This window comes from Carcharhinus amblyrhynchos, chromosome 4 (assembly GCF_965287045.1).
Source record: "Carcharhinus amblyrhynchos chromosome 4, sCarAmb.v2.hapA, whole genome shotgun sequence".
NCBI lineage: Eukaryota > Metazoa > Chordata > Chondrichthyes > Carcharhiniformes > Carcharhinidae > Carcharhinus > Carcharhinus amblyrhynchos.
This window is the reverse complement of record NC_137327.1, coordinates 92339522-92627879: the sequence shown is the minus strand read 5'-3', so window position 1 is coordinate 92627879 and position 288358 is coordinate 92339522. Positions and strand designations below refer to the sequence as shown.

Genomic DNA, 288358 nt, shown 5'->3' with positions numbered 1-288358 from the left:
GTGGTGGAAGCAGATCCAATTGAAACACTCAAACAGAACTAGATTGTTTTCTGAAAAGGAAGAATGTGCAGGGTTACCGGGAGAAGGCGGAAGAACAGAAGTAGGTGAATTACTCATTCTGCAAGCCAATGCAGATACAGTAGGCCAATTAACTCTGTGCCGTACCAATTCTGTGACTTAGAAGGGGAGTGAGAAGAGTGGGCTGATGATGGGACGCTTATCACCAGACTAGCCACTTAACCTGCTGCCGGGATCCCATGGAAGCACTAAAATCACAAAGATTCACTACATAAATATAAGGAAGGAGAACCTGCAGCTTGCCCTGTACCTGCAGGAATACTGCCTCTTTAGGCCCCACAATTAAAATTAATTGGCCTGAATTGGCTGGCTGCCTGCCACTTCTCAGCAGGCAGCCGATCTGTGCCCCAGCTGCCCTCATTGAAAATGGCTCAGGCCAAGATCAAGCTGGCAAAACAGCATGGAGGCTGGCAGTAGGTCTGATCCATTTAGAATTCCCAGCCCAGGACCTGCGCACAAAAATCAAAGCTGACAGGACTAAGGGAATGCTGCACTGTTCGAGGTGCCATCAATCGGATAAGACTTTCTTCCTCTGAGTGTTATGGGACCCTTGTTATCCACCTGTTTAGAAGATGGGTGGGGTAGTTTCCTGGTCAAAGTTTACCCCTCAATCAACATCACGAAAACACGTTATCTGATCATGCTCAGACTGTTGTTTATGGGAGATGCTGTGCTTTTTACAATATCATAGTGACTAAAATTCTAAAGTAATTTACTGGCTGTGAAGTGCTGTGGGCCGTCCTGTGGGTCATGAAGCGTGCTATAATTTTTTTTATTTTTTCTATGTATTTTTTCTTTTTGATTTCATTGTATTAGGTGCATTGATCTGAACAGGCGCGAGCTGTAGCGACTATGGGAATTTCACAGTAATTTTATTGCAGTATTAATGTAATCCTTACTTGTGACTAATAAATAAACTTTAATAACTTCTTTACTTGTACCATTAAAACTAGGACACACAATAACCAAGGGATCCAACAAAGAATTTTAAAGCGAGGATAGAATTTTAACTCAGCAATGTGAGGGACCAAGAGCTAATGTAGGTCACTAAGATCAGGGGTGATGCATGAGCAACGCTCGTTACGAGATAGAATACAAGCAGGGGGGTTTGAATGAGCTGAAGCTTAGAGAGGGTACAGTTTGGGAGGTTGGCCAGAGCAACATGAAGTCTGGAGATGATAAATATTTGACTCAGAGTTGTAGCAATGGACGAAGGTAAAGAGTCTCCAACAGCCAATGTCTAATACCAGACATTGGCAAAACTGAAGCCTGCAGGATGAAAGGAACAATGCTAGCATGGATGCAAAATTGGCTAAAGGAAAGTAGTACATAGTGGTGAACTGTATGTTTTTCAGACTGGAGGGATCTGATGTCTCCAAGAGATCGGTAATAGGCCACTTTTAGATAAGTGTTAATCACATGGGCTTGATATACACAGCATAATTCCAAAGCTATCAGAAATACAAAAAATTGGAAATAAAGTAAACATCGAGTAGGATAGTAACAGATTTCAAAAGGAAGTAAATAAACAGTGAAATAGGGAGATACGTGACAGATGAAATTTAACACATAGGAGTTTAGGAAAGAGAAGAGAGGTAATATAAACTAAGTGGCACAATTATAGAACAGGCATGAACAGACTGGACTGTATGCACACAAATCTTTGAAGGTGGCAGGATGAATTGAAAAGACTGTTAACAAACATATGGGTACTTGGATTTATGAGTAAAAGCTTGGGAAGAGTGGGGTTATTACTTCCTGACATGGTGGAAATGGTGAGCAGAGGGTGTTGGTAATGCATGATTAATACCTAAGTCCGAGTACTCCACTGTATGGGACCATTGGAATAGACAGGTTCCCTGCCTGAAACTCAGCCTGAGTGATAAGTTTAGTTTCCAATTGGGTGAGCAGCAATCTGAAAGAAACCACAGGACCAGGTAGGTTCAATCCATGGAAGGTCCAGTCTTTAAAGGGGTCCCAAACCCTGCCCCTGAAGGAGTTCGATCCCAGGAGGGGATCTGATTCCAAAGGTAGGGTCTGATCCCTGAATCCAGGGGGATCCCAATCACAGGGAGGTGGAGGGCAGGTTTATGTGAGTGGGTCTGACAGCAAGGTATTTATGGAGGGCCAGAAGGAGGTCTTTTTGCACTTCTTGCCCATGAGTAATGCTGCAAAGGCACTTACCTTCTCTCTGGGACTGTCCTCACTTCTCAGTAGCTGTTTGGTTTCCCAAGTCCTATGGAATCCAAGTAGCCACAGTTAAACCTGCAAGGCAGGTGAAATCTGAAACTTCCAGTCTCTTTAACATATTTAAAATGCCAATTCATCTCCCAGGAACGAGTTAGCTGCCCTCCCCTCAACATGCCTCTATAAAATCCAATAGTTGCCAGGTTGCAGACAGCTTCCCAACCCGTTTGGATTTTTGTTTCCATTTAACTCACTCCATCTGCATCCAATCCCACTCACTCACTCTTGTTAAAAATCCCAACCCACCATCTATCCCTACCATAAAATACAAAACCAAGGAAGTTCTGCACAACCTTAGAAATCATTGGTTAGGCCCCAGCTAGAATATTTTGTCTAATTCTGGGTGGCACTCTAAGATGGTTAGCATGGCTTCAGAGAGGATGTAGAGGAGATTTACTCGAATGGTGCCAGGGACTTCAGTTACCTTGGTAGACTCGAGAGGATGCTCTCTTTAGTGTAGAGCAAACTAAGGAAAGATTTAATCAAAGTGCTCAAAATGATGAATGGTGTTGATAGAGCAAATATTGGAGAAGCTTTTTCCAGTGCCAAATGGTTTGGCAGCCAGAGGACACAGATTTAGAGTAATTGAAAAAATACCAAAGGAAAATGAGGAGAAATGTTTTTAAAGAGTGATCTGCCATGATCTGGAATGCATTGTTGGATATAATGGAAGTAGCAGATTTCAGTAGTAACTTTCAAAAGGGAATTTTGTATGCAGAAAAATATTTCTGGAATCGACTGTGATATTGCAATGTGTGTGTGTGTGTGTGTGTGTGTGCTGTGAATTAAGCTGGCACTGATTGTCTACAAAGGTGTGAAAAGGCAGGCATTTGAAGAGAATAGGACCAGGTCGGATGTTCTACATGTAAATTAGACATGAGTAGCTATTTGCACTAGGCAAAAAGTGAGGATTTGGGTTTTTAGCCGTTGAGTTTCAGAGGGAAGTAAAAGGGAGTTTACAACTGGGAAAAGGTCAATAATCAATAAGCTGAAGTTATTAAATTTTATTTTACATGAAAGTTGTGGCTATAAGGAAAACAGAATTATATCTGGGAAAAGGTAAATTTTGAAGAAGGATAAAGACAATCAGAAGAGATGAAAGAGAAAGAACATATTCAAAGTGGGGTTGGAAGCTGTGCTAGGCATGGCTATATAAGATCTCCTGAAGAAAGTGTTCTGTCCTGAAACAGAATTGTGAAGAAATGAAGTGAGCAGCCTTCTCCCGCCCCAAAGAAGCATTTTGTGGTTCCAGAAAGTAGGGTTTTTGTTTAATTTCTTGAATTTCTACAACCTAGGGAGCAATTCTCCCATCCCAACACATTAATTTTTTACCACAGTGGGCCAGGAGAATCACAAGGGGGCCGATACGTGGAATTTGCGTGCGCATTCCTGATGCACATGCCTCTCCGATTGCCAGATATTCAGTGCAATCGAGACACGCTGGAAACCAGCAGAAACAACAGGTAAGTGATTTTAATCTATCTTAAATTTTATTTTAATGTCATTAGTGGGCCGGGGTTGCCCTGCTAGCATCTCCCACTCCAGCGGTATCAGGCTAGCTCCCCAGTTTCAGGGAACGAGTGGGAGATCCCGCTGGAGTGAGGCAGGGTGCAGTCAGAGGCACCCAGGGGGTTGGACAGTGTGGGGTGGTGCCCCTAGGCATGGGTACCCTGACAGTGCCAGTCTGTGCCCTGGCACTGCCCAAATGAAAAGTGCCCATGCCCAAGGGGCACTTTGGCACTGCGCACCAGGCATCAGGTAGTGCCAAAGGTGTGTGTCCTAATGGGGTACGACCTATTGGAGGCAGGACCTGAGGGTGGGGCTTGGGGGCAATCAGTGATTGGTGGGGTCCCGCTGCCACTCTGCATTAGGATCGATTGAGGTTGGATGGAGGCCAGCGATTGGGGCGGACTGGTGGAGCTGTCATCTGCCAGGGGGGTTGGGTCTACCACCCGTAGGGGGAGTGCTGCCAGGGGGGGAAACTGGAGGTCAGGGTGCTCCGCGAGGTGATGGGGGTCTGGGCTGGCAGTGAGAGCTGCAATCGGGCTGTGGGGTTTGGGGGATGATGAGAGTCCCAGGCTGGCCAACGATCATGATGGCCAGCAAAGCGCAAGCTTACAGCTTGGGGCCACTTCATGTGTGCAGAGTTCCGGAACTGTCAGCCTCCGGTGAGAATAGGCCCTGGCCCCCCCAAGCTTTTAATGATATTCACAGTTGTAATCATTACATTACACAGAACATAGGAAATTCTAGTCCCACTGAAAAAATAATCATGATTGACACCAGTTTTCCTACATATTCAGCACTTAGAACTTTTTTGGGAGAATTGCCTCCCCTTGTGTGTGCGTGAGAGAGAGAGAGCAAGAGGGAGAGAGACAGAAAGAGTCTGGGAAATATTCCCCTTACGACAACAGTGAGCTGTCCCTCATAACATTACTGGGATTGTCACTGGAATTCTACTGTCCCACCCACCACAGAATCAGAGAATGGATGAGGGCTAGAAAATAGAAATATCCATTGACCTCGAGCAGGAATTTCCAGTCTCGTGTGAGTGAGGCCATAAAATTCTGCCCTATATGTTGTTTGTCTATTTTAACTGTGTAAATGTAATCTTCTATGTTTAAATTTGTTTTTCTTCTGTTAATAAATGTTTTAGTTTTATTTATTTTAAATCTCAAAAGTGTTACTGGAACTTGTGGCTCCTGATGTAGCTACACATATTTTGTCATGGTATTTACATGTGGAAAACAGTTACGATCACTTGTCAAGCTTCCCTTTTTGGGGAATAGGTTTCTCCTATCATTTTCACTTGGTGTATCATATTTTTATACACCTCAGTTAAATCTCCTGCGAACAACCTCTTTTGCAGAGAAAACAGCCCCAACCTATTCAATCTTCCCTTGTAACTAAAATTCTTCATTTGTGGCATGGTTGGGGTTAGTAGTGATTGGGATTAGTGGTTGAAGTTATTCGCGATTGGTTGGGATTGCTTCATATTAGTAATAGGACCTGGAGCTACTAACTGGAGTTTTGTTAGTGATTGGGCTTGAGATTATTGGTGAGGGTTACTTGGTGAATATTAGGATTAGTAATTGAGGTTACCAGTTAATAATCAAAGTTGTAGTTAGTGGTGGAATTGGGATTAGTAGTTGGAGATAGTTGATAGATGTTAGGTTTGGAATTATTGATTAGGATTAGAAATCACTATTGATTTGACTTTGGTAGGAATAATGGTAGGAAGGATTATTACTTACGTGGCGAAAAACTGCAGCAGGCGACGGTGCAGAGGGACCTCGGGGTCCTTGTGCATGAGTCGCAAAAACCCAGCTTGCAGGTGCAGCAGGTGGTCAGGAAGGCGAATGGGACACTGGCCTTCATAGCGAGGGAGATGGAATATAAAAGTAGGGAGGTCTTGCTGCGGCTGTACAGGGCATTGGTGAGGCCGCAGCTGGAGTACTGTGTGCAGTTTTGGGCGCCGTACTTACGCAAGGATATTTTGGCCTTGGAGGGAGTGCAGAGGAGGTTTACTAGGCTGATGCCGGAGTTGAGGGGGTTGAGCTATGAGGAGAGGCTGAATAAACTAGGCTTGTACTCGTTAGAGTTCAGAAGAATGAGGGGAGATCTCATTGAGACGTATAAGATGATGAATGGGATGGATAGGATAGAGGTGGAGAGGCTCTTCCCGCTCAGAAAGGACAGTAGGACTAGGGGGCACAGCCTCAAGATAAAGGGGGGACGGTTTAGAACGGAGTTGAGGAAGAATTTCTTCACTCAAAGGGTGGTGAATCTCTGGAATTCTCTGCCCGTTGAAGTGGTGGAGGCTGCCTCGCTAAATATCTTTAAGAAGCGGGTTGATGGGTTTTTGATAAGAGAGGGGATTAAGGGTTATGGGGAGAGGGCGGGAATGTGGAACTGAGCCACGACAGATCAGCCATGATCTTATTGAATGGCGGGGCAGGCTCGAAGGGCTAGATGGCCTACTCCTGCTCCTATTTCTTATGTTCTTACCAGTGTCATTGGGAACATCCTTTTCCTCTGAAGTATCTTCCAGATTTCCTCTGTATCTATTCTAGTGCAATTATTACATCCTTCTTATCAGAAATTTATCAGAAACTCCCCAGGTTCAACTAGAGAGTACAGAATAAACTGAAGAGGGTGAGTAATCTGGAGCCTGAAATTTATTTAAAAGTGCTCCTTACCTAAAAGGTGGCTTGCTCATGGGGTTTGTTCTGAGAGTATGCTTTCACTTGGAGGTGATTTCTATGACTGAAAGTCATTTCTGTTACCTTGGAATTTTCTGACTTTGATTTGCCCTTCCCAGCTCTCCTGTCGGCCTTCACACTAACATGGGAGCAGCTTCTGCAGCTCCACCTTGGACCTTTGATGAGAAACAATAGAAGCAGCAACAGCATGTGCAGGGGGAGCGACATCAACAGGAGCTCTCCTCACTCATCTGCAACTCCAAATGTCAGGGGGATTTGCTGTGGAGTTCCAGCCCTGAGAGATTGTATCATCAGCATGGGGTATAGAGGGACCCACATCATGTCAGTTTTGTGGACATGATGTGAGTGCCATTGCATCAGGAAGCCCAGATTTTCACAACATATCATTGGTGTCATCTCCTGCTATGTGAGATAGATGGACAAGGCATTTGCAGTGGACTCCAAGGTCAGCAAAGCCTTGAATTTATATGTCTCAGGCTCTAATCCTAGAAAGATCTAGGATTGAGCTGTGATGTCTGCAGTGTTCAGGTGGATCTCACAGGTGGCTAGTGTCAACTTTGCCAGCATTGTCATTTACCTCCACTCAACCTTCAGTATTTCGCAATCAAAACAAATTCCACTCCAGTGTTTACCTCTGATATTATTGGAAGATCATTATGCACGTCTGTGCAAGCGAGCCAGGAACAGTTATTCACCAGCTGTTGGCACCATTGAGACAAGCGCTAACTTCTAAACATTGACAATAAAAATGACAATCTGGCACATTTTTTAAACACCCAAGTGATTTCCCTTCTGGAAATACAAAGCCTTTTCTTATTTTGACGTTATGTAATCCCTGCGGCTTCAGAAAAGCTAGAAACAGACTGCTCATTCCCTTGCTCTGCCTGCTCACATACTTGTGATTGAAGTCTTGTTTTTGGAGCCGGTGAGGGCTCTGCAAGTTGCCTGAAGATTTTGTCTTTTAAAAAGCATTTAGACGGTTACATGGGTAAGATGGGTATAGAGGGATATGAGCCAAATGCAGGCAATTGGGACTAGCTTAATGGTCAGCACTGGGCAATATGGGCAAGTTGGGCTGAAGGGTCTGTTTTCATGCTGTAAACTTCTATGACTCTACTCTTGTAATGCAGTGACTACAATTGTATGCACTACTCTAACTGATGCCCAATTAGTGTTTTGTACAGCTCTAGCATAATCTCTTTGCCCTTATACCTATTGACACAGCTAATAAGGATAAGTATCCTTATCTGCTGAATCCTGCTACCTTCAGGGATCAATGAACATGTACCAACATCCTTTTGTTCCTCCCAAATGCTCCCTCATCAATCTTCCTTGATACCTCCTCAAAAATTAAGCTAGATTAGTCAAACGCAATTTTCCAGTAACAAATTCATGCTGACCAGTCTTGATTAAACAGTATTTTGCTAAATTACAACCTACACTGTTGCTTAGGATTTTTCCCAATAATTTGTCCACTACTGAGGTTAGGCTGACTGTCAAGTAATTATTCAGTCTAACCCATGCGCCCTATTTAGATAACTCTACGCTAACTGTCCTTCACTCCCCTGGCTTCACACCTTAGCCAGAAAAGATTGGAAATTGATGGTCAAAGCTTTTGTTATTTTCTTCCCTGCTTGTTCTAACAGCCTCAGAGGCACTTCATCCAGTCTTTGTGATTGATCCACATGCAAAATGTCCTCTCACATTACATTTATACCATCCAATAATGTCTGCATTGGCCCCATCTGTTGTGAGGACAGATGCAAAGAATTCATTAAGAACCATACCCACATCTTCCATCTGCTTTGAACTTTCCTTAACTTTACATGGCAATTGATTTTCATACTCTCTTTGTTTACCCTCATTTTCTTTTTCATTTCACTGTTACGTTTCATCTCTCCAAGGAGTAGTGTCGGGGGCATTGCTAGGCCACTGCCTAGCCAAGTCCCTTTCCCCCAGGGCTATACTCACCTTTACACCCCAGTGAGAGGCTCATGACAGATTTACGTCTAGGTGAACCTGTTGTAAGTGGCATCTATTATATTTCAAGTCAGAAACTCCAAATATTTAATGAAGCCTGCCTGGATCATAAGTTTTGCACTTTAAATTTGGGGAGGAGAAGCATGATATGTTTCACTTCAGGTATGATTCAACTGATCCACTAGGGAGCTTTTATCTAACAAAGTTTATTCAAGAATATAATTAACATGTAAAGAAAAAAGTTAACAATAACTTGTGTCAATTACAGATAAAAACAACACAACCAAAATAATCTACAGCCCTTAAAAAATATCTACGATGTTTCAATTAAAAAAAACTTCATATAGACAAAAGCCCTTAACACAACAAAGATTAATGCACACGTGATACTGGAACTGAGTCCTTTGGATGAATGTTACAGTCCTCTTGAGGCGCACACACACACACACACACACACACACACACATATACAGGCTTGGAGTCAGATCAGCTTCCCAGAATAGCAGGAAGAGACTCTGGTCAAGCCACCAACAGCACGTTCTCTACTCCAGGAAGGTAAGAAGTCTTGCTTTCAACTAATCAGCAGAATTTTCAAAACCAGGGGGAGAAAGAGAAGCATTTTGTTTCAGCTTGAAATCCCTTCTAACTGCAGCCAGCCAAACAGAAAAATGAAACCTTAAATTCAGTAGGAAGGAAAAGAAACTCCAAAACACACAACCTTCCTCCTAACAATTCAGGGTCATAAAAGATCCAAAATAAAAGTAAACAAACTCAATTTAAACCACTGAAGGAGCAACAAAAGGACTTCTAGCAGCCAACTTGGCAACACTGAGCTGCAGAGAACAAGATTTTTTTTTAAATCTCTTAAAGCTACACTAGTGTCACACATTGATGTGATGTCAAGCTGGCGCCCGCTCTATATAAGAACATAAGAACTAGGAGCAGGAGTAGGCCATCTGGCCCCTCAAGCCTGTTCCGCCATTCAATAAGATCATGGCTGATCATTCCATGGATTCAGCACCACTTGCCCGCCCGCTCGCCAAAACCCTAATTCCTTTACTGTTCAAAAATCTATCTATCTATATACAGTGAAGGAAAGAAGAGCTGGAAAGAGTGCCTGCTAATGACATGCTAATATATTAAAATGAGCTGCCTGGAAGGTTGGAACTCGGAATGTCGCTGGCACGAATCACACTTTCCAAGTCTCTGGATTCTGAACACGTACCAGCATTCCTGCGGATGGAGAGCCTCCGTAGGATCTGAATATGTACCACATTAAAAAGCTAGATTCTTCATGTAGGCCTCCAGGGCCCTAACTCACATGTTATCAATCCATAATTTCTCTCCAGCCTCATCCATCCAACTATGGCCATGTTCATGTGCAAAATCTCCTACAGGGAGCTTGATGTTCAGCATCATTTTACATCTGAAAATTGTCAAAGGCTTTAATTTTGTTCCACCAATCATGCAGGCTAGGACCTCCATGGATCATGTTTTCTCATTTCCTGTTGTTTTGACAAGAACTGTTTTTGAATCTTTCTCCTTCAGTTTGGCTGCTGGACATATCGAAATTCATGGTTATTTCACCCATGTGGATGATGTGACTTAATGGTGTCATGCTCAGTACAGGCCTGTCATGTTCATAACTTTTGAACTGAAATCAGTGTAGAATCTTCTGAAACTGAGTTTTCTTATAAAATGAATGTTAAACATTACAAACAGTGGCTGTCTACAGCCATCTTGCTTGATCTGTAGTTTCAAACTGCACATTGACTCAGAAGGTCAGAAGGACGCACTTGAAGCTCAGGATGAGTCATTACCCATTTCCTGAGACCCTCGAGAAGAAATTTCTTGATGCAAATGGTTTTCTTCAGAAACAATGGCAAGAATTGTTTCAAATTCCCAGGGTGCATATCTGTAAACAATAACCCAGGGTTCAAGCTAATCCATAGAAACAATTCAGTGCCAGTATCATCATGAGAGATCAGAAACTGGATGATAACCCATTTTTCTGCTTCCCTCGTGATGTTCCGGCTTGCCACACCGATCAACTGGCATTACGAGCTGGGAATATCATCCCCTAGGAGTTGGGAATTCAAAGTTTGGGGGGGGAGATGCGGATGGGAGGGAGAACATTTTTATTTGGAGAGTGAAAATGGTCTGGAATTCACTGCCCAGGAGGGTGATAGAAGCAGAGGCAATGGATGATTTTGAAAGGAAATTGTGTCCACACTTGAGAGAAATATGCTTGCAGGTACACAGGGGTAGAATGGAAAATGAACCTGTTTAGATTTTTCTATAGAGAGCCAGCATAGACTTGAAGGGCTGAGTGATCTCCTTCTGTGCTGTAATGATTCTGATGCAATGATGGTATAATCCAATGGGTCTATGCCCATCTACAGAAATGAGTTCTCAGTATTTGATCTAAGCTTCCTTTTTTTGACTTATCTTACCCTGCCTGCTTTTTCAGATCCAGAGGTGAGGGGCCCATGTGTAAATTTGGGAGCTCCATCCAGTTTTCTACATCAGAATATATTTGTTCTGAACTTCACTGTTACATCCTTGAATGCCTTCCACTGTTCTGGCTTTAACTTACCTTCAATGAATTACAGTCCACATTTCCCAAATCACACTTCAGTTTGAAGTTGGAAAATCTGTTGGACCATGGGGAAAGATCAAGGGAATGAGACTAATTGATTAGCTCTTTCAAACAGCCGGCACATGCAAGATGGGCTGAGTGGCCACCTCCTGAGGGGTTTCTTTCTAATGTAATTTGTGGTAAAGGTCAGTGACCTGCCTGACTTCAAAAGGATTAAATTCAGATTCACTGCAGCAACAATTCAAAGAAATCAATGAGCAATTATTACAAGCAAAATTGAGAGAATGAGTTCAACAGAGGGCGCAAAGTTTCTGGACAGAATATAATAATATACTGATTAAAAATCTTTATGGCATCCCCTATAATAGAACGCATTGTTTTTTTTTCCACGCACTGTTTTTTCCCTTGATCATAGAACTCATTGCCTAAAAACTATTTTATAATAAATGGAACTCATAATTTAGAAAGCATTATTCAAAATGAAGTGTACATGAAAACATCCACAAATAAGATTTGAATGTTCTGTGATACTTGCCCTGGAGCTATATGTCATATATCCACCACAGCCATCTTAACCAATACATCATCTACAGCACAGATCTCTTCTTTTTCTCATGAACCCTGTGACACACACTGGGAAATGTCATCATCAGAAACAAAGTTCCAAAGCTCGTTATATAGTTACTGTTTATTTTCACACTCCAGAAATGTGGGGAATTTGGTCTACTTGGTTGCAATTCATACTCAATGATGGACACATCCATTCCATTAGATCTGGAGAGAAATCCGAACTTGTTCCTCTGAAGAGAAACATGCCAGTTTCTGAAAACAACACTGTTTTTGGTAAATTCCCTCTGAAGTTTTGTGACAAATGCAACTGCTTTAGTAGGATTTACACTTATCCCTTTTGTTCCTGAATAATTATAAAGTTTCTGAACTGCTGCTCTCTAGTGGTCCTGGCTCCTCGTTTCATTTGCTTCTTCCTCAGACCTCATGTTAAAATTATACACAGCCATCCATCAGTCTCAGGCAGGTGCTCTTGTCACCTGTACGGAGGAGTAGATTAAGATGGAAGACATTAGGCATTGTGCAAAACATAGATTAGATTGTCTCCAGGGCAACTGTAACCTAGTTTCCACTGGGCAGGCAAAGTCAAAATTACCCAAAATATTTTTGTGATAATTTAACTCTGACTCCGAGCCACTTATCAAATGACCCTATGTCACCCATTTCATTTTAACGTGGGAATTGGCTGTACGGCTGTTGACAAATGTCCTTGTTAGCTTCCCACCCAAATCCAGTGAAAAAGTTAACTGAGCTGGTGGGCAGAAACACAATATTGGGGCAGGAGGCCTTCCCCAGGGAACCAAGGAACAAGCCCAACATTCAAGTAAGCAAAGGAAATGGGATTCTGGCAGAGTGCTATGATTAGGGGAGAGAGTCCAAAGTAAGAGGGCCACAAAGGCCACGGGAAATCGTCAAGATCTACACGTGGGCTTTGTGGAATATAAGCTACCTTACTGAGTGAGTGGCAGCTCATCAAATGGGAAGCAGCCTGCAGTGGTCTTTTAAACCTGTAACTTTCCCTGGACTGGCCTTGTAGGTTCTGAGGTGAAAACTACCTGACTGTAAGGTGCTGGAATGGCCTTTTCCTTTGGTCCACAGTAAAGGGTGTTGGTGACACAAACAGGCATGTGGCTGAATTACTACACCTTCCATGTGACATTCAGTTTAAAAAACATAACTTCTGGCTGCAGCTCCTCTTCCTGCTGGAAAGCCACGAAACACTTCCCTGCTCAGGCTTCAAGTTTAAAACTAAAACACTTCGGAGTCCACATTTCGCACTGTGAGTACAAGTATCCAGTTGCCTGCAGCTGTTCTTCTTGCATATTTAAAAGAATAAAAATGGCATCATGCAAGAATAAAGTAAGACGTCGGTGGGTGAGTTCCCAGGTGCTCTAACTACCCCCTCCTCCACACACGCACTCCCACTCCACCCTAGCCCAGTTTCCTCTAGGGTGGATAATTTCAAAATTGCCCTTCATCATAATTCACCCAAGCAAAATTTTATTTACGTTTATTCAGTAACCCGTATAAGGCGGCCAGGTCCAAGTTAAAATGTTACAAAAGAAAAGAACAGATAAATCAAAAAATAGCAATTTAGTTAGTCACGTTTCACTTTTAAAAATGTGAAGCATGTGGTTGGAAGGCAAAAGTGAGAAACAAATTGAGGAAAACGATGATATGTTAAAGGATTCTAAAGTTCCTCAAAGCTGAGAAGACAAGGTGTTCCAGTTTTGACAATCTTGATTAGGCAGGAAATAGCAAAACTCATATTACTGAAGCCAGTGAGGGATTCAAATCTCTAAGTCTCTGTAGCTGAGCTGCCCTTTGTGGGAAAGTTTCACAGTATTTCCTGTTAGCTTTTATACAAAGATTTGAAACAGTAAAGTATGCAACTGATGGCACTTCAATTTTTAAGTTGACCCAAGTAAAAGTAGGGCATTAATTTCCTTAAATAAATTTCAATCTCAGAGCTAAGCATGTGTTAAATGTGAGCAGCTGCAAATTGAACTTCTGCAGATTAATGATGAGAAATATCAATACAATTTTAGACACTTATCCCTTTCCATAAAATGTCAGCACATAACCTTCAAGAGTCTGTTCCCCTTTAGGTCTAGGCACTGAGACTCCCCTTCATGCTCAGTGATTCCTGCTGGGAAATGATTTGATCTTTATTCAGTGAAGCTGACAACTGTCAGCAAGCGTGGTACTGGGTCTTATGATGGATATACCACTCCTACATCACTGTTTGGAGTATGTTCTGATAGATACGTATCAGTCTTATTATTGTTACAGTTTATTCTAGTTGCATATTTATGACGATATGAATTACTTCCCTATAGTTCTCACATCCTTTATATTATGCTTTTGACTCAGATTGTCCAATATGTACGCACAACAACATAACCAATGCACCATATAACCTGCCTGCTACAAACTTACACAAGCCCTCGTGCACTTGTCCAATCGTTCAACCAATAAAGGTGTAGGCAAAGGAAGGGTGTGGCTGACTGCGACAATAAAGGAAATGTTCTTATAGTAGCAGAGGATATGGGTGAAATATCAAATCAGTACTCAGTATCTGTCTTCACGCGATAGGAGGTTGCCGCCAATGTAGCAGTAAAGTAGGAGGAAGTATGAAGCAGAGCTATTGGAAATGACTAAACTAACTAATGAGGTATTACTTAAACGGCTGGTAAAAGCATGAAATGCTGGAAAAACTCACCAGGTCTGACAACAGCTTTGGAGAAAGAAAGACAGGCTGGGATTATCCAACCTATTTTTTTGCCAGTAGGATGGGAGATCAATGGGAGATCCCAAACATTCCCGACCTCTGCCAATGAGTTAATGGGGTTCCCACCATGAAAGTTCAAGAATCCCATTATCATATATTTACATCTCAATAGCAGACTTTCCTGGTGCATTATTCCCCCCCATGTTAGAAATTCTACCGACCCACCCCCGCCGACATGACTTCATATTGGTGGGGTTTACAACAGGTCTGGACCATTGGGTGTCTGATGAACAGTCACGCCGGGGGCACATACATAAGTATAATCACTGGGGGAAGAGGGTCCTTCCTGGACAGTACCCTGACATGCCTTGGAACTGCTCCCTGGCACTACCCTAGTGTTAGGAGCAGTGCTGGGAGGGCTTCTGTTGGGGAGGTTTGATGTTCCCTGATGAGGATCCCATGTCTGTGGTGAGGGTGCCAGGGGGAGGGGCAGTGTCATGCCCATGAGAGGCCGTGCACCGATGGGATGAGGAAATCCCATGCTTGTGAGGGGCCCTGTGACTATGAGAAAAGATGTATCCATAGATTTGGGGCTGGGGTGATTTTGTCTTTTGATTTGATTAGAGGGTGCCCTGATCTCTCAACAACTGAGGTTGCTGGTGGCAGGGTTAATTCAGAGCCCACAACACCAGGGGTGGCATTGTGCGACCCACCCCTTTTTTTTGCCTAAGTGTTTGAAAACACAGCAGTAAAACCTGGCAAGGCAGGTGGTGGGATACCTTCTGCTTTTCAATGAGAAAACAAAAAAAATTCTGCGCCAAGTTAATGTTTCAAATCCGTAGGACTTTTCTTCAGTCATATTGGAGTTGAAAGATTAACTCTCTTTCTCTCCCAACAGATATTGCCCAACTTGCTGAGTCTTCCCAGCATTTCCTGTTTGTATTTCAGATGACCATTTGCTGCAGTATTTTGCTTTTAAAAAAGGCATCCAGTTTGAATGGGACGCAGTCTAGGTTCCTGAGGTGAGGATATGCGATACTCCCAATCCTCATTAGACACTGAGATGGTGATGGATTTTGAGAATTGCAAATGTTACATTATTGTTTAAAGTGATAGATCTGTGCTAAACCCAGTCTATTAGCTAAGGAAAGGTGAATCACCAAGTGATTGAGCTGTTGTTTTCAGGGGACAACATGACCATTGTATTTCCTGTGGAAAAAATGTATCAGCTCGATAGAACATTTTGCTGATGTCAACTGTTATGACTAGTTGAGAAAGCATGAACAGACTCCCTTCTCTTCAATCTCCTAGGTTCGTCACAAGAGCTCATGTTTATTTTTTGCGAGGAACTGCCTTTTCTAAATCCAAATATACTTAACAATTTATGCAGTGAACAATAAGGAGCCAACCAAACAAGATTTTTCAGAGTTAAAGGGTGAGCAAATTTATTAAGCACTAAACCCAAGAACAAAAGAAATACAACATCACGTAGACAAGTATCAAGTTCGGGTAAGTTCGAGTCCACGAAATATAAATTTAAAGTGTGGTATAAGGATCTTGGCATTGCAGAGTTAATGTAGGACTGAGTACAATACCACCCATGCAGTGAGCTAAGGGAATTCATAACCCACACCCCGAGGACAGTATTGTATTAGACAGAGCAGCAAGCAGACTCAAGTATTGAAACAGCTCCTAGATTGTACCCTTTACTACATATCTGTAAATAGTTCCAGTAGTATTATGCCTAATAAAACCTTCCAAGATGCAATCAATACCCTACAACAAAAAGAATATACAGTTAAGTGATCTTTCTTTGCCCTTGAGGTGCAGATTGCTTGATGTTGCGGCAAATTTAGATTAGCTAGTTTTTTGGGTTGCAGTCAGATGTAGAAGATGTTGTAATTATTATGAGATCTTGGTTCACTGGGAGGTTTTTGACTTCTTGAACTGCTTAATATGTTTGTTCCAAAAGCGAGAGGGAGGGAGAGAACACAGCTTTTGAAAACATTCTTGACACTCCCCATGTCACTTCACAATCTCTCTACAGTGGCTGCAGTCTGGCCTGTTATACTTCATCCCCCATTGCATATTTTCAAGGTGTTTTGCTTGGTTCTGTCTGAGGCAGCTGTAGTTTCAATAACCAGCATGCGTTTTGATGGGTCTGAAAGTTTGTTTGTTATTTTCACCTTTACCTTGGAGTGTGGTCTTGTATTTTAACGCAGTTTGCTCTGTCTCAGTTCAAATTACAAGCTTCACAATGGGACATTCCAGAAGCTGGTTGATTTGCAATACCAGGTGACTCGTGGTAGCCATACTTAGTCAATGTAGTTTCTTGTCTTTAAGATACCCTTTTTAAAGAATGTACTATATGTTTGATCAGCTAGTGAAATTACAGATTTTCATTCATGCACAAGTCACATAATTGTGACACAGCATTCTCAGGAGCATACAGCTTGACAGATAATACCAATGTACTTTGCAAACCAGACAGCCTGACTGAAACCTCTTGACAGGTACAGCACACTCCAAAGTGCCAAGCAAAACAACTCACCTGGCGCACAAATTAAAACAAAAAGTGTTGGAAAAACTCAACAGATCTGGCAGCATCTATGGGAAAAGAAACAAAGTTAACATTTCAAATCCGATATGTCGCTTTCTGAAGAAGAGCCACATTGGCCTGAAAAGGTTAACTCAGTTTCATTCCCTATAAATGCTGCCAGACATGCAGAATTTTCCCAGCACTTTCTGCTTTAATTTCATATCTCCAGCATCTGTAGTATTTTGCTTTTGTCTCATGTAGCTCAACTCTTGCAGCAGCTCATCCGGCCCTCAGACCCAGAAGCACTTCCCCACCCCTCTACAGAGGTGGTTTTATAAATTCAAATTCGGGTTTCTGTCACTTTATTTTTGCCAGCAATTCTCTTTTCCCTCTGACCCAATCTTAACAATTGCTGACAAATACTGAACATGTACACACCTCTTCACAAAAGGGCAGAAGGAAACACCCAGAAACCACAGGCCATTCAGTCTAATGTCAGTGTTGTTGGACCTTTGAGTCAATGAACAGACAGGAGAATAAATTACCAAAAACTCCTGATGGGTGACAAAACAAATAAGATCCCACTCTCTCCCTGCTTTCCAGTCATTTGTAGGCAGGTAAAATAAACCAATGGAATGATGAAATCTAGGGTGGTATACTTCAGTCGCATCTGTGTCAACCCTGCAGCCAATGAGAATGGAGAATTTGGTGCTCAGCCAAAACTTCATTCATTGCAGCAGCAGCAGACAAAGTGGGGAGTGTTCAGCGCTGTTACCTAAATATGTAGTGTGCAATTAATTTGGCCTTTAAATCAGCATTCTGATTTAACACCCAGCACAAGGATTTCCTAAAGCATGTGGAATTCACCAGGATTTACAAGGTGAAAGCACAGTAATGAGTCTTAGGAGTCATTGCTCAATAAGCTGGCAGACTTGAGAGGGTTTAAAGAGTGAAACTGCATAGCAACTGAATCACAGAATCCCTACAATCCATTCAGCCCATCAATTCTGCACCAACAACAATCCCACCCAGACCCTATGCTCATAACCCCACATATTTACCCTGCTAATACCCCTGACACTAGGGTCAATTTAGCATGGCCAATCAACCTAACCCACACATCTTTGGACTGTGAGAGGAAACTGGAGCACCCAAAGGAAACCCACGAGACATGGGAAGAACGTGCAAACTCCACACAGGCAATGACCTGATGCCAGTATTGAACCTGGGTCCCTAGCACTGTGAGGCAGCAGTGCTAACCATTGTGCCACCCACAGCTGCCCTGCCTAGGTGAAAGGCTTGTATTCCCAGGACTTGTTCTAAGACCGTGCTATAACTGCTTTACAGGTTTTGCAAAGTTTTGGTTTTGACAATCTTTCAAAGTATTCGTCCTTTTAAGTTAACTGATTTGATTTGATTTATTATTGTATTAACATATAGGGAAAAGTATCGGTTCTTGCATGCTATACAAAGAAAACCAGTCATAGAGAAGGAAACAAGAGAGTACAGGATGTAGTGTTACAGTCATAGCCAGGGTGTAGAGAAAGATCAACTTAATGTAAGATAGATCCATTCAAAAGTCTGATGGCAACAGGGAAAAAGCTGTCCTTGAGTCGGTTGGTACGTGAGCACAGACTTTTGTATCTTTTTCCAGACAGAAGAAAGTGGGAGAGAGAATGTTCAGGGTGTGTGGGTTCCTTAATTATCGGGGTGTGTGGGTTCCTGCTTTTCCAAAGCAGTGAGTCAATGGATGGGAGGCTGGTTTGTGTGATGGTTTCGGCTACATTCATGACCTTTTGTAGTTTTTTGTGGTCTTGGGCAGAGTAGGAGCCATATCAAGCTGTGATACAACCAGAAAGAATGCTTTCTATGGTGCATCTGTAAAAGTTGGTGAGATTCATAGTTGATGTGCCAAATTTCCTTTGTCTCCTGAGAAAGTACGGGCATTGGTGGGCTTTCTTAACTATAGTGTCGTCATGGAAGGACCAGGACAGCTTGGTGATCTGAACTCTGATTTTGACTTTGTGTTGTCTCTCAGCTATATGCAGATGTATATAACAATAAAGATTCAACCCCCATTTGGAACATATTACAAATTAAACAAATCATTCAAAAATTCATTTGTCTTACATTCTACATATGATCTACATATGATGTGCTGATACACAATGGAAAAGTATTCCATTTCTTAACACTGGCATCCCTCTCCTGAGAAGTTCAAATGTCACCAAAGAAAATAATTATAATTTTTACCTTCTAATCTGTTCTCACATTGCAGAATGCAATACATAATAACATCCATTAAAGGGAAGATGAGACAGGGGAAGCATCTTTATCCTCAGTTGACTTGAACAGTTGATCAGCAACTATATAGAAATTGACATCAAATTTTCATTAAAGAGAGGTCAACAAAACTTCCTCTATGTTGCATTTTCCTTGTTCTTCAAATGCAAAAATAACTTGAAAGAAAACAATACTACTGTTCCGGCTATCTGTGTGGAGTTTGCATGTTTTCCCCATTCTGTGTATGTTTCCTCCGGGTGCTCTTTCACAGTCCAAAGGTGTGCAGGTTAGGTGGATTGGCCATGCTAAATTGCCCCTTAGTATCAGGGGGACTAGCAGGGTAAATTTGTGGATTTACAGGGATAGGGCATAGGTAGGTTTGTTCTCAGGGCAGGAGCAGTGGCACAGTGATTAGCACTGCTGCTCCACAACACCAGGGTCCCAGAATTAATTCTGGCCTTGGGTGACTTTGTGTGAAGTTTGCATGTTCTTCCCATGTCCGTGTGGGTTTCTTCTGAGTGCTCTGATTTCTTCTCTCAGTCCGAAAATGAATGGATTAGATGGATTGGCCATGCTGAATTGCCCTGCAGTTTCAGGGGTATTAGCAGGGTAAATATGTGAGGTTATGGGGATGCAGCGTGCATGGAATAAAAAGGAGGGTCCGTGCAGACTCAATGGGCTGAGTGGCCTCCTCCTGCATTGTAGGGATTCTGTAAAAGAATGGCCTCCTTCTGCACTGTAGGGATTCTATGATATTCAGAAAGAATAAAGTGATCGCGCAAATATCATTTATTGACAACCTGACATTAATTATTTTAGTTGGCCCTTTAGCCACCCTCCTCAGCCAGCCACTTCCCCCTTCTTCATATTCACATTACCAGTCAGCAGAACAGGCTAGTGACACTTCTGCGTGTTTACTGACCTCAAACAATGTGGCCAAAAGAATTCAGAAACAGACAACGAGCTGGAGATTAAACTAGAAAGTGAACTATATATGTGTGCAATAAATGATTCAATCGTAATTAAATTTCGGGATTGAGATCCAGAAACTCAATCGCTATAGTTATACTCTTGTAATTCGATACATTCAAAGCATTTGACTGAAGTGTGATTGCCTTGAAGGTGTCAATTCCCCATGATGTGATTACAGTCATGAGAGTTGTGCTAGCAGCTGTTTTCCAAATCATAAGTAAAGTATGTAGCTACACCACATCCAAAACTGAAAAGCTCCTCAAGCATTCCCAGCTCAACTCTGCTTTGTATGTTATTCCAAATTAAGGAAAGATTTGTATAACATTAGTACAATTGCAGACACCGAAAATGTTTTTTTATAAGCTTTATTTAGGGAAAGGGAAAGCAAGGAAGTGTTGTGAACTGCAGTGAGACAAGGTTGATATGTTGGTTGGGAAAGGTGTGCTTATAATGCCACCCAGAAGAGAATCTTACTCAACTATCAATTTGATCACAGGATCCTTAAGATCCACATGACTAGTAAATGAGACTTCAAGGTGTCATCCTGTCCCAACTGTCAGCGTAGATTATGTGCTCAATCTGGAACACATTAAAGAATTAGAAGAATAGGATCGGCCTTTCAACCTGTCAAATCCATTCTGCCATTCAGTCAGATCATGACTGATCTACTTTAATTCTAGTACTATATCTTTTGATAATCTTACCCCATAAAAAGATAAATCTCGCTGGAGCCTGGAGCAAAGGTAACTCACTCAAGACCAACTCGTCAAGATCAGATGGAGAGACTCTACCCTGAGTGCTAGGATAGGGTTAGTTTTAAGGGCAGACAGGGGTCCCTATTGTCACCAACTTTCACTGTATTGGGTCTGGGCCTCCCAGTTAAGGAGGAACTTCCCCCTGCCTCTCCCCATCATGTTGTAGACATATCAGTTAGTTACACCTATTCTGTTGCCCTCATGGCATTGCCCTTGCTCGCCATTGTTTGAATGCCAGCAGTGGTCGGAGGAGGTCTTCAATGCCTTTTAATTGTCCACAATACTTTAACAAAAAGTGAATAATTTTCTTACCTTGACCAATTCTGGCCTCCTTGCTGCCTCCCAGGAAATTTCACTGGCAGGTTTGTTATCATGTGGACCCCCAACCTACTATGGAAGACACTGTTGGAATATGACTGTCCTTTATTAATTCATCCCCCACATCCCTATGCTGAAGTCCATGCTGTCGAAATCCCAGCAGCTAAAATTGCAGTGACAAGGGAACCCAATCTCCTGCTGTGGGGGGACTGAATGTCAGAATATTTGACTGGATGTGACCTCAGAACAAAGTTCAATCTGGTTTTCACCTGATATCTATTCAACCAATGGATAATCATTGATGATCCATCTTTTCCATAAACAAACTAGTAGGCCCATTGTTATTTGTCCTTTATTGTAATGATTTGGAAGAAAATTTAGGAGGCATGGTTAGTAAGTTTGCAGAGGGCCTGATTTTACCATCAAGCTGCATTCGTTTTCAGGCGTGAAAACTTGATGAAGTCAGGCGTGAGGTGAGTAGCCCGATCCGTACCCGCCTCTACGCAGGTTCCTCCTTTACGAAGGCCCAAAAATGGCCACAATCGGGACCATGCCCGAAACAGGCACGACGACCATTTAAATAGATTTGAATGCACTTAAATTGAATTAATGGGCTGCATGCCCAACTTTACTACCACTTCCCCTTTTATCACCAATAAGGAATGGGTGCGAAAGAGACATGTTCCATAAAAGTCCAGTTTGGACACTCCATCAGTAAGAGTTAGTGAAGAGGTAAGTGTGTAGCGTCTGACGGCTCTCTGCTGCTCTGCTAGTGTGTGGGGGATGGGGCACATTGCTCAGCAGGGTGTTTGATGTCCGACTTGGAGCACAGACCTGGGTCTCAGCACTGAACTTGGGTTTTGCAATGCTGCTGGGTCCTAGTGCACTCAGCTCACTTCCAGCTGAAGGATGTGCACCTTGCAAATTGCACTGCTGCAGCCCCTCAACTTTGCGAGGAGCTGTGATTGTGGGGAGCATGTGGTGGGGGAACTGGGGGGCTGTGATTGTGGGGAGTATGTGGCTGGGGGAATTGGGGGGGCTGTGATTGTGGGGAGTATGTGGCTGGGGGAATTGGGGGGGTGTGATTGTGGGGAGTATGTGGCTGGGGGAATTGGGGGGGCTGTGATTGTGGGGAGTATGTGGCTGGGGGAATTGGGGGGGCTGTGATTGTGGGGAGCGTGTGGCTGGGGGAATTGGGGGGGCTGTGATTGTGGGGAGTATGTGGCTGGGGGAATTGGGGGGGCTGTGATTGTGGGGAGTATGTGGCTGGGGGAATTGGGGGGGCTGTGATTGTGGGGAGTATGTGGCTGGGGGAATTGGGGGGGCTGTGATTGTGGGGAGCATGTGGCTGGGGGAATTGGGGGAGCTGTGATTGTGGGGAGCATGTGGCTGTGGGAATTGGGGGGGCTGTGATTGTGGGGAGTATGTGGCTGGGGGAATTGGGGAGCTGTGATTGTGGGGAGTATGTGGCTGGGGGAATTGGGGGGCTGTGATTGTGGGGAGTGTGTGGCTGGGGGAATTGGGGGGCTGTGATTGTGGGGAGTATGTGGCTGGGGGAATTGGGGGGTGTGATTGTGGGGAGTGTGTGGCTGGGGGAATTGGGGGGCTGTGATTGTGGGGAGTGTGTGGCTGGGGGAATTGGGGGGCTGTGATTGTGGGGAGTATGTGGCTGGGGGAATTGGGGGGCTGTGATTGTGGGGAGTGTGTGGCTGGGGGAATTGGGGGGCTGTGATTGTGGGGGGCTGTGATTGTGGGGAGCATGTGGCTGGGGGAATTGGGGGGGCTGTGATTGTGGGGAACATGTGGCTGGGGGAATTGGGGGGGCTGTGATTGTGGGGAACATGTGGCTGGGGGAATTGGGGGGCTGTGATTGTGGGGAACATGTGGCTGGGGGAATTGGGGGGGGCAGTGATTGTGGGGAGCGTGTGGCTGGGGGAATTGGGGGGGCTGTGATTGTGGGGAGTGTGTGGCTGGGGGAATTGGGGGGCTGTGATTGTGGGGAGTATGTGGCTGGGGGAATTGGGGGGGCTGTGATTGTGGGGAGCGTGTGGCTGGGGGAATTGGGGGGGCTGTGATTGTGGGGAGTATGTGGCTGGGGGAATTGGGGGGGCTGTGATTGTGGGGAGTATGTGGCTGGGGGAATTGGGGGGGCTGTGATTGTGGGGAGTATGTGGCTGGGGGAATTGGGGGGGCTGTGATTGTGGGGAGCGTGTGGCTGGGGGAATTGGGGGGGCTGTGATTGTGGGGAGCATGTGGCGGGGGAATTGGGGGGGCTGTGATTGTGGGGAGCATGTGGCGGGGGATGGGGGGACTGTGATTGTGGGGAGTGTGTGGCTGGGGGAATTGGGGGGGCTGTGATTGTGGGGAGCATGTGGCGGGGGATGGGGGGACTGTGATTGTGGGGAGTGTGTGGCTGGGGGAATTGGGGGGGCTGTGATTGTGGGGAGCATGTGGCGGGGGATGGGGGGACTGTGATTGTGGGGAGTGTGTGGCTGGGGAATTGGGGGGGCTGTGATTGTGGGGAGCATGTGGCGGGGGATGGGGGGACTGTGATTGTGGGGAGTGTGTGGCGGGGGATGGGGGGGCTGTGATTGTGGGGAGTATGTGGCTGGGGGAATGGGGGGGCTGTGATTGTGGGGAGTATGTGGCTGGGGAATTGGGGGGGCTGTGATTGTGGGGAGTATGTGGCTGGGGGAATTGGGGGGGCTGTGATTGTGGGGAGCATGTGGCTGGGGGAATTGGGGGGCTGTGATTGTGGGGAGTATGTGGCTGGGGGAATGGGGGGGCTGTGATTGTGGGGAGTGTGTGGCTGGGGGAATTGGGGGGCTGTGATTGTGGGGAGTGTGTGGCTGGGGGAATTGGGGGGGGCTGTGATTGTGGGGAGCGTGTGGCTGGGGGAATTGGGGAGATGGGGGGACACCCACTCTCGGTGGCTGTCAAATTAACAGCTGCTCTGAACTTTTATGTGACTGGCTCCTTCCAGACCCCTGGCAGAGATGTATGTGGCATCTCCCAGTCAGCTGACCACACCTGTCAAGCAGGTCCCAGAAGGCCTGTATGCCCAGGCTGGGCAGCACATCAAATTTAACCTGGACCAGGCCCATCAAGAAGCCCAGGCTGCTGGGTTCTCAGCCATTGAGGGGATGCCTAACATACAGGAGGCCATCAACTGCACACACATCACCCTCAAGGCCCCCTACCGAATCCGCCGAGACTCAACAACAGAAAAGGGTTCCACCATGCATGTCGGCGTAACACACCCAGGCAGCATGCATGACAATTTCGTTGCCAAGTGCTCGGACAACCCAGAGGCATTTGGGGAGGAGCCCAGATTGTGGGGGTGGACCATGGGTTTTACGGGTTACCCACTTTGGACATGGCTGATGACACCTGTGCAGAGGCCTGAACTGAGGTGGAGATCTGCTATAATGAGACTCGGGTAGCCAACAGTGCGATAGTGGAGAGGTTCATTGGGCTCCTCAAAATGTGATTCCGGTGCCTGGACTGATCTGACGGGGCCCTTCAATACAACCCCAGTGATTCCCTTCCCGCATTGTGGTCGTGTGCTGTGCCTTGCATAATGTGACAGTACAGAGAGGCGACCTATTGGAGGAGGAGGACATGGAGGCTGACCAGCCGGGTGTCACTGGGGAGGATGACCAAGAGAAGGAGGAGGAAGATGAGGAAGAGTACTCCGAAGAACACCAACCAAGTGCTGAAGAGCTGGCAGCCCAAATGAGACATGCAAAGGCGGCAAGGGAGGCCCTGGTCACCAGGTGATTCAGTTGCTAGGGGTTTGTGTCTGTGGATTCCATCCCCAGCAACCCCCCTCCCCCACCACCCCAGAAATTCCTTCTATCTCCTGCATCATTGTCACACCAGAGTGATGGGCCTGGGTACTCTGTGTCAATGAGTTTCTTTGGCAGGCAGGAGGGTGATGACAGCTCACTAAGCATCATTATGATGATGCCCTGGTGCAAACTAGTCTGACTCCTGAGCTCCACATGCACACTGGCATGTGTAGTGGGTAAGGGATCTGAGACCCCCATACAGGGCTCTGGGGCAAGTGGGGTGACAGACGGGAGGGAATCGCTAGTGAGGTCTGGGGAACCAATGGCTTCCACAGCATTGAGGGGCCTCCCCAACTGACATCAACATGAAGCATCCCTCCGACCATCATCAATGGAAAAGGATTCCTATTCGAGACAAATCTGAGACAAATTAGTCACGGATGTGTGGTGAAAAAGCATTTAATTGCCATAAAGGTGTTTAAATAAGATGTTGTACCATTAAAAACTTGCGAACAGAAAATGTTAGGGTGCTTAAATATCTTCCTAATTAATGTAGCCCTTCGCCTGTGCCATCTCAGTGTAGCTACAACTTCCCAAACTTACATGGCCTACCACTACATCTCAGTGACTCCCCAGAATGTGCAACGGAGATGAAGGGGGCCAGCCTTCTGCCATTTGTGATGCGTGTGGTGGGCATCCTCTGACCTTAAGGCCCTGGCCTGCTTCCAGGTGTCTAGCATGTTTCCATAACACCCTCTTCATCCCGCTGTCCCTGAGATGCCCCAATCCTGGGTGGAAGGCCCCAGCATGGGCTGAAGCCCTTCCTCCTCTCTTGTGGTTCCTGTGGGCCCCTGCATCACTCTATAGGATGGCAGTGCTTCTGCAGTGAGCAACAGAAGCTCCAGCGTCACCTGGCACTGCTACTCCTGGAGGACCATCTGCATCCTACCCATGATGGTTGAGCCATCTGCGATGGCCACTTGAGTCAGGGGTCACCTCTCGATGGCCGCAGCAATGTCCTCTGAGACTGGGCTATGTTCTCAAGGGCTGCTGCCATAGCCCAGTATGTCTCAGCACTGTCCCGCTGGGTGTCCTGCAAGCTCTCAAGCCTCTCAGCCATGGATCACAGAATCTCAAGAAGCCTGTTCAGTCCATCAGCTGTGACTCAGCCATCGCTTGGAACCTGCCACTCATGGTGAGGATCATAAGATGCTCATTTCTCGATGACAGCCCAACCACGCTGTCGCTGACAGCCTACATCTCTCCTTCCCTTGACAGCTCCAGCGCCCGCTCCTCAAAGTGGGTGAGGACCCGGGGGTCTGGCTCATCACCCTGTCTTCATTCTCTCACAGGTGTTATGGTTGGCCTTCTCCTCTGGAGATAGAAGGAGCCATGAAAGAAATGATGGCATGATTCCTGCAGATTATCAGGTGGTGGCCCTCAAAAGGCAAACACAGCGGTGCTCTTGGGGGGTGAGGAGCTGAAAGCATGCAGGGTGCTGGGGTGGGAGGATCTGGGGGAAGATGCAAGATAGGGTCATTATCTTTTTTCTGGCACTGCTTCACGGGTCGGGGGGCCAGTGCAACTTCCTCCCAGGTCATATTTCCATCAGCACCGGGTCTGTATCCTTCTGGGGGAAGAGGGTGTCCTGCCTCACCTCTGCTGTATTTAGTAGCCTCCTAAACTACTTTAGACTAAACAGGTCTAAAAGTTGGATCAGAAACACTCCCAGATTCAAGTCCGCCCAGCACTTACAATCGAAATGGTAAAATAGGGCCCCAAGATTGGTGGCATAGTGGACAGTGAAGATTATCTAAGATTGCAATGGGATCTTGATCAATTGGGCTACTGGGTTGATGAATGGCAGATAGAGTTTAATTTAAATAAATGCAAGGTGATGCATTTTGGTAGAAACAGGGCAGGAATTATTCAATTAATGGTAGGGCATTGGGGAGAGTTATAGAACACAGAAATCTAGGGGTACATGTTCATAGCTCCTTGAAAGTGGAGACACAGGTGGACAGAGTGGTGAAGAAGGCATTCCGCATGCTTAGTTTCATCGGTCAGAACATGGAATACAGGAGTTGCAATGTTTTGTTGAAGTTGCACAAGACATTGGTAAGGTCACACTTGGAATACTGTGTGCAATTCTGGTCACCCTATTATAGAAAGGATATTATGAAACTAGGAAGAGTGCGGAAAAGATTTACTAGGATATTACCTGGACTTGAAGGTTTGAGTTATAAGGAGAGGCTGGGTAGACAGGGATTTTTTTCTCTGGAGCATAGGAGGCTGAGGGGTGATCTTATAGAGGACTATAAAATAATGAGGGGCATAGATCAGCTAGATAATTAACATCTTTTTCCATAGGTAGGGAAGTCTAAAACTAGAGGGCATAGGATTAAGATGAGAGGGGAGAGATACAAAAGGGTCCAGAGGAGCAATTTTTTTCACACAGGTGATGATGAGTGTCTGGATTGAGCTGCCAGTGGTAGTAGTAGAGGTGGGTACAATTTTGTCTTTTAAAAAGCATTTTGACAGTTCCATGGTAAGATGGGTATAGAGGGATATGGGCCAAATGTGCACAATTACTTTTTTAATTTATTCGTGGGACGTGGACATCATGGCCGGCCAGCATTTATTGCCCATCCCTGGTTGCCCCATGGCAGTTGAGAGTCAACCACATTGGGACTAGTTTAATGGTAAAAGCTGGGTGGCTTGGACAATTTGGGTCAAAGGACCTGTTTCCATGCTGTAAACCTCTATGACTCTAAGGCACAGAATGGGGATCTAAGCAGGAACGTTCCACACTTATACTTTTTAGTAGCACTCAGACAATGCACTGGGAAGTTAGGAGAGTATTCTAAGGTTATTGCTATTGTAGTAATTAGGAATAGGGGGAATCAGGAGAATCACATTGTGTAATTATATTGCGCATCATCCCTCATAAAGGTCTTTCTGGAACAGGCAATTCTTGAACCTTCTGACTTAGCAGAATAGGATAATTAGCAATTTCAGGGAATGCAGATATCCAATGGAATGGTAGTTGAGATGCCAACAGTGTTTCTTTAAGATACATTCTCCAATCAGATGTCCTGAAGATAATTATTTCTCTGTTCAAAACAATTTATTAAAAAGTTACGTCATGTCGTTTGCTAACCCTATTTTTGGAAATGCATCAAGTCATTTAATTCTTACAATTCCAAATGCATCCATTAGATGAAATTGATTTTTTGACAGTTAAAAATGCTCACAGTTTCATTTAAAATTTAGAGAATAATTGGAAACGAAGCATTTTATTCTAAAGCCTCTCCAGTACTTTAAATGTTTTACTAATGGACTCAGACCTATTGCACCAAGTGGTGTTCAGCAGAAAAGCCAGGATAAGCTTTCCGTGGATACTGCTTTTAAACAGGGAAGGAATAACTTTGTGTGTGCCCACTCAAACATGACCTGATTGTTGATGACATCTTTAATCCTAGGCAGGTGTTAGTACAAGGGAAAGAGCTGACTATGAATCAGAGTTGATGGGTGCTTAAGGAGGCAGATCGTGGCCTCGAAATTCAGAGGTGCACTGACGGGACATAGGATTCATTTCCTGTGCCAGACTAGTGAGGCCTAAAGAATCTCCATTATTAGGCTTCAGTTGAATGAAGAAGTGGATGTGATCAGAGAGGGGAGAAACATGTGACTGGCGTGATAGTTTTTAACACAGCTGCTCCACATTTAAGTACATATATTTTTAAAAACTTACTTTATTTGATGCAGTCTAACAAGCAGTCCCCCAGGGCAAACCAATCTTTCAGTGGGGACCTGAAATAGACAATAAGTTCTTTGACCTTAACCAATATGATGGGTGGCACATTTTCAGTTCATAATGAGCAAATGCTTTCTTTGAAAACTTATGAGACTGTTCAACTACTTTTTCTACTGTCACTGCCACAGAAGCACAGTCAATGAAAACTGACATCTGTTATAAAAGCAATCTGTAAAATTTGTTTTTTTTTGGGACCAATATTCTTATTTCTCCGTTTTACTGGTGTTCCATTTTAAAGCATATGAGGCCAGTTCAAACCAATATTCTTATTTCCCCATTTTACTGTTTTTTCCTTCTGGGAGAGCCATTGTGAATTCCGAATGAACTCTACTATCCCAACTTAAAAAATAAATTTGTAACAAATTCATTGAAACAATTCATATATTCTTGGTGGGATAAACTTAGCCATGAATGTATCAAAGCTAAAATTACAAAGTTATATTTATTTGTGTCACAAGGAGGCTTACATTAACACTGCAATGAAGTTACTGTGAAAATCTCCTAGCCACCACACTCCAATGCCTGTTCGGGTGCACTGAGGGAGAATTTAGTACAGCCAATGCACCTCGCCAGCACATTTTTTGGACTGTGGGAGGAAACCGGAGCACCCAGAGAAAAACCCACACAGACACGGGGTGAACATGCAGATTCCACAAGAAAGTGACCAAACCAGGAATCAAACCCGTGTCCCTCGCACTGTGAGATAGCAGTGCTAATCGCTGTGCCACACTGCCGACCCGTCATTGCATGGCAGAAATGTTTGCAGCAACTTTTGTTTCCATAAGTCAGTCCTTCTTATTGAGGCTTGAGCTTTGCTTCATTTCTAGAAAATTTATCATTTGCCTGAAACTTCTCTGCTGCTTGTATCAGAAGTAGGACTAGTACTTTTTTGGGCCATTTCTGTATATTTAGGATGTTCTTCAGTGTCACACTATGGATGCATAGCCCCAGATCTCCTCCGTTCTCTCTGCATCTGATGTTGCTAATGTAATGTCCAATTGTTCTGTGCTTTAGACTATGTGGGTCTAGAACATAGAACATAGAACATAGAACACTACAGCACAAACAGGCCCTTCGGCCCACAAGTTGCGCCGACCACATCACCTACCAACCTACAGACCTATCTATAACCCTCAATCTCATTAAACCCCATATACTCATCCAGAAGTCTTTTAAAAGACCCCAGCGAGTTCGCCTCCACCACCACTGACGGCAGCCGATTCCATTCACTCACCACCCTCTGAGTGAAAAACTTACCCCTAACATCACTTCTGAACCTCCCTCCCCGCACCTTAAATCTGTGTCCTCTCGTAGCGACCATTTCAAACCGGGGAAATAGCCTCTGAGAGTCCACCCTATCTATTCCTCTCAACATTTTGTAAACTTCTATCAGGTCGCCTCTCAACCTTCGTCTCTCCAGGGAAAAGAGTCCCAGCTCCCTCAACCTAACTTCATAAGGCATGCCTCCCAGTCCAGGCAACATCCTTGTAAATCTCCTCTGCACCCTTTCAATAGCTTCTACATCTTTCCTATAGTGAGGCGACCAGAACTGCGCACAATACTCCAAATGAGGCCTGACAAGGGTCTTATAAAGTTCCAGCATTACCTCCCGACTCCTAAACTCAATCCCTCGATTAATGAAGGCCAGTACACCATACGCCTTCTTGACCACCTCCTCCACCTGCGAGGCCGATTTAAGAGTCCTGTGGACCCGGACCCCAAGATCCTTCTGCTCCTCAACACTACTCAGACTTCTGCCCTTAATAGTGTACTCGTTCATCCCGTTGGTTCTGCCAAAATGGACGACAACACATTTATCCGCGTTGAAGTCCATCTGCCACTTCTCCGCCCAGTCCTGCATCCTATCTATGTCCTGCTGCAACTTTTGCCATCCTTCCAGATCATCCACAACACCACCGACCTTCGTGTCATCAGCGAACTTACTTACCCATCCCTCCACTTCCTCATCCAGGTCATTTATGAAAATGACAAACAACAAGGGTCCCAGAACAGATCCTTGAGGCACTCCGCTGGTGACTGACCTCCATTCAGAAAAAGCCCCATCCACAACCACTCTCTGCCTTCTGCAGGCAAGCCAGTTCTGGATCCACAAGGCCAAAGGCCCTTGGATCCCATGCCCTCTCACCTTCTCAAGAAGTCTTGCATGGGGGACCTTATCAAACGCCTTGCTGAAGTCCATGTACACTACGTCCACGGCACTTCCTTCGTCAATGTGTTCAGTCACATTATCGAAGAACTCAACTAGGCTTGTAAGGCACGACCTGCCCTTGACAAATCCATGCTGACTATTCCTGATCATGTCAAACCTCTCCAAATGTTCGTAAATCTTGTCCCTCAGAAGCCTCTCCATCAGCTTACCAACCACTGAGGTCAGACTCACCGGTCGGTAATTTCCCGGGCTATCTCTGTTCCCTTTCTTAAAAATAGGAACTACATCCGCAATCCTCCAATCCTCTGGAACCTCTCCCGTCTCCATTGACGACGCAAAGATCATCGCCAGGGGCTCTGCAATCTCTTCCCTCGCCTCCCACAGTATCCTGGGGTACATCCCATCTGGTCCCGGCGACTTATCTACCTTGATAGAATTCAAAAGTTCCAACACATCCTCCTCCTTAATATTCACGTACTCAATCCTTTCCATCTGCTGCAAATCCATAACAAAATCTCCCAGATCGGCTTCCACCGTGAATACTGAGGCGAAGTACTCGTTAAGCACCTCCGCCATTTCTTCTGGTTCCACACAAACCTTTCCCCCCTCACCTTTTATCGGTCCTATCCCTTCTCTTCTTATCCTTTTACCTTTCACATATTTATAGAAGGCCTTGGGATTCTCCTTAATCTTACTCGCCAAGGTCTTCTCATGACCCCTTCTGGCTCTCCTAATTTCCCTTTTAAGTTCCCTCCTACAGTCCTTATACTCCTCAAGATCTTTAACATCTCCTAATTCCCTGAACCTCTTGTACACCTTCCTTTTCTTCCTGACTAGGTTCAACACATCCTTTGTGCACCACGGTTCCCTCGACCCACCAAACCCCCCTCGTCTCATCGGAACGTTGTCATTCAGAGCTCTAGACACACATTCCTTGAATATCCGCCACCTTCCTTCGGTACTTTTTCCTAAGAACGCCTCCTTCCAGTTTATTTGTCCAAGTAACTTCCTGACTTCTTCGTATCTCCCCTTACCCCAGACAAACACCTTCCTAGCCTGCCTGATCCTATCTCGTTCCAACGCAATTGTGAAGGAGATAGAATTATGGTCACCATATCCAAGATGCTCTCCTACCGAAAGATCCATCACCTGCCCTGGTTCATTCGCCAGTACCAGGTCAAGTACAGCCTCTCCCCTCGTAGGCTTGTCCACATACTGCGTCAGGAAACCCTCCTGAACACACCTAACAAACTCCTCCCCATCTATACCCCTTACCCTAGGGATATTCCAGTCGATGTTTGGGAAATTGAAGTCTCCCATCACGACAACTCTGTTATTAAAACATCTCTCCAGAATCTGTTTCCCTATTTGCACTTCAACTTCCCTGTCACTATTGGGCGGCCTATAGATTACACCCAGCAAAGTCTTTGACCCTTTGCTGTTCCTAACTTCCACCCACAGAGATTCTGTAGACAATCCCTCCACGACATCCTCTTTCTCTGTAGCCATGACACTATCCCTGATCAACAGTGCCACGCCACCACCCCTTCTGCCACCCTCCCTGTCCTTCCTGAAGCACCTGAAGCCTGGCACCTGAAGTACCCAGTCCTGTCCCTGAGACATCCAAGTCTCCGTAATGGCCACCACATCACAATCCCAAACAGCTATCCACGCCCTAAGCTCATCTACCTTATTCACTATACTCCTTGCATTAAAATATATACACTTCAGCCCCTCAGTCTGGGCATTTCCCATCTCCACCACCTGTCTAACCTCCCTCGCATACTGCCTGCGGTCCTCCCCTACCTGGGAGCGAACCTCCTCCGTCCCAGTTTCCCCAACACAGTTCCCTCCCCCCATCCTTTCTAGTTTAAAGTCCCCCCGGTAGCCTTAGCCAGTCTTCTCGCCAAGATACTAGTCCCCCTGGTATTTAAGTGCCACCCGTCCCTACTATAGAGGTCCCACCTACCCCTAAAGAGGTCCCAGTGATCTAGGAACCGAAATCCCTGCCCTCTACACCAGTCCCTCAGCCACGCATTCACCCTCCACCTCATTTCATTTCTTCCCTCATTCTCCCTTGGCACAGGCAGCAATCCTGAGATTACTACCTTCGCTTTTCTCTTCCTCAGCTGCCTACCCAGTTCCCTATAGTCCTTTTTCACAAGTGCCTCCCTCTTCTTACCTACATCAGTAGTACCTATATGTACTACTACCTCCGGTTCCTCACCCTCCCCTTTCAGGATGTCTGGGACCCGCCCAGAGACATCCTGGATCCCAGCCCCAGGGAGACAAACCACCATCCGCGACTCCCTTCTACGTCCACAAAAACGCCTGTCTGCGCCCCTCACTGTGGAGTCCCCTATTAATACTACCTTTCTGCTTCCCTTTTTGATTTTTTGGCTCACTGGCTCAGCTCCAGAGAGCTGGCCATCGCTTCCTCCCTCAGATGAGCTGTCCCCCCCAGTAGTACTCAGGCCGGAGTACTTATTTTGAAGGGGGACATCCACCGGAGTGCTCCCCATCACCCGTGTTTTCCCCTTCCTAATGGTAACCCAAGTGCCCTCATCCCGTTGCCCTGGTGTGACTACCTGCTGGTAGCTCCTTTCTATAACGTCCTCACTCTCCCTAACTAGCCGAAGGTCCTCGAGCTGCATTTGCAGCTCCTTAACCTGGTTTCGTAGGGCCTGCAACTCCACACACCGAGCACAGGTGTGGATGTCTGGCAGGCCAGGAGCCTCCAAGACCTCCCACATGTTGCATTGGCAACAACATACAGGTCTCACACTCATATTTACCCCTTATAGCAACCCAAAGGAAAAAAGGAAAAAAAAACTTACAACTTACCTTATCTCTGTTCACAATTTGATGTTCACTGTGCTTCATTAGTTGAGCCTGGGTGTGGACTCAGTGGAACATAAAGCTGTGGAAAGAGTCGGAAGCTCTGCAGATTTCCAAGATATAAAATAAACAATAAATTGTTAGCGAGGATGATGACACAAGGTTTAAATCTGCCAACTCCTACACCTTTCCTTTCTTCGCCAGGAGATCCATCCATGCTGTGAAATTTGAGACCTATTTGCTCACTATGAAGACGGACAGTCCAGATATGGCAGTGATCCTCAAGAAGGTGATGCTTGTACTCGGAACAGAAGGCCAGCGAATAAGCAAGCTGCACACAGAAGGCCATTTACATTTAAGATGGCAGTAAGTGCTCTCAGAAAATACTTTTGGCTACAGAAAGTGTAATGCTCAAATTATATATATTCCATCAGAGATGACAAGCAAATGGTGAGCGCATTAAACAATATGTTGGAACATTGTGGGATTTGGCTTCTACATGCATTAACTAATGAACTAATTTGTGATTAATTAATTGAAAAGGCTTGATTCCCACAAATTAATAAATGGCCCTTTGTGGAGCATGATGATTTGGAAAAAACCATGACCTTGGCATTCAAAATCAAATCTGTCATGTTTTATTTGAGGAGGTTCCACAAACATGCATCCTCAGTCTTATGGATGCACACACAGTTCGCTGAACCAGCTCAAATGCAAAGGTTAAGGACATAGAGACCTCAGACGTCACATCAAATTATGCCCCCATCACAATCAGACACGTTCAAACTATGCTTACATGGTGGAAGTGTTCATCGATTCAAAATGCCACATCCAACTCAGGGGATTCGAGTGCAACTTGTGGTTAAAGTGGAATTATTTTGCAAAGATTTGTAGGTTATCAAAGAAAAGGAATTCATTACTTCAGTACATGGAGGAGTTTCCTACTGAAAGTGAAATGCAATGTGAGTACCATCATGAATGATAAAGCAATAGGCTGTTTTAAAGATTGCAGACACCCCAAGGCCACTTCTCATCGATGTTGGTGAGAAAGTATCTATTTTGAGTAGCATACTCTACTATTGGGTTTCTTCTTAGAGCTTTCTCTTACTCCTGCAACAAGCATTCTCCAAGCTTACAATGGTGAATCATCATACTATCACACATTATTATAAACGGGCTCATGTTCATTGAAACATGAAGGCATAAGCTTTATGGGGGTAAACCTTTTTGGTATGCTTGGATTCAGACCGAAAACTCCACCAGAGTATACATTAATGTGATCAATGATGTAGACCATACACACCAGCATTCTTCATTGTTTACCTTGTTTGGGGAGATCAAGGGATGCTCCTCATGTTGACATGTTAAGTGTCAATGTTATTAGGCAAAAGTTGTGATGGTTGTTTGCCATCCATGCCAAATATCACAGAAGCTGAAATAATTAGAAGCAGGCAGTGTCGGTGTGCAAATTCACACATTACCTTGGATATCAAATAGCACAATGCAACAATGGAGAACTTAGACTATTCATCAACCTTAGGTTGGTCAACGAAGCTAAAATTTCAAACAAATATCCACCAACTACAGTACAACAAATATCAGCATGATTCAGCAGTCTTCAAAAAGCTTGGCATGCATCAGAGCTATTTTCAAATACCATTAGTGAAGCAAAGTCAATATCTTTTGGCTTTTTTACTCACAAAGGTGTATTTCAATACCCCAGAATGTCCTGTGGGCTAAGTTCAGTGCCTAGCACATTCCAGAAGATTGTTTCTTCAGTCTTGTCAGATGTTGAGGGGATGCTCAACCTACCTGACAATCATGGAAGGAACAAAGCAGAACAAAATTAGCGATGCTCATTTTACTCTGACAACACAATTTAACAATCAACAAGGACAAATGACACCCAAGATTGACTTTCTAGGGTACAGAGTGACAGCAGCTTAAGTAATGTCTACACAAAATAACATCAAATTAATTTGTGTGCTTCTTGACCCCATCTAACGTGAAACAGTTGGCATCGTTCCCCAGAGCTACTCATTTTTAACGCAGATTTATTCTTCAGTACACAGAGAAGGTACTGCACAAAGATGCACAATGTGAAAGGAAAATCACACAGTGAGCAGCATTTTGATACATTAAAGATGAGGATAGCATCTCTGCCAGTCCTCATGCATTTCAACCCATATTCAGAAACATATGTCAGAACTAATGTGTCAAGAAATACAAAAAGGAGCTGTATTCACAGTGTATCAAGGAATGGGAATGACCAGTTGCTAACACAAGAGGTGCTTTGTTGGAAATTGAACGTAAATATCTACTGGAGAGTGTAGGCAAGAGCCTACACCTACACTTTTGAACATTGGCACATGTCTTTAGAGTAGAAAGTTCTCTTCAACCACCAAGCACTGACAATACCTAACATGCTTAGCCATACTAGTATCACAGACAATACTAGCAACAGTGAAGCAACTTGCAACATCAAAGACTGCAATTGCAGTGATTTTCTACATGAACCCAAATCTTGTTATGAGAGGAGCTGAAAGCAAAATTGCTGGCAGTGCCCTGCAGCAAGTAGGTCAGTACGTAAATATTGTGTGATCTCATGAAATAGAGGAAAAATTGGTCCTGTACTATAGAATACAGAATGTATTTGCATTGCCTGGTGACAGCTGTATTGCACGCAGAATTCAAACAGTTACACCAGAAATACCACAGCAACATGCATTGCACCTTGCCCATGAAGGACATTGAATGTTATTAAGATGAAACAATAAAAGAGTCCAGTGGCCAGCAATAGAAACTGCACAGCTTGAGTGAAACATCGGTTCAACCATAACCAACAAAACTATAGCAACAATTCCAAGTTGATATTTTTGGAGATGTGCAAGAATTTGCTGTGAATCAATGTTTTTTGCTAGTTATTCATGACCTATTTAGCAAATGGCCAGAAATTGCTGTAACATATTCCATACTCACCACTTCAGTCATTAACATTCTGGACAAGTTGTTGGCAAAGTGGGGTTTGCTGGAGCCTATCACCATAGATGAAGGAACACAGTCTGTTGCTAATCAGTTCATTGAGTTCATAGAAAACTACAAATTCATCACCATCTGACTTCACAATAAAACCCACAAATGGTGGAATTGAATATTCAACAAGATGATAAAGGAAAATCTGAGAGCTAGTGGGTAGAATTTTCCTGTCCGTCCCGCCCGCCATGAGAATTATAATGGGCGAGACACGGACCATACAAAGGTCCATTGACCTTGTGCCGGATTTTCCAGCTTTGGGGCGAGCATGGCTGGAAAATCCCACCCAGTATGCTGGACAGGAAAGAGTTTGAACAATCCATTCATATCCTATTTCACACAGATTTATCCCACTGCACACTCTCCGATCAGAAAGACACCAGCCAAACATCTGTGTCACAACTTCCACATGCCACTGATCATTCCTAAGCCATCGCAGTCATCCAATGCGAATGCCAGAGCAAAAGCAGAAGGAATCACAAAGCAACAAGGTAAGGTAAATGTGTACTTTAACAAGCAAACAGGCACAAAGCAACCAGGATTTGAAGGTGGAAATTGGGTACACGTCGAATGGCCAAATCGTGACAACAAACTCACATCAGCTCAATCAAGACCAGAGCCGATCTAGTTGTTACTCAGTACGAACACTTATCTGTTGAATGATAACACTAAGTGGAACATGTGATGCTTGATAGTGAGAAGACCAGGATATTTCAAGGATAGTGATTATGAGGATACATTTCCATTTCCATTGAGATATTGATCATCTGTTTTATTAAGTTGATATCACACAAGCATAACCTCATTTGTACCTCAAAGCAGTGTCATGACAGACCTTTGTATCTCAAAACTATTTTAGGATGGTATATTTTTTAAAAATGGGCACGATACTTCTCCTCAACATGTTTTGCGGTAGTGCGCCACTCGCTTGTGGTGCGATCTTACAGTCCTGCTGCTATCAATGGATTTTTCCGTTGAACACATATCACCACCAGGAAACCCGTGGTTGGGGTGCACTGTTGGCAGGACCATCAGATCCCTCCAGCATGAACGACAGTGAGCTTTTAGCAAAAATCTTTAGTTTTGTGTTCTTTGTGTTTGATTATGTGAATCGGTTTACAATTGATGCTCACTGTGCTTAATTAGTTAAGCCTAGGTAAGAAAACAAGGAAGTCAAAGGAGCTGGGAGCTGGAACATGAAGTAAACATTTTCAAGCGGTGTGCCTCAAGGATCTGTTTTGGGGCCACTGCTGTTTGTAATTTTTATTAATGATCTGGATGAGGGTGTAGTTGGGTGGATTAGTAAGTTTGCTGATGACACCAAAGTCGGTGGTGTGGTAGATTGTGAGGAAGGGTGTCATAGTTTGCAGGGTGACTTAGACAGGTTGCAGAGCTGGGCCGAGAGGTGGCGGATGGAGTTTAATGCGGAGAAGTGTGAGGTAATTCATTTCGGTAGGAGTAACAGATGTGTTCAGTATAGGGCTAATGGGAGGACTTTGAATAGTGTGGAGGAGCAGAGGGATCTAGGTGTATGTGTACATAGATCCCTGAAAGTTTGGAATCAAGTAGATAAGGTAGTTAAGAAGGCATACGGTGTCTTGGCGTTTATTGGTAGGGGGATTGAATTTAGGAGTCGCAGCGTCATGTTGCAACTGTACACAACTCTGGTGCGGCCGCACTTGGAGTACTGTGTGCAGTTCTGGTCCCCACATTACAGGAAGGACGTGGAGGCTTTGGAGAGGGTGCAGAGGAGGTTTACCAGGATGTTGCCTGGTATGGAGGGGAGGTCATATGGGGAGAGACTGAGGGATTTGGGGTTGTTTTCGCTGGAAAGAAGGAGGCTAAGAGGGGATCTTATTGAAACATATAAGATGATTAGAGGTTTAGATAGGGTGGATAGTGATAGCCTTTTTCCTCGGATGGAGAATGCTAGCACGAGGGGGCATGGCTTTAAATTAAGGGGTGGTAGTTATAGGACGGATGTCAGGGGTAGGTTCTTTACCCAGAGGGTGGTGAGGGATTGGAATGCCCTGCCTGCTGAGGTTGTAAATGCGCCTAGTTTGGGGGCGTTTAAGAGATCTGTGGATAGGTTTATGGACGAAAAGGGATTGGTTTAGATTAGTGGGTCAGTGTTTTTTAAAAAAAAACTGGTCGGCGCAACATCGTGGGCCGAAGGGTCTGTTCTGCGCTGTAATGTTCTATGTTCTATGTTCTATGAACAAATTCCAGTTACACTCACAAAAATCTGTGTCGTCTCTGCATATTCCTGAGACGTAAAATTTACAGCAGCTAGCTTTCAATAATGCATTCCACTTATAGCTCCTTTTTTCACACTTTGAACATGACCCACAAGTCCAGAGATGAGACACGTTGTAAGACAACCAGCCACACTCAGATTGATGTCCCAAAGGCATAGAATGGGAACGCTGTCAATCAAACAGAAAAGGAGAGATATGCAGAAGTCAAGTCAATAGCCGGTACTCGAACCAGGGCAAAATCCCACAATAGCAAAGATAAAGACAAAGACTATAGGATATCAAGGAAAGGGGAAGCATGAGGACTTGGGAAGGGAAGGGTAGTGACGGATAAGGTTAAAGAAATATTTCAAAAATGGTGAAAGGAAAAATTAGCAACATTTTTATTAAAAAGGAACTGCATAGACAATGGCATGTCATGATAATCTATCTTCCACATGACCTCACTGAGTATCCAAAAATGCATGCATAGACAAATTTGCATGATAGATAGGTGGCATAAAGTTGTGGCAAAGGGCTTGTGGGGATTCAACTCAAAAAAGTTCTATTTGAATTTAAGAGGAGGATTTGGGTGTAATTATTGTCATCAAATAAAAAACAAATGATCAAGAAAATTTTGAACAGACTTAGTGATGCTTGAGTATGATGTAGACGTAACCACTGATTTCAATACTTGAGATCCATTTTCTACTAGCTTGCTATTTTGTCCTGTTAAAATAAGTCTTTTTTTTAACTGTCCAAAGGCATCTACAAATCATCTTGTAAAACTGGACCATATAATTTATTTTTTCAAAACTTCGAGAGGTCAGGATCTTTGTACTAGCCAGTAATTGTTGTATCTCTTCTGTCGATTCATAGCGGTAATGTAATATTTAGAAAACCATTATCTCAAATGCTTGGAGCTATTGAAACTGACTTTGTCGCGGTGAAGCAGTTCCCATAACCATCTGTGCATGCTGTGTGAAAGCTTTATTACAGGAAGTGCATTTTAGATGTAATCATAAATAACGGGAGCCAAACCTGTTGAAGAGTATATTATCAAATAAATAGGTTGGACTAAAACCTGGTGTTGTCAGACTTTTTACTGTGAAGCACATTGCAGCAGGGGAAGGACACAGGACTCTGGGCAGATTTTCTGTTAATAAATAATATCAAAACTCTATGACTCATGACAAAGAGTGTTGTACATAATAGGCATACGCAATCAGTAAGGATAAGCAACGACATCTCCTCCTCAATTATCCTCAACACTGGTGAGCTGTGTCCTCAGCCACTTACTACGCTCCTTATACTTCAATGACTGTGTGGCCAAATTCCACCCCAACTCTATTTTCAAGATTGCTGATACACCACTACTATGGGTCAGATCTCAAACAATGATGAGACAGCGTACATGAAAGAGATAGAGAATCTGGTCCATTTATGCAATGACAATAATCTCTCCATCAATGTCAGTAAAACACAGGCAGTAGTTTCAGGAAGCATAGTGGAGGACATGCCCCTGTCTACATCAACAGGGATGAAGTGGTAATTGTCAAGAACTTCAAGTTTCTAGGTGCTTAGATAACCAACAATCCATCCTGTTTCCTCCATACTGACTCTATAGTTGAGAAAGCTCACCAACAACTTTACTTTCTCAGGAGGCCAAAGATATTTGGCATGTCCACTACGACTCCCACCAATTTTTACAGCCGCACAGTAGAAAGCATTCTTTCCAGACGTATCCCATCTTGCAATGGCTTCTGCTCTGACCAAGACCGCAAGGAACTATAAAAGATTATAGCCTAGTCCAGCTTCCCATCCATTGATACTGTCTACACTTCCTGCTGCCTCAGAAAAGCAGCCAGCATAATCAAGGACCCCACACACCCTGGACATACTCTCTTCCTCCACCTTCCATCAGGAAAATGAAACAAAAGTCTGAGATCACTCATCAACTTCTTCCCTGCTGCCACCAAACTTTTGAATGGACCTACCTAATATTAAGTTGATCTTTCTCTACACCCTAGCTAGAACTGCATTTAGCACAATCTCCTTTCCTTTTCCCTTATGTACTCTATGAATGATATGCTTTGTCTACATAGCATACAAGAAACAATACTTTTCACCACATCCTAATACATGTGACAATAATAAATCAAGTCACATCATTTTACTTTTTTCAATAAACACAAGGCCTTGAATAAATATTGAACTTTAATTTCAAAAGATCTGAAAATTGGATTATTAGAAATCCACAGTCTCAATTTAAAATGAACTAGTACACAAATAGGAACATTACCAGATGTAAAGTGAGACTACCAGGGAATCGGATGTGAAGCTATCGTGAGTCCACCATGGATTGAATGCAAGTCATAACTAGATATTCAGATATTTAACAATGATTAAACAACCTCGGAGCTATCCATTGAACTAACATATTTAAACAGAAAAGGTAGTTGTACATATGACTCTATCAATAATCTTTAGTAGGCTGTTCAGGAAATTTGCAGTTTGCATGTATGCTGCCATCCTTTTAAGGGATATTGTGTATTCGCAATCTTCAGCTTAATTTTTCACCTCCCACCCGTCAGGAAACATTAAGGCAATTTCCCTTTGTATTCATGTAGAAATAGATACTAAATCTTGTAATTTGTTCTTGGTTTTACTGTTGGTCTTATAATAGCTATGTTCCTTGGTATTTTCACAAAGTTTTTTTGTTAAAAAGCCTCCAGTCTCCATGCTAATCAAGTACGTCCAACTATTTTTAATGAAGCATTTAATTTTGTTGGGAGCCTGTTTATTATTCTGTAGCATTATCCCTATGTTTAAAATTTGTGTACACAGTCCAAGCTAAATCCTATTTACATCTACACTATTGATTTGCTGCTATTTATCTGTTGGAGAGACATAAGTCAGGTTTGATGTAGGAAAAGCAACCATGCTATAAATCAGAGTCCTTGTAGTGAGGCTCCTGTTGAAGATCATATTAATTGGATGGTGCTTTGTTCATTTGTTTTGTGGTTTGATGAGGAAGGAACTGGCAGTTTATTGGTTGTAAAGCACTTATGAATGGGCAATGTAAGTCCTTCTAGAAAGGGAATATGAAAAACTAGGGAGTGAAAGAAACAACTAACCTGCTCCATAATTACTTTCATAAATGGGCTCCTTGAGAGTGAATGAAGGAAAAGTGGGGTTGAGGTGGCTGGGAATCTCACTCCCTCACAAATTGACCAAAGATTCAACCATGACAACATAGGTAAAGATGGGGTGCAGAAAACAAACTGAACTTAAAAAATTAGGAAGCTGGATAATGTCTTGGAGACCATTTACCCATTGATTTGTAGAATACAAACAGTTATGGATCCCTTCCAAATATGAATTTCAACATGATTTAACCAGTTATTTGTTAACATTTTGACTGAATTTAAGCTGGTTAAACAGGTTCACAAATGAAATGAGAAATGGTATTCAGAAATTTATGATAGTGAAGTTACTAGACATTCATTCAGCTAAAATTTGTACCTATCATTGGAAAATAAGACAAGATGATTTTTATTTGAAGAACAAAACTCAGTGATACATTTTGGACTTACAACAGCACTCTGACTGGTATGTAGAACATTCTACTGACTTTGGACCATAAAAGCAGTTATTGTAGGTAACTGGGTGCCTCAGTGGATTGCACTGAGATCAGATCAAGCCCTAGAATATTTAATGCATGTAAAAGTCAATGTGAAGTATGAACAAAAAGCAAAAGTTTGGAGCAAATGTTTTTCACCCAGCGCCACTTCTAATGTAGCAGCCCCATGCAGACTTACTCCAATTTCCTGGGGGCGCTCAGTGCCTGGGGCCACTCTCTGTGTGGCCACCTTGCATTCTTCAGTGATATCAATGTAACAATGCTGCACAATCAAATTTCTCCCTCTAAAGTGAAGAATGGAAAATGCTGGAAAAACTCAATAGGGTCAAGCAGCTGTGGAGACAACTGGAATTGATATTTTAGGTGCAAGTCCAGAAATGAAGAATATTACTGAAGTGTACTCAATGTCATGAAGCAGATCATGTTGTCATAGTCAAATTGCTGTTTTTGGGAGCTTGCTGTATGACATTTGGCTGCCATATTTCCTACATTACACAAGGTGTGATTTTGAATCTGCACTCTCCATCTGTAGGAATGGTAGCGCGCACACAAAATCCAGAGACTGTGATTCACATCGAGTTTCCAAATTCGGAGCTTACCAGCTCCTTGCTGGTGGAGCATTGTGAAACATGCACGGGATCGCAGGAAGCTCATTTTAATATATTAGCATGTCATTAGTGAGCATTAGTAGCTAAGAGTAGTGGGCGAGAAGAGGATTGGGAGAGGTTTAAATGTCAACAAAGAATGACAAAGAAATCGATAAAGAAGGGTAGGATAAACTATGAAGCTGGGCTAGCGCTTAATATAAAAAAGGATAGCAAGAGTTTTTATAAATATATAAAAAGGAAGAGGCTGGCTAGGGTGAACGTTGGACCCTTAGAGGATGAGAGGGGGGACTTAGTGGTAGGGGATGGAGAAATGGCTGAGGCCCTGAATAACTTTTTTGTTTCGGTCTTCACGGAGGAGGACGTGAATAATTTGCTGGGTGTTAGCGATGGAAAGATGGTAGGAGTGGAGGGCCTGAATGACATTATTGTTACTAGAGAGGCGGTGCTCGACAGACTGGAGGGACTGATTGTGGACAAGTCCCCAGGACCGGATGGAATGCATCCAAGGGTTCTGACGGAAATGGCGGAGGTGATAGTGGATGCCTTGGTGATTATTTTCCAAACATCGCTGGATTCCGGGGAAGTGCTGGAAGATTGGAAAACGGCTAATGTTACGCCGTTGTTTAAGAAGGGTGGCAGGCAAAAGGCGGGGAATTATAGGCCGGTTAGTTTAACGTCTGTTGTAGGAAAAATGTTAGAATCCGTGATCAAGGAGAAAATAACGAGGCATCTTGAGGAGAATTGTTTGGTAGAGCAGACGCAGCATGGATTCGTTAAGGGGAAGTCGTGTCTGACGAATTTATTGGAGTTCTATGAGGATGTGTCTAGGGCGGTGGATAGAGGAGAGCCGGTGGATGTGGTCTTTCTTGACTTTCAGAAGGCGTTTGACAAGGTGCCTCACAGGAGGTTATTGCAGAAGGTCAGGGGGCATGGAGTTGGGGGTAGGGTGTTAGCGTGGATAGAGGATTGGCTGTCAAATAGGAGGCAGAGAGTGGGGGTCAGTGGGTGCTATTCGGATTGGCAGTTGGTGACTAGTGGAGTGCCCCAGGGGTCGGTGCTGGGGCCTCAGCTATTCACCATTTATATAGATGATCTGGAGGAAGGAACCGAGTGTATGGTGTCGAAATTTGCTGATGACACCAAGATTGGTGGAACGGCAAATTGTGCGGAGGGTGTGGAGAGTCTGCAGAAGGATCTAGATAGGCTGGGCGAATGGGCCAGGAATTGGCAAATGGAATTTAATGTTGGCAAATGTGAGGTTGTCCACTTTGGTAGGAATAATGGTAGGAAGGACTATTACTTACGGGGCGAAAAACTGCAGCATGTGACGGTGCAGAGGGACCTCGGGGTCCTTGTGCATGAGTCGCAAAAACCCAGCCTGCAGGTGCAGCAGGTGGTCAGGAAGGTGAATGGGATGCTGGCCTTCATAGCGAGGGGGATTGAATATAAAAGTAGGGAGGTCTTGCTGCGGCTGTATAGAGCACTGGTGAGGCCGCAGCTGGAGTACTGTGTGCAGTTTTGGTCGCCGCACTTACGCAAGGATATTTTGGCCTTGGAGGGAGTGCAGAAGAGGTTTACTAGGCTGATGCCGGAGTTGAGGGGGTTGAGCTGTGAGGAGAGGCTGAATAAACTAGGCTTGTACTCGTTAGAGTTTAGAAGAATGAGGGGAGATCTCATTGAGACATATAAGATGTTGAATGGGATGGATAGGATGGAGGTGGAGAGACTCTTCCCGCTCAGAAAGGACAGTAGGACTAGAGGGCACAGCCTCAAGATAAAGGGGGGGGTGGTTTAGAACGGAGTTGAGGAGGAACTTCTTCACTCAAAGGGTGGTGAATCTCTGGAATTCTCTGCCCGTTGAAGTGGTGGAGGCTGCCTCGCTAAATATATTTAAGACGCGGGTTAATGGGTTTTTGATAAGCGAGGGGATTAAGGGTTATGGGGAGAAGGCGGGAATGTGGAACTGAGCCACGACAGATCAGCCATGATCTTATTGAATGGCAGGGCAGGTCGAGGGGCTAGATGGCCTACTCCTGCTCCTATTTCTTATTATGTTCTTCTTCTTTCCAGGACATCCCCTCACACACCCCTCACTGCATGTTCAGTGGGCACCAGCGCTATTTACAATAGGTTCACCAAGACATGAACTAATCATGGGGGTCTCCCCAAGGTCGTAAATGTAAACGTAGTCCCAAGGGAAGAGGGACCTGTCCTGCAACCCCCTTGGTGCTACCCCTTGGCAGAGGTTGGCACTGCCAGATTGGCAGATCCTCAATCTGGGAGTGTCAACCTCAGCCATAGGATGATCTGCAGTGGGACCTCATAATGATGTGTGTGTGGGGGAGAGCGGGATTAATTTAGATGCAGTGATGGCCAGGAGCTGATGAAGTAGCAGGGGATGTCTACAGTGGCTGCTGGGGGTGGAGGTGAGTGTCGGCTCAGACTGTGGGAAGGGCAGGTGGGGAAGGTGGGAAGGTGCTGATAATCGGTAGGGGGTGGTGAGAGGGGGCCAATGTTCTGGGGGAGGAGAGAAGGGGCCAATGAGGTAGAGAAGTGCCAACCCTGATTGGAGGTGAGGTGAGGACCCTTGAGACTTCCATGATGGTCTGGGGGAGGTTTGCTTGGCTTCTGATTGGGGCGCCCTTTAAAGATGATGCCTTGATTGCTTAGCAGCCAGGTTTTGCTGGCATGCTTAGGCCCCACTCCCCATATAATGATGTGAACCACATCCCCTTGATTTTCTATGGCAGAGTGTCATAAGGTCTGGAGAGAAAACCGATCAGTTTCTCTGTAGAGGAACACACTGGTTTTCTACAACACTCTGCCATGTTTTGGTAAGATTTCGCCCGCAGTGACAAAACATCTGAAGTTCTTATTGGCTGGAAGGCACATGAGGATGATCTGAGGTTGTGAAAGGCACCATCATATAAATGTAAACTTTTCTTTCTTTCTAGAAAGAGAAATATGAAAAATTAGGAAAGTCAAAAAAACAACTAATCTGTTCCACAATCACTTCCATAATTACTACCAAATGACTCCAGTGCAATAACATTGGATTACGATGTGCTAAGCTCTATTTGACACCAAGAGTTCTATGATGCATTTAAGAAATGCCAGTTGAATAAGGCAGGTGAGAGATTATTTCAGACCGTTAGGTAGGTATTTGTAAAATAACTAATCCAGTGATAAATTGTAGTCAAAAAGCACAAGAGCACTTAAATGGCATAAATCAACAGAAATGATGATTAATTGCAGAGCATGCCAAGGTAGTTTAAATATAGCATTGATTTTTCCCCCATGATATACTAGTTTGTCAAGAATGGATGGCATAACAGATTGAGTAGCTAAGAGTGAATGATTATCTACTGTATTTTTCCGAATCCTAATCTTAGAAGCAGAACGCTTCCCTTGGGTTATTATCACAGTACCAGATTCCACCCCTTGTTATCAAAAATCCTCAACCTGGACATCATCTTGCTTTCCAAAGCTCAGTACAATTTAAAAAGGGAAATGCCTTCATGAGCAAACGTATTTGGCAAGCATTTGCTTACAAACACAATCACGTTGAAATGGGTCATTGCCAATCATTTGTATATGATGTTGTACAACTATTCTGGTTCTTACTGCCAAAACAAAAAGAAACTGGAAATCATTGTTGCCAAATATTAAGTCGTTCGTCTGGCAGTCTTCTGCCTGAGGCTTTAAATCCATTGTAAAGAAACAAAAAGAGAACTGTCCAACAAATGTGTTAAACATTTATCTGCCAATTCTTTCTAACCTAAAACAACTTCCCGTGAATTTGTTGCTACTTTAAATAGCTTTCAGGTTTCATGGGCTCTCGAGTACTAATACACGCCTCCAACTAAATGATTCATGGTTATCATTATGGTAAATATTTATTTCTGTAAAGGAAAAGCTTATGAATCTACGGTCAAAGATTTTATTTGTCAGTGGTGATGGCACTGGAAGTGAATTGGCTTCAAATTTCCAACATGGCCTCCCACTTCAGGACACTTTTCATGGTGGCAGGGTCAGGTGAAGGCTACCCATTCACAAGTGGCCAAATAAGCCAATAAAAAGACCTATTACATTCTGAACACGCCAAACAACTGACATTTTTCCATCAACATGTCAGTTTCGTATTGAGGAATGGCAGCAGCCTCCAAGCAGCAAACTGGGGTGGGGATTTGGGGGTATAACTCTCCATCCAGCTCTAAATCCTGCGAGGAGCCTCACGCAATATGCTGACAGTCTGGCAGGTGTGGCTTCTTTGATTTTAAAGACTTGTAAACATTTTTCAAAGGTACCTCCACCTTCAAGCACGCTTCTCCTTATCCTATCCATATCAGCAATTCTTAATTTTCACAGTGGACTTCCTGATCTGTCAGTGTTGGAAGGTCTCCTTTTCATTGTCAGAACTCATAGGTGGCAAGCTGCACTGTAAGCCAAAAAACCTGCAAAGTCAGTCATGAGTTGGGTGTGCATTTTGCAAGTTGGGCGAGAGCCTGAATCACACTTTGTGTATCCAAGACAAAAATTCAGCCCCATGATTCCTATGTTGCTAGGCCAACAAGAATGTCACCCATGAAATACAGCCTGCCCCTGTTGACTAATGGAGATTATATTGTTAGATTTGTTGAAAGTCATAGAAATTTACAGCATAGAAACAGGCCCTTCGGCCCAACTAGATTTGGGTCATGTGATCATTTATATCACACAGTGGGCGGTACTGCACCCAGTCCCACATTAACCATTTCTATACGAGACCCTTTTACTACATCTCCCCTAATTCTTTATCTAAATGTACTTACAATGCAAATATGTTTACCCAATATATTTACATTTACGTTCTTCCACCGACTCTATGTTTGCAGGTTCAAGTGATCTAGGAGGTTTATAGTTCTTCTCAATCTTGTTAGAAACATAGTAACATAAAAAATAGGAGCAGGAGTAGGCCACTTGGCCCCTCAAGCCTGGCTGCCCTTCAACATGATCATGGCTGATAGGCTATCTCAATTCCATATTCTTACGCTCTTCCGACAGCCTTGATACCTTAAATTCAGAGTCTAGAAATCTATTTCCTTTTCAAATACGTTCAGTGATTTGACCTCCATTGTGGTAGAGAATTCCAGAGGTTCGTCATCTTCTGAGTAAAGAATTTTCTTCTCATCTCCATTCTAAATGGTCCACCCCATATCCAAAGACTGTGACTCCTTGCTCTAAACTCCCAGCCAAAGGAGACAATATCCCTGCACCAAATCTATTTAGTCCTGCCAGAATTTTATGTGTCAATTATCCCCTCTCATTCTTTGAAAATCCAGTGAATACAAGCTCAGTTGACTCAATTTCTCTTCATATGACAACGCTGCCATCTCTGGAATCAGTTTGATGAACTTTCACTGCATTCTTTTCATGGCAAGTATGTCCTGTCTTTGATGCAGAGAGCAAAACTACACACAATACTCCAAGTGTGGTCTCACCAAAGCCTTGCACAACTACAGTAAGATATCCTTGCTTCTGTACTCAAGTTTCTTTGTAATGAAGGCCGACATACGATTTGCCTTCCTAATTGCTTGCTGTACCTGCATGCTGGCTTTCAATGATTGATGCACAAGGACACTCAAATCCCTTCATACATCAGCATTTCTCATGAACCCTGGCATTTCCAGCCTGGGGTACATGCGCAATAGTGGCAGTAGCAGTCTGCAGCCGGCTTCCCAGCATGAACAATGTGATCACACTGGAAGGGATGCAGAGGAGAGTCACTAGGATGTTACCTAGGATGGAACATTTAAGTTATAAAGAGAGGTTGGATAAGCTTGGGTTGTTTTCTCTGGAGCAGAGAAGACTAAGGGGTGACCTGATTGAGGTCTTCAAGATTAAGAGGAACATGGACAGGGTAGATAGGGAGCAGCTGTTCCCTGTAGTTGAAGGGTCAGTTACAAGGGGACAGAAATTAAAAACGAAGGGTGGGTGGTTTGGTGGGGATTTGAAGAAAAGCTTTCTTACCCAGAGGGTGGTGACAGTCTGGAATGCACTGCCTGGGAGGGTGGTGGAGGCAGGTTGACTCATAGCATTTAAAAAGTACCTGGATGATACTTGGCGTGCCATAACATTCAAGGCTATGGGGAAAAGTCCTGGCAAGTGGAATTAGATGGATAAGTCAGGATCTTTCGTACATCAATACAGACTCGATGGGCTGAAGAGCCTCTTCACTGTGGTATTTTGTGATTCTGATTCTGCGAATAGGCTCCATCCACTCTCCTTATTGCCGAGAATCACATTTGGGTACTTTATTTTTCTAAGTGCCATAAGATACCATGTGGTATCTCTTCCAAAAATTAAGTGTGATTCTCTCCCACTCATTCAGCACTTTGAACTTGTTTGGTAAAATCACCCCCTAATCTTTAAAGACTAAGGACATTCTGGAAGAATTTGTGTTTTTTTTTAAGATTAATGATTAATATTTTCCAAAGGAAGTTTCTGAGCAATCCATATTTTTCATATGGAATGCATACTCACTCCCCAAATCAATGGATCTGTTAAGTGGAGAAATATCTAGGATCTTCCAAATTCTCACAAGATCACAGCTGGAATTTAAGCAGCTAAAAGCCAATAGCTTACAAATAAAGATCAGGATTCCATTGACACAAAAGGCCAGAAAATCCCATCCAAAGTGTCGTTAAATTTTGCTCTGTCCAGCAAGTATCAAGAGCTGAATGGAATGCATTTTAACCCCGGTAAACAATTTACCCTTTCAATTTTCATTAATAAGCCAGGCTCAATTATCAACTACACCAGAGGGTACTGCAAATCTGCTTGGGTTAGGTCTTAAATCAGAGTCAATCACAGACATTGGGGCTGATTCTAGTGGAGGCTGTTTTATGGGCTCCCAGTTGGACGCTGCAGCCTCACTGTATCTCCGGCAGCCAGATTTCCGACACCATCACTCCGTGCTGGAAATCCTGTGCCGCTCAGCACTATGCTACCAGCCTCTCCAGCGGAAATAGGCTCTGCTCCCTAATTTTCAGAGTGCCCCCTGAAGCACTCTGGAGTGCACAGAGTGTGGGAGATTCATTTTGAAACTCTTGCTGAAAAATCTAGTGTGATTTACTCCAGTTTTTATTTGAATTTGACATTTAGAATTTTTTTGGGAGAATCACCCCATTGATCTTATTCCAAGCTTCCATTGTGAAGCATGTAACCTTGGAGTCACCTTGATCCTAAAAAGACTACCCTTTCTCCAAACAGGGTATTGTTACCATTTGGTATTTGACAGCTCTGACAGGTGCAAATATTAAATGCCTCTTTTTGCTTTCTGCATGGCAATTAATTCCCTATAGAAAGTCAAGCCATCAAACAAAAACATGTTTTAATAAGTACTTTAATTAAATGAACTAGCCAGAAATTATGTTTTTGACCTCTTCAGTTAACAGATGGTTGCAACAACAGTATAATGGTTTACAAAAAGCCTATTTCACAAAGTAGATAAAAAAGCAAATGATGGATTTGGTGGAATTCAGCATTTAGAAGAGAATATGGAAGAGCAGTAGTTATGTTATTGAAATAACAATCCACAGAATGTGATTTCAAACCTACCATTGGCAGTTTGAGAGTTTGAATTCAGTTAAATAAAATAGTAAAATAAAAGTCAGTGTCAGTAAATAAAGAACTTGGCTGTGAAGCCATCAAACTATTGTTCATTAATTTTCTTTATGGAACAAGACATAAAAAACCTATCTGTTCTGGTCGATATGTAGAATTCTAGTCTCACACCAATGTATCAGACTCTTAAACTGCACTCTGAAAAGGCCTAGAAGTAAATTTGGTTAGGTAAAGCCAATACAAAAGAATAACAATAAAACAATACAGCGCCTTCGGCACGCAGACTATAGTGGGGAAGAAGGTAGTCCACCAACATCTTTTTGGGACGAATAGCAGAAATATCATTCCTGCCAATGATGTTCACATCCTGAGAATGATTTTTCTAAACAATTGAAAAATCAGTGTTCAGTTTTGCCATTAGTTCACCAGAATCTAAACGTTATAGACTGACTAGAGAAGAATAGCTGAGAAACTGAACCTGGCTAGCATCTTACTGACAGTAGCCAATTCAGTGGCCTCTGCCAGGGCCACCATCCAATCGAGGATGATGCCTGCTCTCCAAAAGCTGCAGGTTCAATCAGAGGGCCAACAGCTCAGCAGCCTCGGCTATCCCTAATCACCCTTGAGAAGGTGCTGGTGGTTTGAACTGCTGCCATCCATGTGGTGTGGGTACACCTACAGTGCTGTTTTGGGGGGAATTCCAGTATTTGACCCATTCACAAGGAAGGAACAGTGATAAATTTCCAAATCAGGATGGCATGTGACATGGATGGGAACTTGGAGATGGCGATGTTCTCAAGTGTCTACTGTCCTTGTCTTCCAGGATGATAGAGGTTGCAGGTTTAGAAGGGGCTGCAAAAGGAGCCTTGGTGTGTTGCTGTAGTGCATCACATCTAGTCAATGGTATACACTGCTGCCACTGTGCAATGATGGTGGAGAGCATGTATTTGAAGGCAGTGGGTCAAGTGCCATTCGAGCAGGTTGTTTTGTCCTGGGTGGTGTTAAGTTTCTTGAGTGTTGTGGGAGCTGCACTTATCCAGGCAAGTTGAGAGTATTCCATACGCTCTTGACATGTGCCTTAAAGATGATAGACAGGCTCTGAGAAGTCAGGTGACTTATTCTCCACAGAATTCCCAGTCTCTGACCTGCTCTTTAGCTACAGCATTTGTATGGACAGTTAATCAATAGAAACCCCGAGAGTGTTGATACTGAAGCTGCAGCTGCAGGATGAAGGCACATCGATGGTGATGTGCAGTCAGAAAGCATGTGAGGACCAGGCAAGTGGGCCCTGGTAATTGGGAAAGAGGGTTGTAATGCACCAGCAGTGCTATTGCCAGAGACAGTCATTGACCCCAGAGGGCACCTATGAAGAAGGAGCTCCCCTCCCCAGAACTGAGATGCTGCCAAGGTTTACCTGGTGGTTACCCAACTCTGCCAAGTTGCCCTTGGAAATACACCATGGCAGCGAGATGATGTCAGGTTTCACTCCCAACACCTTTCCCTCCATATTGCCCGTCCCCTACCTCCAGGTTTCCTGAATGGGCTGGGAAAATTCAATCCAATGTTTCAATTTGATAACCTTTGATCAGAAACCACTTGAAACTCTATGGAGAGACCGTTGCCTTGGCAGCAGAGAAAGACTAACTGCATAAGCCCTTGCCAGCCATGATCATTCACTTGGGAGGATGGAGATTGCTAGCTACCAGCCATGCCCCTTGGAGGCATCCATCTTTCACCTTTCATCCCTGTCTCTGACTGCAGCAGAGGGCAAATGGCACAGAATGAATGGCAACTCCAGGTCTTGCTGGGATCATAATGTTATGAGACCCATGAGTCAGTAACAAACCTGTTGTCTTGTAGGCTTCACCATAGAGAATTGAACACAACTAAGCATGGTTCCCATCCAGAAACAGAAAATGCTGGGAAATCTCTACAGGCCTAACAATATCTGTGGAGAGAGAACTTAGCTACCTTTTCAAGTCTGGATGACTTTGTCAGAGTCATCATTGTTTCAGATGCCAGTATCTGCAGTAATTTGCTTTTATTTATGGCTGCCTCAGGGTTATTGGGGTGACCCTTTAGTTGAGTAACTGTGCCAACATGAACTCCACTTACCCAAAAAGATCCTCCTTACTTCAAAGTACTGCAGCTTTTCGATCAATTTTGTTTAATGAACATGAATGACATGCTAACACATGCTTCCTGACATTATTCATCAACAAGATTGACCCGCCTTTAATGCAGTTTTCAAATCCTGAGAACTTAATTACTAAACTTTGTCCCACTGTTGGAAAATTAATTTTTGGCTTCCTGCAAAATCAATTTGTTCCACCTGCCAAGCATCCTGCTGCTGATGATTCCAGAAGATTCTGCCCAGTAACTCTGTGCACAGATGTTGTTTGACCTGCTGAGTATTTCCAGTATTTTCACTTACTATTGTGAAAAGGGGTCTCTGGATTTCACTCCTGAATAGGCCAGCTCAAATTTTAGTATTGTGCCCCTTTGTTCTGGATCCCCTTTCATAGGAAACAATTTCTCTTTATCTGATTAAATTGTTAGTCATTTTAGACACTGGATTAGATCACCCACCTTTTACAATGTAAGGCAGCCCAAGTGTATTCAACCTGTTCTCATTACTTCAATTTTTGTCCTCCTAACTTCAATCTTCAAGCACCTGAACAAGACAGTAGATTGTGCTTAAGCAAAGTGCATGATCAGTAACTAACTGTAATCACTATATTGTACTTTGTTCCTGCCTTGTAATCTGTGAAAGATAATTATCTTTAAGTGTTGTTTTAAGATATTTCCAAAGTGAACTTAAATTTGTGCAAAACTCTGGAAGAAAGTATCTTAATAAAACGTAAGTTTTGAACTTCATCACAGAATGTCAGCTAAATGAATGAGAAGTATCCTAATTATCACCATACAATTGTCCACCATCTTATGCTAAACAGCTACAACATCATTTATCATTTTGGTTACATTGCGAGGTTTCAGAAGTGTATATAAATCTGTTTTCAACTCGGTTATCTTCAGTCTGTAAAAGAAGATATATTGGACGGGAGGCATAAACAGAAAAAAAAAGGCGTTTTGGACAGTTTATGCTAAATTCAGAATAGATGAAATGACCTTTGCAATTTATCACAGCAGTCTGTGACAACATGAGCTGACAGTTGGTATGTAGACATTTGTTCAGAGTGATTAGATAGTTCAGGCATAGATTTGTTTCTTTGTGGGAGGAATGAGCTGCCTGGAAGAAATGGACAAAAGTTAAGCATGCATGGAGATGGAGAAATTCCAATTTATTTTGGTTTTGAAATAATTAAAGTGACAGCTGGAGAAAATGGACAAGATAATTTTGAAGAAAGGATATAACTGTAACTAAATAGTAGTGAGAAGTAAAATGACATATTAGGGAACCAATAGTAAAATAAGCAAACAAGTAAACAAATTAATTGTACAAATTATGGTAATAATTAAGGAAATAATTATTTCTGTTATAAGAATTAGAGTCATGTTACTGGAATAGAAAATTATATGTTTGTAAATGAATTGGACATGCAATTAAAGTCTTAGGATGGCCACAAGTGTCAGGAAATTGTCAGGGTGGCACAGTGGTTAGCGCTGCTGCCTCACAGTGCCAAGGACCTGGATTCAATTCCCCCTTGGATCACTGTCAGTGCAAAGTTTGCACATTTTCCCCACATCTGCATGAGTTTCCTCCAGGTGCTCCAGTTTCCTCCCAAGTCGAAAAGATGAGCTGGTTAGGTGTAATAGCCAAGCTAAATTCTTCCTCTGCGTACCCAAACAGGCATCGCAGTGTGATGACTAGGGGGTTTTCACAGTAGCTTCATTACAGTGTTAATGTAAGCCTATTTGTGACACTAATAAATAAATAAACTTAAAATATTCAGACAAGATTTAATATCAATTACACTGTTAATAAGTAAGGATCTGGGAGTAATTCAAATAAATCATTTATACCAAGTGATATGAGATAAATCTGTACGGAGCTCTGAAAGCCAGATTTTAAAAAATGGGAGAATGATAGAAAATTGTTTAAAAAAAGGAAATGTGCTACCAAAGTAAAGGACAGAGTATGTTGGAGAATGATTACAATTGTAATGGCATGTTTAGAGTTAAAAATTAATATGTATTTTGATGATGTGATTTTTTTCAAACTCCTATAATATCACAGCCTAAAGCAACATACTGTGAATGCTGATAACTGAAATACAAATAAAAATACTCAGCAGATCTATAGAAAGAGCAACAATTAGGGCTTCAGTTCAGTGACCTTTCAACAGAACAGGTCCTTTCCATTAATTATTTTAAACTATCTGAGAATGAAAACATTTATGCTTTTTCGGGGTGTGGGGAAGCAGAGGATAGAAAAGTTAATCATATTTTGTGATTTCTTCATTTCATCACTGGTCAGTTTTCAGTCGAATATGAGTTATGGTGTGCATTATTTCATCTTATTGTGTGTATTTTGTTCTGTGTCCATTGTTTGGTCATTCATTTTTCTGCTTTTTCTTTCTCTCGCTTGCTACATAAACACAAGGATGTGTAATGCAGAGTGCATAGCAGGAGACAAATGCACTACCAGCCATTTTGTCCATTCATTCTTTCTGATTACCAAGATTACCAACAATATCCCACCACACACCACTGGATTTAATCACAAATATTAATTAGCAATGCAATTGGAGCATTTCTTTCATTCAAATCCTGAATTTGTCCCCAAGTCATTCCCTGTACCAAGCTGTATTCTATACGAGGTGACTCAATCTCCAACTCAGGTCCGCTTGATCCCTCTGAACTGAAATCAATTCCCTCTTTTCTAAACATTTCACTCCTAATAAACCTTCAAGCTACATCCTAACTGTAACACATTCTCCAGCACCTTCATTACCATAGTTTTAATCACTGACCAGGCTATCTTCAACCATTCCCTTGCATCCTTCAACATCCTCACTCTCTCTTAAAAAGACTGCATCTCTGCTAGAATAACTGCCTGTGACAGTACTTTTAGATTATATTCTTTAGCTTTTGGCCCAAAATATCAACTTTGATTACACTCATCAATTGGTCATCCGTAGACCTCACAGATTAACAGTTCCAAAGATTCACAACTTTCTGAGTGAAGAGACACCATTTCAGCCTAAAATATAGATCTCTTATCCTGAGGTTATGATCCCAAGTTCTAGATTCTCCATCCAAGGGTAAGAGCTTCTCAGTATCTAACCTGTCAAGTCCTCTCAGGATGTTATGTGTTTCAATGAGATCTCCTCTCATTCTTCTCAACTTCAGAAAACATTGGCTCAATCTACTTCATCTCTCCTTATAGGACACCTTCTCAACTCAAGAATTAATCTAATGAATCTTTGTTGCACCCTATCTAAGGTAAAGTATTTTTCCCCCGGTGAGGAGACCAAAACTTACACAATCTCAAGGTGTGGTCTCACCAAAACTCTATATAATTGCAGCAACACTCCCTCTTTCCTGTACTCACTTTGCATTAAAGGTCTACATATAATTTCCGTTTCCAATCGCTTGCTGTGGGAGTGGAATTTGTGCTCCTGTTTTTAGGGGTGAGTGTTATCAGCATTGAGAATAGGAAATCCCACAGGAATCCCGAAACACGGTTTATGTCGGTAAGATTTCCTGTTAAGTCTGTCCCTGCCCTCGCTAATGACATAATGGGAATCGCGACGTTGAACACTGGGATCCCATTTGAATATGTTTAAATATCATTATAAGGCCTTTATGCCTACTAAAATTAAAAATAGAATCCCCACCGCCTACACCCATCCTCACTGAACAGCACCCCACTCAAACCCCTACCCTTATAGAAGCTCCAGCCACAAAACATCCCATCAGCCACACCAATATCCCCACCCAGCATTGCTCTGACAGTGACCGGAGAAAGTGTCAGGGATTGTTCCATGGGGGAGTGGGTGTTGTTCGCGTGGGTGTTCCTGGGGTGGAATTCTGTGGGGAGGAGGTTGAGTAGAGCTTGTCCAAGGGGGTTGGGTGTTCTGCTTTTAATGTTTTGTATCAAGCCAGTAGCCCATCGCTTCTGGGATTGTTTTAAATTTTCAAAGAAATGGCAGTAGAGCAAGAAAGTAAGAAATGTAGCCAATGCTAATTAATGGCCTCATAAATTCCTTAATGAGCTTGTTAAGAAGCCTGTCCTTTTGGCACTGCAACTTTGAATTTTTTTTGTAGGCAAGTCTGAACAGCCTTGTTACATTCATACACAGCTGTTGAGTTTCCTGCAGTGCCCAAGTTTCTCTGCAGTTGATATTTATTTGAAATGTATAGGCTCAACTAGTATCAGCATGATGCTGCTCTGAACCTTGTCTCCCAGGTATGCTTTCCACCACATTTCAATACCCTGTCCATCTGATGAGCTGCCTGCTCTAATCATTAAGGCTGGGCAGCCTGAAATGTGTCAGCACCCAGTGGCACTAATTAGATGCCAAGCTCATCTCCTAGCACTTAATTTACACTTAAAAGACATTATAACAACAGCAAAGCAGCTCAGGTGCAGGGTTGGGACCCTAATCCTTCATGCACAGTATAAACTGAAGAGTGAAATGAAGAGTGATGAAACATCTTGGTTTAGTAAATATCTTTTTTCTTGATATTCTTCATCATAGAAGGGCAACATGGACAATATGGTGTCTTTTGTATGATCATTTTGAGTTAAGTGGGTGGGAACATGCATGAAAATCTTTCACTAAACAGTTGCTGTCTGAGGACTCTGGCAACGAGTAGCACTTTGGAGCATCAGCTTCATGATGATCTTCCTTTTTTTCCCTTTTTACACATAAGAGCATAAGAAATAGGAGCAGGAGTAGGCCATCTAGCCCTTCGAGCCTGCCCCGCCATTCAATAAGATCATGGCTGATCTGAAGTGGCTCAGTTCCACTTTCCCGCTTTCTCCCCATAACCCTTAATCCCCTTGCCTACCAAAAACCTATCTACCCGCATCTTAAATATACTTAGCGAGGTAGCCTCCACCACTTCAACGGGCAGAGAATTCCAGAGATTCACCACCCTTTGAGTGAAGAAGTTCCTCCTCAACTCCGTTCTAAACTGCCCCCTCCCCCCTTATCTTGAGGCTGTGCCCTCTAGTCCTGCTGTCCTTTCTGAGCGGGAAGAACCTCTCCACCTCTACCCTATCCATCCCTTTCATCATCTTATACGTCTCAATAAGATCCCCCCTCATCCTTTTAAACTCTAACGAGTACAAGCCCAGTCTATTCAGCCTCTCATAGCTGAACCCCCTCACAAAACACCTTTTGTAGCTCCAGCATTTGCTTCCTTTGCAAGGCAATGTCCGACAACATGCAGCACGTAGCAACATACCTTGACACTTGCTTCACTATCCCAAGGCAACTTGACAAGGTAGATGCCAAGAGGATCTCTCTCTAGACTGGAAAGTCTGGAAGTGGTGATTGTAGTCTCGGAATAACAGGTTGTCATTTAAGCCAAATAGAGGAGTTTCTTCACTTAAGAGATTGCAAGAGGTTTGGGATTCTCTATCCCAGAAGCTATTGCAAACTGTCACAGGACAAAGGCAGCATATCTACTGCCAGGACATCAGGTACAGATCGGCACAATTTGATGAATATGATTGCAGACATTGCATATTTATGAATGGAATCACTTCCCATTGTAATGCAAGGCTTGATCTTGTACAGAGCACACAGGGCCATGTGATTGCAATTGATGACCCACTGTGCCTAAAGAAATCAAGCAACTCTTCTAACCTGCTTGACAAGCTCCATTGGGAAGGTGATAAATTCATGACAGCTAGAAAATGCTATTTTTGTGACCTTGTTCATTTATTGTGTGCAGCAAACAGAGATGTTACTTGTGTCACTGCTGAATATTGAAAGGAGGTTGATATTTAAAAGGGCCACAGTGACATTGATAACCACAAGCTGCAGTGGTTACCCCTGTGGTGCTTAACTGAAATTATTGGTTGAGCAGGTGACAGAGCTCGTTGCTGCCTGATTACTTCTATACTGACTAAAATCTGATGTTTTGTCGATAAGAACCACAACTACCTTTGGAATACCAAAGATAAATATGTGTCAAATAGAATCCTATTCACTATACTCAGAAGACTAACTCCAATGTGGGTTGATAGTTCTCCAAAGCCATACCATTAACCCACCTCTTTTCCATTTGGAAACACCTCTAAAAATTCAACATGAATATGATCCTGAGTAGTGTTATCAAAGTGGTGAAATACTTTAAATCCTCCCATCAAACTGTTTCATTAAGACCTTTAATCTCATTTGTTTGTCTCACTGGAATGACAGAGATTGAGAGGCGACCTGATAGAAATCTACAATATTGTGAGGGGCATGGACGGAGTGGATCGTCAGCAGCTTTTTCCCAGGGTGGAAGAGTCAATTACTAGGGGGCATAGGTTTAATGTGTGAGGGGCAAGGTTTAAAGGAGATGTAGGAGGCAAGTTTTTTACACAGACGGTGGTGGGTGCCTGGAAATCCCTGCCAGTGGAGGTAATAGATGCAGATATGATTTTTAAGGGGCATCTGGACAAATGCATGAATAGGATGGGAATGAAGGGTTATGGTCATCGGAAAGGCAGGGAGTTTTAGTTTAGTCGAGCAGCATGGTTGGTGCAGGCTTGGAGGGCCTGACACTGTGCTATAATTTTCTTTGTTCTTGAGAAAACATTCCACCAACTTTACCAATCTCCATGCAATCAAGTCGTGAATAAACCTGTTGAGTCAGAAGACAAATGTTTTCAGATCTCAAGAATGCACGCAAGGAAATGTTGAAGGCCACTGGATTTATCCATCATTGCCAATGGACTCCAGAAACAATTTGCCTGAATGGCAACAGATTTTAGCAAATGGGAAAAAAACATCCAGAATAACTTTTATCTAATTGCACAACCGTAAAAAACCTGTCAATCTCAGTTCATTTTCCTGATAACCTACCAAGCCTCACAATATGATGCATCATGTCCAATTTTGCATCAGTTCTTTTTGCTATGAACTGATTCCAAATACCATCTTCAAGGTATTCTGCTTTTACCTAACAGCTCTCCTTCAATTGTTGTCATCTCCGCAGGATGAGAAGCCAGTAGACTCTGGTTCCAGCTTTCTTTTGCTTCTGAGCAAAAGAAAACTGATAATTTTTGTCCAGCTCTAGTCTTATCCTCACAATACTATGTTCTGTACACAGATTTGATATTGATTCTTCCAACAATCATATCATTACATTTAAAAAGAAAATTCAAGATGGTGCTGGAGATGGTGACTACTTGTGAGCTGTCTCCAGCTTCCCGCTAATTTTATTTTTTACTCTTGTTCTATGCCCTTAAAACCATATTCGAAGGGCCCAATTTTACCATTTTGATTCTAAGTGCCGATTCTGGGCATAGTACAGATCCGACTCAGAAATCCTCTTTCAGGTGCCTCCATACACTCTCAGCCATCTCCAGTCCGATTCGCACTGTGGGCGGGGCTTAGTGCTGCTGGAACGATCGGAGCTCTGAATTGCGTATATGCAATTAGAAAAAAATTGGAAAAAGCGCGCCCATGTCAGATCGCTCCCAAGGTGCAGAAAGCGGCCCAGGGGCAAAAAGCAGAAGCAAGGGCGTATCTTGGGGGGGGGGGGGGGGGGGTTGGTGAGGAAGGAGGCAGGTAAGATGTATCTCGGGGGCGGGGCTGATGGATCTCTGGGAGGGGCAGGTGGATCTCTGGTGGGGGTGGATAAGGGGGGCAGTGATGAGGATAGGGACACACACGGCCTCATTTATCCACACCCCCACTACCCAGACTGATTGCCACCCCTGTCCCCCTCCCCCTGCCACCGATTGCCCACAGAGTAGCAGTGGACCCCCTGCCTCCCACCAGAGATCCATCTGCCCCCCTCCGCCAGAGATCCATCTGACCTCATTCCCCTCTTCCCCTCCCAACTGGACAGCAATCTGGCTTCACTCCCCTCCTCCCCCACCCCCAATCAGAGAATGATCTGACCTGCCTCCACCACTGATCTGAGTCAGAGGACAGTTGGAAACAATGAAGGCCCTCTTCAGAGGCTGAAGCACCCAACTCAGACTTTTATTTAGCAGGTCTGTAATGGCGCAGTTCCGGATCAGCAATCACGGCGATAAAGGGGGAAATGCTGATAGAGTTGGGTGGGCAGTTCGTTAATTCAATTTAAATGCATTCAAATTCATTTAAATCATCGTTGCACCCGATTTGGATGTGGAACAGATTTGCACCATTCGCAGGTCTCGGTAAAGTTGCGATTTGCGCGGACCCAGGTGCAGATCACGATAAAGGCCTCAAACCCGATTTTACTGTGATTTTGCACCCGAAAATGGGCACAAGTTGTTGGTAAAATCAGGCCCTAAGTCTTTTAACTCACCATATGCTGCACCCTCCCCTTTCCTTCTCCCCTGTGTGCTCTATGAACGGTATGTTTTGACCATATAGTGCACAAGACACAACACTTTTCACTTTCCAATACATGTGACAATAATAAATCAAGTCAAACTTGATTATATTAACTGGTATCTGCCAGACAATAGCCTATTTCCCCCATTGTTCCTTGATCTGGCTATTATGCATTTTTCTCTTCTAAGTTCCTAAATAATATCTACACAAATAATTGTATCATCTTCCAACTTGCATACAGTTCCCCATTGCCTTTATCCAGATAATTGTTAAACAGTTTGAACAGCAATATTCCTAACACTAATTATCAAAGGACTCCACTACACAAAATCATGTCTATCAATCTCAACCTTCTGTCTATGAGAATGTTACCAATTCTTCATTCAACACAAGATCTGCCTACTAATTTCGCACAGCTCTGTTTAGTAATTTAGTAATTGGAGTAATTCAGTCATACCTGGTTGAAAGATTTTTGAAAATTTGAGTCAGCCTATAACAGTTTTTCAAAACTTCAACCTGGACGATGAGACTTGACATTCTTTCCCAGAAACCATGTGAGATTCTGCAATAACCGCTTTTTATCAGATCTTTCATGAACTTTTGTTTGCTAACAGAAGTCAAGCCAACGTTCCTATGATTTCTTCTAATCACTGTCTTTTCAAATACTGGCACCACATGAGGAACTGTCCAATATGTGAGAACCATCCCAGATTACATTTACCTGCCAAATACATGGGAAGGGGAAATGAGACCACAGCCTCGTTTCTTTGAGAATTGTTAGCTGATGCCAGTAGAAACAGCAGCTCAATTCTTCTTGAGACCCTTTATTCCATCCAGTGTCATATCTGCATCTATTGCAACACTGACATATTAGTAACTCAGCATTATCTTCCGCAATGAAGACTGACAACACCAACAGTCTCTGCCTTTTCCTGGATCTAAACTGAAGATTATTCAATAATTAAATACTGTCCTTGATGACATTCTGACTCCAAAAGTGGCTGAAAAATAACTTGTTATTGCAACCACAGTTATCCACTATCTTCATAGATGAATAGAATCCCTGCAGGGCAGAAAGAGGCCATTCAGCCCATCGAGCCTGACTGACAACAATCCCACCCAGGCCCTATCCTCACAACCCCATGTATTTACACAGCTAATCCTCCTGACGATAAGGGACAATTTACCGTGGCCAATCAACTTAACCTGTACATTTTGGACAGTGGGAGGAAACCAGAGCAGGCACAGGGAGAACATGCAAACTCCACACAGACAGTCACCAAGGGGCAGAATTGAACCCAGGTCCCTGCACTGTGAGGCAGCCACCCATTCTCCATCTTTTCTTTGGTTGTTCTTAAGCAGCTTTTGGAACCTTTAGTTGAGAGCAATAACTATTCCTGTTCACCTGAGAAATATGTTCTTTAAGTCTGTAAAAATATTTCTGCTTATATCCGATTTTTGCTTCAACATGGCATTACTACGTCGGCTTTGTTGTATTCTGTGTCCTTCTGTTAACATCATTGGCCTATATGTGACATGCAATATCTATTTTTTGTGTAGGCACAAATGGCATGTGTACTATGACCATGCAAACAATGAGATGAATGAGTGGTGGCGTGGGCTAATGGCAGAACGTTGGCCAGAACATAGAATTCCCTGCTTTTCTTTAATTCATTTCATGGAATGTTTAACATGCATCTGAACCATTGAACCATACAGATAAAGCAGTTTTTCACTACAAGGATATCTAACAGTGTAGTGCTGCCACTGTATTGTACTGGAGTACTATGTGAGATTATGAGCTCTAATTGTGAACAGGAGTGGAGTTTAAACCCACAACCCGTATCTGCAGCAAGACTGCTACAACTGAGCCAATCTGACATCATAAAATGTAAACTATACAGAAAAATGACAGCAATGAGTGAAAATTTTCAATTTACTGATAAATGAAAGAAACATACTTTAAATTTAGAATAATCCCTGAACTCGATTTCTTGCTACATTTATTGGGCTTCATTCTCTCCCAACCTTATAATTTAGTGATATAAAAAGGCCTGCACAACATATTTAATGCAGTTGCTTATCAACTTCTTCTTGCAATCTTGAGGTTCAAGCAGGAGTTTAAAGCAAAGGTAAAAATAATTATAGTTTTTTAATCCTCTTTGAGAACATTTATGACAATTAATTTAAAAAATTGTTACAAACCAGCTAATCAGGAAACAGAAAATGACAATGAAAGGTATTGCATAATGAGTTTGGTGCCTGCATGATTCATGATTACTACATTATCTTAACACAATAACGTAGAAACTCATATATCCAGGTGGCAGAAAGCAACTTGGTGACCAGACCGAATCATTTGAACTTTAGCCTTTCATGAAAAGGATTTAAAATTACCCCTCCTGCAAGTCTCAGAGGGACAGATGGGTAGTTTAATTTTATATCAAGCTTTGTTAATGAAGATGCATGGGTTGCAAAGAGGGTGCATGTAAGCAGATCTAAATGAGGTGTGAATATTGTTGTGCTGTCAAATTGACATTTTTGTTAATATGACATACAGTGTGGTATTTGACAAGATGTATGTTAAAAGTAATTGTCCAGGACAGGTGATGTTGAATGTTGTTATACAACTGAAAGAACTGTCTCTTCTAGTTTCTGTTGCACTCCAGCATATCTGTTCCATAGTGTAAGATTGAAAGCTTATGTACCAGTCTTCATTATGCAGTCTAAGCCATAAGCTGCTTTGTGGAATACGTGGCTCTCTGCCGTTCCTGTTCCTCTCTGCATTGATGTCGGTGTGAGAGAAGCTTGCAACGATTGTAGCGTGATAATGTATGGCATTGTAAAAGGTCAGTGAAGCTTTGAATGTGACTATTTGTTCAATATGATGTGATAAATCATTTTGAGATACAGAATGTGGAACATCAAGACTGTGGAACTAGTCCATTGATGAGCGTGGAGGTACCTTGGACTGAGGCAGGGAATCTTCAATGAAGGTCACAAAACCTGATGTTTGTGAGGTTAGTTATGGCATCGTAACGGCTTACATAGTGTTGAGTATAAATACAGTGTTGTGAAATTCTTCAGTCATCATTTTATGTCATTATTTTATGCAAAGCATTTCATCATTGAAAAATTGTGCAATAATAGAAGTTTGAATGAGTGACAGCATCTTTCAATGTTATTTTACAGCATGTTTGTCACCACCTTGTTTATAGCTAATCCGGCAATATACTGGTGACAGTGCTACTACTAGCTGCTCTGTACTTTTCTGTAAATTAACCTCTTATGGAACTTCCCTTTGCTCAGCATTGAATATTTTTCTCTACATTATTATTGCTGAGCTTGCTCCAACATAATAAGCCAATAGTTTCACCTTACCAGTATTTGAAACTTGTCACCCCATTAATGGTCAGGAGTCATGTGATATTTTATTCACTAACTGAGCAACAACTGGAAATATTACGAACCCAGAATTGATGACGATTTCCACTGATAGCAGTTACCCAGGATATCAGCATCCAGCATTTGGCAACACTTACACCAGCGAAAGTGAAATGAGCCCTGTCAGTCCTCTACCTCTTGATGTCTCTGGTATTGTTTGGAGAAATGTCTTTGTGAATGGTCGCCTGCTGTGTCCTGCAGCTTGCCATAGTCATGTGCTCTCTGATTTCATGTGAGAAAAGGATTGAGGCAGAAGCCATTTTACCCACCACGTGGAACGTGTTGCCAGGAGTGTGCAGCTGAAACCGAGTGGATTTTGATATTTGGAAGAGAGTCAGCCACTGCACAAACAGTGGAGAATAATTGAAGCTGCAGTCTGTGATTGTAGTAAAAAGTCTGACAACACCAGGTTTAAGTCCAACCGATTTATTTGATAGTACAGTGAGTTTACTATCAAATAAATCGGTTGGACTTAAACCTGGTGTTGTCAGACTTTTTACTGTGTTTACCCCAGTCCAACGCCGGCATATCCACATCGTGTCTGTAATTGTATACAGGATGTTGACAGCTGGGTGAGTCAGTATGGCATTGACTATTCCAATACGGGCTCCCATGAAGAATCATAGAATCCCTACAGTGCATAAGAAGGCCATTCAGCCCATCAAGCCTGCACTAACAACAATCTCACCCACGCCCTATCCCCGTAACCCCATATATTTGTCTGACTAATACCTTGACATTAAGGGACAATTCACCATAGCCAATCAACCTAACCTGCAAAACTTTGGAGTGTGGGAGGAAACTGAAGCACCCCGGAAGAAACCCATGCAGCCATGGGGAGAATGTGCAGCTTCCACACAGACAGTAACCCAAGCCAGGAATTGAACCTGGGTCTGTGGTGCTGTGAGAAAGCAGTGCTAATACTGTACCACCATGCCACTGCAAAAAACTCTTGCCATCTAGTTTGCCACTTGTTTTTCTGATATTTACTGTGGGGCTGCACTTATTTAGGGATCTTTGCCTATTTACATCAAGTCACACAATTCCCACTTAAATCATCTCATCAGTTTTAAAGGTTTTTTTTAAAGTTTATTTATTAGTGTCATGAGTAGGCTTACATAACACTGCAATGAAGTTGCTGTGAAAATCCCCTAATTACTACACTCCAAGAGGAAGACAGAATTGAGAATGGATTTGAAATTACATCTGAACATACGTACGAAAGGACATATGAATTAGGAGCAGGGATAGGCTATTAAGCCCTTTGAGCATGCTCTGACATTCATTATGCTCATAGCTGATCTGACTGCAACCTCCTGCATACCCCCACAATCTTTCACCCACTTATTTATCAAGAATCTATCTCTATCTTGAAAACATTCAAAGGCTCTGCTTCCACAGCCTTTTGAGGAAGGCAGTACCAAAATCTCACCACGCTCTGAGAGAAAAATGTTCTTGTCATCTCTGTCTTAAACAGGCAACACCTTATTTTTAACCCAAGTTCTAGATTCTTCCAATCTCAAATGGCAGAACTATGGAATTTCCAAAGAGTTAAACAAGAAATCTGAACAAATAAAAGTAGCAGCTGTTATCAGTGCTGGGGAAAGGTTGCGACAAGTTGTATTGTACCCTGTACCTCAATAGGGAACAGAAAAATCAGTTTTGTGAAATTTTGGAGGCCCAGAAGACCCACCCTGAACTTTCTATGATTGTTATTTGTGAACATTACATGTTCAACATCAGAGCTCAGGAAGAGAAGGCGAATATCGATCAGAATGTGACTGCACCGAGACATTTAGCTGAATCTGATGAGTTTGAATATTTGAAGGATCGTCTGATCAGAGATTGGATTGTCTTAAAAACAAGAACCACTACCATGAAAGCACATCCACTGAGAGAAGAGAAACTTTCTCTCAAGAAAGCTATTGACGTGCAAAAGCTCTGAAGCCTGCCCACCATCTACAAGAAACAGGTCAGGGATGTAACAAAATACTGTCCACTTGGCTGGATGAATACAGTTCCAACAACATTCAACAAGCTCAATAGCATCCAAAACAAAGCAGCCAATTTGTTTGGAAACCCATCTACCACCTTCAACATTCACTTACACTCTGTTGTCACTATGAATTGGTTATGGAGTATCATCTATAAAATGCACTGCAGCAACTCACCAGAGTTCCTTCAACTGCACCTTCCAGACCTCCCCTGCATAGCTCCCGCTGCACAGCCACCCTTATGCGCAGTTCCCCTGCGTAGCCCCCCTGCACAACTCGCTGTCATATTCTCCCCCCAATCATATCCCCCACATAGCCCCCATCCATCATACTCCTATTATAACCCCTGTCCCATGGTGACCCCAGCTCAAGCCTTTCACAGCCCCATCCTTTTGACACTACCACATGATACACTGGCAGTGCCCAACTGGCATTGCCGGGGTGCCAGATGGACACTGCCTGGCCATGTCCCCGACCACCTGAAGCTTCAATGGCCTCCGAGCACACCCCTGCACCCCCCGACCGCCCCCCCCCCACACACACACACACACACACACACACACACACACACACACACACACACACACACACACACACACACACACACACACACACACACACACACACCAGGCAAGATATTCATGCCTGGTGTAGACTGATGGAGACCAGTAGTGATTTATCCTATATAATGTCCCATCAGAGAGATGGGAACATTCCAGGAGAGGGGAACAATCATGTGCCGAACGTGCGAATGAGATTGGAATCCAATCAATCTCTTGTTAATCGGCTTCATGCCCTTTCTGTGCGCAGTCCAATTTGCGCCAGTAGAAAGGAGCCAGGACGATTACAACCATTTGGCACTAGGTGTGGAACTGATTTTTAGGCCTGCATGCTATTTCCCAGGATCAGCGCGATCTGTGGGGGAGGAAATGTCCCCTAAATCTTTACCAATAGCATAAACAAACTTCCCCATGATAATACTGATTCTGGTCCAGTTTGGATGCAGCCTGCCTGGCTCATACAGGCCCCATATTCCCCAGGAACAGCCCCTCAGGAATTGAATACCCTTTAGTACTTTGGCAAATGGCCATTCTTCATGCATAAATATAGTGTCCACGTGTTATTGAACCATGAGAACTACCACAGCCAGGTTTGATGCTGCCTTCTCCACATCTTCACATTTTTCAGCAGCATTCATGGAATAACAAATAGAAACTTCTGTAGATTATTTTCTTTGCAAGTTCATGATATTGATGTAAATTCCAATTTTTCTATTACTGTCACTTCAGGAGATAGGCTAATTCAGCACAAACAGCAGATCAGACTTTGGGTTCTTCGTACCTGGTCTATTTCCATTCATTACATGTTCCCACTGAGCAATAGCTCTGACTTTTAACATCCTTGTACTGGGCGAAGGAAACAGTAACACAGTGTTTAGCTACTGCCAGTGGTAATCAAAGGTAAATAATTATCAAGTTCAAGAACTTGCCATGAAGGGCAACATTGAATCTCTGCTGGGTACTTGCCAGTATAATTTTACAATTGAGTGCAAGTCCAACCAGCAGTGGAAAGGTGTGAAAATCACACTGACTCAATTATTGTTCATTGAGCCTGAACACATTTCTACAGAGGGTATAATCTGAATAATGTTAGTAAGTCCCTGATACGCTAATTCAATTGTGATTGGGAAATCTAAGAGTATGTGGTAAATTACATGCTGCGGTGAGATTTGAAGACCTACAGCAGTTTCAAGGAGGATGCTTCAGGGTTTATCAATAATATCAAGAAAAATCTAATGTGAAAGAAGGCCAACAAGGCAGAGTGCTCATTTTCACTTAAGAGCAAAGGAAACAAATGAATGAAAAATCAGATCAGAAATTTGCTCATAAGAATTTACCAACAGTCAAAATTTAAAAATAAAACTAAGGTGATGGACCAAAACCTTTAGTTCTAGACAGTAAAGTAGAAGTGAGGCAAATAAGAAGACGATCTTTAAGTCACATCGAACTTTGGTTTTGTATGCCTGAAAATGATGGGTCAAAAGGATGGAAGGACGTAGAGAGTTCTACAGTGCTGTTGGGAAAGAATTGATTATGAGAGGAAGACCATATCATCAATGTACAGACCATATAAAATGTAAATGATTTACATTGATTATATGGTCTTCCTCTCTCAATTAATTAGAAGCAATTCATACAAAATCTCGATGACTGTGAATTCAAGTGAATTCTAAATGAAGACATGCAAAAACAAGGACCAGGCGTAATGTTTGCAATGTTAGTGTGGGAATTTATCACTTTAGTGACATTCTTCAATTCCCTACTCTAGCGAGGACAATAATCCATATGTTTTGGTTGGACTGGTATCTCAAAATAACAGGCCAGGGAACATTATTTATTAATTAATTAAAAAATATGGAATAATCAACATACTCGTTGGAGTTTAGAAGGATGAGGAGGGATCTTAATGAAACTTACAGGATTCTGTGAGGCCTGAATAGAGTGGACATGGAGAGGATGTTTCCACTAGTAGGGAAAACTAGAACCAGAAGACACAACCTCAGGCTAAAGGGATCATCCTTTAAAACAGAGATGAAGAGGAAATTCTTCAGCCAGAGAGTGTTGAATTTGTGAAACTCTGCTGCAGAAGGCTGTGGAAGCCAGTTCATTGAGTGTCTTTAAGACAGAGATAGATAGATTCTTGATTAATAAGGGGATCAAGGTTTATAAGGAAAATGGGAATCAGAAAAATATCAGCCATGATTGAATCCGGAGCAGACTTGATGGGCCGAGTAGCCTAATTCTACTCCAGTGTCTTAGGGACTTATGGTAATGGAATCACAAACAGTAGCCTCATTATTAAGGAGTTAGTTTTAGTCCTGGGTAGAAATGTGGCCGAAAGGACAATGAGCTGCTCTTGGAATGATTCAGCCAGTTTTAACAGCAAGACCTCATGAGCATATCATTTGCTATCTATAAAAAATGGGAAGTTAGTGGGTGCAACTGCCTTGCTGTTAAAATAGGAGATCAGGAGACTGTCACCAGGGATCAGTCAGAACAGTTCCCAAATGATCCAGAGTGAGTTTCAAAAAAGATTGCCTTTGGGGGAAAGCAAGTGAAGCCAAGACGGTAGAGAACTGAGGTTAATACTGCAGTCAATCCCCAGTTATACCATCCAAACCCGTTACGCGCACTTAAGAAACATCCCGCTGACTTCAGGAAGTTAAGGGGTTGGGGTGAGTATCCTTGATGTCTGATATTTAAAATTGTTGTAGGCTAGGTCAAAGTGGAAAAACTTTGGATAAGCCTGTCAGTTCATTTTTAACTGACCCTTTATATCTGCACATTCAATGCGGTCCCACCTTTTGGATAAAGTAAACACAGAAAATATCAAGTTAACTTTTTCAAATGTATGAAGGGCACTGACAAAATTAATCCTGACTAATTATTCATAATGATGCTGGTTTCAAATATTAGGATAGAGAAATTAAAAATGAGGAAAATAGAGTTAAGAATAACAATAGCGAGTTGCATTTATGTGCCACCATAACATAGTAATATGTTCAAAGAATCTTTCAAGGGGCATTATCAAACAAAATCTGACTGTGAGCCACGCAAGGAGATATCAAGGTGGATGACCAAAAGCTTGGTCAAACAGATAAGTTTGGAGTAGTATGGTAAAGGAGAGAAGGTTTAGATTTAGCAAGGGAATTCCAGAGCTTAAGGCCTCAGCACCTGAAGTTGACAATTAAAATTGGAAATGTGTGGGACCGGAATTGGAAGAACATAGAGAGTCATTGGGCTGGGAGTGATTGTAGAGTTATGTAGAGGCAACGCTATGGAGGAATTTGAAAAGAAACATTATACATTTCAAATTGAGATCTTGTCAAAACAAGAACCAATGTAGCCAGTGAGCGCATGGGTCAATACAATTTATTTATATAGGGTGGAAGATGGAAGGTGGCCAGGAGAGCATCGAATAAATCAAGTCAGGCCGGGAGGACTACTTTAACCTAAAGGGCACAGGGCCCATATTATGTTTTTATCCAAGTGAGGGGATTAGTTAAAATCTTGTCCATGGAAACAATTGAAGATGATCAAGAATTGGAATCAGTTGTCAGGAATAATGGCCATGGACACGATATGGGACGCATGTAAGAATGTATCTGTAAAAAGATTGGTGTGGAGGTCTTAAGGCACAACTTCTGAGTTAGAAGCTCTGGGTTCAAATCCTACTCTGGAACTTGATGACCGTGGATGTATTTTCATAATATGTTTTAAGTTTATTTATTAGTGTCATACGTAGGCTTACGTTAACACTGCAATCAAGTTGCTGTGAAAATCCCCTAATTGCCACACTCCAATGCTTGTTCGGGTACATTGAGGGAGAATTTAGTATGGCCAATGCACCTAACCAGCACATTTCTCGGGCTGTGGGAGAAAACTTGTGCACCCAGAGGAAACACACGCAGACATGGGTAGAATGTGCAAACTCCAAGTGCACACAGTGAACCAAGCCAGGAATGGAACCCAGGTCCCTGGTGTTGTGAGGCAGCAGTGCTTATCACTGTGCCACCATGCCATCCAGCATGGCTAAACAAATCGATTAGTAACCAAAAACATTTCCCAATATGTCCTTTGGTAGATGAGTGGGAGAGTCTCCTGGTCACCAAGAACATGCAAAATGTTACAATCTCAACAGATCTTATTTGCTGAGCAAGCCAAATCCCAGAGGGAAACTTGTCTCACTGATCATGACTCTTTTTTATTGTTTTGAAAACCTGTAGAAACAACGATTGTTCTCAGAAGCATGAAACTCCAGCAACGCTTTTAGGATTTTCAAAATTAAAAGATTTATCAATGAGCTGAAAACAAAAACTTAAGCACACAAGATTAAAATTACACAAATAAACAATCTTACAAAATATCCTCTAAAAACATTCACTTGGTCAGAACATATAAATAAACTATTTGGCAACAATTCCCTTATAGATATTTTAACTGTAAAAATTCTAGTAATAGTATCCAAGGCAAAAACTGCCTTGACTTTATTGAAAGTAGATTACACAACTGCTCAAGCACTTCCACGCTGCTGTGGAAAGTTCAGAAACAAAACTGTTCCTGAAACAACGACTTTCCTCATCTGATCTGGCTGTTTCAGATTTCGCACCTTCTCTCAGCATGGAGCTGCTCTCAGAATATCTCCCCCACATAGCCACGCAATTCAGATCAGTGTCTTTCTTGAAATATCCTTCTTCACTTTCATCTTCGATTCCATTGTCCTCAGCACCTCTTTGAACTCAACATTTCCAAATTATAAAAATCTTTCATCTTTTCCTATCGCCTCCACTTTTGGGTCAAGTAAAATTTAATAACTTTCCCTTGTTGACTTATGAAAGTGTTTCTAAGTTGTAAAAATCCCTAAACTATCCTTTGAAATTTAACAGCGGAAAAGCCAAGTCCCTATCTATTTCCTAATGAAAACTTTTAAAACCTAAATTATTGTGAATCCACTTCACCATAGCTTCTGATTACAAATGCATGCATGTAGCACCTTTACTCTTTTATATCTCAACAATCACAGACAAGTTGTCACTATTAAATATCCTGGGTTAACTAAATCATTTATGTACAAACGCAAACAAAGTGTTCTACATAGAACACCACCATGTTCCCAACATATTTTTAAAAATCCATCTTCACAAGAATGCAATGGCAAATCATTGCAGTACCTTACCAAGCTTAACCATGGATCCACACATGGAAGTCCATGGTCACCAATACTCTCCTAGGACAGGGTACCTGAAGAGCAAGAGTGAGAGAGAGTAGAATTGGTATTCTGGGAGGATGAGGACAAATAGGCCAAGAGGACTAGTTCATCCACACCTTTCTTGGCTTGGCTTGTGTCATGTTGTGGACTTAAAAAGGATGTTAGCAAATAATGACATTCAAGTTCAAGTGAAAATGGTCGTGGAATTTGCCATATTTTTTATAATTTCAAATAGAACCATAGAATCTTACAGTGTAGAAGAAGGCCATTTGACCCATCAAGTCTACATGAAACACAATCCCACCCAGGCTCGTTCCCCGTAACACCATGCATTTACCCTAGCTAGTTCCCCTGATACTAAGAGGCAATTTTAGAATGGCCAATCCACCTAAACCATACATCTTTGGACTGTGGGAGGAAACTGAAGGATACCCGTGCAGACACAGAGAGAATGTATAAACTTCACAGACAGACAGTAACCCACTTGAAGTGGGAATTGAATCCTGGGTTCCTTACGATGTGAGACAGCTGGGCTAACCACTGTGCCACTGTGCTGCCCCATGATCTCTAAATAATTAGAGAAATTCTTGAATTTATGGTTAATGCAATAACTATGCTTGAAATTCTGTTTTCATGCAATCGTGTGCAAAGAGGTGAGAATTCTGGGATAGAGTCCTTATATTGTGCCAATCCTGTAGATATTCTGCCCAGAGTTTTTTCCATCCTGGAGAACCAGGGATTTATGCTGCTAAATGGCATGAACTTCACCATAGGACTGAAAATTATGTGAATGGGTGTCAAGGCAACCTGCTCTGTATTTTCAACTTTTCCACTTTTCTACTGGAAACAGTCATTGTCACAAGTGTTGTTGTTTTTAATCTTAGACATGACTTTAGGTTGAGCATCATCAAACACTCCCATCAATTGATCTGACATCTCCTTGATTCAGGCTGCAGCTTTTCTCCATCCTACATGTGATTAAATGATAGATAAATTTAAACGTTCAGGTCCAGAAATTCAGGTGTGCACAGTTTTCAGTGTAGCTCGCACTAATTCCAACTGAATGGCAAAATCTGATATTTGCTGTGCCTTGGGCTGCATTTAAATAGAGTTAGCAAAACAAGAGCAGCCTTTTGGTGGAGATAGTATAACTTGGGACAGTCTGATGCCAGATAAAAGGATCTGAAGTTCAGATCCAGTTATTTTGTCCAAGGATTATGAGGTTCTGTATGGGCATTGCAGGAACTGGGGGAAACAAATAGGGAATTTGAAGCAAGGGAGGCAAGGATCAGAGCTAAGTGCAACAGTGATAAGATTCTTTAGTGTGAGGTTGGATGGAACACTACTGTTCTTCCCACTTTGACATTCAGCTAAGCTATTTACCTTCATAGTTGGACCAAGCAAACTATCCTTCAGGCTGGTTTCTCTTTCTTGGAAAGGGGGCTAATGCTTCAAACAAAAAAGAAAGCAAAGGGCCAAATACTTATTACAGGTGTGGGTAAAGGATGCGTTCAGGCAGTTTACGTCCAGATAGAAATGTGCACACTAATTGTTTTTATTTCAAAACCATCCAGTATAACAAAAACGATAGATAGCAAACAAGGGGGACTCTGATGCTGATCTTCAGACAGCCAGTTAGTGAAGAATAGTGCTGGAACCAATATTTACTGAGTTCTACATTTATTTATCAAATTAAACATTACAAGTTTAGACCTTCGAACTGTTCGATAGCTGTCTCTTTATATATACTCAAGTGAATCCTCAGTAAATGCCTACCACCTGCATAATATTAATAGACAATAAATATACAACTTAACACTTGCTGTGTAATTGCCAACAATGTGCTTTCATAAAGCTTCACTTATTTCACCTCTTCCCATGGGTACCAAACCAAACTCCTCCCAGGATGATAGTTTTGCTTTTAATTACGATGAAGAAAGTTGTGAAATCAAACACAATTAAAACTAAACTTGAGAAAATGCCAACACTTGCACCTCTAGTTTGCCGATACTTATTTAAAAATTTAAGGAAACCGGCAAATTGTTTGGATTTATTTATAGCTCTGAGTGTAATGCTTTTCAGTGTGGAACTATTATTGGCACAGCCCATCTTGCCACCGCTGCTAGGAGAGTTTTATTTTTAACCATCTTATTGTAAGATACAGCTACTGTGTTTCTTTATTCAGTGCATTTTAGCTGTAACCAAAGCCAGTTCCCGGCGATTATTATTTTCATCTTGTCATTCTGAAGAGGACATTCCTTGTTCCAACAGGATAGTTTGTCCCTGCCCTGGGCTACCACCCCTCCCTTTCACAACCATGATGTTCTCTCAATTTCACCATCTGTGACGTAGCCGAGTAGTGGGAAATCAGCAGTTCACATCAACGGTGTCCTGCCACAACTGACATCAAGCAGATCATTACAGTTTTCTGCCAGTTTCAGACAACCAACTAGCCAGAGAGGTTGCAGATGAAGCCTAGGAGTTAAAATCACTTGTGGCTCATGTTGATGAGGTTAAGAATATTTGTCACTCACCTGGATCCCCACTTGCTCAAGTACTGCCCAAGTTAAAATCAGCAAAATGTCTCTCATTTATCAGTGTTGGTCCTCTGAACTAAATGGAGGGGAAGCTCGAGTTCTGACAACTGAGATGCACAGAGTAATGTCATAATGAAATGTTTACTCTGAACATTCCAGTTGTCATTTTGTTCCTTTATGCACATAATCTGTTCTCTACCAGAGGACTTTAAGGACTGAATTGGATAAATACTAAACATCAAAGAGCTATTGAAAGAGAGAACCACAGACATGAAGAAATCAAAAGAAAACAAGAAACATTTTGTGATGAAAATTATTCTGTGAATGAGAACCAAAATTAGATAGAAACAAATTTTTGTTGTGAAGCTGTCTCATTATTTGCCAAAAATATAAAATTACAAGGAAAGTACTAATAGAAGAGCAGGGGAGTTCTCTCTGTTGCCCTGTCCAATATTTGTCCTTCAACTGACTTCACTAGAAAACTTATCATCCAAATGTTATCATATTCCATTTTGAGAAGCCTGCTGTGTGAACATTCACGATCACATTTCATGCGTTACAATAGTAACCATACATCAAAATACTTCATTGGCTTAAAGCTTTGGGGCTTCCTGAGATCATGAAAGGTATCACATAATTGCAATTCTTTCTGTTAGATCTATATCCGTTTGAAATTGGAAATTTAAGGGGTGATCCAATTGAGTTGATTCAGTAGATTCAAGGTTTTGACTTGGTAGATAGCTTGAAGGTATTTCTTCTGACAGAAGAATCTGGAAGAATAAAGAAAAGTACAGCATACGGACAGGCCATTCAGCCTTCAAACCAGTGCCAATCATGGTGCCCTAACTGAACTACAAAAAAAGCCTTCTGCCCTGAATCAATGCTGTGCCTTAAGCTTCGAGCAATGCTGCTCACGGACGATGTCAGACAGGTAATGGAAATCTAAAACTTTGCCCCTCAAAGGCTATGGAAGTCAATTGAAAATTTCAAATTGGGTTTGATACATTTTTGTTAAGTAATGGTGTTAAAGGTTATGGAACCAAAGCAGGTTGATATAGTTAAGTTATAGATAAGCTATGCTGGAACAGCATCAAAGACTGAATGGCCCACTCCCTGTTTCTAAACGCCTGCTCCTATGTATCTTAGTGTATTTAATAAAAAGAGGTATACTGGAAAATACTTACATCTGAGAAGTTTGGTCCAGATCTGTTATGCAAAATTGCTTCATAGAACTCTCCAAGTGGGTGGTTTTCATTCTAAAAATTGCCAGTTCCAGACGGTAGGATAATTAGAGATGCTTCAGGGCTGTAGCATATCCGACAGTTCCAATTTGCGTAAGTTGAATGTGGTGTGACAAAACCTCACTGAAGCATCCCAAATTTAACTGAAAATAAATACAGTATGAACATTGACTAGCTAGGCATTTCTGTTCTGGCAACGTGCTTTGTATTTACTGACTGTAAGTACATTAGTGAAACATGGAGGGATTTGAAGAAGAAATATGTATATACAGGCTATCATTATTAACTCCACCCCACATTTTTTTCTCTAGGTGACGTTTTTTACAAGTAATCTGATGGAAAGTGTGTCATGTAATGTTATAAAAGTTACTGATGGTGCAAAATTATACGAATAGGTAACATACATGATCAAAGTCTAGTTCAGTTAAAATTGGAGGCACATTTAGCAGAACTTGAACCATCTGGAATCCAAACAATACAATCTTAAGACCAAAATCAGACTCCACAACAGTAGTGCAAGCCAATCCTGCTGTATGGATCTGAATGATAGAGCATAGTAAAGACAGTCATGGGCAAGGTCAACACCTTCTATAACAGTTGCCTACATAAGATCTGTAATATCTAATAGCCAAGTAAAGTTTCCAATGAGGACACAGGGCAGCTTGAGACCATTTAGGGGGGCAATGGCAAGGCCACTGGAGTAATTGTACAGGCCCTCTCTCTATAAACCCACCAGTGAGGGAATTTTCCTCTAACTGTGGCCAGCCACACTCTGAAATACACTCAAAACCTAGAAAGAAATTCAGCCCCCAGTGCAGTAATCAGGGTACAAAGACATGGGATAAATGAAATAAGATAGGACACTGACTGCAGTGCAACAAATGAACCATGATAAAATCAACTAAAATTAGGCACGTGCCTCTTCAGGTTGCAAATCACCTATGCAAATTATAATTCCCCTTGTTAATGTGCAGGAACAGCCCTTTAAATCTGGTGCTGTGTCAGGTATCCCATGACAGCCATGTTCTACTCAATTCAGACAAGGAATGCAGCCTTTATTTAATGATCTAGTACTGAATCCACCCGATACCATATCCTTATGAAAGGTGCTTGCTTGTCAGCAGTCCTGCTGACAAGCAATTGCCCAAAAGCCCCTGCCCCCAAAAAAGCCTCACAATTTTAGCCGCTGAGTGGCAAGGCTGATGGACACAATGCCTTTCTTCCTGAAGAACATTGGGAATTAACAGCTTTCATCTGGTCATCTTACTTCGCAATCTTTAGATCGTCATTTAAGGTGCCAAAATTGCCTTTTGCACCAATCTATTGAGTTTCAGCACTTCTCAGCCATCATTAGAAATAGTAGAAATCATAGAAACTCTACAGAAGCCCAGAAGGAGGCCATTCGGCCCATCGAGTCTGCACCAACCACAATCCCACCAAGGCCTAATCCCTGTTACCCCACATATTTACCTCACTAATCTTTCTAGCCTACGCATCCTGGGACACAAAGGGGCAATTTAGCATGGCAATTGCACCTAACCCGCACATCTTTGGAATGTGGGCGGAAACCAGAGCACCCGAAGGAAACCCACATAGTCAGGGGGAGAGCATGCAAACTCCACACAGACCCGAGCTGGGAATCGAACCCAGGTCCTGGAGTTGTGAGGCAGCAGTGCTAACCACTATGCTACCATGCCACCAAAGAGAGAGTAACATCGGAGAGCAGTCTCACAGTGTTATATAAGGCTCCAGGGCAATGCCCAAAGGGAATTGATTGACTGGGGGGGGCATCATGCCATTCCAATATCACAATATCATTTATTCATGAAGTGTTTGAGTAATAAATTCCACAAAAATCTTTTGTACAACATGGACACGAGGCAAATCATCATTGTTTGAAATACAACACATAAAAATACTGAAGTCCAATCTATTTACATATATATGCATTATCCAAATAAAATTGAAATTGCAAATGTGGCACAGTGGTTAGCCTCACAGTGCCAGGGACCTGGGTTTGAATCCTGGCTTGGGTCACTGTCTGTGTGGAGTTTGCACGTTCTCCCTGTGTCTGCGTGAGTTTCCTCCAGGTGCTCCGGTTTCCACCCACATTTGTTAGACGAGCTGGTTAGGTGCATTGACCCAAATAGATGCCGGATTGTGGTGACTAGGGGAATTTCACAGCCTTTCTTGTGACAAACAAATAAACTTTTACTTTTCTTGACTGCATGTTATTCAGGTTTACAGTCAAAGTGATACTTCTTTTAATTCAGCCTCAGGACTATGTCTGCCTGCTGTGAGGATCTATCAAGAATTCCAGAGGACATTTAAAACTTCCCATACTGGTGATGGCACGAGATCAAGATGGAGACAAAAAACAAGACAGGTAGGATCAAAGAGTGTTCACGGATCAGGAAACATTAACTGAAAAGGGAATATTAACTGATTAAAGAATGTTCATTGATAGGGGAGGACTATCTGATAAAGGAGTATTAACTAAGGATTACTAACAGCCAAAAGATCAGAATGATTGTTAGAGTATAACAGATAGCATGAACTAAGTGACAAAGAGTTCTAATTAATAAAATAAGATTAAGTGATAAAGGAAATCTATGCGATGCAGGGGGTGACAAGAGCATGTAAAAACATAAAGGAGTATATCAAAAGTACATCACATGATAATGACATATTAACTGATAAAACAATCTCACTGATAAAAAAAAAATCCAATGGATTTGTAATAATTACTAACACATCAGATAACGTAATGGATGGGAAAAGATCCTTTAGCTCATATAGCCTGCCCTGCACAATTTTGATACCTTGAGTATTACAATAAATTCACTCCTCACCTAATCATGGGCTGGATTTTATCTTACCCAATCAGCAGGTTCAAAGGTGGGGTGATTCATAAAGTGCCTCAAGGAGGTCCTCTGTGTCCACCGGATGCACATCCTCCAAGATTACATTTCCCCTTTATCCTTCTACCAACCCTTTCAAACCCATCCTCCTCATCCAGTCTGCCAGCCTGATCCTGTACAGGGCACTGTACAGGGCACTGGTGAGGCTGCAGCTGGAGTACTGTGTGCAGTTTTGGTCGCCGCACTTGCACAAGGGTATTTTGGCCTTGGAAGGAGCGCAGAGGAGGTTCACTAGGCTGATACCGGAGATGAGGGGGTTGGACTATGAAGAGAGACTGAATAGACTGGGTTTGTACTCGTTGGAATTTAGAAGGATGAGGGGGGATTTTATAGAGACGTATAAGATAATGAAGGGGATGGATAGGGTAGAGGTAGAGAGATGCTACCCGCTCAGAAAGGACAGCAGGACTTGAGGGCACAGCCTCAAGATAAGGGGGAGGCAGTTTAGTCTTCACTCAAAGGGTGGTAAATCTCTGGAATTCTCTGCCCGTTGATGTGGTAGAGGCTACCTCGCTAAATATATTTAAGACACGGGTGGATAGGTTTTTGGTAGGCAAGGGAATTAAGGGTTATGGGGAGAAAGCAGGAAAGTGGAACTGAGCCACTTCTGATCAGCCATGATCTTATTGAATGGCGGGGCAGGCTCGAAGGGCTAGATGGCCTACTCCTGCTTCTATTTCTTATGTTCTTATGGTGAAATCTCCTCCACTTAACTTGGTATTTGACTGTAGTGACAATCACTATTGGAGACTGCCTGTAATCCCAGCAGTGGTCACAGTTTTCCTGGCACTGAGACTACAGAACTGCCAGTCATGTGATTGGTCAGCTACTCTCTGAGGCTGGATTTCCTGTCTGTGAGGGACAGAAATTGACCATCAGATTACATCAGGGCAGCCATTCTTCTCTCAGATGGGCTCCCCACTGATTTTCTAGGGTGGGTGGTTGCTGTGTGGCGTTTCTGGCATAGCAAGAGATAATGTGGATCTAGGAAACAGTACCAGCATCAGTATCGTATATCTAACCTCACTACTTGAGATTGGAATCAGTTGTAGATTGTACAGTGACCTGTGTAAAAGCAAGTACGGAATTTGTATATAGCCTGGCCTTTAACCTGTATGTATGTACATAGTTATAAGTTATCAATAAACACTTAAGTTCAAACATATAAGACTCAGAACCTCTTCATGCGACCTACTGAACATACAACATGATGGCAGCTAATAGAAAAGGTCAGAATCTCCAAAAAACTGGAGCAAACATCCAAAAGCTGGAAAATTAAGGGAGCAGCATTCTGACCTGACTGAAATCACCTCAAGTGAAGACACAGAAGGAGATCTCCAAAGAGAAGCTCCATTGCAGAATTGGAAACAAAGCAGAGACAAAATCTCTGCTCTGCTGACATTCTATACAGGATCTGGTGGAGGTCCACAGTGAATGCCCACAGAGTGCAGAGTCAAAGGAACGAGCTGGGTGGGCAGAAAATTCAGTTCAAAATCAGGACTAGTTTGAAAAGTTTCAGTGCTGTTAACAAAAATGTGTCAGCATTGGTGTAATACCCCAAGGCCAACTTCATTGTAAGGAAAAGATTTTCCTTAGTTTAGCTTAGTTAGCGGAAGGTTTAAAAATCTCAGCCAAAGCTGGGAGTCAATAGTAAAACAAATGAAAATCCTTCAATATCACAGGGAAGACCCCCCCCCCAATTGTTGATTTAACAAATTGCAACAAAGAGGTCCCATCACCGTGGAAACTTAACAAAATGCAGCAAGTGTGGGAAGACTCTTTGAAATATTGATGACTGTGGTGTCATCTTTAAAACCTGCACAATATTTAAATGTATTCACCTAAACTTTAAAACAACCATCAATAAAGCAACTTTACCAAACTAATTTGGACTGATTTAAGGGACTTTGGTGGAAAACATTCTTAACATACCTGATAGCTTCAGGATTAGGTTAAAGGACAGAAGTCGAATAAGATTACTTTATTCATTTGGTCTGATCACCAATGATATTGTTGTGAGACGTGAATCCTAAGAAAAATTTGTTGAAGTTCTATAAGCCTTCAATACATACTATAATCTTAGAAGTAATAAACTTTTAGGGTGAAATTTTGGCGTCCTGCCCACCAAGGACGTTGTGGCAGAGGGGACACAGACCATGCAAATGTCCATTGATTTTGGGTGGGATTTTCTAGCCTTTGGGTGAGTGTGCCAGAAAATCCCACCTTTAGAGAGAGTGAAATTCAACGAACACATCCAACAGTCTGGAGATTTGGTTGACTCTTTTATACATGAATTATATAGATAGGCTAAAGGCTGGGTCTATGATGACCTTACATCAGGACTCATAAGGAACAGAATTGTTGTTGTCGGAATGACTGATGATTCCTTTTCGAATATAGTATAGGCCAAGGAGAATCTGATTCTAGAAAAGGCCATTCAAATTGTTAGGCAGTCTGAACTCTGCCAACAGCACCAATCCATTTCGAGTGACAAAAGCAAGTCATGGTACAGAGCAAACCAAACTGTCCAGCTGGTAAACAGAGGGGCAGCAGAACCCCAGGCTAAGGATGGCAATACCGAACCGACTAAAAGAGGATGGGTGACAATGTCGGTGCTGTGGAGCCAAATGACTTCATATTGCAGTGTTTCAACCGTAACTGCCTGAAACACTTTTGTAAGCTATGCAATGTGAGACATCCAGATGGATGGAGGATCTCAAGACAATCCATGAAATTGGAGTGACATACCAGCAAGAGACCCAGTGGTGCTTCTTGGGTGAGGACAAGAATCCTGGTTTCTCTTTTTGGAATGTGAACATCTCAGTAAACATTCACCTCACTGACTTCAAATCGGACACAGTAGCCAGTGTTATGCTCTTCTCAAATAAGCAACTGTGGCTAAGAGACCTCTGGCCATGAGTGGCATGCCATTCTATGGATTTGGAGAAATCAGACTTCTATTCATAGGCATGATCCTAGAACACTAAGACATTCCGATGAGCAGATGTTCAAAGTCATGTATGCCAGCCAAAACAAATCCTTTTCTCTCTTGAGCAGAGATGTGCATTGCCCTTAACTTTCTTAGAACAGCAGAAGACATCAAGACAACCTCTGATATCAACTATATGGAATTGCAAGTTCCCAAGAAGCCCACCAATAAAGAGACTCTCAACTCGGACTTCAGCTCTGAATTGTCTTCACTCTTCAGAGAACCAGTTTGTTCAATTTCTTTGCGGGCAGCAGAAGCTTTGGTCATGCCAATCAAACTTCAGGCAACCACCACTGTACTTCGAGTGGAAGATGCACAAGAAAATGACCGCAACAAAGAATGAGCCCCAACCCCAAGCTCCAACATTTGCTGTTAAACTGCCTGTAAACATCACAGGGCATACATTGCAACCTCCAACCAACATGCAAAGCTGCAAACCAAGCTGGAGGAAGGAAGAAGCAACCATCAACTTACCAACACACACCTCAGTGAAGCATAGAGAGGCACAAAAGAACATAGTGTCGTGATAAAAGCCAAACTGCAGGATGCTCCCAATGATGAGAAACATCCAACTGATAGGGAGGTACATCTTCAATTTCATCAAAGACCACATTGGACAAGGAAAAGGGAAAGCCGTGAATGAATCAGGGTGAACACCCTTTGGAAAGGATAAGACAAACTGAAGGTCACTGTGAAGAGTAGGGATGGGGAGCTGACAAGCTGGTGTTGAACTCCAAGGAACAGAAAAGATGAATCAGAAGAAGTAACAGAGTGCTAAAAACACAGACTACAACTCAAACTCCGGATCACGAAATTTGCCCAAATCCACAGAGCCGATCACTCCTCCAGAAGTGACCAGAAAAATATCTGCAAAAATCAACAGATCTCCATGCAGTCAGAATTTATATAGTCAAAGACTTGACAGGGGAGAGAAGGGGAAGCACGATTGTAATGCAAATATAGTGTTTAAAGATTTGTGGGAGACACATAGTATAAGGGTATCAAACATAACAAGGGTTAATGTGGGACAGGGAGAGAGAAACACTCATGATGTGATGTACAGAGACACATGACCTGTGATTAGACTGAATTGTGGATAGGACAGAGATCTGTGTAGAAGCAAGCACAAGAGTTAGCTCATAGCTTGGGCTCTAACCTGTAGATATGTACATAGTTCTATGTTATTAATCAGCACTAAATGTTCAACCATATAAAACTCAGAACCTCTTTGTGAGACCTACTAAGCATTCAACATACAAAATATGAATCATAGCACTCCATAAAATCCAGCCCCAGTTGAGCTCCTAGGAGAGGCAAGGGAACAGATTAAAAAAAACAGGGCATGTCGGATGGAAATAATCAGGAAAATTCCCCCCCACTCCCCACCTCCCACCCTCATCCTCCAGGGTGAAGGAAACAAATCCAGAAGATCATTCTGATTTTGATGATTCCTTTCAGTACCAAAGATTTAGAAGAGATGCAGAGGAATCTGAGTGTCCTAGTGCATGGATTGCTAAAGACTTGTATGCAGGTACAGCAAGTAATTAGGAAAGCTAATAGCATGTTACCATTTCTTGTGAGAGGAATTGAATACAAAAGTACGGAGGTTATGCTTAAGTTATACTGGGCACTGGTGCGTCCACTTCTGGAGTACTTATTTAAGGAAGGATGTAAATGCATTGGGAGAAGTTCAAAGAAGGTTGACCAGACTAATACTTGGAATGGCCTTATAAGAAAAGGTTGGACACGCTAGGATTGTATCCACTAAAATTTAGAGGAATAAGAGCCCACTTGATTCAAACATATAAGATCCTGGGGGGTCTTGCAGGATGGATTGGAGAGGATGCTTGCTCTTCTGGGAGAATCTAGAACTAGGGATCACTATTTAAAGATAAGGTTACTTAAGAAGGAAATTATGAGAACTTTCTCTCAGAGGATCCTGAGTATTTTGAGCTTTCTTCCTCAAAAGGCAATGGAAGCAAAGTCTTTGAATACTTTTGAGGCAGAGGGAGATAAATTCTTGATAAACAAGGGGTGATAAGTTATCAGGGATAAGTGAGAATGTGGAGTTGAGGTTACAATCAGATTAGTCGTGATCTTATTGAATAATGGAGTAGGTTTGAAGGGCTGAATGGCCTACTCCTGCTCCCAATTTGTATGTTTGCATGTTTATATGTAGGTGACTTCCACAGCAGCCAGAAACAGATCTAGCTCTTAACTGATGAAATTCAGCGAATTGCTGTGAACTGCGTGAGCCAGTAGCCAGAGGTTCACCATTCTCCAGGTGAAGGATCACCTTCTGACATCTAACACAAGTCATAAAAATTCAAATGGCTTTCCCTGAGCTATTTAATTGAAATAAGCTGTCAACTCAAAGACAATCACTTCATGATCTCATAAACCGCAATCAGGTCACCTCTAAGATTACGCTTCTTGACAATATACTAACCTGACCTCAAAGAAAATGGCTTAAACTCAGAGTTAGTCCAATGACCCTCCTCAGCACAATATTCAAACTCAAAAATAGAATACTGTGGCTGCTGGAAATCTGAAAGAAAAATAAAACGTCCTAGAAACATTCAGCATCTGCAGAGGGGAAAACAACATTAATGTCTCAGGCCAAAGACATTTCAAGCATTTTCTGTTTTCATTACAGTATTTTAACTGAGGCCTGACCTTGGTAGCATTAACTGATGTAGGAGTGCTGATTGTTGTAGCAGTGCTGTTACAGGACACTGGATCAATTATTGCTAACCAATTGTTAGAAATTTGAATGTCTGATGGATACTTTTATAGGGGTTGGCACACTATGTTGTATATAATATGCTTGTAAGACAGTGTCATGTGGATAGTGTTGACAGTAGTGCCCAGTGGTGGCCTAAACTGAATATTAATGCATTTCACAAATATACTTCTTCAGTTTCTCTGGAGGCAGCTTTGACAAACAAAATCAATCCTAACTCTACCTCATAGTCCTGACAAAAGCTCTTGCAACTTTCTGTTTAAAAATATGACTGTACATTCCTTTTATCTTGTTCCTGAAATGTGGGTGTCAGTCACAAGGCCAGCATATATTGCCCTTATCCAATTGCCCTTGAGAATGTGCTAGTGAGCTGTCTTCTTGAATCATAGATGTCCATGTGGTGTCAGTGCACCCATACTTGTCAGGTATGGAAAGTCACATCTTTAATTGAGATGAGCCTGTATTCAAATATCAGAGATATCAAAGTACAAAAGGAAGAGATGAACTTCTCCATCTTGAGCATGAAGGTGCACACAGTCTCTGGAAATTCTAACAGATACCCACACATTTCTCTTTGCCGCTCCACAAGGACCCACTTTGTACATAACTCCCAAGTTCAGCATTTGTGTCCAGCCGAGTTAAGTAGAGATACCTTCTGTCCTCCAGTGGAAACTGCTTACAGCTGTCCCTGCCCCCAGTATCTAATTCTACTCACAGGTGAAAAGATCCTGACCTTACACCATCTTTTATACCTGTGACTGAGGGCCCCATTGATATGAATGCATGCATCTTCATTGGTGGAGGGTATTCATGAGTATGTGAAAGTGCTGTTCCTCCTCTGTGGACTCAGCCACCTCTTCATTCCACTCCTTTTGAACCAACAGCAATAGCCCTTTGGCGGTTTTAAGACACCAGTTATTACTGCATGTGTGGAGCTTTGCATTCATACCATCACATCTTGATGACCATACAAGTATCTTTTAACAGTGCCAAATGGACAACTGGAGGTACAGCTTTGCGCCACTTGGATGATTAATTCAATCACCCAATCTTGACTCTACCTCTATCGCTCCTTCGACTACCACCTGATTTGTAGGGCTTCCACCTCCATTGGCATTAGGATTACCCAGGCTGGCACTCATCCCTGCTTTCCTTCCACTTCTCTGGATTTGTGCTTTCTCTGCCTGCAATGATTAAAGGAAGGGTGTTTGTAGTATGAAGGGTCACACCTGTGGTCCAGTAGGCAAATCTACATTTGAGAGACATCACCGTGGGATTGGGAACACTCCATCAGAATGGATGGGTAAGTGAATGTGCTTTCTGCTTGATGCTGTTTTGCATTGCAGCCTTGGAATACCTTCATCTGTGTGATGGTAAATATAATGGTTCGGAGGATACATGTGCAGCAGAATGCTGAAATGCTAAAGAGATGCAAATTTGATGGCTACAAGCTGGGACATGTATGGCATTCACAAGTGGCCCCTTAAATTCAGCATGTGAAACCATATTTCCAATGCATATTCCTGCCTGTTGTCCTTAACTGCAAAGCAGTTTGGAGGCAGACTCTCAATTGCTCTCCCACTGGAAATATGAGGCAGAATTCTTACCATGTTTTCAGTTAGGTTTCTGCCCAACTCAGCAGCTGAAATTAGAGCAGTAAGATTCCATCCCACATCATTCTTCCAGGGCTGTGGATTATTAGTTTAATAGCATTACCCCTATCCTAGTGTATCTTCTTGCTGCTTTGTCAGCAACCTGTTGCCCAGTCTTTATTTGAGAATACTTTGTTCATAGCTAAGAAATGGGTCAAAAATTTTCAATGGCTGAAGGTGTGTGTTACTTTCAAATCATTGCAGCACCCTTCCGTCTCTACAAGCTCCAGGGAGTGGGATGAACTTAAAATTCTTCAAGTGGCTTCCCATTGCATTCTCACCCACTCCTTTACAAAGGAATAGTCAAGATCCAGAGCAGCCTGCCATTGCCTCAGTTGAGGCCTGTAAGGGGGAATAAATTACAACTAAGGCCCAATTCCTGCCTGGCCTGAATTTTGAGGTAGACAGAAGGAGTTCAAGAGAAAGAAGTCTGGAAAATTAGCCTGCACAGGGTTCAATTGGAAAGGGAGGAAGTAGCCTCCATCAACAGCCTCTTTTCAATATCAAGTGCCTTCCTCTCACTCCCACCCCCGCCCCCTTCCCTTGGCCCACACCCCTCAAAACCCTCCATCAAAACCCCCACTCCCCACTCTGCCCACATCCCTTTGCCTCACCTCCCCTCCCTGACCTGGAGCCTCCTGCATTTACCTGGTCCTGGATTCCAGGACATCCACTTTAGTGATTGTTGATGACAGCCACTCCTACTTCTAGTGCTACTGAGACTACAAAGGTCCGGCCAATCAGATTGGCTAGCAGGTCTCTTCGGGAGGGGAGGGTCTCCCTTCAGATGAAGGTTGAAAGCTCTGCCTCCGGTCAGTTAAGGTTCTTGAGGGGATTTAATAGCTGTGAGGCAGCCAGCATTGGCAGAAACGTGTTTCCTGCTGACTCTTTGTGTGGCAGGTGGAAAATCCTGGTCCAAAGGCTTCCATCCATTGATCCTCAGAGTTGTAAAACAATAAAGATCTTTCAACTAATGTTTAAAGATACAGTACTTTAGAATGACCTTTTTCTTAATTATAGGTTTAGCCAAATTCAACATTTGAAATGGTACAAAAACAGATAAATGGCAAATACAGCAGAGGAATACATAACTGGCTATCACAATTAAAATGCTTTCCCATATGATGCTGACAAATTGATCTGAATTATAATTATGGGGTGACATAGCCTTCAAAACTTTAAAAGCATTTTGAATACTGATCTTCACACACGTGGGTGAGACAAATCATCACCTATTTCTCACCTCAGAATTATAAGACAAATCACCAAGAGCCGGTAAATAAAACAATAAAATGTAGCAGTGATATGTGTCAGAACTGTTGAGGTCGGATTGTATTAAATTGCTTCAAAAATGCTTTATAAGCAAGTTGGTTTCCTCATCTATTTAGATCTTTGGGCCATTTATTAGCTCATAAACTTTGTCATTTGCAGGCAACTCACTTAGACCTTTTTTTTGCAAGTCTTGCTCCATTAATCAAAGCAAAAGCAATACATTAGTGTTAGAGAGACTGAATGTCAAAAATGTGCATTGTTGAAGCGACCGTATTCCAAGAGGGTAAGAATCGTTGACTTGAATAAAACAGGCTGAAGCCTTAACAGTGTGTAACCATTCTGCATTGATTGTAATAAATTACCAAAATAAAATGGAGTGATGTACTTGGCTTTTAATCAGTTAGAATCTGCCAGGAGATGCATTATGATGGCTGCAGTATTTCACTAGGAAAATGAAATTTGATTGAGAATTCCCAGAGGTGATTTAGCATTGTTGTGCTTACTTCTGCTGATTAAGTTTTTCTAGTCCTACGAGAGCTCTGTAGCTTTCAAGTCATTGTTGACACCGAGAGAAAAAAATAGATTGGTCTTTTCTAACTCAAGGCCAGAGAGGTTACATTTCTCATCGTTTTGACATCTTGCCTGTTTATTTCGTACATGATCAAGAGAAAATTAATCGTCAAGCGCTTACATTTAGGAGATTGTGCTTGCCAGTTTCTTGGTGTGATGAAGAATGCAATCTCACATTATGGCTCAGATTTTGCTGCCACAGTAACAGCAGGTTTAATGGAGCTAGCCATTATTAATGTGAAACCACCCTGAACTGCACTATCTTTCGTTAGCTTCACAAAAATGCCAGTTCACTCTTAACGTCCCTGTGAGTTTCATGAAGTTGCTACTTTTGCATATTAATTTCCAGGGCTGTTACTTAATAGCATAAGTATCTTTTTAGGATGAAGGTTTCTGTCCCTGCAATCCCAATCAACCTAACCAGCCAAAGGAACAATTTAAACTGTGAAGTTTTGTTCCTAAAGGTTATGAATTGTTGTTAGCAATTTTTTAAATGTAAAATGTAGAAAGCATTTCATACTTTTTCTTTGTTTTTTTTTCTCTCAATCCTATATTTTCTCTTTATTTCTCTTTCTGTGCCTGATTTGACTCCAATTTGCCTTCATTCTTTATGGTTCCTCCATTCCTTTTCAAATCTCTGAATCTCTTTGCTTAAGGAGGCCCATCTTCAGTCCCATCATTCACTAAGTTCCTATACACCTCATAGTTCTGTATCATTATCAGCTCATGTTTATAGGACTAAAACACTTTGAGCTGTGGTGCGATGAGAAAATATCCAAGTAACAAAGCACACTATGAGATACCCTGCCCCAGAAAGTTCGAAGCCACTAAGTACAAAACGTTGCTATTTATGTTAAGCTGGAACTCCAATAACTGTACCAGAGCTCACAACGTGAAAGGAAGAGTCGTTCCTGATGATCACAGCTTGCACAATTTTCCAAAAAATATTCCCATGTAACACTCCCGCGGTAGCCACAAAGAGAGATAAATATATCAGGCTCTTTGAACGTTATTGTCCCCTTTTATGCTGCCACCAACATCTGCCAAGAGAACTCAACCATATGTATCAGTAACTTACCCCAACAAACAACATACTTTATTAATCTAGTAATGAATGCAGTCTTTTTAAGACAAAAGTCCAATCGGTTCTTTATTTTTTTCCTTAGAAGTAATCTTCCACTTTTCTACCATGAGCTATTCTACGGGATGATGTAAGTTGCTGAGCAAAACCAGAAAGACCCTAGGATCCGCCTTGCATTGGAAAGGATCAGTGATACCAGAGAATCCATAACATTCAAGGTTTTTAATTTATTTTTTCTTGACTTTTGAAGTTTTGTATGTTCCTTTTGTCAAAATTTTAACTTATTGATAACAGTTTAATTTGAAATTTCCCTTTAACTTTATTGAAACAAGTAGCAAACGGATCATTCATTGTTTAGCTTTGTCAAACGGTTTCATCCTACTTAAAAGTAGATCAATGCTATTTTATCAGTGCAGTGATTAATGGCCATTTTACTTATAAATTAACAAAGGCACACAGACCTCATTGACTAATAGATTTTAAAGTCTGAACTCAGTAAATCTAATGCCTAAAATGGACCCAGACATATTGAAGGCATTCATGCCACTCTTCATTAACTACAGTGTGTCTAGTTCTGTTGCAAAGTTTAGTTTGTAAAGATGCAAAGAATATAAAAATGCTGGAGGGAAAGAAATATTGTGTGGTCCCTTTTAAAAGTGGTTTTGGTTTCAGTGCTTGGAGGTTTAAAATAAAAAGTACACACTGAATCCAATCTGAAACATTTGTATCCAAGGCCAGACAACACGGTTGCCTTGGTAACAGGCTTCAGGCATTTGAATCTTTGGATTTTGCCCAATCAATTTAAAGCAAGCATTCAGCTACCAAGAACCTATAAGATTTGAATTTGATGTTGAAAAATATCAGACTAGTTCTGTTGTATGAAAATTGATAGGCCATCAGAGGTATAAAAGAGAGTGCAAGAGAGAAAAGAAGAAGTTAGCAACTGCTATCTCTCAAGACTTGAAAGGGAGAGAGTGGCTCTCCACCCTGCCAGCTTTATAAATCTCTTAAGAGAATCTAACCAGAAAAAGATACCAAATCAAAAAGAACTCACAGAGAAATCAACTGAGAAACTCCAGAAGGTTCCAAAAGACAAAACTTGGTTGTACATTTTTTGAGTGTCTAAATTCTACTTTTTAGTTAATGAATGGGCATTGTATTTATTTGAACAGCATTCCATGAGAATCTTACTTTATTTGGTTTTTTTTATTTGTCTAGTTAAAAAGAGAAAAGATACATGCATGAGGTCTAGGCAATTAAAAACCGATGAAGCATTTGAAGAATACAGGGATTTAAAAAAAAGAGCTCAAACAGAGAGTTAGGAGGACACGAAAGGATCAGGAAACATTCTTGGCAGACAGGATTAAGGAGAATCCAAAGTTATTTTATACATGTATTAGGAACAAGAAGGTGGCTAGACAAAGAGTTGGTCCACTTAAGAACAAAGGCAGGAAATTATGTGTAAAACCAAAGGAAGTGGGTGAGATCCTTAATGAGTACTTTGCATCGGTATTCACAAAGGAGAGGGACGCGTCGATTGATGGTGTCTTGGAGGGGGATGTAAGCCCTTTAGAATAAGTCATCATTACGAGGGAGGTAAAGTTTATTTATTAGTCACAAGTAGGCTTACATTCACGAAGTAATGAAGTTACTGTGAAAATCCCCGAGTCGCCACACTCTGGCGCCTGTTCGGGTACACTGAGGGAGAATTCAACGTGGCCAATGCACCTAACCTGCACATCTTTGGATTGTAGGAGGAAACGGGAGCAGGCAGGGGAAACCCATGCAGACACAGGGAGAATATGCAAACTCCACACAGACCCAAGCCGGGAAGCAAACCCAAGTCCCTGGTGCTTTGAGGCAGCAATTCTAGCCACTGTGCCACCATACCACCCTTTGTTAGGTGAATTAGGAAGCATTGAGGTAGACAAATCCCAGGGCCAGATGGCATTGATCCAAATTACTGAGGGAGACAAGAGGTGAAATTGTTGGCCCTCTACAGAAATCTTTGGTTCTTCGTTGGCCACTGGTGAGGTACCAGACAACTGGAAGATAGCCAATGTTGTCCCATTATTTAAGAAGCGTTATAAGGTTAACCTGAGTAATTACAGGCCAGTGAGCTTGACATCAATGATAGTGAGACTGTTGAAGAAGATTCTTAGGAATAGGATCTATACACATTTGAAACGGAATGGTTTTGTTAGCAACAGACAGCTTGGGAGGCCATGTCGCACTAATTTAATTGAGTTTTTTGACAAGGTGACAAAAATGATTGATGAGGGAAGGGCTGTGGATGTTGTCTACATGGACTTTAGTAAGGCATTTCACAAGGTCCCTTCTGGCCAGCTGGTGCAAATGATTAAATCTTACAGGCTTAGCGGTGAACCAGCTAGATGGATTCAGAACTGACTTGGCCATAGAAGACAGAGGGTAGCGATGGAAGGACGTTTTTCTGAACAGAGGTCTATAATTTGTGGTGTTCCGCAGGGATCAGTGCTGAGACATCTGCTGTTTGTAATGTATATAAATGACTTGGAGTAAAATGTAGCTGGTTTGATTAGCAAGTTTGCAGATGATATAAGATTGGCAGAGTTGCAGATAGTGATGAAGATTGTCAGAGCAGGATATAAATAGACTGGAAAACTGGGCAGAGACATGGCAGATGGAATTTAATCCAGACAAATGTGAGGTGATACATTTTGGTAGATCCAATTCAGGAAGGTGCTACAAAATACAAAACCATCAGGAGCATAGACACACGGAGAGATCTGGGATTACAGGTTCAGAGATCCTTAAAAGTGGCAGCACAGATGGAAAAGGTGGTGACGGAAGCAGATGGCAGGCCTACCTTCAATGGATGGGGCATCGAGTTTAAAAGTTTCCAATTATGTTACAGTTGTATAAAACGTTGGTTGGGTGACATTTGGAATATTGTGTCTAATTCTGGTCACCACACTACCAGAAGGGTGTGGAGGCTTTGGAGAGAGTACGGAAAAAGTTTTATAAGGCTGTTGACTGGTATGGAGGACATTAGCTGTAAGGAGAATTGAATAACAGGGATTGCCCCCCATGGAAAGACGGAGGCTGAGGGGCGACCTGACAAAAGTTTATAAAATTATGAGAGGTATAGATTGGGTGAATGGTTGGAAGTTTTTTTTCCCAGGCAGAAATGACAAATACAAGGAGGCACAAGTTCAAGATAAGGAGGAAAGGTTCAATGGAGATGTGCGGGGGAAGTTTTTTTACACAGCGGACCTGGAATGCACTACCATGTGAGGTGGTTGAGGCAGTTATATTAGCCACATTCAAAACTTATCTTGATATGAACAGATGGGGAAAAGAGGGATATGAACGGTAGAAAAGTAAACATGATTGGTGCAGGCTTGGAGGGCGAAGGGCCTGTTCCTGTACTGTACTGCTTTGTTCTTTGTATGTTAATTGTTCAGTTAAATTTCACTGTTAGTTAAATAAATCAATTGTTAAGTGTTTATTTTAAATTAAGTGTCGGGTATTCCTGTTAGTTAACCAACAAACATTACTGAAGGACAGTTCACACCTTCCCATACACTTGTAACAGATTATGAGGTGAGGTATTCCTCTTTGAGGAATTCAGCATTACATCTCAAAAGGGAAACAACCTCCACATCGTAACAATACAGACGGACCAAAAGCATTCAAATTTATTCATGATTTTTGTCACGATATGGAGGAAGTCGGAAGTTGGGGAGCAGAGTGGGAGTTGGAGGTTGGGGGAGCAGAGTGGGAGTTGGAGGTTGGGGGAGCAGAGTGGGAGTTGGAGGTTGGGGGAGCAGAGTGGGAGTTGGAGGTTGGGGGAGCAGAGTGGGAGTTGGAGGTTGGGGGAGCAGAGTGGGAGTTGGAGGTTGGGGGAGCAGAGTGGGAGTTGGAGGTTGGGGGAGCAGAGTGGGAGTTGGAGGTTGGGGGAGCAGAGTGGGAGTTGGAGGTTGGGGGAGCAGAGTAGATGTAATGTGTGGGTGGTTGAGGGAGGGGGGGTGCATTGGGATTTGTTGGAAGTCGATCCAAAAATGAAAGCTTTAACTATTAGCTTATAGAGAGTTGTTACTCGTCCACACCTTGACATTGACGAAGTCATGTGACAACATAGGGTCATGGGATTGGCTGCAGAGATACAGCAGAATGTCTTCATCATACATGTGGAATTCAGTTCTGTGGCTACAAGTACAATGCTTCTAAGCTTTGTATCATCTGCAAATTTTGAACACCAAAATTTAAGTTATTAATATATAAACATGAGGATAACATGCATAAGAGTTAAAGAAGGAAGCCAAGGAGAGATGCTGCAGTTGATAGTGCAGGGGCAGGATGAGAAAACATTGCAGCAGATGTACTGCCTCTGTTCAGATAGGAATAACCAAAGAAGGATCATCCAATAAAGCTGAACTACTGAAGAGCTGTGGAAGATAACATGGTGAAGCACGTCATAACATATGGAATATGGCCACAGCAATCAAGGATGTCACTTGTGACTTTAGCCAGGATTATTGATTTGTGAGAACTTCCTACGGCACCTTCCCATGCACTGACAGGAGGTGCAATACCTGCCCTTTTACCTCCCTTCTCCTAACTTTCCAAAACCCTAGCACTCTTTCCTGATAAAGCAGTGAGTTACTTCTCCTTCTTTCAATTTAGTACATTGCATTCACTGCTCACAGTATGGTCTCCTTTAACCAGGACAGACTAAATGCAGATTGGATGATCACTTTGTGGAACGCCTCCACTCAGTCCCCAAGCATGATCCTGAGCTATTCAGTCACTTGCCATTTTAATTCACTACATTCATGCTCACGTTTCTGTCCTCAGCCTGTTGCAGTGTCCAGTGAAACTTAAAGAACAGCACCTCTTCTCCAATTAGGCATTTAACAGCCTTCTGGACTCAACATTGTGTTCAACAATTTCAAATCATGAACAGTGTCCACCATTTTCAATCATGTTTCCATCATGTACTGGTTTGAATATTGTTTATCATACCTTTGCTTTTGGATGGAACTGTTCATTATTTTGGCATTTTCACACACTCTGAGCAAATATTTTGTCTCTTTACTACAACGTTAACATTCCTTTTGCTCTGTGACATTTTAATTGTCATTTAGTCTCTCCCACCTTCTCCCCTCTTCCAGACCTTTCCTTTTGCTCCTCCCTGACTGGGTGCTTAAGTTTACTTATTAGTGTCACAAGTAGGCTTACATTAACACTGCAGTGAAGTTACTGTGAAAATCCCCTAGTGGCCACACTCCGACACCTGTTCAGATACACTGAGGGAGAATTTAATATGACCAATGCACCTCACTGGCACATCTTTCAGACTGTGGGGGGAAACCGGAGCATCCCCGCACAGATATGGAGAGAACGTGCAAACTCTGCACAAATAGTGACCCAAGTCAGGAATTGAACCCTGGTCCCTGGTGCTGTGAGGCAGCAGTGCTGACCATTATGCCACCACACCGCTTCTGCTCCTACATTCCAATCCAACCTGACCACTCAGTCAGGCTGAAGCTGGCTATCCATGATCTTGCCATATTGTTCAATCAAGAGCTGAGGTTAGACTCCATTTTTTATCTACCACCAAGATTGCTTACTTCTACTTCCATAACATCTTCAACCCTCTCAGCCCACTCAACAACTTTGGAAATCCTCGATCATAATGTTGCTTTGTTCAAAAAAAGTTTGTAAGGATAAGCCCAGCAGTTATTAGTTTTGGTAGTGGGGAAACTTCTAGAAGCAATTATGTAAGATAAAATTATTGTTCATGTGGAAAAATGTGAGTTGATTAGGAAGAGCCAGCATGGATTTTATTAGATAAAATTGTGTTTAATTGATCTGCTGGCGGTTTTTGAAGAGGTAGCAGAGAGGGTTGATGAGGGCAATACTCATTGATGTGGTGTACATGGACTTCCAAAAGGCATTTGATACAATGCTGCAAAACAGATTTGTGAGAAAAGTAGTAGACCATGGAATAAAAGGTATGGTAGAAATATGGATACAAAACTGGTTGAGTATAGGAAACAATGAGTAATGGTTAATGTTATTTTTCAGGCTGGAATTTGTAGTGGAATTCCCCAGGCATCAGTGTTAGGATCCTTGCTTTTCCTGTTAATATATTAATCTAGATTTTGGTGTTCAAATTTTGTGGATGATACAAAGCTTGGAAGCATTGTAAATTTTGAGGAGGACAGTGTAGAACTTTAAAAGAACATAGACAAGTGGTGGAATGGGCAGATAGATGGCAGATGAAGTTTAAAACAGAGATGTGTGAAGTGATGCATTTTGGTTTGAAGAATATGGAGAGACAGTACGAAATAAGAAGCACAACTCTAAAGTGTGTGCAGGGGCAGAGGGATGCAGGGTATATGTATATAAGTCACTAAAGGTGGCAGGTGGAGAGCGCTATTTAAACATACAATATCATAGGCTTTATTAATAATGGCGTAGAGTACAAGAGCAAGAAGATTATGCTGAACTCATACAAGATACTAGTTGGACCTCTGCTGGAATATTATGTGCACTTCTGGACACCACACTTTGGAAAGGATGTGAGAGCATTGGAGAGAGTGCAGAAGTAGTTTACAAGAATGACTCCAGAGGTGAGAAATTTCATTTGTGAGAATGGATTGGAGAAGATAGGACTGTTTCCCTTGGAGAGGAGAAGGCTAAAAGGAGATTTGATAGAGGTGTTCAAAATCATGAGGCTGCTAGATAGGGAGAAATTATTCCCGCTCATAAAAAGATCAAGAACAAGAAGGTATAGAATTAAATTATACTTTTAAAAGAAGCAGACATAATGTGTGAGAAAGCTTTTTCACACAGTGAATCATTCAGGTCTGGAATGCATTATCTGGAAGTGAGGTGGAGGCAGGTTCAATTATAGCATTCAAGAGGGCATTTGATGATTATCTGAATAGAAACAATGTGCAGGGGTAGAAAGAAAAGGCAGAAGAGTGATACATAGTGCTCATTTGGAGAGCTGTGTAACCATAATGGGCTGAATGGCCTTTTCCTAAACCATAACAGTTCTGAGATTCTGTCTACTCAATAATTCCAATAATGTCTCTTTCCAGTCTCCCACTCTCCATTAGTTCCAATTATTCTAAAACCTTGTACATTCATGTCTGGCCAGATGATGGAATGTTCACGTGTTACTCTAGATTTTGTTTTATAAATGTTTATGCATGTATTTTAATGTGAAATATTGGCATAAAATGTGACTCAAAATCATGACCAGAAAGCAAAGCATACTGACGGGATATGTATGCCATAATGTGTTGGTTACTCTCCTTCACCATTGCACTAGAGGATCAGATTTGCATGGAGTCAGGAAGATTCCATAGAGCTTTAAAAATGGTAGGCCAGACTTGGCTGCAGTATTCATGCCCATTTCCAACAGATCTATTTTTTTCCTGTTGGGGGAAGGAGGAGAGGATGATTCACACAGGAGGGAAGCCCAAACTCAGCAGGACCATTTAACTCAATGTTAGGTTCAAACAGATCCTTTCAGCTATTGCAAGGGCCATAACACATAGTGTGTGAGTCAAAAGTTTAAAGAGTAAATGTAAATGCTCTTGAAGGACAGATAAGGCCTGTGTGATTGTCATGGCCTGATATTTTTTAAGTCCCCTGCTCTTTAAGCTTTTAAAACTGAAACAGAAGACAACACTGAGAGTTAAAAAAAAAGCCTCTGTTAGACTGTTTTGATTGATAAAACATCTGGTATTGGTTAGGAAAAAAGTAGCATCTGGTCAGACTATTTCATCAGAGTTATTTGTTAACATTGCATCAAGAGGTATTATTATATCAATACGTGGCTGGATTTCAAAAGTTACAGTTATCGCAGCAGAGTACTGAGTTTACAGTATGATTGACAGCTTAAGGGTACAGTTAGAGAATTAGCCGTTTTGATGTGAGGTCTGAATAGAAGTTTGTTTTTATAACAGATTAACCACTTGAGGATATTTAAAAGCTTTGAATGAGATTTATGAATGGGAGATTTTTTTCACTTCCAAGTGTGTAGAAATTGGAGCTGCATTGGATTGTTAGAAGTTTGTTTTTCTCATCTCCACATGCCTCCATTGAGGACATTGGATGAGTGACTACTGAGTTGGCATAGGGTTTATGAGGGACATAAATTGACATTGAGTTTGCATGAAGTGTGAGGGATCATGGGAGATGATGGTGGAGTGGTAAAGGCCAGAAGGCCTAACAACTTCTAAAACAACTGGAATAAATTTCCAGAGATTTGAGGTGGATCTTTGAACCAGCCCACCTCAACTGTTGCCTAGCCCTTGTGACCACCTATATTCTTGTTTCTGAGGTCACATCCCACAGCCACACCCTTCATTGAAAAAAACTGTCAATTCTGGGTACTTCTCATCAAGGCAGGACTGGAAAGTTGCCAAGTTTCCCAACTTGATCTAGTCACTATGGTAATATGACTCAGAACATCAAGGCACAGCAAAGTCTTTTAGGGAAGCCAAGGGCAGGGGATAGCTTGGCCAATCCATTGAGAGATTAATTCACCCCTGTTTGAAAGTCATACATTCAGTCCTTTTATTTAGTATTTTGATATTATGTTATTATTTTAGTTTAAACAACAATATTTGGGGCAGTTTTTTTAAAGCAGGGAATTCAAATTGCTTGGAACATTGTAATTATTCTTCAGAATAGATTGACCATGGAAATACAAAATTGAGACATTTCAGCACTACGACACAAGGGAGATTGCTATTGTAGTGTGGCTTGGTTGCATAGGCAGTATCCTCTTTATAGTGGATAGACAAAATTCTAATGGAGAAAGGCTGACAATGGGAAAGAAGGCTTTATGAGCAGGGAGTGCACATGGATCAGAAATTTTAACATGTCAGGAAAAGATACATTGCAGCCTTTACAAGGTCGACCTGTATAATGCCACTGCCTAATAAAGCCATGTGGATGTCACAATGGATGTTGAGGTAAAAGGCAGTGTTTGTAATTAAATGGCATGGCACATCAAATCTGTTCAGTCACTGATGAAGTCAAGATGATGCATACTGAGCTGATAATAAAGGATGTGGCTCTGCTTGCCTGCCATTCCAATACTCCCTGTCTGCAGAACAGTTTTATCATCCCTTAAAGGAAGTGAAAGAAGAGCATTTAAGCATAAAGCTGACTGTTGTGCCAGTGATAGCACCAGTTGCTGCAATTCATGCAATAAATGGTACAGCTATTTAACTGAGCCGAAGATTATATATCCAGTTATATATCCAATTATATATCCATATAATCATTGGCAATTGGATATGCCTTTGCCTTTAAATGTAGTTGGAGGATATTAGCACTTTGTCCATGCTACAACCTGGTCTGCTTAGCATTCCTCTGTCCATTCTCCTCCTCTCCCTTCAAATAGCACTAGTGAAGGAGGAATTCCCATTCAAAAAGATATTTAATGCATATATATGTATAGGGTGGCATGGTTGCTGAACAATAAATTTAATAAAGCATGGTGGACATTCAAAGGGATATTATCAAACTGTGCACAAAAGTCCCCAGTTGAATTGGGATGTAGCTGACCAGCATGTGTGATTAAAAATGCAGGTACAGTAATGTCAGTTTTACAGTTGGGACAACAAGTTCACATCCAGGATCCCACGTAGAGTACATGGCAACCAACTGACATGACAATGACTTGTTCAGAACAAAGGCCCTATGAAGTCATTACATACAAAGGTGCAAAGGTGAGTTATAACCGAGGACAAATAAGATCTATTTTGGCTCCTGAGCCACCGTGCAGTCCTACTGCATCTTGGACAAAATCCCAGATGTAACCAGTACAACAAGAATGAAAATCTCAGAGATCATTATGAACCATTAAAGAAATCTCCAAACAAAGTTACCTTTGCAAGATCTGAGCATGCCAACAGATACCCCCTACACTTCAGAGACTCTTAGGTTCATCAGTTTTATACATTTACATAGTGATAGCCAAACATGAAAATACATTGTAAATAGTTATATATCCTTGGAAGGAGGGAAAGTATCTTTAAAAAGCAAGAGGTTAATGTAATATGTCTTTCAGGAACAGGAGCATGCCATCACTCATGGGGAAGTGTGTCATGTGACCTAGCCTTAGTGTCACTTTGGCTTGTGAGCAGAACACAGCAGATATAAATCAAAACATCGCCACCTGCAAGTTCCCCTCCAAGCCACTCACCATCCTGACTTGGAAATATATTGCCATTCCTTTGCAATCACTGGGTCAAAATCCTGGAATTCCCTCCCTAAAGATATTAAGGGTCAACCCACAGCACATGGACTGCAGTGATTCAAGAAAGCAGTGGTAGTGAGAGACGATATAGGCCCTAACGAGCAAAATGTGGAATTAATGTGGGTGGAGATAGGAATAGTAAGGGGAAAAAGTCACTGGTGGGCGTAGTCTATAGGCCCCCAAATAATAACTTCAAGGTGGGGCGGGCTATAAACAAACAAATAACAGATGCATGTAAAAATGGAACAGCAGTAATCATGGGGGATTTTAACTTTCATATTGATTGGTCAACTCACCGTGGACGCAGTGGACTTGAGGAAAAGTTCCTAGAATGCAGTCGAGATAGTTTCCTCGAACAGTATGTTATAGAATCTACAAGGGAGCAAGCTATCTTGGATCTGGTCCTGTGTAATGAGACAGGTAAAATTAATGATCTCCTTGTGAGGGATCCTCTTGGAATGAGTGATCACAATATGATTGAATTTCTATTACAGATGGAGGGTGAGAAAGTAGGGTCCCAAGCCAGTGTCCTCTGCTTGAACAAGAGGGATTACAATAGGATAAGGGCAGAGTTGGCTATTGTAGACTGGGAACACAGACTAATTGGTGGGACAGTTGAGGAACAGTGGAGGATTTTTAAGGAGGTTTTTCTCAATACTCAGCAAAAACATATTTCAGTGAAAAAGAAGGAATGTAAGAAAAGGCTTAACCAGCCATGGATAACTAAGGAAATAAAGGAGAGTATCAAGTTAAAAACCAATGCATGCAGAGTGGTCAAAATTAGTGGGGAACATGAAGATTGGGAAAGCTTTAAAAAACAACAAAGAACTATTAAGAAAGCAATAAAGAAAGGAAAGATAGATTATGAAAGTAAACTAGCGCAAAATATAAAAACTGATAGTAAAAGTTTTTACAAATATATAAAATGGAAAAGAGTGACTAATGTAAATGTTGGTCCCTTAAAAGATGAGAAGGGGGATTTAATAATAGGAAACAAGGAAATGGCCAAGGCCTTAAACAAGTTTTTTGTGTCGGTCTTCACAGTGGAAGACACAAATAGCATACCAATAATTGACGGTTATGGGACTGTAGGGGGTGAGGACCTTAAAACGATCACTATTACTAAAGAGGTAGTGCTGGGTAGGCTAATGGGACTAAAGGTAGACAAGTCCCCAGGTCCCGATGGAATGCATTCCAGGATATTAAAAGAAACGGCAGAGCAATAGCAAATGCATTAATTGTAATTTATCAAAATTCCCTGGACCCTGGGGAGGTACCAGCTGATTGAAAAACAGCTAATGTAACGCCACTGTTTAAAAAAGGAGGTCGACAAAAGGCAGGTAACTACAGGCCAGTTAGCTTAACATCTGTAGTTGGGAAAATGCTGGAATCTATCATTAAGGAAGAAATAGCAGGACACCTGGAAAAGAATGGTTCAATCAAGCAGATGCAGCATGGAGTCATGAAGGGAAAGTCATGTTTGAATAATTTACTGGAATTTTGTGAGGATATAACGAGTGCAGTTGACAGAGGGGAACTGGTGAATGTGGTGTATTTAGATTTCCAGAGGGCATTCGATAAGGTGCCTTACAAAAGGTTGCTGCATAAGATAAAGGTACACAGAGTTGGGGGCAAAGTGTTAGCATGCATTGAGAATTGGCTATCTAACAGAAAGCAGAGAGTCAGAATAAATGGGTGCTTTTCCAGTTGGCAATCAGTGACTAGGGGTGTGCTGCAGGGATCGGTGCTGGGGCCTCAACGATTTACCATATACATAAACGATCTGGAGGAGGGGACCAAGTGTAGGGTAACAAAGCTTGCGGATGACGCAAAGATGAGTGGGAAAGCAAATTGAGTGGAGGACACAAAGTCTGCAGAGAGATTTGGATAGGCTAAGTGAGTGGGCAAGGATCTGGCAGATGGAGTATATCTTTGGCAAGTGTGAGCTTATCCACTTTGGAAGGAATAATAGTAAAATGGACTATTATTTAAACAGTGAAAAATTACAACATCCTACTGTGCAGAGGGACCTGGGGTCCCTTGTGCATCAATCACAAAAACTCAGTTTGCAGGTGCAGCAGGTAATCAAGAAGGCAAATGGAATGTTGGCTTTTATCGCGAGAGGGATGGAGTGTAAATGCAGGGAGGTCGTGCTGCAACTGTACAAGGTACTGGTGAGGCCGCACCTAGAGTACTATGTACAATTTTGGTCCCCTTATTTGCGAAAGGATATATTAGTTTTGGAGGGAGTACAGAGAAGGTTCACCAGGTTGATTCCGGAGATGAGGGGGTTAGCTTATGAGGAGAGATTGAGTGGACTGGACCTGTACTCACAGGAGTTTAGAAGGTTGAGGGAAGATCTTATAGAGACATATAAGATAATGAAGAGGCTAGACAGGGTAGAAGCAGCGAGGTTATTTCCACTTACAATGAAAACAAGAACTAGGGGGCATAGCCTTAAAATACAGGGGAGTCAATTTAGAACAGAATTGAGAAGGAACTTCTTCTCCCAGAGGGCAGTTAATCTTTGGAATTCCCTGCCCAATGAACAGTAGAGGCTACCTTGTTAGATGTGTTTAAGTCACAGATAGATTTTTAACCAATAAGGGAATTAAGGGTTGTAGGGAGCAGGGCAGGTAAGTGGAACTGAACACACTATCAGATCAGTCATGACCTTGTTGAATGGTGGAGCAGGCTGAGAGGCTAGATGGCCTCCTCCTGCTCCTATTTCTTATGTTAAGGCAGCTCACTACCACCTTCTCAAGGGCAACTAAGGATGGGTAATAAATGCTGGCCAGCCAACAATGCCCGTGTCCCACAAATGAGTTTTAAAAAACACACAACTCTGCTGATGATATGTCCAAGCTTTGTACTTTTGTATGAATTCTTTAATGTGCCCCATCTAAATAAATAACCCAACATGTTCACTCAATCCATATGAGTTGATTAACATCTATTCAAGTGTTACAAATTGAACAAATCTACTCTAAACAATCAAAATGGAGCAAAATTTAGAAAACATGAAACACAAGTACCTCACCCCTCTTTCTTATGCCATTCACCTTAAATCTATGCATCCTGGTTACCAAACCTTATACCACTTGAAGCAATTTCTCCTTAGTTACACTGTAAATGCCTTCCATGAATCCAATATTGCAATTCAATAAAACTAAATATTTGCCTCTTAATGGTCTAGTTAAATACTTGTCTTAGGTTCAGGGTATATAAGTCTATATGCTTTCTGAATATAAATATATCACCTTTAAAGGGACCAAAAGCAAAAGTAGAAGATAATGTCTAAAATAAATAATTCTTAAGCTGCATAAACATTATTGATCATTCATTTCTTCATTTTCAGTCATGTGATGCATGCAGTATCCCTCAATGACATGGAATGTGACCACCTATCTGCCTTAGCCACTCGACAAGTGAAAATTAAACGGGACCCTGTCTATGGTTTTGGATTTGTGGCTGGTAGCGAGAAGCCTGTGATAGTACGAGCTGTGTCACCAGGTAAGATATGAAAAGTTGTTGGGAATTTGTTTTTTATGCTCAAATGTTTCAACAATCTTTGTCTAGGTTACATGCTTAGCTAACAAGACGATTTACTTGTTCCTCTCCTTATTTAGTCAAACCTTGTCAAAAGACCCAGCAACTTTTCTTACTAAGTGTCCCCAAATTCTTTCACTGGTTTACGGTATGGTGCGATTATATTAGCAATGACTATCCTCAAATATGTCTCTCAAGTGACAATTGTTTATGAGTGAACAAAGTGAATGTTAGTGAAGAAGCTCTAACCTAACCTATCCGTAATCAAGGTTGGGAAACTTGACTTTTTTCACACTTCCTTTAATATTTCATTAATGGATTTAATTTTGAGATACTTTGCAGAACATAACGGAACTTCATTAAATTCCAAACTAAGTTTTACTTGATGAACCAACTGTCGTATTCCTGCTGTTCTTTCAAAATCAAAGCTTTTTACATGTTGAAAGATGGTTTACATGTGAAATTTAGTAATGGAGCACAAAAACTGAGTCTTCGTTATATTGAACAGTCATGTTCTATTTTTAGCAACTTCCATCATTTTTTTCCAATATTGCTGATGTGTGGTATTAAATCCTTGCTGAAGTGCTGTTGCACAGTTGTTTTATTGCAATACCAACATACACAGCCTTGGCAACTGAAAGAGGAGTCACTGGGAGGTATACTAGTATATTGAGTGTGTTATTAGATGCATCAATTAATAATCTGGTGCCATGAATTCAAATCCTTCAATGGTGTTTGGGATTTTAAATTCAACGTATTAAATAAAATCTGGGAGAAGAAAGGTGACCATGAAACTACTGGATTGTTGTATACGCCCAGTTGGTTTATTAGCAGAAGGGAATCAGCCATCCTTACCTGGTTTGGCCTATATCTAACTCCAGACCAACAGCAATGTAGCTGACACTTGCCTGGGTTAATAAGCCTCCATTGTATTCACTGCCACCATTTCAAGTCAATTAAGAATGGGTAATAAACATTGGCCACAGTGATGCCTATATTATGAGAATAAATAAAAACAATGGAATCAAGAGCTGGAATCCTGATCATTTTACTCCTTTCTAACCCAAGTGCACATACACCAATTATAACACCCTTATTGCTCCCAAGGTTGCAGTCAACTAAATTGAGCCTTAGATCACCATGATTCAATTAAGCACTGGAAAAAATTGCGGAGCACATTGGAAAAGCTGTGGGTGGCCATGTTCAAGCAGCTTTGGAAAAGTAAAACACTTGAGTACAAAAATTAACTATGTTGTCTTTCAAAGTGCTGACCACTACTCCACTACTAATTATCCCATTTAATTTGCCATTTAGGCAAGGATAGCTCCAAAATTTGATCCACTATCTGTCCTGCAAAGGGTAATCTCAACCAAGAAAGCAATTAGCCCACATAATTAGCTTCAGTGTCCGTGAAGTAGGTAGGGGGCGGTATCAGCCAATGGTGCCTTAATAGATGGCTATCCAATATCTTCTGACTGGAGAATTTGTGCTTAAGTTTAAGATCTGGCTCAGCTTTGATGACCCCATGGTAAATTAGTCTGATGACAGTCTTTGTGTATTAAAAATGGCTGCTTTGGAGAGGTACTAGGTAAACACCAGAGCATTTAGGACCGTAGTCCAAGATCCTGAAACAAGGAGGGAGAAACAATGGAGGAATTAAACTAGAGTGGCTGATATATATTTTAATTCATGTTGTTTGAAACATTTTGCTGTGGTTGTGCTTGTAATGCTCATAGCTCTGAATGACATGTTGACCAATTGTGTGCAGGAAATTAATAGTCCTCGTACAAATAGAGCCAGCATGTTCCTCTTATAAATGTGCTGCCTGTGTAACCACTAGCTCCATCACATTATTCCGAATAACAAGTGGAAATAATGCCTCCCCTACTGCCAGACCTAGAAATACAAGAACATCATTCATCATAACTTTCTCATATGATAGAAAGTGGCTGTGGTAGTTGTAAAATACCTGCCATTTTATTTACCACATGATTTTTTTTGAAGTTGTATTAACTATATCAAATTGGTATTCCCTAATGTAACGTCTCAGCTTCCAATTAGATACAGTGCAGCCCCATTATAACGTGATGGTTGGGTCCATAAAATTTTATCGTGAAAAAAGCAGGGTCGTGCTAAATCGGGGTTCAAGAACATCAGTGTTCAACCTGACCTAACATCCTAAAACACCCCTATTATCGCCCTATTTGACCCGTTTTTTGCATGTTTACCATCTGGCAAGTAAATTACCTTTTAATTAAAGAATTCCACGAATAAATTGTTGTTGTTACAGTAGAAATTAAAACACAAATTAATTTTTAGTAAAGCTTTTTAAATAAACAAAACAACAACACGAAATTAACTCACCGAAAACTTTTCAGCTCCCTGGAAACAGCAAAAAAAGGGTCCAATGATTTAACACGTTACATCAGAATTCGCGCTAAATCAGGACGTGTAAAATTGGAGTTTCACTGTATCTGGAATTTGTGCGCTTAATAACTGGTATGTTGTGGGAAGGCTAAATAGTAAATACTGCACAACACTACCAATACCATGAGATATTACAAAAGTGTAATCTAATCTTGAAGTTCAGATGAAGTTGGTCTTGTGGTTTATGATATTGCTCCCCAAGAAATATGGTTCCTTGAAATCACTCCTCAATGTATTTTATTCCCTCATACAATGTAAAACAAAACAAATGAAAGAATCAGTTTAACTCTAGTAATCCTGTTGTTACAACCAGTTTCATATTACATTTTTCAAAGCAACAGAAGTGTTTTCAGGCAAAAAGAAAGATACAAATGTTGCTCATCAGTAGCTCTGTTAGTAAATGCATTCCCTGCGATGTTAATGAATTATTCAGACCTAAATGGTCATAGTCTCAGTTCCCTGCCTGTGGGGAGTTAGCTGTGCTCAGCTGTGGCAGCGGTTACAGTGCAATCTTTAATTTCAGTCTTCTTGTGTTCGGAAGGAGAAAGCTAAGGCAGAATTCCTGCTCTTGAATATAGGCTAATGATTCTTGGTGGAAACTGCGTATGTAACTGTTGGTTACTACTGCTGCCTCACCGTGGTTTGACTATAAGTTTGGGTCGCTGTCTGTGTGGAGTCTGCACGTTCTCCCCAGGTGCACATTGCATCGGCAGCCAGTTCTAGCACAGCAGATGCAGCAGGTTGAGAAGAGGACCCATGCGGTTATCTCTGGATACACCAGACACAGCTGAAACTTTGCTATTCTAATGTCACACAGCCTGTTGATTTGATGCCCCTTGCCTAAATTTGGACCATACAGGCCCATTATAGAAATGTGTTAAATTATCAAGGAACAGACATTTACCTGTAAAAAAATCCAACTATAATGATGCACTTTCAGAGATTTCATTGATGAACAACAGAGCATTTATTTACAAAGAACAGCACAGCACATGAACAGGCCCTTCGCCCACCAAGGCAGACACATGATACTTTTCCAAACCAAAGACCAGTTGCTTCTCACAGTCCATACCCCTCTATTCTCTGCCTATTCACGTATCTGTCAAGATACCTCTTAAATGTTGCTGTTTGTGAGTTGTGTCAGCACCTCTGGCAGCACATTCCAAGCACTTACCACCCTCTGTATAAAAAACTTGCCATTCACATCTCCCTTAAATTTTCCCTTTTTATCTTTAACCCATGTTCCTTAGTAATTGACATTTCTACCCGAGGAAAAAGACTCAAATTATCCATTCTGTCCATGCTTCTCACAATCTTATAAACTCAGGTCATCCCTCATTCAAGTAAAAGTAATCTAAGTTTGTCTAATCTCTCCTCATAGCTACTACCCTCCAAACCAGGCACTTCCCAAGGAACTTCAAGAGCCTTAGCTAGTTCTAGATTGCCTCTGCCTAAAAGAACTCTTCCCTCGGGTGATTCCCCACTCTGAGTCCTAATTGGTCACCTGGGTCAGGTGACCCTTATTCTGTGGTGTCTGCCTTAAAGGGACAATAGTAGCATAAGCTCGAGGAAGAAGCACCCAAATTGCAGCGAAGGTATATTTGAAGAAATTCTGCCATTGCCAAGTGTCGGGAAGGATTCTGGATTTTGGAGGTGCTGTGGTGAGGTCTTAGATTTGGTAGAGAGTGTTGCTGCCTCCTCACAGGAGGGCAGATGATGAGGTGACCTGTTTACAGAGGAGCAGCAACAGGTATAATACAGCAGCATGACAGAGAGATGGAGCAGAGGCTGCGGAGAGGGAAAATTCTGTATAGTGCCCTCTGCCATGTTGGATCTGAACTCCATACTCGCTGACAGGATGCTGCCAGGCAGACCAACAAAGATACATAGTATCTTGGTGTGTATTCCCATTCAGCAGGCCCCTGTAGAATCGAGACCTTCACCTGAGCACCTTGGAGAAGTATTGGTCCGTGACCAGACCATTTGATGGACTTGGGCATGCATACCCAATAACTCAGCATGTGCTGGTCTTAACTCTGATCAATGGAGATGATGATCTGGTCTAGCCTGCGCTGATCCTAACTCTAAACTAACCTGCAAGACACGTACAGTGCTAGTACCTGATCTGTGGCTGAAAGTGTCAGATTACAAGAAATGCATCTGAAGATTTCATTAAAGGTATGCTGCCCCTCTCTTCCCTCCTGGATAGTTGTGACTAGGTAGCTGGGAGTTCATGGTGTCTGAAAACAGAATATTAGAAGGAGAAGGTTGGCATGAGGAATTGGGTGGGAACCAAGAGGTCCATGCTCTTGCCCACAACAGCTTGCTCATCATGTTAGATAGAAGGATAAAGGTGAGCTGGGAGTTGAGAAAGACAAAAGGTTAGACCAGATCGTCATCCTCAATGTTCTTAGTGATATCGGATGATACAGGTTTTGTTACAGACAGCCCCAGTTTTTGGAGAACCATCTCTATAGGAGTCAGGACATCCAGACATCCTTGTTTCCCCAGTGGATCTGCTCCTTCTATTGTGTGCATCTTGCCCACCGAAGGATAGGGCAGAATATCAGTGATCCTGTTGCACTGTTTTTGGGTTTTGAGCCTCCAAAAGCTGAATAGCTGAAGGTATGTGGTGGCAGCAAGGGGTGGGTATGAAGAAGACATTATTGGCAGGTGTGTGAGGGTGAAGTATTTGGATGTTAGACAAAAATCTTGAATGCCAGAGGCTGCTGCTGGGTATGTGTGATATGGGTGTCATGCATTAAACAGAGTGATGGATGGGTGGATTTGAAGATGCATTCATTGTTTGGGGCTTCCTGCAAAAGGATTAGGCAATGCTGCCGAGTCCTTGGTTCCAGATGCTGGGAATTGACCTCCCTGACCAGGGTGTCCTTGAAGACCCTCTGACCCCCTGTGGAACTATGGCATTTCTCCTCTTTTCCATCTTCACCACTAATGCTTCCGGCACTGTATCTGTGAATCCCTCCTTGCCCCTGTGTTCCATTTTCCTTGTCCGGAATTGCAACTATAGTATTCAACAGTAACCTCCTCACATTTGGTGTCGAGCTTTGTTTTAGGAGAACTGGCTGGCTCCACCATGTGATCCAAAAGAAGCCAACAGCAGGTTAGCCACCAGCCCCTATGTTACAATCATATAGATGAGGTGGCAGAAACAAATTTGTGTGCTGTTCACTTCCAAGACTGCTGCAGACAGGTCAGGAGTCACAAATCTTGCATATGATTATTGGTGTTATTTTACTTCTTTATAGCCCTGATGGTCTACATCCATATGGAGACTGATCAATTTCTCAAATCCCCAAAGGCTGGTGAGAACTGTACCTCAACAAGAATCAGCATCTTTTACAGAGGGCATGGCAGAGAATTGAAAGAAGAGAGCTGCTAAATTGAAAACTGCAGATTATAATCAAATAAAAAGAGTTGTCAAAAGATTAGAAGGCTGATATTTTACTGTAATCTGTTGTTGCATTGCAGGCAGGTAGTAAATTGTGACTTTTATTGCATTTAAGACAAGCATGTTTTACATGGAAGCAATGTGATCTGGCAGTTTGGACAATGTTTCCAGACCTCTTGCCAGTTATATAATCATAGCCATCATTTATTCTCTGAAACAAGCTGCAACATATTTCTTCATAATGCTGTTATTAAATTTTGAATTATATATGAGAAAATTTAATATATCTTTACTTCAGTCCAAAATTGCTGTGCCATTTTTCAAAGGATTAAAGTCACTTGGGTAGATTGTCAACTTGCCACTTCAAGTATAAAACTAACTTTGCCAATGACCATCCACTATAAAAAGCAAAATATTCAGATTCCCTATTGGAAATAAATGTTGAAAATCTTTTTGATAGAAATATAGATAACGTTGTTTCTAAAATGCTGATCTGTAAAGTTAGTTTCATACTCATGCAGCAAGTTGAAAATCTACTCCAGTGTTTCTGTGCAAAAGTGATTAGTTAGACTTGAACAATAAGTGTGCAGCTTGTTTGCTTAATAGTTGGCTTGTTTGGTCACAAAGTAGAATACAGTGCAATAGTGTGATGTTTCATTTCAGGATCTGTGGGAGAAAAGTGGCTTTTACCTAGCTTTCCCACTTAGTATTCCCACCAATAAATAACTGCAAGTTATCTAGAATGATGGATAACACTGGGGAGCCCCTGTCCCTACACTATCCACAGGATCCATGAATCACTTGTCGGCACATAGGAATAAGATTTAAGAGCAAGAATAGGTCATTTGTCCCTTTGAACCTGCTTAACTATTCAATAAGATCATGGTTGATCTGATTGTTGTCTTACCTCCACGTCCCTGTCTGCCCTCCATAAGCATTGACACACAAGAAATAGGAGCAGGAGTGGATTATATGGCCCATTGAGCCCGCTCGGCCATTCAATACGAATTCAATTTCCTGCCCACTTCCATGTCTGTTAATTCCCTAAGGTACCAAATATCTGCTTATCCCAGCCTAAAATATATTCAACCACAGAACACCATAATCTCCAAAGATAATTCCAAAGATTCACAACCATTTGAGTAAAATAATTGCTGCCTATCTCAGTTCTAAATGATCAACCTCTTATCCTAAGACTATGCCGTCATGTTTTGGTCTCCCAAAGTAGCAGAAACAATCTCTCAACATCTACCTATCAAGCTCCTTCAGAATTTTGCAGTTACCAATTAGATCACTTCTCATTCTTCTAAACTACAGAGAATGAGCCCAATTTATTTATCATAGGAACACCTATTCATCCCAAGGAGTAATTTAGTGAACCTTCGCTGTCCTACCTCCTTTCCTTTCTTAAATGTGGAGACCAAAACTTCATATAATATTCAAGATGTGGTTTCACCAAACCCTGTACAATTATAAAAGATTTATTGTGCTCCAATCCCCTTACAATAAAGGGCAATATAACAGTTGCCTTTTTAATTGCTTGCTGCAAGCTAGCTTTCTTTATTAATTTTATGAGCACATCCTTAAACATCAACACTCTTTGAACATCAACGTGCAGTTCACATCGTTTAAAAAGTACAATAATTTTCTGTGCTTTACCAAAGTGAATAACTTCACATTTCCCTACATTATGCTCCATTTGCCATCTTTTTAGCCACTCACTTAACCTGTCTATATCTCTTTGCAACCTCAGTGTGTCCTCTCCACAGCTTCCCTTCCTATTTGGCATCATCAGCAATGTTTAATACATTAATCCCTGTCTCTTCATCTAAGTCATTAATATAGGTTGTAAATAGCTGAGGACCCTGCACAGATTCTTGTGGCACCTCACTGCCTGCCAACTTCAAAAAACCCTCTTTGTTTTTATCCATTAACCTCTAGCCATGCTAAAACATTACTCCCAATTCCATAAGCTTTACCTTGCCATTTAACCTTTTGTACAACATCTCATCAAATGTATTTAGGAAATGAAGTTGTACTACATCTACTGGTTTCCCTTTATCAACCCTGAGGGAAAAAACCTCATCTGCATCTTTAAAACAAGACCTATTTTTAAACTGTGTCCCCTAGTTCTCAACAAAAGAAAACATCCTCCCAGTATCCACCTATCAACTCCCTCAAGATCTTATGTCTCAATAAGATCATCTCTCATATTCTAAAATCCAATGGATATAATGCCAACCTGTTTCTTCACAAGATAAGCCCTTCATCCCATGAATGAGTCGAGTGAACCTTCTCTGATTTGCTTCTAACACAATTATATGCCTTTTCAAATAAAGAGACCAAAAAAATACAGAGTACTCCAGATGAAGTCTCACCAAGGCCTGAACCTCTATACTTTATATCCTCTTCTTCCTATAAACACACCATTCCATTTGCATTCCTAATCACTTGCTGTACCTGCATGCTAATTGTTGGCTTTGCTTGCTTATATCATGATTTTCTAAATGTCTTGCTACTACTTCCTTAATAATGGATTCTAGCATATTTCCAATGACAGATATTAGGCTGCTAACTGGCCTGTAATTTCTGTCTCCCTTTTTTCCTAAATGGAGGTATTACATTTGTGGTTTTCAGATCTGCTGGCACCTTTTCAGAATCTAGGGAATTTTTGAAGATGGTTAATGGATGTTTTTTGGACTGGAGGAAGGATGGCAGTGGAGTTAGGAGGATGTCATATCCTACCTATGTTAGGGGTGCTCTGATGGAAGGTTATCCAGACTCAAAACATTAGCTCTATTCTCTGCCCATGGATGTTGTCAGACTTGCTAAGACTTTCCAACGACTATTTTTGTTGTGTGAGAAAAATATGTGATTTGCATACATAGGGCCAGATTTTACCAATTGGAGGCTAAGGGCCGGATCCAGACATAGAACGGATCCGAGTCTGGAATCCTCGTTCCAGCACGCCCATACGCTTTATGCCAGCTCCAGTCCGGTCCGCACTGTGCGGGGCTTAGTGCTGCCAGAACGATCAGTGCTCTGAACTGCACATGCGCAGTTCGAAAAAAATCTGAAACAGCACACCCAGGCGCGAAAGACAAAACCAGAGAGGGGTGGGGGGGGTGATGAGCTGCAATTGGACCCCCCTGGGAGGCAAGCCACCACCCCCCCCAACCTGGCAGACGCCCCCCCCCGCCGATCAGTCCCTCCCAGGAGGCAGCCCCCCTCAATAAGAACCCCCCCCCCCCGGGAGGCAGCCCCCCGATCAGAACCCCCCCTGGGAGGCAGTCCCCCCCACCACCCCCCCCCCAATCAAACCCCCCCATGGGAGGCAACCCCTCCCCCCCCCCCCCCCGCCCACTCCGGGAGGCAGGCTCCTCCAGCAGACCGGAGGATGGACTTGGGAGAATCTCCACCACCACGCCTCCCCCCCCCCCCCCCCACCCCAAGTCAGAGATCCATCTGAGCCCGCCCCCCTCCTCTGGCAGATGCCAGAAGGAGGCCAGGAAGGTGCTGCAGGCTGTCCAACGAGTGCAGTAAGAAGTCTCACAACAGGAATTTAACCTGATGTTGTGAGACTTCTTACTGTGTTGACCCCAGTCCAACACCGGCATCTCCACATCAATGAGTGCAGGTCAGAAGGATGGTGGAGGGAGAGCAGCAATCCAGGTCGGGGGTATGCTCTGCCGAGGGCGGGAGGGGAGTTCTGATCGCGGGCGATGCTGCCTCCCAGGTGGGTGGATCGCAGGGGGGTGTGCTCTACTGATGGGGGCCTGCCTCCCAGGGAAGAGTCTGATCGGGGGGGGGTCTGCTGGGGTTGGGGGGGGAGGTGGGGGTTTGGATCGTGCAGGTGGGTCTGCCGGGGTGGTTTGCGGGGGATCTGTGAAGGGTGTTTGAGGAGGACGGGCTTTGGAGGTTCCCCTGGAAAATAGGAATCAGCTTTGGATTTTTATTCTGCAGGTGGATAGCAGCGCAGATCTGAAAAGGATCCGAAGACGGTAAAGTGGGATTTGGCGGTAGTGTTGGGCGCGCTCAACAGACTGGATCCATGCCCAAATTGGGTGTCGGTAAAGGGGCAATAAGCTCGGTTTCGGGTGCAGATCGAGTTACAGGCCCGACACCCAAATTTACCGCAAATTCGCACCCGTTTTGGTAAAATCGGGCCCATAGATTCAAAAGAACGACAATAGGGTTATTGTAGGAGCTATTTCCTGTGCCAAACAGAAAATGAAACAAAGGCATGAACCTGTGAAACACCCCAATGACATCATCACCAAACCAGGTGACCGGCACTTCAAGCAATCACGCAACGACTAAATATATAAAATTCTTCCCCCTTTGCTTCTATGATCATGACAACAAATTACTACAATGTTATATATAAGATCAATAATTCTCTAGACATAGGACTGCATTAATCATTATACACAGTCAATAACAAAGCCGATCAGGAGGATATCTACTCCTCTTTGATTGTATACGATGTTCTGGAATTTAGCTGTCCTTGATGTTAGAAGTATGATTTGGAACTTCAGTAGACACTTCTTCTCTTGGAACTAACTCTGCATCATTCTCACGTGATATAATAACTTAGACACAATCATCAGGCAACTCAGATTCAAGTAAGTCTTCTGTAGTAGTTTTCACAACACTAGAGACTAAAGAAGTCGGTTCTCCTGGAGATAATTCAGAGAAATCATTTCAAGATGACAACAATTGGTTACAATGGCATCATCAAACTAGTTAAACTTTGGTTTGAACCATGTAAGAAATTGGACCCATTTTTGCTAACATAGTGGCGGGTAACAACTTCTTACTTATGACATAACTACACCTTAACACTAAATCTCCTTTTTGAAGTGAGTGTTTTTTTGCCCTCACTTGAGCAACTTGAGATTGTTGTTAAAGCTCTGCTATCTCTGAATCAAGCATAGTTCTCATTTCTGTTTAAGAGTAGCAATGCAAATGAGCGTGAGTAATGTTTCTATAAGCTGCCATAAAGCTATTCACACAACATGATAATGAAACTTGCTCTTTTGAAGCTTTTAAAGAATGTTTCAAGGATTGTCGAATTTTTTCAGCTAATCCATTGGTTGATGGATGATAAGATGTGGATTTTGAATGCTGAGTATCATTTACTTTGAGATAATCCACAAACTGTTGTGAAGTAAACTGTGAACCATTATCACTAACAATCTGTTCTGGTTTAACAAATCTTACAAAAATTTTGTCAAGTCTTTCAATGGTTTGTTCAGTTGTAGATCTCATGGTAACAACTTCTGGCCACATAGTGTGCGCATCAATTATGATCAAGAACAATCTGAGCATCCAGACCCAGCCACCAAAAATAACATATTTACAAATTTTTTCATCCAGGCTATGTCAGGATGTCTTACATGTAGTTGTTCAAGAACTCTTCCACGTTTACTGGGAGGTATGATCACCTAGATCCCTCCTTGAACATCAACTCAAGCTTTCTTGACACATGTTTCAAATCAGGATGTATATGATGCATTTCAGCTATCGTTCCTTTCAGGACAACATCTATCACCTTTTCTATCATGGGATCATTTCTGGTGAGCATTTGACCTTGAGAAGCTGTCACAGGTAAAATGACTATCAGTGCAAATAGAAGAATATTAACAAAACTGGTGGCATTTGCTCAGCAGGTAAACAGAGGAAGAAAGAAATTTAAACATGCAATAAACATTCAGATGAGTAAAAAAAATTTAAATGTGATCAGTTGATGGGCGGAATAAGCCAGTAAAATCACATGAGCAGGAAAAAAAATCCAGTTCATGCCTGGTTTCTCACCTCTTAACTCTAACAAGTCCAGGTTTCCGACGAGATCAGCCTCATGTCCAGGAAGGGTGCAAGGCTCATTATATTACTTAAATCTATTCAAATTGTGATTTAAATATTATTAGTGAGCCCGGAATGCAATTGTCTGGAATCACTTGCCTTAGTGGCCTAGCTGGTGAAGGGCCACAATAGCGAGGATCATGTATGGCCCCCATCAATGAGGACTTGATGTGGTGGCCTCACTGATAGGACCAGAGCACACTGAGACCCCCCCACATAGTCAGGGGCAGAAAAGACAGTGCCAACCTAGTGGTGCCAGCCTGGCACCCTGGCACTGCCCAAGGGGCAGGGCCTGAGGGGTCAGGACTTGAGGGGGATTGGTGCCATGATGGGGTGAAGCACAAAGGGAGGGGGGGGTTGCAGGTGGGAGGGTACATACTCTGCAACTGGCAATTGCCCAGGGTGGCGATTGATTGGGCCAGGCTGGGTGGGTGGCAATCGACCAGGCCAGACAGGAGGTAGTGGGTTGCAATCAGCTGAATGGGGGGAGGTGGGAGGAGGGGAGATAGTGTGTGATCAGCTGGAAGTGGGTTGGGGGGACAATATCCAGGAAAGTGAGAGGCCAATCAGCCTGGAAGGCCAGTGATCACAGGGGATGGGAAGCAGACAGGTGATGTCCAGGGGTATGGGGAGAGATGACTGATGGTTTTCTCTGCTCTGTGCAACAGACAGACGTGTGCAGTTGCGATTGTGCCCTCTACTGTGAGAAGCTGAATTTCAAGTGAAGTTAGGCCCCGCCCTGCCCCCTGTCTCTACTGGGAGGACATGATGTGGAGATGCCGGTGTTGGACTGGGGTAAACACAGTAAGTTGTCAGACTTCTTACTGTGTCTACTGGGAGGAACCAGAGTGCGATAAGCGACATAAGATTTCATTTGTGGTCTCGCCAAAAAATCTGAAACTCTCCCGTTTTCATGTTTGTTCGGTACATTTTTGGTAAGATCACTCCCTGAATTTAAAAGGTCTTTAACTGCAGAAAAGCAAAATCCACTAAAATTAATACTTTTACTAAAAATACATTTGTGAAGGTTAACTCAATGTAACTTGAAGCTTAGCGATCTGAGTGAATCTGTTATGAATTCCATTTTATTTGTTTGCGCACTTTTTAAAAATTAAATTTAAAAATGACTTACAATTGACTTTAGATTAATCATAGTGCGAGCTCAAGTGTAACCGAAAAACAGAATTCCCATTCATTCTCAATGTACCAAACCATTCTTCACCCAATAGACCAAACTATTTCCCATTCATTCCCATTGTTTAATATTCCAATTTTTTACATGTTTTCCAGTTTGCTTGCAATAAACAAAAAGGCAAATTCTGTGATTGAGAGCTCCCACTGAGGAAATGTATTTACAGGGAATGGTCCATGCATTGAATTCCTAACCTGTACTCCATGAAACATCACTCCTCACTGGGAGCCCTCAAATGTCATCTCATTGACTTGCATTTTAAAACATCCAGTGGTTCTAAAATCAGAGAATCCCACAGTGGAGAAAGAGGCCATTCGGCCCATCGAGTCTGCATCAACCACAATCCCATCAGGCCCTATCCCCATATCCCTACATATTTACCCACTAATCCCTCTAACCTTTGCATCCCAGGACATTAAGGGGCAATTTAGAATGGCCAATCAACCTAGCCCACACATCTTTGGACTGTGGGAGGAAACCAGAGTACCCAGAGGAAACCCACGCAGACACAGGGAGAATGCGCAAACTCCACACAGGCAGCGACCCGAGCCAGGATTCAAACCCAGGTCCCTGGAGCTGTGAAGCAGCAGTGCTAACCTGTGTGCTTCCGTGCTGAGAGAATGTTTCCTACTCTCTCCCTTTGTCAAAGTTACCAACAGGATAACATTTAAAGTAAGTTGAATAATGTTTGTTACTTAAGGTTTCAACCTTGGCTCAGTGGTTGCGCATTTGCCTCTGAGTCAGATGATTGAGAACTTAAGCTCTACACTCTAGACTTGATTGAGCACATGATCTAGATTGACAGTACAGTGTTGAATTATTGGAAGTGTTGACTTTCAAAATAAACTTTAAGCCAGGCACTATTTGCCTTCTTAGATAGATATACAGGATCTCATGGCACATTCAGATGAACTGGCAAATATTTATCCCTCAATCAACATTATTGAAACTGATTAGTTGGTCCTTATGTCATTGCTGTTTTGTGTTATTTAGCTGTGCACATATTGGTGGCCATATTTCTCTTCATTCCACCATTGACTATACATCAGAATAAAAGCCTTGAGAATGTGATCAGTGCTGTTATCTTCATCCTTGATATTTAATAGTACTCTTTACACAAGGATATCATCTTCCACAATTTTATTCATTTCAGAATTTAAAAGTTCAAAATCACTTCCTGCTATTATACACTTTCCATTATTGTAACTTTCTGATCAAGTGAATCACATCCCAAACACAAAATTAATTCCTATTAAGGAAGAAGATGCTCCAGTTTCCTTCCACACTCCAAAGATGTGCAGGTTAGGTTGACTAGCAATGCTAAATTGCCGCTTAGTGTTAGGGGATTAGCAGAGTAAATACGTGGAGTTGTGGGGATAGAGCCTTCTTGGGATTGTTGTCAGCGCAAGCTCAGTAGGCTGAATGGCCTCGCTCTGACTGTAGGGATTCTATGATTATCCATGTGATGTCATCTCCCAAATCTATGTCCATCATTTCTGTAAGTCTAAATGATCCTTTCCATTCAGGTTTTCAAAGCACAAATCAGCTATAATTAAAGTCACAACTGGGGTCCTCTAATTGTAATGGACAATCACTACTCATCTTCCTTCACCCTCTAAAGCCTCTCAGACAGCCAACCACACCTAGTTAGTAATTGCCCTTGACATCAAGGCACTATGTGGCTGGGCACAGCGTCAATTAGCCCTGTTAATCTGAAGTCAACTGGAATAAAGTACATGGTACGTTGTAGCAGATTATTTCTCTTAAAGAGTCTCCTCTATCAGAATGTAAAATTATATCATTAAGAATTCAAGAAGAGTTAGGGTTCATGAGGTTTACAGATTGAAACTGCAACTTGTCTTGGTTACTATATAGTATTTTGTTATAAGCTTAAATCTTCAGATTACATGATGCTTTGAATACCAGAAAGTGTAAATGCAAGATAAGCAAATTCACTAAATTCAAGCAATTGACAAAAAAAATGACAAGCCACTTGATAATAAATTAGCTAAGATATCCAAACACATAGCAAACTAGTTTTAAATTCACAACCAAAGTATAAAGCATAGTTTTTGCTGTTTTATCTCAGCTATGAAGGAACCTATCTTAAACCAAATTATGCTCCTGAGGTTTCTGACTGACTTGCTTACTTAAGTTTGTAATATAAAGAAAATCTGTTACACCTGAATAGCATGATTATTGTCTGTTTTAATGTTAGACCTCTTTCTTTTGAACAAATCTTTAGAATCAAAACAATGGCCAGAGGAATCCTCCAGTCCCGCTGGCAGCTCACCCCCAGTCACGGGTTTCCTGCTGGCGAAGGATGAGCTTAGTGGGAATTCCCATTGGCAGCAGGAGGACTGGAAAATCCTGCCATTAGCAAACAATGCACCACCTTCCACCAGTGGGAAACACTTGGTGAGGAGACCGGAGAATCTCGCATAACATGTTTTTTAAAATACAAGTGCAAATGTTATCAATTTAACCATGGTTCCCTATCTGCAAAGGCCTGTTCTTGGGGTGGCATGGTGGCACAGTGGTTAGCACTGCTGCCTCACAGCGCCAGAGACCTGGGTTTGATTCCCAGCCTGGGTCACTTGTATGTTCTCCCCATATCTGCATGTGTTTCCTCCGGATGCTCCAGTTTCCTCCCATAGTCCAAAAGACATGCTTGTTAGGTGTATTGGCCAGGTTAAATTCTCCCTCAGTATCACTGAACAAGCTTTCGGAGCACTGCTCCTTCATCAGTTGATAGCCAAGTTCTGTATGCATGAGGACGGCCTCAATCAGGATCTTGGGTTCATGTCACACAACATGTAATCCTCACCATATTGTCTGGGTTTGCAAAATCCTACTAACTGTCCTGGCTTAAGTCACTTCACATCTCTTTAACCTGTGATTATCCTTCTCTCCACTTGCACTGTCTGTACCTATAAAGACTACATTACCTGTAAAGAGTCACATTCCAACCATTCTTCAAATTCCAATCTGTAATTATCATGCAATTGTGTCTTTGCCTACATAAACCATGTTTGTGAGCAGCAGCGCTCTGAAAGCACGTGATTCCAAATAAACCTTTAACCTGGTGTTGTGAGACTTCTTACTGTGCCCACCCCAGTCCAATGCCAGCATCTCCACATCAATTCAATCAATCCAAAACTAGGGTCTAAAATCAAAACAAAGGAAACTACAACAATATGAAGGGCAAATTGGCTGTGATAGATTGGAAAATTACGTTAAAAGGAATGATGGAGAAAGGCACTGGTTAGCATTTAAATATTTGTATTATTAAAAATTTATATTATTTTGAGGCACAAAAACCTGGCAAGAGAAGTTAAAGATTCCATTAGATCAAAAGAAAGGGCTTATAAAATTGCCAAACAAATATGGGAGAATTTTGGAATTCAGCAAAGAAGAACTAAGAAACTGATAAAGGAAGATAAATAGAATATGGTGAAAGTAAATTATATCAGGAAACATAAAAAAGGACCATAAAACTTGTATATGTACGTAAAAAAGATCAGCAAAGGCAAATGTGACCACTACAATCAAAGACAGGAGAATGTATAAGGTGCGATGAGGAAATGGCAAAGAAAGTAAACAAATATTTTGTGTCTGTCTTCATGGAATACTAGAGAAATAAAGGACAATTGAGAATGGGGACCTGAAAGAAGTTAGTATTAATAAAACAATAATACTGGAGGAATTAACAAAATTGAAAGTTGAAAATCTGCTAGTCTTCAATTAAGACTGTTGAACGAGGGAGCTTTTTAAATTGATTCTCTTGTGAGATATGGATGTTGTTGACAAGGCCAAATCAGAGTCAACTGCATTATTGCAGATCTGAAGTCGTATGTAGGCCAGACTAGGGAAAAATTGCAAATTTTCTTCCCTGAATTGTATGAGTGAACCAGATTGATTTTTTAATGATAATTGATGATAGCTTCTTGGTCAATAACATTGATGCTTGTTTGTAATTGCAAACTTTATCAATTGGATTTAAATTTTACCAGCTACTATGGGAGGAAATGAACCCATGCACCCAAATCATTGGTTAGCCCTCTGGGTTACTTGTCCAGTGACACTACCACTATGCCATCATCTCCCACCTGTGAGGATGGAAGAGAGAAAACGGGGAACTACAGATCTGTTAGTTTGGCATCCTTGTAAAAAAAAATCTACTATAAAATATGTCCTAACTTGATACTTTAAAAAATGGTAGAATTTGGCAGAATCAACACTGGACTTCTGAAAAGAAAATCATGACAAATCATTTGACAAAATGTTTTGGAAATTTTTGAGGTTGTAATTGGCAGAATATATAAGGGGACTCATTAGGTGTGATGTATTTGGATTTTCAGAAGGCTTTCAATAATGTTCCACTCAGATTAGCAAAGAAAATTAAACCACATGGAATTGGGTGTCATATACTGCCATGGATTTAGACTTGGTAAATCGTCAGAAAATAGAGAGTTGGAATAAGCAGGTCATTCTCAGGTTGGCACACTATGGCTGCTTGGGCCCCAGCTATTCACAATCTATTTCAATTTGTTTGTGGGGAACCAAATGTAATATTCCCAAGTTTGTTGATAACACAAAACTAGACGGAAATATGCATTGTGAGGAGGAGGCAAAGAGACTTCAAGGGGGTTTACACAAGCTAAATAAGTGTACATGATCATGGTAGTTGGAATATAATGTGGAAAATATGAAGTTATCCAATTTGGTAGGAGAAATAAAATTGTAGAGTATTTTTTTTAATGGTGAGAGACTGGGAAGTGTTGATGTCCAAGTGTTGATAACCTGGGTATCCTTGTTCATAGGTCACTGAAGCAAAAATGCTGGTGCAGCAAGCAATTGGGAAATCAAATGGTATGTTAGCCTTTATTGCAAGAGGATTTGAGTACAGGAGTAAATATGTCTTGACTCAATTGTACAAAGTCTTGGTGAGACTGCACCTGGAGTATTGTGTACAGATTTGGTCTCCTTACCTTAAGGAAGACATGCTTGTCATAGGAGGGATACAAGGAATGTCTGCCAAATTGGAATTTGCGAAGGCAGGATTGCCCAATGAGGAGACATTGAGGAGGCTGGTCCTTTATTTAGAAAAGTGAGAGGTCACTTCATTTAGGCAAAAAAAATTCCAGGGTTTGACAGGTGAGATGCAGAAAGAATTTTCCCCATGACCGGGGATCCCGAACCTTCTCAGAAGTGTAATACCTTTTCCACCATTAACATTAAGCCACTAGGATATCTAGATTAGTTCTATCCCCTTCTCGAAGAAACTGTTCTTCAGTCCTCTGCAATCATTCCTTTCTCAACTGAGCTATGTCTTGTATTTATTTGAGTATCTATTAATGCAATATTTCTGTATCTGGGATTTCATGATCTATAATCAGCCAGTTTGTCCAGGCTCTCCTCTCTTATTATCTTAACAGTTATAATCTCCCTTTTGACTTTCAATGCCTTTCATTTGTTCTCGTTCCAAGGAGTGGCATGTTAAGAACAATCTTCTTCATTGATTTCTATTCTCTGTTGCCCTCACAGCCTATTCTATAGAGACGTTGCCTCAATTTTTACTAACAAAGAGGAAATTATGACAGCAGTCGAGCCGAAGTTCTTGACTACTACCATTATAACTTCCTCTTTGTTAGTGAAAATTGAGGCAAAGTATTGATTTAGTATCCCTGTTATTTTACCAGCAGCTCCTGTAAGTTTAGTCTGTTTATTCCTTAGTGGCCCTATTCACATGTTAATACTCCTCTTATTACTGATGTGCCTTTTGAATACTTGGCTGTTTCTTTTTATATTCTCTGATAACTATAATTTCATGTTTGCTCTTTGCCTTCCTAATTATCGTCAATGGAAATGAGAATTGGGAGAAATGAAAAATGCACTGCGATTCGCCTTCATCCATTTGACAGTTTTGCAGAAAGTCAGAACAACCCTAGTTAAATGTTATGCTAATATTGCATAACGTAATTTCAAAACCTATATCATTTACTTATAATATTTCACAGTGAGTGTCCTTGCTGGGTTGAGCGATTAAAACAGGAACCTGCAGATATCTTTGGCTAGAAAGCACTTTTGCTTATTTAATTATTTCATCAGGGATCAACCCAATTTCTGTTTGAAGTAAATATCTGTATTTCTCTGTTAGGCGGTCCATCGGAGGGCAGACTCATACCAGGCGATCAGATTCTAGCCATAAATGACGAGGGCGTCACCAGTGCCCCAAGGGAAAGAGTCATAGACCTTGTAAGGTAATCATTTGTTTGTTCAGCCAATTAACAACAATAAGTTATACAAATATAAATGATTATTTACCTGCCATAATCGGGTCTCTGGGAACAGGCACTAAGATATCTAATCTTTCAAAAAGTTCCATTAAATATTGTAAGACATTAATGATTTTAAACTAGACTGTTAAATAGATTTTCATTAGCAGCAAGAAAACGAATTTTCCACAAAGTGGCAATCAGTGTCAGATTGCCACATGGCTCCTACATTTCTGCGGCTCAATACTGTTCTGCATTTCTGACTGAAGGCCGGCTTCTTCAGTAATTCGGAGCATTCCTTCAATCGAAGAGTTTCATCCTTGGGCTAGGAAGCAGGGGGAAGACAAGCACACCACCATGTAATGGCACTAGCCAGTCCAGTCAGAATGGTAGATGGTAGGGTGGGTAAGTGAGGAAGTGGAAGTGGGTAGAATGGCAGATGGGTAGGATGATAGAGTGTCAGGTGAAGAGGGTAGTAGATTGATGGGAGAGTCGGCTGGTAGGGTGGTACGCGGGAGGATGGTAACGTGATTCAGATGATAGGTGGAAAGGTATTAAGTGGGTAGAGTGGCAGGTGATTAGAGTAGCAGGTTGGTGAGGTGGTGGGTCGGAAGCTAGTCAGATTGGATCAAAAGAGGTAAGCTAGTGATGGGAGGATAGTCAAGTGGAGCCAGGTTGAAGGAGGAATCAGGGGCGTAGTTGGAGGTTTGACAGGGGAGTTGGGGTCATCAGTTGTACAGTTACCCAAAAGTTTCTGTCTAACATTACCTTGATAACTTTCCAGGTATGTATGTTAGAACTGGCTGAATTAGCCCATTCTAAATCAGAGTTGGAGACTTTTCGAGAGGGTCCCAGGGAACAGAGGACTTGCCTATCTGAAGTCCAAACTTCCTGGGAAATTCCCATGGAGATCAGCACATTAGAGTTCCGTGGGGACCCCCAACGTGCAGTTTGGATTCTACGTCTAGTTTCTGATAATCCAGAGACCGGAAGATCTGAGCTAACGTTTTCAGTAAAACCACGAAGCAAATTGATATTTTTTCCACTGGGTGTTAAAGCTGGCAATAATGGAATTGAAAGAAACAGAAAAGCTGGTAATGTGTACCAGTGGAGTTTAATAGTGGTATTAAAGCTATCTTGAATCTGCTGGCAATTTTTAAATACTGTGTATAACTGTTAACAATAATTTAAATATTTGCAAATTAAAGCCTTGTTTATTGCACCACACAAAAGGTTTACATTTCTCTGCTTGTTGAAATGGTAATAACTAGGTAGCAATTAGGTTTCACTCAGTTTAAGTTAATTTACCTCTGGGCCTGTAGCAGTCACAGGTATCAGTAGTGGGATGATTTTGAAAAAATGTCAGGGCTACCTCAGTGTGCTGCCAACTTGAGATAGAATTTGTGGTCTCTGGGGTTAGCTTGATACGAAGTCTGCACTGCCCCAGGGTGCATGGCAGAAGCTACTACCTCACAGAGAAGCAGTGTGTGGTGAGGCTCACATGCACAAGGATTGATTCACAAGGTGTGCCAGCTGGTCCACCCAAGATATTTATGAGGACACTCAGCCATTAGCACTATGCCTGTGTTACAGTAAAAGCCACTGTTTCCTTCAGTTTTCCTGCTGTTGTCATCTATCAAGTATTGTACAAAGTATCTGCTATCCACTCACTGAGGCATTTAGAATGTAATTGACAGAAAATCTCCCCATGCATAAACGCCTGCCAATTTCAGCAATGACCAGTAATCTTTTTTTTTTAAATTGCTGTCTCTTTCATGACAGCTATTATTTCACTTACTGGAGATCCTATAAAATAAGGAAAGGAAGACTTGTATTTTTCTAGTGTTTTCACAACCTCAGGATATTCCAAAGCACCTTATTGCCAATGAACTATCATAATGTAGGAAATGCAGCAACCGATTGGATACAGAGAGTTGCCACGATCAATAATATAGTAAAAATCAGGTAATCTGTTTTTGTGATGGTGATTGGATATTGGCCAAGATTAATAATTGTAATCCCCCTTAGCCCAGCCCCAAAATCCCAAAAATTTTAGCCACCCTTTGCTCAGCTTGCAAAACCCATCCTTCTTGCCTCGTCCCCAAAATGCTGACCTCTACTCTCGCTCGGGTAGCTAAACACCCGCCCTCCTAAAAATGGCTGAGTTTTCTGTCTTCAGCACCCACGACACTTCTTCTTGCAGGACCTGCAGTGTCCACTACTCTTATCTGGTGCTGCTTGGACTACAAGAGATGTCAGCCAGTCAGATTGACCAATGGCTCTTGAGGGTGGGACTTCCTTTCACTGAGAAGCAGAATTCCAGCTGTCAATTCGTTAAGGCCACCACAGTCTATTACCACTGCATGCCAGCCTTTTCTGATCAACTCTTCCTCCTGGGGATTTTTCAATGAAACAAAAAGCTTGGTCAGCCATTTCCTGGTTCATTGGTCAAGGACATCAGATTCAACCTGTCTTATTTGAACTTAAACAAAAGCTTGGCTGTTATCCATTCTCTGGTACATTCTGGCACAGTGGTTAGCCCAGAAACATGGGTTCAATTCCCGGCTTGGGTCACTGTCTGTGGAGAGTTTGCATGTTTGCCCCGTGAGTGCGTGGGTTTCCTCCGGGTGCTCCGGTCTCCTCCCACAGTCCAATGGTGTGCAGGTTTGGTGGATTGGCCATGCCAAATTGTCCCTTAGTGTCAGGGGGACTAGCCGGGTAAATGCAAGGGGTTAAGGGGATTGTGGTTGGTGCAGACTCGAAGGGCTGAACAACCTCCTTCTGCACTGTAGGGGTTCTATGATTCTCCATGTCTCTACCAATCAGAAACCACTTGCCAACCAATCAGCACTTATTTCTCATGCAGTATAAATTGTTTCTCCCTTTACAATTGGTATGCTTACTATCTGTCCTGATGAGGGTGAGACAAAAAGCTTCAACGACATATTTCTTTTTTCAGCAATAATACTTTATATTCAACCATCCCAAGCAAACATATGTACATCATTTTTTTAGAGTTAAGCTTTTCAGTTTTCTCCAAGTACAAAAATAGTCTTGAGATAAAAAGGTCTCAGATGTCTGCATTCGGAGCTACAAACTTGAGACTGTGTATTGATGTGATGAGGCACATTATCATATCACAATCATTCATCGGAAAACAAAATGCGTCCTCAGAATCCGTGCGTTTGAAATATCCTGGTCTGCTCGCTATCAGGCACCTGATATTCCATTCTGTGTTATCAACTATAGATACCTAGCAACCCCTTGACCTGCTTTGGAGCTGATAGAAATGATGTATGACTATGGTTGTGATTTGGCTGTTTGATGTATTTCCAATCTCCAACTTCAAATCATGATTCTATGTGCTTGTTTGCTTGTGTTTGCTTTATCCAGTTACTTTATGATTTATTTGCTTTTGATCTGGAATTTTCATTGGGGTGTGGTAATAATTTCAGAATCATCAATGGCATGCAAAAGCTATGATCTACCATAAGTTCAAATGAGCGCAGTTTTTAAAGTTATTTTGGTTTATTTATTAGTATCACAAGCAGGCTTACATTAACATTGCAATGAAGTTACTGTGAAAATCCCCTAGTCATTCCCAGAACACAGTTCTGCTGCACTGAGGGAGAATTTAACATGGCCAATGCACCTAATCAGCTCATCTTTTGGATTGTGGGAGGAAACTGGAGCACCTGGAGGAAACCTGCATTGATATAACAAGGAGAATGTGCAGACTCCGCACAGACACTAGCCCAAGCTGGGAATCAAACCCAGGTCCCTCGTACTGTGAGGCAGCAATGCTAACCACTGTGCGAACTTGCCACCGTGTATACCAGAGAGTTTGCTGTGTGGTGGAGTCCATGGAGGAGGGAAAGGAGGTGATTCTTTCCATGTGCTTTTTCTACCTTGTCCGCCCTGTAGGAATTGGTTCTTGCTCTATGACGGAATGAAGCTAGAGGTTTGGTAAGTGTCTACTGAGTAATAGAGGTGTATTCCAGTCCTAAAGTTTAAAATAGCACAGAAGTGGTGGTAAGATGAATAAGTTATGGAAAAAACAATCATCTGAATAATATGATTAAAATAAATTAAGGAAGACAGGACAGCTGATGTTTTGATTTGAGCTGATTTGATTTATTATTGTCACATGTATTAACATGCAGTGAAAAGTATTGTTTCTTGCATACTATGCAGACAAAGCATACCATTCACAGAGAAGGAAACGAGAGAGTACACAATGTAGTGTTACAGTCATAGCTAGGCTGTAGAGAAAGATCAACCCAATGCAAGGTAAGTTCATTCAAAAGTCTGACAGTAGCAGGGAAGAAGTTGTTCTTGAGTCGGTTGGTACGTGACCTCAGATCTTTTTTCCAAAGGAAGAAGGTGAAAGAGAGAATGTCCTGGGTGCGTGGGGTCCTGAATTATGCTGGCTGTTTTGCTGAGGCAGCGGGAAGTGTAGACAGAGTCAATGGATGGGAGGCTGGTTTGCCTGATGGATTGGGCTATATTTGTGACCTTTTGTAGTTCCTTGCAGTCTTGGGCACAGCAAGAGCCATACCAAGCTGTGGTACAACCAGAAAGAATGATTTCAATGGTGCACCTGTAAAAGTTGGCGAGAGTCGTAGCTAATATGCCAAATTTCCTTAGTCTTCTGGAAAAGTAGAGGCATTGGTGGGCTTTCTTAACTATAGTGATGGCATGGGAAGACCAGGACAAGCTATCGGTGATGTGCCTTGGCTGCAGCATGTGGGAGCTCCTGGATGCCAGTTTGATCCAGGGTAAACAATTCTGCCGTGTTTGTGGCTCGAGGCATTTTGACTCAGTGTCTTAATCTGGAGGCTGAGCTGCAGACACTGTGACTCATCAGGGAGGGGGAAAGTTACCTGGATGCTTTGTACCAGGAGTCAGTCACACGCCTGAGGATAGGAACTTTTGATTTGTTCTGTGGTAAGAGATAGATGATTGTGAAGCAGGTTCGGGGATCCATAAGGCAGGAGTGCAGGAGCCTCAGTCTTTGCAACTTTCTGATTTAAGGTTCTTGTTTGGATGACAGGAAGGGCTGCAGAATGGAAGAGCTAACTGACCATGGTACAGGAAGCTATTCAAGTGGGAGAGCAAAGCAGAATGGACTGGCAGTAGAGGGTATAATAATGAGGAAGATTGGCACTGTTCTCTGCAACAAAGAGCAGGAGTCCAGACATCTGTGCATCTGCTGGGTGCTAGGGTTCAGCACATTTGCCTGGATATATTAGAGGGGGAGAATCCAGTCATCATGGTCCACATAGATGCCTATAACTTTGGTAGAACTAGGAAGGAGAATCTGCATGGAGAGTATGAGGAGTAAGGCACTAAATTAAAAAGCAGAACATTAAAGGTCATAATCTCTAGGTTATTACCTGAGCGACATGCAAATGAACATCGGTCAATAAAATTAGAGAGGTGAATACATGGATGAATGCTAGAGAAATGAAGAGGGTATTAAACTAAATAAATAGTGAATTAGATGGGTTTCATGGTCATCCTTAGATTTTAATTCAGATGTTATACTGAATTTAAATTCTACTATACGTCATGATGGGATTCAGACCCCGGTCCCCAGACCATTACTCTGGGTCTCTGGATTTTACTAGTCTGGTGGTGCTTTTGCCTTCCTCACTGGGTAGGAAGTTCAGGATCCAGTCGCAGAGGGAGAAGCCAACCCCAGCCACAGAGTTTGGAGATAAGCTTCCTAGGAATAATGATGTTGAAGACTGAGCTGTTGTCTTCAGACCAGCCATGATCTTGTTGAATGGCAGGGCAGGCTGGAAGGGCTAGATGGACTACTCCTGCTCCTATTTCTTATGTTCTTATGTTGTGCACCTGTTGCACAGCAGTCAAACTGTTGTGGATCCAGATAATCTGGGAAGTCAGAATTGATTTGTACCATGACTAACCTTTCGAAGCACTTTATAATGATGGATGTCAGAGCCACCGGCTGATAGTCATTAAGATACGCTGCTTGGCTTTTCTTTGGTACGGGGATAATGGTCAGTACTGGGATGATGGTCATCTTCTTGAAGCAGATGGGGACCTCAGATTGCTCTAAAGAGAGGTTGAAAATGTTTGCAAATACCCCAGCCAGCTGGTCCACGCAGGATCTGAGTCTCATCCGGGTAACCTATCTGGGCCAATCGCTTTCTATGGATTGACCTTCGAGAAGGCTGCTCTTACATCTGCAAAGGTAACCTTGGATATGGGTTCTTCCGGGGTGGGGGCATGCTCTCACTGGCCTCTTGCTCAAAATGGGCATAGATCCATTGAGCTCATCAGGGAGGGAGGCATTGGTGCCAGCGATTTTACATGCCTTCATCTTGTAACCTATTATGCACAGACTTTGCCATAGTCAGAGGTCTGTGTGACTAGCCTGGGATTCTAGCTTGGTCCGGTGTCTTTTGGTATCTTTGATGGATCTCCTTAGATCATATCTGCCTTACTTGTATAGGTCAGGGTTGCTTGACTTGAACGCCTCAGACCTAGACTTCAGCAGGCAGTGGATATTCCTGTTTATCCATGGTTTCCGGTTGGGAAACACACACGTTTGCTCCTCAATATAGATTGGAAAAATCAGATCGACAAAGACAGCCTGGGTGAGAAACTCATTGACAGTTTTTGGGATAGTTTCTCAGAACAGCATGTTCTAGAGCCAACCAGTGAACAGGTTGTACTAGATCAGGTATTGTAATTGATGCCCTCAGAGTGAACGCAGCAATCATAAGATGTTTTAATTTTACATTGAGGTTATGGAAGAGAAGATTGAAACCAGGACTAGTATTATAAACTTAAATCAGGATAATTATGCGGGCATGAAGGCAGAGCTAGCTAAAGTGAACCAGCAAATTAGGTTAAGGAATAGGCCTGTGTGTCAGATATTTAAAGGGATATTTCAGAACACACACAATAGATACATTCCAATAAGAAAGAAAAATTCCAAATGGAGGACCCACCATCTGTAGTTAACTAAAAATATTAAAGATAGTATCAAACTTAAAGAAAAAGCATATGATAGTACAAAGAGAGCAGGCTGTGTACAGTTCTGGTCACCTTATCATAGAAAAAATATTATTAAACTAGATAGAGTGCAGAAAAGATTTACTAGGATGCTACTGGAACTTGATGGTTTGCGTTATAAGGAGAGGCTAGGCAGACTGCGACTTTTTTCTCTGGACCACAGGAGGCTGAGGGGTGATTTTGTAGCGATCTATAAAATAATGAGGGGCATAGATCAGTTAGATAGTCAATATCTTTTCCCAAAGGCATGGGAGTCTAAAACTAGAGGGCATAGGTTTAAGGTGAGAGGGGAGAGATACAAAAGTGTCCAGAGCGGCAATTTTTTCACACAGAGGATGATATGTGTCTGGAACAAGCTGCCAGAGGTAATAATAGAGGCGGGTACAATTTTGTCTTTTAAAAAGCGTTTAGACAGTTACATGGGTAAGATGGGTATAAAGGGATATGGGCCAAATACAGGCAACTGGGACTAGTTTAGGCATTTAAAATAAGAGCGGCATGGACAAGTTGGACCGAAGGGCCTAATTCCATGCAATAAACCTATATTACTTTATGACCACTATGAGAGCAAAGAGGGAGCATGAAAAATTTTGTGAGTAAAATAAAGGAAACTCCAGATGTGTTTTATAAGTATGTTAATGGGAGGAGGACGACCAGAGTGAGAATAGGGCCCATTAGGGACCATTGTGGCAATTTATGTGTGGAACCAGAAGATGTAGCTGAGATTCTAAATCGGTATTTTCCATCTATGTTCACTATTGAGAAGGATGCTGTAAGTATAGAAATCAGGAAGGGACATTGTGATTTATCTGAACAACTTAAAATTGAGAGGGAGGAGGTATTAATGGTTTTAACAGGCATAAAAGTGGATAAATACCCAGGCTCAGATGAGATATATCCCAGGCAGCTACGGGAGGCAAGGGAGGAGATTGCAGTGGCTCTGACAATTTTCAAATCTGCTCTGGCTACATGAAAGGTGCCAAAAGACTGGAGGACAGCTAATGTAGTATCATTATTCAAGAAGGTAAGTAGGGAAAGAATAGGTAGTTACACATCAATGAGTCTATATCAGTGTTGGGAAACTATTGGAAAAAATTCTGAGGAACAAAATTATTCTCCATTTGGGGAGGCAAGGGTTAATCAAGGATAGTCAGCATGGTTTTGTCAACTCACTCATCTGAGGAAGGAACAGTGCTCTGAAAGCTCGTGATTCCAAATAAACCTGTTGGACTTCAACTGCTGTGGTGACACTTCCCAGTGTGGTTTTGCCAAAGGGAAATCATATCTTACAGATTTGATTGAATTTTTCAGGAAGGTGAACAAGTGTGTAGATGAGGATAGTGTAGTTGGTGTACTCCACATGGACTTCAGTAAGACTTTTGACAAAGTCTGACATGGGAGGCTGATGAAGATGGAAAACAGCATCAAAAATTGGCTTAGTGCGGGAGGTAGAGTGCGACAGTTGAAGTTCGTTTTTGTGGCTGGAAGCCTATGACCCATGGTGTTCTACAGATATTGGTGCTAGGTCCCTTGTTGTTTGTAGTGTACATTAATGAACTGAATTTGAATGTAGGAGATATGATAAGTAAGTTCACAGATGACACAAAAATTGGTGATGTGGTAAGTACTGAGGAGCAAAGCCCTTGATTATAGGACAATATAGATGGGTTGGTTAGATGGGCAGAACAGTAGCAAATGGAATTTAGTTCTGGAAATTATGGGGTAATACATTTTGAGAGGACAAACACGACAAGGGATTATAATGAATGGTTGGACTAGAAAGTACAGAAGATCAGAGGGACTTTGGTATGCATATCTATAGGTCTCTGAAGACAGCAGGCAGGTACACTTAAATTTGCTTATTAGTCACAAGTAGACTTACATTGACACGGCAGTGAAGTTACTATGAAAATCCCCAAGTCACCACAATCTGCCACCTACTCAGGTACACTTACAGAAGCTTAACTTCTGTAGTGGGGAATTTTTTTTTACTTTATTCCAATCCAATCAAGTCAAATTAAAGCCAATTCAGAGTCCCAACAAGTTGGGACATTCCCGATCCAAGCTGACAAGACAGAGCTCTCACCTCCTGTCTTGGGCTTGATCTACGTGATCCAAGCTGATTGGAGTAGGTATAGCTCCTCCTCCAAGGCTTGATCTCATTTGCATCTTAGCCAAAAGGCCGAGATGCCACTTTAAAAAATTGCTTCAAAAGAAGCTGAAATGTAACCTAATGACTTCAACCAAGTGCAGCATGTCGATATTACACTTGATCTCAGCCAAAAGGCCGTGATGATCCGAGTGGGGAAATGCTTGAATCTATCATCAAGAAAGAAATAATAATTGTCCCATTCAGAAAGCACAGCATGGATTCATGAAAGGCAAGTCATGTTTAACTAATTTGGTGGAACTCTTTGAGGACATTATGAGTGTGATGGACAACGGGTTACCTGTGGATATGGTGTATCTGGATTTCCAGAAGGCATTCAACAAGGTGCCGCACAAAAAGCTGCTGCATAGGATAAACGTGCACAGCATTATGGGTAATATATTTGCATGGATAGAGGATTGGTTAATTAACAGAAAACAAAGAGTGGAGATAAATGGGTGTTTTTCTGGTTGATGATCAGTGACTAGTGATGTGCCTCAGGGATCAGTGTTGGGACCGCAATTGTTTACAATTTACACAGGTGATTTGGAGTTGGGGACCAAGTGTAGTGTGTCAAAGTTTGCAGATGACACTGAGATGAGTGGTAGAGCAAAGTGTGCAGAGGCTCTGAATATCTGCAAAGGGATATAGATAGTTTGAGTGGATAAAGGTCTGGCAGATGGAGTATAATATTGGTAAATGTGATATCATTCATTTTGGTATGAATAACAGCAAAATGGGCTATTATTTAAATGGTAAAATATTGCAGCCTACTGCTGTGCTGAGGGATGTGGGTGTCCTTGTGCTTGAATCACAAAAAGTTGGTTTGCAGGTGCAGCAGGTAATTAAGAAGGCAAATAGAATTTTATCCTTCATTGCTAGAGGGATGGAGTTTAACAACAGGGACGTGATGTTGCAGCTGTATAAGGTGCTGGTGAGGTGTGGAGTACTGTTTTGGTCTCCTCACTTGAGAAAGGATATATTGGCACTGGAGGGGGTGCAGAGGAGATTCACTAGGTTGATTCTGGAGTTGAGAGGATTGGCTTACAAGGAGAGACAGAGTAGGCTGGTACTATACTCATTAGAATTTAGAAGAATGAGGGAGGATCTTTTGGAAGCAGGTAAAATTACGAAGGGAATAGATGAGGTGGAGGCAGGGAAGTTGTTTCCATTGGCAGGTGAAACCAGAACTAGGGGGCATAGCCTCAAAATAAGGGGGAGCAGATTTAGGATTGAGTTGAGGAGGAACTTCTTCACACAAAGGGTTGTGAATCAGTGGAATTCTCTGCCCAGTGAAGCAGTTGAGGCTACTTCGTTGAATGTTTTTAAGGAAAAGATAGATAAATTTTTGAACAGTAAAGGAATTAAGTGTTATGGTGAATGGTCGGGATCAGCCGAGATCTTATTGAATGGGCGGATTAAGCTCAAGGGGCCAAATGGCCTACTCCTGCTCCTAGTTCTTATATTCTTATGGTTAATAGACAAGATGGTTAAGAAAGTATATGGGATACTTGCCTTTATTAACCAAGGCATTGAATATAAGAGCAAAGAAGCTATATAAAACGTTGGTTAAGCCACAGCTATAGTACTAGGTGCATTTCTGGTTGCCGCGCTATAAGAAGGAAGTGATTTGTTATACAGCTTTAATTTAAACAGCTTCCAAGCATTCCAGTTTAATGACACTAACAAGGACAGTAATTCAATTATTTCTTTATTTAACATTTTTAGTATCAACTTAAACAAAACAGTTGCAACTCATTGACTCTTTACTAAACTTGCACTGGAGAAGGTACAGAAGAGATTCACCAGGATGTTGCCTGGGCTGGAACGTTTCAGCTATCAAGAGAGACTGCATTGTTTTCCTTGGAGCAGAGAACCCTGAGGGGGGTCTGATTGAGGTGTGTGTTTGAGGGGCATAGATAGAGTGGTTAAAAAGGAACTTTTCCCTATAGTAGAGGTTAATAACCAGTGGGCATAGATTTAAGTCAAGGGGCAGAAGGTATATCGGATATGTGAGGAAAACCTTTTTCATCCAGACTGTGATGGGAATCTGGAACTCACTGCCTGAAAGGATAGTAGAGGCTGGAAACCTCAGAACATTTAAGAAGTATTTAGATGAGCACTTGAAATGCCATAGCATTCAAGGCTACAGGCTAATTGCTGGAAATGGGATCAAAGTAGACAGGTACTTGATAGCTGATGTAGGCACAAATGGGCCAAAGAGTCTCTCTTCTTGCGGTAAAATGATATGATTCAATGACTATGACTCACCGATGGATGGATAGTCACAAGACTGGACAGAGTATTAAGGACAGCAAAGAATGACAACAATTGATAAGGAAGGAAAAATTTGAGTACGAGAGTAAAAATCTAGAAATATAAAGACAGATAGTAAGAATTTCTACAGTTTTCAAAAAGAAAAGTTAACAAAGTGAGCAGTAGTCCTATAGAAATGATTGGGGTCGGACAGAAAGAGGACATATCCCCTTTCCTTTGTACTATGCCACTTTTATTTCAGCTCACGCCCAATGCTTGTTGCTCCCTGTGATGCCCTGCCCTTATCTTGTGGATTGTTGTCTTCTTGCCTCCTGGGCCTTTTCCTTCTTATATATTATCTATTATTACCTGTGTTGTTTTTTTCTTGTGTGGGGTGGTGAGTGAGGGGTACCCCGTGCGGCGGAAGAGAAGGAGTAGGTGGGGGGAGGGGGAAGGAAGAACAAAGGAAAACATGATGATGGTGTGCTTTTGTCATATTTTAGGTGGTTGGGGGAGGGTGGTTGTTGAGGCGGTGTGTGTTAGGGGTAGGGGGTTGCTAAGTCAGGGGTTTACATGTTCCCAGGGGCTGGGATGGATGTCCAAGTGGTGTGTGTATTGGGGAGTTGTATTTTGGTGGTTTCATGGCTGGGGAGGTTTTGTGGCCATTGCTGAGTCAGATTCTGTTTTATCGGAGGTGTGGGGGAGAAAGGTTTTGTTTGCAAGTGGGCTACTGAGGGGGTAGTAAGTGGGCAACAGGGGGTGGAGGTCAGGCAGTGGGATAAAAAAAGTCCTGTGGGTTTTCTGATAGGGATGTTGGTGGATAGGTTGTTGGTTGTAGGGGGTTTGTTGTCCTCCCCTGTCTTGGTGCTTTCGCCCCCGTGTGTGCCTGTTAGGGTGGGTGGGGTGAGGGGTTCCCAGAACTGGTGGGATGGGGTAACTTTTTATTTTTTGTGGGCGTTTTATGTTGTGGTGCGCAGGATGTTGTGATGTGGATTTGGATAGTACGTATTGCATTGGGGGACACTAGTTGGCAGAGTAAGTTGGTGTAGGGACATTCCCATTTATTCGGATGGTTTATGTGTTTGGTATGAGGATGGGTCTTTTGTTGGCAGTGCAAAAATACTTTATCGACAATTTGTTTGTTTACTTCTTTATTAATTAATTAATTAGTGTCCCCAGTAGGCTTACATTAGCAATGTAATGAAGTTACACCAAGGGGAAATTTAGTATGGCCAATTCAGTTAACTAGCACGTCTTTTGAGTGTGGGAGGAAACGGGAACGGCAGGAGGAAATCCACACAAGCATGGGGAGAGTATGCAAATTCCACACAGGTAGAGATCTAAGCCAGTTCCCCTGCCGGCGTCCCTGGCCCTGCACGGCAATAGTGCTAACCACTATGCAATTGTGCTGCCCACATATGAATGGCTTACATGTTTGTCTTCTCACATGCTGGCTTTCCTCTGTCTGTCCCTTATTTGTTTGCCTTCTGTCCTTGGAGTTGACCTCCTGTGCCCCCTCCTCGTTCCATACCTTCTCCCCCTTGTGGTTCCATTGTTTCCTCCTTCTCCTGCTCTGTCATTGGCATTTGTTCGGGAGAAAGTCTGGGGTGGGGGGGGGGGGAGATTTGTTTTGGGGATGGTTGAATCATCTTTGTTTCTGTTTGGGGTTTTTTGTCTGGCCTTCATCAGTGTTTGTGTTCAGAGAACCTAGCAATTAGTTTCTTCTCGGCATGTGACTTGTGTTTGTTATGGTTTCCCAGTTATGTTACGTTTCCCTGTTCCTTCCAGTGGTGTATATGTGGGTGTGTTATTAGTTTCTGTTCATTATTTGTTGTTCAAGTGCTCTGAATGGTAGCCCTGTTAGGTCCTTATCTATCCCTGTTCTTATGAAGTTTGAATGTTTCCATGTCTTAGGTTTAGGCCATTAAGGAATAGGGTTTTCATTCCATAGATCCACCAGTTCTCTGCTCATGTTCTTTCTGCTGTGGTCCAGTGAACATTTATGTCTAGTCCCACAATAGTTAGGGCTTCCATACCACGTTGCATGAAATGTCTGGCATGGCTTATGGCATTATTCTCCTTCTCTGTCCTAATCCCACTGAGGTGTCTAGAGAGTCTTTCCCTTAGTGTGTTGCCTGTTCTCCTCTGTCTTTTATATAGCATGTTTTATATTGAATGGCATACACTACATTGTGTTGCTCGCATTTGATTTTTGACTTCAGTGCTCACTGGTATTGGTGTGATGGTTTTTTATTTCCTCTGGTGTTACCAGTGTTCACAGTCCTGCAGTCTGTGCTTCTACATTTCCTCTCCTTGGGTTATTTAATCCAGCTTCTGACTAGCATGTCTTCAGCTTTTTGTATCATTTGTAGGTTGATATAACAATGTAGTTCTCTAAAGTTCTGTTGTTCTTTTTTAACTTTTCAAAGTTGTTTTTCACTATTCTATTTATTTCTCTACGCTGTGGGTGTATGTGATGATTAGTGATATGATGGATTTCTCTACCTTTTTCAGTGCTGCCTCTCCTTTTGATCTTAGGAAGTTTGATTTGAGGTGTCTCAGGAACCTCTTGGTGTACCCTCTCCATTTAAATGCTTGGAAAAGGGTTGTTGTTGCCTTTTCAAAGTCTGTTTGTTTGCTGCATATGCGGTAGAAGCAGGATAGTTGTACTTTTACTAAGCCCCTAAATGTACGTCGTGGGTGATGGCTGTGTGTATGTAGGGATGCATGTGTGTCTGTAGGCTTGAAGAATACCTGAGTGGCCAATTTATAGGTGTTTGCATTGTCCTGTGGTGATTTAAATACTGTCATGTCTAGGAAGTCTATTTGTCCTTACGCATTGTCGTTTTGATTTTAATTGATGAGTGGTGGTTGTTTAGTGTGTTGGTGAAGTCCTCCATTTCTGCCTCGGTGTATGGCCATACTCCCCAGATATCGTCCGGGTATCTGTAAGGGTGTTTTGGAGCATTTCTTAAATGCACTGTTCTCCCATTCTGCCATGTAGATGTTTGCATATGCTGGTGCAAACTTTTTACCCATGGCTGTCCCCTTGACCTGTAGGTAGTGCTTGTTATTGAATTCAAAATCATTCCTAGTCAGTACCAGGTGCAGTAATTGAATTATTGCCTCATTGGGTCTGTCTCCCTAATAATTGACCTAGATGTTCCCAATGATTTGCTTGGTTTCTGCATAGATAGGCCTGTCTAGTTGTGCAGTGTTCCCTGTTGTGGAGTTGCCTAGTGCTTTCAGTAGATATTGCTGTGTGTCAGTGATGACGATGTTGCAATCTTTGCTGGTTTTATTATTATGTACCGTTCCCCCGAGTTCCTTTGTGGTCTGTTTTAATGAGATTTGGTTTATTTTTCAGTCATGGAATCCTTGCTGTTTTTACCCTTGTTGCTGCAATGAATTCTAGTGTCTCCATGCTGATCTTGTCCTTGGGGAGTTTGCGTTTGGATTTTGGTACGAATGGGAGTCTGTCCAACTCTCCCCTTCAAAGTAGCCTACTAGTTTTATTTTTCTGTAGAAGTCTTTGAGATCTCTCTCCATTTGGCTGGGTTTCAGGTTTGCTGTGGGTACAAAGGAAAGACCCTTGTCTAACGTTCTTCTCCATGTTTCTATCAGCTGGAAAATAGTGCTCAGGCTTATGACTAAGGGGATGTGTTATCCCTAGTTGCATGTTCCTCTGCTTGGGCTTCTGTGCACTTTAGTTTAAAGCCTTCAACCATTTTGAGATCATGTGTTGGGCTGTGCCTTCTGTCCAGTGTATGTTATCCCATCCCACTCGAAAGAATTTATTGCTGAGTGTTGGTATGTAGTCCTGCATATTTATGAATTTATTTATCTCTAGTATGGTTGCTTCCTCATCTTTAAGAAGGTCCCTACTGTGGTTCAAGACTACCGTAAAATACAGGCATTGGGATATTTTATGGATATTGGGCTGTTCTTAGGAGTGTTTGTAGCTGTTTTGTTGCTGTTGAGCCCATTTGGTTCCTGTTGTTGAAGGTTATTGATATGATGAGTGTTTTCACATGTAGTTTCTCCAGGATTGACTGGGCATGTGTGTATTTTGTTCCTGGGAAGCTGTCTATTTGTGTTGCCCCACTGAGGCAATGGCCAATCCTGCTCAGGTTTGAGTCTTCCATGACTATTTTGGGTTTTATTGGTGTGAGGATCCAGTCTTTGGTTTTTTTTGGTGTGTGTTTGGATGTCTTGTTATTACAGCGTTGCACGTTCTGAGCATTCTTGTTTGATCGTGTGTTGGTGTTCCCGCTATGTCCTATTCCTGTGGGGTGGGGGATCCGATGTGTTTTCCCTCTATCACTGTATTGTTTGTTCCCTTTTTGTCCTTCCCCATTGGGGTGGGCTGGTGTGGTTATCGTCTGTTGTTTCCTCCCCCTCCCGGTTCCTCCCCTGAGAGTCCTCCTTGGACGTGTTGAGCTGCTGCCTGCCCTGAGGGTGTGCTATTCTATTTTTCTATGTGCCTAGTAGCCTCCCTGCCCATTTGTCGATTTGGAGTTGTGGGTGCTGTGTTTTGCATTACACTCCTGCCCCTCCTAGATTTTGTTCTCCATTGTGTTTTGTGTCTGGTCTCAGTGCTCCTGTTGGTGGTGTTGCATGTGTCCCTGTTTTCTCTCCTGGGGGTCAGTGTGTTGCTCTTTGTTTCTGTCCGGTTGGATTGATTTCCAGTGTGTTGTGTAACTTGGTGGGGATACCCCTGATTCCCTGTTTTGGCTCCGGGATGTTAGATTGCCATCTATCTATTCCTTTCCCTCTTCCCTGTTCCTCCTTTGTCCAGTCATTTATTTCCCTCACCTCTGCCCTTTTTTTGCTTCAAATTTGTCAGTCATGTTTTTTATCATTTTAAATAGTTCATCCCTGGTGAGATTTGGGGCTTCGTTTTCTCATTGTGTCCCCTCTCTTTCTCCTTGTGGTGTTTGTGGTTTCTTTGATGTCTGTTGTTTCCCTTGTGGGTTCTTATAATTTTGGCCTCTTAGTTGGTTGCGTTCCTGTCTGTTTTCTGTTCTATCCTGGGTCTTTTTTCAGGGGGTTGGGGGTTGTGGCTGTCTCTGGGGTTAGGTGGGATGGGTTCTGTGTTTTCCCAGTCCTGTGTTGTTGTCCTCTGTTTATTTTTGCACAATAGGCTGTTGGGGTGCTCTAGGTTTGGTGGGATGGTCAGTGATGCCATATTTTCATCCCCGGTATCTTTATTATCCGTAAAAAGGTAAATTTTATTTATTAGTCATAAGTAAGGCTTTCATTAACACTGCAATGAAGTTACTGTGAAATTCCCAGGTCCTTATACCTGTTGTGCCATGTTGTTCGTGCTTCCCTGGTTGTTGTGTGCTGTTTTGTCGGTGTTACCCTGTATTGCTTACCGTGTTAACTGTGATTTGTGTGTCCTTGCTGCATTCCGTTCTACTGTTGTCAACGGCCATCTCTCTGTTGCTTATTGTTTTGCTTCCTGTGTCCTCCCCCATGTGCCTGCTTGTGTAGTACTGCCCCAATTTTTATTTTTTTACCTGTAATCTGTTGGATGCGTTCGCTGATTTTCTGTAGTGTTCTGCGTGTGACCCTGTTCCCCATGTTTCTTGTATTCACCTAAATGCTGTGTCAAAGATCTCCTCAGTGCAGCCTGTCCTTACTCTTCCTTCCCATTCTTTGCTCCATCTTTCTAGATTATTTTCATAGTAGGATTTTAAGATCTCCATGATGTGTCTTGTCCAATTTCCTGCATTTAATTTCAACTGTTTCTCTGTGTCCGTTGTGTCTGCTAGCTTAGTTACTGTCATTAGGTATTTTGTTATTTTTCTGATTCCCCTGGGACTCTCTGGTTCTGATTCAAGGTATACTTAATAATGTGCTGCCTGGATCATTTTGTACACCATCTTAACTGCTGTTACAAACTCATCTTTGCTCTGTTTCATTTCTTGTGTTCCTGTCCATAGCCCGTGCTGGTTTGGCTTCTATAGGGGTTTGTGCATGTTCATGTGCGGGTCTCGCCCTGTGTTGAGCTGTACAGATTCCGTAATCTATCTATTATGTTTTCCTGAGGTCTGCATCTTGCCCCCTTGTTCCTGTGGAACTTGTGTTCATCTTTCCCTAAAGCCCCGGGCTGTCTAATTGGGCATCCTGTGTCTCTTTGTTTGTCTCCCAACTTTTCAGTGTTTTCCTGTCCATTTCCTGGCTTTCCTTGTTTGTGTTCCCCAAAATTCAATATTATCGAGTAAGCCCCATCCCCCTCACTTTCCTCCCCTGTGTCTCCCATGTTTCAGTATTCCTTTGTCCCCATGTGGTTGGGTTGTTGGCTGCCTCCTCCTTCTATGATACTCCTAGAATCCACTGTATTCTTCCTGGTGATGCTATCCTCAGTGTACGGGTTCGGATCCCCGTTTCCTGCCCTATTGTCCATGTATTTCCCCCTTTCTGTTCCTCCATTGGTCCACCAATGTTCTATCCTGTCATCCCTGTTTTCCTTGTCCTGATTCCACCCATTGGTCTCCCATATCCATTTTGGGGAATAGTTTGGTGTACTGGGCTCTTGTTCCACCCGTCTCTATCCTGATCCCACCCCCTGTGACCCCTCCCAGGTTTGTTTTTGCCAATGGTTTGATGAAGTGGGATGGTACCGTATTTGTTGTGTCCCATACATGTTGATGTTTCATGTTGTGAGGGGGAGGGGGGCAGGGTTGCAAATTAGGGCTGTTTATGAGGGGGTGTTCAAATCCAATGTTAAGTGTTTTGGAATTCATTTTGAGGGAAGGAAAAAGAAAGGATGGTTAGACATTTATATTTTGTTTGACCGGATTCTGTTTGCTAGTTATGATGAGTTCCACTTTTGATAAGAGTCTCTTATATTCTTTAAAATAATCACCTTTCTTGGGTGTGTTCCTTTTATCTAAATTAATGATGAGTATCTTGTGTCCATGATTCTTTCCATTACTCAAGGTGATTCAGGGAGTCATTTTTTAGGCAGCCCCTTTTGTTGGTTGGAATGGGTCAATCTGTATCCAGGTTTGTTCCATTATTCCTGATGGTCAAATATTTAAAGATTTGCATTTTCTCCAGACCTGCCTGTGGATTCTGCCCAGTTACCATGTGGTTGGAGTATCATCCATGCAGAGTTATACATTTATATTTTTGTTTTTAGGTGTTTGTACTCTGCATGGATTAGTTCACCCCTTCTAATACAGTCCTATCCCTTATCCCTTTTAATTAAGATGAAACTACAGTGATTTCCTGAGCCATGTCTAAGACAATGTCTGAGGATCTTTTATGTGTGTTTTATTTGAAAAACTCACTCGCTCTGAAGCTGCTGAATGAATAATGAAAAGTAAGGAGATGGCAGACAAACTGAACAGATAGTTTGCATCAGTCTTCACTGTAGACTCTATCGTAAAGAGGTTATAATTTTCATCCCAGAAAAAGCTGTAAATCAGGAAGTGAAAGGGAGGGAGGAATTCAAGAGAATTACAATCACCAGGAAAATGATACCTTGTAAACTATTAGAGCTGCCGGCAGACAAGTCCTCGGGTCCTGATGGACTTCATCTGAGGGTCCGAAAAGATATGTCTGAGGATATAATTGATGCATTGGTTTTAATTTTTCAGAATTCCCTAGATTCGGGGAAGGTTCTATTAGATTGGAAAGTAGTGAGTGTAACATCTTTGTTTGAAAAGGGAGGAAGACAGAAACGAGGAAATTGCAGACCAGTTAGCTTAACATGGGAAAATGTTAGAAGCTATTATAAAAATGTTACAGCAGGGCCCTTGGAAAAAAATCAGGGTTTGTACTTTTTTGAAAGCAAAATCATGTCTAAGGGGATAAGTGGTGAACCTTTGAAGACTGAGGTGAGGAGAAATTTCTGCACTTAGAGAGTGGTGAATGTGTGGAATTCACCAAAACAAAAAGTAATTGAGGCCAAAATGTTGTGTGATTTCAAGAAGAAATTAGATATAGCACTTGGGACCAAAGGTATCAAGGCATATGGGGGAAGGCGGACCAGAATATTGCTTTTGTTGATGAGCCATGATCAAATGAGCCATATTTCCAAAGATCACACTGTGCTTGCTGCTATCCTTCTTTGCAGTAAAAAGTCTGACAACACCAGGTTTTAGTCCAACCGATTTATTTGATAATACTCACAAGCTTTCGAGGGGACTGCCTCTTCGTCAGGTGAATGGAGAGTTCTGGCCTCAGACAGAGAATATAAAGCACAGACAGTTTAGAGATTACTGATTAGAATGCGAATCCTTACACCTAACCTGCTGTTCAAGACCTGAAGTGGCTGACAATGTGAGTGGAAGGAGCGCTGATCACAGGTTACAGAGATGTGTATTGAGGCAGTCCCCTCGAAAGCTTGTATTATCAAATAAATCGGTTGGACTAAAACCTGGTGTTGTCAGACTTTTTACTGTGTTTACGCCAGTCCAACGCTGGCATCCCCACATCATCCTTCTTTGCATCAGTTCTTGTCCATCTAGTCTGTTTAACTACAAATGGCCTACTCCTGCTGCTATATTCAATGTTTCTTTGTCTTTATTATGTGGGACAGTATGTAATTGACCATTTTATTCAGGCAAAATAAAAAAGCGTATTTCTAATTGGTAAGAGATTGCTTTAGCTCTGAGATGCAGAAGGATCCGGGTGTCCGAGTGCATGAACCACAGAAGACTAGAATGCAGATTTAGCAAGTAATTAGGAAAGCTATTGGGATTTACCATTTATTGCAAGAGAAATTGAATACAAAAGTAAGGAGGTTATGTTTCAGTTATACAGGGCACTGATGAGACCACGTTTGGAGTACTGTGTACAGTACCGGGCTCCTCGTTTAAGAAAGGTGCAAATGCATTGGAAGCTGTTCAGAGAACCTTTACAAGACTGATACCTGGAATGGGCAAGACATATTATGAGGAAATGTTAGGCAGGCTAGGCTTGTATCCACTGGGATTTAGAAATTTAAGATGTGCCTTGATTGAAATATTTATCGATTCTGAGGGTGGATTTGGAAAGGACGCTTCCTCTTGTGGGAGAATCTGAACTAGGGTTACTAATTGAAAATAAGGGATCGTCCATTTAATACAGATGGTGGGATTTTCCAGCCTCACCTGCCGTTGGATGATCCAGTTCTGTTGAAAATCAATAGACTTTGGGCTCACCACCAAATCACCCATGCAAGTTACATTACGACGGGACCATAAAATCCTGGCCAGATAAGGAGTGGTTTTTTCTCCCAGAGGATCATGAGTCTTTGGCACTTCCTTCCTCAAAAACCATTGGAAACAGAGTCTTTGAATTTTTTTTTAAAGCAGAGATAGGTAGATTCTTGATGAGCAAGGGGATAAAAGATTATGGCGTTCGGGGGGGTGGGGGGGAGGGAGCGGGGGAGTTGGTGGGAATGTGGAGTTAAGTTTACAGTCAGATCAGCCATGATTAGGCTTGTAGGGCCAAGTGGCTCCCTCCTGTTCCAAATTCATACATTGATATATATGCATGTTCATATGTAGGTTCAGCAGTGTGCTTCCAGTTAGGGATTGTCGGATGGATTGATTTGTGCAAAGCAGCATATTCATGGAGTGTTCAAACATTTTTTCCTCTAACATACAAGCTGTCAGTGTTCTTTATCAAACTGTTTAATTGTTCAATGCCACCACTCGACTGTAAGCAGTTCCCAACCATTTGCTAAGCAGATAATGGGCAACAAGCAAAAACATTGATTCCTAGGGGCTGCCTGCAGTTCCCCACAAAATATCTGCTTTGAGTTGTCGTCATGGTTGTGTTTAATGTGCTCACCATTTCCCTGGCAGAATGTGTATCATCCGATCATCACACTTTTCTTTGGTTCCGATTTTTTTTTAAGAGAACTTAACTGCATATCAAAAGAAGATGTATCTTGCTCAGATATTCACTACCCTCCTTCTCCAAGATAATAGTCGGAATTTTACCGGCATGCCAGCCCCGATTCCGGGGACGCCATTGGCTCGGAGAACGGCATTCTTCGTCGGCCTCGGGCAAAACTTGGGTAGACGTGCCGGTAAATTTCCACCCAGTGTGAACAATAATTGCCTACTTGTGGATCACTGCTATAACTGGACTGTCCATCCCTGGAGTGAGCAAATAGGTCTTGAACACTGAATGCCATTGATCCCATGGCTTGGGTGGATTGCTGACAGAGAAAGGAAAGGTGCAGGAGTCTGTAAATTTAAACTTTGCTCCATCATTTTCATTGCTATTTTGTTGTATTTTTTAGCTATTGTTTTTCTCAAAGCGATGAGAGATGACATTAGTTTCTAAATTTGCTGGAACTTTATCTACACAATGCTTTAAAATGTCTACACCATGCTTTAGCCCTTAGCTTCTAATAATTTCTGTGTGTTTTTACTTTGCTCTGAGTCACCACTCAGGCTTAACTACTTAAGCACAGTGATCATAGATCAATTACCAGACTGTCATAATCAAACTCAGAAAAATTGCACATCACAAACGGCACTTCTGACATTTCAGCATTCCTTCAGTGCTGCACTGAGGCATCAGTCTAGATTTTTGCACTCAAATCTCTAGGATGGAAATTGAACTGACAGCAAGGTTTCTATTGAATCAATGTGTAAACAATGTGTGATGACCAGCAAAAAGTTCTGCTTACCATTGATGCTTCCAAAAGAATGTTTATGATTCTTACAATTGAAGGCAATCCAATGTGGACCAAGTGCTGGTAAACGGGATTAGGTAGGCGTTCAGGGGTTCCTTGCTTGTTGGTGCAGACTCCATGGGCCAAAGGGCCATTTCTGCATTGTATTATTCTATGAATATCACTGAACACTTCAAAACATAAGGCTGCTTAGCAATATTAGGAAATTTATGGCAAATTGCAAACAATCCAAATACCTGAAACAATTCCTCGGTGAGCATCGTTGTTTATCTAAAATTATTGCATTTGGTTAAGGAAATAAGAATTATACTCTTGGTTTGGGACATGCTTGCCTATGTGATGTGCCCCAATGCAAATGCAATGATGCAAGTATGTGAACTGCGAAATTTGGAATGCACTAAGGGACAATTTAGCATGGCCAATCCATGGAAGACCAAGAAAATGAAAGTGCAAAACAGATGGAAGTGAGAGGCCATATGAGCGAACAAGTTACTAGAGTTAATTTGCAGTTCCTTACAGGGGATTCCACATTGAGATGAATGACTATATGAAACAGAAACACAGTAAAATGATAGTGAGAAAAAAGACTTGATTTATAACCCTTTCATGATCCCAGAACATCCCAAAGCACATTTCATCCAATGAAATGGGTGGCATGGTAGCACAGTTGTTGGCACTGCTGCCTCACGGCGCCAGGGATTCAGGCATGATTCCTGGCATGGGTCATTGTCTGTGTGGAGTTTGCACATTCTTTCCGTGTCTGCATGGGTTTCCTCCAGATGCTCCGGTTTCCTACCACAGTCCAAAGATGTGTGGGTTAGGTGCATTGGCCATGCTAAGTTGTCCCTTAGTGTCAGGGGCTCTAGCTAGGGTAAATGCACGTGGTTATGGCAATAGAGCCTTGGTGGGATTGTGGTCAGTGCAGACTCAATGGGCTGAATAGCCTCCTTCTCCACTGTGGGATTCTATGATTCCAAGTGCTTTTGAAGTGTAGTCACTATTGAAATGTCGCAAATACATCAGCTAATTTGTGCATCACAAATTCCCGGTAGTTTGTTCCAGACACTCACTACTCTCTGTGAGAAAAAATTGTCCCTTTAGACATTTTTGTATCTCTCCCCTCTCATCTTAAATCTATGCCCTCTAGTTTTAGACTCCCCTACCCTTGGGAAAAGGTATTGACTATCTAGCTGATCTATGCCCCTCATTATTTTATAGACCTCTACAAGATCACCTTTCAGATGCTCCAGAGAAAAAAGTCCCAGTCAATCCAGCCTCTCCTTATAATTCAAACCATCAAGTCCTGGTAGCATCCTAATAAACTTCTTCTGCACTTTTTCTAGTTTAATAATATCCTTTCTATAATCAAGTGACCAGAACTGTACACAGTATTGTGAGTGTGGTCTTGTACACTTTCAATAAGACGTCCCAACTCCTGTATTCAATGTTCTGACCAATGAAACCAAGCATGCTGAATGACTTCTTCACCACTCTGTCAACCTGTGACTCCACTTTCAAGGAGCTATGAACATGTACCTCTCAATCTCTTTGTTCTGGGACACTCCCCAATACCCTACCATTAATGGAATAAGTCCTGCCCTGGTTCAATCTACCAAAATGCATCACCTTGCAGTTATCTAAATTAAACTCCATCTGCCATTCGTCAGCCCACTGGCCCAATTGATCAAGATCCCATTGCAATCAGAGATAACTTTCTTCACTGTCCACTATGCCACCAGTCTTGGTGTCGTTTGCAAACTTACTAACCATGTCTCCTATTTTCTCATCCAAATCATTAATATAAATGACAAATAACAGTGGACCCAGCACCGATCCTTGAGGCACACCGCTGGTCACAGGTCTCCAGTATAAAAAGCAACCCTCTACAACCATCCTCTGGCTTCTGTCATCAAGTCAATTTTGTATCCATTTAGCTACCTCACCCTGGATCCCATGAGATTTAACCTTATGCAACAGCCTACCATGGGGTATCTTGTCAAAGGCCTTGCTAAAGCCCATGTAGACAACATCAACTGCACTGCCCTCATCTACCTTCTTGGTTACCCCTTCAAAAAACTCAATCAAGTTTGTGAGACATGATTTTCACTCACAAAGCCATGCTGACTGTCCCTAATCAGTCCTGGCATCTCTAAATGCCTGTAGATCCTGTCTGTCAAAATATCTTCCAACAACTTGCCCACCACAGGTGTGAGGCTTATCGGTCTGAAATTCCCAAGCTTTTCCCTGCAACTCTTCTTAAACAAAGACACAACATTTGCCACTCTCCAGTCTTCAGGCACCTCACCTATGACTATTGATAGTTCAAATATCTCTGCTAGGAAACCCGCAATTTCCTCCCTAACCTTCCACAATGTCCTGGGGTACACTTCATCAGGTCCCAGGGATTTATCTTGATGTGCTTTAAGACTTCCAGCACCTCCTTCTCTGTACTATGCACACTCCTAGAGCGGGAACCTCCTGGATGAAGGAGATAGAGAGCAGGATTTTTGACTTTAGTCTGGGAATTAAGAACTGCGATATCACAATCCCATTCCTTTCACCATCACTATTTAAGTGACCCATCACTGTTCACAGAGACATTGACCCCAATCTGGAAATGAGTATAAAGTGCCCCCTCAGCCCACATTGCCCTCACACCCTTTCATCCCCTCATCAGCAAACTTAATTCCCCAGAATGCACCATAACTAGAACTCATCAGCCCTACATGAGCAATTGGAAATCTTTGAAAAACTCACAAATCTGCTCGGTGTCCTCTCTCCCTTGGAGTACCTGGTGGTCAATGACAACCTGTGCACTCACCTCTGAACTCCACCTTGGAAGTGAGCTCACCAAGTTCCCATTTTTCAAAAGCTGTTGTAAACCATGACGACGTGCCGACACAACCTCGGTGGCTTATTGCACATGAGGGGAGATTACTGCAGGACTGCCCGCTAATGACATTGTAATGAATTCAATCAAAGTTCCTGACCTTTCTGGACGGGAACCGTATTATATCACCAGCAGGGGAATGCAGGAAATCTCGCTGTTGGAAATTCTTGGCTTCTGCAATTTTTTGCACCCCTGCGCCATTTCCACCAGCGGTACACAGGGGTGCAAAATTCCAGCCTTCTCCCATTATTATCATGACACATCAGTTAATCTGATGTGTGTGTGAAGAAATTTGCAAACGAAAAGATAAAGGAAAACTGCTTATTGAAGTCATATTAAGACCATGAAAGTCTCTTCAAAAGCCCATGTTAAATAACATACAATTTTGCACAGAGGGAAGTAAAAGACCCTGCACTTCCATTTAGACCAGAGACTAGATATACGAAGGAAGGACAAGGTCAGCATAGATAACAGTTATTGTTGAAAAGGAATCATTGGAGGAATATAATGGTGCAGAGATTGCTGATTCATCATCCATTCTAACTTGCACTCCCAATCCATCTGGCCCAGCTCCTTTCAATCTTCCTCACACAAAATCACTTTTGAAGTCAGCCGTACCCTTCCAACTCAGTACTTGACGTCAATTGTTTTCACTGAACCAAACTTTCCATGGCAGCACTTCTCATCAGATGTAGTTAACAACATCATTCCTCCTCTCTCAAGCTGACCCTTAATATCAGTTTGCCCACTTAAAAGAATTAGCCTATGGCTCACAAGTGCATACTTCGTGTACCAATGTTTTTCAAATTAGATTGTTCAAATTCTCTTCAATCTCAATAACTGAATTTAGCAAAAGCATTACACTTATAGCTTCATTTCTCTGTATGTCAGGCCACCTCATGTTGGGGGTAGCACAGTTTCCATTTTATGCTGATTAAATGAATGTGTGATCTTGCCATAAGGAGTTAGGTTCAGCTCAGAAGCTTGGCATCACTGTCAAAGGAGGACTGATATCAGGAATTGGATCAAACAAGAAGAGGTATCAAAAAAAAAATTTTGTTGCCTATTTTGATGAAGTTTCACCCATTCAAGAATTGTACAAAAGCCTTTGCTTCAGTTTTGCATATTCGGTGTTAATTTAGTAAGAAGAATGTGAAAACAGCATTAAAAGTGAGCCACGCTTTCTAGCATTGTACAAGTATTTATCCTGCAATTAAAGTTTATTTATTATTGCCAGAAGTAGGCTTACAGTAACGCTGCAATTAAGTTATTATGAAACTCCCCTAGTTGCCACACTCTGGCACCTACTTAGGTACACTGAAGGCAAATTTAGCATGGCCAATGCACCTAACCAGCTCATTTTTTGGACTGTGGATGGAAACCAGAGCACCCAGAGGAAACCCATGCAGACACAGGGCGAACATGGAAATTCTGCACAGACAGTGACCCAAGCTGGGAATCAGACATATGGCACTATGAGGCAGCAGTGCTAACCACTGTGCCAATAACAAATTCAGCAAAAGTTAAATGATTAATTGCTGTCACTTCTAACCAGCAGATACTAAAATATTGTAATAATCACTAAGAACCTCAAAAGAGAGGAAAATATACCTCCGAGTTCTGCTGAATTAAATGTGTTTTTTTGTGTGTGCATTTGAAAATGTGCAGGATCATTGTATGGATTTGACCTTTGTTTACTATTCTGTTTCTCTTCTGATTTGAAATGTGAGAAGATTCTAATGTCTTCTCTGGCTCTTTGCTAAAGAGTGCTTGGAATTTTAAAACCGCTGTTTTGCAAGCAACGCATCTAGCAGGGGAATTTTAAACAAAAAAATGGATTTCAGATAAAAAGCACCAAACTCACTGCGAAAGACAGAATCCAACACACAAACTAATGAGAAGCTGTGGTTATCATACAAGAGTAGATGACCTATTACTCAATGCTGACACTTGTTAGATATAAGAGACAGTTTTTGGATTAATGTGTGATGGCTACAAATGACCTTCTAAAGTGAATGGATTGGAGACATTGATGGCAAGCAGTGTATTTTGTAAACAAATTTAAGGGGGCAGTCACCAATAATCATTGCAGTATTGTAGCCACTGATATTATATACCTGACCAGTAATCTCATCGTGGCAATTTAAGAATTTGAATTTAGTTTTCAAAAAAATAGTAAAAGTGAATATGAATTGTTCGATTATTGTAAAGACCCAGTTTATTCATCAATGGCCTTTGAGGATAAAAATCTACTATTGTTTCTTGATCTGTGACTCCTGCTGCACATAAATGTGGTCAACTGCTCTTTCAAGTGACTATCAAGTTACTTGGCTAGTAAGACCTTCTTCGGCAGTTCCACTTGATTGAAGATGACTTGTTTCCATTCCAGTTTGATTGGGTCTGAAGTGACTAATATGTCCAGTGCACCATCTGTAGACTCTGCCACCAACAGGGTAGGTGATGCTTGAAGCATCGGGCCAGTGAGTCGTTTGATGTTTGTGTAGTCTCTCCAACCACAGCTCTGCTTGTTCCCAATGAGGACTCTCGATGTGTTTGGCACTTTTTCCAATGAACCTTCTCCATTTTGATTGGTCACAAGCCAGGGACTCCCAGGAATCGGGAGAAATATTTGATGTCTTCAGGGATGCTTTGTGGCTATCTTTAGTGCATTTTTGCTGTCCTACTGGAATTTCCTTGATGTGATGGAGATCGAGTAGAACAGATGCTTCTGGGCCTTGTGGTCAGGCATATAAGCAATATGTTCCACCTAGCTGAGCTGGTTTTGCTTGATTAGCACCTTGATGCTGAGCATGATGGCTTGAGAGAGGATGTTGCTATTGAAAAGATAAGACACTAGTAAAAATAATGTTGGATTGCACGACCACAAGGAACTGTAGTAGGTCAAGAATGCCCAACGCTATGTCCTCAGGAGACTCAGAATGGGTGGTAAATGCTATCCTAGACAGTTTTTAAGAAATATGTCTGGGATTTTGTTTTTAATTAATTCTTCCTGTACCATTTTTAACAAACAAATTCCCATAAAGTTCTGTTGCTAGGGAAAGATGGTTCCTTTAAATCATACGAAGTATCAAATTCCATCAAGTTCTGAGCTGTATTATTAGATTAAAGATTAGGTTTCTACAAATGGTCTTGGTGTCCCTGTGCTAAGAACACAAAATTCAGCCAAGGTTTCTGCTTCTTCTTTCTATGTAGTGAACACTACTGAAAATGATGCATTTGTAACTACCACCTGACTCAAACAGGCTAAGCTTTGATGCCCCATTACAGTTCAGTTTTCCACCAAAGCTTAACTTCCAGGCTGTTTATGGCATCATTCCCCCAATATTTATTTTAAACAGATTGCACCTCCAACATTGCAGTGTTCCCTCAGGACTACACTGTTATGTCAGCTTTGATTTTGTGATCAAGCCTTGGAGTGGGACTTGAATCAGGAACTTTATGATTGGGTAGTGAGTGTGTTACCAACTGAGACATGGCTGACTGCATCTGGTAATAAAAGACAATTGACAATTTGATGACATTGGTGTTAGATGTTGCTACTAAATGTTTTGATCTTGGTTTCAATTAAAAACAAGGTATTGCATTTTTTATTAATTCCTGGAATATGCCCATCACTGGCTTGGCCAGCATTTATTCCCTATCCCTAATTGTCCAGTTAATTCCAGATGGTTGAGTTGCACCTTGAATGTATAAATGAAGGCTCCCTCTATAAGCATCTAGAACAGAAAAAGATAGCAGAAAATGGTTCAGTCTTGTGCTATTATCTGATTGTGATACAAATTGTAGGATTAGGTTCTGTAGTGTGTTATGCACAGAATTACTGACCAAGTACAATCCTTTAGACAGAGGATTATGTACTGGCTAACGAGCTCACAAAATGAGGTGTTCCCTGTAACATAATATTAATGTTGTATATATTAATTGAATCCTTTTATTTTTCTATCAGTCATTTTGTAGAATTGGACATTGATCTCTGCATTTTCTTCTTATGCCAGAGTATACCAGAGTAACTGGGAAGGACCTGGGTTAAATTCTTTCCCCACAATAGCCTGTTCAATTCCTCATAAAGATTGCATTAAAGACCACAGATTCTTTTCGATAAAAAGCATGCAAATAAATCAGACCAAAATGCCTAACAGCCAACTTTAGGTGCAGTACAAGGAAATTTATTGCTTGTTAAGGACATGCACTTGGTGGGCCCAGATGTGGGTGTGAAACACACTCCTGACCATGATCAGCCTCAGTGAAATTTCACACTAGCCAATCAGCCACCATGAAACAGGAACTATGAAAGGCTGAGCGTTACCATGGGGGGGGGTGGGTGGCGAGAAGAGGGTTGGCAGCCAGAGAAGGAGGGTGCAAGTTGACATTTCCAACATATTCCTTCAAGGGAACAAGCAGCTGCGGAGCTGTCTAAGGGAGCTACTGATCCATGAAAAATAATTATCAATGGAAAAACTATGCCACCCACATCTGGGCAGCACAAATACCTACAGCACTATGTTCCCAGACACATTTGTTAATTTTATTTGAGCCCAGGTCTTTTATCCCACCCTGGATTGAGGTTACAGCTTAAACATAAGGACCACCTTGCCAATTTCCCCACTGTAAAGACAGACAGACGATGTAAAATCCTAGTCAATTGGTGTTTAATTCAGTTAAGTTAGCTTCTTGACTGTCAATGGGTGTGCTTACAATGTCCTCACGAGCAATTTCACATACCTCAGGGTGGGGCAAACACCCGAACCTTGTACCTAACATTCTAGCCCATAGATCCTTAAAGATCTGAATCATGGCAACAAATTAATGCAAGAAAATTAATTCCAGTGTTGAAATAGGAAGACTTAATCCTATAAAAACTATTAGAATTATGTTCCACAACTAAAATAATTCCCCATGCTCACAGTGCCATTAAGGTTTCCATTGAATTGCAATAATAAATCACTTGGACACGTTGACCAACATTAGTTCATTGAAAGATTGGTAGATGAGGATAGTAATCTCTTCCATTTATTTATTGTAGCTGTATTTAGATTCAGAAAGGGCAGTACTTATCAATGATGCTTCACTTAACGGTGCCTGTTGCTGCTCCGTTGCTAGGTGACTTCAGTTTTCATTTGAGGGGCATTGCAAGCAGGCTTGAGGGCAGCTTCTCCTGACTACTAATGGAAGTAGGTCTGTTACATAAGGATCACCAAGAGGAAGCAACACAGACAAACAAGAGACTAAGAGAGAGAGACAGGGAAACAGGCACACATACAAATATGAAAAAAGAAATTGAGCATTTCAACTGAAACAGGTAAAAGAAGAAATTTTCAGTTCTTATTTTTCAAATAGCCCTAATTGTATTAACTCAAATATGACTTATGTTTGTAACAATCCTTCATCATTGCAAACAACTCACACATTATGTTGACTGCTTGTTGCTTGTGAGACTAAAAAGTTATGCATGATCTTTTTACTACAAATGAATCCAGTAACTATTATAAGTAACAATATTATGAATGAAGTCAAAGAACAGGATGTAATCAGGATAAGTAATTTCTGAGATGTGAAAATCCCAGTGATGCTTTTAATTAAGCTGCCTCCCCTTTGATGTTATGTTTCTCCATAGCATTGCTACATTTAGTAAGGCAGCAATTTCTTCTTCTCATTCACTAACAGTCTGTGTTTTTTTTGTACCAAAATGCTATTCTACTTTTAGAAAGTGAAACCATGCAGTGGAGCCCATTTAGGAGCAATTCTGATAAGTTTCTAAGGATGCATTATCCTGATTTTAGCAGCTAATTTGTACATTCCTTGATGCCATTTAAATAAAAAAATTGCTGTTATCCCACAATGCCAAATCAATGTGGTTGGTACCAGTTTTGCTAGCATGAATGTGGCTTGGCTGGTGCTAGCCACCAAAATTGTAAGGAAAAGTATTTGGTGAGGTTTGATGTGAAGCCAAGAAAAACAGAAATGCTCTTCCCTCCTTCACGGCATTTCAGCAATCAATTTCTTCAAAATTACACCTCGTTTTGATCTTTTACCCAGCACCATCAAAATCTATAACCCAAAAACTCAAACTCATATCAGTTGTCACAGCATAAGAAAACAATCCCTCATGGGCAATATCACAAGTAACAACCAACTGCAGCGAATAAGTATTATTTGTTTGTTATTAGCCCCACTATATCCAAAACTAGACATTTGTGGTGTTCTGCTTCCTAACTTTGAGCTTCCTTATGTCAATATCAATTTGAGGATAATGTCCCTTTAGAGTACAAGTTTGGACTCTGTGGGACTGAACAGGCTGATTCTTGACCCAGAGATCTTGGGCATATGGGGCAGGCTGTCCCACAAGATAGTGGGATCCTGAGTGCAGGATTTTTTTCCCTTACCCACATTTTCTGTTTTGACACTGTTTTATCATTAAGACATTGTGACTCAAGGTGTGACAGTTTGATTGACAAATTGTTGTCATTTTGAATGATTGGTAGCAAGTTTCTCCCTGTTATTAAAGTCATTGCTGCTGTGCTTCAAGGAGAGTTTCAGCATGGATTTGAAGTGTTTTCTTTGTCCTTCCCTGCAATACTGGGAGTTGCAAAAACAGGATCTGGCACGTTTCAGCTATGATGTGGAGATGCCAGCGTTGGGCAGACCTGATGGACTTTAACCTGGTGTTGTGAGACTTCTTACCATGTTTCAGTTATCCAGACACAGTGTCCAATTCATTGAAGTTTGTTTTGCAGTTTTGCCTGAATGCTTGGGGAGCATTTTTTCAAGAAGGACAGTATTCATTCAGCAGTCTTCCCGTTGAATTCAGAGGGTGTATTGCTGATAGAGTTTCTCTAGCACTCTTACGTGTCGCCGTTACACAGTCCTTGTTTCAGTGCAGTTTAGGAGTGAGTGTAGTGACAACAATTGCTCTATACACTTTGTTGACTTGCGGAGGTCTTTGTTGTCAAACATTTGCTGCCATAGCTTGTTGAAGGCTGAGCTGATGCAGCTGATCCAGTGTTGGATTTCCTCAGCAACAGTGACCTTTTGAAAGCAGTAACTGCCGAGGTATGGGAAGTGTTGAGTACGTTCAAGAGTCTTTCCTTCGTCGTATATGGGAGGTGGAATATTTAGCTGACCAGGCGTTGGTTGATATCTTGAACTGAAGGGATGACGAGTGATGCAGATAGAAAACAGTTCTGCAGTCATCTGCAAACCATAGATCATGTACGTCTGTGGTGGTCAGTTTAGTTTTGGCACTTGGGGCAACCGAAGTTAAAGAGTTTACCATCTGGGCAGTACTTAACACTCAGACTAGAGGGCAGTTGAGCTTTAATGACATGAATAGCCACGGTCAAGGAGATCATTAATAATATGAGGGCTATCACAGTTAGTCCCTCGACACTAAGGGCCCAATTTTACTATCGCGCTGCATCCATTTTCGGGCGCAAAAACTTGGTAAAGTCAGGCATGAGGCGAGTAACACTCGACTGCCTCCGCACCAGTTCCCCCTTTACCAAGGCCCGAAAAAGGCCACAATTTGGACCGTGCCCGTAACAGACGCAATGGCAATTCAAGTGCATTTGCATACATTTAAATTGATTTAATGAGCTGTATGCCCAACCTTACTGGCACTTTCCCCTTTACCACTGCGTTTGCCCACCCAGAATTGGTACAAAACAGACATGCTGTACAGAAATACAATTCAGGCCCTCCAGCTAGTGAAGAGGTAAGTGCCGAATATCCGATGGCTCTCTGCTTGAGATTGGTGGCGGGTGAAGGGGGGCTGCTGCCACTCTGCCTGTTATCTGTGAGGGGGGTGGGGGTTGTCTGCTGCCACCCTGCCTGTGATCAGTGAGAAAAAAGGAGGTGTCTGCAGCCACTCTGCCTGAGATCAGTGGGGGGACTGGGCCATGATCAGTCTGGGTAGTGGGGGCGTGGGGGATAAGGGGGTCAGTAATGTTGTGGGGGTGGGGCAATGCTTGTGGGGCCTGGGGGAGGCATTACCTGGCCTGGGAGTGATGTGGCAGGGGAGCCGCATTCCATCTTTTTTTTACTGCGCGTGTGCAATTGGAAGCACCAATCAGGGCTGCAGGATTTTGAGCATGTTAAGCCCCACTCAGGCTTCTGTAGTGCAATTTGGAATCACTGATATTTTTTCAGGCAGAGGGCGTATGGGGGCACCTGAGAATGGGTTTAAAAGTCAGATCTGAAACACTCCCAGTTTCAAGTCCACCCAGCACTTAGAAACAAAATGGTAAAATAGGGCCCCAGGAGGCAATTTTCCATGGCTAATCAACCTAACCTGCACATCTTTGAACTGTGCAAGGAAACTGGAGCACCCTGAGGAAACCCAGGCAGACACAAAGAGAACATGCAAACTCTGACACAGTGACCCAAGCTGGGTATCGAACCTGAGTCCCTGACACTGTGAGGCAGCAGTGCTAACCACTGTGCCACCATGCTGCCCTTGAATGGTGCTGTTTCACATCCTCCATTTAAGAGAATTGCAGCCCATATCATCAAGGAGCAGTTGCAGGATTGTGATGAGGTTTCTTGGATATCCAAATATCTGAAACACAATGCACAGAGCCTCATGAGTGAAATGCTTTATTCAGGTCGATGAATGCAATGAAGTACTCCTGTTGATGCTCCTGGCATTTTTCTTGGATTTTTCTGGCAACAAAGATCGTGGGTGCGATACGGAGGCCCACTAACCATGAGCACAAATCCTATCATAGCCACAAAATATAGTGAGGCCAAAAACAGAACATGCACTGGAGAGATTTCTGATTATGATCATTCTGGGGCCTCCCAGATAAGGTTCATGACCAGGAAGGCTGAGAACCCTGATTTGCATCAATTTGAATGCATTGTAATATACCTGGTGAGCTTAAAGCTGAATCTTCAAACCTCACTGAATATTTCCACCCACCAGCATGATGTCACACTGGCGTGAATTGCTAATGGTTTATAAAAATGGGAACCAGCTGCCATGATCTCTGAGAGGGAGCAAGGTGGTGAGCAGCCCTCTCTACTGAGAACCAGAGTGTCCTGTGTCCAAGAGGACAGTTCCTGGTGGCCAGCTCCAGGGGCAGGGATTGGTTGGGAAGGGGGTCTGGTGGATGCCGATTCAAGGGTGTTGGGGATGGTTCGGAGGTGAGGAGGCCGGGAGAGTTTGTGGGCTTCCTCTGGGATGGGACCATAGCTGGTGTGTGTTGTCCTGAAGCCTACAGCTGTGTTAACAGTAAATTAAAATGAGTGCTGAGTTATTCAGCCATTATTTGCATGGGGGTATGGGTGTCTGGGGTGACAGAGTCCCCTCCTCTTTCTCAACTATCACCTCTCCATTTGCCTGCTCACCTGTTTGAAATGGTACTTTCATTATTATCCCTTGAACTTTCTGTCAAAATCCCTCCTGGGTGAACGCCTTGAAGTGATGTTCAGTCATCTAAGAGGGTGTGACTGGGAATGGATTACCTCCTCTTGAAGGCATGCAGGAAAGATTATAGTTAATAGCATGAAGATAATTTTTGAGCAATTTAGTTAATCATTTTAATAGTAGTTGTTGTTCATGAACAATAGCTCTGAAAACAAAATCAGGGATTTCATTACAACAGCTTTGAAAACAAAATCAGAGCTTTCATTATTTGGTTTTCTATTGGTTATTCATGAACATTTAGATGTTCAAGTATCTGATCATTTGACAGCTGCAAGATTATTTGAGCCAATTGCAATTTTTTGCACCACAATTTTGGGAGAATAACACACTTGAACTTACTTTTGCAGTAGTATTATCTTTGAAATTTGTTACATGATGGTGATACACTGAAGATATTTGAAAAGATGTTCATAACAATGGAGTAAGTTTTTTAATCAGTTTGTTACAGACAAAAGGGCGGTTGATTTAAATAGCATTATCTTCTCCCTTCACCACTTATCTGTAAACAAAAAGGTGATTTGTCTTGCTTCTGCCTTTATAAGTGGTGACATATTTCCCAGCCCCTCTGTTTTAGTGTCATTTAATTTTCGATTAATAACCCACAGCGAACCCAAGACAGGATGAACTCAAAGAGTTAGTTTATTTTCACACTCTCAAACTGCAGGAGGGTCACCATGTTGCTTCTCGTGCACACACGCAGTAAAAGAGAGACAGAGAAAGTAAAGATTTACAGGGCAAAAACTACAGAGAAAATAATTATTGTTTCACATGGATTTGAGAGCCCAGCACCAAAGTCCAATGAGGTATTTTTTCACAGAGGTTGTCAAGCTGAAACCTATGCCATATTAGTCACTCTTCCAGCAGCGTTGACTTCACAGAATGAGTCTTGTAGGTGATGGTACAAAGTTCCCGTTAGTAGCAGTAGATGGGGGCCAGGTATTCAGCTGAGGCAGGTCCCCTTTTTCATGCTGCTACTAGTTAGGTGGTAAAATGGCAGACTGAGTTTGCAGTACAACAAGACATGATAACTTGTTCCTCCAGCTAAAGGTCCATGCCACATGACCCAAATTCTTCACATTGCCTTTGAGAAGGTTCTGTATTGCTTGCCTCAGTCCCTGAGATGGTTAATTGTCTCAACCATTAAGAACTGAAAGGCAAATTATCGAGTCCTTTATCCCAGGAGCCAAATAAGAGTCCAGCCAGCCAGCCTGGCAGGTGGCCTTTGTATAGTTCTCCTCGAATGTGGTCTCTGCAGCCCACAGGGGCATCATTGGTGTCTCTTCAGAGATAAGAAGATGCAAGTTTCTGCAATACTACCAACTTAACTCCTTTTGTTCAAGGGTCACAGACAGACATAATTTCATCCAATTTAAAGGTCTTTGACCAGTTTTTAAAAGTTTAGAAACAGCCATGAGGATATCAATGTGTGTGTTATAAAATTATATAGTGTAAGGGTCCCTCACAGTTGCTGGAAAATAAATATGGAGTAGAGTTTCTGCTTGGTCACACCAGTGCAATCCAGGTGAATCAGCCAAATCAATGCAAAAAAAAAGAAAAATAGTAAACACAAATAAGATGCATTTAAACCATTTAAGTTATTGTTGTCTTGCCATTATTTATTTTGGTTCAGGTTTTAATTTGCTTGGATCAGGACCCACTCGTAAAGTGGCCACATCGCCCAATCTGAATTACAAGTTTCTAAATGATTGTGGGTTTTGAGAAGACTCTTCAAATTGTGTCCATTTTCCCAGTTGCACTGGCATTCGTAGGCATGTTTTAGAAGTTTTTCATATCAAAGAATAATGAATTTGCTCAAAAAATGAGTAGTGTGCACCAATAAAACTAATAAATGATACAGTAGAGTTTATAAGCACGTTCAGTGATTTTAAATCAAGTTTCTCACAGGTGGAGGACTGAACACCATTATTAAAAATGTTTTTCTCTGTCACTTTTAACTGTATTAATAAAATTACACCAGGTTACTGTGCTTAAATACATCAAGCATAACTTTTATTGGAAAGAATAAAAGATACAATTGCATTCTATTATGCTGCCCAGTTGTGCAGGTCTCTTGAAGATTTTATGTTTGTGATGAAGAAATGAATATAATTGGAAATTGAATTTCCAATGCAATTTGACTGCAATTTCCCAACTGTGCCCAAAACAGAAACTGCATCTCTCAGTGTTTTTGTTACTTCATGCAAGCGAGTCAACAAATACACTTTTCTCCTCGTGTACCATTACACAAATGATTCTCTGCATGTAACACAAAAAAACAGATCTTTATCTTAGTGTCCCTCCGTCCAGGATGTGGGTTTTTTTAAATGAAAACCAAGTAATATATAAAACTTAAGAAAGTATTGAACTAATTTACAACATTCCTTCTTGTACCAATACTTCTAATTTAAATTTACTTGTTTAAATTCATGACTTTTTCAGATCTTCTCCCTAACTTTGAATAATAGTAGAATTCCTTCATAATTTGCTGCTTATATTAACTTTTGATTTTGCGTTTTCTTTGTAACACACAAATACATGTAGATACTCCAATCAAATGGTGGCACAGTGATTAGCACTGCTGCCTCAGAGCACCAGGGATCGGACTCAATTCCCTGCTTGGGCCTGGGCTGTGGAGTTTGCACATTCTCCCCATGTCTGCATTGGTTTCCTCCCACAGGCCAAAGATGTGCTGGTTAGGTGAATTGGCCATGCTAAATTCCCCCTCTGTGTATGCCATCAGGTGCCAGAGTGTGACAACTAGGGGATTTTCACAGTAACTTCAATTCAGTGTGAATGTAAGCCCACTTGTGACCAGTAAATAAACCACTTTTAATCATTTAGAACATGCCCTGGATTTTACCAGTGAATGGATTTCTGGCAGGATGAGACACAATCAATTTAAATGGCTCAGCCCTATTTTAACCCTAATGACTGTCTTACACTCATTTGTTATATGTCAGAAGTGGCAGAGACCTCCCAGAGGCCAAATGGCAACAGGAAGTGGATCAGCTGGCAGGCTCAGGGTCCCAGAATCAGGAATGAGAGGCCTTTGCTTTTTTTATGAGGTTTAGAGCAGCATGACTGCTCTTGAATGATATAATCATAGAATCCCTATGGTGCAGAAGGAGGCCATTCGGCCCATCGAGTCTACACTGACCACAATCCCACCCAGGCCTTATTCCTGTAATCCCACATAGTTACCCTTTCAATCCCCTGACAGTATGGTCAATTTAGCATGGCCAATCAACCTAACCCGCGTATCTTTGGAGTGCTATAGGGAAATTAAAAACTCACCCTTTGGGACTTATTGCACCTGGAGAGCAGATGAAAATCCATTCTGACCATTCCCAGTGGTACTGGAGCAGATGGGTAACTTGGGAGATTTTAAGTGTAGGCTTTTATTTGTTAAATATGTAGCCCAGTATAAGTATATTGCATAGTATTTATAGTTCTGAATTTGTAACCCAGGGGTCTGGACTAATAACGCAGAGACAGGAGTTCAACTCTCACCACAGCAGCTAGGCAAATTAATTTCACTTAAAAATCTGGAACAGAAATCAGCAAAAATTAGGGACTGTGTGGACAGCAGTAAGATGGAGATCAAGCCTCATCAAGTTGCATACCTAACCCAGGAGGCTGTGGGCCAGCTGGCAGACCTGGCCCTTTTGGTGAAGGAAGACATGGCTGCAAAATTAGGAGATCTATTTAGTAATGGTAATAATGGTATTAGTAAGGCAAAACAATAACCGACCTGTTTGCTATAACATCCATCTGCATCACTAAGTAGGGAGGAAATATGCCATCCTTATCCAGTCAAATTCAAGACACAGCAGTATGGTTCACTCTGCCCTCTGAAATGGCCTAGCAAGTCAATCAGTTATGCAAAAAACAATTGGATAAAACAGAATGCATCAACTGAAGCATGAGTCACAACAAAGGCACATAAAGCCCAGTCAACACTGCAAAGTTCTCCTCTCTAACATCTGGCGATTTTTGCCAAAAGTGAGAGAGCTGAGAGACACTGTGACATAGTCATAATCACAAGATCATATCGTTCAGCCACACACCTAGACAGCACCGTCCCTAGATATGTCCTGTCCCATCTGCAGACACAGCAGAGCCGGGAGAAACATCTACTGTTGGAAGGAAGTGCCCCTGGTGGTGTTTAACATTAACTTTGGACTCAAGAGGTCTCATCACATCCACTCAAATATAGACAAGGAAACAACCTGCTGCTTTCCATCTGCTGCCCTTTCTCACCTGGTGAATAAATGCTCCTCCATGTTGAAAGCACTAAGGATAGCAAACTCACAGTATATACTCTCAATGAGGGACATCAATGTCTATCACTAAGAGTGGCTTAGTATTATCATTCCTGACCTAACTGAGCAAATGCCATAGGGCATAGATACCAGACTGGGTATGTAGCAAGTGATGAGGGAACTAATATAAGGGAAAAATCTACTTGATCTGATTCTCACCAATCTATCTGTTGCAGATGCATTTATCCATGACAATGTTGGCCATAGTGACCACCCCACAGTCCTTGTGGAGACAAAGTCCCATCTTCATATTGAGGACACCCTTCATTGCATAATGTGGCAGTTCCATTAAGCTAAAATGGATAGATTCAAACTAATCTGTTTCTATTCTTTCAAGGGATGCCAGTGTCACTGGTTAAGCCAGCATTTATTATCCATTTCTAATTGTCGTTGAGAAAATGGGGGTGTGCTGCCTTCTTGAACCGCTGTAAACCACACAAAAGTGGACATCAGTGAGACATTGTGGGCCATCTGTAGCAACGGAATTTTATTTCACCACAACCTATAACTCATTATCAGGCATATCCCTAATTTAACCATTACTATCAAGCCAAGGGACCAACCCTGACCCAATGAGGAGTATAGAAGAATGCTAGAATTAGCATTTACCCTGTCAAACCCTTTAAAAATCCTATAAGTTTCAATGAAATCATCTTTCATTCTTCTAAATTCTAATGAGTAGAGTCCCTACATGTTTAACCTTTCCTCACTTATACAATCCCACCATATTGGGGATCATCCTCAGGGGGATGATTGATCTTTGGAGGCCAATCATCTCATTACCAGGACATTTCTGCATAAGTTCCTCAGAGGCCCAAGCATCTTAGCTACTTCATCTTTGACTTTCATTCCACCCTGAGATTGTAAGTGGGGATGTTTAATGATGATTGCGTACTGTTTAGTACCATTCACCATTCATCAGCTAGTAAAGCAATTTATGCCTCCATGTAGCAAGGCCTAAACAACATTCAAACATGGGTTGATAAGTGACAAGTAACATTTGTGTCGCCCAAGTGTCAGGCAGTGACCATTTACAACTAAACGACTTCTCCTTGACATCAATGACAATAAATGCTGGTCTAGCCAGGGATGGGCAATAAATGTTGGTCAAGCCAGCAATGCACATGTCCCATGAATGAATATTAAAAAAATGAAATTAGCATTACCGCTTTCCCTGTTATCAATATTCTGGAGTTTACCATTGACCAAATTCTTAACTGGACCAATCATATAATTGCTGTGTGTGCAAGAGCAGGTCAGAAGCCATTGTGTTGCAGCAAGTAACTCACCTCTTGATTTCCCAAAGCCTGCCTATAGGGCCCAAATCAAAGATTTGGGGGGAGATGGTGGCATAGTGATAATATCATTAGCTGAGTAATCCAGAGGCCCAGCCTAATACTCTGAGGACATGGATTCAAATCCCACCATTGGCAGCTGGTGAAATTTAAATTCAATTAATAGATGTGGAATGTAGAATTACTCTCAGAAACAGTACCATGAATCTATCATCAATTGTAATAAAATTCCATCAGGCTCACTAATGAAGAAAATATGCCATCCTTACCTAATCTGGTCTATATGTGACTCCAGACCCGCAAAAATATTGTTGACTCTTATCTGCACTCTGAATTGGCCTAAGAAGCAATTGATTCAACGGCAGTCAGGGACGGGAAACAAGTTCCAAGAAAGAGTAAAGAGAAAATATCAGAAGTATGATGGAATATTTTTCATGTGCCTGGATGAGTACAAAGACAAAGTAGCCTGCTTGATTGGCACCTCATCCACCATTTTAAATATCCACTTCTTCCACCACAAGTGCCCCATGGTTGTAATGCACCATCACCAAGCTGCACTACAATAACTTGTCAAGGCACATCAGTAGCAGTTCTCATGCACTTGATCTCTATTGCCTACAAGGTCAAGGACAATAGTCGCAGGGGAACACCACTGCCTGCAACTTTCCTCCAATGTCACAACATTGTAAATATATTGATGTTCCTTAATCATCGACAAGTCAAATTCCTGGAATTTGCTCCCTAACAGCATCATTGTATCCCTGCACTATGTGGACTGCAGTGACTCAAGAAGGCAGCTCACTACCACCTTCTCAAGGACAATTTGTGGGCAATAAATTCTTGGCCTTGCCAGCAACACCCACATCCCATGAATTGAAAGTTTGAAAATAGACTGCAGTTAATTAAATCAACAGAAAAGTTTAAAAAAATCTGGCTGTACTTTGTTCTAAATTTTTATGCAAGATCAAATTCCTGTTACTTTCACTGCTCCCAAAAGTGATTTCACAACTGATTGATCTTGTCACTTGGTGAGTGAGTGTGGACTACACGAAGCAAATCCTGCCATACTCTGCAAATTAACAGCAGTGTGCATAGGAACAGGAACAGGCCATTAACCCTCCCCCACTCCCCCAAGCCTGTTCTGTATTGAATAAGATCATGACTGAACTGTTAACTCCATATACCTGCCTATTCCAGCATCCCTTAATACCTTTGGTGAATAAAAATTTATCAATTTTAGTTTTATAATAAACAATATATCTTGCTATTTGATATTTCTGTAGCTGTTCATTGCATCTTAATTGTCTATGTATTTTGAGCGCCTTCTGTTTCTAGATTTTTACAATACAAAAAAAACCTTTCATCTTTTTAGGTTCAAAGTGGATAAGCTCGCTTTTGCTTACATAGAAATCCATTTCTGACAGTTCTGCACATTGACTTAATCTATCAATATTTCTTTATAATTTTATATTTCAACCTACATTGCTTGCAACACCACCAAGCCTTGTGCCATTGGCAAATTTGTATGTATTAATTTCTATCTTATCACTTAAATCATTAATAAATATGTTGAATATTTGTGACCTCAACACATTCCTTGCAGGATACCATGCTGTCAACTGGAGTATCTGCACATTAACTCTGCTCTTTGTCTCTTGCCACTCAGGCAGTTTCCTAACCAGTTTTCAATGGTTTGTCTTTTTTGAATTGTTTATTGTTGATTATTTGTTTCCATATGCAGCAAGTAGAACAAATAAAATACATGCTAGAATTTTAATGTAGCCATCTTCCGTGATATTGGTGACAGTGATTTGAAGAACATAATTTCTTCAACATAAAATACATAGCAGGATGGCAGGCAAAATGTAGCTGGTTCAAGAGTTTGTTTTAAGACTTTGAAAGAAGTGTGAGCACTGACGGAAGGATCAACGATTTAACAGGAGGAAAGGGAGAATTGTGTGATAACAGCATTACACAATTAGTCCGAAGGTGGCACGTGGGTGATAGTTATGTGATTTGGTACCTTTGGCATTTTGAATAATCCAGGGTATTAATGGAGTTTTGCAGCATCTTAAAAGGTGATTTTGGACTTTAGCCAAACTGAGGGGTAGAGAGTGGGGATACCAGCCTAAGTCTGAAATTTTCTAACAAGCCTCCTATGAAATATCTCATCAAATAATTGATCATTCATATACAGTACATCTTCTCCATTCATTTTTTTCTGTCTACTGTGAATCATGGCATATAAGTCAATCTTAAGGAGCCTCCTAAGCATCTTCTAAAAACAGGGTTCAGTTTATATGCCAAGTATAAAACCTGAATTGCCAGTGTCGCTTGTTGTCATTCTGAAATGTGGTAAGGGAACTAATGCTGATAATTCATATTAAATTAACATAATGTTGTTTATTGACTGAACTAATCATAGAAAAATACTTTTAACCATAATCAAAGCATTTTTAAACTGTCAAATTCTTTGTCTTCAGCATTCAGTGCAAAATGTTCATCAAATTCATTCTGAGTCATTTTGGCTATATCCATCATCATAAGGATCCCACTCTGGATCATATTTTTAGCATTTAGGGGTTTTAAAAAAAAAGGGTGGCAGGGACAAGTTGGGCCAAAGGGCCTGTTTCCGAGTTGTAAACCTCTATGAATCTATGACTTTTGCTTTCAGAATCACTCCTCCACAACAAACCATTTTCATCTCCATCCATTGAATTAGATACTCTGTTTATTTGAATGATCTGATGACATTTGGTGCACTTAAAAGCATTCCATAATTTAGTGATGAAACCACACAAAATACCATGCAGGGAAACATACATTTTTCCACTCCTTGTGAAAATGTTTCCTCTGTTTACCATCTACTTATTCCGTTCAGTGTAACATGAACCTTGAGTAGTTTATTGAGACACGCATCCAAAGCCTGATATACAGATATTGGATCCCTGGTTTAACTACAATGTGGAAACTCACCAAGGCTCCTTAGGCAGCATCTTCCTACTCACGACCGCTATTGTCTAGAAGGACAACAGAAGCAGATACTTGGGAACATCATCACCTGGAGGCTCCCCTCCAAATCACTCACCATCCTGACTTAGAAATATATTGCCATTCCTTCACTTTCACTGGGTTAAAATCCTGGAAAATCCTAACACCACTGTGGGTGTGCTTACACCTCAGGGACTGCAGTAGTTCAGGAAGATAGTTCACCACCACCTTCTTGAAGGCAATTAGAAATGGGCAATAAATACCAGCGTAGCCAGCAAAGCTCACATCCTTTATCTGAATAAAAAACATTCTTGATGGGCATCTCTTGATCTCATTGGTTATATGGGATCTATAAATAAGCTACATTCTTTAAATAGCGACTGGGATGTCTATTTCACACATTATCGAACTTCAATCCATCCCCACTCATCCAACTATCATCATAGACTTGCACAAATACTCCTGCTGGGAATTTGATGTTGGTTTTACACTGAAAAATGACCAAAGGCTTTTGTTTTATTTCATTGGCTAGTACCACTGCAAATCTTATCTTCTAATGTGAGATTCAAAATGCATTTGATTGAACGTTACTTGAATTTGTTTCACATTCTAAATATACAGTGTTCAGGTCCGGGTTGGGGGGGTGCAGCAGAGTGCCTCAGTGGTTAGCACTGCTGCCTCACAGCGCCAGAGACCCAGATTCAATTCCCAGCTTGGGTCATTGTCTGTGCAGACTGTGCACATTCTCTCCGTGTCTGCATGGGTTTCCTCCGGGTGCTCCAGTTTCCTCCCAGAGTCCAAAGATGTGCGGGTATGTGGATTGGCCATGCTAAATTGCCCTTAGTGTCTTGGGGTTTAGAAGGGTAAATACGTGGGGTTTGGTGGGATTGTTGTTGGTGCTGGCTCGATGGACCGATTGGCCTCCTGCAGTAGGGATTCTATTCTATCTATAAGAATTTTTATAACATTCTCATTTTGTAATTTTTGGATGTTTTCAAATGCTGCTAGTGGTTTAATTGCCAAACTATGAAATCTGTACCAAATAATAACTGACTGTTTATCTTTTGCTAATAGGAATGGCAAGGATTCCATTATTCTGACTGTGCTTCAACCTCACCAAGTGAGTGTGCTCCTTAATTCTGTTGTGTTCTATCTTTATCTGGACTAACAAAAGATAGTTTAAATCCCAGGAGCATTAATTGGTAGCTCCTTCTCACAGAAAACAGAAATATTCGAGAATTGATTGCTAATCTAAACAGACTGGGCTCTATTTTACCATTGTGATTCGAAGTACTGGACAGATTTGAAATTGGGAGTGCTTCAGATCCGACTTTTAGACCCGTTCTGAGGCACCGCCGTATGTGCTCTGCCTGAAAAACATATCAGCAAGTCCGAATCGTGCTGCACAAGCCTGTGGGTGTGGCTTAACATGAGAAAAATCCTGCATCTCCGATCGTAGTCTACAACTGCACATACGCGAAAAAAAATGCTGCTCCACTGCCACACCTCTCCTGGGCCGGATATTGCCCCGCTTCCTCCCTCCCTCCCTCCCCCCCCCCACCCCGCCCACCCCCCCCCCCACCCCGCCCACCCCCCCCCCCCCCCCACCCCCCCCCCCGACAACAATACAGTCCTCCCACTCCTGCCGCCCAGACTGATCGTGGCCCCTCCCCACATCCCCCCACTGATCTCAGGCAGAATTGCAGCGCACCCCCTCCCCCCTCCACCTCACTGATCTCAGGCAGAATTGCAGCAGACCCTCTTCCCCCCCCACTGATCTCAGGCAGAGCAGCAGTTGACCACCCTCCCCCAACCCCCCTCACTGATCTCAAGCAAGGAGCTATCGGATACTAGACACTTAACTCCTCACCAACAGAAGCATCTGAATCAGACTTTTGTGGAGCATGCCTGTTTCGCGCCAATCCTGGATGGGCAAACGCAGTGGTAAAGGGGGAAGTGCCAGTAAGGTTGGGTGTGCAGCCCATTAAGTCAATTTTAATGCATGCAAATACATTTAACTGGCCATCATGCCCGTTTCGGGTGAGGTCCCGATCGCAGCTATTTTCGACCCTTTGTAAAGGGTTACGCTACTCACCTCACACCTGACTTTACCAAGTTTTCGTGCCCAAAAATGGGCGCAATGTGATGGTAAAATCAGGCCCAATGTGTCAATCACAGCATTGCAACAGTTGGGTGCTTCAGTTGAATTACCACCTGCTTAGATTTTTATCCTTTGTTATCAGGAAGTTTTTGTTGGTAAGTGCTTGTACCTGGGATGGAAACAGGATTGATCTGTGCTTAAGTGTGCACTATATCCCAAAATATGCTGCCACCTTCATAAAAGGACAAGTATGGAAACAATTGAGGAGAAATTAGGAAACAAGGAAGAGAAAAAATGACCTTGGTTTAAGACTTAAAATATTTTGTTAATTTTCTGTTCTGCAGGATTTAAATATCTTCTGTTAATTTCCCAAAATGTTTTCATAAATTTTCCCTTTAGACACAAGAAATAGGCGTCCAGTCTGCTGCTTCTTCATCAGAAAATCATCTCCAATGGGAAAGTTCCTATCACTCTAATACTAATGGGGCAGGTTTCAGATACTGGAGGCAGCCAATGCTGGGGGCTGCAAGGTGTCCTGAGGGTAACAGTTTTGTGCCAAAACCAGCCAGTACACCACAGGGACCCAAGATGGCACAAGGAGTCAAAGGACTGGTACAGCTGAGGGAGAGGAATGAGTCCTCTTCGGAGACGGTGGCAGGAGGAAGACATTTTGTCTTGCAGCAGGTGTACCTTTCTGTTCAGCATCATCCCCATTTGTCGATTTCAACTCCTCTTCCTCCCTTCCCTATTGCTCTTTCCATAATGAACTGTCCCTTTTCTGAGCCTCATTGTCCTCAATGTCCATACATCTCTTGGGGACCATGTTTGGAGAATACAGCAGACTGAAACCTTTGCAGGAGCATATTTAATACAGCGCACCACCTGACTGCGCCAGACTCTAAACTCAGTGCCTTGCAAGCTCACGATTCCCCATTAAATTGTGATCCTGAGATGTTGCCCATCAGTAAAGAAGACATCTGTCATTTGGATGGTGCACTGGTGTGAAGCTGCCTGTGATATGCTGCGGAGTTCACACTGTCAATGGCATAGACATCGATGCCCATCTGCCTAGAGAGTCACAGTCTGCTTGAGCACTGACATCAAGTCATCTACAGATCTCTTCGTCTCAACCTGTACATCCTGAGCTCAGATAGTATCTCCTTCTCCTTCATACCACATGTCCCTCTTCTCTGACTTCCTGATGCCTATTGCTTTGACCTTCCTGTGCAGACAACGACTCCTATTCTCCAGTGGCCTCAGTTTCCGGGGATGCGGTAGCTATTTCCAGCTGCACTTTTCCCGGTACATGTGGGAGTCCAAATTGCCGTGGTCTGATGTGCACTTGATGCAAGCAGGGTGCTGACTGCCTGAACTGGCAATGTCCTTAATGTCATCATGACTTGGAACTATATCACTGTTCCTTCACCATTGCTGGGAAAAAGTCCAGGAATTCCCTTCCTAACAGTATAGAACATAAGAACATAAGAAATAGGAGCAGGAGTAGGCCATCTAGCCCCTTGAGCCTGTCCCACCATTCAATAAGATCATGGCTGATCTGATAGTGGGTTCAGTTCCACTTACCCACCTGCTCCCCATAACCCTTAATTCCCTTATTGGTCAAAAATCTATCTATCTGTGACTTAAACACATTTAACAAGATAGCCTCCATTGCTTTAATGGGCAGAGAATTCCAAAGATTCACTACTCTCTGGGAGAATAAGTTCCTCCTCAACTCTGTTCTAAATTGACTCCCCCTTATCTTGAGGCTATGCCCTCTAATTCTTGTTTCCATTCTAAGTGGAAATAATCTCTCTGTTTCTACCCTGCCTAGCCCTTCATGATCTTATATGTCTCTATAAGATCTCCCCTCAGCCTTCTAAACTCCAATGAGTACAGGTCTAGTCTACTCAATCTGTCTTCATAAGCTAACCCCCTCATCTCCGGAATCAACGTGGCAAACCTTCCCTGCACTCCCTCCAAAGCTAATGTATCCTCTCGCAAATAAGGGGACCTAAATTGCACACAGTACTCTAGGTGCAGCCTCACCAGTGCCTTGTACAGTTGCAGCTAGACCTCCCTGCTTTTATATTCTATCCCCCTCGCGATAAAGGCCAACATTCCATTTGCCTTCTTGATCACCTGCTGCACCTGCAAACTGAGTTTTTGTGATTCATGCACAAGGACCCCCAGGTCCCTCTGCATAATAGCATGTTGTAACTTTACACCATTTAAATAAAAGTTCATTTTCCTATTATTCCTTCCAAAGTGGATAACATAAGAACATAACATAAGCACGTAAGAAATAGGAGCAGAAGTAGGCCATCTAGCCCTTCGAGCCTGCCCCGTCATTCAGTAAGATCATGGCTGATCTGAAGTGAATCAGTTCCATTTTCCCATTTTCTCCCCATAACTCTTAATTCCCCTGTGTGTCAAAAACCTATCTACCCATGACTTAAACATATTTAGCGAGGTAGCCTCCACCACTTCAATGGGCAGAGAATTCCAGAGATTCACCACCCTTTGAGTGAAGAAGTTCCTCCTCAACCCCCTTATCTTGAGGCTGTGCCCTCTAGTCCTGCTATCCTTTCTAAGAGGGAAGAATCTCTCTACCTCTACCCTATCCATCCTTTTCATTATCTTATACGTCTCTATAAGATCCCCCCCTCATCCATCTAAACTCCAACAAGTACAGACCCAGTCTATTTAGTCTCTCTTCATAGTCCAACCCCCTCACACTTGCCAACGTTATACTCCATCTGCCAGATCCTTGCCCACTCACTTAGCCTATCCAAATCTCTCTGCAGACTTTCCACGTCCTCCATGCAATTTGCTTTTCCACTCATCTTTGTGCCACCTGCAAACTTTGTTACCCTACACTCGGTCCCCTCCTCCAAATCGTCTATGTATATGGCAAACAGTTGAGGCCCCAGCACTGATCCCTGCAGCACGCCACTTGTCACCAACTGCCAACCGGAAAAGCACCCATTTATTCCAACTCTCTGCTTTCTGTTAGATAGCCATCTAACACTGTAGCCATCTAACAGATAGCCATCTATGGTGATTGCACCTACAGCAGATGACTGCAGTCGATCAAGAAGATGGTTCACTACCATATTCTCAAGCACAATAAATACTGGCTTTGATAGGAATGCTCACATCCCATGAATGAATATTAAAAAATGCATGAATAAAAGAGTCTTATTTAATTTCATGTCCTCCCCTGACCCATATTGGGCTGCTGCAACTTTAACTTCATGGAGTTAAGCCCCTCAAACATTAAAAAGAATTAGTACTTGTTAAACTCTTCCAGCCTCCATGTCTTGCACCAGACATGGTCCTCACTACTGAATTTAGACACGCAGCTGCCAGACTTTGGATCACTCTGGGAAAATTCCAACAGTTGTGGGAGATGGACTTTTAATAAGCCCACAACTTTGTAGATTGGTGAGAGCAAGTTCCAAAACCCACACTTTCCCTCATCCTTGAGAAATCAGGAGGATGTAGATAAAGATGAGGCATCTGGCTGAGTATAATTGTGGCAATAGATTCTGACCCTATTCGGACGGGGAAAACTGGTCCCTAATTTTCAATATTGTGTGCGTTTTGTTTAGTAATGTTCCAGAATGGTTACATGAAGGTTTGATTTTTCTATTGTCACCCAGGATTCAATCAATCCTGTAAATGTTCAACAAACCAAAAACTACATTAGCGGCCAGATAAAACTCTATTATTCATCTGGTTTTTTTAAAGTATTAATTCATGGCTTGTGATTGTCTTTGAGAAGGTGGTGGTGAGCAGGTATATGGTGAAGGTGCAACCGCCATGCTGTTAGGAGGAGAATTCAAGGATTATGTCCGGGCAATGGTGAAAGAGCAGTGATATAGTTCCAACTCAAGATGCTGTGTGACATTGAAGAGAAATTTGCTATTAGTGGTGTTCCAATGCTTCTGCCTTCTTGTTCTGTAAAGATAATCGTTTTAGAAAGTGCTGTTAAGACCACAAAATCATAAAATATACATAGAACATAGAACATTACAGCGCAGAACAGGCCCTTCGGCCCACAATGTTGCGCCGACCAGTTACAAAAACAATGACCCACTAGCCTATACCAATCCCTTTTCGTCCATAAACCTATCCACAGATCTCTTAAACGCCCCCAAACTAGGCGCATTTACAACTGCAGCAGGCAGGGCATTCCAATCCCTCACCACCCGCTGGGTAAAGAACCTACCCCTGACATCCGTCCTGTAGCTACCCCCCCTTAATTTAAAGCCATGCCCCCTCGTGCTAGCTTTCTCCATCCGAGGAAAAAGGCTATCACTATCCACCCTATCTAAACCTCTAATCATCTTATATGTTTCAATAAGATCCCCTCTTAGCCGCCTTCTTTCCAACGAAAACAACCCTAAATCCCTCAGTCTCTCCTCATAGGACCTCCCCACCATACCAGGCAACATCCTAGTAAACCTCCTCTGCACCCTCTCCAAAGCCTCCACATCCTTCTTGTAATGTGGGGACCAGAACTGCACACAGTACTCCAAGTGCGGCCGCACCAGAGTAGTGTACAGTTGCAACATGACGCTGCGACTCCTAAATTCAATCCCCCTACCAATAAACGCCAAGACACCGTACGCCTTCTTAACAACCTCATCTACTTGATTCCCAACTTTCAGGGATCTATGTACACATACACCTAGATCCCTCTGTTCATCCACACTATTCAAAGTCCTCCCGTTAACCCTATACTCGACACATCTGTTGCTCCTACCAAAGTGAATTACCTCACACTTCTCTGCATTAAATTCCATCCGCCACCTCTCGGCCCAGCTCTGCAACCTATCTAAGTCTCCCTGCAGACTATGACACCCTTCCTCACAATCTACCACACCTCCGACTTTGCTGTCATCAGCAAATTTACTAATCCACCCAACTATACCCTCATCCAGATCATTAATAAAGATTACAAACAACAGTGGCCCCAAAACAGATCCCTGAGGCACACCACTCGTAACCGAACTCCATGAAGAATATTTACCATCAACCACCACCCTCTGTCTCCTATCTGATAGCCAATTCCTGATCCAACTTCTTAGATTACCCACAATCCCATACATCTGCATTTTCTGCAGAAGCCTACCATGGTGAACCTTATCGAACGCCTTACTAAAATCCATATATACCACGTCAACTGCCTTGCCCCCATCCACCTCTTTGGTCACCTTCTCAAAAAACTCAATAAGGTTAGTAAGGCACGACCTACCCGCTACAAAACCATGCTGACTATTTCTAATCAATTCATTACACTCCAAATAACTATAAATCCTATCCCTAATAATTTTTTCTAAAACCTTGCCCACAACAGAAGTAAGACTCACCGGTCTATAATTCCCGGCAAAGTCTCTGTTCCCCTTCTTAAACAATGGGACAACATTCGCTATCCTCCAATCCTCCGGGACTACACCAGAGACCAATGACGACCTGAAGATCAGAGCCAGAGGCTCTGCAATCACCTCTCTAGCCTCCCAGAGAATCCTAGGGTAGATCCCATCCGGACCAGGGGACTTATCTATTTTCAGCCCCTCAAGAATATCCAGCACATCCCCCTTATCAACCGTAATACTGTCTATTTTACACCCCTGCAACCCAGTGTCCTCCTCAGCTATATTCGTGTCCCCCTGCGTGAACACCGAAGAGAAATATTGGTTCAATGCTTCTCCAATCTCCTCCGGTTCCACACACAACTTCCCTCTGCTGTCTGTAACTGGCCCTAATCTTGCCCTGACCAACCTTCTGTTCCTGACATACCTATAGAATGCCTTAGGATTCTCCTTAATCCTATCAGCCAAGATCTTCTCATGTCCTCTTTTAGCCCTTCTTAACTCCCTCTTCAACTCCCTCCTAGCCAATCTAAAGCTTTCTAGTGCAAATATAGGAGCAGAATTAGGCCATTTGGCCCATCAAGCCTGCTCTGCCAATCAATCATGGTTGATAAGTTTCTCAACCCCGTTTTCCTGCCTTTTCCCCATAACCTTTGATCCCTTTACCAAGAGCCCTCTGTCTTAAATGCATTCAATGACCTGGCCCCCACAGCCTTCGGTGGCAATGAATTCCATGGATTTACTCCCCTCTGGCGGAAAAAAAAACCCTCATCTCAGTTCCAAAGTGTTGTCCTTTTTATTCTGAGGCTGTTCTCCAACTAATGGAAACATTGTTGAAGGAGCCCTGGAAAGTTGCTACAGTACATCTTGTAGATGATACACATTGCTGCCACTGCGTACTGGTAGTGGAGAAAATGAGTGTTTAAGCTGGTGGATGGGGTGCTAATCAAGCAGACAGCTTTGTTCTGGAAGATGTCAAGCTTCTTAAGTGTTATTGAAGCTGCGCTCATTCAGGAAGGTAGAGAACATGCCACCACACTCCTGACATGTGCCTTGTAAATGGCAGACAAGTTTTGGGGAAGCAGGGCATAAGATACTAGTCATAGAATCACCAGCCTCTGACCTGCTCTTGTAGTCATTATAAATATATGATTGGTTAAGTAAATTTCTGCTCAATGATAGCCCTAAGGATTTTAAAAGTAGAGGATTCATCAATGGTAATACCATTAAATGTCAAAGAGTTGTATACCCACTTGCCTAACATTTGTGTAGCGCAGATGTTGCTTTCCACTCATCAATCCAAGCCTGCATGTTTATGCACGAAGGGTCTGACACAACATACGCACAGGTCTACTCTCTTTTCCTCCTTGGTTCCAACTGAGGTCCTCCCAGTCCGAGGACTCATGCCCTCATTCCTGATTGACCCGGCTTCCCACGCCATCACTCCATAGGGCCCAGCCCAATCACATGGCCCACATAGGATTATCCCTTAAAGGAAGTTGGCTGGAAGCTAGCAGAAAGAACTTTTTATAGTTCCATGGTGATCCCACAAACAATAAATCAACCTGACTTCTTCCAAAGGTCAAGGAAAGGAGTACTTTTTTTTGATTGATGGATGTTTTGTTGTACAAAATGTGGTAGACCTTCAAAAGTGGACGACAGCCCTTCTTTAGTTGCTGACAGTTGATAATTGCCCCCAATCCACATGGTGTTCCACATGCATCACATATTTGGACTGGCATCAAATGATGTAAGTAAACAGAGCTCACATTGTGACATGAGGACAGCTCATTTGGGTGAAAGTGTGGCCAGAACCTCAGGAGCAGCAGTCCTGATTTCAAATTTCAGGGACCACATTATCATCATCAACATGTAATCTCGTTTTTGCATTACAAAGCGTTCACGGGTTCAAATGTAAGAATAACTTCAAATTAATTTTTAATGAAACATATTGATCTAAGCTAACTATGTAGGGTAGAAATTTTAGTGCTCGCATCCTGAGAGCCAGTGCGTAACACACCCTCACCTCAACTCTTGGAAACCCACTGCTATTTAATGTTCAATTAAGCATTGGTTGGCACTTGGTGGACTTCCAGCGATCGTAGCATTGAGGGTGGGCTGGGTGCAAGGGAAGGCCAGAGCTCCCATGTCCTGGATGGGAGGGTGCCACAAATATGAAGACTGGGACACACACCCCTCCTATCTACCCCCCCCCCCACCGCCCCCCCCCCCCCACCCACTTTCAATTGAGAAAAGCTGGAAAACTTTGCCCATCTGTCAGTTCTGCCCATGCACCAACCTAAAAATTATACAGGTAATGTAATATTCTGAGCAATTGGGCAGATAATCCCTTCAATTGGCTCCATAACTGCCGACAGGAACAACTGCCAATCTGCACCTGTGCCCACTAACCAAAATATCGCACAAAATATCGCTGAATGGGTACCCAATGTCATCACACGCTACTTTACTTGCATCCGGGTCGGCACACCTAGCTGGGACTTTTAAAATTCTGCCCATAGGTTAGTTCATCCATTCTTTCTTTTATTCATCTATTCTCACCATCTGAGGTTTGGTCCTTTCCCTCTTACTCTTCAATATGTTTTCTCATTTTCTCTAAATTTTGCCTTAAATTTTCTATCCATGGGTCTCTTGAATGGGCTAAAGATCACAGAATGCAGAAGCAAAAATCCCTGACTAATATCTCCTAATTAAGTAGAATAATTAATAATTAAAGGTTGTAAGATACATGTTTAATTTTAAAGTTTATTTATTTGTCACAAGTAGGCTTACATTAACACTGCAATGAAGTTACTGTGAAATTCCCCTAGTGTCTAAAAATATGTGCCTAAAATCTATAATTAGCAACTGGCAGGCACTGTTTGGTAAATAAATGTAAATAAGTCTGCATCTCTGGGATGTTTTACTGTTATGACTTGCATCTAACTTATCGAGTTCCATGGGGTGGCATGGGGCAAAGCGATTCGCACTGCTGCCTCACAGCATCAGGGGCCTGGGTTTGATTCCAGCCTGCGGGACTCTCAAAATCTGTGGATTTTGCATATTCTCCCCATGTCTGCGTGTGTTTCGTCTGGGTGCTCAGGTTTGATCCCACAGTCCTAAGATGTGCAGGTTATGTGGATTGGCCATGCTAAATTGCCCCTTAGTGTCCCAAGATGTGTAGGTTAAGGGGATTAGTGGGGTAAATGCATGGGATTATGGAGGTGAGGTTTTGGTGGGCCTGGGTAAGATGCTGTTTTGGAGAGTAAGTGCAGACTCAATGAGCCAAATGGCCTCCTCCTGCACTGTAAGGATTCTATGATTTCGGACAAGCTAAGAATAAAAACATTTTTGTTTTAACAATTGTGTCTCCTGTTAATCTTCTAACCATTTTTAAAAATGGGCTGCAATTTGGAAAATGAAAAATTCTCTTTCTAATTTATAAATAAATTGTAAATCCATTGACAAATTCTCTTTCTAATTTATAAATAAATTGTAAATCCATTGACAAATTCTCTTTCTAATTTATAAATAAATTGTAAATCCATTGACAAAGAACAAATTTAAGACTTTTTATGAAAGCAAAGAAGTTTTCTCACTCCCAAATCAAGACAACCTTGCATTAGAGTGTAAAGTCATAAAGTAATAGGATGGAGAGACAAGCTAGCACATCTATTGAAAGAACAAGCATACATTTTTTGTTATTCACTATTACTATGTCACATAGAAATTTCAAGGAAGGACTTCAGGGAAAATCACCTCCATGGTTTTTTAGGAACTGATTATGCTTTTGCTAGAGGAGGTTAACAACTAATTTCTTTGAGGTTAAAATAAAGAGCCAAGGTCAACTGAGGAGATGTTGCCTTACAGCAATATAGACCAAATTTTTCAGGAGATTTTTAGGATTTAATTTATCTTTTGTCAATAGTGTAACAGTTGTAATCCTCAACAAAACAACCACATTGCACAGGCGGCTGATGAGAAATGCTCAGTTTTTTTCACAGACTCATCATAACATCACAATGTTTTCTATTAAAATTCCAATCACACTGGAGTTCAGAACTGAATGGGCATTTTCTTGTCAAATCTGCAGAAAGCTTTAGGTTGTTCTTTAGAACTGAGATTAATAGTTACTCATTCCATTTGTTTGGCTAAAGAGTGAAGGTTAAAAGATAAATAGCAGCATTGGGTTCCCAACATCCCATAAGAATGTGAGAATTTATGGGCCTTTCAGACTGGACAGCCACGAAAGGCATAAACTTATTGCTGCTGGCAGAGATCAATGTAATGAACATTGTAGCACAAGCATAAAATATTACCTCTTAATAGTTGAAGCTCATTTTTGCACAAGTATGCCTAGAAAGATTGGTCAATCCAGTGATATTCTAACTTCATGCAATTAATTCACGGGGGAGCTTAAAATATTAATCTCAAGTTAATATTTTAAGTTGATTTTTTTTATCCAGCACCAAAGATAAATCATTCTAGACAAGTACATGTTAATGTTCATTTGGTTAGGAATACAAAGTGAGCAAAATGCAAAATAGAGCATGTCATATTGAACATAAATTATATGGTGTTAAAATCTTTCATCCCTTCACACATACATGCTCCCATCACTAAATAAAAAGTGAAATACCACCATTGATGGACATTAAATGTTTGGATCAGCAGTCATATGGGGTTGCTTCATAAGCAACTTACAAAGCAATCCAGCCAGGAACATTATATTCCCCATTTACCTTGAAATATTGCAGCCAACAACAGCCCCAATAACCTTTGTGGAGTGCATCTGACAACATCACGAACTGTAGCGGTGCAGCTATCCGGAGGTAGCTTTGCAAAGTGAGCACTCATCCTCCTTCCTCTGGAGTCAGCAGAGTCAGTGCTGCAACATCAATTATTTGCTGGCCGAGAGTCAGCCAAGTGTTTGCCTTGACTTTATAGACCAGCAGTGAAGTTTCTTTATTAATCATCTATATGGATCTTCTTCATCCATTGGCAAAGGCTCCGTACCAAAGATGCATGTGCAAAATAATTCTGCCAGAGCTGTACAATTATCTCTGGAGGAGTCACTCACCCAAATCAGTTGTAGAGCAATGTTATCAAAAATTTCCACTAACATTGAAACTAGAGTCTATCAAAGGGGATAGAGACAAAAATTTCACCAAGAACAAAATAATAATTTGGCTGGGCAGATTAATAAAGATAAAACAAGGTTGAGAAAATTAATTGTTGCTTTAAAAGAATCTGAAGAAAACAAATGAGACTCAAATTACAGACGGTTCACTATTGTTACCTTCTCAAAATTATAACATGTTGCTGTTTCAAAAAGATTCTAAAATCTTGTTTGTCACTCTAATTGACAAGGTTTCAATTAGGATATTGCTTCATCATTGATGTAACCGAGGTGATCTCTTCTCTTTCAGTCTCCCAAATCTGCCTTTATCAGTGCAGCAAAGAAAGCACAGCTTAGGACGAATCCAGTCAAAGTACGGTTTTCTGAAGAGGTCACGATCAACGGAAACACTTCTGTAAGTCCTTTTAACTTATATGTCAGACACAAAGGGATGAATTTTAACCCTCCCACGCAACACACCTAGACAGAACTGTGCAGATGGGAAGATAGTGGAAAAACTACATTCTACCCTCTCCATATTAGCTGGAAGCTAGCAGCGACTGGGAGGATCAGCAAAAGGAAGATAAAAGCAAAATATTGTGGATGCTGGAATCTGAAACAAAAACAGAAAATGCTGATAATCCCAGCAGATCTGACAGCATCTGTAGGGAAAAAACAGAGCTAACATTTTCAGTCTGGGTGACCCTTTGTCAGAACTGAACACAATAGAAAATGGGATGAGATTTATAGTGATAAGGTGAGGGGACAGTCAGGGGGAATTGATAAAGGTGTCATTGACAAAAAGACAAAGGGAATACAATTGGTGGTGATCATTGCTGAAGTTGGCCGCAACTTGGAAGGCCAGTGAGAAGGAAGGTAGATAGCAACTGGGTAAATTGGCAAGAGGGAAGAATGGGAACCTGGAGGGTCAGTGAGAGGCAAGTTGGGGAGTAGGACGGTCATCAGCAACCAGAAACTTTGACTGAAGGAGGTTTGGTGAGAGAGCAGATCAGCAGCAAGCAGAAGTGTCAGAGAACAGGTAGAGACGGCTCCAAACTGGCGCAGATCAGACATGGTGCAAAACAATGTTAAAAGAAAACTCCCAACACAAAATGCAAATATGGGCCCTATGAACTGAGCATTAAAGTAGAATGAACTAAAACATTGCAACCTAAAATGGAGAAATACTATACATCCTTTAGAACTCAGTCAGCTTGGCCAGTGATTTTGAGTACTAATTCATTAGCTGAGGAAGGACAGTATCAATCGCTATGATGTATCTTTGGCAATGCTTGACCAGATACCATGGGAGTTTTTGATGTCCAGAGTCAGTGTTGGGGACTCCCAGGGTTATTTGCTGCTAACCGGGGTCCATTACGCTGCCACCTCTGGTTGTTCTGTCCTGCCTGCAGGACAGGACATATCCAGCAATGATGATAAAGGAGTCTGGGACACTGGCTGTAAGGTTTGACTCAGTGAGTACTTTTATGCTAAGTTGTTGCCTGACTAGTTTGTGGGACAGCTCTCCCCATTTTGGCAGATATTCATGGTTGCTTACTATTAATGATGGATGTCATTTTCCAGGATCACCTGGACAGGGTGTGCTTTTGTCATTTCCTTTGCCTCAGTCAAAGCCTGATGGTCCATCTAATTTTATTCTTATTTGGCCTTTCTGTGGCAGGATGAAATGGGTGCAGGTGAGTGGCTTGCTAGTCCATTTTAGACGGTAGTTAGTCAATCACATTACTGTGGAACTGGAGTCAGATGTAGACCTGAACAGGTAAGGGCGGCATGTTTCATCCCCTGAAGAACATTGAACCAGATGGAGCTTTATAACAATCTGGAAGCTTCGTGATCATTATTAATGAAATTATCATTTTATTTCAGCTTTAATAACTACATTTAAATTTCACAGCTGCATGATGAAAACTGACCTAACGTCTTTGGAGCATTAGTCTGGATCTCTGGGTTAGTAGTCCAACAATGTTACTACTGTTCCACGGTCTCCTATAACTCTCCCTAAATCTTTTGCCGCTCTGCTGCTTCGCCACTGAACTCCCTCAAGATCGGTCTCCTCTGCTGTCAGGCTCCATCATTCTTCTTCAGACTGATCTTCGAAAGCCGGTTGCTCACCAATCTACTTCAGCTTGGTCTCTAACCTTCCACTCTTGCTGACTGTCTGCTATCAGTTTTACTTGTTGGTCTTTTACGTTGTTTTGCCTCAAGCTGACTCTGCAGGGCCTCAATTTAAGAATTCAGCCAAAAGATGTCATCTCCAATAATTTTCCCTAGGTATACTTATTTCATCCTGGATTACGTGCTGCTATCTTGGAGCGAAGCTTAAAACCACAACCTTCTGACACATGCCAACATAAACAATTGGGACAGCAACAGAGTCATAAGTATGTGAAGTGAACCCTGGGAATGATTTTTTTTTCCATTTGTTGGGTCAAGGATATTACAGAAGGATATTGGAATAAATCCAATTGCTTTTTATCTCTTTTAGGACTCTATGAAAGAGGAAACTCTAATGTTGATCTCAAACGTGCTGAATGTGTACCTGGAAAACGGTCAGATGAAATCGTTCACCTTTGACAGCAGGACGACCGTGAGGGTAAGAGCATTTCAGAAGGACAGAGGAAACTTCATCATCATTTTTAACTAAATTTTTTTTGTTTGCTATATCATCCCCATTCTACCTTCATTCAAACCAGAAATGGGGCAACTTCAAGATGGATTGGTTTCAAGTTTTTATTTCCCATCCTACATATTTTTGGGAGTCAAAAATTAATTCCTGAGATCCTTCCAAAGTAAGCACCAAGTAACATGTCAAATTAAATATTTTCTACGCAGAACCACCCCCCTCCATTTCCACCCACACACCTATTTTCAATTCTCACGTTCAGAAATTTCAAAATTATAATTCTAATTTAGACACTAAACTACCAGGTAATTTCATTCTGTATGTTACTTAATGTTAGGTACACGTGCACAAAAATCCTCCCATACTGCCATATAAATTGTTTTATATCATATTTCAGGATGCTTTGATTATTTTGCACAGAAACATTTGAAAGAGTTGTCAATAAATATTGCATTTTAAAGCATAGCACACATGCACATACTTCTGTGCCAATAAGTAATTAAGATGCTAAAGACCGCACTTTGATGTGTTTTCGTGCATATAAATAATAAGCAATTTATTAGCTCTTGGGAATTGAATAGCAACTCCGACTATGATTTTGGAAATCATTGACGCTTTCAAGCTAAAACAAAGGGATAAACTTTGACTTCTGTGATAACATAAATCAGCGATAGTAAGCTGATTATCATCTCTCAATGGAAATAAAAATTTGGAAGAGACATAAAACAAACTGCCAACTCACCCATTCAACACCATTTCACAAAATCAAGATGTGCTCTGAAGGCAGAGACATAGGTCCAGATTTTTGCCACAGTGAGAACCTTCCCAATGTGGTGAAAATGGCAGAAGTTCCCAAAACATGGTAATTTCCATTTTCATAGGAGTGGGAATGAGGGCAGGGTGCATTTCACACATACATATTTTACTGAGGCAGCTGTCCATTTGAATCATCAGCTGCCTCCAGTCAGTTGGAATTTTGTAGCCTTGAAGGATGAAAACCAAAGTTTGCAAATTAGACATGATCAGAGCAGGTCTGAACTTTGTGGATTCTTTTGGGTAGTCAAGGTATCCATTTGGAGAGATAAGATACCCCTTTTGATTGGGTCCCAGGACATCTTTGGTGGAGGTAAGGTGTACTTTGGGGTTTTAAGGTGTACCTTGGAATTGTTAAAATTAGGCATAAATGTGAACGAAAAGTATATCAACTATCAATTACCAATGAGATTGATATTACTATCAATCTCATTGGAAATGTTAGCAGACCAGTCAAAATCAACTGTAAAGACAGACAAAGGGACCTGTCAAAATGCCAAGTAGTCCTGTCAAAGGGAGCCGTCAAGGCATTTAAAAGTCCTGCCGTTTGAATCTTTGAAAGATATGTCTAGAATGTTTAAAACAATAATTGCTTGCTTCAGTTTGTCTGTTGACATTACTGGGTCAGAGCTGCAAGGCTTATTTCCCAACCATCCGTTATCACAATGGGATGTCTGCTATTTCACAGTTTGATTGACAGCTACAAGTGGCTGGAGATACTATGACATGGGAATTCCAAGGCATGTTGCCATAAGGAATTCAGTACTTGACTGAAATGTTTGTTGTCATAAGGCTTTACTTAGTTGAAGGAGTGTAAATGTAGCAAACATCTTTTCATGAATGAGGGCTTTTTTTTCAATGAAGCGATGACTACAATAGGCACTAAGAACTTTATGTTAGAAAGTTCCAGATTTTCCAGTTGCATTGCGCCAGACACAAATCGTGCTAATCCTGCAAAATTGCATCCAGGCCCAAAGTCAGGTTTTGTGCCTGATACCAAACGGTTTGGTCTCTTATAGCTGCTGTGGATTGGATCTCAAGCAGAAAGGGAGTGAAGTTGATTAGTCTGAGATTCACTTGATTTCAATCTTGTTAGCAATTTTGGCGCATGATCATCCCCCTCACAGAATGTTCTCACCCTCCTCAGCAGGAAGTCACATGGGTGCTAATTACTATTGGTCCCTTGAAGTGTGGCCCAGGTGCCATGGATTGTGAGGGCAAGTGAGCATTTAGCACTAACCACCAGGGTACAAAAAAGCAAGTCAGCTGCTGCCATGGTTCAGGGTGGGGGGGGGCCTTCCAGAGTGCAGAGACTTGGGGGTGGGGGGGGTAGATTGGCTGGCTGGAGCAGGACCAGAGAATCCCACTGCCAGTGAACAGACCAACACCACCTCCTGCCACTGAGAATCACATAGTTGGGAGGCCAGAAAACTCCCCTCTGATGTTTGGGCAGCCATTTTCAAAGTCGCAGAGCTATGAGTTCTCCCAACTGGCAAACCAAAATCTGGGCAATAGGAAGCCATTCAGATGGTTAAAAAGAAAGCTATGTGGCCCTTCAATGGGATTCACAAAGTTGAAAGCATTGCTGTACAATTAGAAGCCATTTATTTAAGTTAAGTAACACAGCCCACCGATGTGAAGAAATGGGCGTATTCTGGGTATTTTATATCATTATGTAAAGACAAGTTGTCTCAATTGAATTAAATTTAACATGCCTTGTAGATTCACCTAGGAGGGCGTGAATAATTTGCCGGGTGTTAGAGATGGAAAGGTGGTAGGACTGGAGGGTCTTAATGACATTACTGTTACTAGAGAGGCAGTGCTCGACATACTGGAGGGGCTGATTGTGGACAAGTCCCCAGGACCGGATGGAATGCATCCGAGGGTTCTGAAAGAAATGGCGGAGGTGATAGTGGATGCCTTGGTGGTTATTTTCCAGACGTCGCTGGATTCCGGGGAAGTGCCGGAAGATTGGAAAAAGGCTAATGTTACGCCGTTGTTTAAGAAGGGTGGCAGGCAAAAGGCAGGGAATTATAGGCCAGTTAGTTTAACGTCTGTTGTAGGTAAAATGTTAGAATCCGTCATCAAGGAGGAAATAGTGAGGCATCTTGAGAGGAATTGCTTGATAGAGCAGACGCAGCACGGTTTCGTTAAAGGGAAGTCGTGTCTGACAAATTTACTGGAGTTCTATGAGGATGTGTCTAGGGCGGTGGATAGAGGAGAGCTGGTGGATGTGGTCTTTCTTGATTTTCAGAAGGCGTTTGACAAGGTACCTCACAAGAGGTTATTGCAGAAGGTCAGGGGACATGGAGTTGGGGGTAGGGTGTTAGCGTGGATAGAGGATTGGTTGTCAAATAGGAGGCAGAGAGTGGGGGTCAATGGGTGCTTTTCGGATTGGCGGATGGTGACTAGTGGAGTGCCCCAGGGGTCGGTGCTGGGGCCTCAGCTATTTACCATTTATATAGATAATCTGGAGGAGGGAACCGAGTGTAGGGTGTCGAAATTTGCTGATGACACCAAGATTGGTGGAACGGCAAATTGTGCGGAGGGTGTGGAGAGTCTACAGAAGGATCTAGATAGGCTGGGCGAATGGGCCAGGAACTGGCAAATGGAATTTAATGTTGGTATGTGTGAGGTGGTCCACTTTGGTAGGAATAATGGTAGGAAGGATTATTACTTACGTGGCGAAAAACTGCAGCAGGCGACGGTGCAGAGGGACCTCAGGGTCCTTGTGCATGAGTCGCAAAAACCCAGCTTGCAGGTGCAGCAGGTGGTCAGGAAGGCGAATGGGATGCTGGCCTTCATAGCGAGGGGGATTGAATATAAAAGTAGGGAGGTCTTGCTGCGGCTATATAGGGCATTGGTGAGGCCGCAGCTGGAGTACTGTGTGCAGTTTTGGGTGCCGTACTTATGCAAGGATATTTTGGCCTTGGAGGGAGTGCAGAGGAGGTTTACTAGGTTGATGCCGGAGTTGAGGGGGTTGAGCTATGAGGAGAGGCTGAATAAATTAGGCTTGTACTCGTTAGAGTTTAGAAGAATGAGGGGAGATCTCATTGAGACGTATAAGATGATGAATGGGATGGATAGGATAGAGGTGGAGAGACTCTTCCCACTCAGAAAGGATAGTAGGACTAGGGGGCACAGCCTCAAGATAAAGTGGGGGCGGTTAAGAACGGAGTTGAGGAGGAACTTCTTCACTCAAAGGGTGGTGAATCTCTGGAATTCTCTGCCCGTTGAAGTGGTGGAGGCTACCTCGCTAAATATTTTTAAGACGCAGGTTGATGGGTTTTTGATAAGAGAGGGGATTAAGGGTTATGGGGAGGGGGCGGGAATGTGGAACTGAGCCACGACAGATCAGCCATGATCTTATTGAATGGCGGGGCAGGCTCGAAGGGCTAGATGGCCTACTCCTGCTCATATTTCTTATGTTCTTATGTTTGTTTATTGATTTACATCTGACCTTGTCTCACCAATTGCTTGGGTGTCCCTTTGGAGGAATTGAAGAAGCATGTACAGAGGGCATGAATATCACCATTTTCACCATTTCACTACAAGGCCAGTGTCAGCCCATTCCCACAGAAATAATGCTTGGTCCATATATGGGACCAATGGATGCTGCCGAACCCAAGGGGATTTCTATGATGGGCCCAATTTTGTAACATCAGTTCTTTTTAAAACTTACTAGATTCCTAGATTTGTGTACCTGAAATTAAGAGTGAGATTAAATCAGCTTAATTACATGTTTTTCTTCAGTTTCACTGTCTCGTTGTGGAATCTAGTCCCTTAAACTAAATTATTTCAATGGCTGAAGATTTCTTTTGGATTTTCCATTGTTGTGTTCAAGTGAGGAAATAAATGTAACATGGAGTATAAAACTTAAGATCACAGATTCATAGATCCAATGTTAACACTACTGCCTGTGATGAGAGTGAACATTTGTTCTGTTCAGTAGTATAAAAGGTTTCAGCACTCACACTCTTGTGAAACAAAGATTTTCTACTATACTCATACCATTCCATTTCTAATTCATAGGTATTTGTTTACGTCAGTAATAGCACAGATAAAGGGAGTTAAGTAAGTTATGATGCAAACTTAATTTTGAGTGGAGGTCCATGCCTGGCATTGCACAAAGGTGGCAATTTGAATAATTCCCACAGCTCTTCAAAATTCCAACAATAATAGAATGAATTATGGAAAGTTAAGTCAATGGAATTAATATGGTGAGGTTTTCCAAACTTTCCATTACTTTTTTTTAATCATTTATGGGACATGGTTTCGCTGGCTGGTGAGCACATCGCCCTAGTTACCCTTGTACTGAGTAGATTGCTAAGCCATTCCAGGCAGTTGAGAGTTAACCACATTGCTGCAGCTCTGGAGTCGCATGTAGTCCAGATTAGGTAAGGACAGCAGATTTTCTTCCCTAAAGGACATCGGAGAACCAGATGGGTTTTCCGACAATGGTTTCACAGTCACCAGCAGATTCTTAATTCAGATTTTTTTTATTGAATTCAAATTCCACGTCTGCTGTGGCGGGATTCAAAGCTGAGTCCCCAGAACATTAGCTGAGTTTCTGAATTAATAGTCTAGCGATAATACAACCAAACTCGCCTCCCACAACTCCTCAACTCAGGTTATAGTAGATAAACTAAAACACATCACTGGAAATTCTACCCTGTGGGCCTGATTTTTACCAACGTGGCGCAAAAACTTGGTAAAGTCAGGTGTGAGGCCATTAACGCAATCCGCGCCCACTTTCGCACAGATGCCCACTTTACCGAGGCCCAAGAATGGCCACGATCTGATTCACACCTGCAATGGGCACAACAGCGATTTAAATGTATTTGCATGCATTTGGGGACCATCACTCCTGGGCCACTTTATCTGCTTTTTGCAGCTGGGGAGCAATGTGACAACAGTGCTTTTTTCAAATTTTTTTCTAACTGCGCATTTACAGTTCAGAGCTCTGATCGTATCAGTTGCGCTAAGCCCCACCCACAGTGCGATTCAGACCCGTGACTTTTTTTTCAAGCTGAGTGTATATGGGGGGCACCTGAGAACAGGTTTCCAAGTTGGACCTGAATTGTGCCCAGATTCAGCACTTAGAATGAAAATGGTAAAATCGAGCCTATATCTTTTTACCACATTGTAACACTCATATTTTGGTGTTGAATAAAATTGCTTTGTGAGCTCTGCAATAGAAATTTTCAGCTTCTGACTTGTACAGTGTTGTGTATTTGTAGGACGTGATTCTGACGCTGCAAGATAAGTTGTGTCTGAGGTGCATAGAACACTTTGCTCTGGTACTGGAGGTGGGCAATGAAGGGCCAGAGAAAAAACTCCTTCTGCTTCATGAGGCAGAAACTCTGATACAGGTAGGTACAGGTAACTGATAAAACTGTTCTGGCATTCTTGCCTCAGCAATTGTTTCTTTTTATTTTTCTTTTTATCGTATTTCCTTCTGATTTTCCTTCAAAACCTTTTCTCCACACACTAGTAAGACATCTTAGGACATGATTCACTGGGTGCGAGCAGCCACCTGAGACTCGTAGACATGAGTATTATTGTGTATTAGCTTGGGCGTAAATATTGAGTACAGGAAGGGCTGGTACAAACCATTTTCACATCTGATGTCTTCCTCACCTAAGATAACACTTGCACCCTTCAGGCAGGAATGTTAGATAATGATTAGGAACCAAAATCCTGAATCTTTTGTCCTTCCCTGTTATTCAGAGATTGGTGGTTGGGGCGGGGGGAATGTCAGGAGGATGGGTGAGTTTTTACAGGCAACGGAAAAGGATTTAGATATGCTCAAAGGTTAAATCCCTATTAGTGATATCTGGTTGGAAGCCAACATCATTCTATCATTTCAAGATTTCACCTCAACGGGTTTACATGTAGGGAAACCTTCTGCAGCTATTGAGTAAAGTGTTTAAATATATTCTGAGATGCAATGAAGTAAGGTTTTAAGCAGGGATTCAAGCTATAATAGTTGGCTGATCTATTTTCCAAGTTGCCAGCAACCACCAGGATCACCAAGGCGTGTGCAAAATAAAAAGAATTTCTTCAGCAAAACTGGCAGGCTGGGAAGTCTTTAATCAGTGAAACTGATCAGTTGTTCAAAGCACTTATTTCTCAGAGTGTACTATCACTGCTTGGCAGGTGATTGCCAACTTCTTGCCAGTCACTTCATCTGTATAGGACTTCATTCACTATCAACTGCACTTTTCTGTATCCACCTTCACCAGAGTATGGGAGCAACTTATAACTCTAATGGAGGACACGAGGAACAGCACCTCAAAGCTGAAAGCAAGGCTCTCACAGCCTGACAAAAATGCCAGTTACAATACGTCAACTTTGTTTATCTTTTTTAAGCACTTTAATTTGGCCAAATCTGTCCTCCTCACCTGGTCATACCAATCAGAATTTTAACCTGCTCTTTCGAACTGACAGGAGGCACCCTGGAAAGGAGCAGGATCCTTCAATGCACATGCAGATCTTATCCAGGCTCGATTGTAATTGTAAGCAGAGGCCTCTGCGGGAAATCCATTGTGCCACCTTCACCATACCTGTCCTGACACTGCAGAGAGGCTTGATTGTTTGCTGTCTGCCTCAGCTCCCACCTGAAAGACACTCGCTAAGAGTTAAAATCAGCCATCATATCACTTTCTGAATAAAGAATTTGCTTCCATCCTCTTTTTTCAACATACTTTAATATGAAGTTTATGTTCTTATAATTCACTGGGTCGATTTACCCTGCAATGTTTTGGGACACATTCATCTAGATTATTTAATGCCTGTTGATTTCCCATAACAATGCATGCTGATGTTAGAAGCAGAAGATAATCATAGCAAGACCAAGTGCAAACTTTAATGGTGAAGATCAGAAGAGGTTGGTGAAAAAAGATGGAGGGAAAATATAGGTAATGGGGAAAGTAAAGAGTGATTAGAGGCAAGGGAGATAAAGGAGCACCTCCCATTATCTTTACCACTTAGAAGAACAAGGGCAGTAGATATCCTACTGGCAAGTTTCCTTCCAAGTCAAGCTGCATCCTGTCTTGGAAATACATCACAGTTCTTTAGCTGTCACTGGGTCAAAATCATGGGATTATCTCCCTTCCAACATCACATGGATTACAGCAGTTCAAGAAAGCAGCTCAGTATGGCCTGCCCAAGAGTAATCAGGGAAGGGCAATAACTGGCCTGCAGTGATCCTCACATAACCTGAACAAATGAAAAGAAGTTCTAGAGGTCAGTAAATGAAATGGAAATGTTGCAGCTGAGTTATGGGGTAGTGGGTGATGGATAAAGCAAGCTGGGGCTTGGACAGGGAAAGAATAATATTTCATGATTTGAGTGCACAGTAAGAAAAGTTAAGTTAGATCAGGGTCAGAAGCTGGACTGAGGGGAAAGAGAAGAGGAACATAGAAGATATTGCAAATAAATATGAACAATGTTATGATGCACTTACCCATTACACAGTTTTCAAAACAGCACAGTGCACACACAAAATGTCAGATTTAATAAATAATAGATGTTTTTGTGGTTTACTTCAATTTTTCTTTGTAGTTCATTCCTCTCACACAGTGATCATTCTTATTGTTCATTTTTGTATCATCACCAATGCAATAATATTCTTTTAGGAATCTTGCTATATTTGGCTCAATTTTATATTATGTGGTGTTATGTAAAGAAATATCACATTTTCCCAATATCACTGTGAAATACAGTGAACACGGTCATGTAGGGGTGTGTGTGCGTGTGCATGTTCATGTATATGCATTTGCATGTGTATGTGTTCTACCCAATTATAGAAGCCATGCAATCAGTGTGTGACTTCCAAAGAAATTGATCAACAACGGTTTAAAGAGGGAAAAGGATATTTAAGGACAGATTGAAAGCTGTGACCATCCAGAAGAAGGCTGTGTATAGAATACTGTGTCTGTGAAAGAAACAAAATGACCTTGAGCCACCCTCAGAAACATGGTTGTCTGTTCCAATAAGCAAGATGCAGCCAGACCACCTGAGATTTTCCAGCATTTTCTCTTTTGATTTCAAATTCCAACATCCACAGTAATTTGCTTTTATCCAAAAATCAAGGTGTTGTTACAAGCCTTGGTATCATTTATCCTCAAAGTGCCAGAGAACCGGGTTCAATTCCAGCCTTGGGTGACTGTCTCTGTGAAGTTCGCACGTTCTCCCCATTTTTGCATGGGTTTCCTTCCACAGTCCAAGGATTTGTGGGTTAGGTGGATTGCCATGCTAAATTGATCCATAGTGTCAGGGGGGATTAGCAGGGAAAAATGCATGAGGTAATGGAGATAGACTTGGGTGGGCTGAATGGCCTCTTCTGCACTGTAGGGATTCTATGTTTATCAAGTGAAAGAGGGAGGAGCCTTGTGAGCTACCTCTCCCAGAGCAACAATCGTTGTCTTTTGGTAACATTGCTGGAATTTTTATAGATTAAGACCAGAATGTTAGGGCCGTTCATGCCGCTGGGATTTTCCCATCCCACTGCAGTGAACAGAGATTTGATTGGGTGACAAATTCTCTGACCTCACTGCAGCAGGTTCATGGTGTGAATAACCAGTAAGATCACACCCTGAGAATCTGTAAGAACTGTTGTCTGAAAAGGGGTATTTAGTTGTGAGTTTAAGCAGAAATCTTTTGAGAAATATTCGTAGGAATACTTTCAATGTTTTAATTTAATACACAAAATCCGCACAAGTCGCATTGGGATTCTTGCTCCTGACTTCAGTGCATATATCTTCTTGCAATAAAATATAAATTGAAAATTGTTATGATAGTTTGATCAAGTTTCTCTTTGGAATTTGATCAGCCTGGCAATTACCATCTACAATATCATTACAGTACTTTATCCACTGATGCACCAGGGCCTATTTTTGAAAGGCTGTATAGAGACTTTTTTTGTATGGAAGCAAATGTTACTTTTTTTTAATTTCTTTTCCTTTTGTTTTGTTCTTCTCCTTAGTCATCTCAGGCCGACCACCCAGCAGCACTTTCTGGGAAGAATTTTCTGCTCTTGTTAGTGGTATACCCAAACCCTGTCTCCCGTTTCTAATGTCCATATAAAGCATTCCCAGTTAAGGAGTAATATGGGTTAGATACAGAGTAAAACATCCCATATACCGTCCGTCAGACATGCCTAGGTCATAGGCAGGTATAGAATTAAGCCAATGATGTGCCTTGCCCCCATCGGAAAAGTATCCCCATTTTGCACCACATAACATTTCCCCTTCTTACTCCAATCACCTTTGTAGCCTTTGTGTGCACAACTGTGAAATTAGTACTAATTTAATGCTCATTTGCATTGAATAATGAGCATTTTTCTGATCCTGGTCGGTTGAAACTAGTTGTAGTGGTAGGGACTAATGTGGGACTGAGCACAGAACTGCCTACACAATGATGTAAGAAGGCATGTGATGCAGAGCCAGGATTAATGTTGAGATGGATATAAATCTAGGATGGAGTCAGCTCCATACCTGTATTCTCACAGTGGTATACAGTGGATAGAGAGTTACCCTGAGAATTCTCAACATCAACTGTGGACCCCATAAACTCTCATGGCATCACATCAAACACAGGCAAGGAAACCTATTGATTACCATGAAAAGAGAAATTTAAGTCATCAGGCAGGGACTGCATGTGACAGCGGTGAAAGAGCAATATGTCGTCAAATAAATTGCTGAATATCCTGCATATGTTTAGTTTAATTTTATAGCCTAAATTTAATATGTATGTCATTACACATCTGCAGAGCATAGGCCAAACTGATGTTGACCTGTGTAAAATATGCTTTTAAAGTTTGATATATTCATAAATAATTGTTTTCGGTTGGAATTTTATGAATTGGCTAACTTCCATTTGTCATAGAGTGTGAGCTGCTTACTTTAATATTTTTACTGACTCTCCAATGTACCTATTCAATTTCTATTGTGAATCTCCTTTAGGTTGTGCAGCGTAGTCACTTTAACACTATGAAATGCATCCTCAGAATCACCTTCTTTCCAAAGGACCCTGTGGACCTTCTGAGGAGAGATCCCGTAGCATTTGACTACCTGTATGCTCAGGTGAGCTAAGTAGAGGAGTGGAAGTTCGAAGGTTTTGGGGAGGGTTAAGCTAAATTACAGACCGCAGACATACATTGAGGGCATAATAACGTAAGAAAGCATGGGTGAGAAAAGCCCCTAGGGCTCATTAGGACTAGTCCTCTATCTTTCACATCTATTATGCAATATATCTGACCCATTTACTCTGCTGAGGAAAGGCTTCCACTGTTTCCACCTGTTCCCCAAACATAAATCAGACAAAATTCCAGAAAATTTAACTGAATACTATTTCACATGTGCAGGAAGGAACAAAAAACAAGTCATAAAAAAAAACAAGAGTGATAAAGCAGAAGGAAATGGATGATGTAGGAAAATTAGTAAAAAGTTCTATCATAGCTCCAGAAGATAAGGATGTTTCAGAGTGGTGCGCTAAGACAGAAACCAAATGCATTATATTTAGGAATCGATAGGGAAATAATACAATTCTTGTAGGTGCCTAATAGTTAACCAAACAGGGAGATGAGATAAAGGGGAATATTCATAAAGAATGTGGAAAGTTGTAAGAACAACAGGACTACAATAATGGGTTATTTTACCTAGTGAAAGACAATTATCAGCAATGGTAATGAGCCACGGTTTTCTGTCAAAGCTAATGGCACATAATGTTAGAAATGCACAAATGGCAAAAAAAACGTTGGGCAAGGGTCAATGTGTGGTTAAATGCAGAACTGCAAGATCTGTTGCCTGAGATGTGCCATGCCAGCATGAACTTGAAATGAAAGCTAGGCGGTGGGCTGACAGAGAGGCTGGCAAAATGATGCAGAAAGGCAACTGAGACTTGGGAACTCACCATTATGGGCACACCAGTGCCCACAATGGCGTCCCTCATGGCATTAGCACTGACAGTGTTTAATGCCTACCTCATCTCACCCTCTCCCCCACCAGCATTCCCCAGCCCTGCTAACCTTTCATCAAGAAAGCCTAGCTATTGAAGCATTCTCTTCTTTGAGTTGCAGTCTCAGCAATGGCCACTGCTGAGGCGGCTAGGCTGCTGGTTGTCCGATTTGGATGATGGCCCAAATGGCAGCTCCCTGGGTTCTGTCATCAGTTGAAGTAATATTATTCCTGCTTTCAGTTCCAATAGATTTCTTTCTACCTCCATAAAATTTAGCTCAGCATCTTGCTATGTGATTTACTATTAAAATGCATTGGATAGCATGGAGTTGCTGTATTTATGCAGTAGGTACAAACCAAGCTTGGCACAAAGAATTAGGACTAGTCTGAAATGCTGGGAGTCTTGGAGTCATTTAATGTCCTTGAATATTTAATTAAGCTTAGATTAGCTGTCAGAGATTCTTTCAATAATGTTCTAAGTGTTCATTGAACACTGCCAAAGAACCCCTCCAGCACTGAAAATTATACATTACAAATGTGGTGTTTCAGTCCTTTAAATTTTAATTATTGTTGGAGATTTTAAAAATTTAAAATATGTCAAGCTTCTTTCCTGTCTCCATTTTCTCTCTTCTACTTCAATTTTTCTTTGCCTTCCTTTATTTCTCTAACCGTACCTAAGCTGACATTAACATTCCGTCTCAGTCACTATGCTGTCAATTTACAAACCTTTAATCTGATTGTTTAAGCAGGTACACAATTACTTGCCCCATTCTCTCAGATCCCAAATACTTAGTTTCCTTTGGTGTGACGTTATGAGCTTGCACTTTTGGAACTTCTGCTGCAAAATCACATCAGGATTAGATGGGTAAATAAAGGCCATCCTTTGCCCTGCCACTACAAATTATGGCCTAATATATTTAGTCAATGTGGGAAACACTCAATGAAATGATCTTGGTACCTTTCCTGGATCATTATCCTTGATTTTACCCCTGCATGCCCAGCTGGAAACAGGAAATGGTTGAAGAGGAGTTGAAATGGCAATCCTGCCCCAAACCCACTGCATTCCTCCCCACCAAATTATTAACAGAAGCAAGAACTGAGGGCCAATGGATCTCTCACTGAGGAGAAACTAAAGGGTTTTCAATATGTACAAATTAGGATCCTATAATGCAATGAGGCCTGATTTTATTTCAATATAGGGAGCACAGAAGTCGAAAACATTATCACGGGAGCCCCCGTAAGATTGGATCAGCTACAGGCCATAATGGGGGAAACTGAGAATCCTGTTTCTACAGTTGCCATTCACTGCATCACAGCCTGTGACTTTGCAGTCAGTGTTGTTTTTTTCTGGAATTTGATGACTTCCAAAAACCTTGGCAAAGGTCAGCAGTCCCCAACAGCTGTGTGAGAAAACAATATGCATCATATCCAGGCCACCATATACACCACATTGGATGAGTGGCTGGGAAAACTGGGGAGATAATCTCTTGAATGAATATTTACAATTCAGATGAGGAGCTCCATCTTTGCATGGTTGGTGTGCCTGACCAACCCTATTGGCCAGAAAGGGAATGGCGCCAACATGGCATCTACATTTTAATGTTGTGACTCAAAGGCCAACAACATGGGGAAAGAACCCAGACTGCCCTGGAGCTACATCTAATGCAAGTAACTAATTGCCCAGGCCAGGATAATCTTCAGAATAAATTGCGATGAATGCTGAGGCATTCATATGTCCATATGGATGCAGACAGACCACTGGCAGTCATAAATAGATGCTCATAAGAAGTTGCCTTAATAGGGGACAAAAGCGTCTCATATTGAAATACACACCGGAAACCTGAGTTCCATATCAAAAATGTGCATGTTAATTTGTCAGATTGTCTCTTCAAAGGTCCTACTTGGAACTCAGTGATCCGCTATCGTTCAGCCCATTAGCACAACTGAGCGTGTACCAGCATTGTAAGGAATAGCGATGGATACCATTGCCTTTTGTGGCGGTGACAATGCTACAAGCAACATGGTTATTTTGTTTGGAACACAAGAGGCTGAGGAATGATTTAATTGAGATGTATCAAATTTTACACTACCAGAAAGATGTGGAAGCTTTGGAGAGAACGTGAAGAAGGTTCACCAGGATGTTGTCTTGTCTCGAGGGTGTTGACCATATGCGAGGTTGAATAAACTAGGATTGTTTTCACTGGAAAGACACAGATTGAGGTCAGACCTGATAGAGGTCTACAAAATTATAAGAGTCATCAATAGGGTGGATAGTCAGAGGCCTTTCCCCAGGATGAAAGTGCCAATAGCAAGGGGAAATAGGTTCAAAGTGAGAGGGGGGGAAGTTTAAGAGATATGTGCAGGGGACGTTATGCACACGGAGAGTGGTGGGTGCCTGAAACACACTGCCAGTGGAGGTGGTGGAAGCAGGCACTTTAGCAACATTTAAGAGGCATCTGGATAGGATATGAATAAAGAGGGAATAGAGGGATACGGACCAAGTAAGGACAGAAGTTTTTTTTAGTTTAGTTAGGGTACTGTGATCAGCACAGGTTCGGAGAACTAAAGGGCCAGTTCCTGTGCTGTACTTTTCTTTGCTCTTTGTTCTTTGTATAAGGGACTTTACAATAGATTAGAACAGATGGGATAGGAAGGACCCAATGACATTATCAGAGTTTTAAAATAATTGGTAGAAGGTTTAAAGGAACATTGAGAGGAAATGTTTTCATCTAGAGGTGAGCCCGGAACTCTCTGCCTAAAGGGGTGAGAGATAAACCCTGATTATATTTCAAAAGTGCTGGATATGTAATTGAAGCGCCGTAACCTATAGGGCTGTGAGCCAAAAGCTAGAAAATAGTTAGAACAAAAGAAAGTGGAAAAACGCAACAGGTCAGGTAGCATCCATGAAGAGAAACAAAGAGAATGGGTGGAATTCTCCCATTCTGGGACTAAGTGTGGTGGCAGGTTGGGAACATGGACCGTCTTCTATGAAGAGGCTAGCAGGAAACATGCCATATTCTCCAGTCTTGACCTTATTAATTATGCAACTGGGTGTATTCCATGGCGGGACAGGCTTAATGGCGCATAGTTTGTAGTCATATCCAAGCGCCACGTTAAAAATGCGTCCAATATCACTGGCACACCGCACCATTGAAGAAAGAAGGTGGACCACCTGAAAATGAAGTTAGATTTCCTGGAGCACTGAGACAGGAAGATGGACTTCTTTAGAAAGAAGATGGATTTCCAGGAACATTCTAAGGCTGGAAGATGGATCTGCTCCAGGACATTGAATCTGGAAGGTCCACCCGTATGGGTCTAGGATTGCTAGCGGCCTCCATCCTGAACTTGGGAGGCAGCCCAGGCATTATTAAGGTGGGTCCTGACATCTGCACTCTGCCTTATTATTAACATGTTTCACACTGGTGTGTTTAAAGGCTGGCATTGCAGATGATTCTGGACAGACCTTCATAAACATTCTATTATCAGGCTCCATTGGGCTTTCCTACTACCATGGTGGGCACCAACAGAAGCTCTGCTTGGAATTTCATGGCAGCTTGAAGTTGATTTCTTGGCTTCCCGCCATATTCAACCCTCATGCTTGCCATTGGGCTTGGGAGAATTCTACCCAGTGTTCAAGTTGACGATCTTTTATCAGGACTGAACAAAGCAGAAAGATAACAGAATTTAAACCAGTGGAAGGGAAGAGGATGCAGGAGGAACAAAGGCAAAGGTCAGTGCTCAGGTGGTGCACACCAGAGAAGATTTGATTTCAAGACACAGAATCAAAAAAGAGCAATGGACATAGTAAAGAAACAAAGGTTGTGTCCAAGTGCTGCATGAAAATGTTTTGGATACAACATGAAGTGATAAAGAAAGAAACAAGATTAGATTAATTACATAACTCCTCCTTTGTTCCTCCTGCCCTCTCCACTCTTTCTCTCGTTTAGCTTCTCTTACATTTCTGTCTTCTTCACTTCTGATGAAAGGTCATAGCCTTGGAACATTTAAATAGAAACAAAGAATAAAGGAGAAGCCCATGCAGTGACTGCTCCGCCATTCAATATGATCATGGCTGATCCTCATACTATCCCATTCTCCCCATATCTCTTTAGTGCCTAGGAATCTATTCATTTCCTTCTTAAATATATTCCATGACATGACCTCCACAACCTTCCGTGATAGAGAATTCCACAGGTTTCCCCACCCTTTGAGTGAAAAGGTTTCTCCTCATCTCAGTCCTAAATGGTGTACCGCATATCCTGAGTCTGGTTTCACTGAAATGTTCACCAACTTGGTCTTCAACAGCTCCATTGACACAGTTCGACTTGCAAATCTCGCAACCTCTTGAAACTGAGTCAGCAGCACTGCACTTGTTGTAAGAGATTGGATCACACATGTTAGGCACAGGGAATACTCAAAACTCATTCTATCCTCATTGCCAATGTAATGATGCATGCTCACAGACAGGAACACAACAAGTATTTATTAACAAAGAAAAATTGTACAGAGGCCGACAACCCTTTGGCTGCGCTAGAACAACCTACCAGCTGCCCCAGTCCCAACATGTTTTCTATATGTCTTTTGCTCAATATTGGACTCCATCCCCTGGGGTGATTACCCACTGTCAGTCCCAGTTGATCCCTTAAGCTAACTAACCCTCTTCAGCTGTGATCTTTTAAAGGGACAATTACCACAGGGATGGTGAGTGTAAACCTAAGAAAATGTTGAGGGGATTGAGCTGCCCTCTCCTATTTCAGTTAAATACATCTGGGCACATTTTTATCCAACAGATCAGCAGGATTATTAGAGAGAGCTGATATGGGTTATATTTGGGGTAAACTTTTGGTGGAGGGCCTCTCTGCCCAATATTACCTGCAATGCCACCTCTAGACTACTAGAAAGCGAATGTTGGAGGGGGGGGATGTTTAAAGGAAAATCCAGGCTAAAAGTCAACAGATCTTTTATAAAAACAGAAAACATTAGCAAGTTTCATACAGAGAAGTAAAGCCATTTTCGTTGCTATTCCTTAACTCAGTGTGTTATGCATGACCTAGAACATCCTTACATGCTAATGCTGTGATTGAATATTTTATGAATACTGCTCCCCTCCCACTCTTTCTCCCCCTCCTCCATCAATGTTGCTACAGCATTGAGTGATGTCAGCCATTTCATATTGCGGGTAGAAATTCCTGTTCTGGCAAGAATGCCATCCACAGTATGTAATGATTCACAGCAGGATGTACGAAGAGAGAGGTCCTGACTTGTAATTAGTTTTGGTAGCACATTCTGACACAAAGACTAAGCCGCTAAAGCAATGACAGTCAGCATGAAACCAGGGTAGTTGACTTGTATGACGTTCTGGTCTGTACGGTCATAGCTTGAACATTGGTTAGGTGGAGGTGTTTACTCTCTTTTGTTGAGGTGATAGCTTGACTATGTGTGATAGGTACTGTAGAGATAGCTTTACCAAGAAAAGAAATGTTTTCACTTAATGTATCACACTTCAGTAGTTATAGGCAGATCGTCACAACAAGGCTGTATGAGAGCTGCATTCACAATTATGTGTTTGTGCTTCATTGAACTGGGCTCCTACATTCAGAATACTTAATATCTCGGTAGAGCACTTTGAATTTGTGTGTGTTGAATGCATTTGCTGCCACACTGAGTGCCTACACTGAATTAATAGATGGAGCATTATCCATCCTGTCTCCAAACTCCTGATAGTAAAGCATTGCGTGTGCATTGATAGGTTCACTTATTTTCACCAAATCAGTACCATTCTCTAATATGACAACTTTTCCCTAAAAGTCTTAGAAAGCACATATCCAAAATAATCAATTATAGAGCGATACACAACGAGGCACAATCACTAAATGTTCTGTCTTGTATTACAGTCGTGACTATTACATTAATATAATGATGTATCTTTTCCAGATTTCTATCTTGTGCAGTAAAAAGTATTTTCAGGGACTCACTCAAGGCAGGCTCATTGCCCGCTGGTACTTCACCCTGAACCATTCCCTGGCAGGGGCAGGTTGTTTTTGTTCGTGGTGATTTGCCATTGCCTTCCACTCGCTGGAAAGGCCGGCACCTCAGATGGAGCAGAAATTGAACCCTCACTATTGGCCTTAATCCGAACCATAAGCTAGATTCGAGCTAACTGGCACCACATTTACAGCATATATTTATTATTTTTGAAATTGCCATCACTTAATTGATATCTTTGAGTGATGTAGCACATGTTTCTGATGAAAATGAAAATCACTATCCTTTTTGGCACACCTCACTTGAAAAGCTGTCGAAATTAATGCAGTAATGACATTAGCACAACTAATATGTTGATATTCAGTGATGTACAACTAAATGACTAAAATTTCTTTAAATATTGTTTTAAGGATAATGTTTGTGTCTGTAGTTGAGTGTAAATAGCCGTTCACTGTCCCATCATTAATGCTAAAACTTCCAATTTCCCAATTTACTGTGTAGACAACACACAGTAATTGCTCGTTTCTGATCTAAAATGGTTAAAAGGGTGGTATAATAGCACAGTGGTTAGCACTGCTGCCTCTCAGCGTCAGGGGCCCGGGTTTGATTCCGGCCTTGGGTGACTGTGGAGTTTGCACGTTCTCTCCATGTCTGCATGAATTTCCTCCTGGGGCTCCAGTAGATGGATTGGCCATATAAATGCATGGGATTATGAGGTAGGGCAGGGTTGGGCCTGGATAAGATGCTCTTCCAGAGAGTCGGTGCAATCTTGATGGGCTGAACAGCTTCCTTCTGCACTGTGAAGATTCTATGATTTTCCAACCCTAAATCCCTCATTCATGACCTACACTGTATTAAAAATTATATTCCCCCTACCTCAACTTTTCACTCCTTAAGGTAGTTGTTCATGCCGAGATAACTGTTCCAAAGGTAATAACACCCAATTGACATTCCAACAAGTGGTAGTGTTCATTTGTGACCCTAGAAATTTAAGACAGATCAAAAACAGACACATGGGTGACTCCTTTGCCTGCACAGATAGGTCCAAGATGGATGTAATTTGGGCATTGAGCTTTGTTATTATTGAACTGGCAAACTGTGAATAACATATGACCATTTCCGGAGGGGTTGCCAGAGAAAAGGACTCAAAGAGGACTCACATTATCAATCGCAGATGACCATTAAAGTGACCCAGGAGAGAGTGCCTTGCAAGAAAATGGCAGCATTAGTGATTGGGAGAGGGTCACTGTAACCATGCAGCATATAGTATATACCTGGTGTCAATAGCACCAAATAAACTCACACAGAAGAACATCAGTGTGGCCTAACAATAGAGACAATATCAGACGATTGGTATAAAAGACTCATTGTAATTTTTCTTCAGTAGTTGGGAAAATGCACTGTCCAATGTGGCAATAGGACATATAGGTCAGGCAAGTGCCCAGGGCTCAAACTGTGTACTGTGCTAAGTTAGATTACTTCAGTTGCAGGGTCAGTGACCTAGTTTGTTACGGTTTATCTCAATGCCTTCTGGTTGGCATTCAGAAAATTAGCTCAGTCTCCTGCTCCCATTTACTGTTCTTTAACTGTTGCTTGGAAACTGTTGTTTAACTGTTGTTGCATGTGTATGCTCAGTAAGTTGAGGTGCTCTTCCTCCCTCACCACAAAAGCCCCATCTGTACCCATCATCCTCGACTGCCTTTAGTCTGATAATGTGACACAACTCATTGTCTGGGTTTACATACAAGAAACATTTATTTGAGAAAGGTACCAGAAGGTGACCATATTCAGAAAGAATCAACATTTTCATGAGAGAAACAAAGAAAATTAGAAGCATGAAAAATATCCATAGATCCATGCAATTATTCTCTGTTTTACTATTGACTGGATAACCTCAAGAGTCATTGTTTCCTTCTGTAGAGTTGCAGCGATGTGATGAAAGAACGTTTCAGTGGTGATCTTGCAGACGATGTCATGCTCCAACTGACTGCGCTGCACATCTATATCACAGTCTCCAGTGCAAGGATCAATCAGAAAATCACCCTTAGAAATGTTGAGTAAGTGATCTACTTGACAATAAGGTACAGTTAGAGGAAACTATCTTCCTGAGCATGGAATAATTAAAGATTCTGATGAGTAGCTGTAGGCTAAGTTCACTCTGTAAACCTTTTATTTAATTGTCTTTTATCATGGCAAAAATGTCCAACCTTTTTCTAATAAAATATTCTAGAATTCCCAGAAAACATAACATTCACTAGCAATAAAGACACATCAGGTTAATTGATATGTTCATACCCTTCGCAAAGCTGAGAGACTGAAACTAGAAGATGTAGTATTGTAGTAATCTGCTTTTCCAAAAAAAGCTAAGCGCAGGGGCCCAATAATCAAACTATATCTGAATGAAGGAATCCCCAGAACCTAAGAGAAGTCAGATTAGGAAGAGCAGAGTCTGATGATACCTAATTAAATGTGTTACTACTACCTGAAGGGAGTCAGCTATGAAGTTGGAATCAGGATAAAAATGCAGTGTGCAAAGTACAATGGACAAGGTAACGTGTGACCCAAAAGAAAACATAGGAGGCGGTCAGCAGTTCCTGTGTTGGAAAAATCTAGGAGAAAAACAAACTTGTTCATTGAAGGGGGTGGTACAATGGCACATTGGTTAGCACTGCTGCCTCATAGTGCCAGGGGCCTGGGTTCGATTCCCAGCTTGAGACACTGTCTGTGTGGCGTTTGCACGTTCTCCCCGTGTCTGCATGCATTTTGTCTGGGTGCTCCAGTTTCCTCCCACAGTCTGAAACACATGCCAGTTTGGTGCATTTACCCGAACAGGTGGTGAATGTGGCGTTGAAGGAAATTTCGAGTAACTTCATTTCAGTGTTAATGTAAGCCTTACTTGTGACTGATAAATAAATAAACTTTTAAGTGAAAGTTTTGGTCAAGGAAAGCTGTCTTAATCAATAATGGGCAAAGAAATGCAAAGTTTACCTGAGATCTTCTATCTATAACCGTAACTCTGACATATAGGAATGCTGAGCAAGAGGGTGTGGGGTGGGCCACAAGTATCATTTTCTGGAAGTTATTCACTTGTCAGCGTTCAGAAGCAAAAATCATCCCTACTCGCAGGAACCCCTCTACTTCACGGTTAACTCCTCCTCTCAGAGTCATTTTCAGCCCTATCTTTCAACATCCTTCCCAAGTCCTACCTGCTGCTGATCTAAGTAATTGAACACTGGCACAAAATGGGCAGAATTTCTAACATAGTTTTACGAAATTAAGAATTTCTACTCATGCCATTAAATTTCTCAAAATAGCATTAGGTTGAAGCTAGGAGTTGACACTAAAGCACAAGAGAAGGAGAAAATAGCTTGATCCAAGAGGACACAGAAAGAAACATAGCAACATGAAATGCAAAAGGGGGTTAAATAAACATGATTCCAGCATGAGCTGAGGGTAAAGGGAAATCAGTGCAGGTTTCAGTGCCTGGGGAACGTAAGAACATAAGAAATAGGTGCAGGAGTAGGCCATCTAGCCCCTCAAGCCGGCCCCGCCATTCAATAAGATCATGGCTGATCTGTTGTGGCTCAGTTCCACATTCCCGCCCTCTCCCCATAACCCTTAATCCCCTTGCCTATCAAAAACCTGTCAACCCATGTCTTAAAAATGTTTAGCGAGGCAGCCTCCACCACTTCAACGGGCAGAGAATTCCAGAGATTCACCACCCTTTGAGTGAAGAAGTTCCTCCTCAACTCCATTCTAAACCGCACCCCCTTTATCTTGAGGCTGTGCCCTCTAGTCCTACTGTCCTTTCTGAGCGGGAAGAGCCTCTCCACCTCTATCCTATCCATCCCATTCATCATCTTATATGTCTCAATGAGATCTGCCCTCGTTCTTCTAAACTCTAACGAGTACAAGCCTAGTTTATTCAGCCTCTCCTCATAGCTCAATCCCCTCAACTCCGGCATCAGCCTAGTAAATCTCCTCTGCACTCCCTCCAAGGCCAAAATATCCTTGCGTAAGTGCGGCGACCAAAACTGCACACAGTACTCCAGCTGCGGCCTCACCAGTGCCCTGTACAGCTGCAGCAAGACCTCCCTACTTTTATATTCAATCCCCCTCGCTATGAAGGCCAGCATCCCATTCGCTTTCCTGACCACCTGCTGCACCTGTAGACTGGGTTTTTGCGACTTATGCACAAGGACCCCGAGGTCCCTCTGCACCGTCGCATGCTGCAGTTTTTCGCCACGTAAGTAATAGTCCTTCCTACCATTATTCCTACCAAAGTGGACAACCTCACATTTGCCAACATTAAATTGAATTTGCCAGTTCCTGGCCCATTCGCCCAGCCTATCTAGATCCTTCTGCAGACTCTCCACACCCTCCGCGCAATTTGCCGTTCCACCAATCTTGGTGTCATCAGCATGTATTGAGAGAGGAAAACTAAAGTACATACCAACCATTTAAGCCTCACAGACAGTGTTCCCTTGAGTAAAAGCAGAAACATACCTGCTTCCACCCGCAGAAATAATTGTAACTCCCCTTCTCTACCGACCCACTTGTACCTTCCCAGAGTCAGGTGAAGATCAGTGTGAATGTGGAGTAGACAGAGTCATAGAGGTTTACAGCATGAAAACAGGCCCTTCAGCCCAACTTATCCATGCCACTGTTTTTTTAAACTCCTAAGCTAATCCCAATTGCCTGCATTTGACCCATTTCCTTCTATACCCATCGTACCCATATGACTGTCTGAATGCTTTTTAAAAGACAAAATTGTACCCACCTGTACTACTACCTCTGGCAGCTTGTTCCAGACACTCACCACCCTCTGTGTGAAAAAATCGTCTCAGTGGACACTTTTGTATCTCTCCCCTCTCACCTTAAACCTATGCCCTCCAGTTTTAGACTACCCTACCTTTGGGAAAAGATATTGACTATCTAGCTGATCTGTGCCCCTCATTATTTTATAGACTTCTATAAGATCACCCCTCACCCTTCTACGCTCCAAAGAAAAAAGTCCAAGCCTATCCAGCCTCTTACAACTCAAACCATCAAGTCCCGGTAGCATCCTAGCAAATATTTTCTGCACTCTTTCTAGTTTAATAATATCCTTTCTATAATAGGGTGACCAGAACTGTACATAGCATTCCAAGTATGGCCTTACCAATGTCTTGTATAAGTTCAACAAGATGTCCCCAGTCCTGTATTCAGTGTTCTGACCAATGAAACCAAGCATGCTGAATGTCTTCTTCACCACTCTGTCAACCTGTGACTTCACTTTCAAGGAGCTATGAACATGTATCCCTAGATCTTTTCGTCCTGAAACTCTCCCCAACGCCCTATCATTAACCGAATAAGTCCTGCCCTGGTTCAATCAACCAAAATGCATCACCTCGCATTTCTCTAAATTAAACTCCATCTGCCATTCACCAGCCCACTGGCCAAATTGATCAAGATCCCATTGCAATCGGAGCTAAGTTTCTTCACTGTCCACTATGCCACCAATCTTGATATCATCTGCAAATTTATTAACCGTGCCTTTTGTCTGGATTTTCACTAATGAAGCAGATAGCTTGAGTCAGGGTAAGGGTGTAGGGTAGATTTGGGCCTATTATCCCTGAAACAGAGTAGCTAGACAGACTGGTTCAAAAGTCCACCTTGGAACTCTGGAATTTTGTTCCAGTTGTATAATATAGGCTGTTTGGCCCTCTAGCCCTTATACCTCACACTCCCCCACTCCCCCTACTCCTCCTGTCATCTTCATGACAACATGCCCCGCATCCACCCCCATGGTCTCTTATAGTCCCACGCCAACTCATGTTCCACCCATTGCCTATGATCATACTCTCCATGGCATCTTATGCCCATATAGGCAACATATAATACCTACAAAAACAATGGACCATATGTAACATTGGCATATGTGAAAGAACTAAAACAAAATGCTGTTTCTACTATCTTATAAAAGAGTTGGATAGACCCACTAAAGTATCAATAACAAAAGCTTCAAACACTCTCAATTTTGTGCAAATAAACATTAGAGTTTAGAAGAATGAGGGGAGATCTCATTGAGACATATAAGATGATGAATGGGATGGATAGGATAGAGGTGGAGAGACTCTTCCCGCTCAGAAAGGACAGTAGGACTAGGGGGCACAGCCTCAAGATAAAGGGGGGGCGGTTTAGAACGGAGTTGAGGAGGAACTTCTTCACTCAAAGGGTGGTGAATCTCTGGAATTCTCTGCCCGTTGAAGTGGTGGAGGCTGCCTCGCTAAATATTTTTAAGACGCGGGTTGATGGGTTTTTGATAAGCGAGGGGATTAAGGGTTATGGGGAGAGGGCGGGAATGTGGAACTGAGCCACGACAGATCAGCCATGATCTTATTGAATGGCGGGGCAGGCTCGAAGGGCTGGATGGCCTACTCCTGCTCCTATTTCTTATGTTCTTATGTTAACTTGCACAATATCAAGAGGTGTGGAGTCCTTGAAACCGCTGTTGGTGATACTTTAATGATCAGTCTGATTCACTGAGACAGAGGCATAAAAACAGCAGTCTTTTTTCAAAAGATGATTTAAGAATAGATGCTTTTTTTTTCTGGGCAGTGCCACAAATACCATTGGTTTTGTACATAGTGTTTACTGGTTGAATGGGTGTGGAAAGGACCATGAATTGGCATGATGGTTCGTGGGGGCATGAGTTGGAATGAAGCAGGCACAGAAGTCATGAAAGGAGCATAGGCAAGACATTTTGAACTTATCAAAAACTTCCCAAATTCAGTCTTTGGTTCATGACTCCACTGAGGGACCACGAACCGTGAAGTCATCCAGAAATTGGCCCTGCTTCGCAAAAATTGTAGGGGATTAGGAGATGCCTAGTCTCAAAATCGAGCCTGAGAGGTTGGAAATGTGATTCATGACCTATACCTTTATTCCATGCCAACAAAAATTGGGGGCACTGCGAATAAGGGTAAGAATACGCTAATCAGATCCCACCTGCCTTTTTTTTAAATGACACTGGAACCAATCCAACTCCATAAAACTCTGAGTTTCTGTGTCAATACAGCAATTGTTTAAGCAAATTTAAAAACAATTTCATAATTGTATTGCGTATCACTTATCCCATGCCATTGCCCCTTGCCTTGCATCATCAATCCTCTTCATCTTCAATTTTTCCCGCTTTCCACACTATCATGGACTAGTATGCTTTTCTCTCCTTCCCCTTTCCCTTTCTCTCAACTTGCTTCAGATTTGTTAAATTTCTAACATTTTCCAGTTCTGATGAAAGATCTTTGTTTCTATTGGTGCCACTAGGGCACTCAAGTACGTGTAGACAGCAGGGAAGAATTGGAAGTCTTCAATGTTTACCCTGCATTTCCATTGACCTATCCCTTAACCTAATTTACCAATTCACTTTAGCAAGTTCTACTTTCATGCCCTTATAATGACCCTCATTTAAGTTTAAAAACATAGGGCTGATTTCTCAATTTGTGAGACTGAGTGCAGTGGCAGACAGCTCTGGCAGTACTTTTCCCACTAGCCAGAATAGTGTGACCCTGTACCAGATTCTGCATTTGAAACCTCATTGATTATGCAAAGGTGCATTCCCCTCCAAATCTCCTGGCAAGCTGACAGCTGATTCATCCACCCATTGCCATATTTAAACAACAGTCCGGCATCCTCATATCACATGAAGGCTCAGAGCCATAGTGTACCAAAACTTGGTCTTTGGTCACCCACTCCTCTGATAAACTTGTCAGAATATAATTGTTTACACAGCTTCTCAGGTCACATTTCTTTCGTGCTTCCCCTCTGAAGAATGTAATACTTCAGTTTGTTTATTTGTTGAATTGTCTAGGAAGGAATGGGGCCTAGAGATGTTCTTGCCATCATCTCTTCTACTGTTCATGAAGGAAAAGCACAAACGGAAAATTCTTTCACATCATCTCAAAGCAACTCAAGCCCCAGGTCCTTTGGGTAAAAAGGTAAAACAAAGAAATGCAGGGCACTCAGAACAAAATATTATTTAAGTTTTGCTTTATTGGATATTTGCATTCACTGTTTAGAAAGGGTATATTCAGGAGTCCTATGCAGCATTCACTCTCTGATTGAGGGACTCAAGATCAGAAAGGGGGGGCGGCGGCTGAGAGCCACCTTTGTTGTTGACCCTCTACTCCACCCCTCGATTCCCCCACCCTGTGAATGCCCCCACTCTTTCACATTACTTACCTATGGCATGGGACAGTCTATGATCCTGGGACTTTGATGCCTGCCCTACCTATAGCATCCACCACCTCACCAGTGGCCCTGCTGGGCATAAGAGCTTTTGGCCTCTGTTTAGCTGGCAGGTGAGGTTCCACCCCCAGGGTCTTGATTCCAGGGGAAGGCACACCACTGTCTTCACTGGCCTGCCCAATAAGAGACAGTAAGGATCTCTCGCCTGTTCTCCAGCCCTAGGCAAGAAACCAATGCCTCAACAAGCTTCCACCCTAAGTAACTACGTGGTCAAATCCCTTTAAATATTTTGATTAGATCAACCTTATAAACTTAAGAAAATGAAATACATTTCCTAAAGCAAAGCTCTACGGCCCTGTATAAATCTGGTGAACCTGTGCTGTACCCTTCATAAGGTCATTATTTTCCATCCCAAGAATTGGTGGCCACAATTGAATACATCACTGCTGATGGGATCAGCTTCAAGTTAGGTACTGTAAGTTGATGGGGCACATATAGAGTGGTGCATATATATGTCAGGAAATGGTTTTGCATCATGATTATTTGTGGGACTAGTGACTTTACTGTTTTGTTTGCCTACAATACAACAGTACATCAAAAGTACTTTGTTGCCTCTAAAGTGTTTTGGGATATCCTGAGGTCATAAAATATATGTAAGTTTTAACTGGACATAGAGGTGTCTTAGCATCTTGCAGACATGAAACATCAAGATACAACTTTCAGGTAGAAAGGTGATAACACACCCCTATCTTTAACTTTGCAGCAAAACTTCCAATGTGGAAGCTTCCTGTGCTGTTTTTGTTTCCTGGAAATTCACTGAGCAAAGTGGACAGAGATTTGATGCAATAGATCTTCAAATTGAGCATCAGAAAAGCTATAATTAAAACTGAAACTACAGAGCCCCACTTAGACAATTGCTCTGTTACACTAAGTTTGTTGTGCACTTGTCAGAAAGATGCTGTCGTAAACTCTGATATATCTGCTATCTAATTTTATTTAAATGCAATGTTGCATGATGAAGAATGTCATATAAACATTTTCCCAGAATACTTTTGTCAACTAAGTTATAAAATATTTCATATTTGTTTTATATCCATTTGCACAATAATTGATATAAAGTTTAGAGCTTTTTGACATCATAGTTTGCTGAAGTTCCTACAAATGGCTTATTTGTTTAGCAAGGATTTATTTAGACTTTGTTCATTGTAGGTAATAATTTGCTGAAAGCCTCAGTGACCTGTTATATATTTCATACAGATCTCTGCAATACAAGCCAAACTGCAGTACCTGCGGATCCTGAACGAACTCCCATTGTATCCAGGGGGACTTTTTAACTCTGTTGTGCTGGTAATGTTACCAATAAACCATCTATTCATCTGTTAAACTCCTAACAGCAAGTAACACAAACTCAAAACATACTCCAATCCAGTTCTCTTGATGGCTAAATTTAGTTGAACCAGTTTAGTCGCACCTTAGCTGCACAGACCAAGAAAGTCACCTGGCTTGAGCAGATCTTATGCTATGTTATCGAGTTCTGAGTTGGAGCTATTATAGAGATTACAATGGTCTCAGTTCTTCTTGGTTCTGGAGATCAAAATCCTGCTTGCATTGGCAGCACAGAGGCCCCTGCTAGACATAAGCATCTAAGGGTGAAATAGGAACAAGTTCATTGGTGATGTCCCATTGTAGTGTCAATACTCTCTGCCTAGACCTACACAGGAAAAAAAGGTGAAATTATACCACCGAGAGATAAACCTGGTAACTGCAGGCCAGTCAGCCACTGCTATGATGGGGAAACTTGTAGAAACCATGAAACATTTTGGAAAAATACGGGTCGTATAATGATAGCTGAACAGGAATTTGTTAAAGGCAAACCATATCTGACAAGTTTGATTTGGTTCTTAGGTGACATAATGGAGAGGGGTGATGAAGGTAATTGATATATCTATGCAGTTTCAGAGGCATTTGATAAAGTATCCCATAATCGGCTTACTAGCAAATTGAAGCGCATGGGATTAAATGGGCAGTGATAGCATGGATACTAAATCGGATAAGAGGTAGAAAGCAGAGTGAAGAGTAATTTTTCAAATGAAGGATCCCACCCCCCCCCCACACCTCCTCCCCCCAGTTGCAGCCCCAAATCAATAGTGAGTACCTCCACCAACCTAGCAGCAGTCAGGGATCACATGCTGCTTTGAAATCACTTCTGTACTTTGACCAGAGTACACCACATACATTTCTGACAATAACTGGCTGTATCAGCATCCATCCTGGGCTAGTAACACTGCTGCCTTGACAGAAGTGCTTTTCCAATGCTTGATTCGCCCAACTGATTAAGAACTCCTTTCAACACTTGAAGCTTAAGACTGTTGGGAAGATTGAGTTGCTTCACCTCTCTCTCATTGTGATGGACCAGTTGACAGAACACCATCCTCCCTGATCCTTTTGCAGCATCCCAACCATTGACATATATGTTTGGACCCCTTCATTATGTAAGGTCAGATCGGAAGATGTTCAGTTTTCATGTAAACGTGAAGTCCACTGATGCCGTCATCAACAAGCTGAAGCTGAGGTCCTCCTTTGAGATAGATGGCAAAGAGGAGACTGTGCTTGTCTCTTCTCAATCTGGTTTGGATTTCATTCATAAGCATTTCAGGTGGCACTTCAACAAATCCTTGATCAGACTGCATGGCAGAGCTGTGTTCCCTTCCATCTTCTAGCTGACAGAATCAGCATTTCCATTACTCTTGCCAGATCTGTATCTTATCGAATGAAGGAGGGGGAATGCAGTTGCACTTGATGGGATTTCTGTTCCTACTGCTTGAAGGATCTATGGTTGCAGAAGGTGGTCTCGTTTAAAATGCCCAACATCATTGAAATTCTAGTAGTACCTTGAAGTATCTCTTGAACATGATTGAACTTGAGGTTTGTTTTGGACGTAAGACAGTAAAGATTAGATCTGAGTTTGCACTGTAGCAATTTCCTTCGTGTCTCTTCGGCCTGATGCTTATATCTCCATCGACACCAGCAGTTACATCTCTTGACAGTGGCCTCATTCCTGGTCTTCATAATCTTGTATTTTCTGTGGCAGACTATTGCTATCACCGTAACACCCTTGTCAGGATTTAAAAGATCAGTTGTGGGTTCTTTTGGGTATCAACACCTTTCCTTACTATTTCTCGAGGGCTTTTCCAAACAGATGCTCCATCTGGAATGCTATATGTTCACTCCCATCAAAATACTTGGATGCCATGACCATCTAAATATCCTCACTCAATGCAGTCTTGAATGCCTTGGTGATTATTTTCCAAACGTCGCTGGATTCCGGGGAAGTGCCGGAAGATTGGAAAACGGCTAATGTTACGCCGTTGTTTAAGAAGGGTGGCAGGCAAAAGGCGGGGAATTATAGGCCGGTTAGTTTAACGTCTGTTGTAGGAAAAATGTTAGAATCCGTGATCAAGGAGAAAATAGCGAGGCATCTTGAGGGGAATTGCTTGATAGAGCAGACGCAGCACGGTTTCATTAAGGGGAAGTCGTGTCTGACGAATTTATTGGAGTTCTATGAGGGTGTGTCTAGGGCGGTGGATAGAGGAGAGCCGGTGGATGTGGTCCTTCTTGATTTTCAGAAGGCGTTTGACAAGGTGCCTCACAAGAGGTTATTGCAGAAGGTCAGGGGGCATGGAGTTGGGGGTAGGGTGTTAGCGTGGATAGAGGATTGGCTGTCAAATAGGAGGCAGAGAGTGGGGGTCAATGGGTGCTATTCGGATTGGCAGTTGGTGACTAGTGGAGTGCCCCAGGGATCGGTGCTGGGGCCTCAGCTATTCACCATTTATATAGATGATCTGGAGGAGGGAACCGAGTGTATGCTGTCGAAATTTGCTGATGACACCAAGATTGGTGGAACGGCAAATTGTGCGGAGGGTGTGGAGAGTCTGCAGAAGGATCTAGATAGGCTGGGCGAATGGGCCAGGAACTGGCAAATTCAATTTAATGTTGGCAAATGTGAGGTTGTCCACTTTGGTAGGAATAATGGTAGGAAGGACTATTACTTACGTGGTGAAAAACTGCAGCATGCGATGGTGCAGAGGGACCTCGGGGTCCTTGTGCATGAGTCACAAAAACCCAGCCTGCAAGTGCAGCAGGTGTTCAGGAAGGCAAATGGGATGCTGGCCTTCATAGCGAGGGGGATTGAATATAAAAGTAGGGAGGTCTTGCTGCAGCTGTATAGGGCACTGGTGAGGCCGCAGCTGGAGTACTGTGTGCAGTTTTGGTCGCCGCACTTACGCAAGGATATTTTGGCCTTGGAGGGAGTGCAGAGGAGGTTTACTAGGCTGATACCGGAGTTGAGGGGGTTGAGCCATGTGGAGAGGCTGAATAAACTAGGCTTGTACTCGTTAGAGTTGAGAAGAATGAGGGGAGATCTCATTGAGACTTATAAGATGATGAATGGGATGGATAGGATAGAGGTGGAGAAGCTCTTCCCGCTCAGAAAGGACAGTAGGACTAGAGGGCACAGCCTTAGGATAAAGGGGGGGCAGTTTAGAACGGAGTTGTGGAGGAACTTCTTCACTCAAGGGGTGGTGAATCTCTGGAATTCTCTGCCCGTTGAAGTGGTGGAGGCTGCCTCGCTCAATATTTTTAAGACGCGGGTTGATAGATTTTTGTTAGGCAAGGGGATTAAGGGTTATGGGGAGAGGGCAGGAATGTGGAACTGAGCCACGACAGATCAGCCATGATCTTATTGAATGGCGGGGCAGGCTTGAGGGGCTAGATGGCCTACTCCTGCTCCTATTTCTTATGTTCTTATGTTCAGTCTTCAGTCAAGGGAACCCTTGACATTTTTTAGTCTCCCTTCAAATTGATCCAGTTTCTTTCTTGGAGCATGCATAAAGAGATATCCCAACTTCTTCTGCTAAGTTAAGGATGGACACATCGGGAGCCCTAAAACGTTTAACTTCATTCCTTGAAACCTCTGTGCCAATATTAGAGCTGGAGCTACTTTGGTCTTTTTCATCAACATAGCCAGTTTCAACTGCTCAACCATACACATCATCTCTGCCAAGTGCTATTCCATTTAAGGCATGTTTAAATACATTGAGAGCATCACAAGATGTTTAGCTGTGAAAGAGTCAGCTGCGATGCTGCTGTCTTGGATCTAGTTGGCCACAAAAACAGCCAATATTAGAGCTGGAGCTACTTTGGTCTTTTTCATCAACATAGCCAGTTTCAACTGCTCAACCATACACATCATCTCTGCCAAGTGCTATTCCATTTAAGGCATGTTTAAATACATTGAGAGCATCACAAGATGTTTAGCTGTGAAAGAGTCAGCTGCGATGCTGCTGTCTTGGATCTAGTTGGCCACAAAAACACCTGAAAAACTTGCTCTGATTTGGTGCCTGCATTGTGGACTCCTGCTAACTATACCAAAATATAATGCCAGAAAAAGCACACTGAATGCATGCCACCTCCAGTTCAGTGAATCTTTATTACCAAACATATTAAGATTTCAAAGAAAATATTTTAAGGTACAAAATACCTCTGATTGGAACAGTTCTGAGCCAGCCCTTCTCTTTTTTGTGCCCTAGGCACTGGCTTTGCCAATAGTAGTGGCCTCACTGCTTTGTGAGCCTGCCAAAATGCTCTCCAATCCCAAAGTCAGCGGGGTTACAGCTGTCCAGTCAACAGCCACCATGGCAACACAGGGTACAGGGTCCAGCATCCAAACGCACACAGAGGGCAAAGTTACAAAGTCAGAGGTTGTGGAATTTTGCAGAAGAACACCCACACCCCCATCCCCCAACCATCACCACTAACACACTGCTGGAGAATCATAGAATGTTTCTTAAAAGGCACCAAGCTTTTAACTTTTATGTTCAGAGAGACTTGAATGTACTGTGACAAGGAATACAGAAAGTTAGCAAAGAATAGGGACAATTTCAAGTTTGCAGGCTGTGACTAATGAAATGCCACAAGTGACACACACGTGTATACACACACACTTGATAGGATCTCCTCTGACAAGAAAAAACTTCTCAAGAAAAGGACAAAGTTTGCAGGGTTATGTACTGTCAATCTGATGTTCCTTTGTGCAAAGGGATATCACTAGTCCCAGTAAATCCCTAAACATTCTCACTGATGTTCATTCTTCTTGACTCAGAACTCTCAAGTTTCCAGATACAGACAATTTTCAGTTTCCCTGAGGTGAGGTTTTGTAACAGGATAATGACAATCACATGGGTGCCATTCGCTGGTGATGGGATTCTCTGGTCTGGCTGCCATCAATGGGATTTCCCATTGATGGCACACCACATCACCAGAAAACCCATGGGTTGGCGTGCCCTGCAGACTATGCAGCTTTTCCCTTTCTCCATTCATTCTTAATTGAGTTTTTTGTAATTCAAAACTTAAAGCTCATCTCCATCAGGTGATCTTCAATAAATCATGGTTTATACTGGTACAGTAGATAGACTGTGTCACAAATTAGACAATGCAGTTAGATGTTCCAAAATCAAAATGTTTTACCACATTTACTATTGTAGCATTCACTCAAAACAAAACAAACCTTTAGTTGAGTTCAAAACTGTGGGTAAATCTTGGAAATGGATAAGAAATTAGCTGAAGGGCAGAAAACACTGGCTGTTTGTTTGAGAATTGTGTTGGCTTGGACAAGAACTGAATAAGGTGTCCAAGGGATCATGCTGTTTTTGATTTACGTCAATGACTTGGATTCAGAAACTTGTTGCAAATTGGTCAAATCTGCAGCTGCTATCAAACTAGATAGGGTAGTGGATTTGGAACACTTGCTCTGAAATTATAAAATTCTTTGCAAAAAATATTCAAGTGTGAATAATAGATTATATTTGATGTGAACAGCTGTATTACACATAGAAAATGAATGATAAACTCTGTAAATGATGTTGAAGTTGCTAAGGATAAAAATAAGGATAAAGACCAAATTAGATCTCTCTTTAGAGTCTTTCTGGGTGGAAGAGCTGAAGTGGCTTTCCTCATCCTTAATTATCTTCTGAAAAGAAGTTTAATGCTGGTGAGCATTCTTTCTAATTCATTTCTGGTGCTAAAAGTCTAGGTCTGAAAATCCAGTAGCCTAACTTCCCACTATTAGGATTTCCTAGCCAACAACCTCCATACTGACCTTGTTAAAGTTCAACACCCAGGTTGATAGGGGAGGTTACTTAATTAATTGAAGCAAAAAAAAATGTATCAGTGTCACTAGAGGTGTATTTCAGGTACCCACCTGCAAATGGAGGCTGGAAATTATGGTGGAACAGGGTTCTGGAGGAAAGTTGCCTGCAAATGTACAGCCTTAATAAGAAGGCTGAAAAGTCAAATTAATGTATTTCACATCTTCAGTGTTCCTGAACCATGATGCAGGCCTCACACCACAGGTAGGATCCATAGCTGCCATTTCATTTGCCAATAAGACTGCTTACGCACAGCATTCTGGCTACAAAAGCACTATTTGACAGATCCCAAGCCAGGGCAAAGGAAACTCATAGCTTGGTAGCCACATCCCCAATTTACATTTGAAACAAGGATACAGGCTCCAATGCAGTAAGAACCTGTGCCATGTTAGTCCAAATATCAGTTTCCAGTCTAATTTGCAACTCTTCCACAGAAGATGATATGGGAAAGCACTGGGTTCCCAGTGCTTTTCCCCTTGCCCTCTTTGCAAGTGGTACTAATGGTGAAAACCCTCTTTAAAATAGGTCTTTATTCCCCAAGACTTTGGCCTAAAAAATTCCTAGGAGCTAATCTAAGTTCATTCCTCTATCTTCTCTGCCTCAACCATTTTGTGTGTGATCACATTTCCCAGAACAGTGGCTGCATTTCAAAAGTACTTCTTGGCTATAAAGTGCTATCTGACATCCTGAAATGAAAAAATGGAGTTCTATAAATAGAACTTCCTTCTGTGTTTACAAAGGGTCTCTGCTGCTCTTGGCAGTGAAGTTACAAAAATGATGTGGGATCGCTCCAATGATATTCCTACCTTTTGTTTTTAATGTTTCTGTGGTTTCTTCAGACAATGCTTGCAAAAAGGCAATTGAACTGCCAAGAAATGTCTGTTGTTTCTATTATTGGACAAGTATGGGGGTTATTATCATTTTGGATCCTAGGGAGAATTGTGGAACTGCCACTGAAGGCAATGGAAAGTGAAATTGGACAGGGTAGGCAGTCAATCAACAACTATCAGTTTCACACCCGTGCCCAAATTGAAAATGACCCATTTCATGTTATCATTTGCTATTGTGCTGTGCTAGTTCAACAGTAGCATTTAATCATTTAAAATAAATTAACTATTGACTATGTTGATATTGCAAACAGAGAAATTCATACAAATCTTTGTGTATTAATGTGCTCTTATTACCAATAGAATTTATAAAGCTAATGTCATCAAACATCAAAACTATAAAGTGTTCTCATGAGATTGTTTCACTGAAAGCTTTTTACATTAAACTGTAAGATGAACTGTGCGGTGTACTGATTCGTCCAGGTTAAAATATGTAATTTGTTGCCTTTCAGGATACAAAGCAGTCAGAAACGACACTGCTAGTTGGGCCACAGCATGGCATCAGTCATGTTATAGACCTAAAAACAAATCTCACCACCATTCTGGCAGAATTTGGCCGTGTGAGCCGAATCCAGTTGTTCAGAGAGAAGGAGAACGTAGCTCGGGTTGAGCTAACCATATCAGATGCTAAGGTATGAGATTGCACTTAAATCCTTAACTTCACAGTAAAATTTGTATGTAAATAATGGGGCCAAGATAGTGGATCTGGCATTGTATGTACTTGTAGAGCTATGGTGAAACCTCACAGAACATTCAACACTGGCAGCATGATGCAACTCATAAATGGCTGCTTATCATTATATAGGTGTATTTTTCTGAAGGGAATCTGTATGTTGATCCAATGATTTTGTTTATTTAATGGTATTCTTGGGTTCTAACAATGCATATATTCACATCTATTTAAAGAGCAGTGTGACAAATGAAAACTTTTCAGGAGGCAGATTTGGCTGTCCCCCAGCAGAAGGTGAGAATGCCAAAGGCACACACCTGAACACAACACTAAAGCAGCCTCAATGGAGATACCACTATCCCACCTGTTACCAGATCCTGGAAGCAGATGAGACAGAAATTTTCTTGGCTCAGAAAGGCTGCCAAGATGTGTATAGTTTACGCTTTGCTTAATTTTAAATGGTATTTTCCTCTGCTTAATTTTACAATATTGCCTTACAAGGCATATTAAAAGCACTTTGCTATAAAATTGGTGGAGCAGCACAGAGGGAGAATGCTCAGAACTCTTTGATTTGTTTGATTACTAACAGGGCTTTCTCACTTTTTGCACTGTATTGCTGCAGTTTGCTGTGGTTTTCCTGTAGCTTAGTCACTGAATGCCGTTAAGGCTGTGATTGATAGGTTTTAAAAGTCTAAGAAAACCAAGGGATATGGGATTCTGATAAAACAGGAGAGTTGAGGTTAAGGATCAGCCATGGTTTTATTAAATGACAGAGGAGATTCAAAGTGCTCAGTGGCCTTCTTATTTCTTATAATCTTATGACTCATGAAATGTGACAAGGGAAAAAAGAACAATCCTGCATTCATAATATGATACCTGTATGTTGTAAGGTCAAAGACTCACAGAAGGTTACATTGTTCTGTCACTGGTTGAGGTCAGTCCTTTTGCGGTTCCATGATGATTGCCCTTTCAAGGGTGAGATTATGTAAGACACATCAGGTCACTACCATCTTGAATAGTGAGGCCAGGCTGTATGCCTCCTCTGATCCTGCCCCTCTTTCTCCAGAAAAACAACAGTTAGCAAAATACCTATTGTTCTTATTAATCAGAGCTCAATAACGAATCCCTTGGCAAACACATATTGCAATAAAAACAGAAAATGCTGGATATGCTCAGCCGGTCTGGCAGCATCAGTAGGGTAAAAATCAGAGTTAACGTTTCAAGTTGTGGCCTTTCATAACAACTGCAGAATAGAGAGTGGAACAGCTTTAAATAGTGAATATACACATTGCAAAACCCAAGAATACCATTAATTAAGCAGTGAAATTATTAGATCGGCATGCAGATTCCCTTATAATGAACAGGAACCAACCTGGCTGACAGGCCACTGTCCAATTTATATGGGGACTCAGCTTTAGTGGTTCAGGTGCTGTAACTGTCTTTGTGTTTTTTAGCACTTAATGAGCCTAGTGTATGTATAATACATGGGTGCTCAATGACGCAGGAACTTTGCCTATCCATGTACTATGTATGGCAAGTAGACATCAAGTCCAGCATAACTGGGCAAACATTGCTGTTATCAGCTATGGAAAAACCACAATTTCCTCCAGTTAAACTTTGGAAAGACAGTAAATACTGCCTTGAGCTGCATAACAGGGAGTTGCATTTGCCATAGATTCCACACCACTTCATCAGCCACTGTCCCCGGTTGAACTTCAATGTGACCCAGAGCTCAATTTACTGCCTTATATTCATCCATCACAAAGACTGCCTACTTCCACTCCATTGCATCATCTATTACTGCCCCATCTCAGTATAGCCATTACTCAAACCCTCATTCATGCCTTTGTTATTTCATTATCAGGCTATAGCAATGTTCTAATGTCCCATGGCTAATCTCCCATCCTTCACTCTTTTTAATTTGAGCTCATTCAAAACCAATATCTTATTCCTCACCAATTCCAAATCACCCATTATCCATTTGCTGCTGACATACATTCAGTCCTCAATAGCTCATACATAAATTCTCAACTTTATGTTCCAATGCTTCCATGGCCTTGTCCCTTCCTATCTCTGTAATTATTTCAGCCCTTTAATCCTCTGAGAACTCTGCATTGTTTTGTGTATCTGTTCTTTTCTGCATCTCAAAATCCATTTATCTCCACCTTTTGTGGTCATGCCTTCAGCTTTGTCACCACCCCCTCCCCCCGAAGACCCACCCAAGCCATTCTCCTCCAGCTCTCTTTCCTCTTTTAAGTTAAAAGTCACCTATTTGATCAAATGTTTAATCATCACGTCATGATGCTATGCCATGTGCATATGGGATATTAATCTTTCATTTAATTAGTTTGTCAGATATATATTGAATCTCTACAAAGTTACTTAAAGCAAGCAAATAGACTGACTTAAGATGGCATATCTGCAATTACAAATTTGTCAGTATCTGGGAGTTTCCATGGTGGATTCCCCAGAAAACCTATTAAATTTGTCACTTGATGTCAATAATTATTTAAAAGTGAACTGAAACTTATAACTGGTTCTCAGCATTTACATTTTTATCAAGCTGCATTTGAAGCCATCAGGCAAAGACAGAAAGTTCCGAGGGACAATGACTCTATGGAAGATATTGATATGGTCACCCTAGCTCATCACAGGAAAGAATGGTCCATTCAGAAGTGATGGCTGGGACAGTTAAAAAAAAACTAATCACCTGGCCCAAAGCAAAAACCAAGTCTGTCCAAACATGAGCTAATCAATTACCATCTCTGGAAAACTGAAATCATTATGGAGAGAGAGAGGTGATCAGAATCATTTTGAAATGTCTTTTATTACACCTTGGTTCTTTTGGCAATCTAAAAAAGTTTGCACATGGAGCAGTAACGTCATCTCTGTCCCTGCTGTTGTCAAGCTGAAGATCCCATCTCTAGCACATTTTAGAATCCATCACAGAGATAGAGAATTTCAATTGAGAGGAACCTCAGGTGCAACTGCACCAATTTTTGAAAAAGACAACTACATCTAAAAGAGATTGGAGGGAATTCTCCTGTCCTGCCCTCCATGGGAATCATAGGGGCTGGAGGGCCGGGGGATTGGGGCGGTGGGAGAGTTGGGTTGGACCACACAAAGGTCCATTGACCTCCGGTGAGATTCTCCGGTTTTGGGGTGAATGCAGACAGAGAATCGCACTCATTGTCTTCATAAATTGCAGTTTTGCATTAGCAGCAACCCGACTGGAATTTCAAGGTAATCATTTTTTAAAAAACTGCCAGCCATGAACAACACTGGAGTTCTCATAAACAGTGAGCTATTTTTTGCCTTTCATCACTGAATCTTAATTTGTTCAAAAGTTAAATTCCTCTGCTGCATAACTTAGAGTTTTGCATGCTGTGTATATTGCAAAGGTTGGAACGTGCGTTTACCTTTTATAAATATTTTTATTCCTTTACTGGGTCAGTTTTAGACTCAATAAAAACTAACCCCTTTGTGTTTAATTGTAAACAGTTAAAATACAGGACACTGAATTGATACATTCATTCTTCTATATTTCAAAAAACCCTGTTACAATCCATCAAGGAGTGGGAAAGAAAGGGCTGGCATGTGTTTGCACCGGTCATAACAGTGGCTCCTAATATTCCCTTTGACTCAGTAGTCAGAATTTTCTGGCTATTCAAGCCAGCGGGATTCTCTGGTCCTGCTACAGTGTAAGAAGTCTGACAACACCAGGTTTGAGTCCAACCAATTTATGTGATAGTAAACTCACAAGCTTTCGGGGTTTGCCCTTTGTCAGGTGAATGGAGAGTTCTGGCCTCAGACAGAGCACATCAAGCACAGACAGTTTACAGATTACTGATTAGAATGCGAATCTTTACACCTAACCTGCTGTTCGAGTCTTAAAGATGCCAACAATGTGAGTGGAAAGAGCATTATGCATAGGTTAAAGAGATGTGTATTGTCTTTCAGACAGTCTCAACTGGGATCTTGGGTTCATGTCATACTATCTGTAATCCCCATGACTTGCCTGGGTTTGCAAAACCTCACTTTCTGTACTGTCTGGAGACAGTACACATCTCTTTAACCTGTGCATGCCTGCTACAGTTAACAGAGATTTGGCTGAGCGCCATATTCCCCATCCTTGCTTGCAGCAACGGCAGAGTGAACAGCCAAAAAATTCCAGCCAGTATATTTTGTATCTGATTATGCCTCTGCGAAGTGCCTTAAAGAAGTTTTTCGACGTTAAAAGTGCTGGATAAATGCAATTTATGGTTATTATTTTTGTTGTGCTCTGTATTTGCATAAAAATAATGACTGCATTTCAAAAACAGTGACCATAACTACCATTGCCAGTGCATCATACCTGGGGGGACCCCCCTGCAATACTCTCCCCCCAATCTCAGAGGTCATCATGCAATGACTGCACAGCAATGGAAGATCAAACTTCCATTAGGCAATTGCCCTCGATGGGAACTATCTGATACTGCAACTTAAATCACTAACTTTGGATGGTTCTGACTGTCTCACAGTGATAGCTACCCTGAAAAAGTTAAAAGAATTAAAACCATCTCTAATTACTGGATAACTATGGCATTAACACCCCCAAGAGATGCCCTCTCCTGCCCCAGGACTGCTTCGACTGCCCTTCCCACCCCCACCTCTCACCGCCCACTTATTTCTCTACCCACTGCATCTATATTGCACTCTGAGGTGATTCAATACAATTGTGGTTCATGTAATATTCACTGTATATGTTCAATGTGAATAACTGGTTCTATTTTATTGTTTCTATACAATTTCTAACCCCTAAATGCACAATTGCTAAAGGCCTTATACAGCAACCTTTCCCCATTGTGCCTCTCCAATAGCTCCCCACACATTTGTACATCCCTCAGCAGGTAATCCTGGACCTTGAAATGTGACTGTCGGCAATACTAGATCACGGACAGTTCTTTGCACTGGAAGACTAACAAGTTTCATGCAGACAAAAGAGTGTCTTTCATCGAGTTGATGATCTTTCAAATGCAGTTATGTTTGTCTCCATGCACATCCCTGGGAGTGGAGCACCAAGTCCTGCTTCACAGAGCTGCTCAAAATAGAACTCGACAAAAACCACTCCATCTTTCTCCAGACCTTCTTTACAAAGGTATATTCCAGAAGGAAGTGGAAATGGTCTCATCCCCATCACAGCCACTTGAAGGCAATGTGCAGAAGGGATGAGAATCTCGGCATTTAGGAAGGATCTGATTAGTTCAGGACATTGCCATACTGTCATCTAATAGCATTGACAATACGACACTGGATAGTTTTGCATATCTAGTCACAACAGTCAGTCACTTGATAAAGAAATCAATATATGCATTGCAAAAGCTGCATCTATTATATCAAAGTTAAGAGAGCTTTGAGCAACCTGACTGAGACTACCAAACTGTGAATCTACCAATCCTACATCCTCAGCACAATCTCCTACAGAAGTGAGACCTAGACAACATGCAAGAGAAAAAAAAGACTGAATAAGTTCCACTTTGCTGCCTCAGACATATCCTAACATCTCTTGGAAGGTCATAATCATCAACTTAGAGATCACACAGTGTGCTAATTCCATCAGAATGCCCTTATTGCTAAGCCAGCAATGTGTGCATTGGCTCAGTGAGGTCCATGGAATGAATGACAGTCACATACTCAAAGGCTTTCTGTACGGTGAACTGGTCACTGGGTCATAGCCTTCAGGGCATCCATATCTCCACTACAAGGACTCGGGGGCGGGGGGGAGGTGGGGGTGGTGGGGGGGGAGGGTTGAAAACATTGATGAGAGTTTTAAAATCATGATGCTGCTTGACTGTGAGCTAGGTCAGCAAGCACAGTGGATAAGGTAACAAGACTTGCTGCAAGTTAAAACACGGGCAGCAGAGATTTGATTGATCTCTCATTTACAAATGGTAGTATTCGGGAGAACAGCCAGGAGTGTATTGGAATGGTCATGCCTACAGGTAACAGAGGCTTGGATGAGAGTTTCAACAACAGATGAGGTGAGACAGGAGCAAAATCGGGCGATGCTACTGAGGTGGGAATAGGTGGTCTTAATGAAGGCACAAATATATGGTTAAAAGATAATTTTGGGATCAGCACCAAGGTTGAAAATAAACTGGTTTAATCTCAGACTATTACCAGGGAGGCAATCAGCATACTTAGAAATGAATGTAAAATGCATTTGTAACAAAATGCCTATTAATTAAATCTGAGTCATAGCAAGAGTACTTTTATAGCAATTTAATGTTTCAGCTTTTCTACAGTTTCTAAAATGCTTATAAATTCTATTTTCTGTTGTAATCCAGTAATTACATTTCTAGGCAATGTTACAGATCCTCCTTGTTGTTACCTATAATATTATCACCATTTTGAGTTACGGTGATGTTATAGTCCTTCAGGAAATGTCAGAAAAGGTTAATGTGTGTTGGTGGAAAGGGCGAAGAAGATTGGATTGTGCTGAATATTGGCTTTTGGCATATTGCTGACCAACAGTGAGAGCAGCTGGGAGCAAGGCATTTTTCAGAGCTTCGGTGTAATGTCAGGCTTACAGAAACTTCATTATATTGAACTAAAATGTCTTGCATTGATCACTGCTGCCACCATCCTGTTGAAATTCAGTTCTTTCAAACATCCATGCAATGATCCCAATGTAAAAGAACAGTGATTGGAAAGTTAACATGTCACAATTGCGGACAGATTGCCCTCCATTGCTGAAGGAAGTATACAATTCTCAGATTAGTGAAACCATAAAATAAGCCCCTGAGTTCCATTGTTTGAACACTTATTAAAATAAACAGGCCAAAGTCTCTCTTAAAATAGTAGAAACGTGAAGCTGTGGAACTCCCCTCTGGGTTGATGCAGAAAATTTAGCTCTGAATTTCCTCAGTCTTTCTGATGCTGCCTCCATTATAAGTCAGTTGGAATTGCAACAGCATTTTTCAAGATTAGATTGGATAGTTGAATGTACGGAAAGGGAAATTAAAAACATGGAAACAGGGCCGGTAACTGTGATTCAGACTGTTTACTTGCTCAAGAGTAAATACCAATGTCGACTTGTTGGACTGAATGGCATGATGTAACATATAATACTAATGGTTTTTGTTGGGATCAGAATTTCATTGGTGATGGTTCATAGCCAAGCATACCATTTTGCTGAAACTATTCTTTGTTATAATTCCTTGTTGTCAGTGCTTTGGGAACCCAACCCAATCCAGCTAGAGTTCAGGTCAGGATTGTGGTTGGACCTCCAAAGAAAATAATATTGAGAACATTTTTTTCATTGTGATCTCATAATAAAAGGTTAATGTCATATTGTTTTTGTGGTAGAGCCCTATGTCCCCTGGATTGGGAATTTGTCACCTCATAGTGAAATCAAATTCACTAGTTGTGTTAAAATGATACTGACAAATTGCCATCGGCATTAAAATTAAAAAAAGTCTTTTCTTATATGGCAAGTGAAGAACTCTGATGGTCATGTTGCCCTCTTGCAGCCTGGCTGAATGAATGTGGACTTGATGTACCAGATGGTCTTTATAGATCATGTAGTTTGGATGACTCAGTAATACCTGCTGCCTGTGCTCCAAGGAAAATGCTCCTTGCAATGAAACAGAAAGTAGTCAATGAATTGAGGATGGTTAAACAGCTTATATCCAACATGCTCAATGCTAAGGTTTTCAGTATCTTGGTTGTGAAATGTGGGTTTTGGTAAATCCGGTTGGATGAAGAATCCTCAAAACTCACTATGTTCATGTATCCGGTAAGCACGTACCGTTTCCTTCACATGACCAAAGGGATCTCCACTGGTAATGAAGTCTTCCAATGATGCATGGAGCAACGCTTTGTGGGATAACCCTGTGAAATCATCATCGATGACATTCTGGTCTGGAGTTGTATGACCCAAGAACATGATGCACGTTTATATTTGGTCCTCAACAGAATCAGGCCTATACAATTGAAGCTAAACCCTGCTAAATGCAGATTCAGGGTCATCTACTCATAGCCAATGGTGTGAAACTAGATGCAAAGATGATGATGGTTATATGGAAAATGTCCACACCTGAGGACAAGCACACCTTGCAGCATTTCCTTAGTATAACAAATTGTTCACCCAAGTTCTTTCCCTGCTGCAATGAAATGACTGAACCCCTGCATAAGGTGCTCACCAAGATACAAAATGATGTTAGGAGGAGCATCACACCACTGTATTCAACAATCTCAAACAGAAACTCTCAGCCCCTCCAGTGTTATGATACTTCGACTTTCAAACACCTATACTTTTATTAGCAGATATCTCCCAGCACAGACTCGGAGTAGTCTGCGTCCAGAATGTCAACCAGTAGACTTCATATGAAAGGTCTTCACTAACACTGAAACTCGCTATACCCAGATTGAGTAGGAACTTCTTGCCCCTGTCTTTGCTTGTCAGAAATTTCTTGACTTCATCTGTGGCCATCCTGCCAATGTTGAAACTGATCACTACCCAGTCAACTATTCTCAAAAAGCCTCTTCCTACTGCATCATCATGACTGTAGCGTATGATGCTTAAGCTACAATGCCACAACCTCAGTGTGATCTACAAGTGCGGTAAGGTGCTTTATCTTGTTGACGCCCTCTTCAGGACTTATCTACCCACCACTGACCAGGCAGATTGTGAGGAGGATTTGACATCATGGAAATTCAAGTACTTCTGTAGAGATGACAAACTCAAAGCTGCTGTACAGACGGATTTCATATGCCTGCAGTTCCATGATGTTACTATGAAAGACAGGCCCAAGCAATCAAAGCAACTTCCCAACAAGCTGCATACATTCTTCTCAATGAGAGAGAAGTTAACCATGCAAGAGGGATTGATACTGCATAGCCAGTGATTCATCATGCCCACCGTTTTGCAGAGGTACAAACCCAAAAAGTCCATCAAGGGCACGCAAGATTGGAAGCAACAAGGTGCCAGGCAAAGAGATCATCATACTGGCCCTGCATATATGTGGGCATAGAGAGGGAAATGCTCAGATGTGCACCGTGCAACATGGTCAAATCTCATCAAACCAACAAACCCATCGTATCTACAAGAGTTCCCAGATCTCCTATAGTCACTCACAGCAGCAGATACACTTAAATGAAATGGAAAACAGCACTTGGTCCTGGTTGACTCATACTCTGGCTAGCATGGAATTGACTATCTTTCCAATCTGAAAAGCTCAAGTGTCACATCGCCACACATAGTATTCCCCAGAGTAGTTCAGGGAATTGGCACAAACATGGGACTTTGAGCACATCATAAGTAGCCCCCTCTACTTAAATTTGAATTTAAGCACTTAGCAAAGCATCTCCTTGAGAAATGTGTCTGAGACACAATCTTATGTTGTACTAGTCAACCTGCGAAATGTGCCGAGGCATGTGCTGTCTACATCAGGAACATGCATCACCTGTTGCAAGTACCTGAACCAACACAACACTACAAGTCTGCAATCTGTGTCCTCTACACTGATGGAAATGGAAGCCCATTCCCAGGCCAGTACAACTATCCTGCTGCCAAAGGACACACCACAAGGACATTTGTTGCCATCCAACCTGAGGACAACAATCCAAGGATATCCTAAGAACAGCCAAATGGCACACTCATATGCTCAGGGCACGTGAGCAGGTTAAATTCAAAGTTTAAGGGTTATGTACTCACTTAGTCTACAAATGGACTGTGTTTTTTAAGGAAAAGGGTGGACCTGGTGTAGCAGGCCAAGTCAGTGCACTGCATATTATAAATAGTTTATGTTCTATTACCCATTTTGTACTATGTACATTGTAAATAGTTTATAACCTATCACTGCTGTCCTACTATAGTACTGTTTGTCCCAAATTAAACAGGAAAGATGTAGATAGGATGGCCACATGTACATTTTGACATTATTAAACTAGAAAGAGTGCAAAAAAGATTTATTAGGATGCTACCGGGACTTGATGGTTTGAGTTATAAGTACAGGCTGGACAGTTTGGGACTTTTTTCCCGGAGCATAGGAGGCTTAGGGGTGATCTTATAAAGGTCTATAAAATAATAAGGGGCTTAGATCAGCAAAAAGTCAATATCTTTTCCCAAACTAGAGGGCATATGTTTAAGGTGAGAATGGAGAGATTCAAAAGGGGCAATTTTTTCACATAGAGTGTCTGGAACAAGGTGCCAGAGGTAGTAGTAAAGGTGGTACAATTTTGTCTTGTAAAAAGTGTTTAGACAGTTACATGGGTGAGATGGGTATCGAGGGATATGGGCCAAATGTGGACAACTGGGGCTAGCTTAGTGGTTAAAAAAAGAGGCAGCATGGACAAGTTGGGCCGGAGGGCCTGTTTCCATGCTGTAAACATCTATGACTCTATGACATGGATACAGGAAGTTTGTTAAATAAACCCTTCTGCTTGTCAGTCCCTCATCGTCAGTCTATACAACCCAAAAGCTTCTTCAATCTTTATCACAGAATCCCTAAGTCCATCGAGTCTGCTCTGACCACAATCCCACTCAGGCTTTATTCCCGTAACCCCACATATTTACCCTGCTAACCCCCTGATACTAGGGTCAGTTTTAATATGGCCAGTCAACCTAATCTGCACATCTCTGGACTGTGGAAGGAAACAGAAGCACCCAGAGGAAACCCATGCAAACATGGAGAGAATGTGCAAATGCCACACAGAAAGTGACCTGAGGCAGGAATTGAACCCAGGTCCCTGGCACTGTGAGGCAGCAGTGCAAACTACTGTGCTACCCTATATCTGTCAATCTTTCTCATAATTCTTGATCCACAAATTTTGATGACATAAGCAGCTGAGCAGGTAAGAAAATTCCACCCACTACATTTATGATTCCAGTAAGTCTATCAAAAATTAGTTTAGTGGACCAATTACCCAGTAAAATGCTTGTCTCATCATGTCTAGTGGTATTATTGCAAGACTATTAATCCAGGGACCTGGGTTCGAATCCCAACACAGCAGATGATGGAATTTGAATTCAATATAAAAAATCTGAAATTAAGAATCTACTGATGACCATGAAACCACTGTCATTGTTGGAAAACCCCATCTGGTTCACTAATGTCCTTTAGGGAAGGAAATCCGCCGTCCTTACATGGTCTGGCCTACATGTGACTCCAGAGCCACAGCAATGTGTTAGCCTCTCAACTGCCCTCCGGCAATAAATGCTGGCCAGTCAGCGATGCCCATGTTCCACAAATGAATAAAAAAAATACATTCCACACACACACACACACACACACTCTCTCTCATACACTCCATACCCAGACACTTCCTGTACACACACACACGCACACACAAACACACACAGGCAAGCACATTGCAGCTGCTTTTCCTGGATAGCCATCAATGGCAGTAACAAGGGCTAATGTATTTACTTCTTAATGCTGACAAGTTGGTCAATTGTAGAACGTCTATTGCTGCACCTGAGTTGTTCTAACCCAGTGCAGTTAATTTAATCTCAGATTTTACTGATCAGCACAGTTTAGTACCACACAGAGCAGTGCAGTTGTCCATGGAGCACTCAGTGGGAGCCTAAAATATTTTCTGAAACAGTGCTGACAACAGGGCCACCCTTACGAAGTCAATCAATACATGCCTGACAATTTGTCACATTGACCTTGACACTTTCCTTTTCAGCCTATCGTGTTGCTGATGGAATCAACGGAAGCTGTAAACTTCGCTTGTTTGATAGCAGGTTATTACCGGTTATTCGTTGATGCAAAGAAGATGATATTCTGTAGCGCCAATGTTCAACCGCAAGTGAATAAGGCAGGTATGGTTGGTACATTAAGAGTTTCAATACTGAAGTTCCTTTGCTGCATTCAGTTATATTTAATGAAAAAGGTTACAATGAACACGGTTTATGTGGTCATTGTGCCTCAGAGTTTGAATAATTAAAATGAATTGACCCAAATTCTGCCCACTTAAATGCAAAAGTAATCACACTGACTGAGCTGTCCTCTCCTATTTTATTTAATTTCCCTCCGTTCTATCATCATAAAGTAGAAATAATTATTTGTTACCTTGAAAACTTCACTGGTATCATTTTGCATTGACACTTGTATGCGGCAATTATAGAAACGTTCTATTAAGCCTTGGGATTTTGCCCAGTTTTTGTGTCTTCTCTCCTCTCCAGATGATAATTATTCATGCTGTGATAAGCTAACTGTTCCTCAGTTGGGAGCATACTTACCTCTGAGTCCATAAATCTAGAGACCGAAGTACAAAACTAAAGATGACAAATTAGTCAATACTGACAGAGTGCTGCACTGTTAGAGGTGACACCTTTCAGTTGAGATATTAAACCAGTCCCCATTTACTATTGCAGAAGTAGATGCTCCCATGGCACCACTTTGAAGAAAAAGAGGGAAATTCTGCCTAGTGTCTTGATGATTGTTTATCCCTGAATCAACACCACCAAAACACATTACCTGATCATTTTCATATTGCTGTTTTGGAACCTTGCTATGCACAAATTGGCTGCTGTGTAACATATTTAATGGCACTGACTACAATTCAAAAAGTACTTCATTGGCTGTTAAGTACTATGGGATGTTCTGACGCATGAAACACACACAATATATTGTTTGCCAGCATCAGTAGAATTAGTGCAGTGTGAGAATATGTAAGAATTCGACGTGACAGCATAATGTGCACAGATTACAAGTTTGCATGTTGCCTACCTAGAGGAGTTGTTGTAAGACCACCACCAACAACACCCACCACAACCACACGCTCCCCCCACCCTGGTATTCTCTGATTGTGTTTTCTATCAATGATCGCTAACTTATACTCTGTTAACACTGTTTCATTAGTGTTTACATTTAACTAGTCCTCGGTGTCAGGTTAGGTATTTGGAACAGAATTTTATAGATCCTGCTAAGATCTTGGTATTTTGCCTGCTTTGTTTTAATTTCCACACACACCGCCCCCACCCCCCCCACCCCCCCCTTCTCTCCAGAATGGATTCTGCATTCACACTGTGGTAAAATTCCAGGCACTCACTGGTGCCTCTTGCAAGTGGCTGTTCTTCAAATCAAACTGACAGTGAGTGCTGTCAGGCTACTTCACAGTTGGGTGCTTCACAGCTGAGCCTGGTCCAGTTCTCATTACTATGCACACATCCGCTCTTCCAACTGGGACTGCAGAATAATGACCAAACTGGAAACCCTTGACTGACATTTCCCTCTCTAGCCAAATGTGATGGTGTCTTGTATCCTGATGAGGCCTATCACAGCACAGACTAGCAATTGAATCAAGGAGTTTGCTGTTTGTAAGGTTTGGTACCACATGGGTTGGTGCTTTTAATTCTGGCAAATTTCTTGTTTTTCTTTTTTCTTTAATTTTCATGAAAGTGAAAAATTATTACATCATTACAACCTGCTTTGTTATTGCAGCATTGAATCATGTTATTGCGTACACCTTATTACAAATATTAAAATAATGGACTAAATCCTTCAGATTCCAGATTGTCAGAGATCGGGTGTAGGACTGAAGATGCATGTTGGGATTCTGCAGAAATCCTGATGTGAGGATAAATGTGAGAATTGCCTGGGGAGTTTAAACTTCCAATGGGCGAATCCCCTGCTCCCGTAACTGTGACTTGAATGTGACTTCGAACAGTTCTAATCACCCCAGCAACCCCCTCTCCCAACCCAACCTGACTAAGTCTCAACCCAATCCAACTACCTCCCAATTTGACCGGAGCACCCGACTACTCCCCAACCACCTGACTAACTGACTCTCCGACTACCACCTGACCCAAGCCAACTACCCAACTATCCATCTGACCTGACCAGACCTGACTAACTCACTCTTCTACACTTCTAACCCAACCTAACTGAGCCCCCAACCCTAACTGACTACCCACTCCTCTCCCAACATCCCACTCACTCGCCTACTCAGTTATCCAACTTACCCAGCCAGTCTTCTACCCACCTAATTCACGTACCTGCCCTATCCACTGACTCATCTACCAACCTCAGCTACCCACCCACCCACAATCATCCATTTAATTCACCAAGCTTCTTTTAATAGCATCTTCTAAACACTCATCTACCATCTAAAAGGGGAAGGGAAACAAGTATATGGGAACCATCATCTGCAAGTTTTCCTCCAGCTACATAACATCCTGAATTGGAACTACATTGCCATTCCTTCACTGTCTTTGTGTTAAGGTACTGGAACTCATTTCCCAACAGCACAGTAGGTGTCCCTGCACTAAATTCCTCAATAGGAATATTTATGTCCTCCCACACTTGAAGAAAAGTAAATGGTAATGCTTCCGAGGTTTCCTGTTTGCTGGCTGCTGGCACCCAAAACTGTGGCCCTTGACCATCATGTCACACCCATTATGTCTGGGACACTTTAAAAAAATAAACAAAATGCATGCTGTAAATCTGAAATTAAAAATAGAAAATGTTAGAAATATTCAGCATACTTGACAATGTGTGGATGTTTCTTTCTGCACGGCTGCTGCTAAACCTGCTGAGTATTTCCAGCATCTCTACTTTTTCGTCAAGAGAATTATTTTAATTTTCCTCTGTTCTTTCCTTTGGGAGCTTTTTGGCTGCTGAGTAACATTGGCAGCCAAATGCCTTTCAACCCAAGAATATTCCCACTGGGTGTGGAAAAAGATGACACTTAAATCTTTTATGGTCATCGTGGATTTTCTGGTAGGAAGCCAGGTGAGTCAACAGTTAAAATTACCCAGAAAGGTTGCCCACCAATACCCTCTTCCTGCAGTCTTCATTTGAACCTGCTCTTCTGAGCTATAGCTGTTTCTCTTAAAATTCAGCAGGCCTCACCTCAACTGATGGTTAATAGTACTTTAAGCCTTCAAGGACTGGGACAGTGCAAAACTCATTTGGAACAAACACCAGTTCTCCCCCAATATTTACCCAATATACTTAAAACAGTTGAACATTGAAGAATGGGTGAGTTCTGACAATGTCAAATCAGGCTCCTAAGTAAATGGCACTGCTTGACTTGCACTGAGTCAATAAGAGGGAGAAAAGATAGCTTCAGAAAATCCCAACTTGATAGGAAGTCTTCCACATGACAAGAAGGAATTGAAATCCTGAATGATGTGACTATTATGAATACAATGATATCATTCCAACATGAGTGATACAACATGCAAAAAAAACATAAAATTCCTCTCTTACAAAAGGACAATGATGTTCTTTAGATTTGAGTTGTTAAGCTCTGTTTTAACAGGTTTGAAGGTTTATTTTAGATGAAAGAGCCTGACAGCTCAGTTCAGATCCATTTCTTTATTAAGCCTGGACCAGTCACCTATCTGCATTTATATCATATAATATTAAAAGGATACAATTCAAAATTACAATAATTATTTATCTATAATACATCCAGAAAACTTAACATCTGTGCACATTTCCTGTCATTTTTTCCAATAAAAAATCCAGTGCATTTATTTAAAATGGAGCTGCCTACAATAAACTTGTTACATTATAATTATGTCCTTCTGTCAGTGATTATAGAGGCAGCATCCAATATAAATTTTAGTCATGGACTAAACGCATGGCAGGCAATTTAATTTTAATGTGTTTTGAGTGATTCAATTCGTTCACTTATGTTCAGTCAGTGGAAAGAAAGTGTAAATTTGCAAATTGCAGGTAAGAAGTATAAATATTTGGGAGGGAGTTGTAAATGCATGAATGACCCTGACAGGCAATGTACAATATATAAAGGATAATTAATTTGCATTCTATAACAGATTTTTCATCAACTTGTTTTAAGTAGCTGACTGTAATAAAGCAGAGTTGCTAATGATTTCCTTGCATTAATATCATTATGTTTCAGTCAATAAGTTGACAATGTTGTCAGTCATGTACAAATCCGTGTTCTCATCAAATTTAATCACCAAAAGTCACATTAAAATAAAGGGAACAGAATCTAAAACTAAGGACAAAGAGAAAAAGATCTTTGAAAAATGTATCATTTCAGAGAGGCTTCTAGAAAAATATTTCATGTTGCAGATTTTAAAATTACAAAAGGACAAAAACAATCTGACATTTTGATTCCTTACTGGACGTGTAGCCAAACTTTCAAGTTCAAGAAATTGTATACCGACAGAATGTTATAGATATAGCACGGTATGCTTACTGACATTTGACAACAAGCTTGCCTGAAATCCCATCCCTAACAATGATGAGCTCCCCTTTTATTCAGAAAAAATATGGACAAATCACCTGCCATAGGCTAAAGAGACCCAAACATAAAAATTAATCAAGATCCATTTATTATTTTTCATCAGATGGATACTTGCCCTGCCCATCAACACCAAATTGTAACCAGTGCCACCAGTGTAGGCATCTAAGTGGAATGAAATCTAGAAGTAGGAACTTTTATTACAGTTATACAGGGCATTGGTGAGACCACATCAGAAATACTGGTCTCCTGATTTGAAAAAATGACATTTGTGTTAGAAGCAGTACAGAGAAAGTTCACTTGACTCATTCCTGGGATGTAGGGTTTATCCTATGAAGAAAGGTTGGGCATATACCCACTGGAATTTAGGAAAATGGGGGGTGATCTTATCAAAACATATAAGATCCTGAGAGAACCTGATATGGTAGAACTGGGAGAGACATTTCCAATTGTGGAGGAGACTAGAACTAGAAGAAATTTTAAGAATAAGAGGTCTCCCTTTTAAGACTGAGATGAGGGAAATATTTCTTTTTGTGTAAAGCTAGTCAGTGGATTCTCTTCCACAGAAAGCAGTTGAAGTTGGGTCATTGAATTTATTCAAGGCAAAGTTTAGACAGATTTTTGAAAGACAAGAGAGCCGAGAGTTATTGGGGGGAGGGGTTGCAGTGGTGGGGACACAGAAAAGTGGAGTTGAGACCACGACCAAATCAGCCATGACGTTATTCTGTGATAGAACAGGCTCAAAGGACCAAAGGGACTACTCCTGCTCTTAAGTCCAGTGTTCTTATGATCTATATCCCATTGCTTTTGCATTTAACATGATTCATAGAACCATTTGGCTTACGAGTTGATCTGGCTATACATCTTCTATACAACTGTTAAGTTATTGAAAAAAGATCCCATGAAAGTTCCTTGGTGTGGGGTGGGTAGAGTGGGGATGGGAAGATGTGGGAAGGGTGGCTGTACATCTAGTTCTTCTGTGACTGATATGATTCTTAATCCAAACTTCTATCCATGGAAGAGCAGCCAAATGATGGGTTCTCCCAATGCCTGTACTTTGTTCTGATTCTATTAGAGTGAAGGTCATAATAAGCTAATATACATCGCTACTACAGTAGTCATTCTTTTAAAATTCTTTCTTTGATATTTGTTAAGTATTGACAGAACTTTCACAAAATTATGAACATTGTACAGAATAAAGGAAAAATGTTGAAATATTTGGCATACACACAGAGCAGTAAAATATTGACTGAAACGGAAAGAAATTGAAATAATAATTATTTACAACTATAGTACTAGAGAGAAATGTAATTACAATGATCTGTATAATGACATTTCCCTAAATTTATTTTACCTACAATTTTTATCTGATCATTGAAGTAAATAAATTCATTTTCTAATTTCTTCATTACATTAATGCTCATTTTTCAAATCCATTTTGTGTACAGATTTGAAAATTTCTAAATTCTTAGATGTTCAATCGCCTGTGGTTCTTTTCTCTCATTTTGTATGTCCTTCTTTCCTTATTATATTCATGTAGAAAATAGTTGGAAATAGTTGAAAAAATGTGCCATTAATGATTGATAAATTATTCATATAAATTCAGCACTTGCATCCATATATTCATTACAACAGTTGAAAATTATAAATTAATACAATGCAAAATGAGTGAGTTTGTTACATAAATTGCACTGCTCATCAATGCAGAAAAAAGAACCACAAATGAACACATGATACCTCCATATACATTATACAAATAGTTTTTACAGATGTGGTAAAATTGTCATTATTAGTTTTAGTCTGAATGCATAGCTAAGATTTGGTTCAAGTATATTTTATGTTAATGGTGAAAAATGTTACACGACTATTTAGAAATATATATTGGTAAGCATATGTTGATATATATTTAGATTTCAATTAAAGTATGCAGTGTTCAGTATTCTTCCTGAATTGTGCTACTTCTTTACTCTGAAATGCATATCAGGGCTGTGCCTGTCACCCTCAATGGAACACACTCCAATACAAAAATGACTTGTGGTGCAAACCAAGGGTATTGTAATAACCTGTGCCCAATTGATAAAAGCCCAACAATGTATAGGATCTAATCCCGAAATTTAAGCTAGCATTGTACTCTTTTACCTTGAACACACCTAACATTTGTAGGGTAATTGGAGAGCAACTCATTTGCATGGGGTCACCAGGCACCTAGACTGCAACAGACTCATCTTGACTATCATCTTCTATCTGTTGCTTAAAACTTTCATTTTGGAAAAGAGATACCTCAATTTTTCATTCTAAGATCCCATTTCACTTCCCATTGACTTCCTATGCAAAATACAATATTTTTTGAGAATAAATTACCCATATTTGGAAATACAGATCACTTCCCAAGTCTGGATAACCCCTCCTCTTTCTGTGGGACCAACTTTGACCCTATTGAAAGCCAATACACCTCATTTCATATGCTGTGTTAATCTCCAGTCATATACTAGATCCATTATGGGGTAAGGAAGCAGGACCTCCCAATGTTAGGAGCGCTGTATTACCCCTGTCCTCTCTTACATGTGTGCTTATCAAGGGAGAGGTGATGGCTCCACGTTACACAGCTGACTGGGATTTTCAGGCCAAGGTAGGAATCCAGTGCATTTAGATCCTAGGCTTTTCCAAACTGTCGAGCCAACTTCCGCCAAAGTCACAACTGGAATGCAGCAAAATTGCCATGGAAAGTCGTTCAGTGGATTTTAACTGCTTACCTGTTCAGTTTCTGCAGGTGATAGGATTAAAATCTGCTCCCTTCTTCCTTCTCAAACAGAAGAAAAAATCAAACATTTTTCAAAAAGACAAGAATAGGAGAATATATTATTGAGGATGATGATATTTTTCCTTTTCATTAACAGACCACAGAAATATACCAAACATTCTGCAACCAGAATGGACTATTTCGACAACAGGTCCTGTACTAAAAACCGAGGGAAGAGGTATGAGTTGTCCTCACAATCTCCCACACTACAATGAGTCTCAGACTCCATGCAATTTGATGGCAAATACCCCAGAGTCCAATCTGGTAAGATTTCACTTTTTACAAATGCAAGAAAGAAGAAAGGAATTTCAAAATCAAATTGATATTAATGAAAACCTCATCTTCTTTGAGGAGTCAAGACCAAGGACAAAGTCTGACCCCACACCAAATACTTCAAAAGTTGGGCATAGTAACTCTGACATCAGATGTGGTTCTGGGCAGCAAGGATTTCTGAGCAGGGGAAGAGCTAGCACGCTGGACAGCCAGATGAAAATGGCAATTGCGTACACCACTGATCACCATAGATGTATTTGTCCAAAAATCCCAGTGCAGCTATCAAGAGTGAATAGTGCTAAGATCCTTCCCATAGTTATCACAGAAAATGATGACTTGCTTTGTGATGCTTGTAAGATCAAAATGAAAGGCAATGTCAATCCCAAAGGAAGCAGTACAGAGAAATGCTTAAACTTATGCAACTACCGGGATGATACAATTGACTTGACAACTCTGCCTCTGCCAGGGAGTGATGAGGAACATGAAGGAGATGAATGCCATTCTCTGCTTCCAACGTTGGCTGCTCCGCCACCAGGTTTCAGGGATAATAGTTCAGATGAAGATGACTCCAAGCGAAGGACCAGTCAGAGTCTAACGTCTGGTCGACAGCCTTGTGAGATACACTTCAATGACATCCCGGTGTCACTAATTGACGGTGTTCAAACAAGGACGGTCAGACACAGGGCCCAGGAACTGGACGATGCTCTGGTTTCCACACTTCAGGCCCTGGAAGCTTTAGCTGCATCTGAAGAGTGTCCTCGTAGTCAACCACAAGAAGGTTCAGGTAAAACCATTACCAGATTTCGGTTGACTTTTCAAAGCTTTCAAGTTTCAAAATTGAATTTCAATCAGATCACAATTCATTATTTAGTCAACATTCTCTTTTAATTGGCAGTAAGTAATAAAACTGTTCTCATACTTTGTCAGGCATCAGCTTCATTTTATCAAACTGTTAATATGTTTCAGGATTTAGTTATAGACATTCTTACAAAATGTGATTATAGGTGACAAAAGAAAAGAAATTGAGGAACAGTACTTTTTTTCAAATGCTTTTTTTTAATATAAGAAAATAATGGATTTACCATGAGTTCCTTTACTGTTGAAATGTGGCAGCTTTATCATTAACGTAGGCAGGTTTCTCTCCCTGCAGTGTCATTCTGGTGATGTCTATTATCAGGAACATCTTCATAATGCAACCCCATTCCTTTCAAATAGTGGAGGATGCAACTTCAAATGGCCTGAGACTCACTTGCATTTTGTACGATCCCAAGAAATAATGCTACAAGCAATATTCAATAACTGGGTTTTAATGGTATTTAAACAGTATAACTTTTCAGTGAATTCATCGCATCAGCTTAACTTCACACTTTAGCATTCTGCTGAATTTGCTCATGGTCTATATAAATCTTTATGGCTGTAGCTTTACTTTTTTCTTCTGTGAATCACAGCATTGATGAGTACCAGAGAAATTGCACTACATGTTGGGGTTTCCTTCGATCTGGGATAGATCTTCTGCCTTCCACCTCCCCTCACCCAAAGAATTTTGGTTAGTGCAACACAGAATCAAAGCGTTTTTGCTTAGATGTAAAAATAGTGCATAATTGGAAGTTAATTGCTCATTCACAGTGAGTGCACAATTTTAATGGCTGTCCTGAAAGGAACTGTTAAGTATGTAGCCAATTCGAATACGCTGGAAAAATGGTACAGCATTAACTAACTAGCTAGCTAACAATTCTGTTAACATACACAAATAACCTGCTATCAATTACTCTAGTTGTGGAGTGCACACTTTCTGTGGACAAAGGAACTAGTAGAAACTGAGATGTACTTACAAAGGCCTGCTCCTTAAAGTTAACAATGTGAAACAACAATGCTGCTGAAAGCCAGGCCATTACGAAGCAGAGGTTCAGACAAGCATTGGGAAGCATTCCTCTGGCAGTGGACACAGAGTAAACATCATCAGAATCTTGGATGAATAGCTTAATGGGTGGAAGAGCATGTTGTGATCGGGATATTGTGATTTCAATAGGTGGAAGGGCATGTTGTAATGAAGATATTGTGATAGTTGGAAGGGCATATTGTGATGAGGATATTGTGATTACAACAGGTGGAAGGGCATGTTGTAACGAAGATATTACAATTATAATAGGTGGAAGGGCATGTTGTAATGAAGATATTATGATTATAATAGATGGAAGGGCATATTGCGAGGAGGCTATTATGATTGTAATAGGTGGAAAGGCATGTTGTGATGGAGATATTATGATTATAATAGGTGGAAGGCATGTTGTGATGGAGAAACTGTGAGTTAATAGGTGGCAGGGCATGTTGTGATGAGGATATTGTGATTCTGCAATGAGATACTGGTAGATTGGGTGACTGGATGAAAACCTGGCAAATGGAGTTTAATGTGGGGAAGTTTGAGGTCACAAACTTTGATAGGAGGAATCAAAAGGCAAGTTATTATCTAAATGAAGAGACACTGCAGGTGAGTGAAGTACAGAGGGATCTAAGTGTTCTAGTGCATGAATCACAAAAATTAGCATGTAGGTCAATCAAGTAGCTCAGAAGACAAATGACATTTTGGCCTTTATTGCTAAGGGTTGGAGTTTAAAAATAGGGAGGTTTTGTTGCAGCTGGACACAGTGTTGGTGAAGCTTTAGCTGCAACACTGCATACAATTTTGGTTCCCTTTACTAAAAAAGGATATAGTAACATTGGAGGCAGCCAAAATAGATTCACCAGGCTAATTCCTGAGACGAGAGGGTTATCCTATCAAGAAGAAACCAAACAGTTTGGGTCTGTATTCCTTGGAATTTAGAAGGGCAAGGGATGACCTTCTTCAAACACATAAGATCCTGAGGGAGCTTGACAGGGTAGATGGTGAGATGTTTACATTAGTGGGAGAGTCTCGAACAAATAGACAAAACTAAAGTTAAAGTAAAATTTATTTATTAGTCACAAGTAAAGCTTACAATCACACTGCAATGAAGTTACTGTGAAATTCTCCGAATCGCCATACTCTGGCGCCTGTTGGGGCCCATGCACCTAACAAGATAAAGGGTCAGTAGTTTAAAACTGAGGTGCGTAGAATTTTTTTCTCGTGGAGGGTAGTGAGTCTTTGGAATTCTCTGCCCCAAAGAATGGTGGAGGCTGGATCATTAAAAGTATTCAAAGTGGAGGTGGATGAATATTTTATAGATTGAGGAATCAAGGGCAATTAGGAAATGGCACAGGAAAGGAGTTAAGACCAACATAAATCAGCCTGGAAGGCCTGATGGCCTACATCTGCTCCTATTTCTTGTGTTCTTAAGGAAGGTATCTAACCGAAAGAAAAATTGTACTTTGAAGAATGAGAATGCTTATGGAGAAAAGACAGCTGACGTGTACAGTTTTACAATTTCAGGCCAGCTATTGTTTGAGGTCTAGGACCTGATTAGTGCTGTAAGCTGTGATCAGGGATTTACTACCCTATGGGCCCTATTTCACCACTTTGATTCTAAGTGCTGGATGGTTTTAAAACTGGGAGTGTTTCAGATCCGACTTTTAGACCGATTCTGAGGCGCCCCATATGCACTTTGCCTGCAAACATATCAGCGATTCTGAATTGCACTGCATAAGCCCGAAATCCTGCAGCTCTGATCGGCACCTTCAACTATGCATGCACAGAGAAAGATAGAATGCTGCTCCCCTGCCACATTCCTCCCGGGCAGGATAATGCCTCCCCCTGGCCCCCACAGACATTGCCCTGCCCCCACAACATTACTGGCCTCCTTATCCCCCACTCCCTCCACCACCCAGACCGATCGTGGACCCCTCCCCCCTTCTCTCCCACTAATCTCAGGCAGAGTGGCAGTGAACCCCCCCTCACTGATCACAGGCAGAGCAGCAGCAGACCCCTCCCCTTCCCCCTCAATGATCACAGGCAGAATGACAGTGGATCCCTCCTTCTGTGTCACTGATCACAGGCAGAGTGGCAGTGGACCCAACTTCCCCCTCAGTGATCACAGGCAGGGTGGCAGTGGACGCCTCTCCCCCCTCACTGATCATAGGCAGAGTGTCAGCAGACCCCCCCTTTCCCCACCCCCCACCGATCTCAAGCAGAGAGCCATCGGACCCACCTTTCTCCCCACCAACGATTTCAAGGAGAGAGCTGTCTGAAAATCGGCACTTACCTCCTCACTATCTGGAGCACCCGAATTGGACTTTTGTAGAGCATGTCCATTTTGCACGAATGCATTTAAATGGCCGTCACGTTTGTTTCGGGCACAGTCCCGATCGTGGCCATTTTCGGGCCATGGTAAAGGGGGAACCAGTGCGGACATGGGCGCGGATCACACTACTCACCCCACACCCGACTTTTCCAAGTATTTTCACCTAAAAACGGGTGCAACACGATGATAAAATCGAGCCTAATATTTCACTAAATGTTAACATTACATGGGAATATTAATCAGAAACCTTGTTATGAGTACAATGATTGTGCATGTGTTATTTCCAATCTTTATGAAAGGTAGATTAAAAAGCATACTAAGAAGCAAAAGCGCAATTGTAGACTAATATAAAAATAGATGAATGAACAGAATGGAGCTTTAACAATGAAATCTTATGATTGTTACATGAAAAATGATAATACAACTTTGTCACCATTCTATTGAAAACATATGTTAGTTGAATTCAAAGTTTAGATTACAAAAAATATGAGTTCACTTTACCATTCTGGTATTTGTGAGTCTGGGGAAAGGGAGATGTAAAAAGAAAAAGAGAAAGAAAAACAGTCATTTGGCCCATTTCTTAGCTTTGTGTTGAGCAATAAACCAACAAGTGATTTACCAAGTTTGCATTTTTCCTGAGTTGTTTCTCTTTGATATTGAATTCTCTGACACTTGAATATCTATTGAATATCTATTCAAGTGTCAGAATAATGCATGAATGACAAAAGATGAATATACAGGTACAGCAAGTAATTAGGAAAACTAGGATGTTAGCATTTTTTGTGAGGGAATTAATTACAAAAATAAGGAGGTTATGATTCTGTTGTACAGGGCATTGGTGAGACTATGTGTGGAATATTATGTTCAGTATTGGTCTCCTTATTTAGGGAAAGATATAAATGCATTAGAAGTAGTTCAGAGGAGGTTTACTAAACTAATGCCAGGAATGGACTGGTTGCCTTATGAGGGAAGGTTGAAGAGGTTAGGTTCATATCCACTCGAGTTTAGAAGAGTAAGAGGTGACTTGATGAAAACATTTAAATCCTGAGGGATATTGACAGGGTGGATGTGGAGGGAATGTTTCCTCTTGTCACAAGGATCTAGAAATCTAGAACTGTTCACTGTTTCAAAATAAGATGTCGCTCATGTAAGGCAAAAATGAGGAGAATTTCTTTTTCTCGAAGGGTTGTAAGTCTCTGGAACTCTTTTCCTCAAAAGGCACTGGAAGCAGAGTCTTTGAGTATTTTTAAGGGGCCAAGTTGCCCACTCCTGCTCCTAATATACATATTCATAAGCTTACATAAGGCCATTGAACTACCACAACCTGGAGTGTGCAATACACAATATTCATTCATTCAACGTAAAATCTTTTTATCCATACAGAAAAATTCAACATACAACTAAAGACACAGAGTGCAAATAGGTGAAGGGTGTCAGCAAGTCCAATCCACTCACCCCCTCCATGAAGACTACAACACACGTCATCAGATGGAAATCAATTCAGAACATTGGTGACGTGCAAGCTGGAGAAAAGAAATGCACTTCTGGTTTGTGCAACTGAAATTGTGTACTTACCTGTGCAATTGTTTCAAATAAATCAATGAATGCTGTTTGCTGTAAAATGTGCCATGTACTACCACTACAAGCACAACATGACAATAATGAATTCCAATGTGCTTATGTCCCCTTTCTTCCTTTTGCAGATATGGTGTAACCCAAGAGCAGTAAGACTGATCCCCTCAGCAACAAGATACATCACAGCACACAGCATCATCCTCACCTCAAACATGCACCAACCAGAGATACACACAAACTGTGTGGGGCATTGCAGAATAAGAACTTGCAAAACAAGAACTTCACACACATGTGAAAGGCAGGTGCTGGAATCTGAAACATAAACAGAAAAAGCTGGAAAATCTCAGCAGGTCCGACAGCATCTGTGGAGAGAGAATAGAGCTAACATTTCAAGTCTGATGGCCTTTTGTCCAAGTGGAGGGGGAGATGTTTGCTGGTGGCAGGAATTCTGATTGCCCACTGAATTGGGGTTAGGTTAAAAACAGGGTTCCTGCTGGGCATGAGGGCTATAGAAATTCTTCTGAACCACCCCATCATTCCCAATCAAGTTTCCATCTAGAGAGGGTGGCAATCCGTTTAATATGCAAACTTGCTAATTGTGGGACAATTACCTGGCTTAATGGCCCAATCATTCGGCCCCCTCCATTCACCCACCTGTCCAATGGGAAATGCACCAGGTGGACTTTGCTGCTTATCGTCACCAAAATGGACCTGCTGTGTCGGACCTCCGCGGGTCCAGGGGAGTACCATCAACCCCTCAGCAGAGACAGGCATTGTCTCCCATCCGCCACTGAAATATTGAGCCACTCCAGCTCCCCCACAAGGCACGCAGGCATGAGGGTGACTCAACCCAATCCTCCCTCTCAGACCCCCACCTCAGTACTTCTCCCATCACTCCCCTCCCCCAGAGGGGGCTGAGGTGTCAGAGAGGGATGGGAGGTGGTGAAAGTTTGAATGTGGAGGGGAGCTGAGTGGGAGGGATGGAGGGAAAAGAGCATCTGAGTGGGGGTCTGAAGAGGGAGGGGATCTGAGAGGGGATGGCCCTGAGAGGGTGTGGTCTTACAGGGTGGATCTGAATGAGGATCAGGTTACCCTTATGTCTGCACAGTATGGGGGTGGGGGATGACCCGTTATTTGGATGGTGGGAGGTGAAGATGTCTTTCTTTGCTGAGAATTAGTGGTGTTATCCAGGTCATCAGGGGGATCACCATTTCCGTTTTTGCGGTTAGGGAGGTCTGAACCTGAACATGGAGATTGGGGCGCCTGTTAAAAAGGGTGCCCTGATCTCTGAACCATCTGTCTGGCTGGCGGATTTCTGAGATAAACCCACTTGCACCATTTAGATGGGTGAAACCCACCTGACCGATGTTGCCAACACAAATGGGAAACAGTTTTCCTGCTGGCATGGGCACTTAGTCCTGTTTCAGGTGAATCACGGCCCTTGTATCATTATGGAACTTGTTAAGTCACCTTGTGATTCAGATCATCTGAGGATACTACAGCAACATGTTTGGATGAACTATCCACTAGCTTTTTACAGAACATTATGCAACTGTTGGGCAGATTCATGCCACAACAGATATTTGCTGTGTAGACTGCATTTGTTTTACTTACTTACGAGCTGTAGGCATCACAGTAAGTCCAGAAGATCTTGCTGTTCCTTCATTGCTTTTGAGAAGGTGGCGGTGAAGTGTCTTTCTGAACCATGTGTGATGAAGGTTCTCCCATCATGCTGTTAGGAAGTTGCAATTTTTTTGTCCAGCAACAAAGAAAGAACTTTGATATATTTATAAGTTAGGATGCTGTATGGCCTGGAACCTGGAGGTCATGTTGCTCCCATGCACCTGCTACCCTGGAAGCTTGGTGAGAGGTGGCATCCACAACAAAAACCTCAGGCATGAAGTGGTAACATCTCTTAAAATGTTATCAAAGCATTGTCATTTTAACAGATCTGGTAATTAAATAGGGAAGTTTTTGTAGAGCCTGGCTGGATTTTCCTGGGCTGGGGGAAATATGGTTGGAGGTGGAGAGTCCATGAAAATGTCATATATTGGCTTGGCTTGCCACTGCATTCTTACTGTTGTAGGGTAAATCGAGATGACCAGTACTGTCTTAACTTTAGACAATACAAAACTCATGAGGCAAATATCTGTGTATAAAGACATAACATTTATTTAAAGAAAATGGGCAGCTGCAAGGAGATCATCAAAAGCGTTAATACATTAGCTTAAAATCAATTACATTTAGTATATGCATATCAATAATAACCCCTGATGTGCACCTCAGCTAAATATATTTTACCATATAGCATAATGATATCTCATTCATCCATTAAATCCAGATGCTAACTCCCATCTTGACTGAAGTCAGTTCCCTGTTGCCAGGTTACTCTGGACACTCATTACAGGAGTCAAAATGAGTGTTCTCACCAGATTATTGCCAAACTGGATAGACACATGATCCCGCGGCTAGTCACACGTCCATCTTAAGTCTAAACATTGAATACCTCTATTCATAAATGTGCAATATGTGTTCCCGCATAAAAAATTTCCTCATATGAATTTTGCTAACAACAGAGTTCCCATGCCTTTGGTTCTGAACTATTCGTCTTTACCATCATCCTTACAGTAACCTGCCTTCAACTGAAGCAAACAATGATTCATACAATACTTAAAATACATTAAAATATCAGCATATATGTTTTAAAATCATAATTACTTGTGTAATTCTTTTGCTGCATTCACATATGTGTAAACTATTTTCTCATTAGCTTTTAACTTATTTTAAGAATCATTCAACTCTTTACAGGTAGAGCTGTCAGTACCTTAAGATTTTTTAGACAATATACATTATTAACTGGTTAAAAATCTCCCTCTTCAATCCCCCCTTCCAGCTATTGACTAGCCCAATACTAGGCCAGTAAAAAAAAACTTAAAATCTAAGAAGTGGTTTCTTGATTTCTTCCTTGTTAACCTTGATTGTCATTACTAATATGATATTGATTGTATGTAACTGCATCTAAATCATAATTCTCACTCATACTAAAAATCATAAGGAAAAGTAATATCATCTCATGTATATCATTAGATAGATACAATACATATTCTCATAAACTGGAGGAGCGCTTAGTCATAAAGTCATCTCTTTGTCCACCAGGATCAATGCCACTATTGCTGCACTCGCCATAGACTTTGTTGCCAAAGAACAACAATATATGAACATTTGTACAACTACAATGATTAGAGGAATAAAAATGAAAAAAAAAACACTATCCCTTACATTATATTTGTCTCCAGTGAACCCACCCAGCCAATTGTCCAGTTCCACAGAGAAGAAGATGTTGGTGGTTCAAGTTTCTTGACCTCCTTCAGAATGTGTGTAACCAAATTGGTTATGTTCTCTGAATCAAAGCACATGTTCCACCCTTAGCTGCCAATATGAAGCCTAATGCTATCCAATTCTGTAGCACAACTGTATACATTTCAATCATCTCAACACTGATCTCAGTAAGGACTGTAACAGTATCATTGGCAACCTGTTCTAAAATCGAGATAATGGCTTCAGTCTCAATTAATAGTCTTATATGCACATACAGGGGCATCATTATACCAAGGAAGTTGTCTAATCCCAGAAGGGCATGTTGTTTTCTCCCAGTCAGAGGCTGGTAAGAATGATAAATATATGGGACTACACATCCAAGGTAACATGACCCCTTTCATCCAAAAGGCAACTATGGATATGCTTTATTTCCACAAATCCATGAAGTACCATTAAGGGTCTGTTAAGTCTATTTCCCCAAAGCCATATACAATATTGCAAGATCGCTCATTACTGGGTGGATTCAGACAAATTTGGTTGGTTACATCCACTGAGTTTTGACACTTGCTTGTGCCCAAGTTCCCTCCAGAGCCTCTTTTCTTCTCAACACACAATGTGCCTTGCGGCTTCAATTATAGCTCCCAATTGCTAACAGGTCTATTCCTAGAATACTCCCTTTTTCTTTTGAACATAGCCAAATCTAGACCTGTTCCTCTTGAGCCTCAATCTAGTGTAATGAGTTCACTTAATAACATGGTCTCAATTCTCCCAGTTACTCCTTGCAATCATATGGTCTGATCAGTAGTCGGCAAATTCAAATCTGTTATAGATATAGATTCCCCGGTGTCAATCAACACTTTTGTCCTCCTAACACTATTTCTACATACATTCAGGTATGTTTACCATAGAAAGTTACCATAGCAACCCTACAGTGCAGAAATAGGCCATTTGGCCCATCGAGTCTGCACCGACAACAATCCCACCAAGGCCCTATCACCATATCCCTACATATTACCCACTAATCCCTCTAACCTATGCATCGCAGAACACTAAGGGGCAATTTAGCTTGGCCAATCCACCTAACCTACACATCTTTAGACTGTGGGAGGAAACTGGAGCATCCAGAGGAAACCCACGCAGACACAGGGGAATGTGCAAACTCCGCACAAACAGTGACCCAAGCCGGGAATCGAACCCAGGTCCCTGGAGCTGTGAAGCAACAGTGCTAACCACTATGCTACCATTTAATTTCAAGAGCTGTTAATTGTCCTTTCTGATGCAACAACATCTGCAATTCAATTGCTGTTAACTCAATCACTATCTGTGGTGATTGATGTGCTCATACATGGTTTTGGGGTTGAACTTCAGGGGGTGAATTTGCCCTGCTGGTACCCTATCCTTCTCTATCTCCTCCCTTTACCCAACAATGTTTTATATCATGACCTGTTTTATCACAATCGCTGCATTGTCTTTCAGGATTTTGATTGTTTCTTGAAGATCTGCCTCAACAATCTCTAGCAATATGTCCTTTCTTTCCACACGCTTAGCACGTTCTAAAAATTTTTGGGTAATAACTAATCAACTTGTACTGGAGTCATTTTGAGATTTTTTTGTTGATTAGATTGGGTTTTCATAGCCCAGTTCATAGCGTCTCAAAAATTATTTCCTATTATCCCATATCTATAATTTGAGTCAGAGCTGGATTAAACCCTTCTTTGAGCATACCCAAAGACATATCATTATCTCTAGTGGGTTTTTTGATTCCTCCGTTGTCTACGTAAGCCCTGAATTTCCTTTCTGCGTATTCTTCCACAGTTTCATTGGTGCACTGCTTTACTAAAGTTACCTTAATCCAATTAGCATGTCCCTTACCTATGGCTCACCCTATCTCTCATTTAAATTGCTCATATCTCTCATCTTCAGTTTCTTCTACCCTTAACATTCAATTGCTCTTCTTCAAAACATCAGGGAATATTTGCCATATTAGCGCAGCCAATTTTCCTTTTATTAAAACTCTTTTTTCCTCCAAAGTCAGATGGTGGATCTCTCTTAACTCATCCATATGTTCCCAAAAGGCCGAATTTTGTTGGTTGCATTTTAGTGGGCCTAATTTATCCATTAACATCTGTTTCTCAGTCACCAATAACGGCATTTCTTCAGTCACAACAGAAGGTTTTTTCCTCCCTTTACCAGATGATATTATTTTAGTACGGAGTGCTGCTACTGGAATGGGCAGTTCCATTTTACGACCACTAGGGGAATCTCTGTCTCTCTGATTTGCCTTTCTTAATAGATCTTCCTTATTTTCTTCCTCCTTATTTTGTGGGATTGAGGGATACAATAAATTTGTTACTGTCTTCCATAAGGCTCATTTTTAGAATTTTCTTGAACAGCTTTTATGGGGACTGACTGTATATTGGCTGCCTCCTTTTGAAGGTGGTTCCTTATCATGGCCATCAGAATTACTGCCACCATTTGTGATTTATACTCATTGTGACTTTTCCACCAGTACTTTTGCTCAGATTCAGGAGAATCTGGATCATATCCTTTCTCAATCATTTTCTTAATTAATTTACTGTTTTCTGTTGCAATGGTCTGTATCAGAGAATTATCCTTTCCCCAAGTTAGATCTACACTCTCTGCCATTCTTTACAGGTCCACATGAGGGCGCTCTAGACTTGTACAATCACTCTCCTTCCCTCTCTGAAGACAAACTTTGAGATCTCTGTCTGTTTTCTCTCTGTTTGTTACCCACTTTTCTCAATTCCACAAACAACCCCTCTGGGAACTTTCCTATGTTTAAGCCCACGGCTTTTCGCCAAAATTTTGGTGGTTGCATTTTAACAGGCATTTTATCCATTAACATCTGTCCCTTAGTCCATTAATTTATCCATTAATATCTTTAATTAACATCTGTTTCTCAGTTTCTTGAGGGAGGCTGTCATCCTCTTTCTTTCTAACTTCTCCTATGCTGGGGACCTCCCTAATAATTTCCTCCCTAATAATTCCAACAATACTTCACTCTCCCTCTCCTAAGGGCAACCTTAATGTCTTGGCTTACCTCCTCCCACCCTTCCAAGTGGTTTTAGCCTTATGTTATGGGTGTGAGGCTTTCAATAACTCTGCTGACAAACAGTACCAGGATTCTGTCCCAGGTCTTTCAGATTATGCACATTCCACAAATTTACATCCCCCTCCTACTGTGCTGTTCAAAAAACCCTCTAATGGACCACCATCAAAATTACATTATTGTATCTCATTTGGCATGTATTAAGAACATAAGAACATAAGAAATAGGAGCAGGAGTAGGCCGTCTAGCCATTCGAGCCTGCCCCGCCATTCAATAAGATCATGGCTGATCTGAAGTGGCTCAGTTCCACTTTCCCGCTTTCTCCCCATAACCCTTAATTCCCTTGTCTGTCAAAAACCTATCTACCCGTGACGTAAATATATTTAGCGAGGTAGCCTCCACCACTTCAACAGGCAGAGAATTCCAGAGATTCACCACCCTTTGAGTAAAAAAGTTCCTCCTCAACTCCATTCTAAACTGCCCCTCCCCCCTTCTGAGCAGGAAAAAGTCACTTTAGTCACTTCATATTAGGTTTCATATTATTAGTCACTTCATATTAGGTTTCTTTAAACAGTAGTACTACCTTTGCAACCTGAATGATTGTTTGGATAGGCCAACCTACGGATCTGACAACTTGACGCATTTCTCCCTCTAACTGACCTAGGTGGTCATGTAAATAAACTCACCCATAGGAGGCACATCTCATCACCAGGGTCCGATGACCCTATCCCATTGCACATTGCCAGAAAATCTATTGTGGGGTAAACCAAGATGACCGGTACTATCTTAACTTTAAAGACGATACAAAACTCATGAGGCAGATACCTCTGTATAAGGACGTAGCATTTATTTAAAGAAAACAAGCAGCTGCTAGGAGATCACCAAAAGGGTTAAGTAGCTCTGAGGTACAGCAACAGAAACTCTCCAATGAATCTGACATGTACAATGAAAAGCAGATCAACTATGGTGTTTCTTATCAATCATTCCTGCCTTACATTAGCTTAAAATCAATTACATTTAGCATACCCACATTAATATAAGTCCCTGCCATGTGCCTCAGCCAACTGCATTTTACCACCCAGCATAATGATATCACATTCATCTATTAAATCCGAATGCTAAGTCCCATCTTGGCTGAAGTCACTTCCCTATTGCCAGGTTATTCTGGACACACTACAGGGATCAAAGTGGATGTCTCCACCAGATCATTGTCAAACTTGATAGATGCACGTTCCCGTGTCTGATCATGTCTTTATCCTAAGCCTAGACAATGAATACACCTATTCATAAATATTGTAATTTGTTCCTGCATAAGAAATGTTCTGATATGAATTTTGCTAACTACAGGCTTCCCAGGCCCTTGGTTCTGAACTATTCACCTTTACCATTGTACCTTGTGGTAACCTGCCTTCAGATGAAGTGAACAATGATTCATACAATACTTAAAATACATTAAAATACCAGCATATGTATTTTTAAATCATAATTATTTGTCTAATTCTCTTGAATTCACATATGTGTAAACTATTGTCTTGTTAGCTTATTAACTTGTTTTAAGAATCATTTAACTCTTTACTGGTAGTCCTGTCAGTGCCTTAATGTATACTGTCTAAAAATCTTCCACTTCACCTGCTTCTAGGGATTTTCTCAGAGCCGGGCTGGAAATTGGATCGGCTGCACACTCCACAGAGGTGAGCAGCCAATTAGTCCAATTAAGGCCCCAATAAGAGGTCATTTTGCACTAGCACCACTATTTTACTGAGATCTGAGTGCCCCTTGCCATGCATGGAGACTGCTGGTTCAATCGAAGGAGCCTTCCAGCAGCAAAAAAGCCAGCCAATGGTGCCAGAAGTTCCATTCCTCAATGACAGGGCCACAGGGATGAAAGGACACAGTCCCATCCATGAAGGTGTCTGTAAAATTGTTTCCCATCCAAATCATTGGCCATATCCACATCAGGCCTTTAATTTATAACTTGAGGGGGGGCTGCCATCCTGCCATTGTTTTGGATCCTCCAATTGGATCAGCAACATTGAGATTCTGCCCTATAATAAATAATAGGTTGGGAAGTGCAATGGGCTCAATTAGGAAGCCACATCCCAGAAGGTTGCTCAAGACAAAGGAAGCTCCGGGCACTGGATAGACCTTACTTTGAGGTCATTGCTAATCCCCTGTCTGCTCCTGTCTCAAGACAAGTCACAGATGAAACTTTACAACAAACAAGTTCATCCCTACAATTAGAATATGACAGGCAATTACATTCATAGACTGGACTGTCAGGGTCAGCAACATATAGGTAGGTGGTCAGCTGAATCTGATGAGTACCTGTATAATTAAAAGTTTTGTATTTAGAACTTGTTTTGACATGGCATGAGGGGGGATTGAGTAATTGGCTGTAGTTAGGGCATATGTGTAATATTATCAATTCCACTAATTAATAAACAAATATTATTACACAATACACAAGGGGAAGAGGTGGTGTTGTGGTATTGGTACTGGACTAGTGACCCAGAGGCCCAGGGCAATGCTCTGTGGACTCAGGTTTGAATCTCTCCATGGCAGATGGTGAAATTTGAATTCAATAAAAATCTGGAATGAAAAATCTAATGATGAATATGAATCCATTGTCATAAAAACCCATTTGGTTCACTAATTTTTGGGAAGAAAATCTGGCCTACGTTTGACTTCAGACCGATAGCAATGTGACTGACTCTTAAATGCCCTCTGAAATGGTCCAGCAAGCCACTCAGTTGAAGGATAATTAGGGATGTGCAATAAATGCTGGCCCAGCCGGTGACACTTGCATCCCATGAACAAATAAATATGTAGTAAATGGGAGGATACTGAGAGGAAGTTGAAGAAGTGAGGAACCTTGGAATGAATGTCCACAGATCTCTGAAGATAGCAGGACATGTTGATTGGGTGATAATTAAATAGGAAGTTGGAATCCTTTCATTTATTAGCTGAGGCAAGGAAAATAAGAGCAGGGATGTTATGCTGGAACTATATAATCATATAATCCTACAATCATAGAACCCTACAGTGCAGATAAAGGCCTTTTGGCCCATTCGAGTCTGCACCGACCACAATCCCACCCAGGCCCTACCTCCATATCCCTACATATTTATTACCCGCTAATCCCTCTAATCTACGCATCTCAGGACACTAAGGGGCAATTTAACATTGCCAATCAACCTAACCCACACATCTTTGGACTGTGGGAGGAAAGCGAAGCACCCAGAGGAAACCCACACAGACACAAGGAGAATGTGCAAACTCCACACAGACAGTGACCCGAGCCGGGAATCAAATCCATGGAGCTGTGAAGCAGCAGTGCTAACCACTGTGCTACCATGCCACCCATAAAACATTAGTCAGGCCACAACTTGAGTCTGTGTGTACTTCTGGTCACTTCATTACAGCAGGGATGTAATTGCACTAGTGAGGTTACAGAGAAGGTCTATGAGGATGTGTCCTGGATTGATAAATTACAGCTATGAGGAAATGTTAGGTAAGGTGGAACCAAACAGGCTGAGGGGAGATTTGATGTATAAAATTGTGAAGGGCCAGGATAGAGTGGATGGGAAAGGCCTATTTACTTTGGCTAAGGGGTCAGTAACTAGGGGGCATAGATTTAAATTGACTGGTAGAAAGATTAGCGGGACGATGAGGAAAGTTCTTTTCAGCCAAAGGTTCGTGGGGGTATGGAACTCATTGTCTGAAAGGGTAGGAGAGGCAGAAACCCTCAACTCATTTAAGATGTGTCTGAATAAGCATCTGAAGTGCTGAAACCTGCGAGGTCATGGACCAAATGCTGGAAAATGGGATTAGGCTGGGTATCTCCATTTTCAGCCGGTGCAGACACAGTGAGCCAAGTGACTTCTTTCTGTGCTGTCAGTTTTCTATGATTCAATCAATAAGTAGCAAGAAGGAATGAGTGCGTTATAGAAAACTAGTTCAATCTCTGAGAAATATTTTCTCCAAAAGGAAACAAAAATTATATCATCTTTTATATCCTCAAGTAGTCCCAAAGAGCTTTACATCCATTGAAGTACTTTTACTATGTGATCACTGTCGTAACATGGGAAACATGGCAGTCAATTTTGCACATCATGTTTTCACAAACAGCAGTGAGATAACGACCAGAAAATGAGTGTTCTGAGTGACTTTGGTCAAGGGTTGAATACTGGCCTGGGAGAATTCTCCTGTGCAGTATTAAGGAAGTAATTAATTTTATGCTCAAGACTCTGGATGTGGGACATGAATACAAATCTTCCTGACTCAAAGAAGAGAGTACTATCACCGAGCCACGGATGCACGTATACTAAGTGTCATGACCACATAAAAGGCATGGTTTTAAAATGGATTTTAAATTCCACTTTGAAGTGGTCCATGTGCATATGTTACCCTTGTTTAGTTTATGAGTGGTTCAGTTCAAAAATAACCCAGTTGGTGATGTTGCCTGAAATGCACTGCCAAGTGAGGTGGTTGAGGTGGATACGTTCGCATCATTTAAGATTTATCTGGACAGGCACCTGAACAGGTGGAGTATAGAGGGATACAGGTGGTTGGTCTAGGTAGGACAATGTGATCAGCACAGGCTTGGTGAGCCAATGGCCTGTTCCTGTGTTGTGCTGTGCTGTTCTTTGTCCTTTGTTCAAATAAGCTTTAGCCTTAAACAAGAAAAGAGATTAACTCATTACAAAAACTACTGCTGATACTTACTTAGGTTAAATAGATAAAATTCAGCTGCAAGGATTAAAAGCAGATAAAGATAAAAAAAATTAAAAGATGAGATTCCAAATCAGCTTCTATGAGACACTGTTGTGGGCCCATTGCTTTAAAAAGAAGGAATTCAAGCAAAGAGTTTGAACCTTGAAGATTGGTTTAGCTGCTCTATTGACTTCTGCTGACGACTAATCAGAGGTTTGCCTTTTCAGTTGGAATCAGCACGTCAGCAGTGTTTGGAAGTGAGACTCAGTCTCCTTTTCCTTATTAATATTATGGTTGAGACACTCACAGATTGCCTGGACTTTTTTTGCAGAACAGTTGTTCATTCCTTAATGTCTTCCTCTTTGTCCTCTCTTGACCAAGAAGCCTCTCTGAAATTGTTTCTCAGAGTTCTTCCTGGGGCTCTGTGCTTCTTAAATAAACATTATACGGTTTCGAAACTTTAAATGGCCTCTATGTTAATTTCAATGAAGTATTGTTCTGTCAGATAAATAAGTTAGTTATGTTGACATCCTTTGATGACCCCCCCCCGACCCCGCTCCTGTTTTCTGCTCCCTCAGATGTAATGGTTTTACACACCTTTTAGAATTCAATGGACATCCCTGCAGGGGTCTTTGCATTTTTAATGATGCTTCATAGCCAGCTCTTGAAATACAAGTCTGACGAAGTTTGAATAATCAGTGGAAGGAGACATGTTGTTGCTTATACCACCATTTTGAAAATGGCTTTTAAACTCAATGTAGAGCCTTGAATACAGAAATATGCGATTAAATCAGTTCTTCTCAATATCTGTAATATCATAATTGTGGGGCAAATTCTCCAGTCCCTCCTACCATGAGAATTGTTTCGGGGGGATGGAAAATTTGATAGACCATGTAAAGGTCCATTGTGACCTTGGGTGGGAATTTATGGTTTCAGGGCAGACAAGACAGGAAAATTTCACCCTACATGTTTCTGACATGACTCATGATGAAACAAAATAAGAGTATGTAGAAACATGTGTAAATGGCTGACAGAAAAGCACACCTAGCCCCAAAAGCTCTTGTTGCAATTAAGTATCAGGACTTCCAATGCTTCCACCCACCATCCATCACATCTGGAAGAAGCAGGAAACAATATTGATGAACACAGATTAATTCAAATTTGAAATTCTGCTCATTTCCTTTCTGACCTTTAAAGATGATCAAAACAAGTTCCAGAAAGTCATGGTCATCATGAGACTCATCTCACAACATCCCTCTTCCCTTTTATACATGATGTTATTCATCTATGGGAACTCACCTGGGTTGCTTTTAACATTTACATTGCAATAAGTTGTACAAGCTAGCAACTGGTTCCAAAGGTCTGTGACCCTCTGTGAAAAGAAGATCTGCTAACCTCTAACCAAGTTACATTCTTAGGTAATAAGTATATGTACATGACTTTGCCAATGATGCTTATGTCCTATGAAAGAATACAAGCAAATGAATATATGTAACCTGTTCATTCTAACCTATTTAATTCCAATGGCATACCCTCATGGATACAGTTCAGTGCCTTTATTATTTTAAAAAGCTCACTCAAATTTCTTTCTTTAAAGGTTGAAGTTTAATTTGAACAAGGAATATAGTGACAATAATTAGCATTTCTTAAGCTAATATGTTCCACAGTTGCTATTCCAATATCATAAGACACTTTACTTCTTTTGTAATCCACAGGTTTGATTGTATTGGCAGCTATGACCCCAGAGTCATCACTGGATTCTGGCCATGAAACAAATTCTTCGGAAATGACAGACATCTCTGAAATGGTTTCAGCATTCAAGCAGCGCCACTTACTCGCTTATCAGGGAAACAAGACTGGCCTAATTATGAAAAAAGATGTCCCTTTGAGTGCTGTTAGGTGCTGTGCACAAGCTGCTTTCAGAGGAGTTCCTTGTCCAAAGAGACATTGTGAAGAAATAGATACTTTATCTGCAGTTGCTTCATCAAAACAGACTCCCTTGTCTAGTTCTATTCAACTCAAACCTGGACATGTGACAGGATATTGTACAGTTCACATGAGACCTCAGGTATTCACACATTATAATGAAATCACAAACAAGTCAGATAATGTTATTTTAAAGCCTGTTTTACAACAGCGTTGTCCTAGTTGTCCAAAAATTGTAGAAGAAAACATATCCAGACAACAAATTGCTCAGCCCATGGATGACTCTTCCAAGAAACTGATTAGTCCTGAAGAGGTAACCAATCAGAGTGAAGACAAATCATTTCTTCATGTTGGAGAGGACAGAATGTGTATCAAACGGTTGCCAAATGGCAGGAGCTCTGGAAATAGCCCCAGAATCTCAAGGCATGAAATATGCCAAGAAAATTCATTAAGTTATTGCTCAACAGATAAAACTCCTTCTCCAATTTCAGTGTACGCAGATAACTGTACAGAATGTGATTCTTCAAAAAATGAACGTCTGAAATTTGATGGAAGCATACAAGGATGCTCCCGACCATGTGAATGTCAACTGTTGAAATCTGAGAGACCGGCACAAAGACAGGTAGATTCTCAGGGCCACAGAACAACTGTCTTCCATACATGCACACCAAAGAACAATGAAGTGGCATATGTAAAAGTGAACAATCGAAAGTACCAGCCAGCAACAGGTAAGGAAATCTCAGCATTATTCAATAATGATCTCATAGATTTTGTGGATGTGCCAGCTGGTCAAAAGAATGATCACATCAAAACTGAAATGGAAAGTCAGTCCAGAAGAGCTGGTTCTCCAAATCGAGAATGTTATCTCAGCCCTTATAGATATCCTGTTGCTGCTTCAGGATTAGATAGCAACACAGCACAGCAAGATAGTGCTAAAGAGATGAAACGCCAGGGCCACGTATGTCCTTTCAAAACCAATATTAATTCAGAAAAAACTGTTGGAATCCCAATGTGTTCCAAGCCTTCCAGTCTGAGTAGTGCTACTTTGACACATGTCACATCATCTCCTGAAAATGTCTTTGATGCTAAACACCACATGTCTCTTATTCCTAATAAAGCTAAGTCACAAAAAGGCTCCTTGCTGAATTTTAAAAATCTTTTCTCAGCTACTTTCCCAGCAAGATTTAAGAAAGAGAGTGATGAGAGACAGGAGCAGCTTCAGAAAGTGAAACAATATGAACTTGAGTTTCTCGAAGAATTACTCAAGCCCAAAACCAAAGTTGATGTGTTTGCAGATGATTACTTATATCGCATGGCACCCGGACATTGCCCTTGTCAAATCAAAAGCAGTCCCGTCGGAAACATTCCGGGATTATCCCGAGAACAACGCCGTAGCTGTGATTGTAAGCGTCGAGGATTGGCTTGTAACTCAATGTGTTTTCCATCAGTCCCTGGAACTATGGAATCACAAAGAGCAGAGAGAGCCAAAGGGACTTGTGTTCACAACCAGCCTAAAACCAGTGTTGTCCCTCCTGCTCCTGATATTAGCACCAAACAAAAAGCTGTTCGGAGGCGGACCTCAAGTCTGGAGTCCAGTGACTATAGATCTGAACAGCAGCCTGGTGTCTTTTGCATGATGGCACGAGGTGAGTGTCTGAAGATGCCCCCAGGCAGGAAACTGGAGCGACACCACAGTGCCACCAACATAATCTCTGAGGCAGAAATCTCTGAAATAATATCAGAATGTTCTGAAAACAGTACAAATATGACCATATCCAAGACAGAAGAATCTAGGAATCTGGAAAAAGGGAGTGAATTTATAAGAAAAGTTCTTAAAAACCAGTGCCAGGAGCCAGCGCAGTGTGATGACCAATCTCATGCAAACGTTCCCAATATAGACAAAAAACAAAGGTCTCCAGCAATTTTCTCTATTCAGGGAGACTTCAAACCATCAAGATCAATGCCACTTCTCAAAGAAGACATGGCTGCCAATGACAGGTGCTGCTCCTTTAGATACTGTTTTTATTATAGAAATTGTGATGTTGCTGATGACGGCAGTGATAAGGACGAACTTTCTTATTCAGTGCCAATGGAGCTTCTTCCAGACCTGAGGTCTGATAGTTCAGTGACACTCAGTGAAACGTTAGCTAAGCCTCACCAACTGTCAGACAAAAATGTTTCCAATGGCAGTGGGGACAGCGTACAACAAGAGGCAATATTAAGTGATACTGATAGCAACATAACCAGAATTAATGCTCTGCGGAATAGAGCCTATATGTTACCTGATGGTTTTATCGCCGTCCAGCAGGACACCAGTGAACTGCTAAGCATCTTAAGGCAGTGCACGGCGAACCGTGGAAATTATGGTCCTAAACTTTATATGTCTCACCTGGATGAGTACAAACAAACACTGACACAGAAGTTTAAAGAGCTGCGAACTGCATGTAGGAGAGTGGCAGCAGTTGACAAAAGCCCAACACGCATGCTTACAGCTATCTCAACTAGCTTTCAAGTGCTCTGTGGCCTCATTGAGACTTTTGTGCACTTGGTTTATATTGTGCGATCAGAAAGGCAGTGCAGAGAGCTCCTCTTAAAGGTGGAGGAAGTGGTGATCAACTATACATTTTTACTACGAGCAGCAGAGGAATCATCAAGTAAGACATCTGTCCATCATTTAACAAAGCAGTCAACATCGGTAGCTACAGTAGTGAGCACATTTACTCACTCTATGAAAACATTAATGAATAAATAACTTAATGAAGCAGCCATCATTTCTGTACAAATTACAAAAACTGTCTAAACATATTCCAGTGTCCTGTGCTTAGTAGTCATTTATACAAATAGTACCTTATCCATTTCACTCCTGCTTTATTCCCATATTATCTGTCCTTTGAATGTGTGTGCTAAATCTTCCTCCTAAACACAACTAAATCTGTCTATTCTGTCATACTGATTAAAGGCCAACCTTGTCTTTCATTTTTGAAATTAGGCTACACATCCCTATTCTAATGTCAAAACTATTATGGAATTCAGATGTTTCAACAAAAGAAGGTAATCATCCAGTCTCAGGAGTAAGAAGGGAGAAGGATTAATTGAAAAAAAAATGTGATTCATTAGTTGTAAAATGTGTTGGGTTGTGTAAAATTGCAAAAGTCCTCGAGGTTGTTTGAGCCAGCATCATGGGCAAGGGTTAACTAATCAAAATATTATCACTTCTTTAAACACTGTAGTCTTTAATTTTATTTCCATATTAATTTACTTGAACTATAAATCATGTGGAATAAAATGATTCACATCTGACAGAGTGCACATATTATATGTTGCCTCACAATTAAGACATTGTTGAGGCATTTAGCATTCTCTCAAGTCCTGTTAACAATTAGGATTGCAGAATTAATTCCTCATCAAGCAATTTATTCAAGAGAATGTCATAAATTGAAAAGTTCTGTGCCCTTTTGTTTAACAATATTTAGTAGTAGAAATTCATAGATTATTTGTTTTCCACAGCTATATGATAGGAAATTCCACATAATTTGAGTGCTGTACATGACTTTGTTACAACATTTGAATATTCTTATGATGAAAGCTCATTACTATTGGTAGAGATCTGCAGTTTTAATAAGATTACAGCTTTGAGAGCATGAATCTTGATAAGAAAATCAAAGGCCAAGAGCTAAAACTCAAAACTAGACTTTTGTTTTTGTCTCAAGGAAAGCACTTTGTACAGGTTCCAATGCATTTCACATGTAACTAAACCAAAGGAATTTTGTCAAATGAGCTAAGAACCTACTGCAATGCCCCAGAGTCAACTCTACCCCAGCTTCAGCCTCCATACACACACACACACACACACACACACACACACAAGGGAATTGCTAATATTGTAGCAGATTAGTTGCTAATATGAAACTCTAATCTGCCACAGCATTGGCATTTCTCCATTGTTTGATCAATACCAGATAAACACAACTAAGCCAAGCATAATCCTATTCTCTACAGAAACATTCAATCCTATTGTCTAAAATTCCAACAACTCAAACTCATTCATGTTTATTCTCCTGTACCAAATTCCAGTGAACCCTTCTCTTTTTGCCTCTAGTGTACAGACAACTAATGTACCAGGCTTCTTCCCATTCACTTCTCTGATACAAAATTCAGTCAAGCCACCTCGATTTTGACACAAAATGTAGTCAATCGCTCATTTTTAAATGGTAACCCATTAAAATTAAGAAATTTACTGCTGAATTTCACCTGACACATTTGGAAGATTCATGGGGTAGAAATTCAACTTAGACAGAAACTGAATACAAGCAGTATTTCATTGATCACCTTATGTATGCATGAGCAATATTCACTTCCATTCCAGTCAATGTACTTTACAAACTGGTGATGTCATGACTGTTTTGCACTATCATCTAAGATGGTATAGGAACTCCAAGCTTCCTGTGCTAAAACTTTGAATGCCTTTGAGGTAAGCTGCTGGGAATAACTGATAGAGGTGATGTTTGGAAAAGCAGACACCTTCGAATGCTGATTTTTAAAGCTAGAAACACTTTAAGGAGTAATTATCTTTGCACTGTTATTCTGCTTACAAAACCTGCACTGATGTCTGAGTTTCGACAGTCAGAGCACCAACAGAATTTCAGCAGACTCCAGCCCACTGGCCATCGGTACCCCCTCTCTGGCCCCAGCACTCTGCATCCAGCCACTATTTATAACCAGGCTTGCGTAGGATCTGATATCCTATTCCCTATTGCTAAGCTCCTCCATGCCATTGTCATGGAAGCAGCACAAGGTGAACAAAGGAAATTCAGATAACATTTCCTCCGAAAAGTATCATGCCGCACATCACACTGAAGTAGTCTAGAACCAGAAGGGGGGATTTTAACTGCCCCCCCCCACCCAGCTGACACCAGGCTGAATGGTTTTAAAATTAAGCAGTTCCAATACTCTGTGCCCCTGTGCATCAGTAAGTGACCATTCATCATGCAAGTAGATTGCATTATAATGAGTTGATGCGTGTGAAGCTCTCAGAATACGATTGTGGAAAATCTTGAATGTGTGTTATTGCTGCAATATAGGTATGTAAAAATGACAAAGCTGCATGGTTATGCAAGGTTGTCATATGATTTCTTTTTGTGAGATTCACTCCCAGAGCTCCTGTTAACATGATTGTGTGTGACAAACCTACTGAGATGGTACAGGTCAAATGAGTCCCAGGTTGTCGTACTAGGGCTGCTCTTGGATGTTCGAGAATAGCCTAGTGCTTCATGTCGTTAGTGTGCGCTTAAACTGGACCAGATGCTGGGCAACACGACAGCTCAGTGACTATCACTGTTTGCTGGATTTGGGCCAGTGTCTGTGGGAGTTTGCACATTCTCCCTGTGCTTGCGTGGGTTTTCTCCGGGTGCTCCGGTTTCCTCCCACACCCCAAAGATGTGCTATTAGGCTGATTGGCAGTAATAAATTGTCCCTAAATTAGTTTCCCTCAATGTGGAATGCCATAAGCATAGATAAGGGTCATGGGTGGAGGGGGACTGGTAATGTTAAAATGGCGACGTGGGCTCGTTGGGCCGTAGGGCCTGTTTCCCGGGCTGTTTTTGTTCTTTGTTCTTTGAAAATTAATTACGAAACAGGTTTAAAACTAAAACTCTGGCCTAGAATCTTAAGTCATTTACTTGGCACATACTAGCAAATATTGTTTCAGTGGTCTTACTTAATCGGATTCATTATAATGTGCTACCCTCTCCTCAATTTCCATGTCTGGCAGGCACCATGAAAATATAGAGCCTTGCTGTCACTAAGCTCCTCCATGCCAGTCATGGTGTATTGTCATTTACTCTGGTAAAGGTCCTTTGTAGTTCCAAATCCACCTCACGTTCACTTCAGAGACAGCAAAAAGGGGGATGAGAACAGTGCTGCCAAACTATCTTCTCAAAAGCTCCATGTTATTCCCTACACTTTTCTGTCCTTACATTTTCAGCCCATAAAATTTTTGCAAGTACTGAAAATGTGCTAAAAGTAGTTGAGCCTTAAAAAAGGATCAAATATCATTTTATCCCCACAAACAACCATTTATTTTGAAGTGATCAGAATTAATCATTCATTTCTATCAGCAGGTTCTTGTATATTTGCATAATTTCCTGTCTACTCCATATGTAGTCATTCCTAAGTTGTGCAGACAGTTTTATCAAATCATATTTATATTCAGGGATTGACAACTATACAACCTTACACTGCAAAAGGAATGTGCAAGAAAGGAGAGGCAGTTGAAATCAAAAGCAGGAATTACCTGTGACTATAAGACAGTCACAGGTAATTCTGAACAAGGGAAAAGTCATTCAGCAAGAATCATACAGAATAAATAGAGGGCAAGAGGGCATTTTGACTTTGAACATCCTTATGTGGGGGGAGATGGAATCTCAGTGTAATTTTCAAGATGTGCACTCCTGGGACCTCTGCCAATGATTGTGTCAAAGTTTGCAGAGCTGTGGAGGGGTTGGGGCTTCCACTAAATCCCATGGGAAACGCAGATACCTGTACTATTAGAAACACATCTTAGTATCTTACTAGCCCATCACCTCAAGTGGATGGCAAAATGTCAGTACCAAAAAACTGCTACCCACAGTGGCTCCTTTGGTAAGTTGAATGTTTTAAAGAAATTAGAAAATTAACGAAAACACATTTTAGCAGGTCTGGGTGGAGTCAACTTCCATTGCTTGTCCATGCACAATCTACTTATCTCTTGACTGCATCAGTCGTGTCACCTAGATTGAAATCTACAATGACAAAGCCATTGAAGACTTGCAGTATTAAGAGATATTTAGTCAAAAAGTAAAAGACTTTCATTTAAATAAAGCTTTCACAACCTCCATATATTCCAAAAGACTTTATAGCCAATCAAGTGCTTACAAAGTGAAACCACTGCTGTCCTGTTAGAAATTCAGCAGCCACATTGTGCACAGCAATTGAGTGGATTGAGGAGCAATTGAGGAGTGAATATGGACCAGGATTTTAGGGATAACTCCCTTACTCTTCTTTGAAATAGTACCATGGGATCTTTCACATCTATCTGTGAGGGACAACAAGGCTTCAGGTTAACATCTCATTTGAAAAGTGGCCTCTCTAACAATGTACCACTTCTTAAGTATTGCACTGCAGTGCCAGCCTTGATTTATGTGACCAAGTTCTGTAGTGGCATTTGAACCTGCAACCCTCTAAATCAGGGGCGCCTGAACTACAGCTGACTCCTAAAAGCAAAATGATAAACTAGGGAAAGGATTGAACAAATACTGATGCATGAAGTGCAATGAGAGCTTGGCGGAACTATTTGTCTTCATTGTTGCAATGTATGCATAATTTATTTTGTCTTGCAAAGTTGCACAGTTGAATTTGCCATTCATCAGAAGTTGAGGACAAATAGTTCTTTCCAGCAAATAACTTTAATACTTTTGTGAAACAGTTTAAGTAACATTTTGTTTCAATTTGTGTACTTTCCAATACAAACAACAGTTAATAACCTGAAAACAAACGTGGTTCACTATTTTATAGAAATAAATTACATAGCAGTCAACCATAAAATGCCAAAGAATACATATCTTAGCAGGGAATTGGCAAACACTGTGTCAATTAGAACTACATGGGCAGACAAGGATTGAGTGTGATGAATGAAACATGATTGGGCATCAAATGAATCAGTTTTAAAATGTATGGGATGATCTCCCACAGTAGTGTACGCATGAGAACTGAAGACCAACATTGTCTACAAGGTGAAGTTGAATTAGACAGCAGAGGATAAACGGGTAAGGACACAATGATGTAGGATTTTTAATTTCATGCAATCCATATTTTGAGTCATGTACTCTTATTTCTGAATAATAATTTTATTTGATAATATTTACAGTTAAATAACAGACGGCAATCTGGGAAGCAGAGGAGTGGTACTGGTTGGGCATAGGCATCTCTGCAATACATGCTGAGGATATAGGAGACACGTAACTGCGGAGTTACATCACTACAACAAGGAGTGGATTACAACATTGCGAGTTGACATAGGATGTTACCAGCATATATCTACACACAGAAATTTAAAATGGAAAAGACTGCCGCAAATGTGTGTCAGAGCATAACAGGAAATTTAGTTGAATATTATGTAAGGCCATGCAGAATTTGATTTTTAATAACTTATGTATAAATTTCATGATTAACCCTCAAGTCATTGCATTGATGCCAACAAATTAGAATTCCAGTACAATTATCAATCTCTTAAGGAAAGACAGAAATATGACACCTTGTAGTTTTGTCATGAGTACACTGGCCTCTCACCTGGATGAAGTCAGTCAGGCAGGGTGTAAAATGCATATCTAGCCTAAATTTACCCATTTTTGCGAGTAGATTATATTAAACTTTCCCCCAAGTTTCTTAAAAGTCTATAAATCTAGAGATTCTGTTTGCCCAATGTGGAATGCATACACTTTCATCATGCAAACAACTCCCCTTTATTTAAGCCCAAATCATTTTATGAACTCCTGGAATTTAATCAACTAAAAATATCCAGCTCAATAAAAGAGAGTACTAGGAAATTTCTACAACTAAGTCTGTCTTAATATTAGGACATTGCTTTGCAGAACAATCTCAAGTTATTTGGGTAGAAACTAAGTCCCTAGTGATATGTCCATTTCTCCAGATCCTCTTAAGAAGACATGCTGGTCAGTCAATCATCAACAATGCCTTACAGTACTACAGTCTGCAAACCTCAGGTATCAGTTCGATATGCTCACTTCTCCCACTGGAAGAATAGTCACAAGTTGGTCATCAGATAACTGGTAAAGATGAATTGCATACTTTACCAGGTAACCAGTATGTACTAAATGCGCTTCAGTAGCAATCTGGCGAACTGTACAACTCACCATAAAACGTGAAAATAATCAAGAAGGCTAACGGAGTGCCAGACTTTATATCTCGAGGACTGGAGCATAAGGACACATAAGTTGTGCTGTAGCTATACAAAATCCTGGTTAGGCCCCACTTGGACAACTGTGAGCAGACCTGGGCACCACACTTTAGGAAGAATACATTGGCATCGGAGGGAGTGCAGTGTAGGTTATCAAGAATAATATTTGGACTTCAAGGGTTTAATTATGAGGAAAGATTATACAATTCAGACCTGTTTTCTCTAGAATTTAGAAAATTAAGGGGTGATCTGATTGACATCTTCAAGATACTAACAGGAAAGCACAGGGTAGATAAAGATAAACTATTTCCAATGGCTGGAGATTCTAAAACTAGGAGGCAAAGTTTAAAACTTAAGACCGGACCATTCAGGAGAGATGTTAGGAAGCACTCATGGACACAAAGAGTGGTAGAGGTTTGGTACTCTCTTACACAAATGGCAGTTGATGCCATGTCAGTTGCAATCTTTAAATCTGAGATAATTTTTTAGTTAAGCAAAGCTTTTAAGGGATATGGGCTAAAAGCACGTATATGGAGTTAAGCCAGCAATCAGCTATGATCTCATTAAATGGCAGAATAGGCTTAAGGAGCTGAATGGCCTTCTTATGTCCCTATGTTCAGTGATAAAGAATGTCCAATTTTTGGAGCACTTCTTCATCTACAACTTACATAGAATTGCATAAAGTTTAGATCAAGAATCAAGCCATTCAGCCTAACAGGTCTAAGTGCTTGAAAGGTTGTGACGTCCAGTCCTTACTGTGCATTCATTGCCATCATCTAGTATTGTCTTGCAATAGTTTTGAAAACTTGTTTTATTTCTAGCTGATAAATCTAGGTAAAAGACTAAAGTCTGTGGTACCCTACAGGAAAGCATCATTGTTATAGAGTAAGGCAAAATAATATCTGGCCATGCTCACTCCAAGACTGGAAAATCCCACCCTAAGCCAATGGACGTTTGCATGCCCCCCACACCATACCTGTGGCAGGCAGGAGTGATGGTAAAATTCCAGCCAAGATTTAAATTGTATATGTCTTCAGGTTGCAACAGGAAGGACAGATTGAGGACATTATGGATCTCTATGGGTTTAAGGTAAAAAAAAATCAAAATCCACCTCGGTTTAAGTACAGTGGCGATGCAAGGAGGAAACTGTGTGGAAAGGCATATTTGAAGCTTAGGCAAAGTAAGGACAGAAAATTAAAAGCTCTGATAACTAGCATCAATAAAATAGAGAGAGTTCAAGAAACTCACATACATAGGTGACTGTTGATGTCAGTGTTCTTTGAATTTTCAAGCTTGCATTCAACCAATGCCACTTGCAAAGTTTTTAGAGGTTTACCATATAGGTATCGCCTACTATGGAGGCAATTAACCCTTCCCTTAGCTAATCTTTTCATACAGGGGTTTTGCAAAGTTGTTAGGTTACGTTACATCCCACAACCTTATAACTATACAACCATTTTACAATCTTGTTATCAGCCAAGTTATCTTGCACCATGATTTTATAAGGTCAGAACTCAATCCAATATCCAATAAGCTACAATGAAATTGCTGTCTTCTTTTGAGCTTTTGTTAAATTCACAAACTTGTCATGAGATTAAATTTTTCAAAATAGTACATAAAATGACCACAGTTGACACTGGATAAATGCATGCTCTCTTTATTTTTATTTAAAAGATTTATTACATCTCCAAACAGAAAAAGTCAAATATTTAGCAATTGATAGTCAATATTTAAACATTATTTGAAAATACAAACATTGTACATCAGTTCATCAATTTGCATAGTTTTTGTATGTTTTTAACTTATTTATAGGAAGATGCATTGAAGGCATTGTTGTGCATAATTGTACAGTAATTTTATAATCCTCAAACTTTAGCTTGCCATAGTTGGGCAAGCTGTCTTTACCCACTTTGTATTATCTACAAAAGTCCACCTCATTAAATCCAGATCACATATTTGCACAGGAAGCTGATGCCAAACACAACATGGAAGAACAACACCCATCCCAACAACATACCACACAAACTCCATTGACTGCCTAAATCCATCTGTTCCTGTCTATGCTGCCCACATCCTGAAATACATAGAATCTCTGGACTATTAATTCATGCAAATGGACCAAACCACTTCCCATTCATTCTCACTGTAAATCATCACATTATCTAAATATGGTTACATTGTTTTGCATACTGTAAACTTGTAGTTGGGATTATACTTCCAAAATACAGTCATGCTGCTTTGGTATAAGTGAGCAGTAGTTTCCGTGTTAAAAGCTGTATTCTATGACTACATAATCTCATGCACATATTCATTTATACCATAACGATCTGTAGTTTTGCTGATTCTGATATAATTTTCTTGCTTTTAATCTCCCTAGTATGATAAAGCATGTGAGGATCCTGGAACAATGCATGATATGAATCTATTCAGAGAATTGACATTCTATATAGGGTGTTTCAGGTTTATTACACTAGGAGTGTTCAGTTAAGTCCCTGAGTGGGGAGGGTGTAATCCAAGGCAGGTACCAGCTATTCTTGTGCGATCGGGAGTAGCCTTTAACAAGTGAAAAATGAGAAATTTACCTAGCCATGCGTAGCCTTATTGCTGCCTTTAGCTTTTGCTGGCGAGTTCAAGACTGTGCTGATGTTAGTCATGTCCGTATCTAAAGTGGCATGTTTGTCTAGTTGCCATTACTAGGGTGTGAATTCACCATTTAGATTCGGTCCTGCTCCGCTGGGGTGGTTGACCATCTAATGCCTGAATTGAAGCAAGTTCCCACCAAGCCTTAGAAAATCACACTTCTAGATAGTAGTCCCAATGGATTATATCCAACAACATGTTAACAGTGGAATTCAATAATATACCAGTTTCATAAACTTCAATTTTAATTCACATGGACAATTATAAGTATGATGGACTCTGTCAACTTTTTTTCTTCAAAGCTATTATACATTATCAGATCTTTGAGCAATGTCCAGAGATCATGAGGACTCTAGTGACAAAATATGTTAGTTTACATGATGTTTAAAGAATTCGGATGGGGTTTTCAGTGAAAATGATCTCTGGGTAAGAAGTGAAGGAGTGTTTTTTTTAACTGGTACCACCTAGTGGTGGGAATGGGAATGTGCACCTTGGCCATCCCATTAACACCTGCAGTTTGGCCATCTGATTAACATCTGCACCTTGGCCATCTCATTAACGCCTGAACCTTGGCCATCTCATTAACGCCTGAACCTTGGCCACCCCATAAACACCTACAGCTAGGCTATCTGATTAATACCTGCACCTCAGCTATCCCATTAACACCTAAGACCTGCCAATAGCAATTTTCAAGTGGGCCTGCAAATGGGCAATTAGCCTGCCTCTTTGAATGCTTAAATGTTCACATCAAGGTCCTAAGCTGATTGTAGGATCCTGATTGAAATATTCAGATAATGCATGGTGTATGCACCAGTGTAGCTTTGTCCACCTATACTAGGCATTAGTGGCCTAACCATTGAACCTTAAGGTGGCAGCTGTGGGCCAGTAACAAAACTGCCCAGAAAACATCTTTTCTTCTGAGGTGGCCTTAGAGAGAGAGACATCGGATAGGGTTTTCCAGTCTCAATCCAAGACTGGAAAATCCCGCCCACACTCAACGGACCTTCCCATTGTCTGCCCCTCACATGTTCCAATTCCCATGGCAGGTGGGGCAATAGAATTCTGACAATGGAGTTTTACAGCACAGAGGTCCTTTCGGCCCATCATGTCAGTACTGGCCATCAAACGTCTATCTATTCTAGTCCCATTTTCCAGCACTTGGTCCATGCTCATCGTGTTATCTGTTTTTCTTAACTAATAGACTGTTAATGAAATAACATCTTCTGAAAAGGGGCATTTCAAAGTGACACTTTTCTCTGACAGCAGATAGTTGATTACAGAGATACACCATCGTTTTGGTGAAAGGAATTTCAGGCCAACCTGGTGTGTAGATCACAGCAATCAGAGACTTTACAAGATCTGCCTGATATCTACTGTTTCTCATTCAATGTTACCACTTCTACATTGCAATCACTCCACTACTGTCATGGCTCATATTACGTCTTGTGTCAATTCAGGCTGGTTCGCCCCAGCAGAGACCATCCCATCCATACAATTGGGAAAGGCTTGAGCCCTGTCTACTATGGTCCTAGTAAAATCCCTCTCCCTTGTGTAATATCAGCTGTAATGTATAATATGTAATGAAAAGCTGATATGGAAATGTATTCATGTATTAATGTAGCAGAATTTTCTGTAAATAAATGACAAAAGGTGTGTATTAAATATTAATTTATTTCGATTATAAAGTAGTGGTGTCTTATCTTTGTTGTCCACTACTGCGGGCAATAAATCATTGTCGAGTTGCCTTACATATTTCTGGGGGAACAAAACATATCATAATAGGTCATCATCTGCCTAGTGAAAGGTTCTAGGCAGGTTCACTTGACGAATGTAGGCTGTTCTCAATCTTTAATTTTGAAGCCATAATTAATGCTGTAAAGGTTTGTGCAAAGCTGCAGTGGATGTTTGCAGTATGGTGATTTTATGCAACATGGTTTCTGCAGAGTGTTGATAATTATTCATTTGTTTCTCAGCTTTCCCTTCGAGACCTATTCAGAGCTGTACATATGTTGTATCATGGACAATATAATTTACATTGTATAGCAGTGAAGATATTATAAATATCATCGGGTGTTTTGAAACTAAGAGAAGTTCAAAGCTTTCTGCATCTAGTAGAACATTGCTCCTTAACAGTGGCATCCATAGAAAACAGAAAAAGTTCCAGGATCCCTTTTTGGATCTGACACACTGTTCCTAATTTAAGATCAGTGTCTCTAGATAGTCACTGAAAGATTACATGGTACAGCTACACACTGCTATGTATGGTGTTGACTCATTTTGGTTCAACCCCAAATGGATGTGTTTTGACTACCATCCAGTAGTCTCCACTTCAACTGAAGGACTTGCAGGTTTGTCCAACTCGCCAACTACAAAGTACATTGTTGCTTTCAAGACCTGTGGGCTTGACCTGCCAAGCTTGCTGGATATTCAACTGACATACATTTGAAAAAAGCAACAAGACTTCTTGTCCAATCAGAGGTTAGTTTCTCCCTGTATTAGCTGCTGATAGACTCACTCATGAGCAAAGAGGAACCAGCCTGTATAGGGACAAGCAGAAAATAGTGGGAAAATAAGTTTTCAAGGCAAGTTCCGGGATGAGAATGAGAGGGAGAGTGAACCTAAGAACGAGGAGGAGGGTGGCACAATGGTTAGCACTGCTGCCTCACAGCGTGAGGGACTTGGGTTCAATTTCCAGTTTGGGTCATTGGATGTATGGAGTTTGCATGGCATATTCTCCTCGTGTCTGCGTGGATTTCCTCCGAGTGTGCCGGTTTCCTCCCACAGTCCAAAGATGTGCAAGTTAGGTAAATTGACCATGCTAAATTCTTCCTCAGTGTATGCGAACAGGTGCCAGAGTGTGGCGGCAAGGAGATTTTCATAGTAATTTCAATGCAGTGTTAATGTAATCCTATTTGTGACACAAATAAATTTAAAAATAAATTGGAGGAAAAACCTTAGATGGAGAGGGTAAGCAAGGAGGAGAGCAGATCTTGATGTGAAAGGTTGAATGGGCCTCAGAGCAAGTGGGTGAATGGGCCTCGCAGAGAGACACGGGCCTGGAGCAAGAGCAGGCCTCGCTGTAAAAGCAGGCCCCAGAGCCAGAGGGGGAGATTGGAGAGTATGAGGTTACATGCATGTGGGAGAGAGAGAGAGATGGAGAAAGATAGTGTGAGTGTGTGATTGGTTCAGTCCCACTGAGCACCCTGAAACTGAGAACGTGCCAGACACAAACACTCTTGCACTCCAATCATAATCTTTATTTATTACTCCAAAATTATTATTGCTTTGACATTGTTGTTTTGCTCAGTGAGCTGTTTCTTTTGTATTTGGCTTTTTTTTAATTCATGTTTAATGTGTCAAATTTCCAAAACTTTGCTTATCAGCCCCTTGACTGAGTAAAAAATTGAATTGTGGCCAGCTCACGAGAAAAGGTTAGACAAATCTGATTGAGAAGGTGGCTTGAAATTACTGGGTTTCTGACTGGGAGTTAAAGGCTGATATCTCCTGCTTCAGCATAAGTCAATCCACAGTTATCCACCCTTTCCTTTTAATTCATGGAGCCTTCTGGACTGATGAGCATGCAAGTATGAAAAGAGCGTTACAGTCTGGAATAGCTTTTTGCACAATTCTGAATGCCTCTTGCCCCATTCGTGGTCCGGGAGCTTCCATCTCTCCTCTTAAGTCAAAATATTGCCTTAGGCAAAGAAATAAAATGAATTGAAAATGTTCAGTGTTTTTACAGCATTATACAAATTGCTCTATATTCCTAACATTGATAATTATTTTAATGCAATTTTTTTTTACCCAAATTCATCTTTTAAAAATTGAAGTCTTCTTGGCTTCACCTCTTCAGGGTTAAAGGGATGTCTCACTCCCAGAACAATGAGAAGCTGGGGCATTCTTAGTGGCTGCTTTTCTCCAATCTGATTGCAATACTCAACACTTTAAAAGTGTTTCTCAAACTAATTATTTTTATGATCATTTGATGCAATGATACAAATCACGTCAAAATCAACCCTCACATTACAAACGGGTAAAGCCATCCTAACGTAAATGATATGCAGCTCTTCGCCCTTGCCAGAAACTGCATCATTTACATAAATTCATGTTAAATAATTTAATGTGAATTATACTTCAAAAGTATTTCCCAATCCAACATTATAGATCCAACTGTAGATTCATCCAAAGCTGTAATATTTATTATGCAATCTACAGAGAACTCAAAGCCTGTCTGCTTTCACCAGCTCCTCAGGATAGTTACTATTTAGTTGTCACTGGGGTTGTATCCACAGTCTGGCCAAATGTTATCCAAGTGAGGATTAAATATTGATCCCTCTCCCATTCTAGCTTGTTACCAAAAGAATGTATAAAGATCCATGACTATTTTAGATCCCATACATAAGTCCATTTTTATTTCTATCGCCTAGTATTAAGGGGGTAATAATGGTTTCTCACTCTCTCTACTAGTCCTCCAAAACGAGGAGAATATTTGTCGCAGAATACATCCTTTGGCAGGGACCTGCACATAAGAGTCTTTTAACACACAGAGGCTGTTGCACTGAAACTATCATACAGTTCTGGCCAACCAGGACACTTTCCCAATTTATTACATGCTATAGGCATTTTGGGAGGATTTACATAAGAACATAAGAAATAGGAGCAGGAGTAGGCCATCTGGCCCTTCGAGCCTGCCCCGCCATTCAATAAGATCATGGCTGATCTGTCATGGCTCAGTTCCACTTTCCGGCCCTCTCCCCATAACCCTTAATCCCCTCTCTTATCAAAAACCCATCAACCCGCTTCTTGAAAATATTTAGCGAGGCAGCCTCCACCACTTCAATGGGTAGAGAATTCCAGAGATTCACCACCCTTTGAGTGAAGAAGTTCCTCCTCAACTCCGTTTTAAAACGCCCCCCCCTTTATCTTGAGGCTGTGCCCCCTAGTCCTACTGTCTTTTTTCAGTGGGAAGAGTCTCTCCACCTCTATCCTATCCATCCCATTCATCATCTTATACGTCTCAATGAGATCTCCCCTCATTCTTCTAAACTCCAATGAGTACAAGCCTAGTTTATTCAGCCTCTCCTCATAGTTCAACCCCCTCAACTCCGGTATCAGCCTAGTAAACCTCCTCTGCACTCCCTCCAAGGCCAAAATATCTTTGCGCAGGTGCGGCGCCCAAAACTGCACACAGTACTCCAGCTGCGGCCTCACCAATGCCCTATACAGCTGCAGCAAGACCTCCCTACTTTTATATTCAATCCCCTTCGCTATGAAGGCCAGCATCCCATTCGCCTTCCTGACCACCTGCTGCACCTGCAAGCTGGGTTTTTGCGACTCATGCACAAGGACCCCGAGGTCCCTCTGCAACGTCGCCTGCTGCAGTTTTTCGCCCCGTAAGTAACAGTCCTTCCTACCATTCTTCCTACCAAAGTGGACCACCTCACACATGCCAACATTAAATTCCATTTGCCATTTCCTGGCCCATTCGCCCAGCCTATCTAGATCCTTCTGCAGACTCTCCACACCCTCCGCACAATTTGCCGTTCCACCAATCTTGGTGTCATCCGCAAATTTCGACACCCTACACTCGGTTCCCTCCTCCAGATCATCTATATAAATGGTAAAAAGCTGAGGCCCCAGCACCGACCCCTGGGGTACTCCACTAGTCACCATCCGCCAATCCGAATAGCACCCGTTGACCCCCACTCTCTGCCTCCTATTTGACAACCAATCCTCTATCCACGCTAACACCCTACCCCCAACTCCAAGTCCCCTGACCTTCTGCAATAACCTCTTATGAGGTACTTTGTCAAACGCCTTCTGAAAATCCAGAAAGACCACATCCACCGGCTCTCCTCTATTGACCGCCCTAGACACATCCTCATAGAACTCCAGTAAATTTGTCAGACACGACTTCCCTTTAATGAAACTGTGCTGCGTCTGCTCTATCAAGCAATTGCCTTCAAGATGCCTCGCAATTTCCTCCTTAATGACGGATTCTAACATTTTACCTACCACAGACGTTAAACTAACCGGCCTATAATTCCTTGCCTTTTGCCTGGCACCCTTCTTAAACAACGGCGTAACATTAGCCGTTTTCCAATCTTCCGGCACTTCCCCGGAATCCAGCGACGTCTGGAAAATAACCACCAAGGCATCCACTATCACCTCCGCCATTTCTTTCAGAACCCTCGGATGCATTCCATCCGGTCCTGGGGACTTGTCCACAATCAGCCCCTCCAGTCTGTCGAGCACCGCCTCTCTAGTAACAGTAATGTCATTAAGACCCTCCAGTCCTACCACCTTTCCATCGCTAACACCCGGCAAATTATTCACGTCCTCCTCCGTGAAGACAGAAACAAAAAAGTTATTCAATACCTTAGCCATATCCCCATCCCCTACCACTAGGTCCCCTTTCTCATCCTCTAAAGGACCAACGTTCACCCTAGCCAGCCTCTTCCTTTTTATATATTTATAAAAACTCTTGCTATCCTTTTTTATATTAAGCGCTAGCCCAGCTTCATAGTTTCTCCTACCCTCCTTTATCAACTTCTTTGTCAATCTTTGTTGACATTTAAACCTCTCCCAATCCTCTTCTCGCCCACTACTCTTAGCTACTCTAAATTCCTCCACTTTTAATTTAACACTTTCCTTCACCTCCTTCGTTATCCACGGCTTATTACCTCTCCTCCTACAGTCCTTTTTGACCATCGGAATAAATTTCTGCTGAGCACCAAGAAAGATCTCCTTAAAGATCCTCCACTGCTCCTCAGCAGACCCTCCCTCCAATGCACTCCCCCAGTCCACATTCGCCAAATTCTTCTCTCATCCTCCCGTGCTCCCCTCTATTCAAACAAAGGACGCGTGTCCGGGAACCCACTTTCTCCTCCTCCATCTGCACCAGAAACTCCACCATACAATGATCACTCTCTCCAAGAGGATCTTTCACCGCAAGGTCCCTAATTCTACACGCCTCATTACATAGCACCAGATCCAAGATAGCTCGCTCCCTCGTCGGCTCCAACACACACTGTTCAAGGAAATTATCCCGGCAGCATTCCAAGAACTCCTCCTCGAGCCCACCGTGTCCAACATGGGTCGACCAATCAATACGCAGATTGAAATCCCCCATAACTACAGCCGTCCCATTCCTGCACGCCGCACTTATTTGCGTGTTAACAGCCCGCCCCACCTCCAGATCATTATTCGGGGGCCTATAGACGACACCCACCAGCGTCTTCCTCCCTTTGCTGTTCCTAATCTCCACCCACAACGATTCCACGTTCTGCTCCTTGGCTCCAATATCATCCCTTGCTACCACCTTGATGCTTGCAAGTTGATAATCAACCTGTTTGATCATATTATAAATCATGTTTTAAATTGCCGTCTCAAAGGACTTGAATCCAAAGCTCTGATTAATACATAGGTTTCGACCACAAAATCACCATTGTTACTTATACACCAGTCCCATTGCAACAAAGACAAACATGCCATTTGCCTTCCTGATAGCTTACTGTATCTGCACATTAACTTTTTATGTTCCATATACTTTGTTCCATCTACTATGATATTCAAATCATTCTGAACATCAACATGTACAAGTTTCATGCCTTTTAAAAAATATTTTGCTTTTCTATCCTTACTATCAAAGTGAATAACCTCATATTTTCCACATTATACACCATCTGTAACTTATTGCCCACTTACTTAACTAGGCTACATCCTTTTGCAGCCTCTCTGCATCCTCCTCAAAGTTTGCATTCTCACCTAGTTTTGTACCATCACTAAACATAGGTACATTACTCCCAGTCTTTTCATCTAAATCACTGATGTAGATTATAAATGGCTGAGGTGCCTGTCACACTCCACTAATCATCGCCTGCCACCTTGAAAATGCCCCTACTTTTGGTTTCCTGTATTATGATCCCAGTTGATATTATAACTAGAAGGGAAGATCCCAGAATATTTGGTCTAGCTAACAACTCCTGTAATTTTATATGTTTCACTATGCTTTCAAAGATTTCAGCTTACCTTACTCCTGCAGGTAATATCAACTTTAAGTTATCTGATGCTTTGGGGGCAATCTTACCAAAAGAATTCCAACTGCCAAACAAGTGTGAAAATGAGAGTTTCAGATCCGTTTTGTTTGCGAGGCCACAAATGAAATCTTATGGCATTTTGTGCATTGCACAATCTGATTTCTGCCAGTAAGGGGAGGTGTGGGGCCAAAGCTCACTATAAACCAAGTTGATAACACTAAATGGCGCAATTGTGCACGTGCAGGTCTGCCAGCCACCTCCCCCTGGATATTGCCTGCCCTCCCATCCATATGCTTGTCTCCCTGGTTGATTGCCCCATCCCCACCTGCCTGGATATCGCCACCTCCCCCCACAACACCCCCCCTCCCCCACCCACCCTCTGCTGATTGCACCCCCTCGGTCCAGTCGATTGCTTCCCGTCCCCCCAGCCTGGTCAATCGCCCTCCGCTTGGCCTGGTCATTCACACCCACCAACCAAGTCAATCATAGCCCAAACTCACCCAGCCAATCACCTTTGTCCTGGGCTGGTCACCACTGCTCCGTTCAGCCTGGTCGATAGCCATCTCAGCCAATTGTCAATTGCAGAACGTGCAGCTCCCCACCCCAGCCAATTCCCAGTTGCACAGCTCCCCACCAACCCCCCTGTACCCCCCCATGCCCCCCCAGTCCCCAAGGCCCAGTTGCAGAGTGCGCAGCTCCTCGACCTGCCCACTTCCCCTTAGTCCCCACCCTAATCATGGCCCTACTCCTACTCTAAGGCAACAGGAGGCTTCAATGGCCTGGGATCCTATTGACAAGGCCATCATGTCAGGTCCCTGCTGATGGGCTATATGTGTACCAGTGAGGACTTTCACCAGCAAGGCCATTAAAGCAAGTGATTCTGAATAATTGCATCCTAGGCTCACTAATAATATTTAAATCAACATTTAAATTGATTTAAGTATTATAATCAGCCTTGCACCCTTCCTGGTGCTGGACTGATCACACTGGAAATCCAGGGCCAGATTGTAAGAGGTGAGAAATCGGGTACGAACTCGATTTTGAGCCTCTCACACAACCTTACAGGCTTCCCTGCCCATCGAGCAATGGGATGAACTGTTAAGATTGCCCCTTTCGTACTTTCTATAAACCCATCAAATTTACATCTTCCAGCTTAAGAAGTCTTAACAATTTCCAATGCCAGTTTGGATTCAAACTCATACAATATACCTCACAGTATCTCCATTTCCTTCATCCTGTGCCTCAGTACCCCAAGTACTCTTTTTAAGGATTCACAGATTCGTCCAATTTAACCATAAATCCCAGAACAAATTTTACTATTATGCATCCAGTGACTTGCTTTTTCGGTTTCAAAATATCCCAGTGAATTATCACTGATCAGCATCCAATAACTTTTCCTCCGTGCGTTGAAATTCCACAAGAGCCCCATCTTTGTTGCAATCCCAGTTGATGTTATAACTGAAATGGGAAGATCCCAGAATGGAACCCTGGATCAAGAGACTGGATCTTTCACTTTTTTAGTCAAACCTAGAGGAACGGGGTCACAGAGCCACTAATTAGTTTCAACAGCAAGAAAAAGATATTTATTAAACACGGAAAAATGGCCTACAGCACAATACTCAATTACTTCCCCCTTAGCTTAACAAATACACACAGATTTTAAAATTAACACTGATGAGAAAGTACAGTTGGAGTTACAATGGTCTCACTGACACATAGGGGACAATCTAACTGTTGCGCACTACTGGCCAATGGGTGAGGCAAGCCGACAAATCAGGTGCGCGCCCGATTCTTCGCCCTTTGCGATCTTACCAGTACTGGATATCTGACGTGATCAGCCTCATGCGCATTTCTAGCATGAAATTGAATAAATTATTTAAACACATTTAAATTTTTTTTGCATTGAATTAGCGAGCCTGGGATGCTATCTTCCAGGTTCATTTGCCGGGAGATGTTCTTTCCGGTAAGAATCACAGCTGGTCCCCAGCAGTGGTGACCAATCATGACGGCATCGCTAGTGAAACCTCACAGTAGCTGGAGGGGTGTTACGTTGGTGAGGCTGGGTGCTTTGTGGAGTCCATGGAGGCAAGCTGAGAGAAGCAGAGGCTGAGTGACAGTCTCTGTTGCTAGACACATGCAAATGTGCAATGGCACCCTCTGCTGTTCTCAGCCAGCATTCGGGTGACTTAAACTCCGTCCCTTCCCCCCACAAGCAAGGGACAATTTCTGCTGACTTTTCATGCACTGACTGGATGGGATAGCAAATTTGAACTTGTCCTAAAAACAGAACTGAAACTGTCTTGTTTTCCAACTCATCCTGGACTTGGAATTTTTTTTGGTAAGATCACCCCCATAAAGTCCCTTTGATCAAATACACACTCTGCTCTGAACCCAAGTTAGTGTTTGTGAATTTCTCCTCAGAATTCCCCCTTATGATTAGCATTTGAGAGTTTCCAGACTCCACTCCCAAAAACGTGCTCTAAAATCTTCTCTCATAATGTTTTCTTTTGGTCTGCATTCCGAAACCCAGTCTACATTTTCCAATGACTCTTTTGAACTGAGCTTCTGCTCCACTTTTACCAAAAAATCCATTCCAGGATTTTACACCCATCCTTCAGGATTATTTTGTCTCAACTAACTTTCACTGTTACACAAACTCTGATATCCCGCCAACACTGTCTTCTCAATTATTTCAAAATTGGTTTTCCAGGCTAGTAAGACATTCCAAACTTCAGGATTCCTGTAGAAACCTAGCTTCTCACCAGTCAGTTCTTTCTCAGCTGTGTCTGCAATGCCCATGAACAATAAGGTTAAAGTTTATTCATTAGTCACAAATAAGGCTTACATTAACACTGCAATGAAGTTACTGGGAAATTCGCTACAGTCCAATGTCTGTTCAAGTCAATGCACCTAACCAGCTGATGTCTCCAAATCTCTCCTTCTTAGACAGGTATTGCTGGCAATGATCATGCTTCCAGTCATGTACTCACTGATAATAATCAATCATTGCCTTTTTTGGTCATGAATGCTAAACACTCATGCCTCTCTCAAAGGTCATAATTCTCTCAGGAACACAACACACAGTGGTAACAAAAACAGAAAATGCTGGAAAATCTCAGCAGGTCTAACAGCATCTGTGGAAACAGAGTAGAACCAATATTCATTTTCTCTCTACAGATGCTGTCAAGCCTCCTGAGATTTTCCACTATTTTCTGTTTTTGTTTCAGATTCCAAACAGCCAAAGTATTTTGCTTTTATCTTAGTTTTTAAAAACACACAATGGCCTATGTCTGTGCAAGGCAAAGCAACAGCCACTGTCCAATCTCATTCTGGTTCCATGAATGCACATCTTGTTCTTTGCTCCTGTCACAGTCTTTCAGCTGAAAGAGAGTTGGCTCTGGGTTAGATGGATTAGCCATTGTAATAGCGTGGCATTCCAGGGTTAGAGTGGAGAGTTGGGTGGGCATGAGTAGAATGCTTTTTGTGCAGACTCAATGAGCCTAATGGCCTCTTTCTGCACTGAAGGGATTCATTAGCTCTATTCTATAGTACAGTGCAGTCCTAACTGAAATAACTTGCAAACTAAAATAAATTATTAAAGAAATACAATACATGAATTACACTCACTTCAATAATTTTAGAATGAGCAGACTCCAGTCAGTTAATGCAGGAAGCTGCTGGAATCCTGGGACTAACTGCACTGACTGATTCCTGCCACTAGATAGAGCATGGAAGCTTCAATTCAGAATCAGACCCAGAGAAGCCAGGAACAGTACAGCCAAAAACAGAAAACAACCAAAGAGCAGAGAGTGGGAGGCAAGGCTGGGGTGGTGAAGAGGAGGCAGCAGGAGAAAAACATTTGAGAAGGGTATGGATTCAGCCCATCAAGCCTGCACTGACAACAAGCCCACCCAGGCCCTTTCCCTGCAACCCCATATGTTTACCCTGCCAATCATCCTCTCACTAAGGGGCAATTTAGCATGGCTAATCAATCTAAGCTGCACATCTTTGGACTGGGAAAGGAAACCGGAGCACCTGGAGGAAACCCATGCAGACATGGGGAGAATGTGCAAACTCTAGTCACTCGAGGCCAGAATTGTATCTGGGTACGTAGTGCTGTGAGGCAGCTGTGCTGACCACTGTGCCCCACCAACGTGATCTGGAAAAGAGAGCACGCAACTGAAGGTGGTGCAAATAATTATGTTACTGTATTTTTGATGAAGGCCACATACCTGATAGTGTATTTCTTGATGGATATTTTCAGGAACATTACAATGCATTGCAACACATGGATCTCCTATTTTTTATTTGTGCTGTGAGCAGAGATTGTTAAAGGAAAATGTGAGAGTCAACTTGCCAGGAAAATAAAAACATTGTAAGAGGGTTTATAATTACATAAAAAGGAAAGAAAGTAAAATAAATATTCATCCCTTAGTGGCAGAGACGGGAGAAATGATCGTGGACAGAGACACTGAACAAATATTTGCTGTCTGCTTTCACAGCAGAAGACACAAATCACATACCAGAAATAGAGGGCAATCCAGGGGTTAACAAGAGTGAGATACTTAAGTTAATTAATATCAGCAGAGAAAGATACTGGAGAAACTTAAGGAACTAAAATCTGACAAATCCCCTGGACCTAATGGCCTGCATACATGTTTTTCAAATTGTCTGGATCACATGTAACTCAGACCAATGAGTAGTCTCCCGGTTCTGGCCTAATCCAATTGTTAAAAATTTGGTAGGAATAACTATCCCCTCTCTCTAATTTTGTGCTCTTTCGGTGGGGATGCCATGATCTCTGCTCGATATTTTATCACAATCAAATCATTAGCATCAGTTGTTGACAGATTAAAAATGTGAACCCATTAGGCAACTAAATTGTTGCAAATTTCTGATTTTTAGTTAATCATCAGTCCTTGTAGATTCAGTTATCAGTGGGCAATTCTTGGAAGAAGCGTGTGTTTTAAAAGACAAAAAAGAGAAATAATTTAGTACTGCAGGTAATGTATTCCTTGGAAATTAATCCTGCAGAAACTATTACTACATCCAATATACATTTAAGAAAATCACAAAAATCTTCTATCCCATCATAAGCAGCAACACTTACATCTAAACATGGCATCAGGAAGTGATGCGTCAAATGCGTACATGGCAATTCAAAGGTAAGTAAGAGCAATTTTAAGTAAAAGTATATTCCTTATCCTTATTACAGAAAGTTAACATAAAAAAAACACAAGCATAATTAGCAAAATGAAACTCAAGTATTTTGCACCGTTATCCAACCCCTTGATAAGTATGGTAATCATTCAAGGTATTCATTATCCTTTATATGATTCTACATGTTTGACAGTTTGAAAGGACCTTGAAGTATATACATGACTAACACTAGAATTTACTGCAAATGTTAGACATAACAAAAACTTAGAGCTTGCATCTGCTGCACCAGGTAGTCTGAATCTACTCCATCCCATCATTACAGAATATCAATCTTTTTATCATCTATTCATTGAACAGGCAAACAGGACCTTGGTTTGTTATTTCATCTGAAGGATGTCATTGAGAATTCAACAGTTCCTCAGTGTAGATCTTTTCCAGTGTGTCAGCCTAGATTATCTGTTGGAGTAGGGTGAAGACATACATGCCATGACTGGAAGATAGCAGTGCTAGCAACTAAACCAAACTGACATCCAGGAATGAACTGTGACTTGAAACTATCCACTTCAAATGAATGCTTTCTCAGAATTAATTGGTTGAAAAAAATTGTCACCAGGTGACTCAATCTGCACCTCATTTACAAACCCCTGACTACAACAGGCGGATTTTAACTTCAGTTCCAGCTTTTATTGAGACATTGCACACCTGAACATGAATATGTTGTACATCTTTTGTGACTGTATTAGACTCACTGAACTAGAATGTTGAAAAGAAAGGAAATTAAAATTACATTCAAAGTCAAGTTAAAAATTAAAAACCCATAAGATAAAAGAGATCAGACATTTCCCTGAGTAGCAGGCATTCTGATGTATCTTCATCAATTTCCCTTGTTTTGAGGAACACATCTTCTCAAGGTCATGGGTTTCTGCTGTGGATTTTCGTGTGACTGAGCAAGCTGATTGTCAACCCAAAGATTTTTGGGCAGATGGTACAAGACAACCTACAAGAGTGCAGGATTCGCTTCTTTTTCTCTCCTTCTCTGCCATCATCATTATGGTGTTGGAACTTGAAGCATGATGCAGCTTGATGAACAAATTGTTGCCATCTAAGTAATTGATAGCAAGCTTCTCCCAATCATTAAGATCAGTGCTGTCACACGTCAAGCTGAATTTTAGGGTGTCGTGTTGTGAAAGTATTTAATTTCAGGAATTGAGTGCTTTAGGAGCCTATCGTTTAGCTTAGAATTAGAATTTTAAATATAGTTAGATGAAACACTTGGAGAAACTGGTGAGCAGAACTGAGGCAATTACATTTCCAAGGGCAACCTGTGTTTAGTTGATAAGTTCCTGTTTGGAAGTAAGAAAACTTAAACATTGAATGATCTATCTCTGAAAGTGGTAGGTACAGGAGGTACAGTTATTTTAATAAAGGAATTACTCATGTAATTCCCATATCCAAGAAGCTAAAACAACTTTGTAAATGAGGGATTTCCTGGTGGAACCAGCAAGCCTGGAGAAGGAGCAATTAACTCCAATAGAGATATAAATTAGTCACATGGGTTACAGAATCAAGGGGTTGTTTTGAAGGTAAAATATGATTTGCTTAATTTTCTATTTGGAACATTCTACGGAATGCCATGTTATCATGGAGATTGGTTGCAGGAAACTATCTTTTTTTCTGGGGTTTATTTGTGTGTTTTGTTCATAGAAACATTTAAGCTGAAGCACAAACTGAAACTTTCAGGGAGCATTAGAAAAATGTTAGCCGGGCCTGCACTTTACTTAGAGACAATACTAATGTTATCATTCACTGTGTGGAATGCAGGTAGGAACTCAGACTCATTTTGGAGATAGAGTCTGTAAGATAGAGGACAGAATCTACAGTAACATTCACAATGAAAGCAGTTCAATTTGAAAAAGGCAGAATAAATAAATTGCCAAGAGCTGGGGACCAGGAGAATAGAGTAGTAGAAACCAGCATTGTTCATAATATCCATTTAGGTCACTGTGCAGGAATTGCAAGTGAAGTTGAGGATGGGCTGTATAAGGCAGTTGTAAAAAAGCTTTTGAGTTGGTTTTAAAAAAGCAGAGAACCTTCAAGAACTTGATAAGTCCCAAAACCTTTCTGGGAGCCAAGCCATGGTGGTAAAGGGAATGCTCAGTTGAGTGTTTAGTCTAAATTATGTGTTTGTATTTTAGGAACATAAGAAGTAGGAGCAGGAATAGGCCATTCAGCCCCTCAAGCCTGCTGTGCCATTCAATTAGATCATGGCGGATCCTTCTACTTCAACGCCATTTTCCAATACTATCCCCATATCCCTTGAGCCTTCCTTTTGCACAATCACTCCAGCTGTACATTCATTTCCTCTATCCTCCAATTTCTGTAATTACTAGCACATGGCACTGTGAGTCATCTGAGGTTATTGCCTTTGAAATCCTCCTTATTAATCTCTTTCCTAGTTCTCTAAAATCTGCTTTCAAGACCTTATGCCTCTTCTTACCTATGTCATTGGATATCCTCCCCCATAAGAATACATTGCAGCTGCTCAGTGACCCCCTTTACATTGGCACGAAGGAGAAACATATCATTCTGGAATCAGTCTATGGCTAAAGAAATGTCTGTCTGTTCTCCTCATTACTGAATCCCCTTCCATTCTTTTCTTTTTTGCAACTGTGGTGCCATGGACTTGGTTCTGGTTGCACTCATCTGAGGAAAAATTACCCTCACCAGTATCTAAAATGTAAAACTTACATTCAAATGGGCAAGATGGACTCGGGGGATACTGCATTATATCTGTGGTCCTCCTAGACTGTCTGGCAGTCACCTGTCCTTCTCTGCCTGCTTTCTCTTAACCTGAAGTGTGACCACCTCCTTAAGTGTGCCATCCACATTGTTTTCAGATTTGCAGTTATGCCACAGTCACTCCAGCATCATTCAAGTTCTGAAATCCAGAGCTGAAATTATTACAGCTGATGATACTTCCTCCACATATCTCATCTGGGCTGTGGGAAGTGCCTACCATTTCCCACATGTCACAGGATGTGCATTCTACATGGCCGCGCTGCCCAGTCATGCCTTAATTTTACAGACTGTTCATTGTAAACTGGAGACTAGAATATAGAATTACTCACCAGATACTCATAATGCAGCTCCTTCCACTGTGTCAATGTCAAGTTTTATTCTTGATGTCACATTTCAAACCCTATCTGTGCTCTGTTCCCACCAGCCACTTTGTCCAGTTCATCTCTCTCCTACCCATCAATCTCAAATTGGCTAATTACTTAATTTCTTTATGATTTAAATTATTGTCTCTTCTCACCCCCGGTTAACGTGATATTTTAGACCCTAATAATGCCATGAACCTCATCACTTAAAAGTAAAACAAAACCATAAATTCACCAGCTTCTTGCATCCTGTCTGCTTCCATCTGATAGGTCTTTAACAATGCTAGCAAACTTTCCTGTGATTAATAAACCTTACAAATACTGAAACCCAACCGTACTCAATACATCTACTTGTGATAATAGATCTTAATTAAAAATAGAAAAAAAACTCACTTGTTATTTGTTATTAATAGTTAACATTTTTAACATCTGTTAAGCACCACATTGTTGAGATTCAGTTGCTAAGCCACAATGCTCACCAGCCAATCAAGTTATGACATTCTTGTGATATCACTGTTCATTTTTTTCAAACACGGGTCCCTTCTAGACCTCTCTCCCAAAAGATAAGTTCTGTAGGCTTCACTCTTTCGGCTTTATTTATCCATTTCCTATGTGTTTCTCCTGCAGGTTCACCTCTCACCCACAAAGACAAGTGCTGTTTACTCTCAGGACTCCCAACAAGACCTTGCAGGTTGATGCTTGAGACCTCCTGAAGGAATATAGAAATAACTCTCAGTTACATCTCACTAGATGACAGGAGAGTGAGAAATTGGACTTGTTAGCATACGTGGTTTAGAAGGCTAAATGTACTCTTAGCACTCCAAAATGGCTTCCATAGCATCGGATACCATATTGGTGTAGGTGTTTTCATGCAAGCAGTGAACATCCACCAGAAGTACCTAGAACTGGCAAACCATGGTATGACTGTTTAAAATAATAGCTCAATGCTGCAGCCAATGGAATCTCTTTATCTCACCTGCCCAAACCCAAGTTCATCAATAGGAAGAACCCAACAACAATTCTAATTAAAGGGATCATCCGTTTAATTACTGGCCACACAGGCCAGAACAAGCTAGTGGGAGAGAAAGGCAAAACAGGAAGGTAGGTCTCACAATAGGAGGTCACAGCGTGTGCAGGAAGCAGTTCTCCTAATAAACTTAGTGAGGAGCAATGTGCAAGATGTCTGGATAAAGTTCCCTGACCTTAATTGAGTTTTTGGAACAAGACAAAAAAAAACAATGATTTCAATGCAACAAGTGAACATAATTTATTAAGTAATTGATTGAATGAAAATACTTAACAGTACAAGTTTCTTTTGATCCTTGCTCATCAAAGCCGCCTGGATAGAGATAAGGTTGTCTTCTGTTCTCTCCGATATCTTCCCTTTTCAGGTTCCTCCTCCTGTGGGCTGAGCTCCCTAAATTTATACTCTTCCCAGGTCAGCCTATGTGTAGTTTTGCACCGTGTGTGATCTGGCTACCTATCCCATGCCTACATATGGCCTGACCATCTAACCCCAGGCTCACTGCTCACATTTTTGAGCGATTTGCCATCCGAGTGAAGCTGAGGTCCCTGGTTGATGCCAAAAGAATAAGCAACAACTTTGAGGCAAGTGTACATTTGTAAAATCATTAATCCTTTAGCTTCCTCATAGCTGCAAACAGTACAAACAAATAATGACAATTCAGAGTCCCATAAATAATGCAAACATATTAAAAAATCTTCATAAAGTAACTACACAATATATTTACTATTCCCTACAATATCAATAATGTGGTCCTCACTTAAATCTGCTACCTGTTGCAACAACAGCAAACTCAGGGTAGGACAAGGATTACATTGCCAGTGATCCAGGTTTGATTCCTAGTTTGGGTCAATGTCTGTCTGGTGTCTGCATGTTCTCCTTGTGTCTGCGTGGGTTTCCTCTGGTTGCTCTGGTTTTCTGCCACAGTCCAAAAGAGGTATGTACCATGCTAAATTCTCCCTCAGTGTACCCGAACAGGCACCGAAATGTGGCAACTAGGGGATATTCTTGGTAACTTCAGTGCAGTGTTAATGTAAGCCTACTTGTGACACTAATAAGTAAACTAATAAGAATTTTTTTTAAACTGCATTAAATGGTGGCTTGACGTTTTTGGAGATAAATGCTTTTTACAAGAGGGCAGCTCAGTTGATGAAAATATGAGGTGTGCCTCAAAAAATTTTAAAGTATAAGGTGCACCATAAATATACAGGCACATAACACTTCACAGATAATTGTATAATATAACATCAGTCTTTTATTTAAAAACATAAAACCTATTATTTCAATGAAATTTTTCATGTTATATTATGTCTAAACTAAAGTTTAACAATCAACTTTTATAATTAAACTGAATGCCTTAAAAGTCTTTTATACTTAGTTTTTTTTCTCAAAACATCACTCATCACTTGCACAGTAAAATGCTGAGCCTCTACTTTTGAGCTAAAGCAGCATGCTTTGGCCTAGCAGTGTTTCTCAAGTTCTAAGTTCATTCTGCAGCATATTTTCTCTTCCAACCACTCTCTGTGCCTCTTAGACCAGTTTTTCTGCTTTTTGCTATGCTCCCTCTATTTGGCTTTTTGATTTTGTATTTCTGCTTCTAAACACTAAAGAATTTGTCACAGTTTATATTGGTCTCAAATAAATAATTTTCTGATTGTGATAGTGTTAAGCTATATCTGCAGTTCACTAAATTGTTGTCTGAACTCAGTCATGTCATTCTGTTCTTTTACAGGTTCTTCCATTTGAAACACGTGCTTTTAAAGTTTTGGACTGAGGTTCAGCATCTCTCTTTTGAATGCCTCCTCTACTGGCTGTGCAGCTTGCAGTTTCTCTTTCGTGTGCTATTTTTCAATGTTATATCCTGCCTTCAGTCTTTCCAGGACAGCCACTTTATTCACTACTTCTAATTTTTCACCTTGGAGTGCTGCAAGTTTCTGGAAATTTTCTTCAGCTGCCTGAACTTTCCAAATTAGGTTTGTCTCCTTTTCTGTAAGAACTCTTTATGTCTTTCAATATTGACCTTGAGAATTTCAACAACTGACTGCAACCCATTACCTTGACTTTGCATGATATCCCATGTAACGTTGGAATTTATTTAATCTCTAAGCACTTTGAGTCTGGCAATCGCCTTCTTGCTTCTGTTGGAAGTGTGCTTTTCAATGGGTGTACAACCTCCAATTTTCAGCGATGCCTCTTTTACCTCATGGCTTACTAAAATCAGCTGCTACTTTTCACAACTGCTTAACCCCTGGTAAACAGAACTCTGTTTCAGAAAAAGTAGAATATGCATTTAATGTCTTTTCCTTTGTAAAGGCTGAGCAGGATGTTGGTACTCTGCTTCAATATTTAAGCTTCAATTTTTATTTCCCACTCTTTTCTTGATCTAAATGTTTGTGTGAATTTATTTTCTGTGAAACTATCACTATCCATTTTGTGAAGTTATATGGTTTTTGTGGACATGAACTTAGCTGCTATTCATGCCACCTTCCCGCTACAGCAAAGTCAAGAATTTGGCGGCCAGCAAAATCTCCATTCACTGCAGCGGGATGGGAAAATCCCACTGAACGGTGGTAAGATACCAGCCTATGTCCTTAGTATCCTCAAACCTGTCACCATTTTCCAGGATATGGATGTTTTGGTTTATTTTCATTCTCTTTTGCCCTGTTACTCTGCCTTTGGCAATTCTTTTACCATTTTATTCCTTTGTTTTTGTCATGTCCATTGAAGACGTGTCCAATTCATTTCAGTCCAAAGATGTGCAGGTTGGGTTGATTGGCCATGCTGAAAATTGCCCCTTAGAGTCCTGCGATGCATAGGTTAGAGGGGTTAGTGGATAAATATGTAGAGCTATGGGGGTAGGGCCTGGATGGGATTGTAGTCAGTGCAGACTTGATGGGCCAAATGGCCTGCTTCTGCACTGTAGTGTTTTTATGATTCTACGATTATCTCAAACATGGACAGTGTCCATATTGAAGCTTCTGGAACTGTCTTTTTTTTAAGAGCGTAACCTGGTGGCTAGTGTCAGGTGACTTTTATAAATTCAACTCGGAGAACCAAGCTGCTGCAAATTTCCTAATTGAACCACAGAGTAAGGCCTCCCCTTGAATGGACATGCACAGACAGCACTCCTGTGGAATTCATACCTCCATTGCTAGAAGTTTATTCCAAACTCAGAATCTACGGACGTCTGGACGCCACATCTCCAAAGTTACAATTTAACAAAAGAAAATTGCACAAAAATAGTTAACCATAAGTGATGTGAACCTTCACTTATCATATTAAGAAACTCAAACTTATCAGGAGCTACAATTCCTGACAATCTGCAGAACTTCCCACATGTGCTGATTGGAAGTGGGTTGCACATAGGCTGATCAGCAACATCATGTTCTTCAGAGTGAGGACAGACCCTGCACATGTGCGTATGGGGAAAAAACAAGAACAGTAAGAAAACCCTGTTCAGGTGACCAGGTGCACATTATCAAAGCAAGCAAGTCTTTGATTGAAAATCTAGGAAGAGCAACTGGGACTAGATCCCAGAATACATTCTAGAGGCAAGGGACAAAGGAGAGGGACAGAGAGATTATCCAAAGTAGGGAGGGGTGCAGGGAGAGGTTCTAAGAATTGTTCCAGAGGCAGGGATAAAAGACAGAGGATAGGAACAGGTACCAATGCATTAAGAAAAAGAGAAATAGCCTCCAATTAAAGAAAGAACTTGAAGGAGCAGACTTTAAGTCAAGTGGCCTCAGGATAGCTCTGATAGTCCAGGTGTGCTCAAGAGAAACCCTGAAGTTACAAGAAGAGAGCCAAATACTGGTGAGTGCACTCTGTGAGGCACTGGGGCAAAGGTATCCCTTTGGATCAGTGATGATCTGTTTGGCATGGGTGAAAAGCTGAAACTGTGTTTGAGTTGTTGCTTGATGTACTTAGAAATCCAGGGGAACATAATCTTGGAAGGAGAGATTGAAAGTCTGTAATGTGAGCCACTGTTGCAGCGATTTGAATTTTGGAACAACTTCAGAAGAATTCCAAGGTGAGATGTTTGAGTGTGGAGCTTGCAAACCATTGAGAAAGACAGAGGCTGGAATCTTCCCACCGTTCACACTGTCAGAATTTTCCCACGCCGCCGCAGTGAACTGAGATTTGACTGGTTGCCAAATTCTCTGACTTTGCTGCAGCAACAGCATGGACGGCAGGTAAGGTCACGCCCAAAATTTCAGTGAGCTTGGTTGGTTTACAGGATTATTGACATCAGGATGGGTTAGTGAGAAGTCCATAGAATCTGTTTTAGTCACATTTGGAATTTATGGTCAGGGTGGTGCATTTGACCACAGTTTTTCTGTTACTTAATTTGTAGCTCATACACTAAATTGTTGTAAACTAATTGTTGTAAATTGTTCCATCTTTTTCAGTTTTTTGTTTTTTTTTCCAAAACCTGTGGAATCCTGTGGCTTTTCAAATAAAATGTTATTGATCCATAAATGGATCTCACCAACAACCTGGAGGTCTGGCCAAGAATCATAACAATCACCTTTCAATGCAGCAATGGCTTTTAGCTGTAAACCATTCTGGGTGATGAACAGCACTTGATCATGTGACCAAAATTAGTTTCTGATACCAAAGTCCTTTATTATGTGACATCCTAAAGAGACCAGGGCAGCCTGCAAAGAACGCCACTGCAGAAAATCAGCTGCAGACCAAGGCAGTAACACTGAAGCCTTTTTAAATCTTGGAAGCTGCTACATCTTGAAAAAGCCTTTAAGCCTGATTCCCAAATTCAAGACCATCTGAAAAAAATGACCTTCTAGTACAAAAACCACAAATACCTAATGTTGTGACCTACTAAATCTTCAGCTTTTTGAAGGAATCCTGTAATAATTCTGATAACCAACACAGCTATTTGAACTAATCTACAATACATGAATGAGAAAGATTCTTTTCTTTAATAGTCCCACAAGTACTGTGCCTTTCAGGGTGAGTCTAACATATGAACTTCTTTTGTTTACAACTTGTAAAAGTGAACTATTCTTTCAAGCTGTACTTCTTTTCAAGCATGTATGTGAGAACTAAGTGATTGACATTTAGACTTTTCAGGTGAACGTGTGATTAAATAATTCTTTTTTAAAAACACAAAAGCTTGCTGCTGTTATTCAAATTAACTACACTTACAAAAGGAATGAAAACAGACAGAAACAAACACAAACACATACACAGCCCTTCAACTCCAAAACCACACTGATTGCAGACAGTAGAAAAAGGATTTAGATTCCTGGTCTGATATTGAGTCTGATTCTGGGGTAGCAGTACCAGTACAAGCTGGGTAACAGCAGGACTGGAATTGATGTCCGAGGGCGAGTATTTGTTCGTTAGTTGGGAGGGTTTAAACCAGAATGGCAAGAGGATAAGAACCTAAGCAGGGTGAAACAGGAAAGAGAAACAAAGGCAGGAATAAAAGTTAGAAAAATAAAATACAAAACATTAGAAGGGTAATCAAGGGTAAGAGGCAAATAAGGCTACAATACAAAGAAAAGTTAGAATGGTTAAAAATGGCAAAAAA

At 41.7% G+C, this 288358-nt stretch overlaps 1 protein-coding gene across 1 annotated transcript; it reads left to right on the top strand.

Moving 5' to 3' along the window:
* The first annotated feature begins 103336 nt into the window (after positions 1–103336).
* frmpd3 (FERM and PDZ domain containing 3) lies at positions 103337–256616 on the top strand. The gene is made up of 14 exons (XM_080188215.1): positions 103337–103484; positions 122577–122679; positions 166812–166857; positions 178646–178750; positions 180842–180949; positions 187033–187164; positions 191761–191880; positions 200659–200795; positions 206591–206717; positions 208225–208314; positions 215512–215691; positions 227403–227538; positions 234836–235795; positions 253617–256616. Exons 1-14 carry the CDS (start codon positions 103337–103339, stop codon positions 256577–256579), a joined length of 5355 nt encoding a protein of 1784 aa, XP_080044341.1. The 3' UTR covers positions 256580–256616.
* Positions 256617–288358: the final 31742 nt, after the last annotated feature.

What these genes read in the sequence shown, in the direction of transcription:
- frmpd3 (XM_080188215.1), top strand. Translation starts at nt 103,337, where the DNA reads ATGCATGCAGTATCCCTCAATGACATGGAATGTGACCACCTATCTGCC. An exon ending in ACAGCAGGACGACCGTGAGG is followed by an intron (nt 180,950 to 187,032) that starts GTAAGAGCATTT and finishes GTGTATTTGTAG; the next exon opens with GACGTGATTCTGACGCTGCA. An exon ending in ACCGCAAGTGAATAAGGCAG is followed by an intron (nt 227,539 to 234,835) that starts GTATGGTTGGTA and finishes TTTCATTAACAG; the next exon opens with ACCACAGAAATATACCAAAC.